Source organism: Hypanus sabinus, chromosome 1 (assembly GCF_030144855.1).
Source record: "Hypanus sabinus isolate sHypSab1 chromosome 1, sHypSab1.hap1, whole genome shotgun sequence".
NCBI classification, from domain to species: domain Eukaryota; kingdom Metazoa; phylum Chordata; class Chondrichthyes; order Myliobatiformes; family Dasyatidae; genus Hypanus; species Hypanus sabinus.
This window is the reverse complement of record NC_082706.1, coordinates 40,898,518-41,139,207: the sequence shown is the minus strand read 5'-3', so window position 1 is coordinate 41,139,207 and position 240,690 is coordinate 40,898,518. Positions and strand designations below refer to the sequence as shown.

General features: G+C 47.4%; 3 protein-coding genes and 1 long non-coding RNA gene across 9 annotated transcripts; 1 reads left to right on the top strand and 3 right to left on the bottom strand.

Moving 5' to 3' along the window:
• Positions 1–744: 744 nt before the first annotated feature.
• Positions 745–5,792, bottom strand: LOC132393251 (uncharacterized). Its single transcript, XR_009511806.1, has 3 exons — positions 5,723–5,792; positions 3,794–3,859; positions 745–863 (listed from the first exon to the last, which is right to left on the bottom strand). It is a non-coding gene; the product is annotated as an uncharacterized LOC132393251 (long non-coding RNA).
• A 71-nt stretch (positions 5,793–5,863) lies between these two features.
• LOC132393240 (ETS domain-containing transcription factor ERF-like) lies at positions 5,864–56,677 on the top strand. 2 transcript variants are annotated; one of them, XM_059968247.1, is made up of 4 exons: positions 5,864–6,030; positions 44,159–44,393; positions 45,859–45,965; positions 52,532–56,677. In XM_059968247.1, exons 1-4 carry the CDS (start codon positions 6,009–6,011, stop codon positions 53,806–53,808), a joined length of 1,641 nt encoding a protein of 546 aa, XP_059824230.1. In that variant the 5' UTR covers positions 5,864–6,008; the 3' UTR covers positions 53,809–56,677. The 2 variants fall into 2 exon arrangements, with proteins under 2 accessions (XP_059824230.1, XP_059824238.1); XM_059968255.1 differs by lacking the exon at positions 5,864–6,030 and adding an exon at positions 8,306–8,534.
• Positions 56,678–76,264: 19,587 nt separating this feature from the next.
• Positions 76,265–137,144, bottom strand: tmem145 (transmembrane protein 145). Of its 2 annotated transcripts, XM_059968204.1 has the most exons (15): positions 137,001–137,144; positions 127,884–127,958; positions 126,074–126,151; positions 115,360–115,446; positions 111,599–111,700; positions 109,989–110,073; positions 108,189–108,260; positions 107,578–107,646; positions 94,100–94,180; positions 90,542–90,620; positions 89,837–89,930; positions 88,570–88,742; positions 87,823–87,943; positions 78,205–78,399; positions 76,265–77,937 (listed from the first exon to the last, which is right to left on the bottom strand). In XM_059968204.1, the coding sequence occupies exons 1-15, from the start codon at positions 137,121–137,123 to the stop codon at positions 77,767–77,769; spliced, it is 1,605 nt and encodes a 534-aa protein (XP_059824187.1). In that variant the 5' UTR covers positions 137,124–137,144; the 3' UTR covers positions 76,265–77,766. The 2 variants fall into 2 exon arrangements, with proteins under 2 accessions (XP_059824187.1, XP_059824195.1); XM_059968212.1 differs by lacking the exons at positions 126,074–126,151; positions 127,884–127,958.
• An 11,793-nt stretch (positions 137,145–148,937) lies between these two features.
• On the bottom strand, positions 148,938–221,383 carry lipeb (lipase, hormone-sensitive b). 4 transcript variants are annotated; one of them, XM_059968170.1, is made up of 13 exons: positions 221,283–221,383; positions 202,406–202,941; positions 191,974–192,064; positions 173,983–174,128; positions 172,541–172,726; positions 169,193–169,342; positions 166,301–166,445; positions 161,313–161,540; positions 160,465–160,644; positions 158,671–158,769; positions 155,096–155,149; positions 153,464–153,843; positions 148,938–150,657 (listed from the first exon to the last, which is right to left on the bottom strand). In XM_059968170.1, the coding sequence occupies exons 1-13, from the start codon at positions 221,344–221,346 to the stop codon at positions 150,391–150,393; spliced, it is 2,526 nt and encodes an 841-aa protein (XP_059824153.1). In that variant the 5' UTR covers positions 221,347–221,383; the 3' UTR covers positions 148,938–150,390. The 4 variants fall into 4 exon arrangements, with proteins under 4 accessions (XP_059824153.1, XP_059824161.1, XP_059824169.1 ...); XM_059968178.1 differs by lacking the exon at positions 155,096–155,149; XM_059968186.1 differs by lacking the exon at positions 158,671–158,769.
• Positions 221,384–240,690: the final 19,307 nt, after the last annotated feature.

Below are 240,690 nucleotides of genomic sequence, written 5' to 3'. Positions count from 1 at the left end.
TAGGCAGAAGAGATTAGTTTAGTTAGACACTTAATTACTAGTTAAATGAGTTTGGCACATCGTGGGCCGGAATACCTGTTGCTATGATGTAGTGCTCTCTGTTCTTTATGATTCAAAAACGGGAGGGCACAGGTTTAAGAGGGGAAAGATTTAAAGGGACTTCTGCATGCAGAGTCTGGTATATGGAACAAAGAAGTGGTTAAAGCAGTTAGAATTACATTTTTAAAATACTTGGATAGATATATGGATAAGGAAACGTTAAAGCCGAATGTGGGCAAATGGGATTAGGTTAGCTGGGTGCCTTGGTCAGCATGGACAAGTCAGGCCGAAGGGCCTGTTTCTGTGCTGTGTGACACAGCGACTAATCCCATACATAACCCCATCTTGTCACACACTTGAATCGCATGTATTTCAAACACATCCTCAAAAATGTAGGTCAGACAGGATTTGTCTGATCCACACCAACGTCGTGAAAAGCAGTGGCACCTTGTACGTTGCCGCAGTATTTCACCAAGTGACCTTGGCAGTTCCGGGAGAGGAGGAAAGCGACAAGAAGACACAGATCTAGAGGAGCTGAGCAGCCTCCTACTGCTCACCAAGGAGCAGTCTGCAGGCCTCCAATGGCAGACTTCCCTGTAAGTTGCCCCTTTTTTCTGTAACTGGGAGACTGCTTATTACAGATGTCAGCTCCAGCCTTTTGAAGGAGGGTACAGAGTCGCCGACAGTAACACTTTAATTTACAGTGCAGTGGAGTGTAGATTAAAAGCCACATTTCAGGTTTCAACATGCTACTTACGGGGAGAAAACACAAAATCTCTGGTGGCACGCAATTAGCAGGTTCTTACAGAATTGGAGTTACAGACCTGGAACACAATCGAAGCACCAGGGAGGTTAAAAGTATTCAGTAAGTGGGGGAGCAACCTTTGAACAGTGTTGGTTCTGTAGTAACGCCTCACACACCTGGGGTGAGACATACAGTGAATCTCCCTCCACAGCATCCTATTGCACACTCCCGGGGTCAGACATGGAATGAAGCTCCCACCACACCGTCCCATCACACACTCCCGGGGTCAGACATAGAGTGAAACCCCCTCCACACTGTCCCATCACGCACTCCCGGGGTCAGACACAGAGTGAATCTCCCTCCATACCATCCCATCACACACTCCCGGGGTCAGACACAGAGTGAATCTCCCTCCATACCATCCCATCACACACTCCCGGGGTCAGACACACACTGTCCCATCACACACTCCCGGGGTCAGACACAGAGCAAAGCTCCCTCTACATTATCCCATCTCACTCTCCCAGGCTCAGAGAGTGAATCTCCCTCCACACCATCCTATCACTCTCTCCTGGGGTCAGACACTGAGTGAATCTCCCTCCACACTGTCCCATCACACACTCTTGAGGTCACACACAGTGAAGCTCCCTCCACACCATCCCATCACACAATCCTGGGATCAGGCATATAGTGGTGTTCCCTCTACATGAAGGTGTGTTGGGTCCTTCGGGAACAGAACCTGTGCACTGGGAATGGCACCTTGTTGCTGCTGTGTGATATGGGAGTTCAAGGTATTCGGAAGTTAAATATAGAAGGCGTAATAAGGGCCCAGGTGGTATTACCATCAAAAACATAATCTCAGGAGGATTTAGATAATGTTCTCCCCACTTCTACCTGCCTGATGATTCTGATCCAAATGGCCAAAGTGGGGATCTGGAACCCTGGCTGATTTCACCCCCTCTAACCAAGAGGTTTCTGGGTCCTGATGGGGAAACAGGAACCCTGCCTCCTGTCTAATTACCCCACCTCTCTCTCTCTCTTTCAAATCCAGGGTGGTCTGGCCAGTGATGGGGAGCAGGAACCCTGGCTGATTTAACTCCCTCTCTCTAACTCACAGGTCACCTGACAGCGATGGGGAGCATCCACTTAAATCAGACAAGTGTGAGGTTTTGCACTTTAGGGAGTTAAATTCAGGCAGGTCGAACGGGGGCCTACAGAGTATTGTAGAACAAGAACTGCTGCGGGGTACAGGCATATAGTTCCCTGAAAGTGGTGAAGAAGCTGTTTGGCACACTGGCCTTCATCAGTCAGGGCACTGACTTCAGGGGTTGAAACATCATGTTACAGCTGTACAATGCATTGGTGAGACCACACTCAGGAGTATTGGGTGTAGTTCTGGTTACCCAGCCAGAGGAAGGATGTCATTAAGCTGGAGAGGGTGCGAGGATGTTGCCATGACTGGAGGGAGAAAGTTATCAGGAGAGACTGGACAGGCTGGGACTGTTTCCTCTGAAGTGAAGGAGGCTGAGGGGTGACTTTATAGAGGTTTACAAAAGTGTGAGGGGTGTAGACGAGGGGGAGGTGTACCCTCCTTTACCCCAGGGTAGAGGATTCTGAAACTAGAGGGCACAGGTTTAAGGCAAGAGGGGAAGAGTTAAACAGGCAGGTCTTTCACATAGAGGGCGGTGAGTATATGGAACGAGCTGCCAGAGGAAGTGGCAGAGGTGGGTTAAAAGACAGCAACACAGATGGGAGAGGTTAGAGGGAAATGAGCCAAATGTGGAGAACTGGGACGAGCTCAGTCCGGGAATCCTGGTTGGCATGGATAAGTTGGGCTCATGATTCTACCACCATTGGGAAGGAGGTACAGGAGCCTAAAGACCCACACTCAATAATTCAGGAATAGGTTCTTCCCCTCTGCCATCAGATTCCTGAATGCCACCTTGCTGGTCCTCTTTATGCATGAGGGGGAAATCTCATTGAAAGCTATCAAATATTGAAAGGAAGGCCTAAACGGAGTGGATCTTATGTTTCCTATAGTAGGGCAGTCTAGGACCAGAGGGCACAGCCTCAGAATAGAGGGCTGCTCACTTAGAACAGAGATGAGCAGAAATTTCTTCAGCTAGAGAGTGGTGGATCTGTGGAATTCACTGCCACCGACAGCTGTGGAGGCCAAGTCACTGGGTATATTTAAAGGTAGAGGTTGGATAAGCTCGATTAGTCAGGGCATCAAAGGTTATTACAACACGCTGGAGGAACTCAGCAGGTCGGGCAGCATCCGTGGAAATGAACAGTTAATGTTTCCGGCCAAGGCCCTTTGTCAGGACTGAAGGAGGAGGGGGTAGGGGCCCTATAAAGAAGGTGCAGGGAGGGTCGGAAGGAGAAAGCTGGTAGGTGCCAGGTGAAAAACCAGTAAGTGAGTAAAGGTTATGAGAAGGCAGGAAAATGAGGTTGACAGTGGTAATAAGTCAGCCATGATGGAATGACAGAGCAGACTCAATGGGCTGAATGGCCTAATTCCACTCCTTTGTCTTATGTGCAATCTATTTATTGTTATAATTTAAAGTCTTTTTTTAATGTATTGCTCATATCACTGCCTCAAAATAAAAAAATCTCACAGCTAATGTCAGTGATAATGAACCAGATTCTGATGGTACGTAACTGATTTACTTCCCCAAAATTTCCCCAAAACTTCCTCTGCCTTTTCACCACCCCCTCTCCACCTGCCATTCCCTCTCCATCCAAAATCCATCAGCCTGTTCCCCCCCCCCCCCCACACAGGGACATCTCTCACTGCCTACTGAGTGGACCCAATGTGTGACCTTGAGGTTCCTCCCACGCTGGACACCACCACCACCACACCACCCCCCCCACACACACACAGAGCGATCAGCCACAGTGCGTCTCTATAGCAGCTCAGTGGGATCTGGAGTTCAGAGTTCAACACCGCAGCCATCTGTATCCTCCCCGTGAGCCACATGGGCTTCCTCACACTGTCCAAAGACTTACCGGTCGGTAGGTTGGAAATTGTCCCGTGATTAGACTAAGGTTAAATCGGTGGGTCTGCTCTGTGCTCTAAGTAAACAGATAGGAAGATAAATAAATACTAGCCAAAGGCAAGGTGAACCTTCCCCCTGCACTTGGCCCAGGAAATCTCACGACCCCCCCCCCACCCCCACAGTAATGGGGTTGGGGAGGGAGCTTCTTATTGCGGCGGGTGAACTCTCCCTGCCCGGTGGTAATCTTAGCAACACCAGGGACAGGGGACCGAACCTGATCCTCTTTATATCCTTGCACGTGAAGTGGGAGGGAGAGGGGCAGTCAGTGGGATCTCCCTGTGCCTGGAGGTCTGGGTACCCAGGTCTCTGGGAGCGTGCAGAAGGAGGTCACGCAGACCGGTCCCAGTCTGACATCCCCCATCTCCTCCATCCATGGGTGGGAGACAGATAGTTGTCACTTTGAGGCAGGGTTGTCCACTCTCCTGTCTGGCTTGTCTGCTGCATGGAACCCTGGCCAAATCCATCAGGAAGGCTGACAACAGAAGAGGGGTGTCCTTGCCTGGCACTAGAGGCACCCAAGTTAAAACCTCCCTGTGGCATGTACAATATCTTTCGCTTAGATCCATGCTCAATGAGCAGATTGATCAGTAACCAATTGGAGTTGGTGTCAGGGGGAGGGGGCAGCCTCTTCTAACTGGTCTGACCAATTGCACAATCCTTCACTGTGTGTCCAGATTACCGAGGAGTCGAGGTGTGGAACGAGAGCTGGCTGGAATGGAGTGGGAAGGTCAGATAAACATTGGGTCCGTGGGAACAATGCTTCCTGCCAATAACCAGGAAGAACTTAATTATTGGGGCGAGATGGAGATCTGGTTCTTCCTCCTTATCACTCTTGCTCCCGAATCCCATCCTCCATCTTTCCCAATCTCCCAATGCTCCCTCTCTATCCACCTACCCCACCTCTCCATCTGCACACTCGGCCCATCCACAATATCCTCACCCTTCCTTTTTGCTCTATCTTACTTTCCCTCTCCCTGTTCTCCACCTCTCTCCTATTTCCACTAGAGAGCCTCCTTCATTCCCAACTCAGCTCCTCTCCCCCTCTCATCTGCTCTGGCCTAACCCATTCCTCCCTGCTCCTTTCTCACCCCTCCCCTTACCCTCCTTCTCTGCACACCCCCATTCTCCCCTGCACCCTCATCGTTCCATCCTCTACCCCCTCCACCCCTCTGCCTCCTTCCCTCTTTACACCGCTCCATTTTCTTTCCCCCTTTCTGCACCACCCCGCTCCCTGTCCCTCTCCACCATCCATCCCACCCCTCCACCATCCTTCCCTTCCCATCTCCCTCCCTCCTCTGAAAACACGCCACTCCCCCCCTCCATCACCCCCATTTCCCCCACTATTCCACCACCCCCATTTCCCCCACTCTTCCACCTTCCTCCCCGACCCCGTCCTCTCCCATCCTCCTTCACCTTCTCCACCCCTCCACCTCCTTCCCCTGCCCCTCCCATCCTCCACCTCACCTCCTCTTCTCTTCCCTCCCATCACCTCTCCACTTTCACCATTACCCCTTCTCTCCATCCCCTCATTCACCTCCTTCCTCCACTCCTCTCCCCTTTCCTCCTCTTCCCCAATCCTCTGCTTCCCTACTCTCCTCCTCCTACCCCTCTAACGTCTTCTAGTACCCCTCCTTTTACCCTCACCCCCTCTAACGTCTTTCTGTACCCCCTCCTCCTTTTACCTTCTCCCCTCCCCCTCCAGACCCCCTCCTCTCTTCATTCCTCCCGCCCCCTCCACCCTACTCCCGTACCTCTCTCTACTCCTCTCCCCCAACACCCACGCCTTTCCCACTTCCCCCCACCCCCTTCTACCTCGTCCACTTCCCCGACCCCAACCCCCTTCCTTCTTTCTCCCTCCAACCCCGTTCCCCTCTCTCACCTTCCTTTCATCTCCCTCCTCCTCCTCCCTCCTCCCTGGGCAGTCACCATGCCGACCATCTCTCCCCGGCATCACGTCACGCCGGGCGTACAGCCGTGGGCGGACTGAACTTACAGCGAAAGCAACACTGAGCGTGTTCCAGCCGGGAGGGAGGGAGAGGGAGAGAGAGACGGGGAGATCCGCACAACTCACACACCAGTCCTTCAATATGCCTGGCGGACTTCGCGGGGGGATTTAAGAGATTTCAGAGTGTCCGAAGCCCGGAGTTGGGGGAGGACCGTCGAGAATGAAGACTCCTCCGGAACCAGGTCAGAAACCTTGCCCTCTGCTTTGCAATCGAGTCGCTGCGCCGTTCCAGAGCCCGTGCCAGCGGCTGGCTAAGTTTCTTCCCCGCGACTTGTTGACTAGTAATAATCTCTTTCCTGCGTCGTGCCTTTCCGCGATCCAAAACTGGGATTTAATTAACAACTCTAAGATATCCTCACATTCTAAGTCGCCCCGGCCTTGAGCACGTATTTTCCAACCTTAAAAACGATCCGACTTTGAGCTCGCACTCCTCCCCCCCCCCCCCTTCCCAACTTCTTTTTGTTAGCTGACTCTCTGCCGGAGAGGGGAAAATGTACAGGGATTGGCTCGGCTTCTCTGCAACCTTTCCAATTTAAAAAAATAAATAGTCCTTTCTTTTCCGGAGGTTGGCAGGCGAGAGATTGGGGGTTGGGGATTGACTGAGACGGGGTGGGGGGGCATTTTTCTTTTGGTCGGGTTAACTTTTCTTTAGCGAGAGGAACGGCAGGAAGATCAGGGCTGGTCGGTAAAATGGAGTAATATATAAAAGCACAGATTGAAACTAATTAACTCCGTGGTTTCCGTCTCCCTGAACATTGTTGAAAAACTATTTCACTCGATATGAATCGCAAATCTTTCGCCGCCAGTTCCTTCAAAATCCTCTTTTTTTAAAAAAGTTGGCGTTATCGAGGAAAGTAAACAAATTTAGAAGTTAAAACATTTTTTTTCAAGAAGTTTTTTAATTGTTCCGCTTCGGGGGACGTGTGATTATTTTCATTGTGCCCAATATCTCTTGTGTACAAGAAAAAAAAGTTGTTTCCGATTTCATGGTTTTGTTTTAGAAGAGAGTGAGGTCGAAGGGGGGGGGGGTGGAGGAAGGAGGGAAGTCGAGAGTACAGACTAAATCTCTTAAACTTTCGGTTTGTGGAACCCGATCAGCGGGGAAAGGCGTAAAATGGGCCAAGTGAAGCAGACAGGATTGGACTTAACTGGAGGATCTGGGAGGGGGGGAGGTGTAAACACGGTGGGGGGGGGTAAAAGTAGTGAGAGAGGGAGCCTGTGAGTTCGAGACTTCGCACCCGCGCTGCAGCACCCTCCCCCCTCCGAAACAATCTGGGCAGATCTTAAAAGGAGGGGCGAGAGTTGGGGAAGTTTTCCCTCTTGGGTGAAATCCGAGTTATTTTTCAGTGTTAATGACACAGAAATTTGAGGAAGGTTGCGGCAGAGAGGTGATGGAGGCGATTTCTGTGCGTTATTGGAAGGATTAGTCAGGTTTCAAACCGTGAAGGAGGTGGATGCGTCTTATTTTTGTTGTTTTTCTGTGTCTGCGAGTTGACGAATGTTGAGGTGGGAGGGTGACACGCCCACAGAGAGGCAAACACACAAATGCACACATACAGGTACATATACTCACACACAGACGCACACTTTGTCTCGCGTCACATACATTGACGATCTCATGGGTTAAACACACCATCACTATCGCTCATAAGGGGAAAAAGACATTCTGGAGGAAGAGACACATGGGGAGGAGGGAAACAGTCACGTGAATGTGATATATTCATACATGTGGGATAAGTCTCCCTCTCTCACACGCACACAAAACTGAGGTAAACCCACACAGATTACACAAAGTGCAGGATTCACAATCACACACATGCACACAGAGGGAGGAAGATTCGAACACACGAGAGGACAGTGACGGACACAGGGACTGGAGGGAGACATGGGAATGATGGTGGGACACATGGGCAGGGACACATACATGTGCATGGATATGCAGTAGATAGGAATAGGAAGGAGGGACACCTGCATGCAGACATGGGGTGGAGAGGGAGACATGATACATCATGATAAACGCACATATGAAGGAGAAGACAGAATGTGGGATTCACAGGGAAGATGGAGACACACAAACATGGGGGGGGGGGGAGAAGGAGATTCACACAGGTGGAGTACAGTGACACTAAGAGAGAGGAAATAGAGGCGGACACATACAAACACACCAGATGACAGACGTGCACAAACTCATACAAGTGGGGTAACAGAGTCACACAGAAGGGAAAGCAGGAAGGCACACAGACATACTCAAAAGAGGGAGCCACACGGTGGAGGAAGATGCAAACACATTACACAGGGTCACACTTCAGGCAAACACACTGATATATACAGCCTGAAATATATACTCGGACACAAAAGTGCACACATACAGACACCTACATTGTCCTTGACTGGGGGGGTGGCTCACAGCATGTCCTATGCACAGAAACACAAACTCACATACACACACAGGAAGGAGGAAGACGCACAAAGGCGCAGACTCCGTGTCCCCGGAGGACAGCCTCCAACGTCTGTGCATACACGGCTGTGTCATGGATTTGGCACGAAGGCCTGTTTTTCTCCGTGGCTGCAGTAATGTGTCGAGCTGGCTGCCGCGTCGCCTTATCCAAGCAGCTGGAGGCCTGCTCTATTTTTGAAGTGTTCGGAGGCCCGTTGTCTGTGTGTTGTGCCGTGTGTATGTGGTGAGGTGTGTGGGAGCCCGGGCCGGGGCCTCGGCAGGCGGTGGGAGGGGTTGGTGGCACAGTGCAGGAATGTGAGTGTTTCCCTGCGGCCTGCCCAGGAGACAGGCTCCTCCTCCAATCCCCAACATCCCCTGCTGGTCGCTCCGTCTGTGTGCGTGCGTGTCACAGGGAGTCTATTCTTCTCAGCCCGACATCGCACACATCACACAGGCTCACACCGCCAGGCACGCACGCACACACAGACTTCACTGAGGGACGGGCCTCCCTCCCTCCCCCTCACTCACTGAGGGACGGGCCTCCCCCTCACTCACTTTCTGTCTCCTTCACTGAGGGACGGGCCTCCCTCCCTCCCCCTCACTCACTTTCTGTCTCCTTCACTGAGGGTCGGGTCTCCCTCGCTCACTTTCTCTCTCACACACATACACAGACTCTCACTGAGGGACGGGCCTCCCTCCCTCCCTCCCCCTCACTCACTTTCTGTCTCCTTCACTGAGGGTCGGGTCTCCCTCGCTCACTTTCTCTCACGCACACACAGACTTCACTGAGGGACGGGCCTCCCTCCCTCCCCCTCACTCACTGAGGGACGGGCCTCCCTCCCTCCCCCTCACTCACTTTCTGTCTCCTTCACTGAGGGTCGGGTCTCCCTCGCTCACTTTCTCTCACGCACACACAGACTTCACTGAGGGACGGGCCTCCCTCCCTCCCCCTCACTCACTGAGGGACGGGCCTCCCTCCCTCCCTCCCCCTCACTCACTTTCTGTCTCCTTCACTGAGGGTCGGGTCTCCCTCACTTTCTCTCACGCACACACAGACTTCACTGAGGGACGGGCCTCCCTCCCTCCCCCTCACTCACTGAGGGACGGGCCTCCCTCCCTCCCTCCCCCTCACTCACTTTCTGTCTCTTTCACTGAGGGTCGGGTCTCCCTGGCTCACTTTCTCTCTCACACACATACACAGACTCTCACTGAGGGAGGGCCTCTCTCTCTCCCCCTCACTCACTTTCTATCTCCTTCACTGAGGGTCAGGTCTCCCTCGCTCACTTTCTCTCACGCACACATACACAGACTCTCACTAAGGGACGGGCCTCCCTCTCTCCGTCCCCCTCACTCACTGAGGGACGGGCCTCCCTCCCTCCCTCTCTCACTTTCTGTCTCTTTCACTGAGGGTCAGGTCTCCCTCGCTCACTTTCTCTCACACACATACACAGACTCTCACTGAGGGACGGGCCTCTCTCTCTCTCACTGGGTGGGTCTCACTCTCTCTCACACACACAGACTCACACTGAGGGACGGGTCTCCCTGACACACAGACTGAGGGACAGGCCTCTCTTCCTCTCACTTCCAAACACACACACACAGACTCACTGAGGGACAGTTTCTCTCTGTCACACAGACTCTCACTGAGGGATGGGTCTCCCTCACACACAGTCTCTGAGAGATGGGACTGTTTCTCTCTCTCTCTCTCTCTCTCACACACACACACACACACACACACACACACACACACACACACACACACACACACACACACACACACACACACACACACACACACACACACACACACACACACACACACACACACACACACACACACACACACACACACACACACACACACACACACACACACCCCCCCCCCCCCCCACCTGGTCCAGTGCTGATTGGTTCCTCCATCTCCTCTCCCTGGGATAGGTGACAGAAACCCAACCCTTCCCCATCTCATGGTGAGACACCCTGGGTCACGTTCCAGGACAGTGTTTGGAGGGAGCTGACAGCGGGACAGGGGATAGCAGTTCACACCATCTGCCTGTCTCCCCACGTCACCCACACCCTGTCCACCCATCCACCCCATTGCATCATGCAGGCCGAACTCACTCCTGGGTGGGCTGGGAGGGGGAAGGGAGAAGAGAGAGAGAGAAAAGTTAGAGGGCAGAGAGGGAGGAAGGAACGGAGAGTGATGGTGGGGGTGGAAGAGAGATGGGGAGAGGAGGCAGAGAGAGAATGAGGCAATGCTGGTTGCTGCCCCATTGTAGGAAAGGGCCTGCAATGATCATTTGGGCAGATTGCCCCTCACTCCTTCTGCGCAGGTGAGTTAAATGGCTACTTTGAATCCCTGCCTCCACCTCTCAAATTGCAGGTAAGGGCCAGAACGGGGGGGGGGGGGGGGGGGGGGAGAGTTGCAGGTGATACATTGGGGTGGTGCGGACGGAGATTGTTGGGAGAATAGGCACAATTTCCTTGTGGTACAGTATGCACTCGATGGGCTGAATAGCGTCATAAATAGAGTCTCCCCATTTGATCAGCAGTAACTGCCCAGTGGGGAGGGGGGGTGACAGGGTGATCTTCTTGCATCTGTCCCAATGTCCAGACACATGGTGCACTGTCCCTTTAAGATGTGAAATCAGGTAACATATGCATGCTCTTGCCGTGACATCCGTGTCTGGGACCTGGAATTGTGTGTTCAATGCTGTCGATTAATAACTGGGAATGAACTGTCTTAGTATCACCCTCTCTGGATCTGCTTGTTCTCCAACACTCCAGTTTCCGAAACCCATATCTCTCCCTCTCCCTGTTCTGAACCACCTCACTTTATCCTCTCATTCCTTACTGCCTACCCCTTCTAATCCCCACTCTTCTACTTCACAACCCCCCTCTGGCCCCACCTACTCCCTCCTACCTTCCAAACCACCACTGCCCCCACACTCTACCCCTCCTACCACCCTCTCACCTCCTGCTCTAACCCCCTTCTCCCCATCCCCTCCTCTCTATCCTCCTCACCCACTTGTTCGCACTTCCCCACCCTCGCCCACCTCTCTTTCACCCTCCCCTTCCCTGCCACCTCCCAACTCTCCACTCCACCAGCCCTCCCTCACCCCCACTCTCCCTGCCTGCCACCCCTCAACCTCTGCCACTCCTCCTCCGCTCCCCCCTCAGTCCATCCCCACCCCGTAGCATCCAACCTCCACCCACCCCTCCCCCTCCCTCTCCTGTATCTCTCCAACCCTTCCTCACATCACTCCACCATCCTCCCTCACGACCCTCCATACCTCTCTCTCCCTCCCTCACCCCTCTCTCTCCTGCCACCCACCCGTCTCTCCCTCTTCCTCCCCCTCACCCTCCTCCTTCATCTCCTCCTCACCCTTCTCCCTTCCCACCTCCCCTGCCCCTCCCTTGTCCCTTCACATCCCTTCCCCCTCTCTCCCGTCCCCTTCGACCACTCCCTCTCTCCTCCACCACCCCTCCCTCACCCACTCTGCCTTTCGCGTTCTTTTCCCTGCCCGTCACCCCTTGACCTCACCACTCCCTCTCCCCTCCACTCCTGCGCTCCCCTCCCTCTCTCCCTACCCCCACTGAAATGTTAGCATGGAGTGGGTTTGGAGAGGGTTTTTTCCTTTCAATAGGAGAGTGTAGATCTGAAGGAACACCTTTGAATAACTCACCTGTTGATTGAAAAATCCTGTCCAACCAGCTTTTCTGTATCCATTAATTTTTAATGAGATCCCTCACTATCCCTCCCTCAGCCCACCGGATGTTAGGTAGTCAGGGGCAGAGATGGGCCCGTTGGCTTGAGATGCAGACCTCTATTTAATGGCTCCCAGGCTGTTTTATATCCTGGGGCTGTGGGTGATCCCAGGGTCAGATGAGTGATTGGGAACAATAGGGACTGGTGCTCACTGAGTTATTCAGTGACAAGTGGGCCAAGATTACTGAGATACTGTTAAAGACAAGCACACAGCCTCTATGCTATCTCCCCTCACCCCTTCATCTCTTGTTTACTCCATCGTCTTTTGAAATCTGTTTGTCATTGCAAAGCTCCAGAGAAGTAGCCATTTTCTTTTTTTTAAAAAAAAGTTTGTTGCCCAATGATTGGAGAGTCGAGTCAGACACAAGTGAAGCTCTCTCCACACTGTCCTGTCACACACTCCTGGGGTTAGTCACAGAGTGAAGTTCCCTCCACACCGTCCCATCACACACTCCCGGGGTCAGACACAGAGTGAAACTCCCTCCACACCGTCCCATCACACACTCCCAGGGTCAGACACAGAGTGAAACTCCCTCCACACTGTCCCATCACACACTCCCGGGGTCAGACACAGAGTGAAGTTCCCTCCACACCGTTCCATCACACACTCCCGGGGTCAGACATAGAGTGAAGTTCCCTCCACACCGTCCCAGCACACACACCCGGGGTCAGACATAGAGTGAAGTTCCCTCCACACCGTCCCAGCACACACACCCGGGGTCAGACATAGAGTGAAGTTCCCTCCACACCGTCCCATCACACACTCCCGGGGTCAGACACAGAATGAAGTTCCCTCCACACCGTTCCATCACACACTCCCAGGATCAGACATAGAGTGAAGTTCCCTCCACACCGTCCGATCACACACTCCCGGGGTCAGACATAGAGTGAAGTTCCCTCCACACCGTCCCAGCACACACACCCGGGGTCAGACATAGAGTGAAGTTCCCTCCACACCGTCCCATCACACACTCCAGGGGTCAGACATAGAGTGAAGTTCCCTCCACACTGTCCCATCACACACTCTCGGGGTCAGACACAGAGTGAAACTCCCTCCACACTGTCCCATCACACACTCCCGGGGTCAGACACAGAGTGAATCTCCCTCCACGCCATCCCATCACACACTCCCGGGGTCAGACAGAGAGAGAAGCTCCCTCCAGTTCATCCCATCACACACTCCCGGGGTCAGACATAGAGTGAAACTCCCTGCTCTCACTTCCAACCTCTATTGCTCTGCCTCTGTCAAGCTGCTGTCCGTTGTCTCTCACTTGGGCACACATGTGTCTGCTTTGCTCGTCACCCTTTTGCTCCCTTGCTGTTGAGCTGTAGTGCAGTGGCAGGCAGTGGGAGTCTTCCCCTCCCGAGTTTCAAACAACTGTCTGCAGAGAGACCAAGTGAGAGGTGCACACGACTGCTGAAACTCTGTCTGGAGGACTTGACAGAAACACGTCCTTCCTTATCATCCCACCTCTCTTCCCCAACTCTGCCATTCCCCCACTCTCCCACTGCCCTTGCCGCTCTGTCATCACACCCCCACCCTCCCAACACTCCTCTGCCACTCCCCCACTGCTACCCCTACTCTTCCACATACCCTCTCTTCTTTTACTTCACCCTCTCCTCCTCTTGTACTTCCATCCCATCTCTGCTTCACCCCCTCCCCTTCAGCCCTCCTCTCACCACCAACCCCCCCCTTCTGCCCCCCTGCCCACCACCCTCCCCGTCTACTTCCTCCACCCCAGCTTCCCTCCCCGTCTACTTCCTCCACCCCAGCTTCCCTCCCCGTCCACCTCCTCCCCCCTTACCTCCCCGTCCACCTCCTCCCCCCTTACCTCCCCGTCCACCTCCTCCCCCCTTACCTCCCCGTCCACCTCCTCCCCCCTTACCTCCCCGTCCACCTCCTCCCCCCTTACCTCCCCGTCCACACCCCCCCTTCCTTCCCCATCCACTTCCCCCCCCCCCCCCTTCCCTTCCACCCTGGTGGAGTGTGTGATGTAATGCCTACCCTATGAATAATGAATGCCAAGCAGTGTTCTCAGGCCAGTGGACAGTGTTTCTCCAGACCCTGCCTCTCCACCGGAGACCAGAGCCTTTGTTTGTACAGCGCGGGGACAGAGCGGGTGTTAACCCTGCGTCTGCCAGCCTCCCGCCCTCCATGTACTCCTCTGTTGAAAGTTCAGGACCCCCTTCCTCTGATGAACCTCTCAGACACCGTGTCCCCAGTTCCCCAACAATTCCCCCACCTTCCCGAAAATCTCATCCAAAACAACCTTCTCTCCATGGACTTCTCAGCAGAGTCAAGCTGGAGAGATCAGGAGCCGTTTGACTCGCCTATCCACACCCCAGTCTCCCTGTCTGTACCAGTTCAACCCATTCCCTGCCCTCAGTCCCATCCGATCTTCCATACAATTATCTCCCTGCTTCTTTAATTCCCCTCTCCTGAAGATCTGTCCGCACCTTCCTCTCCGGCGGAGTGAAAGTCTTGAGATTCCTAGCCCTCCTTGTTCAATGCTTATCATTGTCTCCCCCCACCCAATCCAAGCTCCTGTATTGAGTGATACCCCTGACCAAAAGAGCATAACAAGTGGATGCACGATTAAACCATTTGGCCCATCGAGTCTACTCCATCATGGCTGACTTATTTTTTTCAACCCAATTCCCCGTCTAATCAAGAACATATCAACCTCCACTTTAAATGTACCCAATGTCTGGGCCTCCACAGCCATCTGTGGCAATGAATTCCACAGATTCACCACTCCATGGCTAAAGAAATTCCTTCCTCATCTCTGTGCTGTGCTTTCTATTCAGATGCTATGGCTTTGGTCCTACATTCTCCCACCATTGGAAACACCCCCTCTGTTTCCACTCAATATTTGGTAGGTTTCCATTAGGGTCCCTTTCATTCTTCTGAACTTCAGTGACTACAGGCTCAGAGGCTCGTATGTTAACCCCGCTATCAGTCTCAAACCTCCGCTGGATCCACTCCAATGTAGCACGTGTGTTATTAGATACGGGGCCTGAAACTGCTCAGAATACTCCAAATGCAGTCTGATCAATGCTTTGGAATTCCTCAGCATTACATCATTGCTTTTATATCCTAGTCCTCTTGAAACTAATCCTAACATTGCTAACCACCGACTCATCTGCAAGTAAACCGTTAGGGAATCCTGTAATAGGACTCCCAAGGTCCTTTGCACCTCTGATATCTGAATTTACTGCCTATTTAAAAGATAGTCTATGCTTTTGTTCCTTCATGACCATACACTTCCTCACACTGAATTCCATCTGCTGCTACTTTGCCTATTCTCTGAATATGCCCGAGTCCTTCTGTTGTACGAGACACCAGTGAGACCACACCTAGGAATACTGCGTTTGGTTTTGATAGTCCTGTTGTGGAAAGGGTGCGGAGGGATGTTGTCATGACCTGAGGGACTGTGTTATGGAGAGGTTGAGCAGGCTGGGACATTATTCCTTGGTCTGCAGCAGACTGACTGCTGACCCTACAGAGGTGTATAAAACCATTGGCAGCACCAATAGTGAGTGGCCACAACTAAATCAGCAGTTTGCCTTGATGGGGAATGTGTATCCTGTCTTTATCTACACTTCGTGTCCACTTTATTAGGAACCTTTATAAATGGACACGGAGTGTATGTTCATGGTCTTCTGCTGCTGGAGCCCATCCACTTCAAGGTTCAACGTGTTGTGTGTTCAGAGATGCTCTTCTGCACACCACTGTTGGAACATGGAGTTATTTGAGCTACTGTAACCTTCCTGTCAGCTTGAATCAGTCTGCCCCTTCTCCTCTGACTTCTGTTATGAACATGGCACTTACGCCTACAGAACTGCCGCTCACTTAATTTTTTTTATTAATTTCTGACACCATTCCCTGTAAATTCTAGAGTCTGTTGTGCAGGAAAATCCTAGGAGATCAGCAATTTCTGAGATACTCAAACTACCCCATCTGACACCAACAAACATTCCACAAAATCACTTAGATCGCATTTAAAAAAAACAGAAACGTAGAAATCTACAGCACATTACTGTCCCTTCAGTCCAATGTGACGACCATGTAACCTACCCTAGAAACTGCTTAAAATTTCCCTACCACATAGCTTTCCATTTTTCTAAGCTCCATATACCTATCTAAGAGCATCTTTAAAAAACCCTATCGTATCCGTCTCTGCCACCTTCATTGGCAGTGCATTCCACATACCCACCACTCTGTGTGAAAAACTTAACTCTGACACCCCATTGTAGCTACTTTCAAGCACCTTAAAACTAAACCTCCTTGTGTTAGCCATTTCAGCCCTGGGGAAAACACCTGGCTATCCACATGATCAATGCCTCTCATCATCTTATACACCTCTATCGGGTCACCTCTCATCCTCCGTCGCTCCAAGAAGAAAAGGCCAAGTTTACTCAACCTCTTCTCATAAGGCACACTCTCCAATCCAGGCAATGTTCTTGTAAATCTCCTTCACACACTCTCTATAATATCCACATTTCATCTGCGTTTAGTTTGAACAGCAATTGAGCCACTTAACCATGTCTGCATGCTTGTGTGCATTCAGTTGCTGCCAAGCGATAGGTTAATTAGATATTTGCATGAACGAGCGGGTGTACGGGTGTACCTAATAAAGTGGTAGCTGAGTCTGCTTGTTATCATCAGAGGAATGGTAGGTTAGATGCAGAGTTGCCCATCCTCCCGTCTCCTGTCCCCTCACCTGTGAGGTGTTTCGGTAAGATCAACCCTCCCCAAACAGTGCCAGACAAGGACAGGCCTTTTGGCCCATCCTGTCTGCTGTACGTAGTGATGAATTAAATCTCTTCTGTCTGCTTATCCCTCCAGCCTCTGCAGATTAGAGCACAGTGCTGTGCCAAACATGTACTTTAGAAATTACCTAGGGTTACCCATAGCCCTTTATTTTTCTTCAAAGACCCTATTGTATCCACCTCCACCACCGTAGGATCATAGAACAGAATCAGAATTATGTTTATTATCAAGTGAGATAGCTGACGTGAAATTTGTGGTTTTGCAGTGTCAAAGACATTAAAAGATTCTATAAATTACTAAAATAAATAAGTTGCAACTAAAGGTTTTCATAAGCTGGGGGAAGTAGTGGGAATAAGCTCCCACTACCTATTAAATGCTCCTAATGTGTTTCAAATAGCCTGTGACAACCAAGTCCAGGTCCTGGCCTTCATATGTGGCTTAGCTGATAGGAAACTGACAGGAGAAGGTGCAAGGATGGGTTACTGTTGCTTTAAAATCAGTCACTTTGGGCAGATTGGCTGGTCAGCGGCTCTCCTAGGAAAAGGGAAACTCTGATCACCAACTTCCAATGCCTACTCATGGGAAAACCTTTGGGAAAAGTCCGCAGCTGGAGTCCCTCAGGCAGTCTGTTGAGTACACCTGTGAAACTATTGGTTTCTGCTGTTCCTTTGGATCTATCAGCTGCGTGGGCAACAGCTTGTTCTTCATTTCATACTGCTCTGGCTCGCATGTTGACAGGGAGGCAACACCCATGGCCAACAGTGAGCCATCAATACAAGAAGTTCTGCAGGGGCTGGAAATCCAGACAGAATGTTGGAGGAACTCAGCAATTTCCCCTCCATTGACGCTGCCTGACTTGCTGAGTTCCTCCAGCATAGTTCGTGGGTTTGTGAACTGTTCAGTCTTGTCATCCAATGGGGAGGGGGAAGAAGCTATCAGTGGTATCAGTGGGTGTGGGTTTTCTGTGCCTCCTCCCTGATGATAGTAATGAGAAGAGGACGTATCCCAGGTAGTGAGGATGGATGCCACCTTCTTGAAGCACAACCTCTTGAAGATGTCCTGGACTGTGGGGAGGGTTGTGCCTGTGATGGAGCCCACGACCCTCAGTGCACAGCCCCTTGCAATCCTGTGCACTGGTGTGTCCATACCAGACAATTCCTTCCACCGTACATATGTGGAACACAGAACAGTACAGCGCAGGAACAGGCTCTTGCCCATGATGTGCCAAATGTCTAAAGCCTTCTGCATGTGGATGGTCCATTTCCCTCCATTCCCTCCACATTCATGTGCCTACCTAAGCTCCAAATGACTGCCTCTATCGTATCTGCGTCCTCCACCAGCCCTGACAACACATTCCAGGCATCTGCTCTCTGTGTCACAAAAATCTTGCCCCACTCATGTCCTTTGCACTTCCTGCCTCTCAGTTTAAATGCATGTCCTCTACTGTTAGACATTTTGACTGTGGGGGGGGGGATAAAGGTCTACTCTACCTATGCCTCTCATAATCTTAGAAATTTTGTCACGTGTCCCACTAATAATTTCTAGGATGAAGTCCTCTCTTCAGTAGTTAGAGAGGTTAGATCAGTATTCTTTGGAGCTTGTGTTATAATGTTAATACAGAGGGATTTCAGGGTCCAAGTCCATTGCTGACAGTGGAGACACAAGCAGATTGGTCAGGGCATTGAGTGTAAGGTTGTGCTGAGCTGCATAAGACTTGGGCTGTCCTGGAGTGTTGTGTGCTGTTCTGGTGGCCCCATTACAGGAGTGATGTGGAAGCTTTGGAGAAGGTGCAGAAGAAGTTCATTAGGGTGCTGCCTAGAAGGTTGGACAGATATTCGTCCTGACGAAGGATCTTGACCCAAAACGTCGACTATTTACTCATTTCCATAGATGTTGCCTGGCCTACTGAGTTCCTCCAGCATTTTGTGTGTGTTGCTTGGACAGACTTTTGTTTTCTCTGGAGCGACAGAGACCCTTGATAGATTCGTTACAGCTGCACAAGACGTTGGTGAGACTGCACTTGGAATGTTGTGTGCTGCTTTGGTCATACAGCTTACAGAGAGGATATCATTAAATGTGAGAGAGAGCAGGAAAGATTCATGAGGATGTTACTGGGACTGGAGTTATAAGGAGAGGCTGGATAGGCTGGGACTGTTTTTCCCTGGAATGAAGGAGGCTGAAGGATGGCCTTTATGAAGGGCATGAGGGATGTAGACAAGGTGGTTGGTCACAATCTTTCCCCCAGGATGAAGGAATACAAAAAACCACAGGGCATAGATTGAAGGTGAGCAGGGAAAGATTTCAGGGAGACCTAAGAGTCAGATTTTTCATAGAGAGGGTGGTGGATATGGAATGAGTTGGGTACAATTACAGTGTTTCAATGACACTTGGACAGGTACAGGGAGAAGAAGGATTTAGAGGGATATGGGCCAAATGCCAGCAGCTGTTAGGTGCCTGGAATGGGCTGTCAGGGTTAATGGTGGAAGCAGACAAAATAGTGGCATTTAAAGGGATCTCAGCCTCTTTAAAGCTAGCACTGTTTCGTCTGGTGCATTGGAAGCTGAGGAGAGACCAGCTAGGGGTTTGTAAAATTATGAGAGGCATAGACAATCAGAATCTCTTTTTTTCCCCAGGGTAGAAATGTCAGATAACAGGGAGCATGCATTTAAACGAAGAGGTGGAAAGTTTAAAGAAAGTATGTGGGGAAGTTTATTTTGAACAGAGATTGGTGGGTGTCCAGAATGCACTGCCAGGGTGGAGGTGGAGGAGATACAGAAAAGGTGCATAGGCTCTTGGATAGGTAGATGAATAAAAATATAAAAAGATAAGAAATAGGAGCAGGGATCGGTCATCTGGCCTGTTGAATCTGCTCTGCCATTCAACATTCATAGCTGATCTGGCCATGGCCTCAGTTCCACACACATTACTGTGCAAAAGTCTTAGACATGTATATATAGACGAGAAGAAGAAGAAAGCCCTTAACTCTTGAGTGGAGTCATCGGGACGCCGTCATGACGGGTTGTTTTTTAGCAGGCTTTCTTGTTTTTACAAGGCCGAGTTGCTAGCTCAACGCTCAACCCAGCACAGATGGAAAGCGTGCAAGGGAGCCGGCTGGATTTGAACTCGGGAGCCTTCGCTCTGAAGTCCAGCGCTGATGCCACTCCACCATTAGCCAGCCATATATAGACTAGGGTTCCTAAGAATTGCACAGTACCGTATATTATGTCTTAGCAGTTACCAAATAACTCTTACTACTGCTGAGCTAATGCTAAGGTAAGTACTTTTACTTCAGTGTCCCAACCACCTTCCTATTTTAACCAATATACAGAAATGTGCAAAAGTCTTTGGCTCCCTGGCTACATGTATGTGCCTAAAACATTTGCACAATACTGTACCTGTCTTTTCCCCAGAACCCTTACCTCCCCTGCTATGCAAAAGTCTATCTCACTGAGTCTTAAATATATTTAACGAGGCTTCCCTGGGCAGAGAATTCCACAGCTTCACTACTCTCTGGGAAAAGAAGTTTCTCCGCATGCATTCCCCTGAATCTTGACGCTATAGAGACTAGTTCTTGCCTCACCTACCAGTGGAAACAACTTTCCTGTTTCTACCTGTGCAGGAATGTGCATGGAATGGGGGTTAAAGATAACGATTAGCTTCAGTAGTCGCACATACAGTGCAATGCATCGTTGGCTCCAAATCAGATCAGCAAGCATTGTACTGGGCTTCAGGTGACAACGTTGCATGCCCACAACTGACTTACCCTAACTCGTACGGAGCACCCAGGGGAAACCCACATGGCCACAGCGAGAACATGCAAACTCCTTGCAGAGTGCAGCAGGAATCGAACCCCAAACTTACAGCTAGCATAACATGAGGGCTGTTATTTCAATTTGGCATTGTGTTCAGTGGGCTAAAGGGCCTGTTTCTGTGCTGTATGCTTTCTGTGTTGCAAGCTAAACTGGATCAGGGGTAGGCACAGACAAGTGGGTCGAAGGGCCTTTTCCTGTGCTGCGTAACCCCTTGAAGAACTTACCAAGCTCCCTTGACGTTCAGAAGTAACAGCCCTGAGGATTCAGGTTGGAACTGTACCACACCCACTGAGGAACTGGAATTCCAGAGGTAGTGTGAAAACAAAGGCCCTTTTGTCTTCTCCGCCTTCTCAGTGCAAGAAACGCCTCTTGCTTTATCCGGCTCAGTCTCATTCCAACTGCTGACTGTCGTAGTTGTCTGGACCAACAGGAAAAAATAAAACTCAGGAATGGTCGGTTCATTCTCCTTCACCGCATTCCCCCCCCCCCTCCACTCCCCCTCTTCTCGAGGGGCAAGGAGCAATGTATTACAAGTGCTGACCTTGTCTAGATTTCAACATAGGCCTCAGAAAATTGGGAAGGGAATTCCCCTGATGTAGTGAGCAGGGCCCAAACAAGTATCCTGGTTTCAGGAAGGATATCAGGAGCCTACAAAGAAAGCAGGAAGCAGGCTGGAGAGGGGCCATGAAGGACGAGAGCACGTTCACTACCTGGTCAAGGGTTTATTTTGGAAAATGGTCACTGAGTTGTTGATGAGGCCTTCCCCTGTGGCTGCGAGATGTGATCTTAATGCCTCCCAGCTGCACAGGAAGGGCGTGACAATGAATTGTGGTCGTTTTCAGGTAAATCTATGTGCTGGCTTGAGGCTGTTGTCAACACAATCTCTAGTCAATGAGTTACAGACTAGTCTGGTGAAATCAGGTGAGGCCCAGGCTTTTCCTTCAGCCTAGGTTTGGATGGTGGGGGGTGAGGGGAGCTTCCTGCCCTTGTACAGGGATGCAGGGTAGAAGCACCATCATCAAGCATGGCAAAGAGGAGTTAAGTCAGGAGGAAGTGTGGAGCAACAGAGGGATCTTGGGGTCCTGGTAGATCCTTCAAGTTGCCCTGCTAATTAATAGTGTGTTTAAGACAGCGTATAGTGTGTTGGCTTTCATTAGTTGGTGGATTGATGAAGGAAGATCGATAGATAAATACTTTATTGATCCCAAAGGAAATTACAGTGTCACCGTATCATTACAAGTGCACAGCTATACAAATATTAGAAAAGAAGTAAAGAATTTAAAAAAATAAATTACCTCAAACAGTCTGACAGGAGGGGGTTATCACTTCTCCAGTTATAGGTTGACTCATGATAGTGCTTAATAGCCGAGGGTAAGAATGACCTCTTTGGAAAAGCAGCACAGTTGTCTCGGTCTGTTACTAAAAGTACTCTTCTGTTCAGCTAAGGTGGCGTGCAGAGGGTGAGAAACATTGCCCCGAATTGCCAAGATTTTCCATAGGGTCCTTTAACCTACTACAGCCTCCATTGTGACCAGTTTGATTCCTATAACAAAGCCAGCACCAGCTTTTCTACTCAGTGTATTCATCACCCGTGTTGATGCCATTGCCCTAGCACACCACCGCATAGAAGATTGGATTGGCAACAGCAGACTGGTAGAACGTGTGAAGGAGCATACTCCAAAGGACCTCATTCTCCTCAGGAAGTAGTTGTGGACGAGCAGTGGGTGTGATGTATGTGGGTTTTGGTAAGGCTTTCGACAAAGTTCCCTGTGGTAGGGTCATTCAGAAAGTCAGAAGGCATGGGGTCCAAGGGAACCTTGGCTGTGTGGGTTCAGAATTCGTTTGTCCACAGAAGGCAGGGGGGGTGGTAGAAGATAGAGTGAATCCTGCCTGAGGTCACTGGCCAGTGGTATCCCAGAGGAATTTGTTCCGGGACCTCTGCTTTATAAGTGACCTAGTGGAAGAGTGGGATTGTAAGGCTGCAGATAATAGGAAGGTTGGTGAAGTTGTGGATAGTGTCAAAGGTTGCTGTAAGTTATAATGAGACATTGAGAGGATGCAGAACTGGGCTGAGAAGTGGCAGAAGGATTTCAATCTGGCAAAGTGTGAACTGACACACTTATGGGAGTTGAAACTGAAGGTAGGATACAGAGTGAGTAGCAAGATACTTCATGGTGTGGAGGAACAGAGGGACCTTGAAGTTCATGTCCATAGATCCCTCAAAGCTGCTGTGCAAGTTGATGGGGTTGTTAAGAAGGCGTGTGGTGTGCTGGCCGCCTTTAGTTGGGGGAATTGATTTCAAGAGCCTCAAGATAATGTTGCAGTTCTGTAAAACAGTGGTTAGACCACACTTGGATGTTGTATTCAGTTCTGGTTACCTCATAGGAAAAATGTGGAAGCTTTCAAGAGGGTGCAGAAAAAATTTAGTAGGATGCTACCTAGATTAGAGAGCGTGTTATATAAGGAAAGGTTGATTGAGCTGGACATTTTCTCTTGGAGGCAACTTGATTGAGGTGTATAAGATTATGACGCATAGATAGTGGACAGCCAGTGCCTTTTTCCCAGTTCTATTTAAGGTGTGTGGAGGAAAGTTTATGGGAGATGTCAAAGATAGGTTTTTTTGCCACAGTGTGTGGGTGCCTGGAATCCACTGCCCGGAATGGCCGTGCAGGCATTTCAGAGACTCTTAGATAGATTTAGAGATGTAAGTAAAATGTAGGTTAAATTACCACCACAACTTTGTGGGCTGAAGGGCCTTTACTGTATTATACTGTTCTGTTTTGTAAGGATTGCAGCTGACCAGTGGGATCACATCTGGATGACTGTATACAGTCTTGCTGTAATTATTGATATCCTTCATGGACCAAACAGCCTATATGAGCTCGGACACAGCTCCCAATGCGATAGGAACAGGATTATACCTGGAATAGGCAGGTTCGTCAGACCCTCTGGGATTGCGTAAGCTAGGGTTTGGAAGCCAGGCATTCCACAGGCTTCCTGTCCCTGAAAGCATTTGTTCCGTAAATCACTAACGCCTGATTTACCTACGATTTGTGTCATATTGCTGGATGTACACTCATAAATACTGAGTCTTGTTTATTATTCATCCTACTGGCCATGATTAATCACATGGAATGTCTATGCACAGGATGCAGACAAGCTGGGTATTGGGGAACGTTTTTGTATTGTTACAGCCTTGCGGAATGCCATGTAAATGCACAGTGGAATTTGTGAGAAGTTCAATTTTTCTAAGTTAGTCATTTTGTCACTCGGGGATATAATGTACCTTGTATAATACAATGACAGTCCAATCCCCACCAGTATGGTACCCCAGTGTTATACAGTGACAGTACAGTACCCCGGTGTTGTACAGCGACAGACCTGTACCCCAGTGTTATACAGTGACAGACCCATCCCCACCGGTACTGTACCCTGGTGTTAGACAGTGACAGACCTGTCCCCACTGGTGTTATACAGTGACATCCATTCCCAGCTGTGCTGTACCCCGGTGTTATACAGTGACAGACCTGTCCCCACTGGTACTGTACCCCAGTGTTATACAGTGACAGACCTGTCCCCACTGGTACTGTACCCCAGTGTTATACAGTGACAGACCTGTCCCCACTGGTACTGTACCCCAGTGTTATACAGTGACAGACCTATCCCCACTGGTACTGTACCCCAGTGTTATACAGTGACAGACCTGTCCCCACTGGTGTTATACAGTGACATCCATTCCCAGCAGTACTGTACCCTGGTGTTATATAGTGATAGACCTGTCCCCACTGGTACTGTACCCCAGTGTTGTACAGTGACAGATCCATTCCCAGCAGTACTGTACCCTGGTGTTATACAGTGACAGACCTGTCCCCACTGGTACTGTACCCCAGTGTTATACAGTGACAGACCTGTCCCCACTGGTGTTATACAGTGACATCCATTCCCAGCAGTACTGTACCCTGGTGTTATATAGTGATAGACCTGTCCCCACTGGTACTGTACCCCAGTGTTATACAGTGACAGATCCATTCCCAGCAGTACTGTACCCTGGTGTTATACAGTGACAGACCCGTTCCCAGCAGTACAGTATCCCGGTGATATACAGTTGCAAGAAAAATTTCCTGAACCCTTTGCAATTACCTAGCTTTCTGCATTAATCACTGATAAAATGTGGTCTAATCTTCACCTAAGTCACAATAATAGACAAACATGATCTGCCTAAACTAATAACACACAAACAATTGAACTCCTCGTCAATACTGAGTACACCATTTAAACAATCACAGTGGGGTAATGCTTTCTACAGAAGCTATTTGGAGTCAGGTTTTCCAATCAATGGGGTGAGACCGGAGGTGTGGGTTGTAGAGGTGCCCTGCCCTATAAAAAGGACACAAAGTCAGGTTACTGACAGAGCCTGCATCTCTCAAGAAAGATTTGTTTATATGCACTATGCCTAGATCAAAACAACTTTTAGCAGGCAATTGTAGAGACGCATGAAGCTGGAAAAGGCTACAAAGGCATTTCTAAAGACTTGAGTGTTCATCAGTCCGTAAGAGAAATTGTCCACAAATGGAGGAAATTCAGAACAGTTGCTCCTCTCCCTGGGAGTGGGCTTCCTGCAAAGATCCCACCAAGAGCACAATGTTCAATGCTGAAGGAGGTGTAAAAGAACCCAAAGGTAACAACAGATGTCCTGCAGAAAACTTCAGAGCTTGTTAAAGCCTCTGCTCGTGTCCATTGTAAGAAAAATACTGAACGAGAATGGTGTTCATGCAAGGACACTGTGATGGAAACCACAGCTCTGAAGTTTGCAAAAGACCACCTGGATGTTTCACAGTGCTTCTGGACAATGTTCTGTGGACAGATGAGACAAAAATGGATTTTTTTTTTTGGCAGACACGCACATTACTGTGTTTGGAAGGTGCTATGCGCCAACAACAAATCCTCATCCAGCAGTGATGCAAGGTGGAAGAAGCATCAAGGTTTAGGGCTGCTTTGTGGCCTCAGGGCCTGGACAGCTTGCAATCAGTAAGGGAACAATGAATTCAAAATTGTATCAAGACATTTCACAGGAGAATTTTAGGGTAGTGGTCGTCATCTAAAGCTCAATAGAAGTTGGATGATGCAATCAGACAATGATCAGAAACACAGGAGTAAATCAACAACAGAATAGTTTAAAAAAGCAGAAAATATGTGTTTTGGAATGACCAAGGCCGGATCTTAACCCAATTGAGATGCTGTGGCATGACTTGAAGAGCACTGTTCATAGAATGTACCCAAGGGTTCACATACTTTTTCCAGCCTGGACTAGGAATGATTAAACAATGTGTCCCATAAAGACATGAAAAGTACAAATGTTTGTGTGTTATTAATTTAGGCAGATTGTGTTTGTCTATTGTTGTGACTGAAAAGAAGATCAGACCACGTTTTATGAGCAATTAATTCAGAAAACCAGGTAATTGCAAAGGGTTCATAAACTTTCTTGCAACTGTAGAGTGACGTGTCATATTCACCAGTACTGTATTCCAGTGTGAGACAGTGACAGACCTGTCCCCATTGATACTGTACCCAGTCTTATACAATGACAGAGCCGTCCCCACCTGTACTCTGCCACAGAACTACACAGAGGCATACTTGTCCCCACTGGTACAGTTCCCCAGTTCAATACAGTAACAGACCTGTCCAAACCAGCAGTGTATCCCAATGTTATACGGTGACAAACCCTTCCTCACCAATACTGTACCTCGGTGTTATACAGTGACAGACCCGTCCCCACCGATTCTGTACCTCGGTGTTATAGTGACAAACCCTTCCTCACCAGTACTGTACCTCAGTGTTATACAGTGACAGACCCTTCCCCACTGATACTGTACCACAGTGTTATCTAGTGACAGACCAATGTGGGATTGTATCCTGGTGTTACACAGTAACAGACCCGACCCCAATGGGACTGCACCCTGAGGTTACACAGTAACAGACCCGACCCCAATGGGACTGCACCCTGCGGTTACACAGTAACAGACCCGACCCCAATGGGACTGCACCCTGCGGTTATACAGTAACAGACCCGACCCCAATGGGATTGAACCCTGGTGTTAAGCAGTAACATTCTGACCCCAATGGGATTATACCCTGGTGTAATACTGTGACAGACTGACCCCAATTGGACTGTACCCTGGTGTTATATAGTGACAAGCCCTTCCCCACTGATACTGTACCTCAGTGTTATACAGTAATACACACTCCTCCACTGATACCATACGTCGGTGTTATACAGTGTCAGACCTACCCCAATGGGACTGTACCCTGGTGTTATACAATAACTGACTGACCCCAATGAGACTGTACTCTGTTGTTTACAGTGGCAAAATGACCCCAATGGGACTGTACTCTGGTGTTACACACTAACCGACCGACCCCAGTGGGATTGAACCCTGGTGTTATATAGTGACAGGCCCTTCCCCACTGATACTGTATCTTGGTGTAATACAGTAACAAATCCTTCCCCACCGATACTGTACATTGGTGTTTTACAGTGACAGACCCATCCCTACTGCGCCTGTACAACAGTGTTATCTAGTGACAGACCAATGGGACTGTATCCTGTTATACAGGATCCTGTATCGTTGTTATACAGTAGCAGACCCATCCCCACTGATGCTGTACCTCGGTGTTTTACAGTGACAAGACATTCCCCACTGATACTGTAACTCAGTGTTATACAGTGACAGACCCGTCCCTACAGCTACTGTACCACACTGTTATCTAGTGTCAGACCGACCCCAAATGGGACTGTACCCTAGTGTTATACAGTAACAGACTCAACCACAATGGGACAATACCCTGGTGTTCTACAGTAATAGACAAACTCCAATGGGAATGTACCCTGGTGTTATACAGTAACAGACCCGTGCCTAATGAGACTGTACCCTGGTGTTATACAGTAACAGACCCGACCCCAGTGGGACTGTACCCTGGTTTTACACAGTGACTGACCCTTCCCCACTGATACTGTACCCCAGTGTTAAACAGTGACAAGCCGTTCCCCATTGATAATGTACCTCGGTGTTATACAGTAACACACCCTTCCGCACTGACACTGTACCTCAGTGTTATACAGTGACAGATTCGTCATCAATGGGACTGTACACTGGTGTTATACAGTAACGGAGCGACCCCAGTGGGACTGTACCCTAGTGTTATACATTGACAGACCGACCCAAATGGGACTGAACCGTGATTTTATATAGTAACAGACCCGTCCTCAATGCAACTGTATCTCGTTGTTATACAGTAACACCCTTCCCCACTGATACTGTACCTCGGTGTTATACAGTAACAGACTCTTCCCCACCGATACTGTACCTCGGTGTTATACAGTAACAGACTCTTCCCCACCGATACTGTACCTCGGTGTTATGCAGTAACAGACACTTCCCCACCAATACTGTACCTCATTGTTATACAGTAACAGACACTTCCCCATGATACTGTACCTCGGTGTTATACAGTAACACACTTCCCCACTGATACTGTACCTCGGTGTTATACAGTAACAGACACTTCCCCATGATACTGTACCTCGGTGTTATACAGTAACACACTTCCCCACTGATACTGTACCTCGGTGTTATACAGTAACAGACACTTCCCCATGATACTGTACCTTGGTGTTATACAGTAACAGACACTTCCCCACCGATACTGTACCTCATTGTTATACAGTAACACACTTCCCCACTGATACTGTACCTCGGTGTTATACAGTAAGACACTTCCCCACCGATACTGTACCTCAGTGTTATACAGTAACAGACACTTCCCCACGATACTGTACCTCATTGTTATACAGCCACAGACACTTCGGAACTTATACAGTTCCTCAGTGTTATGCAGTGACAGACATTTCCCCACTGATACTGTATCTGGGTGTATTACTGTGACAGACCCTTCCCCACCGATGGTGTACCCCAGTGTTATACAGTGACAAACCCTTCCCCACTGATACGGTACCTCAGTGTAATACAGTGACAGACTCTTCCCCACGGTAATGTTCTCATTCAGGTGTAAGAACTCTGAACTAAACAACAAGTTTAAACCGTTGTCAATGAGGCACGATCGCAGTAAGATTAACTGTTTACTGTTCACTCTTCCACATTAACGTATGGTGAAAACTGTTGATAAAACAAAACGAAATATATACAATATTTCCTTGGCATCACATTTACATCATAAATACTTGCAAAAGTAAAACTACAACAAACTATATTACATTAAAGCACGACATACAGTCAGAATCTACCTATGCCATCAACTGGCTTTAAATACACTTCACAAACTATCCAGCAACGCTTTCAATACACAAAAAAATAAACTTTATCAACCGTCATTACTTTTAACAGAATCACGTTAACATTTTTACTTCAACATATAGATTATCTTATAAACTTACAGTGTTGCTTCTATGATGTTTCTTAGTGCGTAGAATGAAAACTTTTCTCGCGCTGATCCTGCACACACAAGCCCCCTCCTTCCCGTTTCTCCAAACCGGTATTTTCCCACAAGACGCAGTGAAACCGGGTGTGACATCATCGCATGCCGCGATACATCACAGACAATGAATTTACTTTCAACAACCTTAACTTTAACTAGAAAATAATTATAAACAAATTACTAATGCAAAAATGTAATAAAGCTAAACAAATGCCTTAAGGGCAACACACCCACTGATACTGTATCTGGGTGTTATACTGTGGCAGACCCTTCCCCACAGATAGTGTACCCAAGTGTTATACAGTTATGGACCTATCACACTGATACTGTACTTCAGTGTTCTACAGTAACAAACCCTTCCCCATTGGTACTGTACCTCGGTGTTATACAATGACAGACAGACCCCATTTGGACTGTACCCTGGTGTTATACAGTAACAGACAATCTCCAATGGGACTCACATGAGGAAATCTGCAGATGCTGGAAATTCGAGCCACACACACAAAATGCTGGTGGAATGCAGCAGGCCAGGCAGCATCTATATGGAGAAGCGCTGTCGACGTTTCGGGCTGAGAACCTTCGTCAGGGCTAACTGAAAGGAAAGATAGTAAGAGATTTGAAAGTAGGAGGGGGAAATGAAAGAAGAAGACTGGAGGGGGTGGGGTGAAGCTGAGAGCCAGACAGGTGATTGGCAAAAGGGATACAGAGCTGGAGAAGGGAAAGGATCATGGGACGGGAGGCCGAGGGAGAAAGAAAGGGGAAGGGGAGCACCAGAGAAAGATGGAGAACAGGCAGAGAGAGGAAAAACTAAATATGTCAGGGATGGAGTAAGAAGGGGAGGAGGGGCATTAACGGAAGTTAGAGAAGTCAATGTTCATGCCATCAGGTTGGAGGCTACCCAGCCGGTATATATGATGTTGTTCCTCCAACCTGAGTGTCGCTTCATCTTGACAGTAGAGGAAGCCATGGATAAACATATCAGAATGGGAATGGGACGTGGAATTATAATGTGTGGCCACTGGGACTGTACCCAGTTATACTCTGTTATACTGTGACAAAACAACCCCAATGGGACTGAGCCCTGGTGTTATACAGTGACAGACCGACCTCAATGGGACTGTACCCTGGTGGTATACAATGAAAGACCCTTCCCCACTGATACTGTACCTCAGTGTTATACAGTAATACACACTTCCCCATTGATACTGTACCCTAGTGTTATACTGTGGGAGACGGACCCCAATGGGACTATACCCTGGTTTATACAGTAGCAGACCGACCCCAATGGGATTTTATCTTGGTGTTCAACAGTGACAGACTGACCCCAATTGGATGGTACCCTGATGGTGTACAATGAAAGACCCTTCTGCACTGTTACTGTACCTCAGTGTTGTACAGTGATATAACTATCCCTACTGATATTGTATCCCAGGGTTATATAATGACAGACCCATCCCCATTGCTACTGTACCACAGTGTTAGCTAGTGACAGATCAGCCCCAATTAAACTGTACCCTGGTGTTATACCGTAAGACACCCGTCCCCAATGAGAGTACACTGGTGTACAGTAACAGACCAACCCCAATGGGACAGTACCCTGGTTATAATGTAACAGACAAACTCCAATGGGACTGTAGCCAGGTGTGAGACAGTGACAGACCTGTCCCCACTGCTACTGTACCACATAGTTATCTAGTGACAGACTGACCCCAATGGGACTGTACCCTGGTATTATACTTTAACAGACTCGACCCCAATGGGACTGTACCCTGCTGTTATACAGTGACAAAACCTTCCCCACTGATACCGTACCTCGGTGTTATACAGTGACAGACCGACCCCAGTGGGACTGTACCCTGGTGGTTTACAATGAAAGACCCTTCTGCACTGTTACTGTACCTCAGTGTTGTACAGTGATATAACTATCCCCACTGATATTGTATCCCAGGGTTATATAATGACAGACCCATCCCCACTGCTACTATACCAGAGTGTTATCTAGTGATAGACCAACCCCAATGGGACTGTAGCCTGATGTTATACAGTAACAGACTGACCCCAATGGGACAGTACCCTGGTGTACTGTGACAGACCGACCCCAATGGGACAGTACCCTGGTGATATACAGTAAAAGACAGACCCCAACGGGACAGTACCCTGGTGTTATACAGTAACAGACTGACCCCAGTGGGACAGTACCCTGGTATACTGTGACAGACCGACCCCAATGGGACAGTACCCTGGTGTACTGTGACAGTCCGACCCCAATGGGACAGTACCCTGGTGATATACAGTGACAGACACTTCCCCACCGATACTGTACCTCGCTGTTATACAGTGACAGACCCATCCACGCCGATGCTGTACTTTTGTATTATTCAGTCACAATCCCTTCCCCACTGAAACTGTCCCACTGTGTTGCACACCGACAGATCCATCCCCACTGATACTGTACCCATTGTTATACAGTGACATACCTGTTCCCACTGCTACTGTACCCCAGTGTTATCTAGTGATAGACCGATCCCAGTGGTCATATACCCTGTCATTACACAGTAACAAACACATCCCCAATTGGACTGTAACCTGGTGTTATACAGTAACAGACCGACCCTAATGGGACAGTACCCTGGTGTTATACAGTAACAGACCGACCCCAATGTGATTGTACCCGTGTGTTATACACTAACAGACCCATCTCCAATGGGACTGTACCCTGGTATTAAACAGCAAGAGACCTATCCCCGTTGGGATACTATCCTGCTGTTACACAACAAAAAAAACTGCAATGGGACTGTACACTTGTGTTATACAGTGACAGACCGACCCCCATGGGACTGTACCCAGCTGTTGTACAATGACAGACAAACTCCAATGAGGCTGTACCTTGGTGTCATACAGTGACAGACCCATCCCCACTGATAATATTCCTTGGTATTATACAGTGACAACCCCTTTCCCATTGATACTGTTCCCTGGTGTTATACAGTAACAGAACTGTCCCCAATGAGACTGTACCCTGGTGTTATACAGTAACAGACCGACCCCAATGGGACTGTACCCTGGTGTTACACAGGGGCAGAGAAACTCCAATGGGACTGTGCCTTGGTGTCATACACAGACCCATCCCTACTGATAATATTCCTTGGTATTATACAGTGACAACCCCTTTCCCATTGATACTGTTCCCTGGTGTTATACAGTAACAGAACTGTCCCCAATGAGACTGTACCCTGGTGTTATACAGTAACAGACCGACCCCAATGGGACTATATCCTGGTGTTACACAGGGGCAGAGAAACTCCAATGGGACTGTGCCTTGGTGTCATACACAGACCCATCCCTACTGATAATGTTCCGTGGTATTATACAGTGACAAACCCTTTCGCACTGATACTGTACCCTGGTGTTATATAGTAACAGACCCATCCTCAATGGGACTGTACCCTGGTGTTATACAGTAACAGACCGACCCCAGTGGGACTGTACCCTGGTGTTATACAGTAACAGACTGACCCCAATGGGACTGTACCCTGGTGTTATACAGTAACAGACCCGTCCCTAATGAGACTGTATCCTGGTGTTATATAGTAACAGACCGACCCCAATGGGACTGTACCCTGGTGTTATATAGTAACAGACCAGTCCCTAATGGGACTGTATCTTGTATACAGAAACAAATACATCCCCGATGGGACTGTAACCTGGTGTTATACAGTAACAGACCGACCCTAATGGGACAGTACCCTGGTGTTATACAGTAACAGACTGACCCCAATGTGATTGTACCCGTGTGTTATACACTAACAGACCCATCTCCAATGGGACTGTACCCTGGTATTAAACAGCAAGAGACCTATCCCCGTTGGGATACTATCCTGCTGTTACACAACAAAAAAAACTGCAATGGGACTGTACACTTGTGTTATACAGTGACAGACCGACCCCCATGGGACTGTACCCAGGTGTTGTACAATGACAGACAAACTCCAATGAGGCTGTACCTCGGTGTCATACAGTGACAGACCCATCCCTACTGATAATATTCCTTGGTATTATACAGTGACAACCTCTTTCCCATTGATACTGTTCCCTGGTGTTATACAGTAACAGAACTGTCCCCAATGAGACTGTACCCTGGTGTTATACAGTAACAGACCGACCCCAATGGGACTATATCCTGGTGTTACACAGGGGCAGAGAAACTCCAATGGGACTGTGCCTTGGTGTCATACACAGACCCATCCCTACTGATAATGTTCCGTGGTATTATACAGTGACAAACCCTTTCGCACTGATACTGTACCCTGGTGTTATATAGTAACAGACCCATCCTCAATGGGACTGTACCCTGGTGTTATACAGTAACAGACCGACCCCAATGAGACTGTACCCTGGTGTGACACAGTTACAGACTTGACCCCAATGGGATAGTACCCTGGTGTTATACAGTAACAGACCTGTCCCTAATGAGACTGTACCCTGTTGTGACACAGTTACAGACTGACCCTAATGGGACTGTACACTGGTTTTATACTGTAGCACACCCATCCCCAATGAGATTGTACCCTGGTGTGATACAGTACCAGACCGACCCTAATGGGACTGTACACTGATGTTATACAATGATAGACCATATCCTACCGATACTGTACTCCAGTGTTATACCATGATACACCCTTCCCCACCAATAATGTACCCTGGTGTTATACAGTGACAGACCCTTCCCCACCAATAGTGTACCTTGGTGTTAAACAGTGACAAACCCTTTCCCACCGATTCTGTGCCTCGCTGTTATACACTGATGGACCCTTCCCCACCAATACTGTACCCTAGTGTTATACAGTGTCAAAACATTCCCCAGTACTACTGTACCTCATTGTTATACAGTGACAGACCCTTCCCCACTGATACTGTACCTCAGTATAATACAGTGACAATCTCTTCCTCACTGATACTGTACCTCAGTATTATACAGTGACAGATCCTTCCCCAATGAGACTGCACCCCAGTGTTATACAGTAACAGACCCGTCCCCAATGGGACTGAACTCTGCTGATATACAGTAACAGTTCATCCCCAATGCTGTACTCTGATGGTATATAGACAGACAGACATACTTTATTGATCCCGAGGGAAATTGGGTTTCATTACAGTCGCACCAACCAAGAATAGTGAAGAAATATAGCAATATAAAACCATAAATAATTAAATAATAATAGGTAAATTATGCCAAGTGGAAATAAGTCCAGGACCAGCCTATTGGCTCAGGGTGTCTGACACTCCGAGGGGGGAGTTGTAAAGTTTGATGGCCACAGGCAGGAATGACTTCCTATGACGCTCAGTGTTGCATCTCGGTGGAATGAGTGTCTGGTTGAATGTACTCTTGTGCCTAACCAGTACATTATGGAGTGGATGGGAGTCATTGTCCAAGATGGCATGCAACTTGGATAGCATCCTCTTTTCAGACACCACTGTCAGAGAGTCCAGTTCCACCCCCACAACATCACTGGCCTTATGAATGAGTTTGTTGATCCTGTTGGTGTCTGTTACCCTCAGCCTGCTGCCCCAGCACACAACAGCAAACATAATAGCACTGGCCACCACAGACTTGTAGAACATCCTCAGCATCGTCTGGCAGATGTTAAAGGACCTCAGTCTCCTCAGGAAGTAGAGATGGCTCTGATCCTTCTTGTAGACAGCCTCAGTGTTCTTTGACCAGTCCAGTTTATTGTCAATTCATATCCCCAGGTATTTGTAATCCTCCAACATGTCCAACCTGACCCCTTGGATGGAAACGGGGTCACTGGTGCCTTAGCCCTAACTGACACTAACTAACTAACTGACCCCTATTGGACTGTACCCTGGAGTTGCACAGTACCAGACCCGTTCTCAATGGGACTGTACCCTCATGCTATCCAGTAACAGACTCGACCCAAATGTGACTGAACTCTGGTGCTATACAGTAACAGACCCATCCCCAGTGGGACTGTACCCTGGTATTACAGTTGGCCCTCCTGATCTGCGAGGGTTTGGTTCCGGAACCCCTTGCTGATAACAAAATACACGGATGCTCAAGTCCCTTATTCAACCTGTGTCAATGCGGTGGATCTTGGGACCCAGCGGAACCGCAGACCTTATTTAACCTGTCTCAGTGCGATGGACATTAGGACCCTGCGGCAGAGATCTGAATCCGCAGTGTTTCTGTTCACGAAGATAATCACGATCACGATTGAAAATAAAGTGGAAATAATAAAGCGTCGGAAAGAGGTGAAACGCCATAGGTCATTGGAAAAGCATTAGGCTACGTCGGTCAACGATCGGAACAATTTTAATGGATAAAATGAGAAAGGCTCTGCCCCGATGGAAGCTACAATTATTACTAAGCAACGCAGTGGTTTAATTATTGGGTTTTGGGGTTTTGGGTTTTTGATCCTCCACATCAACCCGGCACGGTGGAGAGTGCACTCAGGTGCATTCTGTCACCGGCTCCCAAGCCCGGCACTGAAACATACGTTCTTAAGTGTTTTATATGCATAGAAAGATAAAATATATACTATATTCTAAGACAAACATTTGACTAACTGACGCTGAATAATACCAGTAAGAGAACTTCTGATTTGTTTCAGTCACAATCCACAATAACCCACGCACATCCTCCCGAATACTTTAAATCATCTCTGGATTATTTATAATAACTAATACAATGTAAATACTATGTAAATAGTTGTTATACTGCATTGTTTAGGGCAGGGGTCGGCAACGTTTGCCACTGAAAGAGCCATATGGACCCATTTCCCACAGAAAAGAAAACACTAGGAGCCACAAAACCCGTTTGACATTTAAAATGAAATAACACTGCATACAACGGTTTTTTTTTTTGCCTTTATGCTATGTATAAACAAACTATAATGTGTTGCATTTATGAAATTGATGAACTCCTGCAGAGAAAACGAATTTACATTTCTGCATGCAACAAAAACATTTTGAACTCCGAAAAAAAGACGTTGGGTTGAAGGTTACTCCATAGTTAGCCTACCTTGGATCGAAGAATTAAAAGAAAGCGCGCACTGGCGGGTGTCAGGCATTGGCAGTGGTGATGTATATTAATAGCAATAAAAAAAAACACGTTGTAGCGGTGTGCTACACGCAGCGCTAAAATAATGACACTGCAGTCAAAGATAACTTTATTCGAACTAAACAGCCTTGCTTTAAAGCCTCCCTCAACCTGCCCCCCGTGGGCGCGGATGCTCCAAAAGACACGTACTCACAAACCCCTGTAGGCTATCTCCCTTAGCCGGAACGGTGGCTAATTGTGAGCCGGTTTGGATGTGCCAGGAAATGGGGTCTCCACGTTTTATTTAGATTGTACAAAATCACCATAATCTTCAAATTTCGAATTACATTTCAAAAACTAACAAACCACAGGGAGCTGCAGCACAGAGATGAAAGAGCCGCGGGTTGCCTGGTTTAGGGAATAATGACAAGAAAAAAGTCTGTACATGCTCGAACAACAAGTGCTGTAAGAGAACTTACAGGTTTTCTCAATTTGTGGTTGGTTGAATTCGCGGATAAGGAGGATTGACTGTATACAGTAATGGACCCATCCCCAATGGGGCTGAACCCTGGTGTTTTACAGTAACAGACTGACCCCATTGGGACTATATCCTGGTGTTTTACTGTAATACACTGACCCCAATGGGACTGTACCCTGGTGTTATACAGTAACAGACTGACCCCAATGGGACTATAACCTGGTGTTATACAGTAACAGACCCATCCCCAATGGGACTGAACCCTGGTGTTATACAGTAACAGACCGACCCCAATGGGACTGTACCCTGGTGTTATACAGTAACAGACTGACCCCAATGGGGCTGAACCCTGGTGTTTTAATGTAACATACCGACCCCAATGGGACTGTACCCTGGTGTTAATACAGTAACAGACTGACCCCATTGGGACTATATCCTGGTGTTTTACTGTAATACACTGACCCCAATGGGACTGTACCCTGGTGTTATACAGTAACAGACCCGACCCCAATGGGACTGTACCCTGGTGTTATACAGTAACAGACCGACCCCAATGGGACTGAACCCTGGTGTTATACAGTAACAGACCGACCCCAATGGGACTGTACCCTGGTGTTTTAATGTAACATACCGACCCCAATGGGACTGAACCCTGGTGTTATACAGTAACAGACCCGACCCCAATGGGACTGAACCCTGGTGTTATACAGTAACAGACCCTTCCCCACTGATACTGTGCCTTGGTGTTATACAATGACAGACTTTTCCCTACCGATACTGTACTCCAGTGTTATATCACGATACACCCTTCCCCACCAATAGTGTACCCTGGTGTTATACAGTGACAAACCCTTTCCCATTGATACTGTGCCTTGCTGTTATACACTGACAGATCCTTCCCCACTGATACTGTACCCTAGTATTATACAGTATCGACATTCCCCAGTACTTCTGTACCTCGTCGTTATACAGTGACAGACCCTTCCCCACTGATACTGTACCCCATTGTTATACAGTGACAGATCCTTCCCCACTGATACTGTACCCCATTGTTACACAGTGACAGACCCATTCCAACTGCTACTATGCCACAGTTATATAGTGACAGACGGACCCCAATGGGACTGTACCCTGGTGTTATACAGTAACAGACCCACCCCAATGGGACTGTACCCTGGTGTTATACAGTAACAGACCGACCCCAATGGGACTGTACCCTGGTGTTATACAGTAACAGACCGACCCCAATGGGACTGAAACCTGGTGTTATACAGTAACAGACCGACCCCAATGGGACTGTACCCTGGTGTTATACAGTAACAGACTGACCCCAATGAGACTGTACCCTGGTGTTTTACTGTAAGACACTGACCCCAATGGGACTGAACCCTGGTGTTATACAGTAACAGACTAACGCCAATGGGACTGTAATCTGGTGTTGTACAGGATGTGTTTGCCCTGTGTACATAGGTTGTACTGTTCTATGTTTGGACCATAGTATGTGGGTGGATTCTGGAGTTCTGTGTTGCCGCGAGCTCCTCCCTACCCTATGCAGCACTTGCCAGTGTGAGGGGTGGGGGGTTGCTTCTGTCGTCAGTCCCAGCTGTTTACAGACAATTGGTGGGATTCAGCCTGGTGCCTGTCTCCGCCGCCCCCTTCTTTCCACAATGCAGCCAGTATCCGCACGTGGTGAGGGGCCGTTGCTCTGCGCAGGACAGTGAGAACCGCAGGCTGCTGTGGGAAGTCTGCATCTGAGGTCTCTCCTCCATCCCGCCACACTGACTCTCTCCACAACCCACTGACCCCCTAACACTCTGGGGCTCCCTCAGTCACCCTGCCCCTTCCCACACACCCACTTCTCTCTTTCTCTCTCTTCCCACTCGATCTTGCTTCCTCAACCTTCTCTTTCCCTTCCACTTTAACCTTTCAACGTCCATCTATATTTAACAACATCCCTCCTCCTTTCCCTACTCTTCCCATCTCCCTCTCCTCCCTATCTTCCTCTCCCCTCTCGCTCCCTCCTGACCTTCCCCCTCCCTCCAGTCACCCCTCTCTGCTTCTCTCCTTCCTTGCCTCTCACATTCTCCCCTCTCACCCTTCCCCACCAAACTCCGACCCCAGGTAATATGCCTTGCTGTCTCAGGCAGTCTTCCCGGATTCCTCAGGAAATTCCTTGCATTCCAGCAGCGTGTGCTGACTGCTGGAGGACTGGCAGAGGCTGCTGTGGTAGCTGTTGTTCGGGCTGACTCCTCATCGCACAACTCTGCCCCGTTCAGTGGGTTGGGAACATCAGTTTATGTGTGCTCAGCTCCCTCCACACCCCTACCCACAGCGCTCCCTCCTCACCACCCCTCCCACCGTGCTCCCTCCTCTCTGCCCCTCCCACTGTGCTTCCCCCACATTGTTGCCTCTCCTACAACACTCCCCCCTCACCCCCACCCACATCTCCACCTCTCCTACAACACTCCCTCCTCTGCCCCCCCCACAGCGCTCGCTCCTCACCGCCCCTCCCACAGCACTCCCTCCTCACCACCCCTCCCACAGTGTTCCCTCCTTACTACCCCTCCCACAGAAATCCTTCCTCACCCCTGCCCCTCTTATAGTGCAGCAACCCCTCCTCATCTTTAATGTTTGGCCACAGATTTACTCCTTTGGAGGAGTTCCAAATAATGCCCCCCCTCCCCGCCTACCCTGAAAGGAGGGTGTGACTGCCAATTGGCCCAGTTGCCTGTGGGAAGGTGCTCCTGCAGTGGGATCAGTGGGCAGGGGGGGTCCAGGCACAGAGAGCGGGGAAAGTTTCTTTCTTTTGGGGCCAGTCTCCATTTAGTGTTCTGACTTCAGGAGGTGGGGAGGGTTTGTCACCAGGGTTTGGGAGGTATAGGGGTGATCTTACTCAGGCCTGGAAAATTTGGAGGGGTTGTGACACGGGAGATGGTGAATCAGGAAGTAGAGGGCAGAGAGGGAGAGAAAGAGGCAAAGAGTGAGGGATGAGGGGAAAGGCAGAAGGTAATGAGGGAGAGAGGATGGAGAGAAGAGAGGTTGAGTGATAGGATGGGAAGGAGATGTCGAGAGGGGGATGAGTGAGAGTGGAGGCAAGAAGATGGCAAGAGACAGCCTAGCAGGAAAAGGTGATAAGGAAGGGGGGATATGAAGGGGAGAGCAGATGGAAAGAGGGGGTCGAGGGGGAGCGGTGACAGGAAGAGGGAATGGAGAGGGGGACATGGGGAAAAGGGGATGAAAAGAGGGCAACAAGGGGAGAAGGGGCAACAATGGAGAGAAGGGTGATGAAGGGGAGGGAGAATGGAAAGTAAGGGATAAGGGGGAGAGGGGTACAAGTGGGAGAGAGGATGGAGATGGATCAGGTAGAAGGGATGGAAAGTGGGGAATGAGAGGGAGAGAGGGGTATGGGGAGTGGAAATGGAGACCGGGATGGGGAGAGAGGAGATTGGTTGATAGGGTGAGATTGGTGTTGGGGAGTGGAAACAGGAGGGGTGAAAGGTGGAAGGAGGGTATCAGGTAGATGTTAACTCAGCGAGTGTCAGTTTAGAGGGCTTTTACAAGGTGAGGTCCCAGCTATGCAAAGCCGAGGTGTGGAAACACCTCTTCCCTCTGAGAGTGGAGCATCCTTGGATTTCCTGGCCCCTGAGTGAGTCCGGATCAATGGGGATGTTTGAGATGGAGCAGATAAGTACTTGACAGACCCAGAGTCTCGGTCCAAAGGGCATAGCCTGGGAATTAAAGGGATATCCATTTAGATGAGGAATTTCTTTATCCAGAAGGTGGTGAATCTGTAGAATTCATTGCGAAGGCCAAGTCTGTGTGTACATTTATGGCAGAGATTAATAAGCTCTTGATTGGTTATGCATCTAGGGGAGGTCAGAAGAAAGGGGATGTAAAGGAAATTAGCCATGATTGGATGGGAGAGGAGACTCAATGGGCCAAAAGGCTGAATTCTCTCCTGTATTGTATAGTATGAGGGAGTTGAAAGTTCATGGGAAAGTGTCACAGCCATGGGATTGGGGCCAGTGAGAGGTGGAGAGGTGTCTTGATGGAGGTTAAGAGGCACCGGTAGAGTGGAGAGCCAAAGACTTTTACCCAGGATGGTAATGGCTAGTACAAGGAGATATACTTTTAAGGTGAGTGGAGGAAGATCTAGAGGAGGATTTCAAAGGTAAGGTTTTTTACATGGAGATTGGTAAATTCATGGAACACACTGCCAAAGGGGCAACAAAGGCTGATAACGGCCTTTGTGGGGCAGAAGATTATGGAGTGAGTTGGAGACAGCTCTTTGTGGACTTCACGCGCCAGTTTTAAAAAATGAGCGGGACAGCATTAGAGTGGAGTGGGCAGCGTTCGAGTGGAGTGGGCAGCGTTAAGAGTAGTCAAGCTTGGGCAATAAGTTTGAGATGTTAGAGGCATAACAAGTGTAGGCAGGATGGTAGTTCAGGCAGTGGAATGCTCCTCCTGTGAGATGTGGGACTTCAGGGTACCTGACAGTCTCCCTGACGACTACATCTGCATGGTGCACCCAACCTCGCCTCCTGTGTGACAAGATCAGATCTGGAGTCGCTCAAGACCATTCAGGAGGCTGAAAGCCTCATAGATTACTGAGCTGGTCACACCCAGAGTGCAGGCTTCAGGCAGTAGATGGGTGACCACTAGGAGAAGTAAGGGGTGTAAGCGGTCAGGGTAGGGTTCCCTGTGGCCATTCCCCTCAGCAACAAGTATACCCCTTTAGATACTGTTGAGGGAGTGAACTAACAGGGCACAACTGCACCAGCTGGGCCAGTGGCACTGTGGCTGGTTCTGAGGCTCAGCCGAGAAGGGTGAGGTCAGGCAGAGGGATAGTGACTAAGCAGTTAGAGGCACAGACAGGAAATCCAGTTGCCACTAAAGAGAAGCCATGATAGTTTGTTTCCTTCCAGGTGCTAGGGTCCAGAGTGGCGACAGAAGATTCTCAAGATGTCATGGTACCCATTGGTTCCAATGAAGTAGGTAGAAAGGAGGAAGTAATCCTGCACAAGTGAGTATAGGGGGTTAGGGAAAAGGCTGACAAACAGGGCCCCTCCAAGGTAGTAATCTCTAGCCTGCTTCCAGTGCCACGTGCTGGTCAGGGCAGGAATAGGATGAAGATACAGCCGAACAAGTAGCTGATGAACTGAGCAAGGGGCAGCGTTTCAGATTTCTAGATCACTGGGATCTCTTTTGGGGAAGTTAAGAGATACACCTAAACCTGAGTGTGAGTGTGTAAATGCAGTGTGTAGTGAGACGGTGAGGATAGGGCAAAATTGTGGTCAGTAGGGTGCGGTGAGGTGTAACATGGGGGCACAATCTGGGGGGGGGGGTGATGAATTCAGGACTGAAGCTGGTGTATTTGAACGTGCTCAATACATGGACTAAGGTAGATTATCTGGTAGCGCAGTTAGAGTTTGGCAGGATGACGTTGTGGATATCACTGAGACATAGCTGGGAACTTAACGTCCAAGGATGCAACCTCTATTGAAAGGACAGGCAGGTAGGTAGTGGTGGTAGGTTGGCTGTGTTGGTAAAAAGCAAAACTAAATGCTTTGACAGATCAGAAGATATAGAATCCTTAAGAGTAGAGTTCGGAAGCTGCAAGGATATAAAGATCCTGGTGAGAGGCCCCTGAACAGTAGGCAGGATGTGGGATATAAGTTTCAATGGTAAGTAGAGAAGGAATGTAAAAAGGATAATGTTAGGATAGTCATGGAGGATTTCAGTGTGCAGGTAGATTGAGAAAGTGAGGTTGGCGCTGGATCCCAAGGAAGTAGAATGCCTATGATATGGCTTTTTAGAGCAGCTTGTGATTGTGTCCACTAGGGCAAAGGCAGTTCTAGATTGGGTGGTGTGTAATGAACCAGATTTGATTGGGAGCTTATGGTAAAGGAATCCTTGGGAGGCAATTCTATAATTCACTACAGCTTCAGAGGGAGAATATAAAGTCAGATTATCAGTATTACATGGAGTAAAGGGAATTACTGAGACATGAGAGAGGAACTGGCCAATGTTGATCGGAAGGGGACACTAGCAGGGATGATGGAACAATAATGGCAGGAGTTTCTGGACAATTCAGAAGGTGCAGGATAGATATACCCCAAAGAAGTTTTCTAAAGGGTGGATGAGGCAACCATGGGTGACAAGGGAAGTGAAAAACAATACAAAAGCAAAGGATGGGGTGCATATAATAGAGCTAAATTCAGTGGGAAGGACGGGAGGATCTTAAAAACCAACAGGAGGCAACTAAAAAAAAAGCAAGGAGAGAAGAGATGAAATATGAAGGCAAGTCACCCAAACATATCAGAGGATATCAAATGCTTTTTTTTTCAGATATGTAAAGAGTAAAAGAGAGGTGAGAGTGGATATTGAACTGCTGAAAAATAACATGAGAGATAGAAAAGGGGGACAAAGAAATGGCAGGTGACCCTAATGATCATTTTGCATCAGTCTTCATTATGGGAGACACTAGCAGTATGCTAGAAATTCAAGAGTGTTGGGAGGAAGAAGTGAATACAACTCCTATCACCAAGGAGAAGATGCTTGGAAAGCTGAGAGGTCTGAAGATGGATAAGTCACCTGGACCAGATGGACTGCACCCCAGGGTTCTGAAAGAGGTTGTGGAGGCATTAGAAATGATTGTTCGAGAATCACTAGATTTTGGAATGCTTCCAGGGAATTGCAAAATTGCAAACGTTTCACCGCTCTTCAGCAAGGGAGAGAGTCAGAAGAAAGTAAATGTACTGTAGAGAAGTGTCTGGGAGTGGGTTAAGGCTGGGATCTAATCCAAGGGTTTAGGGGTTTATATATTGAATAACTGATCCCTAGGAGTGGGTTAGAGGCTGGGATCATTACTAATCCTGGGACTGTGTGTGTAACAAAATACCGGCTTCATTGGGAGGGGGAGGTTGGGATTTGAGGAGATCACTTAATGCTTTAAATATTAGCTTTATTTGTCACATATACTTGAAAGACTGAAACATACAATTAAATTTATGTCCCACTTCAGTCCTGCCAAAGGGTTGTGGCCCAAAACGTCAACTGTACTCTTTTCCCAGATGCTGCCTGGCCTGCTGAGTTCCTCCAGCATTTTGTGTGTGTTTGCATTTCCAGCATCTGCAGATTTTCTCTTGTTTATACGGTGAAATGTGTCTTTTGCGTCAAGGAGACACACAGCCTGGGGATTGTGTTGAGCAGCCCACAAGTGTCACCACGCTTCCAGCACCAACGTAGCTAGTCCTCAACTTACTAACCCTACCGGTACACGTAGAAGGAAGGTGGAGAAACACGGTGAAACCCGCACAGTAAAACCTCCTCACAGGTAGCGACGGGTGTCAAACCCTGATACTGTGATCTAATTGTGCTACAGTGACATCCGTTGTACCCTTGGAGATCTCCTTGCAGGGACTTCTGCTCGTTCTCAGGCACCGACTACTGCTCTGTCACTGACTGCCTCATTATCCCCTCCCCAACAGGCTTCGCGTTTCCGGACTGGGCCTACAAGCCGGAGTCGAGCCCCGGGTCACGGCAGATCCAGCTCTGGCACTTCATTCTGGAGCTGTTGCGGAAGGAGGAGTACCACGATGTGATCGCATGGCAGGGCGACTACGGCGAGTTTGTCATCAAGGACCCCGACGAGGTGGCCCGGCTGTGGGGGGTCCGCAAGTGCAAGCCCCAGATGAACTACGACAAGCTGAGCCGGGCGCTGAGGTGAGTCCAGGCCTGCGGGGTGGGGGGGGGGGGGGGGTTGGTGCCACTGAATTGAGCCCCATGCTCTGATCCCGGCCAAGGCTGGGTGAGGGATCTGTCCATGGAACTCTGGTCTCCCTTGGGTATGGGAGGGGCCTGCTCTCCTCACAAGCGGTGGGACTCTACCTGACGTACATAGATATGCGTGTGGTGTATGCGGGTCCACAGTTGTGACGGTGTGTGGGAGGTGCGATCCGACACTCTGCTGAGAAATCGACAGTGGTGGAGCGCTGCACTGCGAGAGGGGTGGCGAGGAGGCATATAGAGAGAGCCAGGGAGAGTGGGGCAGTTGGAAATGAGATATCAGGACTGAGGGGGAGAACGAGCATTCGTGATCAGGGTTTCAGAGCGCACAGGGTGTGGGGAGCAGGTCTGGGTGACATGGCAGGTGGACTGTTGGTGCCCCTGTCTGTTGGTCAGATCCCCAGATGTATCTGTACAGGACCCAAGTTCCACAGGCTGAATGTCCGGGAGAGTGAGGTACAGCATGGTGTGGGGCGTCAGACCCTGTCTGCAGCCTGAGGCCTCTGCTGCCTTCCTAAGGGTAGTGGGGTCCAGATGTGGGGAATTCCCCCTTTTGCCTGGTACAGTCTCAGGGAAAGAGGGAGAAAGAGAAGGGTAGGGAGAGAAAAAGGGAGGGGATGGGGAGATGAAGAGAGAGGAAATGTTATAGGGAGGGTGAATGAATGTGAGAGGGACGAGTGGGGAGAGGAAGTGATAATTTGAGAGCCAGTGGTGGGGGGAGTGGGTGGAGACAGCCTGAGAGAGCAAAGATGGGAGCGAGGGCTGACATGGAGCAGAAAGGGAGGTGGGTGGGCCAGCAGAGGTTGAGTTTCTGCCGGGGGACGAGGTGTGTGGTCCACTCAGCTCATGGTATCTGTGTACAAGGTAGGGTAGTGGGAAATGAGTTAGTCAGTGTGAGAGAGGGGACTCCTCACCACCCCTCCCACAGTGCCCCCTCCTCACTGGCCCCTCCCACAGTGCCCCCTCCACACCAGCCCCTCCCACAGTGCCCCTTCCTCACTGGCCCATCCCACGGTGCCCCCTCCTCACCGGCCCCTCCCACGGTGCCCCCTCCTCACCGGCCCCTCCCACAGTGCCCCTTCCTCACTGGCCCCTCCCACAGTGCCCCTTCCTCACTGGCCCCTCCCACAGTGCCCCCTCCTCACCGACCCCTCCCACAGTGCCCCTTCCTCACCGGCCCCTCCCACGGTGCCCCTTCCTCACTGACCCCTCCCATAGTGCCCCCTCCTCACCAGCCCCTCCCACAGTGCACCCTCCTCACCGGCTCCTCCCAGGAGTTCCCTCCTCACCGCTGCTGCCACAGCACTCTCTCCTCACTCTCCCTCCTCACCGCCCTTGGAGGTGGGGGTGTTTGGGGGGTGTGGCATTGCCCAGTGATGACACTGACCTCTCGTGCCCACAGGTATTACTACAACAAGCGCATCCTCCACAAGACCAAAGGCAAGAGGTTCACCTACAAGTTCAACTTCAACAAGCTGGTCCTCGTTAACTACCCCTTCATCGACATGGGTGAGTGTCTGTGCACATCGTGATTTGGAGCCAGAGTGGGCCCTCCACCGCCTCTTATCTTGCTATCTGGGTAGGTCCCTCAACAATGTTGCTGGCATCTTGGGGCCCAGGTCCGTCACTCCCTGAATGTGGCAGCACGAGTTGGTAGGTTGGTGAGGAAGACGTGCAGCATGCTTCCCCTCATTGGTTAGGACGCTGAGTTTATAAGTATTTTGGGAGCTATATAAATATCTTTCTGAGCTGTATCGGGAGTACTGTAAGCAGTTGTCTTCAGTCCATTACAGGAAGGGTGTTGAGGCTTTGGAGAGGGTGCAGAAGAGATTCACCAGGATGCTGCCTGGATTAGAGGGTATGAACAACAAGGAGAGGTTGGACAAACTTGGGTCGTTTTCTCTGAAGTGGCAGAGGCTGAGTGAAGAGGCTTATAAAGTCATGAGAGGCATAGATAGAGTGGCGTGGTAGCTTGGAGACAAGTGCACTGTTTTACAGCATCAACTGTACGATTGAGGGTTCAATTCCTGTAAGGAATTTGTATGTCCACGCCCTGACCACGTGGGTTTCCACTCACGCCTCCATTTTGTACCAGTCCAGCACAGGTAGCCTTTTGACTTTAAGCTTGTCACCCCCACCAACAGCTGTGTCTGACCTTGACACACTCCCCTCCCTCTACCCATTATACCCCAGCCCTCTGTCTCCCACTCCAGAGAGTCAGTCAGCATAGAAACAGGCCCTTCAGTCTAACTGGTCTCAGCTGACGAAGTTTGCCATCTAATCTAGTCCCAGTTTCCTGTGTCTGGCCTGTATACCTCTAAACCGTCAATATTTATGTATGTACCTTTCCAGGCCATCCCCCCACCCCACAACCCCCTGAACTGAGTTCACCTGCCCATCATCCTACACTCCACCTCAGTCCACCAATCACTTACTGTCTCACTCCTTCCCCCCTCCCCTCCATTCTCTTCTTATACTGTCATCTCCCTCTCCCCTCTCAGACCTAATGCAGGCTCTCAACATGAAACATCAACAGCACCATCTCCACCCCTGCAGGTGCTGAGCTCCTGCAGCAAACCTCTCACAGCAATGATCCTGGGAGTGAAGGGGTTAATGTAGGAGGAGCCATTGAGCCTGTAGTCATTGAAAGATGAGGGGGAGGGATCTTACCGGATATGGAAAGGCCGAGGTGGAGGGGCTGTTTCCATCTGTAGGAGAGTCTGGGACCAGAGGGTGGTGTCTGAAAGTAAAGAGTCATCTCTTTACAACAGAGGTGAGAAGGCATTTCTTCAACCAGAGGGGAGTGAATCTGTGGAAATTGTTGCCAATGATGATGTTGGGCTATTTAGGTGCGAGGTTGATGACTTCTTGATTGGTAAGGAGGTTAAGGGTTACAGGGCGAATGAGGTTGAGAGAAGAAGAGCAGGGCTTAGGAACAGCCGTTTGGCCTGCGATGCTGTGCCAGAGTAGTACTGAAACACTTAACTAAATTAATCCTTCCTGCCTACACATGGTCCATGTACCATCGTTCTCTGCACATCCATATGTGCAAGAGCTTCTTAAACACCTCCATCGTATCTACCTCCAGGACTACCCTCGCAGCACATTCCAGGTACCGCCACTCTCTGTAAGTAAACTTGCCTTCCACATCAGCTTTGTCCTTAACCCCCTAAACTTAAATGCATGCCCCGTCCCATTAGACATTTTGACTCTGGGGGAAATTCTGCCAGCCTTCTACTCCCTATCTACGCCTCTCATAAACTTATACCGGATCTCCTCTCAGCCTCTGCCTCTCCAGAGAAACAGCCCAAGTTCGTCCAGCCTCTCCTTGTAACTCAAACACTCCAATCCGGAGAGCATCCTGGTGAACCTCTTCTGCACCCTTTCTAAAGCCTCCACACCCTTCCTAGGGACAGCAAGGTAGTACAGCGGTTAGAGAACAGAGATTGCTGATCGGGTTTCGATTTCTGCAAGTGTCCATGAGGAGTTTGTGCGTTTTCCCCGTGACTGGGTGTGTTTCCTCCGGGTGCTCCACTTCCCTCCCACATTCCACAGACGTGCTTAGGTATAGTGAGTTGTGGGCAATGCCACGTTGGCCCCAGAGGAGAGGGAACACTTGCAGACTGCCCAGTGCAGTCCTTGCAGATCGGATTTGAGGCATTTTGCTATAAGTTTGGATGTACCTGTGACAGAGCTAACCTCTCCAAATGAGCAAGCCGAATTGGATGCATAGTCAGCCAGGACTGAACGGCAGAGCAGACTGAGGCAGGATTCAGCTCCTGTGGGCTTGGGATCTCCGTCTCACAGGAGAGGGGAGCGTGTGTGTGTGTGTCTGCAGGGAGCAGGGCCTGTTTCTCTGTGTACGAGAGATGAAGGGCATATCTCTCTGTGCATGTGCTGGTGTGTTTCCGACCGGCTGCTCGGGGAATGCACAGAGCTCTGTCTCCCCCTTCCCACAGCCCACCCATGACCTTCGTAGCAGTGGCTCATCTGAACACGCCTCCACACCTTTATACCCTTCTATCTATAGCCTCTTTCCCACCACTGACTCATTTCTCTCACTCCAGCCCCCACAGCCCCTCCCACACCAACAGAAACATAAATCAGACTCCAACACTGCTTGCTTGAGCTTTATTGTCTTTGAATATTTTTTCCACTAAATCTGAGCCTCCTTCTCCTCAGAAGCTGGAAGGCAGAGGCTGCTGCTATTAATTTCTGGAGCAGAAGAGGCTGAGGGGAGCCCGACAGAGATGTATAAGATCATGCAAGGCACGGACAGGGTAGATAGCTTTCCCCAGGGTTGAGATGTCCAGTGTTGTAGGGCACGCATTTAGGATGGCGGGCAAGTTGAAAGGAGGTGTGCGAGACCGATTTTTCACATCGCGAGTGGTGGATGCCTGGAAGTTACTGCCAGGGGTGGTGGTGGTGGCGGGTATGAAGGAGGGGATTAAGAGCAGATTGAGTTTAAATTGGAATTGTGTTCTGCACAGACATTGTAGGCCAAAGGATGTACTCACCCCCATTACAGGCTTTGGAGGGGGTGCAGAAGAGGTTCACTAGCATGTTGCCTGAATTAGAGGGCATGAGCTGTGAGGAGAGATTGGACAGATGTGGGTTGTTTTTCTCTGAAGCCACGGAGGCCCGATGAAAATTTAAAGGATTCTGAAAGCCATAGTTGGAGAAGGGAGACTTTGTCCTAGGGGTTGAAATATCTAGCACTAGGGGGCATATGTTTAAGGTGAGAGGGTGTCAGTTTAAAGGAGAGATGTGCAGGAGAAGTTTTTTTTCCCTGGAGTGTGCTGCTGGGGTGGTGGTGAAGGCGGGAACGACAGAGGTGTTTAGGTAAGCAACGTGACTGTGCAGGGAATGGAGGCATTGAGCATTGTGCAGGCAGAAGGAATGAGGCTTTGTGAGCTTAATTGGTTCAGTACAACGTTGTGGACCGAAGTGCTTGTTCTGTATGTTATATGCTCAATGGGGATTGTCTGAATCAACCTCCTGTGATGCCAGCGAGGGACTCTAGGGCTTCTGAACAAGAACAAAGCTCCTCTTCATCTTTTCCAGAGACTTCCTTCATTGAGGAAGTCTTACGTCTCCCATCTCAGATTCAAGTGGCAGTTTATTATCATGGGTACACATACCCGGGGTATAAACACCATGAAACTGCAGGAGCAGCGCAGGACAGCAAACATAAATTAACATAATTATACATAACTCGCACTGCAAAGTAAACATAACAACATCTGTGTAAGCTGAAAGAGAGAGAGAAAGTTATACAGTCCAAGTTTGGAATGGTTTCTTCTCATTCTGTTCTTTTACTTGGTGTCTGAATCTGGGAGTGTGCAATGGGACGGTGTGGAGGGAGCTTCACTCTGTGTCTGACCCCGGGAGTGTGTGATGGGACGGTGTGGAGGGAGCTTCACTCTGTGTCTGACCCTGAGAGTATGTGATGGGACAGTGTGGAGGGAGATTCACTCTGTGTCTGACCCCGGGAGTGTGTGATGGGACGGTGTGGAGGGAGCTTCACTCTGTGTCTGACCCCGGGAGTGTGTGATGGGACTGTGTGGAGGGAGATTCACTCTGTGTCTGACCCCGGGAGTGTGTGATGGGACGGTGTGGAGGGAGCTTCACTCTGTCTGACCCCGGGAGTGTGTGATGGGACGGTGTGGAGGGAGCTTCACTCTGTGTCTGACCCCGGGAGTGTGTGATGGGACTGTGTGGAGGGAGATTCACTCTGTGTCTGACCCCGGGAGTGTGTGATGGGACAGTGTGGAGGGAGATTCACTCTGTGTCTGACCCTGGGAGTGTGTGATGGGACGGTGTGGAGGGAGATTCACTCTGTGTCTGACCCCGGGAGTGTGTGATGGGACGATGTGGAGGGAGCTTCACTCTGTGTCTGACCCCGGGAGTGTGTGATGGGACAGTGTGGAGGGAGCTTCACTCTGTGTCTGACCCCGGGAGTGTGTGATGGGACTGTGTGGAGGGAGATTCACTCTGTGTCTGACCCCGGGAGTGTGTGATGGGACTGTGTGGAGGGAGATTCACTCTGTGTCTGACCCCGGGAGTGTGTGATGGGACGGTGTGGAGGGAGATTCACTCTGTGTCTGACCCCGGGAGTGTGTGATGGGACGGTGTGGAGGGAGTTTCACTCTGTGTCTGACCCCGGGAGTGTGTGATGGGACGGTGTGGAGGGAGTTTCACTCTGTGTCTGACCTCGGGAGTGTGTGATGGGACAGTGTGGAGGGAGCTTCACTCTGTGTCTGACCTCGGGAGTGTGTGATGGGACGGTGTGGAGGGAGTTTCACTCTGTGTCTGACTTCGGGAGTGTGTGATGGGACGGTGTGGAGGGAGTTTCACTCTGTGTCTGACCCCGGGAGTGTGTGATGGGACGGTGTGGAGGGAGCTTCACTCTGTGTCTGACCCTGAGAGTATGTGATGGGACAGTGTGGAGGGAGATTCACTCTGTGTCTGACCCCGGGAGTGTGTGATGGGACGGTGTGGAGGGAGCTTCACTCTGTGTCTGACCCCGGGAGTGTGTGATGGGACAGTGTGGAGGGAGCTTCACTCTGTGTCTGACCCCGGGAGTGTGTGATGGGACTGTGTGGAGAGAGATTCACTCTGTGTCTGACCCCGGGAGTGTGTGATGGGACTGTGTGGAGGGAGATTCACTCTGTGTCTGACCCCGGGAGTGTGTGATGGGACGGTGTGAAGGGAGCTTCACTCTGTGTCTGACCGCGGGAGTGTGTGATGGGACGGTGTGGAGGGAGATTCACTCTGTGTCTGACCCCGGGAGTGTGTGATGGGACGGTGTGGAGGGAGTTTCACTCTGTGTCTGACTTTGGGAGTGTGTGATGGGACGGTGTGGAGGGAGTTTCACTCTGTGTCTGACCCCGGGAGTGTGTGATGGGACGGTGTGGAGGGAGTTTCACTCTGTGTCTGACCTCGGGAGTGTGTGATGGGACAGTGTGGAGGGAGCTTCACTCTGTGTCTGACCTCGGGAGTGTGTGATGGGACGGTGTGGAGGGAGTTTCACTCTGTGTCTGACTTCGGGAGTGTGTGATGGGACGGTGTGGAGGGAGTTTCACTCTGTGTCTGACCCCGGGAGTGTGTGATGGGACGGTGTGGAGGGAGTTTCACTCTGTGTCTGACCTCGGGAGTGTGTGATGGGACAGTGTGGAGGGAGCTTCACTCTGTGTCTGACCTCGGGAGTGTGTGATGGGACAGTGTGGAGGGAGATTCACTCTGTGTCTGACCCCGGGAGTGTGTGATGGGACGGTGTGGAGGGGGCTTCACTCTGTGTCTGACCCTGGAGTGTGTGATGGGACGGTGAGGAGGGGGCTTCACTCTGTGTCTGACCCTGAGAGTGTGTGATGGGACGGTGTGGAGGGAGCTTCACTTTTTATCTGATCTGTGCTTTGTGAGGGTGTGAGGTGTCCCAATAGGACTGACTTGTGGGCAGTCACTGTTGGCTTGGACTTTAGCAACATTTGTGAGAAGGTCCCACATGGTCAGGTGATCCAGCAGATCAGATCCCACGGGAATCTTGGCTGCTCTACCCACTTACATACAATGATGGTTTGGTTTCATTAATCAGAGACCGTGAGTAGTGGTGTGTCGCGGGGATCTGTGACTTGTCCCGTCTGTGAACTATCTGGTTCAGAATGTAGTTGTTATGTTTGGGAAGTCTGTGGGTTAATTGCTGATTGTGGCTAGTGAAGAGAGATCACCATCTAAACACTTCTTTTGTCTTCTACCACCTACCTTCCCCTGTCCCTCCCTTTCCCTCTATCCTGTCCTCCCTTCCTCTTCCTTTTCCATATCCCCCATCTTCTCTCCCCCTCACAATACTCCTTCGCTTCTACCTCTCCCTACATTCCATTTCCCTCCTGCCATCTCCATATCCACCATCTTCTACCCTCACCCACCTCCCCACCCTCCACGCCCAAACACCTCGCCCCTCTCCACTATTTCATCCCTTCCTCTTACCCACCCTTCTCTCCCTCCTTCCCCTCCCCCTTTCCCCCAACCCTCTCTCATCTGCACTCTCCCCTACTCCCCGCCCCTCTCCCTCACAGGTGCCCCTGTTCCCCAGAGTGCGCCGCCGGTCCCCTCTGCGGCCTCGCACTTCCGCTTCCCTCCAGCCGCGCCGCCGGAGGTGCTCTCGCCCTCCGAGGAGCTGCGCTCGCCCGCCCCCTACACGGCCGTGGCCCGCCGGCTGGCCCGCGGCTCCGTCAGCGACTGCAGCGACGGCGCCTCCGCCACCTCGGAGGTGGAGGAGGCTTCTGTCACCGAGGAGCGTCGGGCAGGCGAGATGAATGGCTTCCGGCCGGCGGGCGGAGGTGGAGGAGGCGGCGGCGGAGGAGGAGGTCCCCCGGCGCCTCACAGCATTTTCCGCCTCTATCCCAGACACCGCCTGCACCCGGAGGCACTCAGCCCCTTCCCCGTGTCACCCATGGGCCCGGCGGCCTCGTTATTGGCCCCCCCGCTCTCCCCGGCCCTCTCCGTCACCCCTACCCACCTGAGCTACACCCCCTCGCCCAGCCTCAGCCCCATGTACCCGGGCGCCAGCCATTTCTCCTTCAGCCCGGAGGACATGAAACGATACCTGCAGGCCCATGCCCAGAGTGTCTACAACTACCACCTTAGCCCCCGCGCCTTCCTCCACTACCCGCCCACCACCGTCGTGGTGCCCCAGCCCCAGAGGCCCGAGGGTAAGGCCGCCCACCCCCTTGGCCCACCGGCCCCGCTCCCCTCTTCCCTGGGCCCCGAGGAGCCACAGGCCACCTTCCAGTTCAAGCTGCAGCCCCCCCCGCCAGGCCGGCGCCAGCGGGAGAAGGCACCACTGCCTCCCCAGTCCCAATCCCAGGCCCGGCCTGACGAGGGCAGAGAGGGGCAAGAGGATGCCGCAGCCGCGTGTGGTGGGCCCCTGCCCCGGATCAAGGTGGAGCCCATCTCTGACGAGGAGGAGGAGGAGGACGTGACGGTGGAAGTGACAGACATCAGCGAGGAAGAGGAGGAGGTCTTCAAGACGCCGACTGCCCTGGAGACGGCTGCCACCGCCCAGCCGGCAGCTCCTGCTGCCCCGGCCAAGCCCCGCTCTCCAGCCCCGTCCCGGGACGGTTCCCGGACCGCCCCGCAATGCATGCCCCTCAAGCTGCGTTTCAAGAGGCGCTGGAGTGAGGGCGGACCACTGGAGGCCTCCTCTGCCTCCTCCACTTCCTCCTCCGAGGAGACGGACAAGAAGCCAAGGCCCGAGGAGCCGGCCCCTCTCCCCGGAGGGGGAGTGCGACGGGAGAGCACCGATCTGCAGCGGGCCACTGCCGAGCTCTCACTGGAAAACAAGGAGTTGTGATGGTGGTGTCTCCTGCCTGCCCCTCTGTCCCCACTCTCTCTCTCTCTCTCTCTCTCTCCCTCCTCCCATTCGTTCCCTCCCATCCTCCTCCCCTCCCCAAAAGCCATGATCAATCGCCTTCACTTGACACCTCCTGGGTGCCTTAAATCCTTGCGTGCCTCTTCACAGGCCCTCACGCACCAATATTTTGTTCTTTTTTTTGTTCTTAATTTGAGGGAAACGGTGTATTTTTTTATCTGTAAAATGAAATCAAAATCAAAAATTCAAAAAAAAGAATTGTTTACTGGCTTTTTAAAATAATAATAACTTTTATTTTCTCTCGGGAGGGTGTGGGTTGGGGACTAGATCTCTCTTAGGCCCCTTTCTCACTACGTGCCCCCCCTCCTTTTTTTGGACACGTCCTTCATCCTAGGCCCAGACCTCATGAGGTGACTCCTCATTTGGGTAGGAGAGGGAGGGGTGTAAAAATATTGGCCTCGCTTGCATTTATAAAGCCCTCCTCTCCTCTCTGAGGCCTAAATTAATGGGTTTGTGGCTTTTGAGCTCCCACTCCCCCAGCAGAAGGGTGGGAGAACCTGTCTTTGGGGCAATTATGCCTTGGGTATCTGGCCCAGTCTGGCCTTTTGATGCCAGCCATGCAGTTTGGACTCTGAATCTCCACTCCCAGGGACCGCTGGGGTCGGTCCTCTGGACCCATTTCTTCCTGGGCGAGGCGGGTGGCGTTGATGGGATGGAGTGGCGAGGTGGCTGATTGGGTTTTTAATTCTAGAAATGTTTTAAATTCTATTTATAAAACCAAACATTTTACTACATTGGTAGGGAAGGGTCTTGAAGTGGGGGGGGGGGGTTGCAAGTGGTGAGACGGGGTGGTGGGGGCATCTAACCAGCAAAATTTGTCCTGGGCCAAGTGGGGGGGGGGGGTTAGAGGATGGGAAATTGAGAGGATGTATGGGAGGAGAAAAGGAGGGGCAGTAGATGGGAGGTCAGTGGAAAGGGGGATGGTTTGGAGTGTGAGAGAGAGAGAGAGAGAGAGAGAGAGAGAGTAAAGAGGGATTATCAAAATGGAAGGCTACTGAGATTGAGGGAGTGATTAGGTGCAGGCTGCAGAAGGGAGGGAAGGGATGGGAGGGCTTGAGGAGGGAAGGAAGGCAAAAAGGAGTTAGGAGAGGAGGGAATGGGAGGCTAGGAAGGGAGGGATCAGGAGGTGAGGGGAAGGTAAGGAGGGGGGCATGGGAAGTGAGGAAAGGGGTTGGGAAGGGTGGGGAGGAGGGGGGTGTAATGTTCTGACAATCACTTTATAACCATGTATAAGCTTCTACTAAAACTGACGTGACTGGGGTGGGGAGGCTCTGGCTGACACTCGAGGCCTGGTCCCACCTCAGACCCATCTCCCTGCCCCTGCTGGGGTCCAGGGAACAGGGGAGGGTGTTGTAGAAACCTCTCTTGTAACTGCTCCCTCCCACCAACTCGTCCTCCGTCCCTCTCCTCCACCTCTCCCTCCCTCACATCACCTTTCTCCATATCATCACCCCTCACTCTCCGACCTTTCCGGGTGACCAACCTCTGTCCTCCCTGCCTGTCTGTTTCTGATACGGTTCAGTCACCTTTGTAACTCTCCACACCTCCCATCCCTATCTCTCTTCCTCACCCTTCGTCTTTCTGCCCCTCCTCTCCCTATCACATTTCCCTTCTCTCCCTGACCCACACCCATCTCTACCTCCCGGATACTGCTGATACTCTACCCCTTCCTTTCCTTCTCTGTGCCTTGGGTGGTACCTCTCAAGCGCAGAGGTACCCGACAAAATTACCCCACCAAGCCCATGGAGTCAGACCCTGTGCCCCTCCCACGAATGCACTGCCACACAAGAACAGTCAATGCCAGCCCATTGTGGGAGTGGGGGCTGTGGTGGGGAGACAGTACTGACCTTGATTTTTTTTTTTTGGTGGGGGTGGGGTTCCTGCCCACTTTTGGAGTCCGGGATCTCTCCCCGGGACCGTTGAGTGTCCTGGGCCCTACCCCTATCCCTCTGCTTCTGCCTTCTGGGCTCAGAAGTTTGGGGGTGAAGCAGAGGGGGTCTTTGACTTGACCCTCTCCCACCTCCAAGTGGACGTAGGAGGAGATTGTTCCAAGCCCTTCGGGATTTAGTCGCACCCTCCTCCATCTCCTCCTCTCTTCTCCCAGGCCTACCTCTGAGGCCTATGGGTGCCCCTTGCTACCCATCCGCTCGCGAACGTTTCCTCCACCATCACCTCAAGCTGTCCGGTGAGGTGTGGAGCGCAGTTGGATAGGGAGCCCCCTCACCCATTTCCCCATCCGCTTGCCCTCTTATTTGCCGATGGGGCAGTTCCGGCCTTGGGGCCTAGGCCCCAGGGGTTTCTCCAGCAATGGACACGGCACTGTGGGGCAGTGGCAATGTTGGTCTCAGGCTGCCCTTCTCACTTCAGAATGGGGCGAGGAGGGGGCAAATATGGCTCCTTCCCCCCCGCCTTCCCTGATAGCCAACCTGTTCCTCCCACCCCACTATTGCTCTGAGTAATAGGCTCCTGCTGGCATGTTTCTTCCCAGGGACGATGTGACAGAGACGGTGGTGGGAGCGGGGGGTGAATGCCGTACGGGACGGGGTTTGTGCCAGGGTCCCGGGGTTGGGTTTCCATCTCACTGCCTGGGAAAACAGCCCCACACTGGCCCCTCGCCCACCCTCTCCCTAACCCCGTTCCCCGCACATCCCCGTTCTCCCCCTACCTCTCCTCTCTCAGGTTAAAGACCCTGCCTTAGCTAACGTAACTGTAAATAGACATACACGCAAAATGATTCGCGGTTGAAAGACTGTATCATAAAGAATAAACAGATTTGACATTTATGGATCCATTGGCTGTGTGATTTGATCCTATTTTGTTGTCGCCTCTTTCTCATTCTCTGAGGGTGTAACACAGACACCAGCACTGGGCGATGTGTGTGGTCGTGTACATATGGGTCTCTGGGTGTTTGTGCGAGAGAGACCTGTACCCCAGTGATGTGTCAGGCGGGGCAGCACTTCCCCATTTCTCTCCCTCCCACACGGGAATCTCCCACTGTTCCCTACCCAAACCCCAGTCCTGAGGCCTGTGACTCCCCCTACCTCCCTCACCCTGCCACAAACAGGAGAGAAAGCGTCCAGGGTCTGGAGGGGGTGGTGGGTGTGTGTTTGGGGTTCCCCCGTCTCCATCACCTTGTTACACAGTCCACTTTATCATCACTGATGTATGTCGTGAGATTTGCTCTGAGGAAGCAGGGCAGTGCCAGGCATTAAAAATCACTAAAAGTTACAAGAGGAAAATGTAACCATCAATAACTAGTGTAGAAAGATTTAGCAAAATGGTGAGGTAGTTTTCGTGACTTCATGGGCCATTCAGGCATCTAATGGTAGATGTGACGAAGCTGTTCCTAAAACACTGTGTCTTTGGGCTCCTGTACCTCCTCCCTTGTCCTCTCATTACTACATGTCCCGTGTAATGAGGGTCCTGAGTGGTGGACGTTGCCTTCTTGAGGCACCACCTCTTGAGGGTGGCAAGGGATGGAGCTTGCTAAATGCCACACCCCATGCAGCCTCGTGACCCTGAACACTGGGGCCTCCATACCAAATGGTCATGCAACCCGCCTGCAATACATCTCTAGAACTCTGGAAGAGGCATTGGTGAATACCTAGTTTCGAACCCATGATGCAGTAGCGCTGCTGGCGTTAAAACCTTAGGGCCTGTGTTATAGGCAGCGGTTGGGCAGCTGAGACTTTGTTCCAGGAAGTGTGGGAGGCGGTGGGAGGGGGGGTAGCCTTATGGAGGTGTGTAAAATCACGAGGAGCATAGATGGATGAATGCACAGTCTTTCCCCAGGGCTGGAAAATGAGCAGAAGTGTGCTGGTTTAAAGTGAGAAAGGAGAGATTTAATAGCAACCCTTTTCACTCGGGGTGGTCCATGTATGGAATGAGCGACTACAGCAAGTGGTTGAGGTGGGTACAAAACATTTAAAAGGCACATGGATAGGAAAGCTTTAGAGCAGGGGCTCCCGACTTCTTTATGCCATGGACCAAGGCCATTCAGCAAGGGGTCTGTGGACCTCAGGTTGGGAACCCATGATTTAGAGGGATGCGGGACCCCCCCATGTTGGACCTGTGATTTGGAGGGATGTTAGCAAATGAGACTTGCTCAGATGGGAGTCTTTGTTAGCATGGAGCATTTGGGCCGAAGGGCTCATTTCTCAGCTCTTTCCAGTGCCAGGTGTGTCCATCTCGCTGACACCAGACATCTGCAGTTCCTCCCTAAAGGAATGCAGTCACCAAATTTACAAGACCTGTTCTCTTTTGCCCCGAAATCCTTAACAGCAACAAGCGGGACATTGGCCCACAATACTATGCTGACCATGATGTTGAATAGAACTAAATCCAGTCGGCCAATACAATGTCCATATCCCTCCATTCCCAGCACATTCAGGTCCCATCTAAGAGGCTCTTCAACACCCATTATATCTGCCTCCACCATCACCCTTGGCAATGCATTCCCGACACCCAGCACTCTCTGTAAAGTACTTGCCCCGTCCATCTATTCAGTCAATGTTGCGGGGGAAGACGCTTTATCGGAATGTTCACTATCTATTTCCCTCCATAAATGCTGCCTGACCTGCTGAGTTCCTCCCAGATTGTGTGCGTGTGTTGCTCAAGGTGTACTTATGTCCCATACATCTCTGTTGGCATTACCCCCTCTCACCTTAAACCTTCATGCTTAAGGACTTGGCATTTTCACCCCGGGGAAAATGTCTGTCTATGGCTCTTGGGATTTTATAAACTTATGTTGGTGGGGAGGGTCACATTGATCCCAGAACAGGTTAAATGGTGAGTGAGCACAACATTGAGGGCTGAAGGGCCTATATTGTAATGTCTGTGTTTGGGAGGGACAGGGGGTATAAATACCACTGCACCAGACATGCATAGGTACCATCCCTGATGAAGATGGTTTGCCTCCATAATGCCAGTTAAAATCGATGCCAGCCCCGGGCTGGAGTTTATTCATTCAGTGTTCTCCAGCTGCTGCTCCAGAGAAAACTGCTCCCAAGTTTTTCCGACGCCTCCTTATAGCTTGCGCCTCATAAACCAGGCAGTTCGCTGGTGAACCTCCTTCCTGTAATGGGGTGCCCAGAACAGCACACCATACTCCCACCCCGAGTGTAACGTAGAACATTCATTTCTAATGTTGGGTTAGAGCTTTTGAATCACAGCTGTTCACAGCAACCATATCCCTGGAGTTAACTCCAGACATCAGGGACCTGGCTCTGAAGAAATGGGTCCCTCAAACCCACAATTAGTACCTGGGAATTGGTTTATTCTCGTTGCATGCACATAGATGTAGTGAGAAGGTTTTGTTTGTGCCCTATAGATGGAGGCAGCATACAGAATGCTGAATAGAGTGTTACAAAGAAAGTGCAGCGCAGGCTAGGGTCACAATGAAGTAGATTTGGAGTTGGTTTATGATTGCCACCTGTACCAAGACAAAGTGAAAAGCATTCTGTTTATCAGAAGGCAGGAGAATGGGACTGAGTGGGAAAATAAGCAGGCTTGTTGGGCCAAATGGCCTAATTCTGGTCCTATGTCTCAGGGTCTGGGTCAAATCAATAAGGTAAAACAATAACGCGTGACAGCTCCGGAGAAAGTGCCGTGCAGGCAGACGATAAGGAGCAAGATTGTCACCTAGGAGTCCCATCTTCTCATGGGGGGGGGGGGCATTCAATAATCTTACAACAGCAGGGTAGAAGTTGCCCTTGAGTCTGGTGGTGCGTGCTTTCAGTTTTTTTTGTATCTTCTGGCCAGTTGGAGGTGGGGGTGAAAAGGGAATGCCCAGGGCCTGAGGAGTCAGGCTGGCCGCTTCATGGGGCTAGGAGGAAGGGTAGGCAGCGTCCATGGAGGAGAGGCTAGTTTCACCGGCGTGCTGAGCTGTGTCCAAAACTGCAATTTCTTCCAGTCACGGGCAACTGAATCTGGATAGGATGCTTTCACTGGTACTTTGACAAAAATTGGTGAGGGCCAGTGGGGACATGTCGAATTTTGGTCCAGCCCACAAACAGGATGCTTTGGATATGAGAAGCTCTGAAGCTCTGAAGCTCACCCCCCCCCCCCCCCCACACCCCTGGCCTTGGGACTGCAGGCCCACGGTGAGAGTTCACCTTCATTAACTACCGCTACAAGCCCGGCTACAGTTGAGGGTGAAACACAGAATACGGCGGGTCAATAAATGTAGGTAGAGGCTCAGCAGGCCAGGGAGAAAGGACAGAGTTTGTCAAAGTTGTCACCGAACACTCTAACAAACGTCTACAGATGGACTATTGAAAGTGTCCTGACTGGTAGCATGACACAGGGATGTAAGAAGCCGCAGAGAGTGGTGGTGGACTCAGCCCTCCCCACCATCGGTAGTATCTACAGGAGGCACTGCCTCAGAAAGCCATAACCAATCGCCAAAGACCTCCACCTTCTGGGCCATGCCACCTTCTACACTCCTCTCACTGGGCAAGAGGCACCACACCACCAGGTTCAGGAACAGCTAAGTCCTTTCAGCCGATGCGGCTGTGATGTTGGCTCACAATGTCGTGCTAGGCTACTCCAAGGGGAATCTAACGCTTCCCTCCCACATACCTCTCCATTGTCCTGTCATCTAAGAGCCTCTTAAATCTCCAACACCACCCCTGCACCTACCATTCTCCGTGTTTTTTTAAACTATCTTTGACCTCCCTCTCATAAGATTGTACTTTCCTCCAAACGCCTTAACGTTATACCCTCTTATATTAGCCATTGCCGCCCCGGGGGGGGGGGGGGGGAGGCGCCGCTGTCCACACGATTTATAACTTTTTTTTCTTGTAAAATTGTATAATTTGCGTTTAATTGGTGATTTTCTGAAGCTATGGGCCTGTAATACTGTGGTGAAGTTTTCAGTGCACGTGACTTGTATAAAGGAAAATAAACTCGACTTTGCCTCTGATGAGGGTCGGGGGTCCCACGCGAACGCAGTGGAGTCCGGCTGTAGGTTGTGGGGAGGAGGTCGCGGAAGGAGGGAGCGGTGCACCGTGGGTTCCTCGGTACACGAGATGTGTTCAAGGCCGTGTGAGGGAGGCCGCTTGCATCATGTGTGCGGGAGCAGAGACGGTGCTCGATCTCGGCTGCGGATCAGAGAGGGAGCGGTGCCCCAGGAGGACGCGGGTCGTTACGAGAGTCCCGGGAGAGGGAGAGCGAGCCGGGGGAATGAGACGGTGTCATTACGGAGCGAGTTCGGTGGTAAACACAGGAGGGGAGGGAGGGAGGGAGTGTGTTTGTGTGTGTATCAGTATGTAGATATTGGGGAGTACATTAATGTGCATCAGGATATGTGTGTATATCGGTGTATGTATATAAGTGTATGAGACGAGACAGTTCATCTTTGGATGAAACCCATCCTGCGGAAAGGTTTCGGCACGAAACGTAGACTACTTTTTTTCCTAGTTGCTGCCTGGCCTGCTGAATTCCTCCAGCATTTTCAGTGTGTTGCTTGGATTTCCAGCATCTGCAGATTTTCTCTTGTGTGTGCCATCTTTGGATCTGCCTGTTTTCAGAAGTCAGTGTGTTTTATCGAGTGTGGGTATTTCAAGCAGTTGTTTTAATAATGAGAGAAGGGAATATTCACGTATCCCTTTCACTCCTTCCTCTCTCCCTTTCCTTCACTCTTGCCCTCCTTCTACCTCTCTCTGTTGAACACCTGTGGAAACACACAGACTGCTCAATGCCGGTTTTTGATGGCCCCACACAGAACAGGAAACCTGTTTGGTGGCTGAGCTGAGAGTGAGGCAGGGAGAGAGGGAGGGTGGGAAGGAGCGAGGCAGTGGGGAGAGAGGGAGAGGAAAGGGGGGAGGGAGGAGGTGATCCCCCTCTTCACAGGGTATGTGGGGTTGGGCTGCCATCTGGTGTCCAGACGGAGTGTCTGCAGGTAGGTGTGTGTGTGTGTGTGTGTGTGTGTGTGTGTGTGTGTGTGTGTGTGTGTGTGTGTGTGTGTGTGTGTGTGTGTGTGTGTGTGTGTGTATTCCATAGACTGACCCCAGCCCTGAGCCCTGTCTTGTCTCCACTCAAGGCATGAGGACGGATTCCCGTAGCACTAGCCCAGCCAGACCAGGGGAATTGGAGGAGGCAGACAGTCACTAGGCCCAGGGGTTAGGTGCAGAGAGGTTATGTACAGGGGTCAGGAGTCAGGTGTGGGCAGTTTAGGGGTCATGTAGACAAGTCAGATGTGGAGTGAATAAGGTCTGGGTCTGGTGAAGAGAGGTCAGAGGTCATAGAGCTCAGAAACAGGACCTTTGACCATCTAGTCCATGCCAAAGTATTATCCATCTACTCCCATCAACCTGCCCTGGACCATACCCCTTCATAGCCCTCTCATTCATGACCTATCCAAATTTCTCTTAATTGTCAAAATCGAACCTGCATCCAGCACTTCCGCTGTCTGTTTACACTCTCATCAGCCTCTGTGTGAAGTTCCACCTCAGGTTCCCTTTCACCCTTAACCTATGACCTCTAGTTCATGTCTCATCCAACCTTTAACCGCAGTGGAGAATGCCTGCTTACATTCACCCTATCTATACCCTTCATAAATTTGTATACCTCTATCAAATCTCCCCTCATTCTTCTGTGCTCAAGGCAATGAAGTCCTAACCTATTCAACCTTTTCCTATTAACTCGCGTCTTCAAGTAATGATGACATCCTTGTAAATTTTCTCTGTCCTTTTTCAATCTTGACCAGAAGTGTACAGAATTCTCCAAATTAGATCTAACCAATGTCTCATACAACTTTTAACATAACATCCCATCTCCTGTACTCAGTACTGTGATTTATGAAGGTTAATGTGCAGAAAGCCCTTTTCATAACACTATCTACCCATGGCACCACTTTCATGGAAATATAGACCTGTACTCCCAGATCCCTTTGTTCTGTAGCACTCTTTAATGCCCTACCATTCACGGTACAAGTCCTATATTGGTTGGTGCTCCCAAACTGCCAGACCTTGCAATTACTGCATTAAATCCCATCGGCTATTTTTCAACCCACTTTTTCCGGCTGGTCCAATTCCCACTGCAGGCTTTGATAGCCTTCCTCGCTGCCCACTACATCCCCAATCCTACTGTCATCCATAGATTCGCTGGTCCAGTTAACCACATTGTCATTGGGAATATTGTTATAAATGACAAACAATAATGGACCCAGCACTGATCCCTGTGGCACACCACTAGCCGCAAGACTCCAGTCAGAGAGACAACCCTCTACTCCCACTCTGGCTTCTCCCACAACGCCAATGTCTAATCCAATTTACTACCTCATCCTGAATGCCGAGCGGCCGAACCTTCCTGACCGATTTCCCATGTGGGTCCTTGTCAAATGCTTTACTAAAGTCCATGTAGACAACATCCACTGCCTTGTCTTCCTGGTAATTTCCTCTAAAACTCTATAATATTGGTTAGACATGACCTCACACAAAAGCCATGTTGACTCCCTCATCAGTTCCAGTCTATCCAAATAGTCATATATCTGGTCCTTTAAAATGCCGTCCAGTCACCTACCCACTACGGATGTCAGCAGCCTATAATTTCATGGCTTAGTCTTCCTTAAACAATGGAACAACATTAGCTATCTTTCATCCTTAAAACATCCTTACTTGGGATGTTTTAAATACCTCTGCCAGGATCCCTGTTATTTCTGCACCAGCCTCCCACAGGGACCAAGGGAACACCACGTCAGGCCCTGGAGATTTTTCCATCCTAATTTACCTCAAGGCAGCAAGCACATCCTCCTCTGTAATCTGTATACGATCCATGACCTCACTGTTGTTTTGCCTCACTTCTGTGCTCTCTGCATCCGTCTCCCAGGTAAATACAGAGGCAAAAAACCCATTTAAGATCTCCCTGAACTTTTCGGCTCCATGCATAGTTCCCAAGCCTGATGGGACAATGAGATTACCAGTACTTATACATACTGGAGGTAGATATCAGTCTTACGGTGTCAGGTAAGTTTAAGCAGTTCAGTTCACTTTGTGTTGTGTCGAGTTGAATTGACGGAGAGAGAGAGAGAGTTAATTGAGTTGTTTAAGTTGGCAGTTGTTCTTGCTTCTGAAATCTTTAGAGTCACTTCGTGTGGACCCCACACAGACACAGACGGACAGAGCCCCTTCTGGGGAATGGTCTACTAACCCACGGCATGGGTTCCCCACCAGCAGACCCCCACAGGCAAGCTCTTACCCACACTGGTAATATATGACTAGTACTTATATTCCACACTGAACTTCAGACATAGAGAAGTCAAAGGTTCAGGTGTCAGGGGTTAGGAGAGAAGGGCAAGAAGTTGAGTTTCGAGTGGCCAGTTTCGAGTATAAAGAGAACCCATCGGCTGTGGATGGGTTAAGGTTCAGGATTGGATGCAAAGCTTTCTGGGGTCAGTTGTAGACAGCTTGGGGATCAAGAGGGGGATTGGGTTGGGTGTGGAGAGGTTAGTGGTCAGATCTTGTGCCTAGAGGGGCAGGCATAGAGAGATCAGAGGTCATGCATTGATTTTTCTGGAGGGGACAGGCAGAGCAAGGGTAATTGTCAGGTCAGGGGTCAGGTGTAGTGGGATCAAGGATAAGGGTAAGGGGTTGGGTGCAGCGAGGTCAGGGTCATAAAACCATGAGACATAGGAGTAGAATTATGCCATTCAGCCCATCGAATCTGCTCTGCCATTTCATTATGATTGATCTATCTCTCTCTTAACCCCATTCTCCTGCCTTCTCCCCGTAACCTTTCACACCCTGACTAATCAAGAACCGATCTACCTCCACAGCCTCCTATGGCAACGAATTCCACAGATCCACCACTCTCTGACTAAAGAAACTCGTCCTCATCTCTGATCTAAATGGATTTGACTGTGCCCTCTGGTACTATACTCCCAACACCACAGGAAACATCCTCCCCACATCCACTCTGTCTAGTCATGTGTAGAGGGAGCAGAGGTTGTCTCTCATGGGATCTTGGGCTGAATGTGGACTAGGCTCATGAGTAGAGCGATCAGAGATCAGACGTTTAGGGGTCAAGGGTCTGGTATAGTGAGGTCAGGAATTGATAGTGGTGGGGTGGGAGAGAGCGCATGAGCCATAAGAAGGGGTTGGACATATTTGGGTTGTTTTCTCTGTAATGAGAGATATTGAGGGGAACCAGGGATGACATCCCCCCCCACCCCCACCGATGACGCAGAGTGAGGAAGGGGGGGGGAATGTGGTTATAATAGATTACAGCACGAAGGGGGGGAATGGAGTAGGGAATGAGTGAGGAGTTGCAGAGAAAAAGGGTGAGGGAGGGATGGAGGGAGAGCAAGGGGAAGGTGAGGGAGAGAGAGTGAGGCTGACAGAATAGAGGGTAGAAAGGGAAATGAGTGAAAGGGAGGGTGGGAGATGCAGAAAAGGAGGAGGAGAGAGAAACATGGGACCTTTCTTTGTTGCTGGGAAAAAGAATTTCCTTTTTGCATCAAGACCTTACTTATATCCCTAAGATATCCAAGGGGCCAATTTCAAACAACATGGTAGAAAAAAGAAAAAAAATCCTAATTACAAGGGATAAAGTGTTGGAGAACTCTGGTGGCTGAAGGCGGACAAGTCCACGGACTCGAAGGTCTGTGTGTGGGTTCTCTAAGGGATTGAAACCGGAACTGGTTTATTATTGTCACATGCACTAAGACACAGTGAAAGGCTTGTTTTGCGCGCTGTCCATAACGCGGTGCGTTGAGGTAGAACACGGTAAAACAATAACAATGCAGAATAGACACTAGAATTCTGCAGATGCTGGAAATCCAGAGCAACACCCACAAAATGCTGGAGGAACTCGGCAGGTTAGACAGCGTCTATGGAAATGAGTAAACAATTGACATTTCGGGCCGAGACCCTTCTTCAGGACCGGAAAAGAAGGGGGAAGTTGCCTCAATAAAAAGATGGGGGTGGAGAAGGAGGACAGCTAGAAGGTGATAGGTAAGGCCAGGTTGGTAGGAAAGGTAAAGGGATGGAGATGAAGGAATCTGACCGGAGAGGAGAGTGGACCATAGGAAAAGGGAAAGGAGGAGGGTTACCAGGGGGAGGTGATAGGCAGGTGAGAAGAGGTAAGAGGCCAGAGTGGGAATAGAAGAAGAGGGAATGGGAGGAATTTTTTTTAACTGGAAGGAGAAATTCATATTCATGCCATCAGGTTGGAGGCTACCCAAATGGAGTATAAGGTGTTGCCCCTCCGCCCCTCATTGTGGCACATGAGGCGGCCGTCGACCTCCATGTCAGAACAGAAGTGGAATCGGAATTAAAATGTTTGGCCACTGGTAAGTTCTGCTTTTGGCGGATGGAGTGGAGCTGCTCGACGAAGCAGTCCCCATTTTACGACGGGTCTCACCAACGTAGAGGAGGCCGCGTCGGGAGCGCCGGACACAGCAGGTTCGCAGGCGAGGTGTTGCCTCACCTGGAAGGACTGTTTGGGACGCTGATTGGAGGTGAGGCAGAGGGTGAAAGGGCAGGCGGATGCTCTTTGACCGCTTGCCGGGAGGGACGAATGGACACAGAAGGAGTGATCCCTGTGGAAAGCGGAGTGGGGAAGGTGAAGAGATGCTTGGCGATGGCCAGATTTACAGTGAATGAAGAGTTGGATGTGAAGACTGATGGGGTGGTAGCTAAGGACAAGAGGAACTCTGTCGCTGTTAAGGCGGTAGGAAGATGGGATGAGTGCGGACATTCGGAAAACGGAGGAGATGCGGTTGAGGGTGGCATCAATGGTGGAGGAAGGAAAGCCCCGTTCTTTGAAGAACGAAGACATCTCTGATGTCCTGGAAAGAAAATCCGTTTCCTTAGCACAGGAACGGGAATAGCATTTTTTCAAGAGGCAGAGTGGGAAGAAGAAGAGCCAAGATTACCATGGGAGTCAGTAGATTAATGCAATGTAATGCAGAATAAAGTGTAACAGCTACAGTGAAAGTGCGGTGTAGGTAAACAATAAGACAAAAGATCAAATTGTAAGGTCAAGACTCCCACTTATTGTATGAGGGAACCATACAATAGTCCTATAACAGTTTGTTAGAAGCTGTAATAGACACATTGGCTGAACTTCTTCCTAACTCACTAAATTTTGTAAGGGTACCAGCAAATTAGAACGTAGCCGATGAAGCTGAAGGGGATGTCAGAGATCAATGGGCCTGTGAGTGAGACAGCTCTCCCCAGCACGATGCTGCAGTGGGTAATCAAAGGGGAGCAAGTAAACCCCTGAGGAGGGGTATTACACCCAATACCATGGAATGATGTTACTCCGGTTAAAATGGCACCTGCGTACAACGCTCCTTTGGTTGACATCTCTGGATGGATAATGAAACCATCTTTTTCCACTTCTTTTATGTCTTTTACATTTGTTTTTCATCTTGAATTTGATTCTGGAGCCCGTGGTTTGCAGTTGGTAGATCGTTTGGTCGTCTCCGCGCTCTGCAGTCTCTGAGTGGTTTTCATGCAGAGGCAGCGTGCGCGAACCTCGTGGTGAGAAGGCCGCGGAACGTTCAACTCCATTCGCCGATTAAGGCTTCCATTGTTTGCCACTTAAAGCGACGAGTGCGAATGAAACATTGCGGTCAATGAGGAAGGTGAGCGCCAGGTGACTGCCAATTGATCACTGGGGGAATGCTGTGCTATCGCAGAGGGGAACTGCCTCAACCACGGGGGGATCACAATGCTGCCGGAGAGGGGAGACTGCCTTTTGATCACTGGGGGAAAGCTGTGCAATCGCAGAGGGGAACTGCCTCGACCACGGGGGGATCACAATGCTACCGGAGAGGGGAGACTGCCTTTTGATCACTGGGGGAAAGCTGTGCAATCGCAGAGGGGAACTGCCTCGACCACGGGGGGATCACAATGCTACCGGAGAGGGGAGACTGCCTTTTGATCACTGGGGGAAAGCTGTGCAATCGCAGAGGGGAACTGCCTCGACCACGGGGGGATCACAATGCTACCGGAGAGGGGAGACTGCCTTTTGATCACTGGGGGAATGCTGTGCTAACGCAGAGGGGAACTGCCTCGACCACGGGGGGATCGCAATGCTACCGGAGAGGGGAGACTGCCTTTTGATCACTGGGGGAAAGCTGTGCTAACGCAGAGGGGAACTGCCTCGACCACGGGGGGATCACAATGCTACCGGAGAGGGGAGACTGCCTTTTGATCACTGGGGGAAAGCTGTGCTATCGCAGAGGGGAACTGTCTCGACCACGGGGGGGATCACAATGCTACCGGAGAGGGGAGACTGCCTTTTGATCAGTGGGGGAAAGCTGTGCAATCGCAGAGGGGAACTGCCTCGACCACGGGGGGATCACAATGCTACCGGAGAGGGGAGACTGCCTTTTGATCACTGGGGGAAAGCTGTGCTATCGCAGAGGGGAACTGTCTCGACCACGGGGGGGATCACAATGCTACCGGAGAGGGGAGACTGCCTTTTGATCAGTGGGGGAAAGCTGTGCAATCGCAGAGGGGAACTGCCTCGACCACGGGGGGATCACAATGCTACCGGAGAGGGGAGACTGCCTTTTGATCAGTGGGGGAAAGCTGTGCAATCGCAGAGGGGAACTGCCTCGACCACGAGGGGATCACAATGCTACCGGAGAGGGGAGACTGCCTTTTGATCACTGGGGGAATGCTGTGCTAACGCAGAGGGGAACTGCCTCGACCACGAGGGGATCACAATGCTACCGGAGAGGGGAGACTGCCTTTTGATCACTGGGGGAAAGCTGTGCTATCGCTGAGGGGAGACTACCTCAATCGCTAGGGGATTGCTCTGCTACCAGAGAGGGGAGACTGCTTTTTGATTGCTGGAGGATTACTCTGCTGCTGGAGAGAGAAAGGCCTGCCACTCTGCCTGGAGAATGTTAACCAGGTTTTCAGTGTTTTGGATGTGGGCTTGGACTATAGACTGTTTCCAGTCTTATACTTTTTTATATTCTGTGTTTTTCACCCAATTTTTTTATTTGTTTTTGTTTACGGTGAAGGGGGATTTGAGGGTACATGTGCCTGTTCCACTTTTTTTTGCGTGGGGAGGAGGGAGTGGGGATTAACGATTGTGCCATTCTTTTCTTGTTTTCGTGGCTATCCGGAGAAGAAGAATTTCAGAGTTGTATACAGTTACTTGGATAATAAACGAATCTTTGAACCTCGTCAATGTTGTTTTGTTTTTGGTAGATAATCTTTGATAAGTTTGCTCAAAATTTTTTTGTAGGAAGGACCGAATTATGGGGAGAGGTTGGAACCTTTTCATTGGCGTGTAAGATTGGGAAGTGATCTTGAAGAGGTGTGTAAAAATCACAAGGGGTATAGATGGGGGTGAATGTGCACACAGTTTTTTATCCCCCAGGGTTAGGGAATCAAGAACCAGAGGGCATAGGTTTAAGGTGAAGGGGGAGAGGCAAATACAGTAGAGGCTTTTAAGAGACATTTGGATAGGCACATAGATATGAGGAAGATGGAGGGATAGGGACAAAGTGTCGGCAGGCTGGGTTAGTGTTTGGGTGTTTTTGATTTGCTTTTTAACCGATTCAGCACAATATTTTGGGCTAATTGGCCATGTTCTGTGTTCTAAATGGGACAATTTTGGATGGGAATCTTGGTCGCCAGGGACTAATTGGCCAAGGGTCCTATTTCCCTGTGACATGGAGAGTTGAGAGAAGGAACACTGTGGATGTAATGATGAAGATTTCCAGAAGGTCTTTTGAAAAGACACAACCAAAGGCTGTCATTTATTATCTAAGGATACAACTCTGGTATTGGGGAAAGTGTGTGCGCAGAGATGTCCCATGGAAAACAGAGCTGGAATTAATGATTTTTTTCAGGCTGGATGAAGGTATATCCCAGGGGTCAGATCTTGCTCTAGAATTGCTCAGAACTAAGATGAATGATCTGCAGGTAGGATCAGAGTAGAAGGGTTCCCAATTTGCCGGTGATCTAAATGTAGGTGGAAGAAGATGGGATAAGGACAGTGTGATTCTGCACTCGAGTAGAGATGGGTTGAGGGGCAAAGGACGGCAAACGGATAACCACCTCACACTCAATGTCAGCAAGACCAAGTAATTGATTGTGGACATTAGGGAGGGGAAGTCAAGAACGCACACCAGCTCTCAATAAGGGGTCAGTGGTGGAAAGGGTGAGCAATGTTCCTGGCTGTCAGTATCTCAGAAGCTCTAAGCTAGGGCCAAAACATTGATAAACACGCCACTTCATTCAGAGTCTGGGGAGGTTTTGTGCATCACCAAACAATCTGGCAAATTTCTATAGGTGTATGATGGTGGGCATTCTAACTGGTTGGCACACTGTCTGGTGGGGGGGGGGGGGCTCCAATGCACGGAATCACAAGAGACTGCAGAGACTCAGCACACAACCCTCCCCCACTACGGAGGGCACCTTCCAGAGGCTGCGCCTCAAGAAGACATCCTCTGTCACTAAGGAGCCTGAAGACCCACACTCGACGATTGAGGAATGGCTTCTTCCCCTCCACCATCAGATTTCTGAACAGTCCACGAGCCCATGAACATTACCTCATTATTCCTCTTTTGCACTGTTTATTTCTGTAACTGTAGTGCTGGCATGGAATAATAAATTTCACAACATTCGTCAGTGATAATAAACCTGATTGCGAATTGGGGAAGTGTGAGATGATGCACGTAGGGAAGAAGAGTCAGACTGCAGGTTATTATCTTAATGGGGTGAGACTGCATGTGAGTTAGGAGTTGGAATTGGTTTATAATTGTCACATGTATCCCTTTTTCCCAGGGCTGAAATGGCTAGCATGAGAGGGCACAGTTTTAAGGTGCTTGGAAGTAGGTACAGAGGAGACTTTTTTTTAATGCGGAGAATTGGCATATGGAGCACAGCTTTGCTTCCTCACCTAAAGGGGCGTGCAATAACTCTGGAGACACGGCAAAGGGAGTTTACCAGGGTAACCCAGTCACAAAGAAGAGCAAATCTGCAGATACAGGAAATCCACGCAACACACACAAAATGCTGGAGCAACTTAACAGGCCAGACAGCATCTATAAAAGAAAGTACAGTGACGTTTTGGGCTGAGACCCTTTGGCAGGACTGGCGAATGGTTTCCGCCCAGAACGTCGACTGTACTTTTTTCCATAGATGCTGTCTGGCTTGCTGAGTTCCTCCAGCATTTCAATAGACAATAGGTGCAGAAGTAGACCATTCGGCCCTTCGAGCCTGCACCGCCATTTTGAGATCATGGCTGATCATCTACTATCAATACCCAGTTCCTGCCTTGTCCCCATATCCCTTGATTCCCCTATCCATAAGATACCTATCTAGCTCCTTCATGAAAGCATCCGGAGAATTGGCCTCCACTGCCTTCTGAGGCAATGCATTCCAGACCCCCACAACTCTCTGGGAGAAGGAGTTTTTCCTTAACTCTGTCCTAAATGACCTACCCCTTATTCTCAAACCATGCCCTCTGGTACTCTCCCAGCATCTGGAACATATTTCCTGCCTCTAAATTGTCCAATCCCTTAATAATCTTATATGTTTCAATCAGATCCCCTCTCAATCTCCTTAATTCCAGCGTGTACAAGCCCAGTCTTTCTAACCTCTCTGATTAAGACAGTCCAGACATCTCAGGAATTAACCTTGTGAATCTACGCTGCACTTCCTCTACAGCCAGGATGTCCTTCCTTAACCCTGGAGACCAAAACCGTACACAATACTCCAGGTGTAGTCTCACCAGGGCCCTGTACAAATGCAAGAGGATTTCCTTGCTCTTGTACTCAATTCCCTTTGTAATAAAGGCCAACATTCCATTAGCCTTCTTCACTGCCTGCTGCACTTGCTCATTCACCTTCAGTGACTGATGAACAAGGACTCCTAGATCTCTCTGTATTTCTCCCTTACCTAACTCTACACCGTTCATAATAATCTGCCTTCCTGTTCTTACTCCCAAAGTGGATAACCTCACACTTATTCACATTAAACGTCATCTGCCAAGTATCTGCCCACTCACCCAGCCTGTCCAAGTCACCCTGAATTCTCCAAACATCCTCATCACATGTCACACTGCCACCCAGCTTAGTATCATCAGCAAATTTGCTGATGTTATTCTCAATGCCTTCATCTAAATCATTGACGTAAATTGTAAACAGCTGTGGTCCTAATACTGAGCCCACTAGTCAGCACCTGCCATTCCGAGAAACACCCATTCACCGCTACCCTTTGCTTTCTATCTGCCAACCAGTTTTCTATCCATGTCAATGTCTTCGCCCCGATGCCCTGTGCTTTGATTTTACCCACCAATCTCCTATGTGGGACCTTATCAAATGCCTTCTGAAAATCGAGGTACACTACATCCACTGGATCTCCCTTGTCTAACTTCCTGGTTACATCCTCGAAAAACTCCAACAGATTAGTCAAGCATGATTTACCCTTGGTAAATCCATGCTGGCTCGGCCCAATCCTATCACTGCTATCTAGATATGCCACTATTTCATCCTTAATAATGGACTCTAGCATCTCCCCCACCACCGATGTCAGGCTGACAGGTCGATAGTTCTCTGTTTTCTCCCTCCCTCCTTTCTTAAAAAGTGGGATAACATTAGCCATTCTCCAATCCTCAGGAACTGATCCTGAATCTAAGGAACGTTGGAAAATGATTACCAATGCATCTGCAATTTCCAGGGCCACCTCCTTCAGTACCCTAGGATGCAGACCTTCTGGACCTAGGGATTTGTCAGCCTTCAGTCCCATCAGTCTACTCATCACCGTTTCCTTCCTAATGTCAATCTGTTTCATTTCCTCTGTTACCCTATGTCCTTGGCCTATCCATACATCTGGGAGATTGCTTGTGTCTTCCTCAGTAAAAACAGATCTAAAGTATTCATTAAATTCTTCTGCCATTTCTGTTTCCCATAAAAATTTCACCCAATTCATTCTTCAAGGGCCCAACATTGTTCTTAACTATCTTCTTTCTCTTCACATACCTAAAAAAGCTTTTGCTATCTTCCTTTATATTCCTGGCTAGCTTGCATTCATACCTCATTTTTTCTCCCCATATTGCCTTTTTAGTTAAGTTCTATTGTTCCTTAAAAACTTCCCAATCATCTGTACTCCCACTCACCTTAGCTCTGTCATACTTCCTTTTTTTTTAATGCTATGCAATCTCTGACTTCCTTTGTCAACCACTGTGGCCCCTTTCCCCCCTTTGAATCCTTCCTTCTCCGGGGGATGAACTGATTTTGCACCTTGTGCATTATTGCCAAGAATACCTGCCATTGCTGTTCCACTGTCTTTTCTGCTAGGATATCCGTCCAGTCAACTTTGGCCAGTTCCTCCCTCATGGCTCCATAGTCTCCTTTGTTCAACTGCAACACTGACACCTCCAAGCTGCCCTTATCCTTCTCAAATTGCAGATAAAAACTTATCATATTATGATCACTACCTCCTAGTGGCTCCTTTACTGCAAAATCGCTTATCAAATCCTGTTCATTACATAACACTAAATCCAGAATAGTCTTGTCCCTGGTCGGCTCTCGTACAAGCTATTCCAAGAATGCATCCCGTAGGCACTCTACAAACTCCCTATCCTGGGGTCCAGCACCAACCTGATTCTCCCAGTTCACCTGCATGTTGAAATCCCCCATAACTACTGTGACATTACCTTTGCCACATGCCAATGTTAACTCCTTAGTCAAGTTGCACTCAATATCCATGCTACTGTTTGGTGGCCTGTAGACAATACCCGTTTGAGTCCTTCTACCCTTACTATTCCTCAGTTCTATCCACACAGACTCCACTTCTCCTGACCCCATGTCCCCCCTTGCAAAGGACTGAATCTCATTCCTCACCAACAGGGCCACCCCACCCCCTCTGCCCACATTTCTGTTCCTACGATAGCACGTATACTCTTGTAATTCATTTCCCAGGTCTGATCTCCCTGCAGCCATGTCTCTGTTATCCCAACAACATCATAGTTACCCATTCGCACCTGAGCTTCAAGCTCATCTGCCTTATTTCTGACACCGTGCATTCAGATACAGAATTTTTAGCCCATTTCTCCTCTCTCTTTGAATCGCTGCCTATTGTGCTTAACCCAGCTGACCGAACTCCTTTCGGGCTATACACCCCTAGAATTTTGTTGTCCTTCCTAAATTTACTTATTCTTTCAACACATTTAACTTCATGTTCCATCAGACCATCCCTCTGTACATGTGTCCTCCTTATCACATGTCCCGCCTCACCTTTCTCTACTACACACTTAATATTCCGGAACCATGTAGTCCCCACCTGTCCTTTATTCTTCCTCTCGCTATCCTCTCTCACATTCTGGATCCCCGCCCCCTGCAAATTTAGTTTAAACCCCCCTCCCCCCTTCAAGAAGCACTAGCAAACTTCCCTGCAAGAATGTTAGTACCGCTCCAGTTCAGGTGTAAACCGTACCTTCGGAACAGATCCCACCTTCCCTGGAACAAAGACCAATTATCTACAAACCTGAAGCCCTCCCTCCTGCACCATCCTCTCAGCCACGTATTAATCTGTATAATCTTTCTGTTCCTTGGCTCACTCGCACGTGGCACAGGTAGCAATCCTGAGATTGTTACCCTGGAGGTCCTGCTCTCCAGCTTCGCACCTAACTCCCTGAACTCCTTACGCAGGACCCCCTCACTCATCCTACCCACGTCATTGGTCCCTACATGGACCACAACATCTGGATTCTTGCCCTCCCTCTCGCGAATAACCTGCACCCGATCTGAGATGTCCCGGACCCCTGCACCAGGGAAGCAACATACCATCCGAGACTGGTATTTCGTGTGTGTTACCAGGGTAACTCCTGGCTGGTGGGGGGGGGGGGGTCCGTAGAGGAATGGCCTCATTCTCATACACAGAGACTGAAAGGGCTCATTCTGCTTCTATGTCTGATGGTGTTACATTTGATCTTGAGGAAGGGTGAGGGGCACAGAGGGGAGGTGCTGGGACATACACACCGGCAGGAGAGTCAGGAACAGGGGCCAGACATTGGCAGCTGAGGGTTGGAGGAAGATGGTATTGGAAGTCTGTGCCCCGGAGGATGATGGCCACTGACTGTACCCTGAAGAAGGAAGGAGGGAGGATCAGAGAGTGGGAGAGGGAGGAACAGCAAGACAGGCAGTGGGGAGTATGGTAAGAGAGAGGGATAGGGTATGGGAAAAGGAGTGAGAGAGAGGGGTGGGGGAATGGGAAAGAGGGAGAAGGCAACAGGAAGAAACAGGGCAAAGGCAAAAGGGAGAGGAGAGGGTGAGGGGGTGGGGGAGTAAGAGAGAGAAAAAAAGCACACACACAACTTAACCTCAACATTTTATTGAGCAGTTTTACATGTGAATGCACAGTCCTCAAGGTTCAACAGTGACCTCTGTCCTGGGGAGGGGTTATACTGGAACTAATCTGACCCTCCCCCCACCCCCCAGGGTGCAGAGGGCGTTGAAGGGACTGGTTGGCCTGAACATAATACATAGGCAATTCAACCCATTGCACTGCCATTCCACCGTGGCTGATTAACCATCTCTCAACCCCATTCTCCTGCCTTCTCTCTGTAACCAATGACGCCATGACTAATCAAGAACCTATGAAGCTGCTTTTCAATATTCAAAACGTTTCAGTGAGACGATACCTTATGCTTCTAAACTCCAGGGCGTACAGGCTCAGAGCTATCACATGATCCTCATCCATTAACCCTTTCATTCATAGGCACCTCTTTAATGCCAGCACAATACACGAGGAAATCTGCAGATGCTGGAAATTCAGGTAACACACACAAAATGCTGGTGGAATGCAGCAGGCCAGGCAGCATCTATAGGAAGAAGCACTGTCAACGTTTCGGGCTGAGACCCTTCGTCAGGACTAACTGAAAGGAAAGATAGTAAGAGATTTGAAAGTAGGAGGGGGAGGGGAAAATGCGTAATGATAGGAGAAGACCAGAGGGGGTGGGGTGAAGCTAAGAGCCGGACAGGTGATTGGCAGATGGGATACTGAGCTGGAGAAGGGAGAGGATCATGGGACGGGAGTCCTAGGAAGAAAGAAAGGGGGAGGGGAGCTCCAGAGGGAGATGGAGAACAGGCAAAGAGTTATTATGAGAGGGAAAAAAATTAGGGATGGGCTAAGAAGGGGAGGAGGGGCATTAACAGAAGTTAGAGAAATCAATGTTCATGCCATCAGGTTGGAGGCTACCCAGATGGAATATAAGCGGATTCCTTCTGCCAATAACGTGTTCCTTCTCTAGCTCTGTATCCCTTTTGCCAATCAGCTTTCTGGCTCTCAGCTTCACCCCACCCCCTCTGGTCTTCTATTATTTTGCATTTTCCCCTTCCCCTCCTACTTTCAAATCTCTTACTATCTTTCCTTTCGGTTAGTCCTGATGAAGGGTCTTGGCCCGAAACGTCGACAGCGCTTCTCCCTATAGATGCTGCCTGACCTGCTGCGTTCCACCGGCATTTTGTGTGCATTGATCAGTGAGACAATATCTTCTTCTTCTAAACTCCAGGGCGTACAGGCTCAGAGCATGATGCTTTCAGTCACAGGAACCTCTTTAATGCCAGCACACCCTTTCATAGACACAAAACTGCTCGCTATACTCTTAAGTGCAGTCAAACCAATGCCTTATAGAGCCTCAGCATTGCATCCTTCCCTTTAAGTTCTAGTTCTCTCAAAATGAATGCCAACAATGCACGTGCCTTACTTCCTATCAACTCAACCTGCAAGTAAGTCTTCAGGAAATCATTCCAAGTCCCTTTGCACCTCCAATTTCTTAATTTGCCCCCGTTCAGGATGTTGTCGACACCTTTATTTCTTCTACCAAAATGCATGAGCATACACTGTATTCCATCTGCCACTTCCTTGCCCATTCTCCTCATCTGTCTGAAGGAGGGCTTGGACTCCCTGCTTTCTCATCATTGGCTGCCTCTCCACCCAGCTTTGAATCATCTGCAAACTTGGCCACAAAGCCATCAATTCCATCTTCTAAATTACTGACAAGGGATGTATCAAAAGTGGTTTCAACACCAACCTCTGTGAGCACCACTAGACACCAAAGGCAAAAAATAAAGGCCCACTCTTCGCTTCCTGCCAGCCAGTCAATCTTCTGCCCAACTATTAACTTTCCTGTAATACCTTCTCCATGGGATCCAACCCTAGAGGTGGTCGGTACCCAGTGATTTTCTCACACCCCCAACGCCCACCATTTCACCCTTTGTCGCTCACGTAACCCCAGGGAATGTAGCCCATGTTTAAATGTACAAATAGAGCTTGCCTTCCCCAGTACTCCGACCCAGGGGGGACTATTTACAGTTGGCACACTGCACTCAGAGTTGGGGGTATCTAGTGTAAGTGGTCTACCACTGACCACAGCAAGCAGCTGAAAGTGGATTAAAGACACAGAGTGAAGCTCCCTCCACACTGTCCCATCACACACTCTCAGGGTCAGACACAGAGTGAAAGTCCCTCCACACTGTCCCATCACACACTCCCAGGGTCAGACACAGAGGGAAGCTCCCTCCACACTGTCCCATCACACACTCCCGGGGTCAGACACAGAGTGAATCTCCCTCCACACTGTCCCATCACACACTCCCGTGGTCAGACACAAAGTGAAGCACCCTCCACACCATACCATCACACACTCATGGGGTCAGACACAGAGTGAAACTCCCTCCACACTGTCCCATCACACACTCCCGGGGTCAGACACAGAGTGAAGCTCCCTCCACACTGTCCCAACACACACTCCCAGAGTCAGACACAGAGTGAAGCTCCCTCCACACTGTCCAAACACACACGTCCAGGTCAGACACAGAGTGAAGCTCCCTCCACACCGTCCCACGGGTTGGACAGAGAGAGGCTCCCTCTCCAGGTTCCCTCCCCACCCCCACCCACCCCATCACTAGCGACTGTATATGTGTCTCCCACAGAGTCCCTGTACACTGAGGCTCTCCCCCAAGGATGTGTAGAGGGAGGGAAGGCTGTTAGGAGAGAGTCCAGGGTGAGGTCCAGACCCAGGGGTGATCCAATCTATGGGGAACTCCGTCTCCTCACTGCCTTTGGTGGCCGGTATCTGAGGAGAGAGGAACGTGGGATCAGTGAGTGGTACCACAGCTCCATTCTTATCTCCCTGCTTCCTCTTCCCTCATCTTTCTCCCCTTCCCTCTCCTCATCACCCTTCATCCTCCCCTGCCCTGCTCCTCCCCATTCACCTTTCCTCTCCACCTCCCTCTCCCGTCCTCCCCTTGCTCCTCTTGCCCCCTCAACCCCATTACGCTCCCTCCCACCTTCCCTCCAAAGCTCCCCTCCCAGTTCGTCCACCTCTCCCCTCGCCACCCACCGTGCCTGTGCTGCCGTCGATGGGCCTGATGGTGAAGAGCTCCGTGAAGCCAGTGGCGGCCTCTGTCCCGAGCGTGCCACCGTTGCCGCGGGGTCGCTGTGGGAGAGCCAGCTGGCCTCCGCCCGCCGCCCCGATCTGCCAGCTCCGCACCTGGAACGGGAAGTTCTTGTTGGCCGCCGAGGGCCGTGTGATCACCTGTCCGGGCAGGAAGGGCAGCCGTCAGTCGCAGAGTCTCCACCCTCCACCCCCTACAGCAGTGAGCCGCTGCAGGCAGGAGTGATTCCCCTCCTCGCGGCACGGTGTGTACTCAGTCACGGTGGGACAGAAGTAGGACTTTGGGCACAGCTGGTCCCTGCCAACAAGATCCCCATCTTAACCTGTCCCATTTTGCCTGCGTTGGCCAGTGGGGAGTATACTGCAGGGGGTATCGGAGGGCTTTGACATTCAAGGTAAAGAGCAATACTATTAGAGTATTAAGAGCACAAGGGTAACTAGGGAGAGAGTGGGTTTCCTTAAGGACCAGTGTGGTCGTCTCTGTGTGATGGGTGAGGTCTGAGATTAACGTTTTTTTTCTGCATTGACAGAAGCCCATTCAGGGAAGATGACAGCGATGTCCCAAAATATATAGGTTACGAAGGGGGAGATATAGGCTTGGGGAGGGGGTGCATGAGGTTGGATAAATCACTGGGTTCTGACCAAGTGTATGCTTGGACATTGTGGGGTGCAAGGGAGGGGGAAACACCAGGGCCCTGATACAGATTGCTGTATTATTGTTAGCCACAGGTCCAAGTGGACTTAGGGCAGTGATGAAGGTACTTAGGTGAATGCTGCTTTCTTGAAGCACCATCTTTTGAGGACGTCCTCGACGGTGGGGACGGTTGTGCCTGTGGTGGAGCTGGCTGGTTCTGCGACCCTCTACCCCCCTCTTTCAATCCTGTGCATTGGAGCATCTAGACCAGACAGTGAGGCAGCTGGTCAGAATTCTCTCCATGGTACATCTGTAGAAATCTTTTAGAGTCTTTGGTGGGATACCAAATCTCCTCAAACTGCATTAAGTCGAGCAGCTGGAGTGCCTTCTTCGTAATTGCATCAATCTTGAAGACACAAGATATCCCTGACAGAGAAGGTGAAAGAGGATCCTAAGAGGTTCTAGCAGAATATTAAGGGCAAAAAGGTACCTAGGGAAAGAGTAGGTTGCCTTAAGGATCAGTGTGTGATGGACAGGCTCTGAAATGAGTGTTTCTCGTCTGCGGAAACGTTCGACAAGACGACAGTGACGTCCCGGAACACGACACACATTGTGAATGCGGACATGCAGGTGTTCTTGGGGAGTGTGTGAAGGTGGATAAACCCCCAAGGTCCAGCCAAATGTATCCTTGGACAATCTGGGAAGTAAGGGAGGAGGTGCCTGGGATTGTAGAAATTGTTGTGTCATCGCTAGCCACAGGTGGAAGTGGAGACATGGATAGACAGGAGGTGTTTAATACACTGGTCTTCATTGGACAGGCAGTGCGATGCCATGATACAAATGTACAAGACACTGGTGAGGCCCCTGGAATATTGTGTGCAGTTCTGGTCGCCCAGCTACAGGAAGGATGTCATTAAACTGGAGAGGCTGCACAAAAGATTCACGAGGACGTTACTGGGACCAGAGGGCTTGGGGAAATAGATCTGTAGGCAGACCATTTGGCCCAACTGATCCATGCTGACCAAGATCCCAATTTAAGCTAGTCCCATTCACCTGTCTTTGGCTGAACCTTTCCTATCCAAGTTCCTGTCCAATTTTAAAAATGTTTTTAATGCACCCACCTCACCCACTTCCTCTGGCAGCTCATTCACATATGGACCACCCTCTGGGTGAAAAAGGTGCCCTTCAGGTTCCTATTAAATCTCTCCCCTCTCACCTTAAACATATGCACTCTAGTTCTTAATTCTCTAACCCTGGGGAAAAAAATACAGAGTGCATTCACCCTATCTATGCCTCTCATGATTTTATAGACCTCCAGAAGGTTATTTCAGTCTCCAGTTTCAGTGGTAAACATCCCAACCTGCTCAGCCTCTCAGTCCGTCAAGTCCTAGCAATATTCTCATAAATCTTCTGGGCACCTTTCCTTCTTTCTGAACGGACCATGAACCCATCAACACCATCTTCTCTTTTTTCATCCTCTTTTGCACTTCTTACTTTTGTAACTTAATAGTATTTTTTTCCTCACTGTGCTGCTGTTGACAAACAACACACGTCATGGCATACATCAGTAATAATGAAGCTGGCTCTGATTTTTCCTGTAGCAGAAGTATGACCTCACCAGCATCTTGTGCAACTACAACATAATGTTCCAACTTCAATACTGTGTGAGCACACTGATGAAGTTAGCTACAAGGATGGGTTACAGAATCTGTGCCTGCTTTCTTTAGGGAGGCGGGAGGGAGATTTTATAGAGGTCTACGTGTAGACCGTGGGTAGTGAGGTCAGGGGATGGTGGTGTTAATAACGTGGTCAGATTGCACTCCAACACCATCCACAAGTCTGTGGATGACATCACCATAGTGGGCCGCATCTCAAATAACGATGAGTCAGAGTGCAGGAAGGAGGTAGAGAGCTGAGTAAGATGGTGTCATGACAACAACCTTTCCCTCAATGTCAGCAAAACAAAAGAGCTGCTCATTGATTTCAGGAATGTGGGTGGTGTGCACACTCACGTCTACATCACTGGTGTTGAGGTTGAGAGCTTCAGGTTCCAAAGAGTGAGCATCACCACGTCAGAGGCCTGTCCTGGTAGACACTGTGGCCAAGAAAGTTCCCCAGTACCTCTACTGCCTCAGGAGGCAAAGGAAACTTCACAAGTCCCCATCACCACCAGATTGCTCAACGGTCTGTGAACCCAATGACGTTACCTTCAGATTCTGCTTTTGAACTATTTATTTATTTTGTGATTTTTTACATCCTGCACTATACTGCCGCCATAAGACAAGTTTCAGAATCAGGTTTATCATCATTGGAACGTGTCGTGAAATTTGTTAGCTTAGCAGCAGCTGTTCAATGCAATACATAAATTAATACTGTTAAGTTACAAAAGTAAAAAGTGCAAAAGAGGAGTAGCAAGATGGTGTTCATGTTATTGTATTGTATATTAATTGGTGTACCATTAATTTGTAAAAATTAATCAATCAATAAATAAGTAAAGCAATTGCAGTTTATGTACAAGGGGTGATTGTTAAGTTCGTGGCCTAAGGTAGAAGGCGTCAATTTTAGAAAACCTAGCACATTTATTTTTCAACATAGTTCCCCCCCCCCCCCCCCCCCCACATTTACACACTTAGTCCAGTGGTTGTGGAGCATATGGATCTTGGGCCTCCAGAAAGTGTCCACAGCAGGGGTGATTGATAAGTTCATGGCCTATAGTAGAAGGAGATGAGTTATACAGCTCTCGTTACATGCACATGCAGTTCAACTGAATGGAAATGCAGAAAGTTTGAAGTTAATAAACCCGATGAGGTATTAAGCTATTAAGTGAGATTTGCTCACTTGTAGACACCATTCAGTTTGGATTGGCAACAACATCTCCTCCATGATCTTCATCAGCATCGGTGTACGACAAGGCTGATTGCTTAGCCCCCTGCTCTACTTGCTTTACACCTGTGGCTGTGTGGATAAGCACAACTCCAATGCCATATTCAAGTTTGCTAATCAAAGGTGGTGATGAATCAGTATACAGAAGGAAGATTAAAAATCTGGCTGAGCAGTGTCATGACAACAACCTTTTACTCAACGTCAGCAAGACCAAAGAGCTGATTATTGATTACAGGAAGCGGAAACTGGAGGTGCATGAACCATCCTCATCAGGGAACATAGGTAGAGAAAATCTAGCCACTTGAAATTCCTCGTTGTTATCATTTCAGAGAATCTGTCCCAGGTCCAGCATGTAATTGCCATTACAAAGAAAGCATAGCAGCACCTCTACATGCTTAGAAGTTTGCAAAGATTTGGTATATCGTCAAAAATTCTGCCAAGCTTCTATAGTGCAGTGGAGGGAATACCGACTGGTTGCAAAATGGCCTGGTACGTCAACACCAACGTCCTTGACCAGAAAAGCCAACAAAAAGTAGTGGATACAACCCAGTCCATCATGGATAAAGCTCTCCCCACCACTGAGCACATCTACAAGGAGCACTGTCGCAGGAAAGCAGTATCCACCATCAAAGGCCCCCACCACCCAGGTCATGCTCTCTTCACAATGCTGCCATGAGGGAAGAGGTACAGAAACCTCAGGATCCGCACCACGAGGTTCAGGAACAATTATTACCCAACATTGAACCAGAAGGGATAACTTCACTCAACTTCATTTACCCAACACTGAATTCTTCCTACAACTTATGGAGTCACTTTCAAGGACTTTTCTTCTCATGGTATTGATATTTATTGCTAATTTATTATTATTATTTTGTTTGTTTTTTTTGTATTTGCTCAGTTTGTCATCTCTTGCATACTGCTTATTTGTCCATCCTGTTGTGTGTAGTTTTATACTGATCCTATTGTGTTTCTTTTCATTTACTGTGAATACCTGAAAGAAAATAAGTCCATGAGACATAGGAGTAGAATTAGGCCATTTGGCCCATTGCGTTCCATTTTATCATGGTTGATCCAATTTTCCTCTCAGCCCCAATCTTCTGCCTTCTCCCCATATCCCATCAAGAATCTATCAACATAAATATACATAAAGACTTGTCCTCTACAGCTGCCTGTGGCAAAGAATTCTGCAGATTCACCTTAACCTTAAAGAAATTTCTCCTTAACTCCATTCTAAAAGGATGCCCCTCTATTCTGAGGCAGTGTCTTCTGGTCTTAGACTCTCCCACCATAGGAAACATCCTCTCCACATCCATCCTATCAAGACTTTTTCACCTTTCAATCGGTTTCAAAAAGGTCATCCCTCATTCTTCTGAATTCTAGTGAATACAGGCCCAGGGCCATCAAACGCTCTTATTTGACAAGCTATTCCATTCTGGAATTATCATTATGAACCTCCTTTGTACCCTCTTCAGTTTCAGCACATCCTGACGGGCCCAAAACTGCTCACAATGCTTCAAGTGAGACCCCACCAATGCTTTATAAAGTCTCAGCATTACATCCTTGCTTTTATATTCTAGTCCTCTTGAAATGAAAGCTAACATTGCACTTGCCTTCCTCACCACAGACTCAAGCTTCAAATTAACCTCCAGGGGATCCTGCACAAGAACTCCCAAGCCCCATTGTACCTCAGTTTTTTATATTTTCTCTCTATTCTACCGAAGTGCATGACCATACACTTCCCAACACTGTATTCCATCTGCCATTTTTTTTGCCCATTCCCCTAATCTGTAACCTCTCTGCTTCCACAAAACTACCTACCCCTCCAGCTACCTTCACATCATCTGCAAACTTTGCAACAAAGCCATAACATAAAAGATTTTGTCCCAACACATACCCCTGTGGAACACCACTAGTCACCAGCAGCCAGCCAGAAACGACTCCCTTTATTCCCACTCTTTGCCTCCTGCCAATCAGCCACTGCTTTATCCAGGCTAGAATCTTTTCTGTTAAGCAGCCTCATGTGTGGCACCTTGTCAAAGGCCTTCTGAAAATCCAAGTAGACAACACCAGCTGATTCTCTTTTGCCTATCCTGTTTTTTCTTTCTTCAAAGAATTCCAACAGATTTGTCAGGCAAGGTTTTCCCTTAAAGAAACCATGCTGACTTTGGCCTATTTTATCATGTGCCTCCAAGTACCCTGAGACCTCATCCTTAATAATCGATTCCAACATCTTCCCAGCCACCGGGGTCAGACTAACTGGCTTACAGTTTTCTGTCTTCTACCTATCTCCCTTATAGAAGAGTGGAATGACATTTGCAGTTTTCCTGTCTTCTGAAAGCATTCCAGAATCTAGTGATTCTTGAAAGATCATTACTAATGCCTCCACTATCTCTTCAGCCACCTCTTTCAGAACTCTGGGGTGTAACACCATTTGGTCCAGGTATACCTCCAGGTCTACCTTCAGACCTTTTAAGTTTCTCTAGAATCTTCTCACTAGTTATGGCAACTTCATACACTTCATGCCCCTGACACCTGAAACGTCCATCATATCACTAGTGTCTTTAACAGTGAAGGCTGAAGCAAAATACTTATTCAGTTTGACCACCATTATTCCCTCTCCAGCATTGTTTTCCAGCTGTCCGATGTCCACCCTCACCTCTCTTTCACACTTTATGTATCTGAAGAAACTTTTGGTGTTCACTGTAATATTACTGGCTAGCTTACTTTCATATTCCATCTTCACCTTTTTAATGACTTTTTTAGTCGCCTTTTGTAAGTTTTTAAAAGTTTCCTGATCTCCCAACTTCCTGCTATTTTTTTACTCTATTACATACCCTCTCTCTTTGGCTTTTATGTTGGTTTTGATTTATCCTATTAGCCACCATTGTGACATTTTTCCTTTTGAATACTTCTTCCTATTTGGGATGTACATAACCTGTGCCCTCTGAATTGCTTTCAGAAATTCCAGCCATGGCTGCTCTGCCAGTGTTCTTTTCCAATCAATTCTAGCCAACTCCTCTCTCATACTTCCCTCCACTCCACTGTAATACTGACACATTTGACCTTAGCTTCTCCTTCTCAGATTTGTGGGTGAATTTGATCGTATTGTGACCACTTTCCCCTCAGGGTTCTAATCAATCCTGGTTCATTGCACAACACTCAATCCAGAATAGCTGATCCTTTGGTGGGCTCAACCACGAGCTGCTCTGAAAAAAAAACCCATTTCACAGGCACTCTAGAAATTCCCCCACCTGGAATCCAGCACCAACCTGATTTTCCCCAATCTACCTGCATATTGAAGTTCCCCATGACCATTGTAACATTGCCATTCTGACATGCATCCTCTAATTCCCGTTTTATCTTGTAGACCACATCCTTACTACTGTTCAGGGGTCTGTATACAACATTTACCCTTGCAGTTTCTTAGTTCTATCCACAATGAGTCAACACCATCCAACCCTATGTCACTTGTTTCTAATAATTTGGTTTCATTTTTTTTTACCAACTGAGCAATGCTGCCCCTCTGCCTTCGTGCTTGTCCTTTTGATACAATGTGTAATCCTTGGACATCAAGCTTCCAGTTATAATCTTTCAGCCATGATTCAGTACTGCCTACATCATACCTGCCAATCTGCAACTGTGTCAAAGATAATCTACCTTATTCCATACACTGCATGCATTCGGACACAACACCTTCAGTCCTGTGTTCACCCTTTTCGATTCTGTCAAACCACGCTCAACCTTTTGATTTCTGACTTTGTCTGAGGTCTTATCTGCTTCCATACCCTCTCCACTAACTGTTCTGGCACTCCGGTTCCCATCCCCCTGCAACTCTAGTTTAAACCCCACCGTGCAGCATTGACAAACCTTCTTGTGTGGATATTAGTTCAGCTGTAAACTGTCCCTACTATACAGGTCCTACATTCCCTGGAAGAGAGCCCAATGATCCAAAAATCTTATGTCCTCCCTCCTACACCAACTCCTTAACCAGGTATTAATCTGTATAATCTTCCCAATTCTACCCTCACTAGCACATGGCACAACCCTGGAGGTCCTGCCCTTTAACTTAGCACCTAACTCCCTGAACTCTCCCTGCAGAACCTAGTCACTTGTCCTACCCATGTCATTGGTACCTACATGGATCGTGACCTCTAGCTATTCACCATCCCACTTAAGAATGCTGAGGACTCGATCCGAGATATCCCAGACCCTGAACCCAGGAGGTAACATAGCATCCGGGAATCTCACGGTTGCCCACAGAATGTCTTGTTCCCCTAAAGAATCCCGTCACCACAACATGCCTCTTCTCTACCCTCCCCTTCTGAGTCGCAGACACAAACCCAGTGCCAGACACCCGATCACTGTGACATCCCCTGACTCCAAAGTGATATGCCTGTTGTTGAGGGGGTTGGCAACGAGGGTACTCTACACTGACTCCTTAACCCCTCTCCTCTTCCTGACTATCACCCAGTTTCCAGTGTTTCATTCCTTGGGTGTAACTACAACTCTATATGTCCTATCTATCACACCGTCAGCCTACTGAATGGTCCGGAGATCATCCAGTTCCAGCTCCAACTCCTTAATGCGGTTTGTTAGAAGCTGATGCTGGATGCATTTCTCGCAGTTATAGTGGTCAGGGACACTGCCTCCCTACATCCTGCAAGAGGAGCATTCAGCTATCCTGCCTCTCATCTCTACTGTCCGAGCTGAGCAGATATAAAAAAAGAGAAGGAGAAATCGTGAGCTTTTCTTTCCTTTGCTTTCTCTGAGTGAAGCCTGTCTTGGCTGAAGCCTCGAAGATCACCACTCCGACTATGTCCAGTCAGACGACGGCCACTGCACTTGCCCCTGCCTTCCTTTAACTTGCTCTTACTAAATAATCCCATACACTGATTTGCCACTGGTCAAAGCTCTACAATGCATCATAATTGGTTGTGTATGGTGACATATTTTGATAATAGATTATTTTGAACTTTGATTTATTGCTGTCTTATGACTGAGTGGAAAGCTTTTGTCAGTGTGCCATCTAGACTGATCATTCCGTGCATCAGATCATCGATAACAGATGCACAGTCCATAGAACAGTACCACACAGGAACAGGCCCTTCGACCCATGATGCTAATTAAACAGGTACTTAAATGTATAACTTATCCATTCTGCTACACAATGTCCACATCCCTCCAAATTCCTGTGTCTATCTAGGAGCCTCTTAAACGCCTCTATCGTATCTGTCTCCACCACCACCCCCGGAAGCAAATTCCAGGCACCCACTACACTGTGTTTGAAAAAAAGACTCGTCCTGCACATTTCCTTTGAACTTCCCCCACTTCCCTTTGGAATCAGACAATTCTACTCCGGCTAGGAGATACCAGCCTCCCATAATCTCATAGACTTCCACCACGTCTTCCTCTGCTGGTCCAGAGAATGTTTGTCCAACCTCTCTGTATACCTCATGCCCTCTAATCTGGTCAGCATGCTGCTGAACCTCTTCTGTACCCTCTGCAAAGCCTCCACACCCTTGCTATAACCAGATCTAAATGCATTACTCCAGACGGAGCCTAACCAGTTTCATGAAGTTGCAACTTGACTTCCCGACTCTTAAACTCATTGCTTTCTTAACCCGTGCAGCCACTTTCAAGGAGCTGTGGACTTGATCCTTCATACATCAACACCATATATATAGTGCAGTGCAGGTGGACACAAGGTGCAAGGGACACAGCGAAGTAGATTGGGAGTCGAGAGTTCATCTTTTACTGTAGGGGAGATCCATTCAAAACTCCGATAATGAGTCTGGTGGTACGTGCTTTCAGACTTTTGCCTGATGGGAGAGGGGTGAAAAGAGGATGTCTGGGGTGGGTGGAATCCTCGGCTGCTTTACTGAGGCACTGGAAAGTGTAGACGGGGTCAGGGAAGGGGAGTCTGGTTTCTGTGATGTCCACAATTCTCTGCCATTCCACGGGGTCCCAGCACAGCAGATGTGACTACGGGAGGGAGGGTGCGGAGGAGATTTCGGGAGTGGGGAAAGAGTTCCTGGGACCAAACTCACCAAGAAGACAGTATGCGCATACAGAGAAATGCCCAGCTGCATCCCATTCACGATCTTCTCCCGCACCCACTTCGGGATGCCGAAATTAGCAATCAGCACGGTGACAGGGACAGCGATGAACCTGCAAACACAGGAAGTTTGACCTTCCAGCCGCTCTCCCGCTGACAGCATTCCCCGACTGCTCGCCCTCTTTACTTCTCCGCCCCTCTCCCCCGAGCATTCCCCACGTTCTCCCAGAGTTTGTCGCCGCCCCTTTTCAGGGTTGGAGCTGGGTCACTGACAAACCGGACGTCTGCACGCTGAGATGGCGATATCTGCATTTCGACCAGAATCCCAAGCATTACACTCCCCCTCCCACCGCTCAGCACAACACCTGGAGGTTCAACTCGGAGACAGGTGGAGGAAATAGATATAAAGTAAGTGTGTGTGTGTGAGAGTCAGATTCAGTAGAACAGGCACCCTGGAGAGGGGGGGGGGTGTGCACGTGTGCCTATGTGTGTGCATGTCTGTGTGTGTGCAGTGCATTTATGTATCTGCGTGTGAAAAGAGTGCAAGAATGAGATAGAGAATAAAAGAGAGAGAGGGGGTGCGGAGCGGGGGGTGTGAAACAGTGAGGTAGGTCTGTTTCAAGCCAAGTGCATTTATATCTCTGTGTGTATATATCTCCGTCCTTTGTGTGTACGTGCGCTTCTCTCTCTCTCTCTCCCCCTCCCCTCCCTCAGTAATGGGCAGAAGGCAAACACGTACCAGAGGGTGTAGGCGGCGAAGAAGGGGATGTAGAAGGCCTGTTTCTCCGGGTGCTGCTTCAGGGTGATGTACACAGCGTAACTGAACCACAGGTAGGCCACACACTGCAGCACCATCAGCCCGTATCCCACTGGAGACTCATACGTGTAGAGCACCTGCCCTGGGTCAAAGAACTGGCGCCGGGACGTGGACATCGTCAGCAGGTGAGTGGGGGCAAGAGAGAGGGAGGGGGGAGAGGGACGAGGGTCGGGGAGATGGGGTGACAGCGTTTGGGGGTGAAAGAGAAAGATGCGAGAGGGGAAAGGGAAAGACAGGGATGAGCGATAGAGGGATAGAGCGATAGAGAGAGAGAACGGGGAGATATGGGGGAGGCGGGAGAGCAACAGAACAGGGAGAGAGGCTTTTATAGAGTTAGTATTACACCATGGTAACTGACCTTTCAGCCTATCTTGTGTGTTCCTTAACAGCTCCTATATGGTTGCACTTGACTCATTTGCTCCAAACCTTAAGCATTTACCTGTCCAAATTTCTTTTTAAAGTTATTGTACCTGTATCAAACACTGCCTTCCATATACCCAGCATCCCCTCAGATTACTCTTAAAAGTTATAGGAACAGCTTCTTCCCCTCTGCCATCTGACTTCTGAACGGTGATAAATCCATGAACACTACCCCATTATTCCTCTGTTGCACGACTGATTTTACTTCGTATTGTAAGTTATACTACCTTTTACGTCTTGCACTGTAATATTGCCACAATGCAAGAAATTTCAGGACGTATGTCCATGATAGTCACCCTGCCTCTGAGGTGTGCCAAAAGCAAAAGAGGTTGCTAACGCACCTGGCTGATTTCACTCTCTGTTTCACTGTACGCACAATACATGAACCTGATTGTCACTCTTATTCCAGATCTGATTCCAATACATTTGATTTCTGATTTCTGTCTGATTTCCCTCCTAAATGTGCTCCTACACTCCACCAGCGGTTCACTTGATCCCAGCTGCCTGTACCTGCCTGACTGGAACCCTCATCAGCCAGGGTACGTACTCCTAGCAGGCTTGCTCTTCACTCTAACAGGAACCAAGTCTCACTGCATGAAGCCCTTCCACTTGCTAGCTGTTTCATAAGCTGCCAACAGCCTCTCCCAGGGACTTTTGCGAGCCCTTGTCAAACCCCATCAAAGTTAGCCTTGAAGAGTTTAACTCGTGGACCCGTCCTATCCCTTTCCCAAACTGTCACCGGACAGACAGTCCCCGCCCAGGAGCTTACCTCTGCCTCATAGACAAATAGGACAGCGTGGGTGATAGTGTAGAGGGTCATGTACACGGCCAGTTTCACCGACCCATTGTAGCTGATCCGGCCCCTGAGAGGAGGAGGGGGAATCAACTTAATCCATCAGTCAGTACTGCAGGAGTGGGGGGGGGGGGGAAGGGGGAGGGTGGGGAATTGGGGGGTGGAAAGGGGAGTCAGGAAGGTGGTCAAGGAAAGGGGGCGGGGGACTGTGCAGGTGAGGGTGGAAGGGTGTGGGGAAGGGGGAAAGGGTGTGGGGGACAGGGTGCAGGAGGGGAAAGGCTGCGGGGGAAGGCTGCATTGGGGAGGGCTGCAGGCATGAAGGCGAGGAGGGTATGAAAGGATAGATGCATGGAAGTATGTTGGGGGAGGGATGAACGGAGGGATGGTAGGGGAAGGATGAATGGAGGGATGTTAGGGGAAGGATGAACGGAGGGATGTTAGGGGAGGGATGATCGGAGGGATGTTAGGGGAGGGATGGTAGGGGAGGGATGGTAGGGGAGGGATGATCGGAGGGATGGTAGAGGAGGGATGATCAGAGGGATGGTAGGGGAGGGATGGTAGGGGAGGGATGGTAGGGGAGGGATGATCGGAGGGATGGTAGAGGAGGGATGATCAGAGGGATGGTAGGGAGTGGTCTGGGATACAGGTTTCCAGTGTCGGTAATCCTCGACGCTCGCTCACCTGGTAATGGTGAAGCCCTTCGCCAACACCATCAGCAGCAGCAGAAAGACCAGGAAGCTGACCGAGTTTAACAGTTTGGCTGTGGGGGACATGGACAGTAAATGGTGAAGGTTAAGTGTGGGGCAAAGAGCCAGCGTCGAGTGCCCATCTGACTCCCACCGACCCCATCCACTCCTGCCCCCCCAGGAAGCCATCACACCCTCATTTGTTCCCCTGACTCTCCTCTCCCCATTCCCTTCCTTGATCCACTAACCGTTCACCCCCATTTCCAACCCCGTCCAAACCTCACCCCCACCCCATAACACACTGCCCATTCCCCAACAAATGCACTCCCCTCACCATTGCCCCTCAAACAACCTCTCCCTCCCATTCCCTTTAAATCCTCTCCTTGGCATTACACCTCAAACACCCTCCCCTTTCCCCCTCAAATTCACTTCCCCCAAAACACCCTTGACTCCCTATACCCCCTCAAGTACCCTCCCCTCCCAATTCCCTTTTAAACACTGACACCATTCCCCCTCAAACACCCTCCACTCTCCAGTCCCCCTCACAATCCCCTGCCCATTCACCACCAAACCCTCTCCCCAGTCCCACTCAAATACCCTCTCCAGTCCATTCCTCCTCTAACACCCTCTTTGCTGCTAAGATAATGGTTTTTCTGTACCAGCAATGTTTGGGTTATGACTAGAGATAATGGGACTTTGGAATGTGCGCCGTCCAATGCTGAGTGTTTTTTCTTGTTGTGTGCCTGAGAGCGAGGTGATTTGGGTCTTTTGTTCGGCAGAAGATGAAGGGAGAAGATGCCAGAAAGGAGAGTTTGTAGACACCAGGACGGAATGGACGTGGAGTGGGGCCGGGAGTCGATGAAGCCCGGGGAAATCGATGGAGGACCGATGGAAGGGAGACTGTGAGCTCCAACGTGCACATTAGACTGTTTCATTAAAATGGGCCCTTTTCTTCTTGTTTTACTATACTAACCCTTTAGTCAAATTAAGAATTATAAAACTAAATAATTTAATTACATATGGTGTACTGTCTGTAATTTTGTGGTACTGATTTGTAACAGGGAACAGATCACACAAACAGCAGGTTTTGCACCTCAGATTTCATTAGTCTGGCGGGGCCAGAGACTGTCTTCCCTGAGGATTACACTCCTCAAACACCCTCTCATCCTCAATAGCCCTCAAACCAACACCCCTCCTCATTCCCCTCAAACACTCTCCCCATTCCTCTTAAACACCCTCCCAATTCCCCCTCACAATCTTCTCCCCATTCCCCTCAAAGACTCCCTCTACCCTCTCAAACACCCTATTCCCCTCAGAAACCCTCTCCTCCCCATCCCCCATCAAACACCCTCTGCTCCCCATTCCCCTCAAAATCCCTCTCCTCCCCATTCTTCCTCAAGCATGCTCTCCTTCTTCTACCCAAACTTTCCTCCGTCTCTCCCCAGATTCTCTCTTTCTTCCTACACTCTCCCTAAACTCCTCCCTCTCTCCCCAAACTCCTTTCTCTTTCTCTCCCCTCTCTCCAAACTCTCCACCCTCTCTCCCTAAACTCTTTCCTCTCTCTCCTCAAACCCTCCCCCTCAAACACCCTCTCCTTCCCATTCCCCACTCAAACATCCTCTCCTCCCTTCCCCACTCAAACACCCTCTCCTCCCTCTACCCAAACTTTCCCCATCTCTCCCCAAACTATCTCTTTCCTTCCCATACTCTCCCCAAACTTTTCCCTCTCTCCCCACACTCCACCCCTCTCTCCCACCAAACTCTTTTCTCTTTCTCTCTCCAAACTCTCTCTCTCTCCCCAAACCCTCCACCCTCTCTCTCCAAACCCTCCACCCTCTCTCCCCAAACCCTCCACCCTCTCTCTCCAAACCCTCCACCCTCTCTCTCCAAACCCTCCACCCTCTCTCCCCAAACCCTCCACCCTCTCTCTCCAAACCCTCCACCCTCTCTCTCCAAACCCTCCACCCTCTCTCCCCAAACCCTCCACCCTCTCTCTCCAAACCCTCCACCCTCTCTCCCCAAACCCTCCACCCTCTCTCCAAACCCTCCACCCTCTCTCTCCAAACCCTCCACCCTCTCTCCCCAAACCCTCCACCCTCTCTCTCCAAACCCTCCACCCTCTCTCCCCAAACTCTCTCCTCTCTCTCTTCCCTTACTTTCCCTTCTTTCTCTCCTTTCCAATACTCTCCCCAAACTTCCCTCTCTCCCCAACTCTTCCCTCTCTCCCGTCGCCAAACTCTCTGCTCTTTCCCCTAACTCTCCACACTCTCTCCACAAACTCTCCCCTCTCTCTCCTGAATACACCCCATCTCTCCTCAAGCTCTTCCCCTTCCTCCCCTCTCCACCATACTCTCTTTTCTCTGCTCAAACTCACTCATCTCTCTCCCTCTCTTCCCAAACTCACACCCTCTCTCTGCAAACCCACTCTCTCCCCATTCCCTCCTCTCTCTTCCCATAGTCCCCCATCTCTCCCCATAATCCCCAAGTCCTCCGCACTACCCCTCTCTCTCCTTATTCTCCGTCTCTCTCCACAAACTTTCCCGTCTTTCCCCTTGAGTCTCACCCCAAACTCCCCCTCTCCAAACTTACCCGTCTCTCCCCAAACTCTCTCTTCCTACACTCTCCCTTCTCTCTCTCATTTCCTATACTCTCCCCAAACTCTCTCTCCTCTCTCTCTCTCCAAGCTCTCCCCTGTACTCAGACTCTTCCTTCTCTCAACTTCTACCCCTCTCCTCAAACTCTCCCTAAGCTCTCCACCCCTCTCCCCCAAACTCTCTTCTCTTTCTCTCCCTCTAAAATTTCTCTGCTCTCTCCCCAAACTCTCCCCCCTCTCTCTCCATACTCTCTCCCCCTCCACAAACTCTCCCCATCTCTCTACCCCTCTCTCCCAGAACTCTCTCCTCTTTCTCTCCCTCCAAAATCTCTCCTCTCTCCCCAAACTCCCCCCTCCCTCTCCTCAAATTACCCCCTCCTCAAACTCCCCTTTCTCTGCATTCTCTCCCCCTCCCTCCACTTACTCTCCTCTCTCCCCAAACTCATCCCCTTTCTCCCCAAACTCTCCCCCTCACACACTTTCTCTTCCCACTCTCTCCCTATCTTTCCCAAACTTTCCCCACTCTATCTCCTTTGCTATTCCCCCCCATATCTATCTCCCCAAATTGACACCTCTCTCCCACACTTTCTCTCTGCCATTGTCTCTCTCTGTCTCTCCCCTTCATATCTCTGCAAATTCTTGCCAACTCTGTTTACTCTGGTCTGCTGTCTCTTTATACCTTCCACAATCTCTACTCTCACCACAAACCCCCTCACTATTTTACCCCGTTCCACTTCTATCTCCACTTTCCCCTTCTCTATCTCCTCACTCTTTCCCCCCTACTCTATCTCTTCCCCTTCCCCCGCAGAAGCTATCCTTCTCTCTTCCTCCTCAATCTATCCCCTATCTCTCCGGCAAATTCTGCCTCATTCAAATGTACGGTATCTGGGCAATACAACCAGGCCCTAAGATCCTTCACATTGCCCCTACCCCTCACCCATTCCCAATTTCCAGACATACCCAGGATTTTGATAGAGTGGTTACCGACTCCATTTGTAGCGTAGTGACCCCAGTAAATACAGAAAAACAGCAGGCTGAGGACTGAAACACAGAAACCAGCGTGAGCACGTGGGGAGGGAGGTGCATGGGAGACAGTCTGCAGGAATTCAATCCTCACTCGTGCCCTGGATGATAAGTCTGATTTCACACACACCACACGCACATCTCCCCATCCCACCAAACACACAGCGTAGCTCCCTCCGCACCATCCCATCAAACAGTCCTGGGGTCAGACACCAAGAGAAGCTCGCTCCGCACCGTCCTACCACACTGTCACTCCCGGTTTGGTCATTTCAACCTTTTGTGGCCTGGGAGTTCTTTGAGGCCAAAGGAGCCTTTCCTGGCATTGGAATTTCTGGTGCCTCCGAGTGAGGGGCTCTTTCCTACTGCCCTGGCAACAGAAGACTGCTCTTCTAGCCCGCGGCTTAAGCGGCTCTGGACTGTCTGCCAGCTGTCCCAGCACTTCTCGGGACCCCAAAACCTCAGGGTGACCAGACCAATGGGATCTACTGATACTGCAGGAGGTTCCAAATTTTTCCATCCAGGAACACAACTCGCTGCAGACATTGCTGCTTATATTTCAGCAGTGCTTATTCGATTTGTTTCTCATCTCACACTGTTACGCCACCACACTGGATCGGTCTCCTGGCACTCACAGACCTCCAGGGAACTATGCAAGGGCGGCTGCCTCACCATCCTCGGCAAGTCTGTTGCGGTCGGTGGAGGACGAACGCAGGTGCAATGAATTTTACACCCTGGAATAATCTGGAGCAGTGCTTGGAGGCCATGGTGGGAGTAGTCTGTATTGTGGCCTCTGAGAAAGTGTTCGGACAGTGCATGGAGGCCATGGTTAGTGTAGGCAGGGCGGTGGCCTCTGAGAAAGAGTCCGGGGAAGGTGGTGGTGCACCTGATGACTGCCGAGTTGGTGCACCGGGCTCTCAGTCAAGGGCTCACAGCTGAAGGCACATTTTTGCAGATGGAGCTGGTGACCGCTTCCACACAATGCATCGTCCTCAAGCACAACAAGCTCTTTAATCCCGATGAAGTCCTCCTTCCTCATCAAGCCCTCTTGGGATGAGTAAGATCAGAGGTCACTGCCAGTTTAAGAGACGCACCCTGCACAGTGTAATCCCTTTCTAGCAGGGATTATACAGGGTTTATACAGGGTGCCGCAGGCCGGTTTACTGTCCGGGACAAAGGAGTAGACTACCAGGTGTACCACAGCTCTGAGCACCCATGGGGAAATGTAGGAGGGACTGTTCCGATCCCTGGCCCAAGCAGTCTACCTCTGGCACCACAGCCCCTGCTCCTACTCTTGTGCCTGCTTCTGCCGCTTCCTCTACCTCTGCCCCTACGGTTCAGGTGGGGAACCCGTTGGGCAGGAATGCGAAGAAGTCCAAACACCCGAGGAAGAAGGCCCCTGAGAGCTCAGAGCTCACGCCTGCCCCTGTGCCCTGTATCAAGGAACCTACTTTGCCTGAAGGGCAGTGGGAGGCTGAGGGAGGTGCGTGGGTGGACAGGGTTGGTGAATTGGTGGTCCCTGTACCTGGGTGCTCTTCTGACAAGAAGAGGAGTTCCTCTCCCAGTAGGAGTGAGAGAGGGTACACTTGGGAGGGTCATCGGTGTGGGTGGGAATCCCGGTTCAGGTCGGCCTCAAAACTAACCTTTCAGAAGCCTCCCCGAACTCTGCGGTGGGTGGAATGAGTGCACAGGAAGCTGTTGCCCCTGCTTTGGAGATTGAGGCTGCCCCGGACAGCTCCACCCAGGATTTATTAGTGCCCCCTCAGTCACAGATATACTGGGGAAGTGGCGACCAGCCCCTCTCACTCTCAGGCAAGGGTCTTGGACGGCACATGCCCAGGTTGGCAAAACCTTTGCAAGTCATCATCAGATGGAAGGGGAAGGGGAATGCAGTATCCGGGAATGATAGGTGACAGCTTAAAACATCCCTGGATGACCTAGTAAGGGGCATCAAACTGAGAGGCAGCCACACCCCTTCAGAGTGGGTCACAAGGTAACTGGCACTACTCGAGCCTGGAGGGCCAAGAACAGTCTCGCTCTTTTTTGGGCCAGATTGACTCTGGCCTCAGCTGGAAGGGAACTGGTGCAGAGTCCCAACAAACTCCCGATACGGTGCTCACCACAGCTGGTCTCAATTTGAATGGCAGCAGGGGTCTTCTCTGCAGCTTTAACAAATTCTCAGGGACAGGAGAAGTGGTGAGTTTCCTGCAAGACACCCAGACGGTCCGAGGAGACAAGCCCACCTGGCTCCTGGAATGGCAAGGACAGGTCTACACGAGCCACCTCAGCTCCTTCTCTAGTGGGGTGCAGTTTTCTTGGCCCTAACTTTTCAGCCAAAAATCACAAAAGTGCAGGATATTGTTCACAGCAGTCTGCTCCACCTGGCCATGTGCCTGGATGAAGTACTTCAGCGCGGGATGTTGCAAATGCACCTATTCCATCAGGTGTCCACACTGCAGAGCTCCATCGGCCCTGGGGACAGCATCATATTCTGAATCTAGTCCCATCTCGAGAAGGTCTAGAGGAGCAGAGTCCCACATAGACCACCCCAATATCTCTCGGGCGTATGTCTTCCGCGTGCTGGGGTCTTCTCTGCAGCAGTGTCGTGCTTGGACCATCATCTCGTGTGGATGGAGTTCGATTCTACTCACTCACGGGTAGGATCTGAGCTCTGCATCCTGTGTGGATGGAGTTCGATTCTGCTCACTCACGGGTCGGATCTAGGCTCTGCATCCCGTGTGGATGGAGTTCGATTCTCCTCACTCACGGGTAGGATCTGGGCTCTGCATCCCGTGTGGATGGAGTTCGATTGCGCTCACTCACGGGTAGGATCTGGGCTCTGCATCCCGTGTGGATGGAGTTCGATTCCGCTCACTCACGGGTAGGATCTGGGCTCTGCATCCCGTGTGGATGGAGTTCGATTCCGCTCACTCACGGGTAGGATCTGGGCTCTGCATCCCGTGTGGATGGAGTTCGATTCCGCTCACTCACGGGTAGGATCTGGGCTCTGCATCCCGTGCGGATGGAGTTCGATTCTGCTCACTCACTGGTAGGATCTGGGCTCTACATCCCATGTGGATGGAGTTCGATTCCCCTCACTCACGGGTAGGATCTGGGCTCTGCATCCCGTGTGGATGGAGTTCGATTCCGCTCACTCACGGGTAGGATCTGGGCTCTGCATCCCGTGTGGATGGAGTTCGATTCTGCTCACTCACTGGTAGGATCTGGGCTCTACATCCCATGTGGATGGAGTTCGATTCCGCTCATTCACGGGTAGGATCTGGGCTCTGCATCCCGTGTGGATGGAGTTCGATTCTCCTCACTCACGGGTAGGATCTGGGCTCTGCATCCCGTGTGGATGGAGTTCGATTCCGCTCACTCACGGGTAGGATCTGGGCTCTGCATCCCGTGTGGATGGAGTTCGATTCCGCTCATTCACGGGTAGGATCTGGGCTCTGCATCCCGTGTGGATGGAGTTCGATTCCCCTCACTCACGGGTAGGATCTGTGCTCTGCATCCCGTGTGGATGGAGTTCGATTCCGCTCATTCACGGGTAGGATCTGGGCTCTGCATCCCGTGTGGATGGAGTTCGATTCTCCTCACTCACGGGTAGGATCTGGGCTCTGCATCCCGTGTGGATGGAGTTCGATTCTCCTCACTCACGGGTAGGATCTGGGCTCTGCATCCCGTGTGGATGGAGTTCGATTCTCCTCACTCACAGGTAGGATCTGGGATCTGCATCCCGTGTGGATGGAGTTCGATTCTCCTCACTCACAGGTAGGATCTGGGATCTGCATCCCGTGTGGATGGAGTTCGATTCTCCTCACTCACAGGTAGGATCTGGGATCTGCATCCCATGTGGATGGAGTTCGATTCTCTTCACTCACGGGTAGGATCTGGGATCCGCATCCCGTGTGGATGGAGTTCGATTCTCCTCACTCACGGGTAGGATCTGGGATCTGCATCCCGTGTGGATGGAGTTCGATTCTCCTCACTCACAGGTAGGATGTGGGCTCTGCATCCCGTGTGGATGGAGTTCAATTCCGCTCACTCACCGGTATGATCTGGGCTCTGCATCCCGTGTGGATGGAGTTCGATTCTCCTCACTCACGGGTAGGATCTGGGCTCTGCATCCCGTGTGGATGGAGTTCGATTCTCCTCACTCACAGGTAGGATCTGGGATCTGCATCCCGTGTGGATGGAGTTCGATTCCGCTCACTCACGGGTCGGATCTGGGCTCTGCATCCCGTGTGGATGGAGTTCGATTCCGCTCACTCATGGGTCGGATCTGGGCTCTGCATCCCGTGTGGATGGAGTTCGATTCCGCTCACTCACGGGTAGGATCTGGGCTCTGCATCCCGTGTGGATGGAGTTCGATTCTGCTCACTCACTGGTAGGATCTGGGCTCTACATCCCATGTGGATGGAGTTCGATTCCGCTCACTCACGGGTCGGATCTGGGCTCTGCATCCCGTGTGGATGGAGTTCGATTCTCCTCACTCACAGGTAGGATCTGGGATCTGCATCCCGTGTGGATGGAGTTCGATTCCGCTCACTCACGGGTCGGATCTGGGCTCTGCATCCCGTGTGGATGGAGTTCGATTCCGCTCACTCATGGGTCGGATCTGGGCTCTGCATCCCGTGTGGATGGAGTTCGATTCCGCTCACTCACGGGTAGGATCTGGGCTCTGCATCCCGTGTGGATGGAGTTCGATTCTGCTCACTCACTGGTAGGATCTGGGCTCTACATCCCATGTGGATGGAGTTCGATTCCGCTCACTCACGGGTCGGATCTGGGCTCTGCATCCCGTGTGGATGGAGTTCGATTCTCCTCACTCACGGGTAGGATCTGGGCTCTGCATCCCGTGTGGATGGAGTTCGATTCCGCTCACTCACGGGTCGGATCTGGGCTCTGCATCCCGTGTGGATGGAGTTCGATTCCGCTCATTCACGGGTAGGATCTGGGCTCTGCATCCCGTGTGGATGGAGTTCGATTCCGCTCATTCACGGGTAGGATCTGGGCTCTGCATCCCGTGTGGATGGAGTTCGATTCTCCTCACTCACGGGTAGGATCTGGGCTCTGCATCCCGTGTGGATGGAGTTCGATTCTCCTCACTCACGGGTAGGATCTGGGATCTGCATCCCGTGTGGATGGAGTTCGATTCTCCTCACTCACAGGTAGGATGTGGGCTCTGCATCCCGTGTGGATGGAGTTCGATTCCGCTCACTTACGGGTCGGATCTGGGCTCTGCATCCCGTGTGGATGGAGTTCGATTCTCCTCACTCACGGGTAGGATCTGAGCTCTGCATCCCGTGTGGATGGAGTTCGATTCTCCTCACTCACGGGTAGGATCTGGGATCTGCATCCTGTGTGGATGGAGTTCGATTCTCCTCACTCACAGTTAGGATGTGGGCTCTGCATCCCGTGTGGATGGAGTTCGATTCTCCTCACTCACGGGTAGGATCTGGGATCCGCATCCCGTGTGGATGGAGTTCGATTCTCCTCACTCACGGGTAGGATCTGGGCTCTGCATCCCGTGTGGATGGAGTTCGATTCTCCTCACTCACGGGTAGGATCTGGGCTCTGCATCCCGTGTGGATGGAGTTCGATTCTCCTCACTCACGGGTAGGATCTGGGCTCTGCATCCCGTGTGGATGGAGTTCGATTCTCCTCACTCACAGGTAGGATCTGGGATCTGCATCCCGTGTGGATGGAGTTCGATTCTCCTCACTCACAGGTAGGATCTGGGATCTGCATCCCGTGTGGATGGAGTTCGATTCTCCTCACTCACAGGTAGGATCTGGGATCTGCATCCCGTGTGGATGGAGTTCGATTCTCTTCACTCACGGGTAGGATCTGGGATCCGCATCCCGTGTGGATGGAGTTCGATTCTCCTCACTCACGGGTAGGATCTGGGATCTGCATCCCGTGTGGATGGAGTTCGATTCTCCTCACTCACAGGTAGGATGTGGGCTCTGCATCCCGTGTGGATGGAGTTCAATTCCGCTCACTCACCGGTATGATCTGGGCTCTGCATCCCGTGTGGATGGAGTTCGATTCTCCTCACTCACGGGTAGGATCTGGGCTCTGCATCCCGTGTGGATGGAGTTCGATTCTCCTCACTCACAGGTAGGATCTGGGATCTGCATCCCGTGTGGATGGAGTTCGATTCCGCTCACTCACGGGTCGGATCTGGGCTCTGCATCCCGTGTGGATGGAGTTCGATTCCGCTCACTCATGGGTCGGATCTGGGCTCTGCATCCCGTGTGGATGGAGTTCGATTCCGCTCACTCACGGGTAGGATCTGGGCTCTGCATCCCGTGTGGATGGAGTTCGATTCTGCTCACTCACTGGTAGGATCTGGGCTCTACATCCCATGTGGATGGAGTTCGATTCCGCTCACTCACGGGTCGGATCTGGGCTCTGCATCCCGTGTGGATGGAGTTCGATTCTCCTCACTCACAGGTAGGATCTGGGATCTGCATCCCGTGTGGATGGAGTTCGATTCCGCTCACTCACGGGTCGGATCTGGGCTCTGCATCCCGTGTGGATGGAGTTCGATTCTCCTCACTCACGGGTAGGATCTGGGCTCTGCATCCCGTGTGGATGGAGTTCGATTCCGCTCACTCACGGGTCGGATCTGGGCTCTGCATCCCGTGTGGATGGACTTCGATTCCGCTCATTCACGGGTAGGATCTGGGCTCTGCATCCCGTGTGGATGGAGTTCGATTCCGCTCATTCACGGGTAGGATCTGGGCTCTGCATCCCGTGTGGATGGAGTTCGATTCTCCTCACTCACGGGTAGGATCTGGGCTCTGCATCCCGTGTGGATGGAGTTCGATTCTCCTCACTCACGGGTAGGATCTGGGATCTGCATCCCGTGTGGATGGAGTTCGATTCTCCTCACTCACAGGTAGGATGTGGGCTCTGCATCCCGTGTGGATGGAGTTCGATTCCGCTCACTTACGGGTCGGATCTGGGCTCTGCATCCCGTGTGGATGGAGTTCGATTCTCCTCACTCACGGGTAGGATCTGAGCTCTGCATCCCGTGTGGATGGAGTTCGATTCTCCTCACTCACGGGTAGGATCTGGGATCTGCATCCTGTGTGGATGGAGTTCGATTCTCCTCACTCACAGTTAGGATGTGGGCTCTGCATCCCGTGTGGATGGAGTTCGATTCTCCTCACTCACGGGTAGGATCTGGGATCCGCATCCCGTGTGGATGGAGTTCGATTCTCCTCACTCACGGGTAGGATCTGGGATCTGCATCCCGTGTGGATGGAGTTCGATTCTCCTCACTCACAGGTAGGATGTGGGCTCTGCATCCCGTGTGGATGGAGTTCAATTCCGCTCACTCACCGGTATGATCTGGGCTCTGCATCCCGTGTGGATGGAGTTTGATTCTCCTCACTCACGGGTAGGATCTGGGCTCTGCATCCCGTGTGGATGGAGTTCGATTCCGCTCACTCACGGGTAGGATCTGGGCTCTGCATCCCGTGTGGATGGAGTTCGATTCTCCTCACTCACAGGTAGGATCTGGGCTCTGCATCCCGTGTGGATGGAGTTCGATTCCGCTCACTTAAGGGTAGGAACTGGGCTCTGCATCCCGTGTGGATGGAGTTCGATTCTCCTCACTCACGGGTAGGATCTGGGCTCTGCATCCCGTGTGGATGGAGTTCGATTCTCCTCACTCACGGGTAGGATCTGGGCTCTGCATCCCGTGTGGATGGAGTTCGATTCTCCTCACTCACGGGTAGGATCTGGGCTCTGCATCCCGTGTGGATGGAGTTCGATTCTCCTCACTCACGGGTAGGATCTGGGATCTGCATCCTGTGTGGAAGGAGTTCGATTCTCCTCACTCACGGGTAGGATCTGGGCTCTGCATCCCGTGCGGATGGAGTTCGATTCTCCTCACTCACGGGTAGGATCTGGGCTCTGCATCCCGTGTGGATGGAGTTCGATTCTCCTCACTCACGGGTAGGATCTGGGATCTGCATCCCGTGTGGATGGAGTTCGATTCTCCTCACTCACGGGTAGGATCTGGGATCTGCATCCCGTGTGGATGGAGTTCGATTCTCCTCACTCACGGGTAGGATCTGGGCTCTGCATCCCGTGTGGATGGAGTTCGATTCCCCTCACTCACGGGTAGGATCTGGGATCTGCATCCCGTGTGGATGGAGTTCGATTCTCCTCACTCACAGGTAGGATGTGGGCTCTGCATCCCGTGTGGATGGAGTTCGATTCTCCTCACTCACGGGTAGGATGTGGGCTCTGCATCCCGTGTGGATGGAGTTCGATTCTCCTCACTCACGGGTAGGATCTGGGCTCTGCATCCCGTGTGGATGGAGTTCGATTCTCCTCACTCACGGGTCGGATCTGGGCTCTGCATCCCGTGTGGATGGAGTTCGATTCCCCTCACTCACGGGTAGGATCTGGGCTCTGCATCCCGTGTGGATGGAGTTCGATTCTCCTCACTCACGGGTAGGATGTGGGCTCTGCATCCCGTGTGGATGGAGTTCGATTCTCCTCACTCACGGGTAGGATCTGGGCTCTGCATCCCGTGTGGATGGAGTTCGATTCTCCTCACTCACGGGTAGGATCTGGGCTCTGCATCCCGTGTGGATGGAGTTCGATTCTCCTCACTCACGGGTAGGATCTGGGATCTGCATCCCGTGTGGATGGAGTTCGATTCTCCTCACTCACAGGTAGGATGTGGGCTCTGCATCCCGTGTGGATGGAGTTCGATTCCGCTCACTTACGGGTCGGATCTGGGCTCTGCATCCCATGTGGATGGAGTTCGATTCTCCTCACTCACGGGTAGGATCTGGGCTCTGCATCCCGTGTGGATGGAGTTCGATTCTCCTCACTCAAGGTAGGATCTGGGCTCTGCATCCCGTGTGGATGGAGTTCGATTCTCCTCACTCACGGGTAGGATCTGGGATCTGCATCCCGTGTGGATGGAGTTCGATTCTCCTCACTCACAGGTAGGATCTGGGCTCTGCATCCCGTGTGGATGGAGTTCGATTCTCCTCACTCACGGGTAGGATCTGGGCTCTGCATCCCGTGTGGATGGAGTTCGATTCTCCTCACTCATGGGTAGGATCTGGGCTCTGCATCCCGTGTGGATGGAGTTCGATTCTCCTCACTCACAGGTAGGATCTGGGATCTGCATCCTGTGTGGAAGGAGTTCGATTCTCCTCACTCACGGGTAGGATCTGGGCTCTGCATCCCGTGCGGATGGAGTTCGATTCTCTTCACTCACGGGTAGGATCTGGGCTCTGCATCCCGTGTGGATGGAGTTCGATTCTCCTCACTCACGGGTAGGATCTGGGATCTGCATCCCGTGTGGATGGAGTTCGATTCTCCTCACTCACGGGTAGGATCTGGGATCTGCATCCCGTGTGGATGGAGTTCGATTCTCCTCACTCACGGGTAGGATCTGGGCTCTGCATCCCGTGTGGATGGAGTTCGATTCCCCTCACTCACGGGTAGGATCTGGGATCTGCATCCCGTGTGGATGGAGTTCGATTCTCCTCACTCACAGGTAGGATGTGGGCTCTGCATCCCGTGTGGATGGAGTTCGATTCTCCTCACTCACAGGTAGGATCTGGGCTCTGCATCCCGTGTGGATGGAGTTCGATTCTCCTCACTCACGGGTAGGATCTGGGCTCTGCATCCCGTGTGGATGGAGTTCGATTCTCCTCACTCAATGGTCGGATCTGGGCTCTGCATCCCGTGTGGATGGAGTTCGATTCCCCTCACTCACGGGTAGGATCTGGGCTCTGCATCCCGTGTGGATGGAGTTCGATTCTCCTCACTCACGGGTAGGATCTGGGCTCTGCATCCCATGTGGATGGAGTTCGATTCTCCTCACTCACGGGTAGGATCTGGGCTCTGCATCCCGTGTGGATGGAGTTCGATTCTCCTCACTCACGGGTAGGATCTGGGCTCTGCATCCCGTGTGGATGGAGTTCGATTCTCCTCACTCACGGGTAGGATCTGGGCTCTGCATCCCGTGTGGATGGAGTTCGATTCTCCTCACTCACAGGTAGGATCTGGGCTCTGCATCCCGTGTGGATGGAGTTCGATTCTCCTCACTCACGGGTAGGATCTGGGATCTGCATCCCGTGTGGATGGAGTTCGATTCTCCTCACTCACGGGTAGGATCTGGGATCTGCATCCCGTGTGGATGGAGTTCGATTCTCCTCACTCACTGGTAGGATGTGGGCTCTGCATCCCGTGTGGATGGAGTTCGATTCCCCTCACTCACGGGTCGGATCTGGGCTCTGCATCCCGTGTGGATGGAGTTCGATTCTCCTCACTCACGGGTAGGATCTGGGATCTGCATCCCGTGTGGATGGGGTTCGATTCCCCTCACTCACGGGTCGGATCTGGGCTCTGCATCCCGTGTGGATGGAGTTCGATTCTCCTCACTCACGGGTAGGATCTGGGCTCTGCATCCCGTGTGGATGGAGTTCGATTCCCCTCACTCACGGGTAGGATCTGGGATCTGCATCCCGTGTGGATGGAGTTCGATTCTCCTCACTCACGGGTAGGATCTGGGCTCTGCATCCCGTGTGGATGGAGTTCGATTCTCCTCACTCACGGGTAGGATCTGGGATCTGCATCCCGTGTGGATGGAGTTCGATTCCCCTCACTCACGGGTCGGATCTGGGCTCTGCATCCCGTGTGGATGGAGTTCGATTCTCCTCACTCACGGGTAGGATCTGGGCTCTGCATCCCGTGTGGATGGAGTTCGATTTTCCTCACTCACGGGTAGGATCTGGGCTCTGCATCCCGTGTGGATGGAGTTCGATTCTCCTCACTCACGGGTAGGATCTGGGCTCTGCATCCCGTGTGGATGGAGTTCGATTCCCCTCACTCACCGGTATGATCTGGGCTCTGCATCCCGTGTGGATGGAGTTCGATTCTCCTCACTCACGGGTAGGATCTGGGCTCTGCATCCCGTGTGGATGGAGTTCGATTCTCCTCACTCACGGGTAGGATCTGGGATCTGCATCCCGTGTGGATGGAGTTCGATTCTCCTCACTCACGGGTAGGATCTGGGCTCTGCATCCCGTGTGGATGGAGTTCGATTCTCCTCACTCACAGGTAGGATCTGGGATCTGCATCCCGTGTGGATGGAGTTCGATTCTCCTCACTCACGGGTAGGATCTGGGCTCTGCATCCCGTGTGGATGGAGTTCGATTCTCCTCACTCACAGGTAGGATCTGGGATCTGCATCCCGTGTGGATGGAGTTCGATTCTCCTCACTCACAGGTAGGATCTGGGATCTGCATCCCGTGTGGATGGAGTTCGATTCTCCTCACTCACAGGTGGGATCTGGGATCTGCATCCCGTGTGGATGGAGTTCGATTCTCCTCACTCACGGGTAGGATCTGGGATCTGCATCCCGTGTGGATGGAGTTCGATTCTCCTCACTCACAGGTAGGATCTGGGATCTGCATCCCGTGTGGATGGAGTTCGATTCTCCTCACTCACGGGTAGGATCTGGGCTCTGCATCCCGTGTGGATGGAGTTCGATTCTCCTCACTCACAGGTAGGATGTGGGCTCTGCTTCTCAGCTGCTGGAGTACAGTCGATTCTGGGATTTGTTCCGGGTGTTTCGGGCCACCCAGAGGGAGGCATGGAAGGATATCTACTCACTATGTGTATGGTGGGATGTGGGCTTTGCCCATGTCGGGGTTCTAAGTTGGAGGGACTTTTGGAGGTCAATGGAGGCAGGGCTCTGAGATTGAGTCCAACCGCTGGGGACCCACAGTTATGGCAGGAGTGCCAGAGGAAGAAAGACAACCAGAGGACTCTGCAGGTTCAGCAGTCACGAGGCAGATCCAAACGTTGTGGGTTTGGACCATAGCTCACCCTTCTTTCACTCATAGGAGAAGAGGCGGGGAGTCCCAAAACAGGTAGTGGAGTTACTAGCTGCTGATGGCTCCTCCACCATGAATCCTGATGGAATCTACAAAGAAGTCTGCTCCTCCTGCGTGTCCTTGATCTCACATGCAGTGAGGTCTGGCTGATGGTTAATCCAGAGGACCTGTTGTTGCTGGTTTCTCCCTTGACTTGAGCTGAGCTGTCTACAGCCCTTCAACCATTCCAGAAGGGCAAGTACCCTGGCCAGGACAGCCTGATCGTTCAGTTTTTTTAGGTTTTCTAGGGTGTCTTGAGGGATGACTATAGTTTTGTCCTGGGGAGAGCCTAGCCACTGGGCAGATGCCCTTTCGTGGCAGAGAACTGTCATGAAGGAAGACGTCTGCCTGTGAAAGAATTGGCATCTGGTCTCTCTGTTGGACTATAAGATCTTCACCTGGGCAATGGCCAACTACCTTAGCTTAGTGTTGGGCAGATGATCCATCCTGCCAATCCTATCTGGTCCCAGGCCGCTGCATTCAGGATAACGTCCATCTAGTTCAGCACCTGATCTACCTGCTTCAGGAGACTGGGTCCCTGGCAGCATTTCTTTCCCTTGACAAGGCAGACCACAGTTTTCTGGTGGGCATTCTGCTTTTGGGCTCAGACCACACTTTGTAACCTGTGTTCAGCTCTTATACAACTGCCACATAATACCTTGTAAAGGTCAATGGATCGTTGACGGCGCCCATTCCAATTTGAAGAGGAGTACATCAGGGAAACCCCATGTCCAGCCAGTTGTATGCCATCTTTGTAGAGGCCTTTCTGTGTCTGCTTCGGAGGAAGTTCAGAGTGAAGCACCCTCTAAACCTTCCCAACACACACTCCTGGGGTCAAACACAGAGCGAATTTCCCTCCACACCGTCCCATCACACACTCCTGGGGTCAGACACAGAGTGAAGCTCCCTCTACACCGCCCATCACACACTCCTGGGGTCAAACACAGAGTGAAGCTCCCTCCACACCGTCCCATCACACACTCCTGGGGTCAGACACCGAGTGAAGCTCCCTCCACACTGTCCCATCACACACTCCTGGGGTCAGACACCGAGTGAAGCTCCCTCCACACTGTCCCATCACACACTCCTGGGGTCAGACACAGAGTGAAGTTCCCTCCACACCGTCCCATCACTCACTCCCGGGGTCAGATACAGAGTGAGGCTCCCTCCACACCTTCCCATCACACACTCCCGGGGTCAGACACAGAGTGAATCTCCCTCCACACCGTCCCATCACACACTCCCGGGGTCAGACACAGAGTGAAATTCCCTCCACACTGTCCCATCACATACAAATGGGTTGGGTGGGAGAGGAGGAAGAGTGGGGAAAGGGGGAGAGAGGGAGGAGATGGGGAGAGGGTGGGGGTGAGGGGTAAGAGGGGGAGGGGAAAGGGTAGAGATGTGGGGGAGGGAGGAGAGGGGTGGGAGAGAGGGTGAGGGAGAGGGTGGGAGGGAAGATGGGGAGAGGGGGAAATGGGAAACTCTCACCTTCTACTCCGGTGGCGACCAGGAACATTTTGTAGGTGACATGTAGGAGAAGTCGTGCCTTCAGCAGGTCTGTGAGTGCGGGCAGTCAGAGTTGGAGATCAGTCCTTCCCCTCCCCATCACAACACGCACCTCATCCTGTCCTGTTTGCCCCTGACATCCTTTTCTTCCCCCACTTTCCATAACACTTCCCTTCCTCCTCCTCCCGTCCTGCTCCCTCCATCACCATCTTCACTTCCACACCCTTTCCTTCCCTATCCCTCCTACTACTCCTCCTCAATCCCATCTCTCTCCATTCCCAGTCCCTCTATTCCTTTCCCTCCTCCTCCCCTTCCCACTTTCCAATCTCCCCATTCCCTGCCCCTTCCTCACTCCCCACTCCCCATTCCCAGTCCTTCATTCCTGTTCTCCCCTGTTACACCCACTCTTCCCTTCCCCTTCTCACCCGGTCTATCCCTTTCCCGTCTCCTCCCCAGCCTCTCCATTGCTCACCCTCCACTCACCCCCAACACCTGATGTTCTGCCCAGCACCCCCACCTCCCCACCCTCAGGGTTACGTTGCCCCCTCTCCCATCAGCCAAGGGGGTGTCTGCCTGAAGGGATGTCCACTCACGGGCAAAGTAACAGGAGATGCAGAAGAGGAGTAGGAAGATGCCCAGGAAGGTGATGTCTGTCTCTAAGATCCCTGTGGGGAAAGGTGGTCATCAGGACAGTGGCCAAGTCCCCTCTGGCCCATCCCCTCTTCTCTCAGCCCTGTCAGACTTGCTTTCTGCATCTGCACCAGCTTCTCTTCCCCTTTGTGTCATTCTATCCCTGTTCTCGTTCCAACCCAGTCTTCCGTTATCTCCAGCTCCCTCCTGACTCGATTCCCTGTGGAGAACTCCTTCCCTTCCTTATCCCATCTCAAAACCCCTCCAACTCCCCTGAGCTCCTCAGGATGCCCCAGAACTGAGCATGTCCACCTGCTCAACTATCTCCTTTGATTTCCAGTGAGGATAAAATTCCTGGGGTTTCTCCTCCGCTCTCAAGGGTCCTTCCCCTTCTGTTCCATTCTCTTGGTTCCTGGGCATAAACATCTCACAGGACTGACCCTGAGCCCAATACGTTAATGCAATCGTGACGAAGGCACGTCAGCAGCCATAATTTAGGGGAGGTTGAGGAAACCTGGTATGTCACTGAAGACTCCAGAAAATTCCTTCGGAGCACAGAGAGCATTCGGACCGGCTGCACCTCTGCCTGGTGTGGGGGCTCCAATGCAAAGTATCGAAAGAGGCTGCAGAGGGTTGTGGACACAACCCTCCCCACCTCGAGACAGCGCCTCAAGGTGACATCCATCACTAAAGACTCTCACTGTTCAGGACATTCCCTCTTCTCACTACTACCACTGGGGAGGGGATACAGGAACCTAAAGATCCACACTCAATTCATGAACACGTTCTTCCCCTCTGCCATCAGATTTCTGAATGGTCCATGAACACATCATCCCTTGTTATCCCTCTTTTGTGCCATTCATTTATTTTTTTGTAATTGATCTAATCTAATTCTGATGGTTTCTCTGCAACCTTCCATCTCTCCTCCTCCCCTCCATCTTCCTTCCCACCCAAACCTCTCATCCCTCCCTGTACTCAATAATCTACCCTCACTCCTCTCCTCCCTCATCACTGCCATTTTCTCATCTCCCCTTCCCATTTCACTCCTTAATTCCCTCCCCATCCCCTTCCCTTGACTTTCTTTCTCCCGTCGCTCCCCCCTCCGTCACATCTCGGCCTCCCTTGCCTCTTCAAACCCCCTGCCCCAAATTCACCTTATCCGTACCCACTCTCTCCTCCTCCCTCCATCCCCATCCCTCCCTCCCAGTCTCACACCGTCACCCTGGAGGGAAAAAGGTAGAATCGGGCCATTCAGCCCCTCCGTCCTGTCCTGTCATTCATAAGTGACCACGGCAGATCTAACCCTTCTGACCCAAGTTTCCACTCTCCTTCAATCCCTCCCCAGTCTCCCAAGCGTTTACTGCTGCATCTATCCCCAACCCGACAGTGCACTTCATTATCCCTCCACTCTCTGTGTAAAAAACCCTACCTCCAACACCCCCCCTTATGTTTTCCTCCAACTTTAAAATTATGCTCTCTCGTATTTGCGATCGTCAGACTTGGAAAAAGTTTCTGGCTGTCCATGAGAGGCATGCCACCTCTCATCCTCCTTCACTGCAATGAGAAAACCCTAGCTCGCTCAGCCTCTCCTCTAACAGTAATCTATTCTCCACCACCCACACGGGGGAAGGAGGCATCTCATCTCCCCTCCGCTGTCCTCTCGGAGTCTGAGGTCCGCCCCTCCACCTTCCAAACTCCAGTGGGTACAGATTCCATTCACCCAAAGCTTGAAACCACACCCCAGCCCCGAGCCTCCAACGTACCGGCCTCGTCCGCTGAGAACTCCTGTGTCCAGAAGGAGTGGCCGTTGGTGAGTTTCATCTCGTAGTGAAGCTGCAGCCCACTGCTCTGTGGGTGAGATGGGAGGGAGGGGCTGTTAGTGCCTGAGGGAGGGCATCTTGGCGTTTTAGTGCCCCAAGAGGGGGAACCATGGGAGGAGAGGGGATGTCAGTGCTTCAAAGGGAGGGGTTATTAGTGAGTGGGGGAGGGCACCACAGGGAGGGGAGGGGATATTAGTCTCTGAGGGAGGTACCACAGGGAGGGGAGAGGTTTTTAGTGTCAGTGGGGAGGGAACCACAAGAATTGAAGTGCATGTTTTTGCCTGGGGATGGGAGGAGTTGTTAGCGACCCAAGGGAGGAGCACCAAGGGGCAGGGAAAGAGAGTTGGTGTCCCTAGGGTGGGGTACTATGGGGAGACGAGGGGTTGTCAATGTCTGAGAGAGGGCACTACGGGGAGGGGAGGAGTTGTTAATGACCCAAGGGGAGGCATCACAAGAGAAGAGGGGGTGTTAGTATGCAGGGGCGGTGGTCACCATGGCGAGGACAGAGAGGTTGTTAATACCTTGTGGGAGGGGCACCATGAGGCGGGCAGGGGCGAAGGCAGCAGCGGCTTGTGTACATACAGTGGGAACAGTGTAAATGTGAACTCATGGACAGTCCCAAGCCCGGCTGCGAAAGGAGGGTTGGGCATGGGGCTAGCAACCTCATCCAGTAAAAGCCCAGAGCTGCAGGAACACCAACAGAAGCTCCTTAGGCCTCATCGCTGGAGAGGAAGGATCTTGACCTGGACGACCTGTGAAATCATGTGGTAAAAATGGAAGCCACAGGGCAGGTCAACCTTCCATGGGCCCAGGACCGAGGAACCTGGTGAGCAGCCTATGGTCCAGCGGGGTGGTGAACTTAAGAAGAACTGTAGGGTTGTAACCGTGGGTGTATTGTAACTGGGTGGCGCTGTGACCGGAATGCGCGGTAACCCGGTGATCGGGGGCGGCGTGGCGACTGGAAGCCTCACCGTAACTGGAGGCACATCGTAACCGGCGGTGTGCTCCAACCATAACTGAAGGTGCATTGTCACGGTGGGGTAATTATCATGATGGTGGGGGGGGGGGGGGGGAGTTTGCTCCTTCAAAACAAACGGAACCGTAAGGCCCACAAACCGCAGCAAAAGTCCCAATCCTGAGGCGAGAAAGGTGAGGGTGATTCAGAGGTTGGGACCCCAGCAGTTGAAGGCTCAGATATCGATGGTGGAGAGAGGAGTTATGTGGGGGGGTGGTGGGAGCAGTAGACAGGAGGCTAAAACTGGGAGGGGCTAGAATTCATTATTGGTTATAGTTTTGGCTGGAGACGTTGACAGAATGGGGGTCGCAGGGGGGTCAAAGGGACGGGGATGAGTGTAGGGGTTCACAGAGAGAGGTGCACAGGCCGGAGGAGGTCACAGAGGCAGAGATGGGTCTAGGGTCCAGGAAAGGTTCACAGAGACAGGAAGGGGTGTCAGGTATGGAGGGGGGGAGCACAGAGATGGGGAGCGTTTCAGGGTCCAGAGACTGGTCATGGAGAGAAGGTAAGGCCAGGGAAGAAAGAAGCTGCCACCTACCCCGCACTTGCTGAGGGCGATGTACCACCAGCGCTCTCTGACGGAGCGGAAGCTCCTGCCTCCCAGGCAGCTGAGAAAGCGGGTCTGCTCCTCCTCCACCACCTGTCGAGGCAGCGGGGCAAAGAGTGGTCAGTTCCCCAGTGTAGGGTATCAATGGTCCCAAAGCCACAGCCCCCAACACCCACCCTGCCCCAGCACCACCGCCCATCATCAAAGACTCCCCCCAGTAACAACGGTGTTGGCTGACTGCTCCCTGAGCTGGGCTAGTGGGGAGATGACAAAGCCCTTCGAGGTGACGCGACTTTACCCCGGCATCCACTACATTCCAACCTGTCCAGGAAGACCCCGAGTTCCAAGATCCCAGTCCCGATGTCTGTTTCATAACACAAACCATTCACAAGTCTGAATATATCCATAAGACACAAGAACAGATTCAGGCCATTCAGCCCATTAGCCTGCACTGCCACTCAATCATGGCTGATTTATTATCCCTCTCAGCCCCATTCTCCTGCCTTCTTCCTGTAACCCGTGACAGCCTTACTAATCATAATTCTATCGACCTCCACTTTCAATAACTTGCCCTCCACTGCCTTCTGCAGCAATGAATTACACAGATTCACCACCCTCTGGCTAAAGAAATTCCTCCTTATCTCTATTCTATTGGGACGTCCCTCTATTTTGAGGTTGTGTCCTCTGGTCCTAGACACTTCCACCATAGCAATCATCCTCTACACATTCATTATATCTAGTCCTTTCAATATTCATTCCATTTCAATGAGATCCCCCTCTTTGATCCAGTCTCCACAGCCATCAAACATTCCTAATATGTTAACACTTTTACGCTCAGGATTATTCTTGTAAACATCCCCCGGAACCTCTTGAATATCAGCACATTCCATGTTAAATGTGGCTCACAATACTCCGTATATGCTCTGACCAACGCCTTATGAACTTCAGCATTACGGTCTTGCTTCTATTACATTTGATCTTTGATTATGTTATTACAGAACATAACGACAGAGGATGTTTTCAAAATGCAGAGGCTTATGTGATTATTGGTGCGGACTGTAGCTTATCTGGTCTCCTGTAGTGTTCTGTGTTTTCTTTCTTGTCGCCATTTTCCGGGCGGGCGATCTGTGAGCTTTTCTGTGCGAGAGCAGGGTTTGAGAGTTTGATGTTAATGTCACTGTTTTTCTGTGTGGGAGTGGGTCGGGGGTTTGGGGTTTGATGTTCTAGCTGCTGGGTGGGTAATCTGTCAGTTTTTGTGCAAAGGGGGAATTGGAGGTTTTGCGAGTTTTGTTTCTTTTTATTCATGCGGGGGAGGGGGTTGTTGATGTCTTTTCTTTCAACGGCCACCATGGTTTTTCCATATTTCATGGCTATCTGGAGAAGGCAATTCTCAGAGTTGTATTCTGCATACATACTTTGATAATAAAATGAACCTTCGAACTTTTGAACAGCACAGCAAAGAAACCGCCCAACAGTGTCGCGACCTAATGCCCGACCCAGGCATATAGTGGAGATCTTTCTGATTGGTTGCCTCACTGTCTGATAATGGAGACGCTAACGCACAGCATTGCAAGAGACTGCAGAGGGTTGTAGACCCGGCCAACTCCATCACAGGCTCAACCGTCCCCACCACCGAGGTCATCTTCAAGAGGTGGTGCCTCAAGAGATGGGGTGCATCATTAAGGACCCTCACCATCTGGGCCACTCCCTCTCCTCATTACTACCATCAGTGAGGAGGTTCAGGAGTCTGGAGACCCACACTCAACAATTTTAGAAACAGCTTCTTTCCCATCACCATCAGATTTCTGAACAGTTAATAAACAATAACTCACTATTCTTCTTTTGCACTGAGGTGTTCTGCAGGGGTCGGAGTTGAGACCACTGCTTTTCACGTTATATGTCAATGAGTTAGATGACTGAATTGGTGGCCAAGTTTTACAGACTTTTCAAAGATAGGTGGAGGGGCAGGTATTGCTGAGGAATCAGGCAGTGTCCAAAAGGACTCAGGCATATTAGGAGAAAACGACAAAGAAGTGGCAGATGGAATACAGTGTAAGGAAGTGTATGGTCATGCACTTTGGTAGACGGAATAAAGGTGTAGACTATTTTCTGAAAGGGAAGGAAATTGAAAAACTCAGAGGTGCAAGGGGACTTGGGAGTCCTCGTGCAGGATTCCTTAAAGGTTAACTTGCAGTTTGAGTCAGGGGTAAGGAATGCATCATTCATTCTGAATAGACTAGAATATAAAAGAAAGGATGTAATGTTGAGGCCTTTTTAAGCACTGGTCAGACCACACCTAGCATTGTGAGCACTCTTGGGCACTTTATCTGAAATGATGCGCTGGCATTTGAGAGGGTCTAGAGCAGGGGTTCACTCGCCTGGGATTCACGGACCCTTTGCTTAATGGTATTGGTCTATGTAATAAAACAAAGTTGGGAATTCCTGGTCTAGAGAAAGATTTTTGGGAATGAAAGGGTTAACTTATCAGCAGCGTTTGATGGCTCTGGACCAGTACTCACTGGAATTTAGAGGAACAGGGAGGGATCTCATTGAAACCTATTGAATACTGAAAGGCCATGATAGAGTGGATGTGGAGAAGCTGTTAACGTGTGGTTCTTGATTATCAGGGCGTCAAAGGTGAAAGCAGGAGAATCAGGTTGACAGAGATAATAAATCAGCCCTGATGGGCCAAATGGCCTAATTCTGCTCCTATGCCTTATGTCTATTAATTGATTGCAACTTAAAGTAATTTTTTTGTATCGCACTGTACTGTTGCTGATAAACAAAAAAAAATTCACACCATATTGTCGGTGACAGTAAACCAGATTCTAATTCAACTAATCCCTTCGGCCTGCACAGTGCCTATGTTCCTCTATTCCCTGCACTTTCATGTGGCTGTCTAAGACAGTCTGAAATTCTCACTGATCATCACCCCTGCTCTACTCTCCACACATATGTGTCCAGGAACAGTTCCATTGCCATCTTCAAGTTTGCCAGTGACATCACAGTTGATGGTGGTGAGTCAGCGTACAGGAGTGAGACAGGACACCTGACTGAGGGGTGCCTCAACAACAACATCACGCTCAACGCCAGAGAAACCAAACATACCATCAGTGACTTTGGGAAAGGGAAGGAGGGTGGTGGAGAGAGTCATTTACTTTAAATTCCTGGACATTAACATATCCGGTGACCTGCCTTGGGCCCAGCATATAGGTGCATTTGCACTCTAACAGACTGCTACTGTTGAAAGGGTTCTGACTGGTTGCAACGTGGTCTGGCATGTACAGGAATGTATAATGCTGCAGAGTATTGGGCTCAGTCCAATACCTCACAGGCACATCCCTCCCCACCACCGGAAGTACCTACAGGAGGTGCTGCCTCAAGAAGGCAATATGCAGCATAAAAGATCCCCACCATCCAGACCGTGCCATCTTCTCGCAGCTCCCACTGGGCAAAAGGTACAGAAGTCCTCAAGTGTTTCTACTCTGCTGTCACTAACATAGCATGGTGATAACTTGCCAACCCTAACCCATAAATGCCTGGACTCTGGGAGGAAACTGGAATACCGAAAGGAAATCCACACGGCCATGGGGAGAACGTACAAATTTCTTACAGACAGCACGGGGAATTGAATCCCGATTAGGGATTGCTGGTGTGGCGTTAGCGTTACACTAACCACCACACTACAGCAGCACCCACTCTGTTCCACTAACCCACAAAAACACACGCATTGTCTGAATGTTCTCTCTTACCTCACAACCCGACCAGATGTAATGCGTTGTCAGGTTAATGACCTGATTGTTATCTGGTCGTAGAACAGACTCCTTCTCGTAACAGTCCTGGAACAGAGAGAGCGAGATCGTGGGAGAAATGAGAGGTAGAACTCATTGAATACAAGGTACCCCATTTCTGGAAGGTGAAATATTTCTCTCTTGGATTGGTGAGTTCTCTGAACAGAGGTACAGAGTATGGTGAAGAAGGAATCTGGCACTCTGACCATCAGGCAGGGCACATAGGACAGGAGTTGTACAAGATGCTCTAGTATTGTATTAGTCTTGATCGTCCTGCTATAGCAAAGATTTTAGTAAACTGGAAAAGCAGCAGAGAATGTTATGAGAACTCAAGGGCTTGAGTTATAGGGAGAGGTTGAGCAGGTTGGGATTGGCGTGCAGGAGACTGAGGGGTGATCTTACAGAGGGGTATAAAACCACGAGGGGCAGAGATAGGGTGAACGTGCACAGTCTTTTCCCCAGGGTCGGGGAATCAAGAACTAGAGGACACAGGTTTGAATGAGAGGGAGCGATTTAACAGGAACCTATTAAGGAGGGGCAACTTTTTCCACACAGAGGGTGCTATAAATGTGGAACGAGTTAACAGGGGAAGAGATCGAAGCAGGTAAAATAACAACAATCAGAGTCAGATTTAATATCACTGGCATATGTCGAGACATTTGTTAATGTTACGGCAGCAGTATAATGAGATACATGATAAATAAATAGAGGGAATAAAGTTACATTAAGTATATATATGTCTATTTAAAAAGCTAAGTTAAAATTAGTAGTGCAAAATAAAACAGAAATAAAAAGTAGTGAGGTCGTGTTCGCTGGTTTATAGTCCATTTAGAAATCAGATGGCAGAGGGGAAGAAGCTGTTCCTGTACCTCCTGTACCTCCTAACAGAATGAAAAGATATTAAAAAGTACATGGACAGGAAAGATTTGGGGGTATATGAGCCAAAGACGGGTGAATGGGACTTGCTTAGATAGGAAGCATGAACCAGTTGAACTGAAGGGACTGTTCCATTGCACAATAAATCTGTGAGGCTTCCTCACAGATCCGTGGAACAGAAAGAGTATAGACTGTAGATAGGCGAGGGGCTTGTGAAAGGTTGCCAGGGAGACAGGAATGCAGGGTCAAGTTTACAATCAGATCACCTTTAACCTCTTGCTGAATGGGGGAGGGAGTTCAATCACTCTCTCCTCGCTGGTATCTAAAACACCAGAGGAGGAGGGAGGGAAAAGGTGCACGGAAAGTGAGGGCTGGTGAGAGAGGAACAGGAAGGGAGGGCAAGGACCTGCAGCCCGAAGGGCTGTTTGTTCTGGACCACAAAATGTCCCACAGAGTTTCAGCGAGTTCAGAGGATGAGGGTGGGCTGCAAACATCAACACTGAACGCACACCTGACAACTGTCTGAGGTACAACTCCATGGTCAGTTGGGTTCTGGGATTAATCCAGGGCACTCCAGGCAGACACAGACAGATACAGGAGAGAAATAGGCTCTTTAGCCCACTGAGTCCATGATAACCATCAACTATCTGGTCACATTCATCCTGCACTTGGTGAAGAAAGCATCTGGCACAATGGCCTTCGTCACTCGGGACACCAAGTATACAGGCTAGAATGTACAAGGTGCTGACGAGGCTGCATTTGGAATAGCGTATTCAGTGCTAGATGGGATGCTCCAAATTTGTGGGATCGGTATAGAACTTGGTAGTCTTGGTGTTGGGGGGGAAGCTCATGTTTAAAAACACAGAGAATAAGGGTTTACTGTAGACTCACAGAGGCACACAGTATGGAAACAGTCCATTCGGCCCAACTGCTCCATGTTGACGAAGATTCCCATCTCAGCTAATCCTATTTGCCTTTCTTTGGCCAATATCCTTCTAAATCTTTCCTAATCACATACATGCTTTCAAATGTTGTTAATGTACCTCTCTCTGGCAATTCATTTCATATATTGCCCACACTGTGGGTGAAAATTTTGCCCCTCAGGTTCCTGTTAAATCTCATTCCTCTCACCGTAAACCTTTGCCCTCCCAGATACCCTGGAGAAAAAGACGACTGAACAGAACCTAGTACGATAAGATGGACTCTTGACCTCACAATCTACCTCATTGTAACCTTGCACCTTGCTGTTTATCTACACTGCACTTTCTCTGTAGCAGTTACACCTATTCCACATTGCTATATTTCCTTGTTCTAATGCACAGTGTAATGACCTTCTGTTTGAAGAGATTCACATTCATTTATTTATCACACGTACATGGAAAAATAAAGGGAAATACATTACTGGTAGTAACAATCAACACACCGAAACATGTGCTGGAGGCAGGCCGGAAGCCGCCACACATTGCAGCACCAACACAGAATGCCCACAATGCTCAGCAGAACAACGTGGGCAGCAACAACAACCATAAATCAAAACAGCAGCAAACAGGCTCACCTTCCCACCGACTCACTCAGAACACAGACAAGCCACCTCTGAGCCTCCAACCTGTAGGCCTTGGCCCCGGACCCTCAGACCTGCAGACATTAGGCCTCAAACCTCCACTCCCTGGCCCAGACCAGAGACATCAGGCTGCAACATTCAGACCTGCCAACTTCAGTCTTGACCACCAGACTCCTACAGACCACTGGGACTCACTGACATGGGAGGGGAGGGCGGGTCACCAAACCTTCACCTCCAGGCCTTGCTGATCTCAGCCCTTGACCACAGGGATTGCTGGTCTTTGTTCGCAGAGTCTGGTGCCCCAACCCTTGGGGGTTGCCAGCCGTCGACTGCAGATCACTCCTACCTGGACTCCGACCACCGGCTCCTGCCCCTGACCGATAGCTCCCCCTCATCCCTGACCCTAAATTGTAAACAGACCCCCAACGCTCACACTGTCCTTAAAACCATCCCTCAGAACCTAAGACACAATTAATTCTCTCCTTGACATACGCTGTAGCTCAGCACCATCTTGAACCAGAAAACTGATCAAAGTATGCAAGAAAAACTTCTCAATGTATTTCTGTACATGTGATAGTAACATTCCATTTCCAATCTTTCCACCAGCAATCCCTGTGGTCAAGACTGTAAGACATTCCGACGGCCCAGTCAGTGGCAGGGGTAGGCCACAGTGACAGGGTTCTTTGCAGGTCGGCGATGCTTGTTTAAAAGTACAGAAAGGACAAGCGAGGCGGCTATTGTTGGGAGAAAGTTAGTGGTGAGAGTTGGAATATCAGGCTTTGAAAGCTCAAGGAGGCGTTAGCCCTGGGTAAGCCTCTGCTAAGCCTTCCTTTTTTCTCTCTCTTACTGTACCTAATGGTAAATAGCAGTCGTGTGTTCTTCATGCCGGGTGTTGGAGTCCTGAGAGACCCAGAGTCTCCCTGGGAACTACATCTGCGTGAAGTGCATCCAGCTGCAGACCGTGTTAGGGATCTGGAGCAGCAGCTGGATGACCTTCGACTTGTACGGGAGAGTGAGGAGATCATCAGGGTTACAGTGAAGTAGTCACCCTGAAGTTGCAGGAGGCGAGTAGCTGGGTGACTGTCAGGAGACATGGAAATGTGAATAGGCAGTTAGCACAGAGCACCCCCGTGGCCATTCCCCTCAATAATAAGTATACCATTTTGAATACTGTTGTGGGGGATGATCTCCCAGGGGAATGCTGTGGAGACTGGGTTACTGGCACTGAGCATAGGTCCATGGTGGAGAAGGGAAAGGGGGAGAAGAGGGGAGCGATAGTGATCAGGGACTCAATAATCAGGGAAACAGACAGGAGATTCTGTGGATGTGAATAGGACACCCAAATGGTAAGCTGCCTTGCTGGTGCCAGGGTCAGGGACTTCTCGAATCACATCCATAACATTTTGGAGAGGGACAGACAGAGCAGCCAGATGTCTTGGTACATATTGGTACCGATGACATAGGAAGGAAAAGCAAAGAGGTCCTGAAAAGGGAGTTTAGAGAGTTAGGTAGGAAGCTGAGAAGCAGGACCTCCCAGGTAGTAATTTCTGGATTGCTGCCTGTGCCAAGCACCAGTGAGGGTAGAAACAGGATGATTTGGCAGATAAATGCATGGCTGAGAAGCTGGTGCAGGGGACAGGGCTTCAGGTTCTTAGATCATTAGGATCTCTTATGGGAGAGGTATGCCCTATTCAAAAGTGCCGGGTTGCACCTGAACCTGAGGGGGACAAATAGTCTTGTGGGCAGTTTGTTCGAGCTGTTGGGGATTTGGTTCAAGGGTGGGAACTGGAGCAAAGGGACTCAGGATAGGACAAATGGTAAAAAAGCAAAGTTAGCAGACAGATTGTCAGGAAGGGCAGGAAGATGACAGGACAAAATTGCTGCCAGCAGGCTGAGTATCGGTGCATAAGGGATACAGAATCAAAAAGGGCAGCAAATACAGTACTCAAAGTGTTATATCTCAATGCATGGGGTATTAGAAATAAGGTGGATGATCTTGTTCCACTTTGACAGATCTTTGGGTATGAAGATGTGGCCATCACTGAATCGTGGCTGAAGGATGGTTGTAGTTGGGAGCTGAATGTCCAAGGTTCCACATCGTATCGGAGGGATAGGAAGGTGGGCAGAGGGGGTGGTGTGGCTCTACTGGTAAAGAATGGCATCAAATCAGTAGAAAGATATGACTTAGGATTGGAAGATGTTGAATCCTTGTCAATTGGGTTAAGAAACTGCAAGGGTAAAAGGACCTGAAGGCAGTTATATACAAACCTCCCAAGAGTAGCTGAGGTGTGGACCACAGATTACAATAAGAAATAGAAAATGTGCATTAAAAGAGCAATGTCATGATATTCATGGGAGATTTCAACATACAGATCGATTGGGAAAATCAGATTGGAAATGGATCTCAAGACAGCGAGTTTGTTGAATGCCTAGCAGATGGCTTTTTAGAACAGTTTGTTGTTGCGTCTACTAGGGGATCAGCTATACTGATTGGGTGTTCTGTAATGCACCAAAGGTGATTAAGGAGCTTAAAGTAAAAGAACCCTTATGAACCAGTGATCACAATATGATTGAGTTCAACTTGAAACTTGATAGGGGAACGTATAGTCTGATGAGGCAGTATTTCAGTGGAGTAAGGGAAATTACAGTGGCATAAGAGAGCAGTTGGCCAAAGTAAATTGAAGGAGATGCTGTCAGGGACGACAGCAGAGCAGCAACGTCGCGAGTTTCTGAAGAAAACGAGGATGGTACAGGATAGTTATGTTAAAAAAATGAAGAAATATTCGAATGACAAAATAGTACAACTGTGGTTGACAAGGGAAGTCAAAAAGTAAAAGAGAGGGCATACAACAAAGCAAAAATTAGTAGGAAGATAGAGGATTGGGAAGATTTTAAAACCTTACAGAGAGCAACTAAAAAATCATAAGGAGGAAAAAGATGAAATATGAAAGCAAGCTAGCAAATAATATCAAAGTGGGTAGTAAAAGTTTTTTCAAGTATGTTAAAAATAAAAGAGAAATGAGAGTGGATATAGGACTGTTAGAAAATGAGGCCAGAGAAATAATAATGGGGGACAAGGAGATGGCTGATGAGCTAAATGAGTATTTTGCATCAGTCTTCACTGTGGAAGACACCAGCAGTATGCCTGATGTTGAAGAGTGTGAGGGAAGAGAAATGAGTGCAGTTACTATTACAGGGGAGAAGGTACTCAAAAAGCTGACAGACCTAAGTCTCTTGGGGCAGAGGAACTGCATTCTAGGGTTCTGAAAGAGGTAATGGTAGTGATTGTGGAGGCATTAGTAATGATCTTTCAAAAATCATTGGACTCTGGCATGGTGCCAGAGGACTGGAAAATTGCAAATGTCACTCCACTCTTTAAGAAAGGAGGGAGGCAGCAGAAAGGAAATTGTAGGCAAGTTAGCCTGACCTCAGTGGTTGGGAGATGTTGAAGTCAATTGTTCAGGATGAGGTTATGGAGTACTTAGTGACATAGGACAAAGTCAGCGAGGTTTCTTTAAAGGAAAACCTTGTCTGATGAAACAATTGGAACACTTTGAGGTGATTACAGGCAGGATAGATAAAGGGGATGCAGTGGATGTTGTATATTTGGACTTTCAGAAGGCCTTTGACAAGGTGCCACACATGAGGCTGTTTACTAAGTTAAGAGTCCATGGTATTACAGAAAGGTTACTTGCATGGTTAGAGCATTGGCTGATTGGTAGGAGGCAGTGAGTGGGAATAAACGGATCCTTTTCTGGTTGGCTGCCAGTGACTAGTGGTGTTCCTCAGGGGTCAGTGTTGGGACCGCTTCTTTTTATGTTGTATATCAAACATTTAGATGATTGCAGGTGATATGAAGACTGGTGGAGGGCAAGTAGTGTTGAGGAAACAGGTAGGCTGCAGAAGGACTTAGACAGGTTGGGAGATTGGGCAAGAGATTGGCAAATGAATACAATATTGGAAAATGTATGGTCATGCACTTTGGTAATAGAAGTAAATATGCAGACTATTTTCTAAATGGGGAGAAAATTTGTAAGTCTGAGATGCAAAGGACTTGAGAGTCCTTGTACAGAACACCCTAAAGGTTAACCTGCAGGTTGAGTCGATTGTGTGGAAGGCAAATGCAATATTAGCATTCATTTCAAGAGGTCTACAATACAAGAGCAGGAATGTGATGCTGAGACTTTATAAAGCACTGGTGAGACCTCACCTTGAGTAATGTGAACCGTTCTAAGCTCCTCATCTAGGAAGAGGTGTGCTGGTATTGGAGAGGGTTTAGAGAAGGTTCCCAACAATGATTCAGGAATGAAAGGGTTATTACACAAGGAACATTTGATGGCTCTGGGTTTGTACTCGCTGGAATTCAGAAGGATGAGGGGGGATCTCATTCAAACCTTTCGAATATTGAAAGGCCTAGACAGAGTAGATGTGGAAATGATGTTTCCCATGGCAAGGGAAGTCTAGGACAAGAGGGCACAGCCTCAGAATAGAGGGGCGTCCATTTAAAAAGATGTGAAGAAATTTCATTAGTCACAGGGTGGTGAATTTGTGGAATTTATTACCATAGGCAATTGGTGAAGCCAGGTTGTTTAGACACAGCATCAAAGGTTACGGGGAGAAGGCTGGGGAGTTGGGGCTGAGGGGGGAGAAAAGGATCAGCTATGACTGAATGGCAGAGCAGACTTGATGGGTCACGTGGCCAAATTCTGCTCCTATGTCTGATACTCTAAAGTTGCAAAGTGCTCCTCATATTTCAACCCCTTCATTCCTGGAATCATCCTTGTGAACTTCTGGACTCCCTCCAAAGACAAAACATCCTTTCTGAGATTTGTTGATAATACTCCAAGTACTGCCTGACCAGTGTCTTATAAAGCCTCAGCGTTATCTCCTTACTTTTATGCTCTGTTCCCCTTGAAATAAATGGCAACATTGTATTTGCCTTCTTTGCCACAGACTCAACCTATAAATTAACCTTCTGGGAGTCTTCAATAGGTACATTTAATGTCAGAGAAATGTATACAATATACATCCTGAAATTCTTTTTCTTCGCAAACATCCACAAAAACAGAGGAGTATCCCAAAGAATGAATGAGAGTTAAATGTTAGAACCCCAAAGCCCCCCGCACAAGCAGCAGCAAGACACAAGAACTCCCAAGTCTATCTGCATCTCTGATGTTTGAACCTTCTCCCCATTTAGATAATAGTCCATGCTACAGTTCCTTTTACATGCATTATCATACATTTCCCAACACTGTATTCCACCTGTTGAAGCCTGGAATGTAGTCCCATGATTGTCTAGTCTTGGGGTCAATAACGGAGGTCAAAGACCAAAGTTGGCAAGTCTGAATGTCACAGCCTGATGTCTCTGGGACTGGGCCAGGGAGTGGAGGTTGGAGGCCTAACGTCTGCAAGTCTGAGAGTACGGGGCCAAGACCTCCTGGATACCAGTTTGGTATCTGGGAGGGCAAAGGTTTATGGTGAGAGAAATGAGATTTAATAGGAACCTGAGGAGCAAAATTTTCACCTAGTGTGGACAGTATATGAAATGAATTGCCAGAGAGAGGTACAATAACAATATTTAAAAGCACATATGCGGATAGGAAAGATTTAAAGGGATATGTGCCAAAGATAGGCAAATAGGATTAGCTAAGATGGGAATCTTCATCAACATGGAGCAGTTGGGCTGAATGGCCTGTTTCTATACTGTGTGCCTCTGTGAGTCTACAGTAAACCCTTATTCTCTGTGTTTTTAAACAAGAGGTTCCCATCCAACATGGGAACTGTCGGCAATTCAACCCTATCCTGCTCTCAAACTGCTCTTTTTCACTCAGGAATGGGGTGAAGGAGAAAGGGAAGGGTGAGTAGGAGATGGGAGGAAAGAGGGAGGGAGATATGGAGGAGGAGAAGGAGTGTTAAAGGTGGGAGATGGATAGGAAGGATGATGAAGTGGGCTACTGGGACAAGGGTGGGGAAGGTGGATAAGCTACGCTGGACAGCAATAATTTTTTAAAGAAGTGTTCCTTCCCTGGAAATGTGATAGATCACTTGAAGCTGAACAAAAATGTAATTTCAGACTACTTGTATCATGTTGGAATTTGGAGAAACAAGAAATTAACTTTTATTGAATATAATGTGTTTAGTTGTATTACAGTCCTGACAATTTTCAATAATTCAACTAAGCTAAAAAAAAAAGGGGGCTTTCACGATGATTTTCATTGGTACTCCATGCGTAAGGCTTCTTGCTTAAGGGTCCAAAAGTAATCAGTCCACATTGATGGATTCCAGTTGCCCTGACACCCGCATCTCCACGCTCGTTACTGACAATGCCAAAATTGGCAGGGAAAAAGTCTAAATGGGCATGCAGAAAATAAAATTTTCAGTGGCATGTTGCACCTCACGGTTTTGTACGTTTGAAGCATGATGTCAACCAGCTACATCCAGTTTGCTGCTCTGCAGTTGCCAAGAAAAATTTCAACAACATCCTTGAATGCTTTCCATGCAATTTTCTCTAGTCCCACAAGAAGCTCTTCAAATTGTCTGTCATCGATGACCTCTTCGATTTAAGGACTAACAAAAAATACCTTTCTTAATCTTGGCATCAGTTATTCTGCGAAACATCTGTTTCAAATATCAAAATCCTTCACGTTCCTTGTTCATCGCTTTCACAAAATATTTTATAAGCCCCAGTTTTATATGTCGAGGCGGCAAAAATATCTTTGTTGGGTCTACAAGTGGCTTATGTGCCAGACTTTTCTGCCCTGGAAACAACTGCTTATGGAGTGGCCGATCCTTATTAATGTGATGAGATTCTTCAGCACGGCTGTTCTGTTGGCAAATGAAACAACAGTGCTTGGTGTAGCTGGGCTGCATTCCTCGTCGCAGCACTACAACTTCCAGATCACCACAGACGTTCCAGTCGTAGTTGCTGTTTCAACAAGACTTCCAAAGTTTGGTATAGTTTCCTTTCATGTTTCCGCACTGAAGTGTGGATCCTGCGGCACAGCTTTCAGGCTCAACACTAAAGAATCAGTAAAAAGATTCCAACGTTGTGGGTCATGCAGGCAACCTAAAGTATGCCTGGGCAAGATAGAAAAACTTTTCAGCCTACATGTTGGGCAACATTTTAATTGACTTGAATTATGAATTGAAACAACACATAACAGGTGATTCCAAAACAAATTGGTGTGTGGTAGGAAAATTTCATGGTCATTTTAATGATCAGCAACCCAAAATCCATAAGATACACCCAAAAGTATTCAGGAAGCAAAATCTTTGTTGTCTGGTGTTACTGGTTTGTTACTGTCAATTGGACTGAGGTACAGTCTTGCACACTGTCCATAGAAATTATTATAACAACTGTGCATTGAGATCGTACAAGGAGAAATAATAACAGATTGCTGAATAAATGGAAAGCACATGATGATTGATCTCAGACAGAAATGTCAACTGCTTATTTTACGCCCCCCATAAAAGCTGTCAACCTGCTGAGTTCCTCCAGCTTTTCCTCCAGTATTTTGTGTGTATGTTGCTCTAGATTTCCTGCATCTGCCAAATCTCTAATGTTTGTGCAGATTATAGTGTTCCATTTACAGAGAATGTGCAGTGCAGACAGACAACAAAGTGCAAAGCCATAATGGGGCAGATTACCAGGTCTGCAGTTCACTTTATCATACCAGGGAACCATTCAAGGTCTATGTAAATGGGATAGACACTGTCCTTGAGGCTGGTGGTATGCGCTTTCAGGCTTTTGTATCTTCTGCCAGATGGGAGAAGAAAGAAGAGGGGTGGGTGGGGTCTTTGACTGTGCTGGCTGCTTTACCAAGGCAGTGAGAAGTGTAGTCCATGGAGTGGAGACTAGTTGCTGTGATTTGCTGAGCTGCACCCACAACTCTCTGCAGTTTCATGCAGTCACATGTAGGGCAGTTGTCAGACCAAGTCATGGTGCTTCAGACAGGATGCTTTTTGTTGTGCATTTGGTGAGCAGATGTGAGAAGACTGACTAGTGCCTGTGGAGGGATGTTGGGATGGTGTGCCTAGGGTGTAGAAGGGAGTGGTGTGGGGTGACTGTAGAAAATGGATTATGATGGGTGGGTGGAAGGGGAGGAGACAGATTTTGGAGGGTAGGATGAGAGACAGGTAAAATAGGAGCTGGACAGGTTGGGATGTGGAATGGTGGGTGAGGTGTGGAAGCCAGGCTGGACCAAGTACCTGGGATCCCGGGGACAAACCCACACTCACCAGGTTCTGCTTCTGATAGATGGCTGGCCACTGTGTGGCGTCGTCAAAGTACAGCAGAACATTCTGGCAACAGTTGGCCTGTAGAAAGAGATCAGTGAGGGAGCGGGGTCAGACACTGTTGTGCACCCTTCCACGTTACCAGAAATGGAGAGGTGATGGCGGCCTTAACTTGATGCTGAGAGAGGCTCCCAGTCCAGCCAACACTCTCCCACATTTGGAGCTGAGCCCCAATCTTGTGGATCTCCCTTTCCCCATAAACTCCCAACCCGACGTGACCCATCCCAACCCTCTCCGAACACAACCCTACACAACCCTCTCTGAACTCACCCCTCCCCATCCCTACATGACCTATCATAACTGTTTCCAAACCCACCCCTTCCAACTCAACTCAGTCCAACCCAACACTCCCAAAGCCACCCAAAAATACCCTCCGCACCTCAGCTCTTCCAACCCAACTCACCTAACCACATTTCCCTTTCCAACCCGACACACCTAACCCAGTCCAACTACACTCCTCAATTCTCCCCAACTGAGCTCTATCTAACCCAGTCTTCACCAATCAAACCTTACATTCCACAGCCATCTGCAACTGACCTCACCCAACCCTTGACAACTCAACTCCATACAACCTAATCCTCCCCAATCAACACCACCCCCTCCATCCCAACCTTCACCAGTCCAACACAATCAACCCAACACTCCCCAACTAAACCCATTCCACTCGACCCAACCCACTCCAATTCACTTGTCCAATAAATCCTCCCTAACCAAACATTCTTATCCCCAGCTCAACCCACCCAATCCAACTTAGTCAACTCAACCATCAGTAAATTACCCCTTTCTCCCCAAAGCTACCACTTCCAATCCTCCCTAACTCAGACCAATGCAACTTTCCCAAACTGAATGGAACCTATCCCACCACATCTTAGTCCAACCCAACCCCCAATTCTTATTCCTTCTCTAACCCAATACATCCCAATCCATTTCAATCCAACCCATTCCTCTCAATCCTCCCTAACAACCTTCTACAACCCAACACAACCTCCTCCAACTCTGCCTTCCCAAACCCAACACTCCTAAATTAAACCCATTCCACTTCACCCAACCCTCTCTAATTCAGCTTAGTTCAAACCAATCCTCCCCAGATCAACATAGTCAACCATCCCTCCCCTCCCAAACCCAATTCAGATGACCCCAACCCATACTCCCCCCATCCCTAATGCTGCCTAATCCATGCCACCCCTTCCAAAGCTGCCACTCCCCAAATCAGCTGAGACCAATCCAACAGTCCCCAACCCAACACTCTCAAACCCAACCCACAAAATCTTGAACAACTGACCAGCTACGAAAGCTCCCTAACCAGTTTGGGATGCCCAGGTCATTTGACCCAATAGCTCTTTTCTGATTGTTTCCTGGGATCTGTAGCAGACCTCCAATACAGCTTCTTGCACTTCTCCACTTCCAACCTCTCCCCTGTTCCATCCTGCCAAGCCTGAACCTAATCTACCAATTTCCCTTCCTCCAACCCCTCCCTACGTTCATCACTGCCTTTGAGGCTGACCCTGCCCTCTCTCCCCACTAAAGCCCCACATTGCCATCCAGGATCACCCAGGCCACCCCATCACATCTCACCAATACCCTCCTGACCTCCCATCCCACACCTCCCAATCTCCCCACGCACCCTCCCAGTGCTAAATCCTTCTCTCCAGCACCCCTCTCAGCCACTCATCGCCTTCCCTGTTTGCCCCCCCCCCCCCCCACCACCAACCACTGCACACCGATGTTCATCTCCTCCCACTGTCACACACACCTCGGGATACTTGAAGTGGAACTGAAGCCTCCCGTGGTTGGATAGGAAGCAGAATCTGGTGAGGAACACCCAATCCTGAGGGAGAGAGGTCAGAGGTTACACAAGCGCATGAGTCATAGATCGCAGCCTGCCTCCGAGGAACTGCCATTTGGCCACTTCAATCTTGATCCCCACCCTAAGATGTCACGGTTGATCCAGGACTGATTCACACACCACGCCAGCCCCCCACCTCCTGAACTTTAACACAAAGGCCAGCAACAGGCCCTCCAGACCACTGTATCTGTGCCCATCACAATGCCAATTAACCAATCTCATCTGCCTGCATCTAATCCACATTTTTTGATCCCTGTCTTTTTGCCTCTCTTATCTGCCTCCAGTAACGTCCCTGGCAGCACATTCCAGGCACCCACCATTCTGTATAAAATAAATTACCTTGCACCTCCTTTAAACTTAACCCCTCTCCCCCCAGTTATCCGCCATTTCCACCTGGGGAAAACAGACTACACAACACACACCTGTAGAAGTTTGACAGACCTTAAGGTCCAGGTCCGCAACTCCCTGAGAGGGGCTGCACAGGTTGAAATGGTGATAAAGAATTACGTCATGCTTGCCTTTATTAGTCGAAGCATTTAAGTTCAAGTGTTGGGAAATTATCATAGCTTTATATTTAATCATGATATTATTATCATCACTGCCTCTGAAGGGTTCTTTTCCCCTAAGATCCCTAATTACCTTCAGCTCCCTAATCAAACATGCTGCATTACACAATCCATGCATCATAGCTTGGCATGGCGGCTCCAAAAGGCAGGATCACAGGAGGGTATAGAGGATTGGGCACACAAGCCTTCCCACCATGGAAGACACCTGCAGCTGCAAAAGGTGGTGCCTCAGGAAGGTGAGGAACATTAAGGAACCTCATCAAGCATTAAGGAACATGCCCACTTCTTGCTACTACCATCGGCGAGGAGGTACAGGAGCCTGAAGACCCCACGCATAACATTTTAGCAATAGCTTCTGCCCATCTGCTATCAGATTCCTGAACAGTTCATGAACAAACACTACCTTGCTATTCCTTTTCGCACTATTTAATTACTTAGCATTTCTTCACTGTAATGGATAGTAATCTTAGTGTCTTGCACTGAACTGCTGCTAGAGAACAAATTTCGCAACATATCTCAGTGATAATAAACCCGATCCTGCTTTCATTGCACCTGTGCACGCATGGACTTGTGCAGGCGGCAATAAACTTGGCTTTGATGATTAATTACTCTCTAGACTGCTCTGAATGCTGTCCAACATCGAATGGGCTGTGTGAGTGTCACATTCCCTCCCCCAGGACACTGCTCTGATGCACCTCAGTTTAAATAACCGTCCCTTCATCACATAACATTGTCCTCTTTGCTCAGGACCATCCCACTCTCAGGTGTCTCACTATGACGATGGCACATTACTCTGCTAGTCACCACGCTCTGCTACCATGAGAACTGTTTAAATTGTTAAACAGGCTCGGGGATGGTCTAATGAGAGAGATCTGGTGACTGGATGGAGTCGGGAACGGTAGCCAGCCACACAAATCAGGGAGGGGAGGGATCATTCACTGAGTCAGTGTGGGTGAAATTCAGGCAAAGTTGAAGTAAATGCATTATCAAAGCCATATAACAATTACAGCATGGAAACAGGCCATCTCGGCCCTTACAGTCAGTGCTGAATGCTTACTCTCACCTAGTCCCACTGACCTGCACTCAGCCCATAACCCTCCATTCCTTTCCTGTCCATATACCTATCCAATTTTACTTTAAATGCCAATACCGAACCTGCCACTACCACTTCTACTGGAAACTCGTTCCACACAGCTACCACTCTCTAAGTAAAGAAATTCCCCCTCATGTTACCCCTAAACTTTTGCCCCCTAACTCTCAACTCATGTCCTCTTGTTTGAATCTCCCCTAGTCTCAATGGAAAAAGCCTATCCACATCAACTCTATCTATCCCTCTCATAATTTTAAATACCTCTATCAAGTCCCCCCTCAACCTTCTATGCTCCAAAGACCTAACTTGTTCAACCAAAATACAAATATGCTGCAATACAGTATCTTGAGATGCATTTTCTTGCGGGCACTTGACCAGGACAATAAAGTAGTACAACAGAATTCATGAAAAACAAAAACTGCCAAACATCAGGAGCAGAGACAGGAAGGGAGCAATCATTCTATTGGGAGTATTCTATAGACTTCTCCCCCGCTCTCCACACCCCCACCCCCATAGCAAAAGGGCGAGTGAGGAGCAGATCAGAAGTCAGATTTTTGAAAAGTACATAAATAATTGTTCTCATGGGTGACTTCAATTCCCTAATATTGATTGGCACCTCCTTAGTGCAAAGAGCTTTAGATGGTGAGGAATTTGTTAGGTTTGTCTAGGAAAGCTGCTTTAATTAACTTGTAGACAGGCTGACTAGAGAAGAGACCATACTGGAGCTGGTATGAGGCAATGAACCTAGTCAGCTCTCAGATTTTTCAGAGGGTTGAGCATTTCGGAGTCAGTGACCACAGCACACCGGCCTTTAAGCATAGTCCTGAACAGGGTTAGGAGCAGACAGCATGGTAATTACGATGCTTTTAGGTAGAAACTTGGGAGCATAGACTGGGAAAAGATGTTCTTGAGGAAATGTACAACAGAAATGTAGAGGTTGTTTATGTTCCATGGTGTTCTGGATATATTTGTCCCATTGTACGGGGACAGGCGGGTAGGGTCAAGGAACCATGGTTGATAAGAAATGTAGAACATCTCGTCAAGAGGAAAAAGGAAGCTTAAAAAACAAGGATCAGACAGGGCTCTCAAGAGTTACAAGGTGGCCAGGAATGAAGGGATTTAGGAGAGCTAGAAGAATCATGAGAAGGTCTTGGCAAGTAGGATTAAGAAAACTCCAGGGCATTCTATACTTGCATGAAGATCAGGAGGTTGCCTAGACTGGGGGTAGGGACAATCAGGGATAGAAGAGGAATAAACTGCCTTAAGTTCTAGGGGGCTAAGGTGTAGCACCTTCTTCGACCTCCCCCCACCCCTGAGAAAGGATCATGTGAAGCCATCGGAGCCAGTGGTTGTATGAGCAGCTGGTGCATATCATAAATCCTGGTTATGCAACCACTGATGCCAGGCAATCTCTGAAGAGTTATTGACAATGGCGGGATCACCTAACGACACTGCCCAGAAGGCAGAATGGTAATCCACTTCTGTAGAAAAAGCTGCCAAGAATAATCATGGTCATGGAAAGACCATGATCATGCACGCCATACAACATGGCACATAATGAACAAATCCTTGGAATAAAAGACCATCGAGTCTTACATCAGCGGTGGTGAGCAAACTATTAGAGAGGATTCTTAGAGACAGGACTTCCAAGCATTTGGAGAGAAGCACAGTTTGATTAGGGTCATCAGCATAGCTTTGCAAGGGGCAGGTCATGCCTCAGAAGCTTGACTGACTTTTTTTTTAGGAAGTCACAAAACAAGTTGAAGGTAGAGTTATGGATGTGGTGTATAAGGTTTTCAACAAGGTTTCGCATGGTAAGCTCGTTCAGAAAGTTAGGAGCCAAAGGATACATGGATATGCAACTAGCTTGCCTATAGAAGGCAAAGGGTGGTAATAGCTGCAGCATATTCTGCCTGGAGATCCATAACTAGTAGTGTTCTGCAGGGATCTGATTTTTATAAATGACTTGAGTTAATATGTTTGCAGATAATACGAAGGTTCTGTATAGTGTAGAAGGTTGCCATAGGTTACAATGGGACATTGATGGATTATAAAGTTAATGGCAGGACCCTTAGCAGTTTGGACGAACAGAAGGATCTTACAGTCCAAGTCCATAGATCTCTCAAAGTTGCCACGCAAGTTGATAGGGTGGTTAAGAGGGTGTACGGTGTGTTGGCTTTTGTTAGTTGGGGAATTGAATTCAAAAGCTATGAATAATGCTGCAAATCTATAAAACTCTGGTTGGACCTCACAGAGTATTGTGTTCAGTTCTGGTCGCTCATTATGGGAAGAATGTGGAAGCTTCAGAGATGATGCAGAGGACATTTACCAGGATACTGCTTGGATTACAGAAGAAATCTTATGACGTATGGCTGGGCAAGCTATGGCTTTAATATGACAGGACATACTTTAATTGGAGGAAGTATAGGGGAGAAGTCAGAAGTTCATTCAGTCATTATGTGCCATGTCGCAAGAAGTGACACAGAGAGCTGCAGGTATGTGGAACACATTGCTAGCGGTGGTGATAGAAGCAGATACGTTAGGGATATTAACTCTTAGATAGGCACATGAATGAAAAAAAATGGAAGCCTATATGGGAAAGAAGCATTACATTGATCTTGAGTTGAAGGGCTCATACTGTAGAACTGTGTGTGTATGTGTTGGTGGGGGCTGAGTTTGACATTCTCCCTGTTACCAATTGAGTTCCCTCTGGATGCTCCTGTTCCCTCCCACATTCCTAAGCAAATATGCCAGTGAATTGCCTCCCTGGTGTGTAGGTGAGAAGTTGAATCGGGGGGGGGGGGGGGGGGTGTCAATGGGGATATGTAATCAGTGTAAAAGAGTAGTTGATGGTCAACATGGACCCGATGGGCTGAAGGGTCTATTCTCAGCTGATAAACAATGGCTTCACCAAAATTCCCCCAAATACATGTAAGCGTTTTAGAAATATATACACATTTTTGTGTCAGTTGCATTTTTGTGATATTAGCTACAGACCAAAGAAGAGCACATGAACAGATCCTGTAACCCACCATGCTGCGCAGAACTAATTAAACAGCTAACTAAATTAATCCTTTCTGCCTACACAATGTCTATATCCCTCCATTTTCTGTGCATTTGTGAACATTATAACAGCCTTTTAAACACTGCTCTCGTATCTTCCTCCACCACCAACCCTGGCGGAACATTCCAGGCCTCCACTGCTCTCTGTGCAAGAAGAAAATTGCCCCACATTCTCACCTTCACTTCATACCCTCTTATTAGAAATTTCCACCCTAGGGAAAAAAAAGATACCAGTTCTCCACTCTGCCTGTGCCAGTCATAAAGATGTAAACATCTCATGATCTCCCCTCAGCCTCCGAAGGAAACAACAAATTTCTCCACCCTCTCTTTATAGCCCTCTAATCCAGGCAGCATCCAGGTGAACTGCACCCTATGACCTTCCAGTAACAGGGTGACCCGTACTGAATGCAACATTCCAGGTTCAGCCTAACCAGAGTTTTCTAAAGCTCCAACACAGCTTGCTGACTCATGACCTTGGACTAATAAAGGCAAACACACCTTCCTCACCCTATCTACCCTTGCAGCCTCTTTCAGAGAGCTATAGGGTTGAACCCCACGATCTCTTGTACATCAATAGTGTTAAGGGTTCTGCCTTTTTACACCTGACCTCCCAAAGTGCACTTTGGCTGGATTAAACTCCATCAGCCATTTCTTTGTCCAAATCTGTAACTGATCTCTATTCCACTGTATCATTTGGCAACCTTTTACACTATCTACAACACTTATATCATCTGAAAACTTACTGACCCACCCATGCACATTTTCATCCAGTTCATTTATATACTGTAAATTAGAGACTCCTGTGCAGATCCCTCCATCACTGTCTGCTATGGAGGGACTACTGCACAAGACCAAAAGAAGCTGAAGAAGGTTGTAAATTTAGTTGGCTCCATTTTGGGCACTAGCCTACGAAGTACCCAGGACATCTTTAGGGGGCGGTGTCTCAGAAAGGCAGCATCCATCATTAAGGAGCTCCAGCACCCAGGGGATGCCCTTTTCTCACTGTTACCATCAGGCAGGAGATACAGAAGCCTGAAGGCACACACTCAGCGATTCAGGAACAGCTTCTTCCCCTCTGCCATCCGATTCCTGAATGGACATTGAAGCTTTGGACACTACCTCACTTTTTTTAAATACACAGTATTTCTGTTTTTGCACATTAAAAAAAAATCTATTCAATATACATATTTGATTTACTTGTTTATTATGTTTTATTGTATCTACTATTATTATTTTTTCTCTCTCTCTCTCTGCTAGATTATGTATCGCATTGAACTGCTGCTGCTAAGTTAACAAATTTCATGTCACATGCCGGTGATAATAAACCTGATTCTGATTTTGAACACCACTAGTCATGGACCTCCAGCCAGAATAAGAGCTCGACCCTCTGACAAGCCAGTTCTGAATCCAAGCAGCAAATTCACCATCCATCTTGTGGATAGGCCTCCTGTAAGGGACCTTGTAATAGTCTTTACTAGAATCCATGTGGATGGCATCTGCAGCTCTACTTTCAACAATCTCCTACATCATCTCCTCAAAAATCTCAATCAAGGTAGGAAGACATGACCTACCCCTCACCAAGCAACGATGACAATCCCTAATTAGACCATGGTTTTCTGAGTGCTTACAAATCCTAATCCCAACGAAGTTGACGCAGGGTTTCTGTAGCGGTCTTGAGTCTCCCAATCAGGGAGGGTAGTGTGTGTCCAAAACCTGCTGGTGACTCTACACCTCAACACCCCATAGAGAACCCGTTCCCAGACGGCATGTACTGGTGAGGTACATTTTCCGCTGTAGGTGTTACCTTCAGGAGGACGCAAGCCTCCTCTCAGTGCACATTTTCCACTCCCCAGCGGGTGAAACTGCCCTTTCACTCATGTTTAGAAGAGTGTGGCTGGAGTCTCATTCAAGCCTACCAAATATTGCAAGTCCCAGATAGAGTGGACATGGAGAGGATGTTTCCAATTGTGGGAGAGCCTAAGCCTCAGAATAGAAGGATTTCTCTTTAGAACAGAAATGAGGAGGAATTTCTTCAGGTAGAGGGAGCACGCTCCTTGACGTCTCATTGGGAAACCACAGTCAATGCAGATCGGAAATAGCATTTCCTCCTCGCTGACAAATCAACACTGGTACCTCATGGATGTGTGCTTCACCCACTGTTCCACTCTATCTACAGTCATGATTCTGTGGCTAGACACAGCTCAAATACCATCTGTATATTTGCTGATGACCCAACTATTGCTGGCAGAATTTCGGATGGTGACGAGGAGGCGTACAGGAGTTCAGCTAGTTGAGTGGTGTTGCAACAATCTTGTACTCAATGTCACGGAGCCCAAGGAATTGATTGTGGACTTCAGGAGGGGGAAGTAAAGGGAACATCCAACACCCTCATCGAGGAATCAGCAAAGGGAAGGGCGAGCAGTTTCAAGATCCTAGGTGTCAACATCTCTGAGGATCTATCTTGGGCCCAATATATTTATGCAATTACAACGAAGGCACAACAGCGGCAATACTTCATCAACATTTTAAGGAAGTTTCGTGTGTCACAAGGACCAGCAAATTTCTATAGATGTACGCGGAGAGCACTCTGACGGGGTGCATCACCACCTGGAATGGAGGGTCACTTCAAAGGATCGGAAAAAGCTGCAGATACTGCCAGCTCCACATCATTTAGGAAAATGCCTCAAAAAAAGGCCACAAACATCATGAAGGACCCCATCTCCCAGGAAGTGTCTTCAAGCTCATATGCCTCCGCCATCATGGAGAAGGTACCGAAGCATGAGGACACACGCTCAATGTTTGAGGAACAGTTTCTTCCCCAGTGTCATCTGATTTCTGAAGGGACACAGCGAACCCATGTACACTACTTAATTTAAGTTTACATACATCTATTTCTCATTGAAACTTACAGAATTTTTGGTTATGTGTTGAACTGTACTTCGGCTGCAAGTTTCGATACATTTGCCAGTGATATTAAACCTGCTTCTGTGAATCTGTGGAAATCTATGTCATTGGGTTTACTTAATGTGGACGTTGATAAGCTCCACAATGTAGAAGTTTATGAGAAGGCAGGTGAACAGGGTTAAGAGGGATAATAATCAGCCATGACCAAATGGTGCTGCAGACTGGATAAGCTCAGTGGTCTAAGTCTGGTCTTATGTCTTATGGTTTTACAGCACTCCTCCCCATGCCCTCCCAAATCCCACATTGGGACCAAACCCATCTCTTGGAGACACTCTCGTGGAAGAAGTGTTTGGTCAACTCACAACTTCCACCTTCACCATCTATAAATGGTTGAATGTAAACCATAGGGGACATTGAAGAGATAACGTAATGATCGTACTCGAGAAATAGGTCCCCTTCAAATAGGAAAAAAGGGTCAGACACAGAGTGAAGCTCCCTCCACACTGTCCCATCACACACTCCCGGGGTCAGACAAAGACTGAAACTCCCTCTAAATCATCCCCTCACACACTCCTAGGGTTAGACACAGAGTGAAGCTCCCACCACACACTCCAGGGGATGGAAGATGGGATTAGTGTTAATAACCCACTGAGTTTACTCTGTAGTAATGCTCTGATGTTTTTGAGAAACGCCTCACTCAGACGCTTGCTTCTGAACACCTCCTGTGTGACAAGGCACAGGAGAGATGGCAGTCAGCAGATAGACCCCCAGTGGGAGAGCCGGGGACAAGCAGAGAGCTGAGAATTGATATGGGGACTTGGATTTTCTGGGAACAGGCAGAGAGCCGGGAATTGGCAAGGGGACTTGGATTTTCTGAGGACAGGCAGATGCTAGGAATTGGCGTGGGGACTCCAATTTTCTGGATCACCAGGATAAGGATGAATAGGACAAGATTCCAAGAGCAGGAAACGATTAGGTAGGCAAAATTCCTCCACCTCTACCCATTTCTTTCCGCTCCCCCACCTCCTAATCCTTCTCCCACCTGTCACATCACCTTTGCTCCACCTTCTCCTCCCTCACCTTCCTGCTTCCCACCCACACACTTTCCCTCTCTGCATTCTCCCACCTCTGACAGCTTCCCCTTCTTCCACCAATCTTCTCCCCAATCCTGTTTTCCTCTCATCCCCTTTCCCCTCATCCGTAGTCCATCTCTCCTCCTACACACCCTTTCACTCCGTCTTCCTCCTCACCCTGCCCCTCCACCACTTTTTCCACTTGTACTTCCCTCATTCACTCCGTACTCTCCCCTTCCTTCATATCCCCTCCCATTCTTCTTCCTCATCCTCCCTCCATCCCTTTCTCCTCCCTCCCGACCCGTTGCCTTCTCCTCTCCCTCCCTACCTCGGTGGTGTTGATCTTGCCCCTCACATACTTGGCCCCTGCACCGCTCGGACCGACCGCCGCCGCCAACAGCAGGAACAAGGCGGAGCGCCCGTCCGCGGCCCCGGTCCCGGGCCCGGCCATTTTCAGCAGCTCCGCCGAGCGCCCCCGCCCGGCCCCCCCACCCCGCCGCCGCGCGCGCTCCCGATTAAAGGGACCTGTTTCTGAGCGCGCCTGGGCTGCTCGTTCCCGCAGGCTCGGCGCGGAGCGGTGACGAGAGAGGGAGAGGGGGAGACAGAATGACGGGGGCAAGGAGAAGTAGAGGAGCGAGGGAGATAACGAACAAACAAACTCAGGAACCATTACTAGAGTCAAATTAATACTGGGAGAGGTTTATAATGAATGAGTTCATTCATGTCCGAATGTGTGTCACGGTAGGAGCAGTACAACGATCGGCAAAGGGACACCCAAGAATTCCCGGAACAACCCCGGATTGAGGGGTTTCCACTCCGAGGTTAGACTGGAGAGTCATTCGCTGTCAGCCAGCCACAGCGATCCAGGTCCGATCCACACCTGCAGTCACTGTGTGTGTGGGCCAATCCCCTTGTGTACGTGTGTCTTCCTCCTCTCCGTCTGTGCCCCCCCCACCCCTGCCCGTGTGTGTTTAGTCGGAGAAGGGGTGCTGACGTAAATGTATTGGGGGATAGAATGAGGTGAGTGTAAATGTGTGGTTGAGGATCAACACTCACTCGATGGGCCAAAGGGTCTGTTTCTGCGCGGTAATTCTCAGTGACAGCTGAAAGTTTGGTTAATGCTGGATAAGGAAGGTCATGGCAGATTTACACAGATTTCCATTACAAACCATCAGGGAGCACACGGTTACCACTTTGGACAAGATACAAGGGGAGAATTCAGAAGTTTTCCCTGAGTACATCGAGGACTGATCACAGCTGGGAAGCAGACTCTTTGGCCCAACTGGTCCATGCTGGCCAGCTGCTTACCTAAGCTCTTTCAATTTGCTATCATTTGCCCCATAACCTTCCTAAACCTTTCTAATTCAGGTATCTGTCCAAGTGTCTGTTCAACATTAACACTACCACTTCCTTTGGAAGTACATTCTGTATACTGTATACCCTCTGTGTAAAAACAAGTCACCTTCAAGTTCCTATTTAACCTCTCACTTTAAACCCATACCTTCTAGTACTTGATGCTGCAACTCTGGAGAAAAGTCTGAGAGCACTCACCTCTCCTCTCCATCTCCTACACTCCAAGAAATGAAGTCTTAACCTACAAACCCAATCCCTCAAGTCCTGGCAATATCCTTGGAAATATTTTCCACCTTCTTTGCAGTTTAATTACATATTTCCTACAGCATGGTGACCAAAACTGAATACAATAATCCAAGAGCAGTGCGACCTCACTATTGTACCATGACTCCCAGTTTCCATACTCTGTCTGACAAAGGCTGGCATGCCAACCCTGTGTCCCTTGTGTTCTACAACACAGCACCTACCATTCACTGTGAAAGTCCTACCTGGGTTTGACTTTCAAAATGCAACACCTTGACTTATTAAAATCAAACCCTATCTGACACTGTTCAGCCCACTTTCTCAGCTGATCAAGATCACCTTGTGGTTTTGATATTCTTTTTCATTATACCACTTACTTTGGTATATCTGCAAACTTACAAACCATAGCATCTGCATTCTTACCCAAATCATTGATATTGATTACAGACAACAATGGGCCCAGCACTGACCCCTGAGGCACAACACCAGACCAAGAAACAGCTTTCCACCATCATTCAGATGGGATAATATGTGGATGCAGGAATCCAAGCAACACACACAAAATATTGGAGGAACTCGGCAGGCCAGGCAGCTTCTATGGAAAAGAGTAAATGGTCTCAAAACATTGACTGTTTACTTCCATAAGTGCTGCCTGACCTGCTGAGTTTCTCTAGCATTTTGTGTGTGTTCTGCCATCAAGCCAAATGTGCATTCAATTAGCCATTCATAGGCATCCGTTAGTCTCCTGAGACCATGGATTTTTGACTTGGAAGGTTTCCAGGGTGCAGGCCTGGGCAGGGTTGTATGGGAGACCAGCAGGTGCCCAAGCTGTAAGCCTTCCGACCCAAGCAGCTTGGCACCAACCAGTGTTGTTGCAGAGCAATGTGTTGTTAGGTGCCTTGCTCAAAGACACAACACACTACCTCAGCTGAGGCTCGAACCAGTGACCTTCAGATCACTAGACCGATGCCTTATCCACTAGGCCATGCACCAACACCAATTAGCCAGCTCTCCCTGGATTCCATATGTTCTGAACTTCCAGAACAGCCTGCCATGTGGAACCTTATCAAAAGTCTGACTGAAGTCCATATAAATCAGTCATGTTTCTACAACATGATCTCCCACACACACAGCCATGCTGACTACCCCTAATCAATCCATCTCTTTCCAGATGGATGTAAATCTTTTCCTTCAGAATCCTCTCCAGTAACTTTTCTACCACAGACATTAGGCGAGCTGGTGAATGAAGTGAGAGGGAGGCATGTAGAACCATGAGCCCCCTGCCTTCACCAGCTGGGAAGTAGAAATAAGAGTAGGGGGTCTTGGTACAAATTTCATGACACACTGCTGGGGTACTGTATACAGTTCTAGTCACCACACTGTAGAAAGGAGGGAGAGGTTTATGAAGATTTTTCAGGACATTATTTGGGATAGAAAACTTCAGTGATGAGGACAGACCAGAGAGGCTGGGTCTGTTGTCCCTCGGGCTGAGGGTGTTATGTGGGAACCTGACAGAGGAGTACAGTTTTATCACCCTATTATAGGAAAGAAGTTATTAAGCTAGAAAGAATTAAGACAGGAATTCAAACTTTGCCTAGACTTGGGGACTTGAACTACAAGGAGAGGTTGCATAGACAATTCTTTATTCTTTGAAAGGTAAAAGATTGAAAGGTAAGATCATGAAGCGCACGGACAGAATGAAAGCACATAGTCAGTACAGATGTGTAGGGCTGAAGGGTCTGTTCCCTTGATGAGTCCACGAGTCCTTTGTCCTATACCTATACTTGTTTGGTACACAGTGATTAGCGGGTTTGCAGCCACCGTTTAGTATCAGTCACTGGGAAATTTCATTTAAATAAATTAATAAATCAGTTTCATTAAGGGTAACCTTGAAATTACTGAGCTGAGGTAAAAATCCAGGTGGATTACTGACCTGGGCCAACAATGTACAGCAGATGCTTCAGCCAAGAAAGCTCACAAATGCCTCTACTTCCTCAGGAGCCTAAAGAAATTCAGCTTGTTCCCACTGACCCTCACCTATTTTTACTGGTGCACCACAGAAAGCATCCTATCTGGGTGCATCACAGTTTGGTATGGTAACTGCTCTGTTCATGACCACAAGAAACTGCAGAGAGTTATGGACACAGCTCAGCACATCACAGAAGCCAGTCCCTCAGCCCCTCTATGGACTCTGCTTATATTTCTCACCACTTCAGTAAAGCAATCAGAAGACTCAAAGACCCCACCAACCCAGGACATTTGCTCTCCTCCACTTTCTCATCGGGAAGAATATACAAAAGCCTGAAGGCACATACCACCAGACTCTTGAACAGACCTCTTCTATGAGTAGATCGACTCTTGACTTCACAGTCGACCTTGTTGTTGAATTCAAGAACCGTGAGGTAATGTTAAAGCTATATGAGACCTTAGTTAGACCTCACTTGGAGTATTGTGTTCAGTCTGGTCAACTCACTACAGGAAAGATGTGGATACCATAGAGAGAGTGCAGAGGAGATTTACAATGATGTTGCCTGGATTGGAGAGTATGCCTTATAAGAATAGGTTGAGTAAACTTGGCCTTTTCATGGAGCGACAGAGGATGAGAGGTGACCTGATAGAGGTGTATAAGGTGATGAGAGGCATTGATTGTGTGGATAGCCAGAGGCTTTTTCCCAGGGTTGAAATGGCTAATACAAGGGGCATAGTTTTAAGGTGCTTTGAAATTGGTAAAACAGAGGATGTCAGTTTTCACACAGAGTGTGGTGGGTACGTGGAATGCACTGCCAGCATGGAGGTGGAAACAATAGGGCCTTTTAAGAGACTCTTAGATGGGTACATGGAGCTTAGAAAAGTAAAGGGCTATGCGGTAGGAAAACTCTAAGTTTCTATGGTCAGTCCATCATTGGGGGCCAAATGGTCTGTAATTTGCTGTAGGTTTTTATGTCCTATGTTCTTATTGTCTACCTACATTGCATTTTCTCTGTAGCATAGCAGTTAGCGACAAGGGTTCAATTCCCACTGCTATCTGTAAGGATCTCCCTGTGACCATGTCGGCTTCCTCCAGGTGCTCTGTTTCCTTCTCACATTCCACAGACGTTCAGGTTAGTAGGAGATATGGGAGTAACTGAGCAGCGTGGGCAGTTATACTGTATCTCTAAAGTAGTAAATAAATTATTCTTCTTCTATCTCAATGCACTGTGTAATGATCTGGTCCATGTGAACAGTACACAAGACAAGCTTTTCACTGTATCGGTTCATGTGATGATAGTAAATCAATTCCAATTGGTTTGTGTGGCTGCAGACACATCAATACATTGACTCTTAACCTGCCTCCTCAGATCCAGAGAGAATGAACTCCAAGTTCTGGAAATGGCCATTGCAGGTACTTCCAGTGAGCAGCTACATAAATTCAGACACCTTGTTCTTCACCCAACCAGCCTCCCCTCCATGGCCTGACTGTACTTCTTGCCACTTCAGGACAGCAGCCAGCATAATCAAAAATACTTCACGCTCTGGACATTCTCCCTTCTCCACCCCTCAACCCCATGGGGCAGAAGATACATGTGACAAATAAAGCTAATTTTTAAAAGGACAGGTTCTACCCCACTGTTATAAGAAGAATGACCAAGTCCCCGACTACAATAACATGGACTCTTGACTTTGTACTTTAACTCTTCATGGCCTGGCATTGCATTGCTTACCTGCACTGCACTTTCTCTGTAACTAACATTTGGCTCTACATTCTGTCATTGTTGTTCCCCTGTGCTATCTCAAATATTGGTGCGATGGACTAATCTGTATGAAGGACATACAAAACAATGTTTTACACCTTACCTTGGTACATGTGACAATGATAAAATTAATTTACCAGTTAATCTTTGTGACTGTGGTAGTGATAAGAGATTCCATAGTTGAAGGAATAAAGATGAGATTCTGTGGATGTGATAGAGACACCCAGGTGGCACATTGCCTCCCAGGTGCCAGGGTCAGGGATGTCTCAGATTGAGTCTATGGCTTTCTAAAGGGGCAGGATAAGTAGCCTTTAGTCTTGGTATATATTGGCACTAATGACATAGGTAGGAAAGATGAGGAGGTCCTGAAGAGAGATTTTAGGGTTAATAGACAGCTGAAAAGCAGGACTGCCATGGTAGTAATCTTTGGATTGCTGCCTGTGCCACATGCTAGTGAAGAAAAGAATATGAGCATTTGGCAGATGCGTGACTGAGGAACTGGTGCAGGAGGCAGCGGTTCAGATTTCTGGATCATTAGGATCTCTTCTGTGGAAGGTATGAACTGTTCAAAAGGGATGGGTTACACCTGATCCCGAGGGAGCCCAATATCATTGCAGTCAGGATGGCTAGAGCTGTTTGGGAGGGTTCAAGTTAGTTTGGCAGGGGTGGGGTGGGTACCGGAGTGACAGGACTGAGGATGAGACAGTTGGTTTACAAACAGAGCCAGTGTGTAGTGAGAATGCTAGCAAGAACAGGTTGATGATAGGGAAAAAAATACAGTCAACGGGATGAGTTGCAACGTAAAAGAGGAACAAAATTGAAAAAGTGAAGAATACAGGAATGAAGTTGTTAAAATTGAATGCAAGCAGTATATGGAATAAGGTAGATGAACTTGCAGCTCAGTTACAGATTATCAGGTATGATATTGTGGGCATCACTGAATCGCGGCTGGAATATTATAACTGGGAGCTTAATGTCCAAGGACACAGATTGTATCAAAAGGACAGACAGGTTGGCAGAAGGGTGGCTCTGTTGGCAGAAAATGAAATCAGATCCTTAGAAAGAGGTGATAGGATCATAAGATGTAGAATCTTGAAGGTAGAGCTAAGGAATTGCAAGGGGAAAAAGACCCTGATGGGAGTATTATATATGCTTCCAAACAGTAGCAAAGATGTGGGCTACAAATTACAACAGGGGATAGAAAAGGCATGTCAAGAGGGCAATGTTATGATAGTTGTGAGGGATTTCAATATGCAGGTAGATTGGGAAAATCAGGTTGGTGTTGAATCCCACGAAGGGAAATTTGCAGAATGCTTATAAGATGGTTGAGCCCACTTGAGGATCAGCTATTCTGGATTGGATATTACGCAATGAACCAGAAATGATTACATAGCTTAAGGTAAAGGCTGGGGACAGCGATCATAATACAATAGAATCCACCCTGCAATTCGAGAGGGAGAAACTAAAGTCAGATGTATCAGTATTGCAGTGGAATAAAGGTTAATTACAGAGGCATTAGAGAGGAGCTGGCCAAAGTTGACTGGAAGGGGACACTAGCAGGGAAGAGGGCAGAGCAATGACTGGAGTTTCTGGAGGCAATTCGGAAGGTGCAGGATTGATACATCCCAAAGAAGGAGATTATATTATAAAGTCAGAATGACAGAACTGTGGCTGACACGGGAAGTCAAAGCCAATATAAAAGGCAAAGCAAGGACATATAATAGAGCAAAAATTAGTGGGGAAAAAAAACAACAGAAGGCACATACTATTAAAGAGGGCACCAGAAATTCCTTCAGATACATAAAGAGTAAAAGAGAGGTTGGAAAAGAGTAGATATTGGTAAAAGAGTAAATATTGAGCCATTGGTAAATGATGTTGGAGAGGTAGTAATGGGATACAAGGAAATTGGAGACGAGCTGAATAAGTATTTTTCATCAGTCTTCACTGTGGAAGACAGTGTGCTGGAAGCAGTATGCTGGAAGTTTGAGAGTGTCAGGGACACAAGTGAATGAAGTTGCCATTCCTAGGTGGATAGGAAACTGAAAGATCTGAAGCTAGATAAATTACCAGGACCAGATCATCTGCACCCCAGGGTTCTAAAGAGGTGGCTGAAGAGACTGTGGGGATTAGTAATGATCTTTCAAGAATCAATACGTTCTGTCATCGTTGTGGAGGAGTGGGAAATTGCATATGTCACTCCAGTTTTCAAGGGAAAGAAGAAAAGGAAACTATAGGCCAGTTAGTCTGACCTCAGTGGTTGGGAAGATGTTGGTATCAAATGTTTAGGATGTGATTTTGGAATATGATAAAATGAGACCCTGAAAAAGTTATAAAATAGACTGACGTTGGCATGGTTTCCTTAAGGGAAAATCTTGCCTGACAGATCTATTGGAATTCTTTAAAGAAATAACAAGCAGGTGGATGTTGTGTACTTGGATTTTCAGAAGGCCTTTGATCAGGTGCTGCACATGAGGTTGCTTAACATGTTAAGAGTACATGGTTTTATGGGAAAGATACTAGCATGGCGAGAGCATTAACTGATTGGTAGGAGGCAAAGAATGGGAATGACGGCACAGCTTTTTTTGGTGGTGTTCCACGGGGGTCTGTGTTGGGACCACTTCTTTTTACGTTTATATGTCAATGACTTGGGTAAAGGAATTGGTGGCTTTGTGGCCAGGTTTGTGGACGATATGAGCACAGGTGAAGGGACAGGTAGTGTTGAGGAAGCAGGGAGGCTGCAGAAGGACTCAGAGAGATTAGAAAAAATGGACAAAGAACTAACAGCAGAAAGTCATGCATTTTGGTTGTAGAAATAAAAACATAGACTATTTTTGAACTAAAGAAAAAATTCAAAAATCCGAGCTGCGAAAGGATTTGGGAGTCCTCGTTTAGGATTCCTTAATGGTCAATTTGTAGGTTCAGTCAATGGTGAAGAAGGCAAATGTGAAGTTAGCATTCATTTCAAGAAGACTAGAATGTAAAAGCAAAGATGTAATGTTGACAACTGATAAGGTCTCACTCGGAGTATTGTGGGTAGTTTTGGGCCTCTTATCTAAGAAAGAATGTGCTCACATTGGAGAAAGTTCAGAGGAGATTCATGAAAATGATTCCAGAAATGGAGGACCAACTGATGGCTCTGGACCTGTACTCACTGGAATTCAGATAAATGGGCTGGATTCTCATTGAAACCTATTGATAGAACCTTGATAGAAAGGCCATGGAGGATTCTAGGACCAGAGGGCACAACCTCAGAATAGAGGAACGTTGATTTAGGACGAAGACATTGAGGAATTGTTTTACCCAGTGGTGAATCTGTGGATTACGTTGCCATAGGCGGTTGTGGAGGCAACGTCATTTGTGTGTACTTAAGGCAGAGGTTGATATACTCTTAAACAGGAGAAAGTCTGCAGATGCTGGAAATCCAAAGCAAAACACACAAAATGCTGGAGGAAATCAGCAGGTCAGGCAGCATCTATGGAAATGGATAAACAATAGACGTTTCGGGCAGAGACTCTTCATCTTGAATCAATAGTCGGGCATGAAGGGTTACGAGGAGAAAGCAAGAGGCTGGGGCTGAGAGGGAAATGGATCAGCCATAATGAAATGGCAGAGCATACTCGATGGGCCAAATGGCCATATTTTGCTCTATATCTTATGATCTTAAACCAGTTTGTGTCTAGAGTCCAATCTGGATTTTTGACGTCCATAATTTCGACCTGCAGTCCCAATTATTCCAGCAACTGATAACACTGTTTGACGTTCCAGCAGTATCCTCTCGATCAAGGACATTTCCTTTTGCCCATGGCTCTTTCAGAAGGACCAAGGTTTAAAACGAACCCCGGAAAAATTCAAATAATCCCTGACATTTTTCCAAAGCCTCTCCCTCTGGAATAAACACTGCTGGTCTCATTCACCTTGACCCCCGTAACCAACGCATCGGGAATCGCAGATCCCACTGCCCCAGATTCTCAGCAGGGAATTTCTTCTCGGAGGGACGACTTTGTCCTTACCCAGACGTCGCACACATTAACCGGCGCCGAAACACACCCGATTATCGCACATCGCACAAATTGAGGTGACCTTTTTCTGTTTAGCCCGGTGCCAACTCTCCTGCGCCGGTGTTAGACCTGTTCGTGCACTCTCTCTCATCCCGGCCCGCCATCTAGTAGTTCCAAATCTTGATCCATTTAATCTATTCCTTTACTCTTCATGTCCTCCCTCCTTCCCCTAACGTTTCGATGATCGCAGTGTCGGTCTACAACCACAGCTTTTTACTGGCCTGTTTCCCCGCCCCCGGTCAGTTTACCCACCCTCTGGGATTGCAGATGGGAGGGGGCAGTGAGCTCGTGAGGAAGCGAAAATCTCTTAAGGGGCAGGATGTAGTTTTTTTTTAATTTTAAGGGGGTGGGATACTCCTTTCGCCGCCGGGTCCCGAGCGCGCAGCCCCGGTTCTCAATGGACAACCCTCTCCCTCCACTCTGAGTTTCCTAGTAGCCAGACGCAATGGCGGTTGAATTCCTTTTCCCTCCCCGCAAAACCTCGCCCCACCCTCCACTCCCTTACGGACTGGGAGGGAGCGCCCGATTCGGGATGTGGTCGGGTGGGAGACGTTTCCCTGCCCAGCGGAGATCGACCGGGGGGTCTCAGCGTCACCAGAGATGGGAGACCGATCCCGATCCGTTTTATCCTGCCGGTGTAATGGGAGGGAGGCCGCAGAGGGAGAGGGAAGTTGGTGGGGTATCCCTTGTGCACCGAAGTCTGGGTATCCCGGGTCTCAGGTGCGCAGGGGATGTCGGTGAATTCAGACCATCGTTGGGATATGGGAGGGAGCACCCGGGGGGACTCATTGATTCGCAGGGAGAACATGCAAACTTCACACCACACACGAGGGGTGAGGTGGGAGAGGAGACACACACACACACACATACACGAGGGGTGAGGTGGGAGAGGAGACACACACACACATACACGAGGGGTGAGGTGGGAGAGGAGACACGCACACACACACATACACGAGGGGTGAGGTGGGAGAGGAGACACGCGCGCGCGCACATACACGAGGGGTGAGGTGGGAGAGGAGACACGCGCGCGCGCACATACACGAGGGGTGAGGTGGGAGAGGAGACGCGCGCGCGTGCACATACACAAGGGGTGAGGTGGGAGAGGAGACGCGCGCGCGTGCACATACACAAGGGGTGAGGTGGGAGAGGAGACGCGCGCGCGCGCACACACACATACACGAGGGGTGAGGTGGGAGAGGAGACACACACACACACATACACGAGGGGTGAGGTGGGAGAGGAGACACACACACACATACACGAGGGGTGAGGTGGGAGAGGAGACACACACACACATACACGAGGGGTGAGGTGGGAGAGGAGACACACACACACACATACACGAGGGGTGAGGTGGGAGAGGAGACACACACACACATACACGAGGGGTGAGGTGGGAGAGGAGACACACACACACATACACGAGGGGTGAGGTGGGAGAGGAGACACACACACACACATACACACACACACACACACACACGAGGGGTGAGGTGGGAGAGGAGACACACACACACATACACGAGGGGTGAGGTGGGAGAGGAGACACACACACACATACACGAGGGGTGAGGTGGGAGAGGAGACACACACACACACACACACGAGGGGTGAGGTGGGAGAGGAGACACACACACACATACACGAGGGGTGAGGTGGGAGAGGAGACACACACACACATACACGAGGGGTGAGGTGGGAGAGGAGACACACACACACACACACACACACACACACACGAGGGGTGAGGTGGGAGAGGAGACGCACAGACACACACATACACGAGGGGTGAGGTGGGAGAGGAGACACGCACACACACATACACGAGGGGTGAGGTGGGAGAGGAGACACACACACACATACACGAGGGGTGAGGTGGGAGAGGAGACACACACACACACACACACACACACACACGAGGGGTGAGGTGGGAGAGGAGACGCACAGACACACACATACACGAGGGGTGAGGTGGGAGAGGAGACACGCACACACACATACACGAGGGGTGAGGTGGGAGAGGAGACACGCACACACACACATACACGAGGGGTGAGGTGGGAGAGGAGACACACACACACATACACGAGGGGTGAGGTGGGAGAGGAGACGCGCGCGTGCACACACACACATACACGAGGGGTGAGGTGGGAGAGGAGACACGCGCGCGCACATACACATACACGAGGGGTGAGGTGGGAGAGGAGACACGCACACACACACATACACGAGGGGTGAGGTGGGAGAGGAGACACGCACACACACACACATACACGAGGGGTGAGGTGGGAGAGGAGACACGCACACACACACACACGAGGGGTGAGGTGGGAGAGGAGACACGCACACACACATACACGAGGGGTGAGGTGGGAGAGGAGACACGCACACACACATACACATACACGAGGGGTGAGGTGGGAGAGGAGACGCGCGCGCACACATACACATACACAAGGGGTGAGGTGGGAGAGGAGACACGCACACACACACATACACGAGGGGTGAGGTGGGAGAGGAGACACGCACACACACACACACGAGGGGTGAGGTGGGAGAGGAGACACGCACACACACATACACGAGGGGTGAGGTGGGAGAGGAGACACGCACACACACACACACGAGGGGTGAGGTGGGAGAGGAGACACGCACACACACATACACGAGGGGTGAGGTGGGAGAGGAGACACACACACACACATACACGAGGGGTGAGGTGGGAGAGGAGACACGCACACACACACATACACGAGGGGTGAGGTGGGAGAGGAGACACGCACACACACACACACCAACATGGGGAGGCCTCAGGCATCACAGAATGTTCAAAGTCAGAAGTATTACAAACAAAATCATTTCAACTTTATACAGGTCCCCAATAATCAGTATGCAATGCCAATGCACACAGACTCATGACAAGGAGAACTCCACAGATGAACACGTGTGGAAGTTCATGCACCCACAGAGGGACCCACGCGTAAAAACCAGCGTGAGTGTCAGGCCCCTACATTCACAGAGTGACGTTCGCAGACACGGGGAGAAACGCTGATTCAGACGCCTATAGGAATCCACACAGCAAGAAAGTGAGCTCCGGTGGAGAGAACTTGAGGACAAACCATGCCTAGAACTGACTACCACGTGGGCAGGCATACACACAGATGAACCATTATCACAGAATTGGATACACCCATACTCTGTGTGTGTGTGTGTGTGTGAGAGAGTGAGAGAGACAGAGAGGGTGAGAGAGAGAGGGAGACAGCGAGAGAGAGAGAGGGAGGGAGAGAGAGAAGCACTTAGCTGTTGCTTGTGAACAGAGAAACAGCCACGTGGAATCGAGCATTCAAAAGCAAGTGGACTCAATGGGCTGAATGGCCTAATTCTGCTCCCATCTCTTAAGGTCATAAAACACAAATTCGTACACGGACTCTCACACACAAAGAAACACTCGCACACAGTGCAGGCTTGAGCAGGCAAACGTCAAGTCAGTTAAATGCACAGACAAACACAAACTGAAGTACAGACAGGCTTGCAAACAGACAAACACAGACTTGGTCAAATGACTACAGATTTACAGGCACAAATACAGTTGCACACAAGCAAGCGCACTGGTGAATGCAGAGCCAGACACACACTGACGCACATGTTCAGCCAAACGGAACCACAGAGACTGACACACAGGCACAGACCATTAGACAGAAATGAGAAGCCCAAACGCAGAGTGGGTGCACACAGACGATCCGCCACAGCTGCATTCACAGACACACAGAACCACGGACTTGTGTCTGATAGCAGTGCCCTGCGATAGTCGGGGGCGGGGGGGGGGTGGGTGGTCATCCGCACGCTCACCCCCTGTCTCAGGTAGGGAGGTCAAGCCGGGACCCGATGAATTAGTGTGTCATGGCCCCGCCGCAGAGCGCGGGGAAGCGTCTGGTACTTTGGACCAAACGCATTTCCAGCACACTCCCAACCCCATCCCACTTTATTCAGGAGTCTGAGCAACACAGTCCCGAGTTAGGGTCTCAACTCAAAACGTCGCTTATCCATGTTCCCTCCACAGACACTGCCAGACCCGCTGAGTTCATGCAGTACTTTCTGTGTGTATCTGTGTTGCTCTGGATTTCCTGCATTCAGTCCCTCTCCAGCGTCTCAGACTTCGACAGCGATCCACGAACAGAAGCACCCAGTGGCCGGAGTTCAGGAGGGGTCGAAACCCGCCTCAGTGCGAGCATTGACACCCCGGGACGCGAGGCGCATCTCCGTCTCTCGGCTGTTCACAGTCGCCTGCACCTGGGGTTGGGGTCCACGCCAATGAGCCAAAGGGGAAGGGCTATCTATCTTCCAAGGCCCCATCACCCAGTCGATCGGCTTCGTGACCTGGGGCTCGGCTTCCGACCTGTCCTTGGTCTTGCAAGACCTCGCGTATCTTCTCCACGCAGAGACGGGAGGCGTCCCTGGTTTCCCGGCAGAGCGGGGCCAGACTGAGGAAACCGTGTGGCAGGTCTTCAATTACTCGCAGTGACACCGGCCGTCCCACCGCCCGTAGTCGCCGGGCAAACATCACTGCATCATCCAGCATCGGGTCCAGTGCACAGGCCTAGGGGCGGAGAGGGGAGAGGGGTGGGGTGGAAAGTGTGGAGTGAGGTGTAAGGAGTAGGTAGAGGAAGTACGAGTGGGATGGGGAGAGGGAGGGGGAGTTGGGGAGAGAGGTTGGGAGGGAGGGGAGGAGGGGATGGGGAGGTGAGAGGGGTAGGGAAGCGGAATGATGAGAGAATGATCAGTGTTGACAGTTGAGAGTCAAAAAAATAACAACACAGACCATTTCCAGCAGTCCATGCTGACCCCAATGCTTTTCCAATGTCCTGTGTATGACCCAAATCCCTCTAAGCCCTTATTCCTTCATGTACCTATCCAAACACTTCTTAAGTGATACAAGTGTACCTGGTTCAACCACTTCCTCTGGAAGAACGTTCCACATACCCTCCATCCTCAGAGTGAAAAATATGCCCCTCGTGCCCCTTTCAAATCTTTCCCCCCTCATCCTAAACTTACACCACAAGGTTTGGACTTCCCTACCCAAAGGGAAGAAATGTTACTTTCCACCTCTCATAATTGTAAAGATTTCTACCAGCTTGCCCAGCCTCTCTGTACAACCTAGGGCCTGTAGTGCTGGCAACATCCCCATAAATCTTATCTGCATTCTTTCCAGTTTAACTGAGTGACCAAACCTGCACACAGAACTCTGAGAGGCAGATTCACCAATGACTTATACAACTGTGGCATAATGTTCCAACTCCTCCACTCAGTGCCCCGATAGATAAATGTTCTAATGTCCGACCTGTTATCTGAGGTAACATTTACTTCATTCTCCTTTACACGTGTGCACTGGAAATGACATTAGACAATCTTGAATCCTGAATCTATACTCAACTCCCCAGGCTAAATCCCACAAAAGGATGTATGTTGTAATAACTATTCCCACTCCTGGAGAGGGTGTTGAATAAGCTCATCAGGATGCTGCCCGGATTGGAGGGCATTGGAGGTTGGACAAACTTGGGTTATTTTCTCTAGAGCGGTGGAGATGGAAGTTTATAAATTTATGAGAGGCATAGATAGAGTGAACAGCTGTCTTTTAGGCAGCCCAGCCGCTGACTGTAAGGAGTTTGTACATTCTCCCATGGGTTTCCTCTGCGTGCTCTGGTTTCCTCCCACAGTCCAAAGACGCATTGGTTGGCAGATTAATTGGCCATTGTAAATTTTCCTGTAATTAGGTGAGGGTTAAATCGGAGGATTGCTGGGCAGTGTACCTCGAAGGGCCGGAGAGACCTATTCTGTGCTGTATCCCAATTTAAAAAAAAGAGAAATGTCAAATGCTAAGAGAAGGAAAACTGAAAGGTAAGCTTTGTTTTAAACCCGAGAGTGGTGGCTGCCTGGAATGCACTGTCAAGGGTGGTGGTGGTAGATATGATACAAGCATTTAAGAGACTCTTAGACAGACAATGGAGGGATAAGGAGGCAGAAGTGAGTTGGTTTTATTTGGCATCATGTTTGGCACAGACATTGTGGGCTAAAGGGCCTGTTTCTGTGTTGTATGTCCTGCGTTGTCATATAATAGTCGAGGTGTCTCTGTAAACTTGTGTAACTGTGACTATGTGCCCGTGACTGTACGATACTGTTGCTCTGTAATCCTGTGACCTTCCGACTGTTACACTGTCCCTGTGCCTGTAACTTATTTATTTATTGAGATACAGCACAGAAAACACTCTTCTGGCCCTTCGAGCTGTGCCGCCCAGCAATCCCCCAGTTTAACACTATCATAATCAACAGGTAAATTTATAATGGCCAATTAACCTACTAACCAGTATGTCTTTGCACAGTGGGAGGGAACCCGCTAATTTCACGGTGTGGACATACAGAGGCTCCTGACAGATGATGTCGGAATTGAAGTCCAAACTCTGATGCTCAGAACTGTAATAGCATTGTGCTAACTGTTTTGCTACTGTAACACTGTGTAGCTGTGACTGTAACAGTGTATTGCTGTGACACTGTTTTCCTATGACTCTGTATTATGTCCTTGTAACTGTAATAATGCTGTGTTGTTGTGACACTGTATCCCTGTGAGTCTATAATTGTGCTGTTGTGACACTGTATCTCTATAAGTCTGTAACAGTGCTTCCCTGTGTCTATAACTGTCATTGTGACACTGTATTCCTGTGAGTCTGTAATGCTGTCATTGTGACAATGTATCCCTGTGAGTCTGTAACGCTGTGTTGTTGTGACACTGCATCCCTGTGAGTCATTGTGATATTGTCCCTGTGACTGTAACACTGTGTTGTTGTGACATTGTATCCCTGAGTCATTGTGATATTGTCCCTGTGACTGTAACACTGTGTCATTGTGACATTGTATCCCTATGAGTCATTGTGATATTGTCCCTGTGACTGTAACACTGTGTTGTTGTGACATTGTATCCCTGTGAGTCATTGTGATATTGTCCCTGTGACTGTAACACTGTGTTGTTGTGACATTGTATCCCTGAGTCATTGTGATATTGTCCCTGTGACTGTAACACTGTGTCATTGTGACATTGTATCCCTATGAGTCATTGTGATATTGTCCCTGTGACTGTAACACTGTGTCGTTGTGACATTGTATCCCTGTGAGTCATTGTGATATTGTCCCTGTGACTGTAACACTGTGTTGTTGTGACATTGTATCCCTGAGTCATTGTGATATTGTCCCTGTGACTGTAACACTGTGTCATTGTGACATTGTATCCCTATGAGTCATTGTGATATTGTCCCTGTGACTGTAACACTGTGTCGTTGTGACATTGTATCCCTGTGAGTCATTGTGATATTGTCCCTGTGACTGTAACACTGTGTCATTGCTGTGTCACTCACCACAATGTGTACAGGCGGTAGTCCCTTCAACATGTGGTCAGGGGCCAGCAGAGGGGACATGAAGGGGTTGCTCTCAATGGCAGACATATGCAACTCAATGTTCCCTGAGCCACTGCGTAGAGGCTGGAACCCCTCGGGGAACTTGCATGCCCCGGTGGTCCACTCCTCCTCCTCCTCGTCCTCGGCACCCAACTTGAGGCTTGGCCTTGCCCCGCTCCTGCCGTCGACCACTCCGGCCACCAGCTCCCCCTCGCTGGAGGAGGGGCTGGACTCCTCTTCGCAGGTCCTGCTCATCACGTAGTCATGCTGGGAGTTCAGCAAGGAGCCACTGGTGCACGGTCTGCTGAGTGCAGCCTCCGAGCAGCTCTTCCTCAGTGCGTCTGTTGGGAGTGGGGGCAGAGAAAGATCAGCAGGGTAAAAGAGGGAGATGGGGGGAGTGGTTGCAAGACAAGACAAATACCTCAGTTACAGCATGAATCGTGGATGTACAGACCCCATTCCCTTTCCATCAACCACAGGCCCTGAGGTAAGTGGGGGGGGGGGGGCACCAAGGAAGCAGGCTCCGTTTTCTTGGAACAACCCCTCCCTCTGCCCTGCAGCCTTCACTGCAGCCAAAACGCGATGTGTGAGGGGAGGGTGGAGGGGGTAGACCCGGCGGCCAGATTGCACACGGCAGGATCCCGCAAGCTGGAATTTTAGCGAGGTCTGCAAGGGCAGAGATCTCTGGCAGGATATTGATGATGAAACCCTCAGAGGCACAGCTAGGAAACTACCTCTTTTCTCACTGATAAACCATGGGCTTGACAGTTCCTTCCATGCAGCACGTCTTCAATGTGTGATGGTCAAGAAGGCTATACAGCACAGGATCAGACCTTCTGGCCCACCATGTTGCATCAAACTAATTAAAAAAGTAATTAAACAACTAACTAATCTTTACACAATGTCCATATCCCTCTATTCTCTGCACATTCACATACCTATCTAAGAACTTCCTAAAACACCTCTATCGTATCTGCCTCCACCCTGACAATACATTCCAGGCAACCACCACTCTCTGTGTTAAGAAAACAATCTTGCTCCACGAATCTCTTTTGAACTTGCCCCCTCGCACCTTAAACACATGTCCTCTGGTAATTAACATTTCAGTCTGGGGAAAAAGAGATTCCAGCTGTCAACTCTGTCTATGTCTCTCATAAACTTGTAGTTCTCCTCTCAGCCTCTGTCACTTTCAGCATAAACAACCAGAATACCAAAGATACAGCAGCAGAAACGTCTACCTTAGGCCACGAACGTATCAATCACCCCTGATGACTTATTATCTTCAATCTTTCTGCATAATCACTCAAAGAGCTGAACTGCATGTGCATATGATGAGAGCGGTACAACTCTTCTCCTTCTACCTTAGACTACAAACTTACCAATCACCCCTGCTGTGGACACTTTCTGGAGGTCCAAGATCCATATGCTCCATGACTGCTGGACTAAGTGTGTAAATGTTGGAGGGGATTATGTTGAAAAATAAATGTACTAGGTTTTCTAAAATTGACTCCTTCTATCTTAGGCCACAAATTCATCAAACACCCCTCGTAAATGTTACTGAACCTGGTGGTGTGAGTCCTGAGGCTCCAGTACCTCTTTCCTGAGGCAGTGGTGAGGACAGAGCATGGCCTGAGTGGTGCTGAAATGCTGCAGTTCAAGATTACATGAAAGCAAATAAAGATTTAGTTTAGAAATATTTAGGATACAGGAGACTTTTCCCCATAGTACAGAAGTCTAAAATTAGAGTAGGTTTACATGGAACATTAAACAGTACAGGGAAAGAACACGCCCTTCAGCCCACAATGTCTGTGCCAAACACATTGCTGAATTAAACCAAATCCCGTCTGTCTGCACATGCTCATGTGCCTGTTTAAAAGCCTCTTACATTAACGACATTATGGCCTGCTTGGATCTTGAAAAAATTAATTATTCAGTTCTTAATTCTGACCTAAAGTTCCATAAGGTCTGGGGACCTTTTATCGAGTACTTTCATAACCTTCCTCCTGACTAGGGTTTTTTTCTTTTCGGTCCCTTGCTTTCAGCTCCCTTTTTTTTTCTCTGGTAGTAGGCATTATTATCCTCTGTTGCTAAGTGTATTCACAGTCTGGGGGTTTGATTGTCCTGATTTATATTCTCTATATTGTGTTGTGGTTGGTCTGGAGTTTTTTTTTGTGTTGTGGGGCCTGGGGAGGACACTAAGTTTACTTGTCTTCAATTTAGGTGCTTTTTTAAAAAAATTCTCTTTTTTTGTATCATATTGTCATCGTATGCTTAATTTTGCACTGTATTAATGTTCCTCATTGTGATTTTGGTTTCTTTAATCAGTAAAATGTATTAAAAAAACTAATTAAAAAAAAAAGCCTCTTACAAACCACTAAGATATCTGCTTCCACCACCATCCTTAGCAGCCTGTTTCGGGCATCTCTGTTAAGAAAAAACTTTTCCCTACACATCTCCTTTAAATTTTCTCCCTCTCACCTTAAACTCATCGCCTCTAGTATTTGATATTTCTACCCTAGGAAAAAAGTTTCTGACTATCTACTCTATCTACGCCTCCAAAATTTTATATACTTCTATCCGGTCTCCCTCCACAGTTTGCCCAACCTGCTTTTATAGCTCATATCCTCTAATCCAGGTAGCATCCTGGTGAATCTCTCTGCACCCTCTTAGCAGTCCACATGTTTTCTGTAATGGGGACACCAGAACTGCATTCACCAATGTCAAAATCAAAGGCAGGTTTATTGTCAGATGCAGTAGTCCACGTGTGTACAGGTGCGATGAAAAACTTACTTACAGCAGTATCACAGGCACAGAGCGTCATACTGTGCGTTTGGAGTGAGGGGCGAGAGATTTAGAGGGAAGCTGAGGGGGAACATTTTCCTGAGAGGGAGATTGGAACCTGATGCACACTGCCTGAAGATGGGCTGGAGGCAGAGAATTTAACAACACCGAAGAGCACTTGAATGAATGGCTGAGGTACAGAGAAGGACGCAGACTGAGTGTTGAATGTTGATGGTCAGCATGAATGAAGTGGGCTGGAAGACTTGTATCTGGCACAGCTTCAGAAAAGAAGGATGTCCCTTTAGAACAGAGATGGAGGAATTTCTTCAGCCAGAGGGTGGTGAGTGTGTAGAATTCACTGGCACAGACAGCTATGGAGACCGAGTCATTGAGTATATTTTAAGCAAAGGTTGATAGGTTCTTGATTAATAAAGGTGTCAAAGGTTACGGGGAAAAGGCAGGAGAAATAGTTTAAGTGGGATAATAAATTAGCAATGATGGAATGGTGGGGCAGACTCAAAGGGGTGTGGCTATTTCTTCTACTGTCTTATAGGACGATCTGTGATTCTGAGGTAGTCTGTTGTTATCACTACAACTACTGTAGAGACCAGTGATTACTGCATCTAGAGTGATATTTTAATAATCCTAACTACAGTTCATTCTTGTGTCCTGGGAAGGGTCACTTCTCTAGAAGGAAGTCTGTATTGCAATTTCCCACACCATGAAGCTGCCTGTATTGCAACTTCCTGCAACATAAAGCCATGTCATCTTTATCTGTGTCAGGAAATATGAGTTAAAAATAAAATAAAATTTGCATTTATGTATTTACTTATTCGTCCAGTAGAGGTTCTGAGGGAAGACCCGATGGAAGTCTGTAAGATTATGAGAAGCATAGAATAGGCAGCTGGTAAGTTTTGGTAACTGCAGCCATGAAATTAAACGGCACTTACTTCTGGGGAGGGCAGCAATGACAAATTTAGATAAAATACTGAAGAGCAGAGACATAACATTGTCTACAAGGATTCATATAGTCAACTCTATGGTATTTTCAGTTGTGATGGTATGGCTGTGAGAGCTGGACTACGAGTAAAGCTGAATACAAAAGAATCAATGCCTTTGAACTTGGATGCGGGAGGAAAGTGTTAAGAGTTCATTGGACAGCAAGAAGATCCAACAAGTCAATCCTTGAAGAAATTCAGTCAGACTGCTCACTAGAGGGCTTGATTATTAGACAAAAGCTCAAATATTTTGGCCACATCATGAGAAGACAGGATTCCTTGGAGGAAACTCTCATGTTAGGTTGAGTAGAAGGTAATGAAGCAGAGGATGACAGAGGCTACGATAGATAGATAGATAATATAACTCAGACAATGCCTTTTTGGGATCTTAGAGAGGCAGTTTCCAACAAGAAGGCTTAGTGTGCAGGAAGTCACAAAGAGTCGGACTTGACTTAACAACTGAACAACAAGACCTGCTCAGCCCATTACAGTATGGCTGTGGGGGTAGAGGGTGCAGAAGAGGTTCATGGATTAGAGAGCATACTATATAAGCAGCAATCTTGACTGGTGAGGCTGAAGGGAGACACGGTAGATTATGAGAGGCATAGATAGTGTAGCTGCCAGTATCTTCTTCCCACAGTCAAAATGTCTAAATTTGAGAGGGCATACATTTAAGGTGAGGGGTGCGAGTTCAAAGGAGACGTATGGAGTAAGATTTTGTTTTAAACACAGAGTGCTGGGTGCCAGAGGGTTCTGTGAGAACAAACCTTACTTTGTAACTGGGATTGTTGGATGGTGATTTGTGAATTCCAGAAGAGAACTTCCCAACATTTCCCGAAGAAAAATCTCTGAACTTGGCCCAACATTGAACTACAGAAGCCAGGGTGATGGGAGGGCATTGGGTTGAACTGGTTGAAATGCCCCTGCTCTTCCCACTAAAGTACTACCATCAGAAAGGAGATACAGCAGCTCATTCAACGCACATTTTAGGACAACTTCTTCCACTCTATTATCAGATTTCTGAGCAGTCCATGAACACTACCTCACTATTTTAAGAAACAGATTTTTAAAAAATATATTTCTTATTGTAACTTATAGTAATTTTTTTGTGTCTTGCATTGTACTGCTGCTGCACAACAACAAATTCCATGACATATGTCAGCGATAATAAACATGGTTCTGATTCTGCTGCCTAGCATGCGGTAGGTTCAATGGGGAGGCGGGGGACCGTGCAAGGAAATTGTCTGGGCTGTACCAAGGTGGAATGGCACGAGACTCAAGGGTCAGGAGAACGGACAAGGAGGCAAGCAGGGACACAGGCAAGGGGACAGAGATCAGTCAGTGCAGGTAACGGCAGAGAGGGAGAGACAGAGACTAAGAGGCTCCTACCAGAAGCTAGACAGTTAGATACCACAGGCCTCTTGAGACGTAGCAGAAGTACCAAGAGGTTCAGAGGTCGCCTGAGGTAAGCCCACCACTGCAACGCCACTGGAGAGACAAGACAGAGCTCAGTGGCAGACGGAGAGGGGCACGGAGACAGGACAAGGTTCGGGTGGGACTGTATTGGACAGGGAGGTAGGTGTCAGCTGCCAAACTCTTTGCCCCAGTCTTCAGTTTGCACTGTTTCTGGGGGAAGTCCCAGGGAGCGACTCAGCCTTCCTCTTGACCCCCCTCCACAAGACCTGCAACACCCTACCATCTCTAGTCCACCTAAACCTTCCACACCGTCACCCCACCTCCCCAGCAACACATCCTCGACACACGTGCACAATGCATGCATAGATTCACAGACACATGGACAAACATGAGCACAGATAGACACGTCACTCATGCAGTTGATATTTAGTTTGTCCTGCTGAAGAGTCTTAGCCCAAAATGTCGACTGCTAATTTCCCATCTCAGATGCTGCTTTTGAGTCCCTCTAGCAATTTATGTGTGTTGCATGCACCCATATTCTGCATGTACACACCTACAAATGTCTGTAGGTAGTGGTAGAACCTATAACAATACATGGGCCAATGTGGAGAGCGAGTTCCTTGCCCATTGAATGGGTTTTAACCACATTCTGCATCAGTTACATTATCCCCACTAATGTCATTTAAACCCTTCTGCTCCCTTTTCAAGATTTGAACTCAGGTCCCCTGCAGTAGAGTTAAGCTCCCTGGATTACTGGTCCAGCAGCTTAACCACTGCACCACTGTAACCTCCACACTCCTCACTCGTACACAGAAAACACCCAGGGCATTGAAATTCTGAGGTCAAACTTAATTAATGAAAAACATTTTTAAAAAAAATTGTAACAAGAAAAAAACTAAAGAAAATACTCAACATGTCAGTTAGCATCTGTGGAGAGGTAAACAATTAACTCTTACTTTCTTTCAGAGTTCTCAGCATCTGCAGCTTTTTATTGTTTTTTTGTTGCAGCAGTTGGCAGGCGTGAGACTCAGCCTGCTGGTAAGATGTTCATGAATTGGGGAAATGGTGGCAGCGTGGCAGGGAGGTGGCCTTTTGCTTGAAGGTGGTCAACCCGCAAACGATTCCCTCTCCACTGGAGCTGACTGACCTGGTGAATGATTTTGCTCTGCTACCGATACAGATACCAGGGAGGTGAGGAGGACGGGTGGTCGAGGAACCCTGGGATCTCGGGAGTTTTTCAGGATGGTGCAGGTTACAGTGTGGGAGAGGAGTGGGCTGTTAGGTGTAGCCGTTAGGAAGTAGGAGAGATGGTGGGCAAGGTTGAGCTGAGGTGAGATGCTTCACCAAAGATGAGATTTGGGATGATGGGATTCAAAGTTTGGGAACTGTCTGGAATGAGCTCGGACATTAGGATGGATGAGGTAGCGAAATCCTGAGACGGAGGGAATCCTGACGACAAGAAGGTTGGGGGAAGTTAATTCTGGGAATGACGCTTGTCAAGGGGATGGGGTGGATTCTGTGTACATGGAGGGGAGAAGGGGCTTTCCATGAGCACTCCGGAATGAAGAAGTGTCCAGGGATGAGCTTGGGTTACTGGCAAAAAAAGGGGGAGTGGCGATTATGTTGGGAGGGGTGGTTTTCGGGAATCAGGAAGGAGCTTGGAGAAGGGTGTGGAGGAGATTCCTGGGAACATGGCATACAGTTCTCAAAGGAGAGGGGCTCCTACTGAGGGGAAAGATTAGGAGGTGAGGAACTGTTAACACTCACCGGGTCTGCCGCCCACCCTGTGGGTCTCGAGCAGGGAGTTGATCCAGGCTGATGCCCCCAGGCGTATCTCCCTCAGGATCAGGGCTGTGTCGTTGCGTACTGCCCTGAAGGGGTCTACCTTCTCCGGGGTGCATGAAGTGCAGGAAGATGACGACGAGGAGTTGGCTGCTGGCTCCAGACCTGTGAAGGAGAATGGACTGAGCTTGGTGAACAGGTACAAGGGAGATTCACCCATTACCAGTGACACCCTGTGCTTTCTCCTTACCCAACCGGGACAGCACAGAGAGAGGGCCTTCAGCCCAACCCATCTATGTCAAACCCTACGCCCACCTATGCTGATCCCACTTCACATACTAGCACAATCCTCTCCGTGGCCCTCACCGCAATGTGTCCATGGTCCATGTGTCCGTTCTCAGCCTAGTCTGTTCTCTATCACCTCGCAGCTTATCCCCCCACCCACCTTCCCCCGATCATCTCCCAGCGTGAACTCTTTCCTACCCTTCCCCCACCCCTACCACCTTCTAATACTGGCTTCTGCCCCTTTCTTTTCCAGTCTTGATGAAGAGTCTTGGCCTGAGACGTCAACTCTCTATTCCCATCTATAGATGCTGGCTGGCCTGTTGAGTTCCTCCGGCATTTTCTGTGTGTTGCTCCATATGTTGTGGCTTATACTCAGTGCTCCCAATAATGGCGAAGTCTCTCCAAGGACCACCCCCACCCCCCCCGGCAACTCAACCCCTCTAACCCAGGTAGTGTGCTGGCAAGCCTCTTACTCTCCCCACAGTGAATCTTTTTGCAAGCCCACCACCGCAGGCAGCTCTTACCACAACGCACCCCCCAGGTCTTACCTGCATAGGCACTGAGGCACTTGGAGAGGACGCTGAGTGGCAGCAGTGGATCGATGAAGGTGAGGAGACGGGACGGCGAGGCAGTGGCCTGGAGCAGGGTGGCTGGGTAGGCAGCCATAATGCCGTCCGGCAGTCGGACGCCATAGGAAGCAGCCTGCATGCAGACGGTGATGCAGAGGTTCCCACCTGCGCTGTCACCTGCCAGGCAGATCCGTTCTCCCGTCGAGCCTGAGGGAGAGGAGAGGAGGGTGAGGTAACGAAGGCACGAGGAGTCAGTCTGTGAGGAAAGGAGGGTCAGGTAACTGAGGCAGGGGGAGTCAGTCTGTGAGGAGAGGAAGGTGAGGTAACTGAGGCAGGGAGATTCGGACTGTGAGGAGAGGAGGGCGAGGTAACTGAGGCAGGGAGATTCAGTCTGTGAGGAGAGTAGGGTGAGGTAACGAAGGCAGGGGGAGTCAGTCTGTGAGGAGAGTAGGGTGAGATAACTGAGGCAGGGGGAGCCAGTCTGTGAGGAGAGGAGGGTGAGGTAACTGAGGCATGGGGAGTCAGTCTGTGAGGAGAGTAAGGTCAGGTAACTGAGGCAGGGAGATTCCGTCTGTGAGGAGAGTAGGGTGAGGTAACTGAGGCAGGGAGATTCGGTCTGTGAGGAGAGTAGGGAGAGGTAACTGAGGCAGTGAGATTCAGTCTGTGAGGAGAGTAGGGTGAGGTAACAGAGGCAGGGAGATTCGGTCTGTGAGGAGAGTAGGGTGAGGTAACTGAGGCAGGGAGATTCAGTCTGTGAGGAGAGGAAGGTGAGGTAACTGAGGCAGGGAGATTCGGACTGTGAGGAGAGTAGGGTGAGATAACTGAGGCAGGGGAGTCACTCTGTGAGGAGTGTAGGGTGAGGTAACTGAGGCAGGGAGATTCGGTCTGTGAGGAGAGGGGTGAGATAACTGAGGCAGTGAGATTCAGTCTGTGAGGAGAGTAGGGTGAGGTAACAGAGGCAGGGAGATTCGGTCTGTGAGGAGAGTAGGGTGAGGTAACTGAGGCATGGGGAGTCAGTCTGTGAGGAGAGGAAGGTGAGGTAACTGAGGCAGGGAGATTCGGTCTGTGAGGAGAGTAGGGTGAGGTAACTGAGGCAGGGAGATTCAGTCTGTGAGGAGAGTAGGGTGAGGTAACTGAGGCAGGGGAGTCACTCTGTGAGGAGAGTAAGGTGAGGTAACTGAGGCAGGGAGATTCAGTCTGTGAGGAGAGTAGGGTGAGATAACTGAGGCAGTGAGATTCGGTCTGTGAGGAGAGTAGGGTGAGGAAACTGAGGCAGGGAGATTCAGTCTGTGAGGAGAGGAGGGTGAGGTAACAGAGGCATGGGGAGTCAGTCTCTGAGGAGAGTAAGGTGAGGTAACTGAGGCAGTGAGATTCAGTCTGTGAGGAGAGTAGGGTGAGGTAACTGAGGCAGGGGGAGTCAGTCTGTGAGAAGAGTAGGGTGAGGTAACTGAGGCAGGGAGATTCGGTCTGTGAGGAGAGGAGGGTGAGGTAACTGAGGCAGGGAGATTCGGTCTGTGAGGAGAGTAGGGCGAGGTAACTGAGGCAGGGAGATTCGGTCTGTGAGGAGAGTAGGGTGAGGAAACTGAGGCAGGGAGATTCGGTCTGTGAGGAGAGTAGGGCGAGGTAACTGAGGCAGGGAGATTCGGTCTGTGAGGAGAGTAGGGTGAGGTAACTGAGGCAGGGGAGTCACTCTGTGAGGAGAGTAGGGTGAGGTAACTGAGGCAGGGAGATTCAGTCTGTGAGGAGAGTAGGGTGAGGAAACTGAGGCAGGGAGATTCAGTCTGAGGAGAGTAGGGTGAGGTAACTGAGGCAGGGGAGTCACTCTGTGAGGAGTGTAGGGTGAGGTAACTGAGGCAGGGAGATTCAGTCTGTGAGGAGAGTAGGGTGAGGTAACTGAGGCAGGGGAGTCACTCTGTGAGGAGAGTAGGGTGAGGTAACTGAGGCAGGGAGATTCAGTCTGTGAGGAGAGTAGGGTGAGGTAACTGAGGCAGGGGGAGTCAGTCTGTGAGAAGAGTAGGGTGAGGTAACTGAGGCAGGGAGATTCGGTCTGTGAGGAGAGGAGGGTGAGGTAACTGAGGCAGGGAGATTCGGTCTGTGAGGAGAGTAGGGTGAGGAAACTGAGGCAGGGAGATTCGGTCTGTGAGGAGAGTAGGGTGAGGTAACTGAGGCAGGGGAGTCACTCTGTGAGGAGAGTAGGGTGAGGTAACTGAGGCAGGGAGATTCAGTCTGTGAGGAGAGTAGGGTGAGGAAACTGAGGCAGGGAGATTCAGTCTGTGAGGAGAGTAGGGTGAGGTAACTGAGGCAGGGGAGTCACTCTGTGAGGAGTGTAGGGTGAGGTAACTGAGGCAGGGAGATTCAGTCTGTGAGGAGAGTAGGGTGAGGTAACTGAGGCAGGGAGATTCAGTCTGTGAGGAGTGTAGGGTGAGGTAACTGAGGCAGGGAGATTCGGTCTGTGAGGAGAGTAGGGTGAGGTAACTGAGGCAGGGAGATTCAGTCTGTGAGGAGTGTAGGGTGAGGTAACTGAGGCAGGGAGATTCAGTCTGTGAGGAGTGTAGGGTGAGGTAACTGAGGCAGGGAGATTCGGTCTGTGAGGAGAGTAGGGTGAGGTAACTGAGGCAGGGAGATTCAGTCTGTGAGGAGTGTAGGGTGAGGTAACTGAGGCAGGGAGATTCAGTCTGTGAGGAGTGTAGGGTGAGGTAACTGAGGCAGGGAGATTCGGTCTGTGAGGAGAGTAGGGTGAGGTAACTGAGGCAGGGAGATTCAGTCTGTGAGGAGTGTAGGGTGAGGTAACTGAGGCAGGGAGATTCAGTCTGTGAGGAGAATAGGGTGAGGTAACTGAGGCAGGGGAGTCACTCTGTGAGGAGTGTAGGGTGAGGTAAGTGAGGCAGGGAGATTCAGTCTGTGAGGAGAGTAGGGTGAGGTAACTGAGGCAGGGGGAGTCAGTCTGTGAGAAGAGTAGGGTGAGGTAACTGAGGCAGGGAGATTCGGTCTGTGAGGAGAGGAGGGTGAGGTAACTGAGGCAGGGAGATTCGGTCTGTGAGGAGAGTAGGGTGAGGAAACTGAGGCAGGGAGATTCGGTCTGTGAGGAGAGTAGGGTGAGGTAACTGAGGCAGGGGAGTCACTCTGTGAGGAGAGTAGGGTGAGGTAACTGAGGCAGGGAGATTCAGTCTGTGAGGAGAGTAGGGTGAGGAAACTGAGGCAGGGAGATTCAGTCTGTGAGGAGAGTAGGGTGAGGTAACTGAGGCAGGGGAGTCACTCTGTGAGGAGTGTAGGGTGAGGTAACTGAGGCAGGGAGATTCAGTCTGTGAGGAGAGTAGGGTGAGGTAACTGAGGCAGGGAGATTCAGTCTGTGAGGAGTGTAGGGTGAGGTAACTGAGGCAGGGAGATTCGGTCTGTGAGGAGAGTAGGGTGAGGTAACTGAGGCAGGGAGATTCAGTCTGTGAGGAGTGTAGGGTGAGGTAACTGAGGCAGGGAGATTCAGTCTGTGAGGAGTGTAGGGTGAGGTAACTGAGGCAGGGAGATTCGGTCTGTGAGGAGAGTAGGGTGAGGTAACTGAGGCAGGGAGATTCAGTCTGTGAGGAGTGTAGGGTGAGGTAACTGAGGCAGGGAGATTCAGTCTGTGAGGAGTGTAGGGTGAGGTAACTGAGGCAGGGAGATTCGGTCTGTGAGGAGAGTAGGGTGAGGTAACTGAGGCAGGGAGATTCAGTCTGTGAGGAGTGTAGGGTGAGGTAACTGAGGCAGGGAGATTCAGTCTGTGAGGAGAATAGGGTGAGGTAACTGAGGCAGGGGAGTCACTCTGTGAGGAGTGTAGGGTGAGGTAAGTGAGGCAGGGAGATTCAGTCTGTGAGGAGAGTAGGGTGAGGTAACTGAGGCAGGGGGAGTCAGTCTGTGAGAAGTTGGGGGTGGAGTTGGGAGCTCAGAGAACAAGTTATGGCATGGCTGGGCTGTTTGCACAGAGAGACCAATAAGGTACAGCGGATAGACGCTAGCTTCCTGCCCCATAGAGCTGGGTTCAATTCTGAGCTTTGGCACTGAGTTTATGTGTGATACATGTAATATAAAGAAGCATTACATTGATCTTGGGCTGAAGGGCTCATACTGTACTGTAGAACACTGTGTGTATGAGAGAGAAAGTGTGTACATATCTACGTAGCACTACTGATCCAATTCACGGGAGACTGTCAGCGGAGGGGACAGATGACTCACCCCAGGGTGACCTCAATGATCTCCTCCAGCTCTGCAATGGAGAGGAAATGCTGAAGATAGCCATGTCTCGTAAACTAGGTAATCAGTGAGGCCCTGGTCACAGTTTGGCCACTTATCCTGTCCTGCTGTGGCTGACTTGCCCCAGGTCTGTCCCACTTTCCTGCAGCCTGCAAACATCCCCTCCTCTGTGATCCTTCAAACATTCTTCCAAAGTCATGTCCTGGGAGTATGTAGTGGGACAGTGTGGAGGAAGTTTTACTCGATTTCTCACCCCAGGAGTGTGATGGGACAGTGTGAAAAAAGCTTCGCTCTGTGTCTGACCCTGGATATGTGTGATGGGACGGAGTGGAGGGAGCTTCACTTTGTGTTTGACCCGGGAGTGTGCGATGGGACAGTGTGGAGGGAGTTTCACTCTGTGTCTGACCCCGGGAGCATGTGATGGGACGGTGTGGAGGGAGCTTCACTTTGTGTTTGACCCCGGGAGTGTGTGATGGGACGCTGTGGAGGGAGATTCACTCAGTGCCTGACCCTGGGAGTGTGTAATGGGACAGTGTGGAGGGAGATTCACTCAGTGCCTGACCCTGGGAGTGTGTAATGGGACAGTGTGGAGGGAGATTCACTCAGTGCCTGACCCTGGGAGTGTGTAATGGGACAGTGTGGAGAGAGATTCACTCAGTGCCTGATCAAGCAGATGCACAGCCAGCACGCTGCGTTCTGCCTCACTGTACGGCCCTGTGCTGGATGTGCTTTGGAGTACCTACCCAACAAATGGCAGTTTTTCACTGCCCAGCAGTATGCAAAAAAGCAGTCCTCGAGGGCCCGAGGGAAGGGGGCTTCGGGTGCCAGGGAGTAATCGATGGACAGAATCGGTGAGGCCAACTCGTGGGACCAGCTCCTCAGGTAAGGCTGAAACAACACAAAAATAGATGGGGTCAGCAGAGTGGGATGCCAGCATCACATGGAAGGTGGGGGGCACAGGATGTTCCACATTGACGTAGGAGAGGACAGAGTGGGAAGCAGATACACAGACATAATAGAGCAGGTCCTATCTTCCAAGTGTCAGCTTTAAGTACGGGGGAGGCGAGGGGATGAGAGAGAGGGATGCCGAGAGATCATAATCATGTGCTACCTAGGACTGTGGTGGGAAAAGTAGTTCTCTATCCCAAGAGTGTGTAATGGGACAGTGTGGAGGGAGCTTCACTCTGTGTCTGACCTCAGGAGTGTGTGATGGGACAGTGTGGAGGGAGCTTCGCTCTGTGTCTGACCCAGAAGTGTGTGATGGGACAGTGTGGAGGGAGCTTCGCTCTGTGTCTGACCCCGGGAGTGTGTGATGGGACAGTGTGGAGGGAGCTTCGCTCTGTGCCTGACACAGAAATAAGTAATGGGGCAGTGAGGAGGTGAACACTCTAACAACATATGTCCTGTTTAAGTGTTACAGCAATTGAAATGTGCAGGAATGGAAGAAGCTGCAGAGAGTAATGGACTCAGCCTGGATATACCATGGGCACATCCCTACCCACCCATGGGTAGGGGCTGCCCCATTAAAGGAACATTCATCATTCACAATCCCCACCATGTCATCTTCTCTCAGCTCTAATCAAGCAGGAGGTAAGAAGCCTGAAGTCCCACACCACCATGCACAGAAACAGCTACTTCCCTTCAACCATTCGATTCTTGAACCAACTGAGGCAACCCTAATCACTGCCTCAGTATAGCAACACTAGAACCACTTTGATTACCTTCCACAAAATTGACTATTTTTGTTCTAATTGTATTCTTTCTTGTATAATTTATGTTTTTCTTGTGAATGTTGTGTCTGTGATGCTGCTGTAGTAAGGTCTGCAATGCACCTGTGCATACATGGACTTGTGCAGATAATAAACTTGACTTTGATTTTGTTAGGGTACAACATAATGGCACAAGCATCAAATTCACCAGTTGCAGGCAACCTATGGCTCCACTCCCTGCCTTTTTACTCTCCTCATGATCTAGCTAATTCCTCCTACACCCATACCCCAGTCCCATCACACGATTTCCTTTCCCTCCTCCTTGCACTTCATCTACCCATCGCCCACACATCCCTTCCCCTGGGATCCTTCCTCCTATTGCTCCCATCTGCCCTTCCCACCTTTCTTACTTGGTTCCCTATTCCACCTTCCTCTCCCGTCAGATTCCACCATCTTGTTCCTTCTGCTTATCACCACCACTGGAACGTAGAACACAGAACAATTCAACACAGGAACAGGCCCTTTGAACATGTGTGCTGAGCTAACTATAGTAACTATAGCCCAACTAAACTAACCCTTTTCCCTGAATGTGGTCCATATCCCTCCATTACTTGTACATTCATGTGCCGATATATGCTTCTTAAAAGCTTCTATTATATTTGTCTCCACCACCATCCCTGGCAGCACATTCCAGCTCCCACCAATCCTTGTAAAAAAAAACTTGCCCCAAGTTTCTCCCTTGAATTAGCCCTCTCCCTGCTTAAATCCATGTCTTTTTGTCTTTCTAAATCCATGTCTTTCTAAATGTTCCAAAACTATAGCAGCTTTATACTCTAACTTGTGCCTCTCTTAATTCTATAAATCTCTGCTGCTGCAGAGAAAACAACCCAAGTTTGTCCAACCTCTCCTGAAAGCTCATGCCCTGTAATCGAAGGAGCATCCCATTGAGGTTCTTCTGCGCCCTGTTCGAAACCTCCACACCCTTCCCGCATGGAATGACCCGAAGTTAATGCACTGGCCCAGCTAAGTCCTAACTAGAGGTTTATAAAGCTGAAATGTAACTTTACAACTCTTGAACTCAATGCCTTGATTAATAAAGGCAAGCACTCCATGTTTACCACCTTATGGATTTGTGCAGCCACTTTCTCTAGACTTGGATTCCAAAATCCCTCTGTACAACAATGCTGTTAATGACCTTGCCATTAACTGTGTACAGTCCCTTCACATTTCACCTCCCAAACAGCAAATCCTCAAATATGACTCAGTTGCTCTTTCCACTCTCCCTCTCCTCCATCCATCTATCATCCCACCTCACCTGTAGCCAGCCATCACCTCCCATTTCTTGGCCCTTACCCCCTTCCCCCTTTTCAGGCCAGATGAAGGGTCAACAATCAAACTGTCAATTGTCTTTTCTCCCAGCCAACAGAGATGCTGCTTGACACGTCGTGTCACCCATGGTGTCATGTCCTCCCCAAACCCTCACAACAAAGTGAGATAGATTCTTGCATAGCAGGGGAATTAAGGGGTTCTGGGGAACAGAGTGATAGCTCGAGCCTTGACAGAACACACGGCCGGCTCTTGCTCCTGTTTCTTACTTTCCCTTATATGCCATTTGGTCCATTGATTTCCGTTGTTACACAGAACAATCTGAACCCCATTGATACTCCCTGCAATCTGATCTTCCTGACCTTCCTCTCCATTTCTACCCACAACCTCTCCAGGATATACCTCCTCATCACATACTAATGGCAGCAGCTGATCAACCCACGCACCCAGCATGCTGTTATAATGTGGGAGTGAACTGGAGCTCCCGGGGGAAGCCCACAGGGTCACAGGGAGAATGCGCAAAATCCACGCAGACAAATAGACATGCCGGGCCAGATGGTGTACACCTGCTCCTATTTCTCATCTTCTTATTGTTCTTACCTCGTGTGATTTGGATGTTTGAGCCACAAACCCTCCACCGTGGAAATGGACGATCAGGAACCTGGACCGCGGCTCCACCTTGCTCTTCAGCCGCTTGTCAAGGTGGTTTTGTGCCTCTGGCTTGCAGAAGCAGTTGAGCTCATCGCTCTCCTGGCGTTGGTGAAAGAAAGATGAGGATCGTTAGTGTGGTGAGGAGAGATGCTGCTTCCTGCTGGCCCAATGACCCATCCCACATCCAGCTCTTTCCCCAGGACCCTCGGGTTATTTCCTTTAAGGTAGCCCTCCAAACTCCTTCAAGTGTCACCACCTGCTTGTTGCCCTGCTCCCTTCGTGAAGTCCTGAGCTCTTATTGCATAGAAGAGTTAACCTGAGTCGATCAGACATAGGAGCAGAATTAGGCTATTCAGCTCCACCAATCCGTCATGGCTGATTTATTTTTCTTCTCAACCCCATTCTCCTGCCATATCCCCAGACCTTCTGCCATCTTTAACTAATCAAGAACCTATCAACCTCCACTTTAAAAAATGCTCACGATACTCCAATCTTTTGCTATGGATACTGGGTTTTAAAACTTCCCCTCCACCTCTTCCCCCCCTTGTTTGGCTATGACAACGCTTGATTAAACTTGCTGTCTACTTGTTTTTTCATGGGGCTAAAAAAAACCTTGAAAGCATTCAAGTCGCACACGCACATGCACACACACACGCACACACACACACACACACAACTCCCCCCCACCCCCAGCAGACGGTGTGTTGCTTCAAAATTCCAAAATTCACGGTCTTCTGTTTCTCCCATCTAGCGTCTATCACTTGTATCCATCCCTCTACACCTCTAACCACCAGTACTTTACAGCCATCCTACCCTGCAAAAACTCAGGGAGGTAGCACCCCAGCAACCCCATATCCTCCTCCCACCCCGGGGTGTCCTGTATATATACAGGACATTTGATTATGAAAGAAAACAACAATTTATTTGATCACATATTGAAACTATTTACACACACACACACACACACACATATATGTATTCCTTGTTGAGTATTTTGTTGGCAGTCTCAATGCTAATAGCTAAATGCTAATGCAAATAGCTTTTCTGTTTCTTTTTCAAACTTTCCTTGTACTGTGATGTGGCTTGCTTGGCAGAGTTGAGCATTTTGCCGGAAGTCTCAATCTCACAGCAGTGTGTGTCAATGAATTTGTTAATTTTGCAAGACATCAGATTCACAAGATTCACAATTATATTATAGCATTATATCATGGGGTTGTTTTTTAAATTCTATTACAATTTTCAGCAAGTCCACAGGGAGTTTGGCCTCATCACGTAAGACATCAATAGAGTAGCTCCTCAGCAGCGAGCCAGCTAGTTTAAATACCGTTAGCTATGCTAATGAATGAATGACACCTGTTAAACTCACCTCAACATGTCTTTTACAGTCATTTAACCCACCACGGGCAATAGAAAAGTCACTGTTGCAAACAGTGCAGCGAGCAACACTGTCATTATTTTTGACCCCTATTAGGCAGGGATACACTTTAGTGTAGTCTGGGGTGAAGTACGTTTTATACTTTCTTTTTTTGGAATACTCTGCCATGGTGCTGCAGGACACTAAACTGAACTGATGGACAATGAAAGAGAGAGAGAGGTCGACTGTAAAGCCCGCCCACAGAGAAAACTGATAGGTCTACCTAGCACAAAGAGAGACCAATCAGGATGCTCTCTCTGTCACTCGCTCTCTCTGTCTGTTCTCTCCTTTTCACTCACTCACTCTAAAAAAAAAATAGATGTCCGGGATACTGTATATAATTTGCGGGCATCAGGGAGCCGCTATCAATATGCGGGAGACTCCTGGAACTTCCAGGAGAGGTGGGATGTCTGACTTTATAACTTCCTGTCAGTCACCTATGTGCCTGGCATCACTTTATGGACTACAATTAATCTTTTAAAATTATTATTGTATTCTTTATCTTATGGTGCTTTTTGTGTACAGCATTGGATCCGAGAAACAAATAGTTTGTGCTCCTTTACTCGTGTACTGGAAATGACATTAAATAATCTTGGATCTCTTGTGCAGGATGGAGACTGTAGTTATTTGAGTCCATGCCAAACAACAGAAAATCTGCAGATGCTGGAAATCCAAGCAATGCACACAAAATGCTGGAGGAACTCAGCAGGCCAGGCAGCATCTTTAGAACAAAAAAGTACAGTTGACATTTCAGGTCAAGACCCTTTGGCAGGACTCTTGAACATGGAGACACAGGCTGACAGGAAGGTGAAGGAAGTGTTTGGGCTCCAGGTGTGCGACACCTGGTGGTGGTAAATGGTACTGCAGGCCTCCTTGGTCCCCTGCTATGGTACTCCAAAATGTCACCGGTTCACACTCCAGTCCGCTCTCTGAATCAGTCCCCACACAATGGAAGGACGTGACCACACTACCATTCAAGCATGACCTGTGGTATTTTGGTCAGTAAAACTAAAGGACTGATGGTTGACTTCAGGAAGGGGAAGGAGGACAGACATGCATCAGTTTACTTTGGGGGATTGGTGGTGGAGAGAGTCAGCAGCTTTAAATCCCTGCGCGCTAACATTTCAGTGACCTGTCATGGGCCTAGCACACAGATGCACTCACAAGGAAGGTGTGCCAGTGTTTTTACTTTCTTTAAATTGTTAATATGCAGGACAAATAAGAGTGGAAGCAGCACCGATCCCTGCAGCACACCACTGACCACAGGCCTCCTTTTGCTTCTTACCAGCCTTACATTCAAGGTTAGGTGTCCACAAGCAGAAAGAACCTTAAGACAAGGGTGCAGAATTAAGCCATTCGTTCCTGGCTGATTTAATTTTCCTTCTCAATCCCACTCTTGTGCTTTCTCTTATAACTTTTGGTGAACTGCTAATTAAGAACTTACCAACCTCTACTTTAAATGTAGCAAATGATTTGGCCTTCACAGCCATCTATGGCAATAAATTTCACAGATTCACCACCCTATAGCTAAAGAAATTTCTCTTTTTCTGTATTCTAAAGCAACATCTCTTTATTCTGAGGCTGTGCCCCTTAGTCCTAAACTCTCTTAGAACTGGAAACATCCTCCCCACATCCACTCTGTCCAGGCCTTTCAATATTCGATAGATTTCAGTGAGATCCCCCCTCATTCTTCTAAACTCCAGTGAGTACAGACCCTGAGCCATCAAATGGTCCCCACACATTAACCCTTTCATTCCCTTGGATCAGATTCATAAACCTCCTCTGGACCCTCTCCAATGCCAGCACATTCTTCTTTAGACTTGGGGCCCAAAACTGTTCAGGATACTCCACACATGCTCAGATCAGCACCTAAGATGCAGTACCTGTCCTTCTCGTAGCTCGTAGGAAATGAGCCTCATCTGCACAGGTCCTGGTCCAGAGTGAGCTACAGGAGGTGTAATCGTCACCATCAGGTTAGGGTCCACCAGTAGAGGCAACTCAAGGTGGTTGGGTGGGATGGAGAGAATCTTGTTCACGCGTACAGTAGTGGACGTGAGGGTCACCAATGACTGTTGGGCAGAAAATTACAAGGAACATAGAGAATAAGTAGCTGGCAATACATTCAGCAATTATATACTATATACACTATATACATAGGACACACGCCCAAATACCGGTCTAATTCCTAACACAAGATCAGCTGAATTTATTGTGTACAGAGTGGTGTAGGACAGAGGGACCCAGGTACATGGTTCCCTGAATGTGGAGACACAGACTGACAGGATAGTGAAGAAAGTATTTGGCCTGCTGACTTTCATTGGTCGGGGCAGTGAGTACAGGAGTTGCAATGTCAGGTTACAAGACATTGGTGATACTGCACTTGGAATGCTGTGTGCAGTTCTGGTCATCCAGTTATAGGTAGGATATATTTTATTTAGAGATACAGCACAGAACAAGCCCTTCCTGCCTAACAAGCCGTACCACCCAGCAACCCACCTAATCACAGGACAAGTTACAATGACCTATTAACTGGTATACCTTTGGACTGTGGGAGGAAACCAGAGTACCTGGAGGAATCCCACACGGGAGAATGTAAAAACTCCTTATAGATCACTAGAATTGAACTCTGAACTCCGGGTGCCCCGAGCTGTAATAGCTTTGAACTAACTGCGATGCTACCGCGGTTAAGGATGTCATTAAGCTATAAAAGGTGCAGAAAAGATTCATAATTACGTTACTGGGATTGGAGGGTTTGAGTTATAGGAGAGGCTGGGGCTGTGTTCCATGGAGAGAAGGAGAGAGGTTATCACATGGAGGTTTATAAAATCATGATGGCCGTAGATAAGATGGATGGTCACAGTCTTTCTCTCCATGGTGATGGAGTCTAAAACCTAGGATTAAGGTGAGCGGGAAAAGATTTAATGGGGACTTGAGGGGCAAATTTTTCACCCAGAGAGTGGTGACTACATGGAGTGAGCTGCCAGAGGATGTGGTGGAGGCAGGTACAATTACAACATTTAAAAGACAATTGGTGGGTGCGTGAAAAGGAAAGGTTTAGAGGAATATGGAAGAAAGGGATGATCTTGGATGGAAATCTTGGACACTAGTTGGACTGAAGGGCCTGTACTCTTACAGCATGAATCTATCACAATTGATCATGGACAGGAACCAGACTCGGGCTTAGGTGGGTACCTTGGTGGGCATGGACAGGTTGGGCTGAAGGGCCTACTTCAATGCTGTGTGACTGACCTGAGTTTACACAAGTGTTGAGCCACCACTCGGTTGCCTCAGACTCGGTGAGCAGGATGGACATGGAGGAACTTACCGCAAGGATCTCGGTCTCGGTGATGTTCCAGAAGGCCTTCCAGAAGTGCACGTCTAGGTTCTGCGTGAGTCGTTCGAACTCAGCACCACGCAGCTCAGGATCAATGGCGTACTTCCCACTGGTGAAGATGGAAGTGGCAGCCATGCCTGTAAAGGCCCAAGTGAAGCATTACGCAGGGGAGTGCCTGGAAGAAAGTAATACCCTTCCGCACCCACACTGGATACGCCACCACAAATTCTATCGCGACTTCAGGTTTGCCTTCCCCAAGCCCACTGCCAGTGAAGACGTGAAGGGGAATGAGATGAAACTGGTGTTCCCCTGAACTGGGAGCTGGTTGAAAGTTCCCTTGTATATGGGATGGCAGAGTAGAAAGAGCCGCTGTTCTCAGTTCCAGACACCTAGGTTTGATCTCGGCCTCCAAATCTGTTAATGTGTGGCGTGCGTGTCTGGGGGGGTGGGGGGGGGAGTGGGGAGATTGCATGTTCTCACTGTGACCCCATGAGCTTCCCCTGGGACCTCTGACATCCCACCAGCTCTCTCTCTCTGGCAACCTCTTCCAGCTACTCACCACTGTGGGTGATGAAAACCCCCCTCAGATCCCCTCTTATCCCTTCCCCTAAATCTGTGTCCTCCAGTGTTCTCACTACTGATACAAGTTTTCCTGCAGTCTACACTGTCTGCAGCCCTCATAGCTTTATATGCAGCAATCAGGTCCCTCTTGACCTCTACGGGAGAACATTTGCAGAGGGCTGAATAGCATCCTTTACGTATCATGAGAAAATATGAAAAAGACTGAAAAAAACACTAGCTAAAGGGAAATTCAGTATCCATTCACTATACCTACTCTGTTACAGAAAAGGTGTCATTAAACTGGAAAGAATGCAGAAGAGGTTTACGAGGATGTTGCCAGAACTCGAGGGAGTGAGTCAAGCAGATAGGTTGGGCAAGTTGGGATTTTATTCATTGGAACATAGAAGAATGAGGGATGATTTTATAGAGCTGTATAATCATGAGGGGCATAGATAGGGTGAATTCACACAGCATTTTTCTCAGGGTTGGAGAATCAAAAGTAGGGGCAACAGATTTAAGGCCAGTGGGGCGAAATGTAATAGGAACCTGAGGGGTCACTTTTTCACCCAGAGGGTGGTCCCCGTGTGGAACAAACTGCCAGAGAAAGTGGTTGAGGCAGGTACATTAACAACCTTTAAAAGGTACTTGTATAGGAAAGGTTTAGAGGGATACAGGCCAAATGCAGGCAAATGCAACTAGCTTGAATGGGAATCTGGGTCAGCATGGGTCAGTCAGGCTGAAGGGCCTGTTTATATACTGTATGAAAACAATTAAGCTTGACTTTGACTTTAAGAGGATGATTAGAGGGTTAAACATGTGGGACAGACTTCAAAGTTTTGAAGCATAGACCAAGTGTGGTGAACAATCCAGTCCAGTGTTAGCGGTTAAACACTCACCAGGAAACAGTGGGAGTTAGTCAGGTGATTGGTACAGCACAAGAACTAATCATGCACTCTCCAGACAAAGGTTCCTTTGTGCAAATGAGAAGCAGACCATTAAAAGTAGGAAGATTACAAAGAAATCTTCTATGCTGATGCACAGAACGGTACAGCACAGGAATGGGTCCATCAGTCCACCATGTAGTGTTGAACAATTAAGTTAGTAATTAAATGCCTGACTAAGCTAGTTTTTTCTGCCCAGACATTGTCCATAAGCCTTCATTTTCTGCACATTCACGTGTCTTTGAACAGCCCCTTAAGCACCTCTGTCACATCTGTCTCTCTCACCACTCCTGGCAGCACATTCCAGGCACCTACCACACTCTGTAAAAAAAACTTGCCCCACGCATCTCCTTGGAGCTTACCCTCCTCACCTAAAATGGATGCCCTCTAGTACTAGACATTTCAACCCTGGGAAGAAAGATCCTGGCAGTCTAGTGTATTTTTGCCTTCACAACCTTACAGTTTTCTATCAGGTCCCGCTTCAACCTTTGCTTCTCCAGAGATAATAACTCTAGTTTGCCCAATCTCATCTTATGCACTTGCCATCGAATCCAGGCACCATCCTGGTGAACCTCTTCTGCACCCTCTCCAAAGCCTCCACATCGTTCCTGTAACAAGGCAATCAGTATCAACCAGAACTCAATGCAATATTAACCGAAATTGTATAAAGCTGCTGCAACATAATTTTCAGATTCTTGAAATCAGCACCTTGACTAATAAAGGCAAGTATGCCACACACCACCTTTACCACTTTCAGGGATTTGTGGACTTGGATCCTGAAATCCCTCTGTTCATCAACACTGTTAATCAATACAGTACATTCCTTTACATTTGACCTCCCAAAGTGTAATAAAATAAAACAAATCTATCTCAGGATAAAATGTAAGGGCAGTCAAATGCCATCCTTTCGCAGCTATCATCGGGCAGGTGGTACAGAAGCCTGAAGTCCTGCACTACCAGGTTCAAGGACAGCTACTTCCCTTCAGCCATTTGGTTTGTAAACCAATCAGCATAACTTTAATCACTACAGTTTAACAACACTATAACCCTTTTGATCACTTTGCACAGAGTGGACTTCAATTTTTTTGTTTTAATTATGTCCTTTCTTGAAAAAAATGTGTATAATTTATGTTTAATGTATATTTTTCTTGTTAATGCTCTTTATATGATGTTATGTGCCTGTGACGCTGCTGCAAATTTTTCGTTGCACCTGTGCACAGACATACTTGTTCATATCCTTCCATTCTCTGCACACCCATGTGCCTATTGAAGAGGTTCTTAAACGCCTCTATCTTACACTCCAGCCACCCATGCTCCTAAACTCAACTTTGAGCTTGTAAAATATTTATATAAATATATTGAGATGCCTCTACTACCTCGCACAGTAAGAATAACCCACGCTTGCTAAATAAATACTGTGAAAAATTTCGCAGGAAGAATAGTTCATGTCCCACTGCCTTAATCAAATTAAATGTCTCAACTGGAAGGTCATAAAATATATTGGTAAATGGTTAATTAGATAATAAGGTACAAAGGCCATAAAATAGATTGGGAGGTCAAGAGTCCATAATTATTATTCAATCATCTTACAACAGTGGGGTAGAAGTTGTCCTTGAGCCTGCTGATACATGTTTTCAGGCTTTTGTATCTTCTGCCTGATAGGAGAGGGGAGGAGAAGAGAGAATGCCCGGGTGGATGGGGTCTTGATTACGCTGGGTGCTTTCTCGAGGCAGTGAGAAGTATAGAAGATAAAGTAATGGTACGCACTTAAGACAGACGAATCTCCAGAAACAATAATCTGCACCCCAAGTTATCGAGAAAAAGAAGATTGGAGCAGGACTTATCAGGTGCTAGTTGTTCCTTAAACGATGTTCATCCAGGTTGGAATGAGAATTGTTACATAGCACTCCACTGTTTCTGAAAACTGGTCTCCACATTATAGGGAGCATATGCAAGTGCTGGAGAGCGTGCATAAGAAGATTACCAGGACATTGCCTGGGATGAAGCATTTCAGTTTCTAAGAGAAACAGGAGAAGCTGAGTCTGTTCTCTCTGGAGTGGAGGAGATTAAGAGGGGATATGATGGAGGTGTATAAAATTATGAGGGGTATGAATAGGGTATCACCGCTATGGAGGGGCAATGCAAAGTGTCAGAAAAAGCTGAAAAAAGTTGCAAACTCAGGCAGCTCCATCATTGGCACTCGCCTCCCCAGCATCAAGGACATATTTAAAAGGTGGTGCCTTAAAAAGGCAGCATTCATCATTAAGGACCCCCATCCACAGGACATGCCCTCTCTTCATTGTTACTATCAAGGAGGAATTACAGGGGCCTGAAGACATACGCTTGACACTTTAGTAATAGCTTATTCCCATCCACCATCAGATTTTTGAATGGACAATGAACTCATACATCACTGCACCATTTTTGCTCCCTTTTTGCACTGCTTATTTATTTTGACATTATGTAGATATTTTACTGTAACATGTATTTTTATTATGTATTGTTCTTTGCTGCTGCCATAATACAACAAACTTCATGACTTCTTCCAGAGTTATTAAACCTGATTCTGATTTCGATCCAGAGAGTGGTGGTTCCCTGGAACACACAGCCAGAGAGAGCAGTGATAGCAAAGTCAAGGACCGCACTGAAGACAAGTACAAATGGTATTTTAGGCTATGGACCATGTACTGGGAGATGGGATTAATATTGATGGATGTGCACAAGTCAGTATGTACAATGTGAGACGAACGGCCTGTTCCTACGCTGCCTGACTAAGATTCTATGACCGCTCATCTGCCCATCTAATATTAGGCCTGGTGCCATTAATAGAGTTAGTTACTAAGGAGAGCATACACGAAAGGCATGCTGTTGACAATATTATCTGAGGTGGTTAAGGAGATTCAGCTTGTCACCGAACACTCCAACAAGTTTCTACATATGTGCTGTTGGAAGTGTCCTGACTCGTTGCATTATGGTCTGGTAAGAAAACTTGAATGTGCAGGAATGCAAGAAACTGTAGACAGAAGTGGACTCATCCCAATATACCACGAGCACGACTTTCCACACCACTGGTGGTATCTACAGGAGATGCTGCTTTCAGAATTCAACATCCATTGTCAAAGATCCCCACCATCTGGGCAATGCTTTCTTCTCACAGCTCACTTTGGGCAGGAGGTACAGAAGCCTGAAGTCCCACTCTACCAGGTACTTGTATGCTTGTGACTGCGTGGGTTTCCTCCCACAGTACAAAGACATACAGTATGGTAGGTTAACTGGCCATGGTAAATTGTCTTGTGATTAGGCTAGGATTAAATTGAGAGAATGCTGGGCAGCATGGCTTGAAGGACAGGGAGGGCCTATTCCATGCTGTAACTCTATAAATAAATAACTACTACAGCTTGACATGAGCACTTTTGCATTAAAATGGACATTTTTTGTTCTAATTCTGTATAATAGATGTTTCATCTATGATTTTCTTGTGAATTTTGCATATCTGATGCTGTATGCCATGGCTGTGATACAGCTGCAAGTAAGATTTTTATTGCAGCTATGTACCTCTGCACTTGGCACTAAACTCCACTTTGATGCATATCTATCTGACTCCAAAGGAAAATAATAAAGCATCCAAAAGCATCCACCTGATATGATTTAAGTTAACGCAGGAACAGCTCAGTATGAGAAACATAAATGGACTCACCATACTGTGGTAAGCTACCTGCTTCCTTTGGTGAAGGCATTATATTAAAAGAGAAACAAAACATTACTTAGTGTTGCCTAATGCACTTTCCCTCTCTTACTACTAAAGATATCACTCCAGAATGGTATTAAGACTCCTGCTCAATGTTTTAGCCTCTACTGAGGCACGTGTTGGTATGGAGTTCGGATCCATTTGAACACTCCAACACAGGTCTGGTACTCTATAAAGCTGCCTCTATACACCGTCTTATTCCACAGATCAACTCTATCACAGAAGCTACAGATTGATTAATTCATGTTGACACAATTGTATTTCTAAGCTATATTGACTGTTCTGTTGTATATACTTTTACTGTATATATTACTTATTACAAATAACCATAATTTGCACATTCAGATAATGTAAAGATTTATTCTCACGTATGTGAAGGATGTAAGAAATAAAGTCAATTCAATTCAATACAGGCTGGGGATTATGTAAACATCCTCCTGCCAAGACCTGCCAATCTCTGTCCCATCAAACACTCAGGGAGTAGGTACAACATGGGTCAGGATTGCACAAAGTTTCCTCCACATACACTCTCTCATTAAACACTCCCACAAAACATATTACACACGTCAGGTACTGCATACAGCTCACACTGTCCCACTGAGCGGTGATAAAACACAGAGGAAAGCTCATTTCTCAGAGACACTGAGAAATACCAGGAGACAAAAAGGCCCTTCTACCCATTGAATTTGGGATACCAACCATCCATTTATACTAATCACACTTTATTCTCCACATATTCCCATCAATTCCCTTCAGATTCAATCCCTCACCCACCCATCACCCCACATGTCCTTAGGATGTGAGAGGAAACTGAAAACCCATGGAAATCGCAGGGAGATCATGCAAATTCTACACAGCTACACCTACACACACACACAGGGCCCGAAAACTTCAGGCAGGATGGGAAGGGGAAGCGCGGGGTCTGCTGGAGGACAGCATGTGATCGTGGCAGGGTTATGTTTCAACAATTATGTGTAGTGGAAATGTTCAGAGGTTGGAGATAAAAGAGATGAATCAGTGGCAAGAGAGAGACTGAGATAGAGTCAGGGTTAAAAATGGGGCTGGAGTAAGTACTTGGGAACTGAAACACAAGGTGCAATGATGCTAAGGATGAGGAGATTAACTGAGATGATTTAATCCATAAAGTCAGCAAGACACAGGACGTATGTACACTGCACATACTGTAAATGAAAATTCTTTAACTTATAACCTTATAGTTCTCACTATAATCTGATTTTTTTGCATTGTTAAATTGGTTTATTATTGTCACAAGCCCAAGACTTTACTTTGCATGCGTCCATATACACATATCATGGTCTGCAGCAGTTCAGGAAGGAACCTCACTACCACCATCTCAAGGACAAGTAGAGCTAGGCAACTAAATGCTGGCTCAGCTTGTGAAGCCCACACCTATTATGCGAATAAAGCATAAATCAAGGAAACGATCTGATTACCTGAGCAATTATTCAATCTACCTTTAGAAGATCACATCAGGGAACTGGAATATACTACTGACTTGCTTTAACCTGAAATCCAGGTTAAGGAACCAGGAAACCTTCTCTTTAAGGTTACTTTAAACAAGCAGGCTACTACATGAAGAAATAGCAAGCAAAATAACTGCAATGCATAAGGCTGCAGATGCTGGAACCAGTACACAAAACTCTTGGATGAACTCAGTGGGTTGGGAAACATCTGTCCAGGGAAATGGACAGGCAATGTTTTGGTTTGGGATGCTTGATCTGAACCTTTTATCGGAAATGTCGACTGTCGAAATTTCACTCCACAGCTATTGCCTGATCCGTTAACATCTCTTTTCATCTCCACAGAACTTCCAAACTGGTTTCACCTGTGTTGCCAATGCAGTCTGCATAATGCCACCCCATTGCCACTTCCTACAATAAATCTCTGCAGTCACTAGTTCAAAAGGGTTTTCTCTGACACATTTTACGATGCTGAATCGTTTGGTAACATTTATTTGATTTTAGAACTTACCCCTCACAATTTACCTCTTGCACCATATTCTCTGAGAATTTACCTCAGGACACTACTTTCCACAGTATGAATACCTACAAAGCATTCAAAAATGCTCAGTAACTCCCACAGTTTATCAATAATATTGGACCAATAATTGGGCCAGCTGGGTGAACTTGCAGAACATTATATATAATAACATAGACAATTATAAAGCAGGAAAGTTGGATCAATCATAGGTATGATTCCTTTGTTTTACAAAAAAAAAGTAGCAAAGTGCAGATTAAAGGATATTAGGGCATACGTATTGTTCCACACATACGGGTACACGTTGGCTCTGTGGTTTAAGGATGTGATGGTGGGAGTATCACTGATGCACCACCAATAACTCACTCTGAGACGTAAAGGTGAGATATCGGCTTTTATTGACTGGAAGAAGGAACAAGCAGTGAGTGACCACCATACTACATCCTGGAGACTGAGAGGCTGGGCTCAGGCCTTGATCGCCTTTATACAGGGGTCTGTGGGAGGAGCCGTAGGAGCAGTCAGCAGGGGGCGTGTCCAGACAGGCACACGTAGTTCACCACAATCACCAACAGAGAAAAATAAGCAGCCATTTCTGCTCACCCCATCTGAGCCAAAGAGGACACGCCATGTGTTTTAACCCAACAACTGACTCCATTATACACGGCTAGCATTGTAGATTTATTGGTGTTGGTTTACTATTGTTACGTCGATCAAGATATAGAGAAAAGTTTGTTTTGCATACTGTTCATACAGATCAAATCACTTCACAGTTCATTGAGGCAGAACAAGGCAAAACAATAACAATGGAGAATAAAGTGTAACAGCTACAGAGAAAGTGCAGTGCAGGTAAACAATAAAGTGTAAGATCATAATAAGGTAGATTGTGAAGTGAATCGATGGGGGGTGGGGGGGAAGAAGTGAAAATTAAGGGAAATCAGTACGCAATTACTTTGAGATATTTACCCTGGCATTTTGCCACCAAATCTGTTCTCTAAGTGATAATACCATACACTTTACCATCTAGGTCCTTTGGGAACAGAGCAAGTGGAGATGGCGGACAGGAACTATTTAATAAATAATAGAAGATGTCTTTGGATATATAACAAATGCATACTCTGTTCAATTATCACTAGTGGTAAACTTATCCATAATATAATATTACATAAGCTACAAGATTTTAAATATTAAATGTAAAGTATACATTGAGGATGATATGAAAATTGGTTGTATAGTAAGCAGTATAGAAGATTATCTGAGATTACAAAGGGGTAGGAGATGCTGCCTCATGAAGGAAACGTCCATCATCAAAGATCCCTGCATTCTTGACCATAACATCTTCCTGCAGCTCCCACTGGGCAGGAGGTACAGAAGCCTGAAGTCCCACATCACCGAGAACAGCTATTTCACTTCAACCAATCGGTTCTTGAAGCAAATGACACAACCCTGATCACTGCCTCAGTGTAGCAACACTAGGACCACTCAGATCACTTTGCATTAATCTGATCACTGTCTTTTTTTTTGTTTCAATTGTGTTTTTTTTTGAAAAAATGAGTATAATTTATGTCCAATTCATACTCCAAATGCTGCTTATATAATGCTATGCAGCTGAGATGCTGCTGCAAGCAAGTTTTTCATTGCCTTTGTGCATACATAAGAGTCAGAGTACTACAGTACAGAAACAGGCCCTTTGGCCCATCTAGTTCTAGTCCGACCTGCCTGCACCAGCCCATAGTCCTCCATACCCCTCTCACCCATGTATGTATCTGAACTTCTCTAAAATGTTACAATTGACAATGAATGTACAACACATGCACTTGTATGTCTGGCAATAAACTTTACTTTGGGTTAGAGGGCACAAATTCAAGATGAGGGGGGAAATTTAAAGTGGATCACAGGGACAAGATTTTCATACTGAGGGGCTGAGTATATGGAACAAGCTGTCAGAGAAAGCAATAGAGGCAGATATAATTGCAATATTTAAAAGACATTTGAGTAGGCAAATTGAATGGAAATTTAGAGGAACATGGGTAAGATGTAGGAAAATGAAACTAGCTCACAGAGACATCTTGGTTGGCATGTAACAGTCAGGCTGTTGGGCCTGTTTCAGTGCTGAGTTTACAATGTCGGTAATGCATCGTACCATTAACTGTACGTGATGTGGTTTAAGGATGTTGTGAATATCACTGGCAGGATCCAATTTACAAACAGCAAGCTGTTGTTTCTCCTCCCCCATCCATGCCACAGAGGAGGTATTGTGTGGATTAATGCATTAATTAAATGCATTATAGATAGTGCATTAACACGGTCAACAGATTTCATACAGGGAGATCATTGTGTGATTACTTGGAGATAACCATTCTCTAAACAATAATCTGGTGTGTTTTACCCCTGTAAAGCCTTCAGGAACAGGGCAAGTCACATCAGTGGACAAACACTGTCAAAATGAGGATATTGTTAACATTACAAGGTGTGTGCAGATCAGCTTCGTTTCCCTATACTTCACTAAGCAGAAAAATCAACATGAACCAAGGGTCGGATTGGGTATGGATAGAATATCTTTTAGAATACAGTATGCAGTACAGCACAGCACACAAACAGGTCTTCAGCCCACGATTGTGTACCAACTCTAGCAAATTCCTACAGATGTAAAACAAAGCGCATTCTGACTGGTTGCAATACCACCCATATGGAGGCTCCAATGCACAGAAGCACAAGAGGTTGCAGAGGGTTGTGGACTCAGCCAGCTCCCTCACAGGCACAACCCTTCCCACCCCCGAGGGCATCTTCAAAATGCAATGTGTCAAAAAGGCACCATCCATCACTAAGGACTTCTCCATCTGGGAAATGCCCTCTTCTTGTTACTATCATCAGGGAGAAGGTACTAACCACACTCAATGTTTAGAAGAAGCTTCCTCCCCTCTGCCATCAGATTTCTGAACAATCCATGAATCCATAACACCACCCTACTATTCCTCTTTCATATTATTTAATCTCTTGCACTGTACTGCTGCCACAAAAGACAAAGTACACATTGTGCGTCAGTGATAATACACCTGATTCAGATTCCAATGATACCTAATCCTTCTTATGGGCACAATGTCCATATCTCTCAGTTTCCTGCTCGACCATGTACCTTTCCTTCCACAGCACATACCTGGCACCCACCATTGTCACCTTAAATGCAAGCCCCCTAGCATTCCACATTTCAACCCAGGGAAAATGATACCAATTGATTATGTCTCTCATCACTTCTTCAACTTCTATCAGGTTCTTCTCAGCCTCTGTTGCTCTATTAAAAGCACCCAAGTTTGTCCAACCCCTTGTACCGGTGTTTCAAGAAAGTGGCGTCCATCACCAAGGACCCTCACTGTCTGAACTCTTCCCATTACTACCATTGGGGAGGAGGTACAGGAGCCTGAAGACCCACATGCACTGATTCAGGGCAACACACAAAAATGCTGGAGGGACTCTGCAGGTCAAGCAGCATCAATGGAGGCAGATGAACAGTCAATTTTTGGACTGATACTATTTTTTGCAGCAGCACAGTACAGCACAGCACGAAGACATGAAATTACCATAAATGACAAACTAAATAAATCATACAGAAAAGGAATCTCATGGTAGTGTTCATGGGTTGTTCAGAAATCTGATGGTGGAGGGGAAAGAAGCTGATCTGAATCATTGAGTGCAGGTCTGCAGGCTCCTGTACCTCATCCTTGACAGTAGTCATGAGGCATATGAACCATGAAGGGGCACAGATACGGTGAGCTGTCTTTTTACTTTTACCACAGTTGGGGAATTGAAAACTAGTGGACTTTGCTTTAAGGTTAGAGGAGAAAGATTTCACAAGAATCCTAGCAACTTCCTTTTACACAAAACTGTATTTACAGTATTTGGATGACAAATGTTCAGAGGAATATAGGCTAAATACTGAGAAAAAGAATTAGTTCTGCTTACTGGTCATGAGGTTTGCTCATCTCTGCACTCAACAAAGGCTGTGGCCTGCAACTAATGGGCTAATGAACTGTCCATGAGCCTCAGGATTCACACCAACAGGTTCAGGAAGAGTTATTATCCCTTGACCATCAGGCTCTTGAACCAAAGGGGGATAACTTCACTCAATTACACTTGCCCCATCACTAAAATGTTCCCACAACCTATGGACTCACTTTCAAGGACTCTTCATCTCATGTCCTTCATATTTATTGCTTACTTATTGACCATTGCTATTTCTTTCTTTTTATATTTGCACAGTTTGTAGTCTTTTGCACACTGGTTCAACACTCATGTTGGTGTGGTCTTAGTTCAAATTTACTTTGAACATCCTTGTATATCTTCTTTACTCTCTTTCCAATTTAATAATGTTTTCTTTGAACAGGATGATCAAATTAATCTTCAGGATTGATTCATCAGGATGAAGTGTCAAATAAAAGACACTAAAGCCAAAATAACTGCCTTTCTCGTTCACTAAACAACAGGATGAATTGGGACTCAGCTTACTTTACTAAGGTTGAAAGTAAATTTATTATCAAAGTATATATGTGTCACCATATACTGCTCTGAGATTCATTTCCTTGTGGCTAACATGAGAAGGCAAAGTCTTAAGGTGCTTGGAAGTAGGTATAGAGAGGATGTCAGGGGTACGTTTTTCACACAGAGAGTGGTGGGTGTATGGAATGAACTTCTGGTGACAGTGATGGAGGCAGATACAATAGTGTCTTTTAAGAGACTCTCAGATAGGTATATGGAGCTTAGTAACATAGAAGGCTAAGTGGTAGGGTAATTCTAGACAGTTTCTAGAGTAGGTTACATAGTCAGCACAACATTGTGGGCCAATGGGCTTATAACGTTGTGTAGAGTTCTATGTTCTATATACTCAACAAATCTATACTACAGTAACTATAATGTAATCAAAGAAAGACCACCCAACAAGGGTGTTAAAGTGCAGAAGATAACAAACAAACCATTGAAATGCAAATATAAATAAATGACAATAAATAACAAGAACATGAGATGAAAATGCAAAACAAAAGTAGTGACGTAGTGTTCATAAGTTCAATGTTCATTTAGAAATTGGATGGCAGAGGGGAAAAAGTTGTCCCTGAATTGCTGAGCGTGTGCCTCCTTCCTGACGGTAAGTGTCCTGGGTGATGGGGATCCTTAATGATGGATGTCACCTTCCTAAGGCACCGCTCCTTGAAGATGTCTTCGATACTACGGAGGCTAGTACCCATGGTGGAGCTGACTTCAATGTTGTGCAGTAGCTCCCTCCACTCCCGCCATACCAGACGGTATTTTCCTCCATCACCACCTCTGGCAGTGTATTCCTGATACCCACCACTCTCTGTATAAAAAGTACTCACCCTGCACATCTCCTTTGAACTTACTTCCACTCATTTTAAATGAATACCCACTAGTTTTAGACATTTCAACACTGGGAAAAAGATACCAGCTATCCACCCTATCTATGTCTCTGGTAAAATCTTTTAAACTTCAATCAGCTCTTCCCTCAAGAGAAAACAAGCCTGTTCAACTTCTCCTTATAGCACATGTCCTCTAATCCAGACAGCATCCTAAACCCTGAACATCCTTCCTGTAAAAAGGTAATCAGAAATGAGAGTAGTACTCCAGATTCAAAGTACATTTATTATCAAAGTATGATTGCAGTATACAACCCTGAGATTTGCTTTCACCACACACAGCCACAAATCAAAGAAAACCATGACACTTTAATCAGCAAGAAATAGAGTCAATAATGGGCTTGCGACCATCTCTAAGCTTCTTGGCCCTTAGGCTGCTCTCCTTCTGGAGCTTACTTGGAGACAGCAAAGTGCCACATTGCTCAACTGGCTTGACCAGTTGAGTTGACCATCACTCACACCATCAAACTGTAGATCACAGGCCCCGATAGGGCCTAACCAGAGTTTTATGAAGTTACAACATAATTTCCTGACTCTTGAATTCGACATCTCAACTAACGAAGGCAAGTGAGAGAGAGCCTTCTCTTTTTCTTCTTTATACACTTTCTGTTTGTATGTAGTCTTTGTAATTATGAGATTGAATAAAACTAAAGCACAACAGTGGCATAGCTCAAATACAAGTGTGAATTTGATTGGTTTACTCATACTTTGAATGGGTGTAGAATTTGGGCAGCCCAGTGGCTCAACAAGTAGAGCTACTGCCTTCCAGCTCCAGAGTCCAAGGAACCATCCTGACTGAGTGTGAGTGTGTGTGTGCGCGCGCATGCGCTCTTAGTAAAATGTGTGATGAAGTGCAGAAGATAACAAACAATCTATTGAAATGCAAATATAAATAAATAACAATAAATAACAAGAACATGAGATGAAAGTGAGTCCTTATCAATGATTGGTAAATGAAGTTGAATAAGGTTATTCCCTTTTGTTCAAGAGCCTGATGGTTGAGGGGTAGTAACTTCCTGAACCTGGTGATGAGAGTCCTGAGGCTCTTGTGCCTTCTTCCTGATGGCAGCAATGAGAAGAGAGCATGACCAGGGTGGTGGGGATCCCCGATAATGAATGCTGCTTTCCTATGACTGCGTTTCATGGGGATGTGCTCAATGGTGGGGAGTGCTTAACCTGTGATGGTCAGGGCCAAATTCACTACTTTTTGTAGTTTTTCCATTCACAGACATTGGTGTTTCCATACCAGCTGTGATGCAGCCAGTCAATATACCCTCCACCAAACATCTATAGAAGTTTGTTAAAATTTTAGATGTCATGCTGAATCTCTGCAAACTTCTAAGAAAGTAGAGGTACTGCTGTGCTTTCTTTGTAACTGCTCTTATGTGCTAGGCCCAGCACGGGTCCTCTAAAATAGTAAAGCATATGAATTTAAAGTTATTTACCCTCACCACCTCTGATCCTCCAATGAAAAGTGCCTCATTGACCTCTGATTTTGCTCTCTTTAAATCTATAATCAGTTCCTTGGTCTTGCTGACAACTGAATCAAGACCAAGGAACTGATTATAGACTTAAAGAGAGCAAAACCAGAGGTCAATGAGGATCAGAGGTGGTTCAGTCTCCCTCATATAAGCTGATTCATCACCACCTATGATTTGGCCCATGAAAGTGGTGTGTCAGCAAACTTGAATATGGCATTGGAGCTGTGATTAGCTACACAGTCATAAATGTAAAGTGAGTAGAGCAGGGGGTTAAGCACGCAGTCTTGTGGTGCACTTGCTGATGATGATTGTGTTGCCAAACTGAACTAACTGGGGTCTACCAGTGAGGAAATTCAGGATCCAATTGCACAAAGTGGTATTGAGGCCGAGGTCTTGGAGCTTATTATTAGTTTTGCAGGGCTGATGGTATTGAATGCTGAGTTATGGTTGATAAAGAGCATCCTGATGTACACATCTTTGCTGTCTCGATGTTCCAGGGTTGAGTGAAGAGCCAATGAGATGGTATCCGCTGTGGACCTGTTGCTCCGGTAGGCAAATTGGAGCTGATTCAAGTCACCTCTCAGCAGGAGCTAAAACGGTTCATCACCAATCTCTCAAAAAAATTCATTACTGTGAAAGTAAATGATACTGGGTAATAGTCATTGAGGTAGTTTACCATGCACTTCTTGGACGCCGGTATAATTGAAGCCTGCTTGAAGCACATACCACCAAAGAAAGAGATTAAATATCTCAGTGAACACACCAGCCATTTGATCAGCAAAGGTCTTTAGTAGTTGGCCTGGTACCCCATCTGCTCTGGATGCTTTTTGAGGGTTCACCCTTCTGAAGGCAGCCTACATGTCAGCTTCAGAGACTGAAGTCACCAAATCATCAGCGGATGTGGGAGTTCACGATGGTTCAGGGAAATAGATTTACAATGGAGATGAAAAAATGTTTTTCCTAAGAATTTGTGGAATTCTCTGCCCAGAAAATATATTTAAGCCACAGTCAAATTTTTTTTTAAGGGAATGAAGGGATCTGGGGAAAAGTCAGGTAGATGGAACGGAGTCCACAATAAGATCAGCCATGATCTTACTGAATGGTGGAGCAGGCTCGACAGGACGGATGGCCAACTTCAGCTTCTATTTTTTTTTACGATCTTATGTTCATTCAGTTGTTGACTAGATAATCTTGCTGATAGCTCAGCCCCATGGTCAACATGATTTTGCCCCATTAGAGACATCCCCCTTACCCCACCCAACCTGCATCTTTAACACCTTATTTTATTTCCTTCCCAGTTCTGACAAAGGGTCTTCGATCTGAAATGTTAAATCTGGTTCTCCTCCCACAGCAGCATGTTCAGAAACAGCTACTTCCATTCAACCATCAAGGACATCTTTAAGATGCGATGCCTCAGAAAGCTGGCATTCAGATAAAGACCCTCAGCCAGGAGGTACAAGAGCCTGAACACCCACACTCAATGTTTCAACAACAGCATCTTCCCCTCCACCATCAGATTTTTGTATGGTCCATGAACCCATGAACATGATCTCATTATTTGTTTTTTTGCAATTTTTTAAATTTTGTAACTTATAATGATTTTTTATGTCTTACATTGTACTGTTGCAACAAAACAACAAATTTCATAATAGGTCAGTGATGATAAACCTGATTCTAATTCCGTTTATCAGTTCTTGAAACAACCTCCACAACCCAAATAACAACCTCAGTACAGCAAAACTGTAACCACAATGGTCTGTATGTTCTTTCTTGTAAAAACAATGCATAATTCATGTTTGATTTATATATTTTTTTCTTGCGAATATTGTGTTTTTGGTGCTATGTGTCTGGGGTGCTGTGCGTCTGACAATAAACCTGACTTTACCTTTTGAGTGTTTCTGACATATTCAGCTTCTATTGCAAGAAATTCAGGTTGGAAATGTGACTTGGAAACAGGACCCAACTCATTACCAAACCCTGGATATGTGCGAGAACCTGGGCTAGCAGAGACTTGGAGTTGGGGAAACCAGAACTGAGCCTCATTCGTTCTGAGGAGTGGTTGATTGTGCAAAGAGCCAGCATTTTGAACACACAACAGTACAGAACATGAACAGGCCCTTTGATATATTATATTGTGCTGAACTAATTAAACTCACAATTAAGTGCTTAAGTAAACTGATTCCTTCCACCTACACAATGTCCATATCTCTCCATTTCCTGCACATTCACGTGCCTATTTAGAAGCCCTTTATACGCCCTTATTGTATTTCAGAATCAGAATCAGGTTCAATATCATTGGCACATGTTATGAAATTTATTAACTTTATTGCAGCAGTACAATGAAATACATGATAGATAAATATAGAGAAGTATACTGTTACATTATGTGTATATAAATAAAAGCATTTAAATAATTAAGTTAAAATAAGTAGAGCAAAAAAAAAAGTAGTGATATAGTGTTTATAGGTTCAATGTTCATTTAGAAATTGGATGGCAGAGGGGAAAAAGTTGTCCCTGAATTGCTGAGCGTGTGCCTTTAGGCTTTTGTACCTCCTTCCTGACGGTAAGTGTCCTGGGTGATGGGGATCCTTAATGATGGATGTCACCTTCCTAAGGCACCGCTCCTTGAAGATGTCTTCGATACTACGGAGGCTAGTACCCATGGTGGAGCTGACTTCAATGTTGTGCAGTAGCTCCCTCCACTCCCGCCATACCAGACGGTATTTTCCTCCATCACCACCTCTGGCAGTGTATTCCTGATACCCACCACTTTCTGTATAAAAAATACTCACCCTGCACATCTCTTTTGAACTTACTTCCACTCACTTTAAATGAATACCGTCTAGTTTTAGACATTTCAACACTGGGAAAAAGATACCAGCTATCCTCCCTATCTATGTCTCTGGTAAAATCTTTTAGACTTCAATCAGCTCTTCCCTCAAGAGAAAGCAAGCTTGTTCAACTTCTCCTTATAGCACATGTCCTCTAATCCAGGCAGCATCCTGTGAACCTCGTCTCTAAACCCTGAACATCGTTCCTGAAAGAGGGTAATCAGAAATGAGGGTAGTACTCCAGATTCAAAGTACATTTATTATCAAAGTATGATTGCAGTATATAACCCTGAGATTTGCTTTCACCACACACAGCCATAAATCAAAGAAAACCATGACACCTTAATCAGCAAGAAATAGAGTCGATAATGGGGTTGTGACCATCTCTAAGCTTCTTGGCCCCTAGGCTGCTCTCCTCCTGGAGCTTACTTGGAGACAGCAAAGCACCAGATTGCTTAACTGGCTTGAAACACACCGTCAAACTGTAGATCACAGGCCCCAACAGATAGGGCCTAACCAGAGTTTTATGAAGTTGCAACATAATTTCCTGACTCTTGAATTCGACATCTTGACTAACAAAGGTTAGAGCCTTCTCTTTTACTTCTTTATACACTTCCTGTTTGTGTGTAGTCTTTGTAATTACAAGATTGAATAACACTAAAGCACAACAGTGGCATAGCTCAAATACAAGTGTGAATTTGATTGGTTTACTCATACTTTGAACCAGTGTAGGATTGGGCAGCCCAGTGGAACCATCCTGGGGGGTGGTGTGTGTGTGTGTGTGTATGTGTGTGTGTGTGTGTGTGTGTGTATGTGTGTGTGTGTGTGTGTGTGTGTGTGTGTGTGTGTGTGTGTGTGTGTGTGTGTGTGTGTGTGTGTGTGTGTGTGTGTGTGTGTGTGTGTGTGTGGCCTTGAGGCCTGTTTCTCAAGGTTCATCCCCGTTTCTGTGTAACTGCTCCATGATTCTGTGAAAACAGGTGCAGACAAATGTATTCAACTTACCCAAGCTGGTTTCACGCCTCCTGTAATTCTCTCCGAATGACACCAGGCCGATTGAGATAGTTTGGAGGAAGGGTCGGATGGAAGGTGTAAACTGTAACGAAGGAGAGGTGAAAGATCAGATATTAAATTCTTCAAGATGACTGGTTAAGAAGGTATATGCCAAGTTTGCCTTTAATAGTCAAGGCAATGAGTTCAAGAGTCAGGAATTTATGTTGCAGCTTTACAAAACTCTGGTGAGGCTGCATCTAGAATATTGCATTCAGTTCTGGTTGTCCTTCATAGGAAGGGTGTAGAAGCAGTTCACCAGGATGCTGTCTAAATTTGATGGTTTGGCAAACTTGGGTTGTTTTCTCTGGAGCAGTGGAGGCTGAGGGGGGACCTGACGAAGTAATGAGAGGCATTAAACAGAGTAGATAGCTGATATTTTTCCCTAGAGGTCAAAAAATCTAATACTAAGAGAGTCTGTGTTTCAGGTGAGAAGGACTAAGGCTACGTCCACACTTGACCAGATAATTCTGAAAATGCCGTTTTTGTGTAAAAACGATAGGAGCCGACACTAGGCGTTTTAAAAAATATCTCTGTCCACATTAAAACTGATATTTCGGTGAACCTCCTCCTCCTACAGTGCATGCGCAGGACACATTTACTGAAAATAAGTGACATGTTTAGTGTCGAATCTCACCATGAAAGACTCAGTGCGCGTTTGTCCAGTTACAGACTAGAAAAACTTAAACAACGGACAACTGTTGGCTCTCGCGCAGGAGGACTTAAAACTAAAAAAAAACAAATACTGGAGCGTATGGAGGCAACCGACGGGGAGTTCACGGACAGATTGACCCGGCTGACGACGAACATTAAAAAACTGATGAACTCTGTTGCATTAATAAAGTCTCTTGTTAAATTATAAAACATGTCTGCATCAGTATTACCTTGTATTTTCATACAATGTTACATTAGGTTGTTACACATCTATTGTCAGAGAAGTACTTGCATAAATAGGTAAACCACCTCCACACGAGCAAGGTCAGAAAACAGGGCAAAGTGAGTATACTTATTTATTCAGTAAGTTATGGGTGATACGTATTCAGGCAACAATAATTATATGAGTTAGGCAAGGGTTTTTATAACAAACAGCACGTTTATTAAACACTGAAAACAAACCCCCCAAAAGCAAACAAACACTAACGTAACCGGAAATCAGCTGCTGTGCGGCAGCTTAAACAGTTCTTAAAGCGATGCAGCTCAAACAGTTCTTTAAAGTAGCATTGCCAAAAGTTCAAAATGCTCACAGTCCACTTAAAAGGAGAGGCTTTATAAGACGATTTAAATTCTCTTTCACGTTGTTTTGCTTCGATCCCCGCCGTCGAACTTCCCACGAAGAATTTACGAAACGAAACGGCTTAAAGGCACTGACCTTTCCTTCCTCACTATCCTCAATCTGCAGAGATTATCCTGCAGAGATTAACACGAGAACAGTCAACGAATTCCTTTTGAATAAGGATTAAATAAGGTCGAACCCGCTTCACCGTCGAAATAGATTCTCCTCGATCTTTAACTCCCGAACTCCGATCTTCACTCTCCACTGATTCTCAAACTAGCAGTATTGTAAAGAAACTGCTGGCAATGACCTTTTAAACTTTAGGCATTAGATATAACTTCATCTTTCAACTAAACTGCGTCATCACATTAAATCATGCAGTGGCATGAAGTCAATATGGCAAATCCAGCCACGAACTGCCCCTCCTCACAAGGTGGGGTCCTCCTTTTATACCTTGTAAAAAAAAACCTGTCACATGATCTCTACTGATGGAAAATGATGTCACTCCACCATCACAAGACCATTACCTCAAGTCCAGTATAGCTTCAACCCCAGTCACGTGTCATGTGTCACAAGTACGTAACATGGGTCAAAGTATTTGGTGAGTGCATTTCTAACTCTTCTGGCTTCAGTCTTGTTGCGGTGTTCTCTGAAATTGTTAGGTTGCGTTCAAGAAAACAATGAAATGGCACGCTGCCGTCACCATCTGTTCCTGCATGTCATGTCAGCGTTTTTAGATTTCTCCAGTTACCCTGTCCACACTGCTCCGGCCAATCTGGCGTTTTCAAAATTACACACTCTGGAGAGCGTTTCTGAATATCTCCGTTTTCAGGGGACGAAACCACCATTTTAGTGAGGACGCAGGGTAAAAACAAAGAGAAAAAGCTTTGGTTACGGATTTATCCGGTGTAGTGTGGACATAGCCTAAGTTCAAAGGAGATATGCAGGGCAAGTTTTTAGTTACACAGAGTGGTGGGTGCCCTGGAATGTGTGCCTAGGGTTGGCGATGGAGGCAGATATGATAGAGGTGTTTAAGAGGTTCTTAGGTAGACATAAGAATGCTAAGGAAATGGAGGGGTATGGACCCTGTGTAGGCAGAAGGAGTTAATTTACTTAGGTGTTTAATTACTAAGTTAATTAGTTCAGCAAAGCACCTTGGGCTGAAGAACCTGTTCCCAAGATGTAATGTTGTTCACTGGTCCTGTGACCACTGACACCAGGCACACAGTCTCAGAAGAGTATTGATAATGGCTGGGATCACCCGTGTTATAAAGACACTGTCCAGAAGGTGGCAAACCACTTCTGTAGAAAAATTTGCCAAGAACTACCATGGTCATGGAAAGGTCATGATCACCTATGTCATGACACAGCATATGACGAACCAACAAACTGTTGTTCTATGTTCTATGTTCATAGAACAGCCAGGAGGAATCGTGACAATAAGAATGGTCAGGAACTGTTGACATCCTGAGAGAAGGTACAATTAAAGGAAGTTGAGAGGAGTGAGAGGGGCACTCTCACTGAGGACAGTATAACTGACAACTAAACACAAGTAGCATTCATACATGGGACTTGGCTATGTAAAGAAAGACCAAAGACTTGAAACACCTACAAACAATTACAGGGTAGGCTCAAAACAAAACAATATAGATACCAGAAATCTGAAAAAAAAATCAGGAAAATAGCAGCAAACATTCAGAAGTTCAGGTAGCAAATAGAGCTAGAAAGAGAGTTTAAAGAGTTCACATCAGTAGAAATAGGAAATGTTACAAGGGCAGAAAAAGAAACAGTTAATGTCACGGGTGTGGGGGAGAGAGAACAAGTTTGGGTTTCAGAGGTGGAGAAGGTGGCTATGTCAATGTATTACACACACAAAATATTGGAGGAGCTCAGCAGATCATACAGCATCTGTGGAGAGAAATAAACAGATAATGATTTGGGCTGAGATTCTTTATCAGTGCTGGAATGGGAGGGGGGGGGAAGCCAGAACAAGAAGTGGGGTGGGGGAGTGATAGGTGAGACTAAGTGAGGGGAAAGGTGGGTGGAGGAGGGCACATGAAGTGAGAAGCTGGAAGATGAAACATGGAAAAGGTAAAGGGCAGAAGAAGAAAGAATCTGAGGATAATGGACAAAGTGAAGGAGGAGGTGAAGTGAAGAGAGAGGTGATGGGCAGGTGAGAAGGAGAGAGAAGAGGAGAGACAGAACAAGAAATGTTAAAAGAGTGAGGGGGGAGGAAGCTGAAAATACGAGACGTTAGACTGTCAGTTTGGAGGCTACTCAGGTGGAATCGGAAGTGTTACTCACCCAACCTTATCGGGCAGTACAGGAGGCTACATGTTGTAATGGGAATGGGAAGTAGAGTTAAAATGGGTGCCTTTTGTGGCAGACAGAGCAAAGTTACTTGATGGAGTGATCCCCCAATCTTCGTCAGATCTCACCGATATAGAGGAGGCCACACCAGGAGCATCAGATACAATAGACAAACCCAACAGATTTGCAGGTGAGCTGGGGCAGATACAGGTATATTACGTCTATTTAGTCAGTCAGTGTAATCTGTCAGAAAAGGTGAGGCGGAGAGGCAGGCCCAGCAGGCTCTACAATATGAAATGAATAGTCACGGTCTGGCTTGGCAATTCAAATGCACAGGAATGCAAGAAGCTGCAGAGAGTGGTGGACTCAGCCCAATACATCATGGACACACCTGTCCCCACCATCACTAATATCTACAAGAGGTACTGTCTCAAGAGGGCAACGTCTACCATCAAAGATTCCTAACATGTGGGCCATGCCACCTTCACACAGCTACCATCGGGCAGGATGTACAGAAGCCTAAGGTTCCCTCCTGTTTTAAGAGGACCACTATCACCCTAATGAAATGCTTTAAGAGTATGTTCATGGCATACATCAACTCCAATCTCCCACGCAACCTTCAGCAACTGCAATGAAGCATGCCAGCGGTGGACACCATCTCCCTGGCTCTACACTCATCCCTGGAGCATGAGAATAATGAAGACAGCTACATCAGAGTCCTATTTATAGACTACAGCTCCATCTTCAATTTCATAGCTCCAAGCAAGCTCTTCTCCAAACTCCCAGATCTGGGTCACAGCACCACCCTTTTACAACTGGATCCTTGACTTCCTGACAAACAGACCACAATCAACAGGGATAGGCAGCAACACCCCTGCCATAATTATTCTCAGCACTAGCTCTCCACAAGGCTATGTTCTCAAGCTCCCACTCTATCCTCTGCACTCTCATGACTGTGTGCCCAGATTCTACTCTAACTCCATCGACAAGCCTGCAGATGACAACACTGTGCTAGGCTGAATCTCAGTTAATGACATGACAGAGAACAGGAAGGAGATAGAAAACCTAGGTAGAGGCAACAATCTTTTCTTCATTGTCATCAGAACAAAACAGCTGATTATTGAGTTCAGGAAGGTGTGTGTGCAAACACACTTCTATCTATTTCAATGGCACTGAGGTGGGGGTGGTTGAGAGTTTCAAGTTCCTAGGTGTAAACATCACAAATAGCTTGTCCTTATCCAACTTGTAGACACCATGAATAAGAAAGCACACCAATGCCTTGCTAACTTCAGAAGTTTTCTGATGACTCTGCCATAGCTGGATGCATCAGCAAGGGAGATGAGGCTGAGTACAGGGCGACGGTGGGAAACTTTGTCACATTGTGTGAGCAGAATCATCTGCAGTTTAATGTGAAAAAGACTAAGGAGCTGGTGGTGGACCTCAGGAGGGCCAAGGCACCGGTGATCCCTGTTTCCATCTAAAGGGTCAATGTGGACATGGTGGAGGATATGAACTGACAATAAACTGGACTGGTCAAAGAACACTGAGGCTGTCTACAAGAAGGGTCAGAGCCATCTCTATTTCCTGAGGAGACTGAGGTCCTTTAAAATCTGCCGGACGATGCTGAGGATGTCTTACGAGTCTGTGATGGCCAGTGCTATCATGTTTGCTGCTGTGTGCTAGGGCAGCAGGCTGAGGGTAGCAGACACCAACAGAATCAACAAACTCATTTGCAAGGCCAGTGATGTTGTGGGGGTGGAACTGGACTCTGACGGTGGTGTCTGAAAAGAGGATGCTGTCCAAGTTGCATGCCATCTTGGACAATGACTCCCATCCACTCCATAATGTACTGGTTAGGCACAGGAGTACATTCAGCCAGAGACTCATTCCGCCGAGATGCAACACTGAGCGTCATAGGAAGTCATTCCTGTCTGTGGCCATCAGACTTTACAACTCCCCCCTCGGAGTGTCAGACACTCTTAGCCAATAGGCTGGTCCTGGACTTATTTCCACTTGGCATAATTTACTTAGTTCTTATTCTTATTTCTTTTTTCTTATTTCTGGTTTTATTTGGCTATATTTCTACTCTATTATTGGTTGGTGCAACTGTAACGAAACCCAATTTCCCTTGGGATCAATAAAGTATGTCTGTCTGTCTGCCTCTACTTTCTCAGAACATTAAAGAAATTCAGCTTGCCCTCACCAATAGGTACCATAGAAACATCCTATCTGGATGCATCATGGTTTGGCACAGCAACTGCTTATGACCACAAGAAATGGCAGAGAGTTCTGGACATTATTTGGCACATTATGGAAAGTAGCATCCCCTCCATGGACTCTGGCTACACTTCTCGCTGCCTTGACAGCAAATGTAGTCAATGATCCCTCCTTCCTCAGATAACTCCCTGTCCCATCAGGCAGAAGATACAAAAGCCTGAAAGTACGTCCCACCAAGTTCAAAGACATTTTCTATCCCGCTCTTATAAAATTATTGGACATACCTCTTGTTCTTATAATAATATCGATTCTTAACTTCATTATGGTCTAACTGTAACTACGTTTTGTTATTGTTTTCACTTGTGCTACATCAATTTGTATGGATGGCATACAGAACAGTTTTTCACCATATGTCAGAACTGTACATGTGCCATATTAAACTAAATCAATTTTCACCAGTCTTTCATTTTCACTTAAATTCTCATGCTGATGTTTCTTAAACGTTAATTCCTGAGGACTGTACTAGAACATAGAATAGTACAGTGCAGAACAGGAACAGGCTCTTCAACCCACAATGTCTGTACTGATCATGATGCTAACCCCAACTGCTTGCAAATGGTCTATATTCCTCCAGAGTTGAAACAGTTTAAGTATAAAGATAATGTCTATAAACATCATGCATGGGCCCTTGAACATAGAAGATTGAAGTCACCCTAATCACATGCTTAATTAATTTAGTTGGGAAGATATAGAGGAGGCATAGCCTTGAATTTAGAACCAGGTCACTTGGCAGGGATGTCAGACTGTTCAATGCCTCAAGCTCCCTTTGCCTTATGATAAGATCATGGCTGATCCATCCTCCCTCCTGTGCACTTTCCCAGTCTCTCCTCAAAACTTGCGATTCCCATATTGATTAAAAATCTAACTCAGCTTTGAAGTATTCTGCTCTGCTCTGGACCAATGTAACCAGCAGAGAGTGGTAATCACAGCCCAGTCCATCATAGGGTAAATCCAGACCACCTTCACGGTACATTACTTCAGGAAGACTAGTGCTGTTGTAGAAAATTCCTTCCACACTGGGCATTCCCTTTTCACCTTTATGACTTCTGGGAGCTTCAAACCTGAACAACCAGTCTCAAGAACATCTTCTTTCCCACTGCTATCAGACATCTGAATCAGTCAGCTCTCTCACATTGCCTTCCCAGTGGTGCTGCTGCATTTTTGGACTGTTAACTCTATCTCTGTTATTCTGAGATTGTCACTTCCACAGTTCCGTTTGCACTACAATCTTCGACCCATTCTGCTGTTGAGCCCATTGCTGTGTTTACTTATTTAGTGATACAGCACAAAGTTTGCCTTTCCAACCCTTCAAGGCATGCCGCATCAGCAACCCCTGACAAACCTGAATGCAACATATAAGATTATTAAGGGATTGGACAAGATAGAGGCAGGAAATATGTTCCAGATGCTGGGAGAGTCCAGTACCAGAGGGCATGGTTTGAGAATAAGGGGTAGGTCATTTAGGACAGAGTTAAGGAAAAACTTCTTCTCCCAGAGAGTTGTGGGGGTCTGGAATGCACTGCCTCGGAAGGCAGTGGAGGCCAATTCTCTGGATGCTTTCAAGAAGGAGCTAGATAGGTATCTTATGGATAGAGGAATCAAGGGATATGGGGACAAGGCAGGAACCGGGTATTGATAGTAGATGATCAGCCATGATCTCAGAATGGTGGTGCAGGCTCGAAGGGCCGAATGGTCTACTTCTGCACCTATTGTCTATTGTCTATAACCTGATTAACACCCACTAAGCTAATCAAGACACAATTTACAATTGCTAATTAATCCACCTAGTATGTCTTTGGACTGTGGGAGGAAACTAGAGGACCTGAAGAAAACTCAAGCATTCTATGGGCAGGACGTGCAGAGACTCCTTCCAGAATGGTGCCAGAATTGAACTCTGAACTCTGGAACATCCCAAGCTGTAATAGCATAGTGCTGACTGCTGCTGGCACGCACAGTGGTGTAATGGCTATTGACTTATTTACAGTATTAACAATATTTATTGCTGTATTTATTATCATGTGCACTATTTACTCTGTGAGCTTCACGCGAGCGAGGAATTTCAGTGCACTGTGGTATACATGACGATAATCTAACCTAATCTGATCTAATCTAATCTTCTTGGCTTTCTGAAGCATGGAAATCCTTAGAAGGGGGAAATTCTTCATGACAGTCACAGCCATAAACAGAAGCCCTCTTACTCTGAAACTATGCCTCTGGTAATAGGCTCTCCGACAAGAAGATAATTCCTTCCAAAACTTACAATGTCAAGACCCATGAATTGTCCATTCTTCAGTAGGGCTATCAGTAGGGATTCAACCATAAGGAAAGTAAAACGTTTTTACTTTCTCAGGGGGGATCAGTTTGTCACACATACAGGAATACTATTAGAAGTATCCTGAGTGGTTACATCACAGTCTGGTACAACAATTCGAATGCGCTGGAACGTAAGAAGCTGCAGAATTGTGCACTCAGCCCAATACAACCTGGGCACAGCCCTTCTTGCCATTGGTAGCATCTGCAGAAGGTACTGCCTCAAGAAAGCAACAACCATCCTCAAAGACTGCCACCGTCTGGGTCATGCCTTCTTGCAGTTGCCATCAGGCAGAAGGTACAGAATCCTGAAGTCCCACAGTACTATGTTCAGGAACAGCTACTTCCCTTCCACCATTTGGTTCTTGAACCAACCAGCACAACCTCAGTATAGCAAAACTACCATTCATGGTTTATGTCTTAACCTCATCAGTACTCACAAAATTCATCACCTCGTGTTTATTAACATTTATGCCATTGGTTAGTTGGAATAGCCGCTTATTTAGAGAACAAAAACTAATTAAGAAAATAGGTGGGATTCCCTTTGTTTATTTGGGACACTATGCTGCTTAATTGGGACAAGGGACTGTTACTGAACAGCTTCTAACTAGTCAGTCGGTGCACTGTGCAGCCGTTAGACACGATGGAGCGAACAGTTTTCATTAGTTGCATGCACTTGTGTTACGTTGTCCATATCAGCCGTTGGACGCCAATTCAAAAAACAGTGATTATTGATTTTTTTTTTTATTTTGATGTCAGTAGGAAGGCAATGAAGGCAGTCCATTATCTGCACTAGGTGCCTGCACTGACTTTGTTCATTTACAGTCAATCAAAAGAACACTGCACAGTCAATAACTACTAGGAACTAACAGTTCCTAAAGTCTTATACTGCTGTAGAGGTATTGGTAGTGTTCTAATTTGTTTTGTACTTCATTTAAATGCATAATTCGTTATTCAGTTAAACAGCAGTTTGTCTGTTTTATACCTTTGAACTATATCCATGAAATTTCAGCTAATTGGGGCAGTTGCTTAATTGGGCCAAAATATTCTGGTTACAATGAGTCCTAATTAACCGAAATCCATGGTGTACATTTCCTTAAATAATAGGCCAAAAGTTTTTACTGTACTCTAGATGTCGGCTCACTTGTGCCTTGTACAGAGGAGTAAGATCTCCCTACTTTTGTATCCTAATCACCTTGAGATAAAAATCAACATTCTATCAGCCTTCCTGATGACCTGCTGTTCCGTATACAGTAAAACTCTGATAATCTGGTTTCCGGTTACTTGGAAATCCTGTTGGTTTGGTACCTGGCTCACAACGTCTATTTCATATGCTCCTTTCAAGCTCACTATGACCCATTTCCTTCTCCCATTAGATTCATTGCACTCCAATTTCTGCAACCCCTTTAAACCCAATGGGGTCCTGATTCCTGCTCCTTTTAAACTCACCAAGACCCTGACCCACTCCCTTTAAAATCACCAGACCCCTATTTCCTACTCACTTTAAACTCACTAGGACTCTGTTTCCATAAGAAAATAAGACCATAAGAGATATGAGCAGAATTGGCCGAAGGAATCTGCATTCCATCATGTCTGGGGTATAGGGACTAGAGGGGTTTACAGAGATAGGGAAGGGTATTGTGGTTAGAGGGATTTATGGAGGGAGGTGTATAGGAGCTAGAAATATAGGAGGGTCACAGAGTGGATTCAAGGGGGGGAGTGTAGGGAATAATGAGGTACGTAAAGGGTTAGAGAGAGAGTGGAAGGTTGTAGGGGTTGGATAGTGTCAGAGATGGGGAGGGGGGAGCAGAGGGCAGAAAGGGGTACAGAGTTGGGGAAGGGTGTTGGGGCTGGAGGCATCACAGAGATGGTGAGGGATGCAAAGGCCAGGAAAGAGCATAGGCACGGGGGGGGGGGGGGGGGGTATGGTTTACAAAAATGGGGAGGGGCATAGGATTCTGCAGAATTGGCTTGACACTGAGGGGAAGGAACACTGACCTGGTTTACAAAAATGGGGAGGGGCATAGGATTCCGCAGAATTGGCTTGACACTGAGGGGAAGGAACACTGACCTGGTTTACAAAAATGGGGAGGGGCATAGGATTCCGCAGAATTGGCTTGACACTGAGGGGAAGGAACACTGACCTGGTTTACAAAAATGGGGAGGGGCATAGGATTCCGCAGAATTGGCTTGACACTGAGGGGAAGGAACACTGACCTGGAAGCCCAAGCATCGGCCGTAAAAGCAGCCCTTGTGCATGGAGTTGGACTCACGGAGGAACTCCTCAGACAGGCCCCTTTCCTCGTCGGAGAAAAGGTTGCCCTGCCTGCTGTCGGCAAGCAGCTTCTGGGCAAAGTAGAGCAGGGCACGGAGCTGCCTCAGCGCTGAGCTGTAGGCCTCGATCTCCATCAGGTTGTGGCTTGTGCGGAAGAAAATGCTGCGGCGGTTGGCAGCGATGTAGCGGGCCTTGTGGATAATGTGGAGGATGCAAGCCCGAACCACCTTCATCAGGCTGCGGTACCCGTTGGCAGGCGTTCGCTCGTCGAAGTCGAAGGCAGCGAAGGATCCCGCAAAGGCAAGCATCAGAGGCTGCAGCCCACGTGTGTCCTCTTGGATCTGGCTGAAGGCAGAAATGAAGCGACGAGAGGTCTCTGACGGGTTCTCCTGGAAGAAGTGGACATTGTCCTCGATGACGGACTGCAGCAACAGGAACATGGTCCTTGTGTCCATGGAGGAGGTGTGCATAAGTGACCCTGGAGGATCAGATTCAACAGATTAATTTAGTTGGGCATTTCATTACTGACAGGTATAAACGCAAAAGATTCTGTTAGTTCTATACAGCATTTAGTTAGTTCAACATGCCAACATGCTCAGAGGGTTTATACCAGTGCTGAGCTGTTCTGTGCACTGAATTCCAGTGGCGGTGGAAAAAAGGCTGCATATAGTGGAATTTGATAGAAGAAGGTGGAGCAGGAAACTGAATAGGGAGGTGTGGAGGAACAGTAACAGGTGGGGTCCCAGTGGGATGGGTATGAGGGTGATGGGCAAATGAAGTGCAAGGAGGAGGGGAAAGAAACAGGATGATGGGTTAATACCTGACTTTCAAGAGCACTTGTGTGTTATGTTCCGGCTGGACTTGGTCCTTAAACTGCTGGAGACCAGTGCGGAAAGATCAGGTGCTGTTTTCTCCTGCCAATGTTTTGTCACTTTGCAACCTTATCCTACAATCTCTTTGAATTATGGAGGACAGCATGTGTACAAATGTCTCTCTCCAGCAGACTTCATCATGAACGTCATGACTCCAGTATTTCTATTCTTTAATGTTTCTTAATTGTACATAGGTTTTTTTTTCTATCACTGAGCAGCAGTGAACTATCTGAGTGGCCTATCATAGTTCTCTTTGGGAATTAGTTGACTTGATCAGCATTTCCGATCTGGCTGTTGTTCACGATTGCACTTAATAAAAAAAAAGGGGGCTGGGTTGTGAGTGTAGGAAGAAGTAACTTGGTCGGGAGGAGAGAAAAGAGGCGGAAAGGGGGCAGGGAGCTAGTAGTTACCTGAAAATGGTGAATATGATGTTCATGCTATGGTGCTTTACCCTACCAAAGTCAAAGTCAAGTTCATGTATTTATCGCCGCAATGAAAAACTTACTTGTAGCAGCATCACAGGCACACGGTATCAGAGACACAACATTCACAAGAAAAACGCAAATTAAACATACAGTATATTATATCCACCTTTAATCAGAAAGAACACAATTAGAACATAAACAGTCTATTGCAATACAAATCATCGACACAAGGGTTTCCAGCAGGTTAGGCAGCACCTATGGAAGTCAGCGCTTTGGAATGATACTGTTCATCAGGTTGCTGGTGAAGCGTCTCAGCCCGAAACATCGATTGTTTATTCCCCTCCACAGATGTTGCTTGACTTACTGAGTTCCTCCAGCATTTTGTGTGGGTGGTACTTTCTAGTGTCAAGGTGTTGCTAAAATGATGTACCGATTAGGGTTGAGCCAGTTAATTCAAGAACTGAATGGTTGAAGGGAAGTAGCTTTTCCTGAACTGGTGATGTGGGATTTCAGACTTCTGTACCTCCTGCCCAATGGTAGAGAAAATGGGCAAGGCCCAGATGGTGTCAAGTCAAGTCACTTTTATTGTCATTTCGACCATAACTGTTGGTACAGTATACAGTAAAAATGAGACAATGTTTTTCAGGACCATGGTGTTACATGACAGTACAAAAACTAGACTGAACTACATAAAATAACAAGACAGAGAAAACTACACTAGACTACAGACCTACACAGGACTGCGTAAAGTGCACAAAAACATTGCAGGCATCACAGTAAATAATAAACAGGACAATAGGACAAGGTGTCAGTCCAGGCTCTGGGTATTGAGGAGTCTGATAGCTTGGGGAAAGAAACTGTTACATAGTCTGGTCGTGAGAGCCCGAATGCTTCGAAGCCTTTTCCCAGATGGCAGGAGGGAGAAAAGATTGTATGAGGGGTGCATGGGGTCCTTCATAATGCTGTTTCCTTTATGGATGCAGCGTGTAGTGTAAATGTCCGTGATGGAGGGAAGAGAGACCCTGATGATCTTCTCAGCTGACCTCACTATCCGCTGCAGGGACTTGCGATCCGAGATAGTGCAATTTCCGAACCAGGCAGTGATGCAGCTGCTCAGGATGTTCTCAATACAACCCCTGTAGAATGTGATGAGGATGGGGGGGGGGGGGGGTGGGAGATGGACTTTCCTCAGCCTTCGCAGAAAGTAGAGACGTTGCTGGGCTTTCTTTGCTATGGAGCTGGTGTTTGCTGATGGACATTGCCTTCTAGAAACTAAATACCTCCTGTAGATACTACCAATGGTGTGGAGGGACATGCCCGTGATGTATTGGGCTGAATCCACTACTCTCTGCAGCTTCTTACATTTCTGCACATTCAGATTGCCACATCAGACCGTGATGAAGCCAGTCAGAATACTTTCAACAGGACACTGGCAGACCTTGACATGGGTGATGATGACTCCGGGAAAATAAGCGTCAATTACAATGGTGCTTGGCTGGACAGATAAAACCACGTTGTTATCACCTCCCTGGTTCCCAGATATCTCCATCACCTTCTCTGCTACTCTCACAAAATTTGGACCAGTATTTGAATTACCATTTCCCCAGGATGGAAGAGTCAAATATTTTGCAAAGTAGTTTATTTTTGGTAAAAAAAAAAATCAAAATAAACACTTCATAAGATACAAGAACAGAATTCTACCATTCTGCCCATTGACTCTGCTCAACCATTCAAACATGGGTGACTTTATTTCCCTCCAAGTCCATTCTCCCACCTTGTCCCTTTAATCCTTAATCTCTTAATCATTCTTGGTTTCCAAGTGATGCAGAAAGATTTCTCACATAAACTATTTTACAACCAGTTATTTCTCTGATTTCTTTCGTTAATTGCAATTGAATGAAACATTGGACATATTCAATCAGCCTGGTCGAGGCAGCTGCCTTTTTTTGTGTTGCAAGTGATATAACTAATCTAAGTTAAGCTTTACAATCAATCAAACATTTTTGAGTCAGAACCGTTTTTCACTGTGAAGGAAAATATTGTGAGTTAAAGATTTTGGTAATAAAGAGTTAATATTGGCTTTTTGGTTTGCAGATTAGTTTGTTATAGATAAGGCCTTGGCTTTCAGCAGAGATGACTTTTAGAAAAAATACTTGCAGTTGCTTATCTTGTCAGCATTAGACTCAAGGATATGAGACAAACTTGATGCTGATACAAAGTTGTACACAGGTTTGAATTTTTAATTTTTGGCTGTTGCTGTGGGTATAGTTTATCACAAGAGAACTGATTGTGAACCTAGCTTATCTTTTCTAATTCACAAGGTTAATCGACCAGCCTTTGCTTTTGCTATCGATTGTACACACATAAAAGGAGCTACGTTCTCTGTATTATTTGGAGTTCAAAACCCACTGTTAGAGGTTCCACTCCCCATGATGTCATGAATAAAGCTCTCTACTTCAAAGTGCATCTCTAATTTACTTGCGATCAACTTTCATCAAATTTCCTTAGCAAATTAATTTCCCTAACATTCACATAAAGTTCTTTACAACCAGTTACTTCTTTGTCTTATTTAGTTAATGGCAGCCAGATGGAGCACGGACAACGTCTTTATTCCTTGGAGCATTGGAAGTGGAGATATACTGCACAGAGATATACAAAATCATGTGGAGTGTGCTTTGGGTGAATGCACAGTTATTTTGTCAGGGAAAGGGAATTAAGAACTAGAGGGCATAGGTTCAAGGTGAGAAGGCGAAAATTTAAAAGAAACTTCTTCCCATACTAATGGTGATTGGTGTAGGGAATGAGCTGCCAGAGGAAGTCGTAGGGATGAGTACAATTGTAACGCTTAGAAGACACTTGGTAGAGACATGGATGGAAACATAGAAATACAGGCCAAACACAGGCAACTTGGTTGGCATGCACAATTTGGGCCAAAGGACATGTAGCTCTTGGATTCTTGGTTCTAGATTCTCCTTCAAGATGAAGCATCCACTCCACACCCGCCCTATCAAGATCCCCTTCACTATTCCAAACACCAGTATTCACAAGACTTCTCTTGCAATCTATCACCACAAGACAACCTGTCCATTCCTGAACTGCATCAAACACATGGCCATCCTTCCTTATATAGAGACATCAATCCTGTACACAGGAGACTAGATATAGTCTCAGCAATGTCCTGCACAATTGAAACACAATCCTTACCTTTCCATTTAATCTCTCCATCAATAAATGATAACGTTGTTAGCTTTTCTAATTAGTTGCTATTTCTGCACACTTAATCTTGAGAATCATGTAAATGGACACAAAATGCAATATACTACAGAGCACACCTACCACTCACCAACAAAATGACATGCATCAGGCATCCAGAGAGAAATGCAGCAGAGAAACAGTTCTTCCAGAGTCTGTGATGACTCATTAGCCAAGCATTTATACCAGTCCCACTTCGTTCTCCCACACACCCAACAGCTGCCCTCAGAATACACCTCTCACCTAGACCCCCCGGGGGGGGGGGGGGCGGTCAATTTACCCACGGACCCCATACATCGTATTGATGTGGAGGAAACTCAAGTGGTCATAGGGAGAGTGCTCAAATTCAACACAGACAGCACCTGAGGCTGTGATCAAAGCTGGGCCTCGAAGAGGGGGAAAGATGGTGGTGGGGAGAGGGTGGCACGGAGGAGGGGATGGGGGAAATGTGGTGAGGGGAGGAAGGGGGTAAAGGGGTGAGGGGGTGAAGGGCTGAGGGGGAGTGGGAGTGGGAAGTGAATCCAATCAGATTGTATAGCCATTAAATATAAATCTGCAACGTTCAGGGTAATATCATCACACAGGGCGACAAAAGGTCATGGGGGCCATGGAAATCCTGTGCTCCCTGAGAAAACACTAAGATGAAATCAATACCCTTGCATCAATGGTGTGAGGGGTTATCTAATCAAGTATCTAAGGCTTCATGTGAATTAAGAATCAAGGTGTCAGCAGCATACTATCTTTGAGGAGCTGTGATGAACACTAATTCTGTTTCTTCTTCCACAGAGCCATCATTAATCAATGTGGAAACAGGCCACTGGGCCCACTGTGCTGACTACTGGGCACCTATCTGTATTTATCTTAACTTTGCTGCCAGGGTGGTGATAGAGACAAATACATTAGGGGCATTTAAAAGACTTAGTTCGAGAAATGGATGGAAGAGAAATGGAGGGGTTTGATTGATTGTGAATAGGTTAAAGGGTCAGCACAACATTGTGAGCTGAAGAGCCTGCACTACTTTACTTTATTGTCACCAAGCAATCATCCCTCAGAAACTGATTGGAAAGCTAAGCCTACTGGGCCTGAACACCTCCCTCTACAACTGGATTCTAGACTTCCTGACTGGGAGACCTCAGTCAGTCCGGATCGGGAGCAGCATCTCCAACACCATCACACTGAGCACGGGGCTCCCCAGGGTTGCGTGCTCAGCCCACTGCTGTTCACTCTGCTGATCCACGACTGCGCTGCAACACACAGCTTGAACCATATCATCAAGTTCGCCGATGACACAACCGTGGTGGGTCTCATCAGCAAGAACGATGAGTCAGCTTACAGAGAGGAGGTGCAGCGGCTAACGGACTGGTGCAGAGCCAACAACCCGTCTCTGAATGTGAACAAAACAAAAGAGATGGTTGTTGACTTCAGGAGGGCATGGAGCGACCACTCCCCGCTGAACATCGACGGCTCCTCGGTAGAGATCGTAAAGAGCACCAAATTTCTTGGTGTTCACCTGGCGGAGAATCTCCCCGGGTCCCTCAACACCAGCTCCATAGCAAAGAAAGCCCAGCAGCGTCTCTACTTTCTGCAAAGGCTGAGGAAAGTCCATCTTCCACCCTCCATCCTCATCACATTCTACAGGGGTTGTATTGAGAGCATCCTGAGCAGCTGCATCACTGCCTGGTTTGGAAATTGCACCATCTCGGATCTCAAGACCCTGCAGTGGATAGTGAGATCAGCTGAGAAGATCCAGCCATCATGGACATTTACACTACACGCTGCATCCACAAAGGAAACAGCATTATGAAGGACCCCATGCACCCCTCATACAATCTCTTCTCCCTTCTGCTGTCTGGGAAAAGGCTCCAAAGCATTCAGGCTCTCACGACCAGACTATATAACAGTTTCTTCCCCCAAGCTATCAGACTCCTCAATACCTGAAGCCTGAACTGACACCTTGCCCTACTGTCCTGTTTATTATTTATTGCAATGCCTGCATTGTTTTTGTGCACTTTATGCAGTCCAGTGTAGGTCTGTAGTCTAGTATAGCTTTCTCTGTGTTTTTTTTATTACGTAGTTCAGTCTAGTTTTTTGTACTGTGTCATGTAAACTATGATCCTGAAAAACTTTGTCTCATTATAACTATGCACTGTACCAGCAGTTATGGTCGAAATAACAATAAAAGTTGACTTGACTTGATACCAGAGCATACAATCATCACAGCGATATTTGATTCTGCGCTTCGCACACCCTATAGTACAAATCAAAGTAAATATAATAAAAATTTAAATTATAAATCATAATTAGAAAATAGAAAAGGGAAAGTAAGGTAGTGCAAGTCAGGTCCAGATATTTGGAAGGTATGGCCCAGATCTGGGTCAGGATCTGTTCAGCAGTCTTATCACAGTTGGAAAGAAGCTGTTCCCAAATCTGGCTGTACGAATCTTCAAGCTCCTGAACCTTCTCCCGGAGGGAAGAGGGACAAAAAGTATGTTGGCTGGGTGGGTCGTGTCCTTGGTTATCCTGGCAGCACTGTTCCGACAGCGTGCAGTGTAAAGTGTGTCCAAGGATGGAAGATTGGCTTGTGTGATGTGCTGGGCTATGTTCACGATCTCCTGCAGCTTCTTCTGGTCTTAGACAGGACAACTTCCATACCAGGTTGTGATGCACCCTAAAAGAATGCTTTCTACGGTGCATCTATAAAAATCAGTGAGGGTTTTAGGAGACAGGCCAAATTTCTTCAGCTTTCTCAGGAAGTAAAGGCGCTGGTGGGCCTTCTTGGCAGTGGACTCTGCTTGGTTAGACCAAGTCAGGTCATTTGTGATATTCACCCCCAGAAACTTCAAGCTTCTGACCTGTTCCACCTGCGCACCACCAATGTAGATGGGGTCATGCGATCCGCTACTCCTTCTGAAGTCAACAACCAATTCCTTCGTCTTGCTAACGTTGAGGGATAGGTTATTGTCTTCGCACCATGCCACCAGGTTCTTAATTTCCTCTCTGATTCATCATTACCCAAGAAACAACCTACAATTGTGGTGTCATCAGCAAACTTATATATTGAGTTTGATGGAAACTTGGCTACACAATCATGGGTGTACAGTGAGTACAGCAGGGGGCTGAGTACACAACCTTGTGGGGCACCGGTGCTCAGAGTGATTGTAGAGGAGAGCTTGTCCCCTATTTTTACAGCCTGGGTCCTGTCTGTGAGGAAGTTGAAGATCCAGCTGCAGATTTGAGTGCTAAAACCCAGGCTCTGGAGCTTAGGAATCAGTTTATTTGGTATTAAAGGCAGAGCTGTAGTCAATGAAAAAGAGCCTTACATATGCGTCTTTATTCTCCAGGTGTTCTAAGGAGGAATGTGGTGCCAGAGAGTTGGCATCTGCCGTTGACCTGTTGCTCTGGTAGGCAAATTGCTAAGTATCAAGGTTGACCAGTAGGTTATGGTTGATTACCAATCGCTCGAAGCACTCCATAGCAATTGATGTCAGAGCCCAGGTTGATAGCCATTCAGGCATGCCACCTTGCTTGTCTTCGGCACCAGGATTATCGTTGCCTTCTTAAAACATGAGGGGATCTTAGACTGAAGCAGGGAGCAGTTGAAGATGCTGTAATGTTCTAAATTCTCTATTCTATTTTCATGGATGGAAGGCATGAGCCAGCCTCAGCACATATATCTAACTAATCAAGATCCCTTTGTAATTTTTCTAACATACACTGTCGACATCACCACCTATTTTAGTATAATTTGCAAACTTACTAACCCTGCTCTATGCACTCACATCCAAATTGTATATATAAATTACTGGGTATCAGAGGAGCAAGCCTCGCTGCAGACCGCGTTGCTGCCTACTACTCAAGGACATTGGAGCTGGTGCGTGCAGTATAATCGTGGGTGATTGTCTTGGACTTTTCTCTAGTGATCGCAAGACCCTGTTCGACGTTGATAATGCAAGGTGCTGCAGGCCTGTTTCTCTTGTTGATGCAACAGACAGCAGGAGAGCTGCATGTCCTCAGTTGTAATGAGGACTAGGTCTCAAGCTGTGGGCTTGCCTGCTGCTGCAGTCCAGGGGAGGAAACACCAGAGGCGGAGCAACATAACGTCCGTGCTCGGTTGGGGGGCTGGCCTAGCCTGTTTGTGCTGCCCTCCAGTGTTCGATCGTTAGAATGACAAGCTAGATTGCAATGGCTGGGCATTGCTGGGAACTGTACAATCAATTTGCGGGACATATAGCTCAGGGTTTTGGTTGTATATATGTGTTTTTTTTTGCATGATTATGTTTCGTTTTTGCTTGCTATTTTGAATGTGCTGTGTATATTTTGCACCTTGGCCCCAAAGGAACACTGTGTCTTTTGGCTGTATTCATGTATGGTTGAATAATAACGAAACAAATTTGTTTTGAATTTTGAAAACAAAGGTCCTAGCACTGACCCTTGTGGGATACCACTGGTCACAGGCCACCAGTCTAAGAAGCAATTGTTCACCTTTGCTTTCTACCACAGAGCCTATTATGTCTAGTCCACTTTCTTCACCTGGATCCTGTGCAATCTAACCTTCCAGGCTAGCCTGCCATGAGGGAATTAATCAAACAGATGTCCACTGCTCTATTCTCATCTGCCTTCCTAGTTAACTCCTTCCAGAGGTTTATCAGATATGACTCCCCATTCACAAAGATGTGCTGACTATCTCAAATCAGACTCTGTATGATGACCTTTGTTACAAGATAAACCACTGATAGAGCATTGGAGGCTGAGCATATGGGCAATCCTTTATTCTGAAACAGTGACCCCTGATAGTAGATGTGCCCTCGGGGGAAGCATCCTCTCCACACTCACCCTGCCAAGACTCTACAAATTCAGTCATGATTCCCCCCCCCCCCACAACATCTCCCCACAAGACAACCTGCCAATTCCTAAAAAGCTTTCCTTAAATTATCTTCAACACATACAGTATATGCCCTTCTGCAAGCAGATACACGAATACAGCTCAAAGGCTTATACTGGGTGCTACACATTGATGCAATCATATAGAAGGAATAGCAGTAGATCTACTTTGTTAGAAGCTTGAGGAGATTTAGTGATGCCACCAAATACTCAAGCACATTTCTATAGCTGTAGGTCAGAGAGCATTCTGACTGGTTGCATCACTGCCTGGATCACAAGAGGTTACATAGTGCTGTAGACTCAGCCATCCCATTACAGGCTCAACACTCCCCAGCACTGAGGATATCTTCAAGAGCTGGTGCCTGAAGAAGATGACGTCATTCATCTGGGACGTGCCCTCTTCTCACTACTACCTTCGGGAAGAAGTTACAGGACCCTGAAGATCCACACTTGGCACTTAAGGAACAGCTTCCTCCCCTCTGTCATCAGATTTCTGAACAGTCCATGAACAGTACCTTCTTTTTTTGCACTATTTATATATTTTTTGTAATTTATATCTATGTCTGCATAGCACTCCTGCCACAAATGAACAAATTTTGGGTCACCTAAGTCAGTGATAATAGACCTGATTCTGATGAGTAATCATCAAACTATGCAACTACTCTTGTGGTTTTAAAGATTTCTTTAAAAAGTGGGTTGCACAGGGTTTCTAACAGGACAACAAAGAGGAAGCAGAGTTAGGAAGGGAATTCCAGAGATGAGGGCCAAGGTCAGAATCAAGTGACTGCCAAGCATCTGGATGAGGTTAGGTTGACGGGAAGTGCTAGTTTGCAGTCTTGGGGTGTGGGAAGGTGGGGGTAGAGATAACACAAGAGAATGGGCAAGGCTTTCAGCAGCAAGCACAGTGTACACAAGCAAACATGCCTGCTGAATCCAGAGGGCACCTACTGTGCAACAGAGGAGGTAGTGGTGGTGTCGTGAGCAGAGGTGGAAAAAGCAGTGTCCTTTACAGCTAATAAGATGAAGTCCCAACACTGGGCATCATTTCAAAGTAGATGGACAAAGTCCACAGTAAGAGTATTGTGTAGAGTTCTGGCTATCTCGCTACAGGGTGTCATTATACTAGAAAGGATGAAAAAAAGATGCTTAGAGACAGCGTGGTAAAGAAAGCATTTGGCATGCTTGCCTCAGGGCAGCGAGACAGGAATTAAGACGTCATGTTACAACCCCGTATAGGATGTTGCTGAGACAATACCTGGAGCATTATGTGTATTTCTAGTGACCAGCTGTAGGAAGGATGTCATTAAGCTGGAGATGGTGCAGGCGTGGTTCTCTAACACATAGCACCCCCTCCCACAACACACACACACACGGATCTGAGTGGTACTAAGCCAGTCTCCAGCTCAACACTGGATGGAGACATCACAACTAAGTACTGCCTCAGCTGGAATATATATAGGTTTTGACTGAGGATTCACCATCAAAGAAACAACCTCAGCCTAAACCGTGGACTCATACTGAGCATCCAATGGGGAGGAAGGAAAGTCAGAGGATAATAAGCACAGCGACTTGTGAGAGGAAGACACAGAAACAGGGTGCTGGGGGAGAGTTGGAGGAAAGGAGCAAGATAGACTTGAAGGGAGTGGGGGAGTCAGTGGGGGGATGAGCTGGCAGGAATGGGGGCAAGAAGAAGCTTTGGAGAAAAGCTTGGTCACTGAGGATCAAAGAGGGAAAGAGGTCCAGAAAAGTGGAAATACAAACAGAGTGAATAGATAAAATGGAGAGAGAGGGGGGCAGTGGGATAGAGAGAGAGAGTGGGTCTGCGAAGAGAGTGCAGAGCAAGGAAGCATAGAGAGAAGGTGTGCAGACAGAGGGAGGGAGAGCAGAGAGTGACAATATGGGGAGGGGAGAGAGACAAGCAGGTGGGAGAGATAGAGGGTGCAGAAAGGAAGAGCAAAGTGTCTGAGTTCTCCTTTATCATACATAGCACTTCAACTTTATGAACATTCCTTCCTCAACAACAACTACTGAATTAACTGCACAGTGAAAATTTTAACTGCTTCCAGTGCCCAAAGGTGCGAAGGAGGAAGAGATTAACTTTATGCTGTTCTGTGTTACAGTTGTGTGGCCACGATGTAAAACCCTAAGGATGTACACCCTGAGAAACAATAGAAAATCTGCAGATACTGGAAATTCAAGCAACACACACAAAATGCTGGAGGAACTCAGCAGGCCAGGCAGCATTTATGGAAAAGAGTACAGTTGACATTTCAGGCCGAGACCCTTCAGCAGGACTGGGGAGAAAAAAGATGAGGGGTAGAGGTAAAAGGTGGGTGGGGGGGGGGGGGGGAGAGGAGTGAGAAGCACGAGGTTATAGGTGAGCACGTGGTCGAAGAGTCGAACAGCTGCAGAGATCACCGAGGGGGTGCAGTGAGAGAGGGTTTCACTGATATCCCACTGAAGGGATGATTTAAACTTCTGTTGGGTAGGCATCCCTGGAAGGGATTAAACTTCTTTAGATTAGTACATCCAGAATAGCTTTGTGTCAGATCCCTGGGACAGAGCTGAACCCGATCGATGCTGACTTTGGTCCAACTCAGCTGATGTTCAGATATTGCCTTACCTCACCACTTTATCTGGTGCGAACAAACTCCAATGTTACACACACCTCTTTAATCTGATAGCACGGGTCCAAGGGCAACTCTACTTCAGATACAATAACACACACGGGAATGATGTGGATAACTGGAGAGGGCACAGGGGAGGTGTACTAGGATGCTGTCTGCATTGGAGAGCATATCTTATTAGGAAAATGTTGAGTGAGCTAGGACTTTTCTCTCTGGAGCAATGGAGAATGAGAGGTGACTTGATGAGGCAGAAATGAGAGCACATCTATTTAAGGTGATTGGAGGGAGGTTTAGGGGAATGACAGGGGTGGTAGTAGAGGCAGACACATCTCTTCAAGCTTCGCCCCTCCATGGACCTATCCAAGGCTGTGGAATTAGTCTACATTTGATATCGGGTTCTGTTGATTCTGTTTGTCTCACCACAAACTATGACACTGCTGAGTGTTCCCAGCGTTTTCTATTTGGGTTTTAGACATGTTCTCTTCCCACAGCCCTGTATCAATCCCCAGACTAATCCCACTGCCCTGCTCTCTCGACACGGCCCTGTATCAATCCCCAGACTAATCCCACTGCCCTGCTCTCTCGACACGGCCCTGTATCAATCCCCAGACTAATCCCACTGCCCTGCTCTTTTGACACAGCCCTGTATCAGTCCCCAGACTAATCCCACTGCCCTGCTCTCTCCACACGGCCCTGTATCAATCCCAGACTAATCCCACTGCCCTGCTCTCTCCACAAGGCCCTGTATCAATCCCCAGACTAATCCCTCTGCCCTGCACTCTCCACACGGCCCTGTATCAGTCCCCAGACTAATCCCACTGCCCTGCTCTCTCCACACGGCCCTGTATCAGTCCCCAGACTACTCCCACTGCCCTGCTCTCTCCACACGGCCCTGTATCAATCCCCAGACTAATCCCACTGCCCTGCTCTCTCCACACGGCCCTGTATCAATCCCCAGACTAATCCCACTGCCCTGCTCTCTCGACACGGCCCTGTATCAATCCCCAGACTAATCCCACTGCCCTGCTCTCTCGACACGGCCCTGTATCAATCCCCAGACTAATCCCACTGCCCTGCTCTCTCGACACGGCCCTGTATCAGTCCCCAGACTAATCCCACTGCCCTGCTCTCTCGACATGGCCCTGTATCAGTCCCCAGACTAATCCCACTGCCCTGCTCTCTCGACACGGCCCTGTATCAATCCCCAGACTAATCCCACTGCCCTGCTCTCTCGACACGGCCCTGTATCAATCCCCAGACTAATCCCACTGCCCTGCTCTCTCCACACGGCCCTGTATCAATCCCCAGACTAATCCCACTGCCCTGCTCTCTCCACACAGACCTGCATCTTCCTCTCCTACAAAGTACACTTCACTTACTCTACCAGAACCACTTCCTGTAGCAAAATATTTTGTTACAAATGCATCTTCTACATCTATCCTCTCTAATTTATTGATCACCCCACCAACTCAGTGGTTTGTAAAACTTGATTTACTAATATTCCTAATTGTTGTCCACAGCTAAAACTGCTACATTTCCTGTCACGGCTTAGCTTACCCTGAACCAAGAACAAAGGGAAACAGGAACTTGAGCAGGCTAACCAACTCTTCAAGCCTGCCCAACTATTTGACATTATTGTGGCTGACCCTCCCCATGTCTCAATTCCACCTCTGTGGCAGATACCTCTAATCATAGAACATCTGATAGTACAGCATAAGAATGGACCATTAAACTAGTAATTAAACAACAGCCTTACAGCAGTTGAAGCCATGTTCTTGCTAAATGCATAATGACCAAACTAATCCCTTCTACGCGTGCAATGTCTAATCCTCTCCATTCTCTGCACCCTCATGTGCCTAACTAAGACCCTCTTAATTGCCTCTATCATATCAGCCTCTACAATCATTCCTGGCAGCACACTCCAGGCACCTACCACTCTGCATAAAACATACTTGTCTGGGGAAGGGGCATGGATGCTGGTGAAATGGAGAGGTAATCCACTGGGGAAGATAAGGTTTGTTGGAGTGATGAGGGAGGAGAGGGTGGGAAGATGTTAATGGTGATGACCATGTTAAAGGTGGTGGAGCAAAGTTATGGGGTCACCTCTTGCTTTGGCTATCCTACGGCTCTCTGTCTGATGAAGTACACACCCCCATCGGTATCATGGTGCTGAGGTGTAGATGAATGACTGTTCAAGTTCCTTGATGTATCACCAACCATTCATCCTGGCTCCATTTTCACAAATGCACCACAGAAAGCATCCTGACTGGCACATCACAGCTTGGTATGGTAACTACTTTACCCAAGACCACAAGAAACCGCAGTGAGTTGTGGACACAGCTCAACACATCATGGAAACCAGCTTTTCCTCAACTGACTTTGTTTACACTTCTTGTGGCTTCTGTAAAGCAGCCAACATTATCAACATTCCCTCCCACTCTGTACATTCTCTCTTCTACCTCCTCCCATTGGGCAGAAGATACAAAAGCTTGAATACACATATGACTAGGCTTAAGGACAGTTTCTGTTCTGCTGTTATCAGACTTTTGAAATAACGTTTGGTATTTTAAAGATGTACTTTGGACCTCACAAGCTACCTTGTTCTAACTATAAAAATACTCTAGTTCCCCACTCATCTTGTCAAGCACTATATCTTGAACCTCCTCATATAGTCATGGAGTTATACAGCACAGAAAAAGGGCCAAAGGAAGCATGCTGACCAGGTGGCCTTCCAGAGCTAGTACCATCAACTCACACGTGCCGCACATCCCTGCCGCAACCAGCAGGGGGTGGTTGGTGATCTTCCAGAGGCTCATGGTATGGAATGGTCATTGGAAATCTCTATCATGCGCCCGCATTCTGACTCGTACAGGAGTGTGGACAGCACACAGCTCTGGTACAGCTTCACCTTTGGATGTTGTAATTGGTTGATCCTCATATGTTGCTCATTGATCTGAAGATGTTTCTAGCTTTGCTGAGTGTGCACTGGATGTCTTTCTTGGTCCTACCATCCTGCTAAATGATGCCCAGGTAGGTGAATCTGCTGGTGTTGGGTAAGTTGGTGCCATATGTCTGAATGGGAGGAGGAGACTATAGTGAGGGCTACAGTCTCAGTCTTCTTCTGGCTGACTTTGAGTCCAACCTGTCCACCAAAGCTACACAGACCCTGTTTTTCCTTACATGTGCTGGTATGCATGTGATAGGAATTCCATCTGCAAAGTCAAGATCTTCTAAAGTAGAGAATTGAGTCTTCTTAATGCTTCTGCTTATCTTTCATTGTTAGCCTCATTTCAAAAATAGTCTTTGGCTTTATTCACCAAGGTACACGACAGACACTTTGCTATGCTGTATTCCATTTGCCACTTCTTGCCATTCTCCCATTTGTTTAAGTCCTTCTGCAGACTCCCTGCTTTCCCAACACCACCTGCCCCTCTACCTTTCTTTGTATTGTCCACAAAACCATCAATTCCATTCAGAATGACATATAATGTGAAAAGAAGTCAGCAAATTTCATAACAGGGGTCAGTGATATTAAACCCGATTCTGATTCCAATAGTCCCGCTTGGTGGCGCAACAATGTCAGCAGCGGACTCCGGAGCGAAGGTTCCCGAGTTCGAATCAAAGTCGGGTTGAGCGTCAAGCTATCAAGTCAGCTTTGTGAAAACAAGAATAGTTTGCTATGGAAACACTGCCATGACGGTGTCCCAATAACTCGACTGCCAAGTTGAGGGCTATTGTTATATTTTAAAAAAACTTTTTATATCCTGTGCTGAGTTCTGGTCATCTGACTACAGGAAGGATGTGATAATTATAGAAAGGGTGCAGGAGAGATTTAGAAGTATGTTACCTGGATTGGAGAGTATGCCTTAAGAAAAAAGGTTGAGTGAACTTGGCGTTTTCTCGTTGGAGTGACGGGGATGAGAGGTGACATGACAGAGGTGTATAAGTTGATGAGAGGCATTGATCGTGTGGATAGTCAGAAGCTTTTTACCAGGGCTGAAATGGCAATGACGAGAGGGCACAGTTTTAAGGTGCTTGGAAGTAAGTACAGAAGAGATGTCAGGGGTAAGTTTTTTTACGCAGAGAGCGGTGAGTGCTTGGAATGGGCTGCTGGTGGTAGTGGTGGAAGCAGATATATTAGGGTCTTTTAAGAGACTGCTGGATAGGTACATGGAGGTTAGAAAAATAGAGGGCTATGGGTAACCCTAGGTAATTTCTAAAGTACGTACATGTTCGGCACAGGATTGTGGGCCAAAGGATCTGTATTGTACTGTAGGTTTTCTATGTTTCTATCCTTTTTTATAGCTTACCTTCATATTTCATCTTATTGCTTTTCTTTGTTGCCTTCTGTTGGTTTTTATAATTTTTACTACATTGTATCCCTCTCTTTTGATTTTATGGACAGTGGTGGAGGTGCATACATGACTTTAAAAAATACGGATAAAACATTTTAAGAGGGATATGAGCCAAGCACGGTTAAATGGGATGAACTCAGGTCAGTATGGATGAGTTCAGCTGAATAGACTGTATAATTCTAATCCAGGAGTCTGGACTAGTGATTCAGAGATACGTGTTTAAGTTAAATTCTGGAATAAAAAGTTAGTGACAATAAAGACTCAACACAACATACGTTTTACTGCCTTCTCCTTTGACTAGCCCAGCACTTTCAAAGGTTATGTGGAATTATAATCGAGAGTTATAGAAACAGAGTCTCTATTCCTGCACACCCTTCAGTTCAATTTTGCACTCAGTGTCAATAGGAACAAGAAATTTATTGTAGACTTCAGGAAGGGGAAGTGGAAGAGCACACACCAGTCTCCATCGAGGGCTGAGTGGTGGAAAGGGTAAGCCGCTTCAAGTTCCTGGACATCCAGAGCTCCAAGGATCTATCCTGGGCCCAAAACACTTACACAATTACAAAGAAAGCATGCTAACAGCTATACTTAATTAGGAGTTTTGGTATGTCACCAGTGACGAGCTTGTGTGGTGGAGAGCATTCTGACTGGCTGCTTCAGTGCCTGGTACAGAGGCTCCAATGCATAGGAAGAAAAGATGCTGCAGAGGGTTTAGACTCAGACTAAGGGCCCTCACCATCCTGGATGTGCCCTCGTATTATTGCTATTACCAGGGAGGAAATACAAGAGGCTGAAGACCCACACTCAAACTTTTAGAAACAGCCTTCAATCTGCCATCAGATTTCTGAATGGTCGATAAACCCACCAACACTACTTCATTACTCGACTCTTGCACTGTTTATTTATCGTAACTTATAGTAATTTTTATGTCTTGCTACCACAAACAACAAATTGCACAACATGTATCAGTGAGAGTAAACCTGATTCCAATTTTGATTCACTAATGTCATCAAAGGGAATCATAACAGCCATCCTTGTTGTTTTTGAATTGTCTCCTCATATCACGACAACAAGGTTAGGTGACCTCCCGCTGAAAGTCTTTCAAGCCCCACTGAGTACTTTTTATTTACAGAAGGCAGAGGCACTGACAGCCCATGGTTAACAAAGACGTCAAAGACAATGGCAGAGATACAAAGTCTGCAATGACACACAGCAGTCAAACATTCTAAGCATAATAACAACTCCTCTGTTAGCTCCAATTTGCAAGTTAAGCCACACCAGGCAAGCTGTAGATTGTCAAACTGAGCCAAAAAAGGTAGGCGCTGCCAGCAATGGCCTTGAGTCAGATTTTTGATCCCCATTGTCCGTGTCCTTGGAATGGAGTTGTACTTTATGTCACAGCACATCAAATGCAAATCCATTCCAAAGCCAACTGGGATTAAACGCACACTCTGGATCACACATAAAATTCAGGAACACCACCACATTTATTTCTTGGGTACACAGAAAGTAATTTGGGAAAAGGGGATAATAAGGGACAGTTCAGTGGCAATCAGGGATAAGAGGGAAGGTCAGCTGGTCAGGTAGCACCTGACTGGGGATGGGGAGAGAATAGACAGTCAACATTTCAGGTCAATATCCTCATCAGTCCAGACTGTCCACTTAGGTTGGGGTGTTGGGATGGTGTTTGTTTCACTGATGCCTTTACGAATCACTGAGTGAGCACTGCCCTCTCACAGTTAATACAGCAGGGTTATTAGGAAACTCAAGGTGCATGTTAAAAGACCGTGGTCATCAGGACTAGGTGGTCTGGGCCACCTCAGGATAGTCAGGGTCTCATGGCTGATCAGGAAGATGTGAGGGAAGAGGTGGGAAATAGGCTGGGAAATTGGTACACAGCAATGCATCAGTAATGTTACTGAGGCAAAAACACTGACAAGATACTTAGTGACCCGGGAAGCTCAGGCACCAAACGCCTACTGCTCAGACTTCCTGATCATCAATCCTAATATCTCCCCTCACCACTCAGATGATCTAGCCCAGTAACTAGATTCCCAGTTCTGGATCTCTCCAGATCCCATGCCCCTGGAAACCACGTTTCCCCCACATCCCCCTGGCAACCAGGTCCTCCCTGCATCCCCGTAACTACCATCCTCGCGCAAGATTGCGAAGTCCATCCCGGGTTGCCCCGGTAACCAAGGTGCTGGCCCTTGAGAGCGGCCAACATGGCGAGTCTCCTTGGTGACTGGGTCTCCCTGGTAACCAACGCTCCGGATCAGGTATAATAGGTACACCCCAACCTCTCACCAACCTCTTCCCCCCTTTCCCATTCCCTCACCCCCTTCGTGACGGGCACGCATGAGGGAGGTTACCGGGGTAACCGATCGCCATAGTAACTGGTACCCACCTGCTAGTGGCCGGACCTTTGTGCCTCTCCCCTCCGACCCCGGCGCCGCTCCGCCCGACGCCATCTTCAACACCCGCTGCCGGCAAGGCTGTCGACCAATCACCGCCTCCGCCTCAATCAATTTCCGAAATCTTCCCCTGGATAAAATCTACCAATCAACAGCACCATAGCACCATCGTCTCCCGCCCCTTCTCCCCGGCCACCCATCTCAACCAATCGCAATCCAGGCTACTAGTGTCAATCAGCACATAGCTTCGCCTCCCTGGGAGCACAGACCCAATCGCAATCTCCTACTCAGCCGGCCCCGCCAGTCACAGTAAGACCCGCCCATCTAACCTGACCCGATTTGCGCCCCAACTGCCTACAATTGCGTCATAGGGATTGCGAGCGAATGGGAGTCGAGACTGGGGCTCGGGGGCGGGTTGGTCCTCGAACGCGGAAGTTGGATCAAGAAGCAGAACAGCCGGAGTTTCGTGCCGCCAGGTCAGGTTTTCGAGTATCCACTCCGTATCGTAGCTGAGTGGAAAGATGACTGTGCGAGGGAAGGGGCGGGAATGAGCCTGAGAAATTGGTTTATTATTGTCACATGTACCAAGGTACTGTGAAAAAACGTTGAACGTGCCATCCATACTAATCAGCTCGTCACATGATCATCGTCAGGTGCTGTGCCTAGTTTGAGCTTTGACTGCCGTGGCTCACACACTCCTGTTTCGGGTCAAGTGGATCAATTCATTCGTATTCATTTTCAGTTCTCTGGCTGCTGTCTCCATTATCATTGGTCTTTCTCTTGCTTTCTTCTCTTCAATCTTTCCCATAATTACCGCGCATTCTAACTCCTCTTTTCTAGTCACATGTCCAATGAAGTTACGTTACCTTTCATGATCTCATATATTATTTCTCTTTTTGTGTTTGCTCTGTTCATGACATTCGTCTCGTCCATGATGTTCTTTGCATCCTCCTCAAAAGCACATCTCTGCTGCTTCAATTCGTTTCCTCATGTTACTAGATATTGTCCAACATTTTGAGCTATGTAACATAACTGGATAAACGTAACATTTCAGTACTCTGAGGCGGTTTACCATGCCTAGTTTAGTATTGGTCAGTATGTTCTTCATTCTCCTAAAGGTGTCTTTCTTCTTTTGATGTCCATGTCGCACCTGCCATCTGATGTCACCTAGCTTCCTAAGTAGCAAAAGTTCTGTACATGTTTTATGTCTTCCCCGTTTATTCTCAGCCTATAGATAGGATTCTCCTTCTTTTTGGATATCACCATACATTCTCTCTTTTTGCAATTGAAAGACAGACACATTTTACACTTCAACAACTGCATCAATTAAGTTTTGTAGTTCTTCCTCTGTACTTGCAATTAATAGTGTCATCTGCATATCTGAAATTATTGATGTTTACACCGCCAACTTTGATTCCCAAGATGTCTCTTATTTTTTGTACTATTGTTTCAATGTACACATTAAATAAATCAAGGGAGAAAACACACCCTTGTCTAACACCTCTCTTGATTTTCGTAAACGGACTCACTTCTCCATCTGTTCTTACAGCGGCAGTTTGCTCCCAGTATAGATTTCTGATTAGGCGGAGGTCTTTCGAATCTAGATCGAGAGTTTCCTGTAATATTTCAAATAACTTATTGTGCTTCACTTTATCAAATGCTTTCGTGTAGTCGATAAAACAAACAAATCTTTTTACACTTGAATAGCTCATTCTGATAGTATCCTTAACATCAATATTGTGTTTCTTGTACCTTTGTTTTACACGAAACCATACTGTTCTTTACCTATTTCAGCTTGTATCTTTCTTTTAGCTCTTGTCATCAAAATTCTGAGCAGTATCTTGGTGATATGACTCATTAAACTTAAGGTCCCAAGTAATTCACATTCTATTGCTCCAGGTTTCTTGGGAAGAGTGATAAACACTGATTTTTTTCATCTCTTCTGGTATCATTCCAGTCTCATAAATATTATTTAAGTAAGTTTTTCAATTCCATAATCTTCAAGGGTGATAATTTGTTCTATTACTAATTCATCAGGACCTGCTGCCTTTCCTTTCTTCATCTTATTTGTTGCATTACGAACTTCAGATTTTAAAATACTTGGACCTTCAAAGTTTTTCTTAATTTCTGGTTTTTCACCTCGATCATCTTCAAACAATTCCTGTATATATTCTGTCCATCTGTTCATAATCTCATCTTTTTTCATGATAATGGTACCATCCTTTGCTTTCAAACATCCACCTGAAGAACAGAGGAGCTTTTTACCAGTGATATTCTTGACTTGTTAATGTAACCTTTTTGGATCAGTAATAGGGATTCTTTCTAGTTGCTCACATTCCTGGTTTAACCATTTTTCTTTGGCTTTTTGACATAAGCTTTTAACTTTTTTATCAAAGGACTTATACTCTATAGGATTTGCTTTCTTCCATCTACTTTCTTTCATTAGACCTATGATTTTATCTGTCATGCATTTATGCCCTGTGCTTTTTTCTTTTTTAGGAATCACTGACTTTGTTGATTCTACCAAGGCATCCTTGAGAGAGTTGAACTTCATTTCCACATGATTGCTATCATCTTCAACAGATCCTATTTCTAGACTTTGAAATCTATTCCTTACTTCAATAGTAAATTTTTGTCTTAAGTTTTCTTCTTTAATTAATTGTGAGTAGTCAAGGGATTGTTCAGGATTTTGCCTCTTTAGTTTTTTAAGTTTTACTTTTATATGACATACTATTGGGTTATGGTCACTATTACAGTCTGCACCTGGATATGTTTTGCATTGAGTCACTGAGTTTCTAAATGTTTGGTTTATAGTAATAAAGTCAATTTCATTTCTAGTGTTATTACCTGGACTTTTCCAGGTCCACAAGCATCTTGGATGGTTTTTAAAGTAGGCATTCATAATGGCCTGATTATTCATCTTGCATCATTCTACCCATTTCTCACCTCTTTCACTTCTTTCCCCTAGTCCAAATTTTCCTATGGTATTTCCATCAGCACCTTGTCCTACTTTAACATTTAGATCTCCCGTGACAATAACAATATCTTGAGATTTGCATCCATTCTTTGCTTGTTCAAGCTCTTTATAGAATTTATTTATATCCTCATATTCCATCTGCTGCTGGTGCACGTACCTGTATAATTGCTAAATCAAATGGTTGTCCTCTGAATCTAAAAAGGAGCACACTTTCTGATATTGCCCAATGTCCTAAAACACTTTTTATCATGTTTTCATCCATAAGAATTCCTACTCCATTAGTATGGGATGTTCCACAAGAATAAATCAGTGTTTTATTTCTATTCCAATGTGTTCCAGTACCTGTCCAACAAACTTTGCAAATTTCCATGATGTTAATCTTTAGTCTTTCCATTTCATTTATCACATTGTCCAATCTTCCTGCTTGATATAGGGTTCTTGCATTCCAAGTGGCAATAATTTTCTTTTGTGTTACTTGAATTTTATGAGCAGTAGCTTGATGACGGTCGGGGATCCCCAGCTGCCCAGAATCAACCATACCGAGCGAAGCATCTTCAGAATTGTTTTGAAGATCCTCTTGACGCTGTTGTTGTGTGATACATTTTGTGAGTTTGACCATGGTTTTCATAGCAAATAGATTCTAGGAAACCTAGTATCTAGTGATGGTGATTCTGTTGGGCGAACTGAAGAAATCGCCATTTCTCTTCCCAAATGTTCATCCGCCTGTACTATAGCCATTGATGTTTGAGGTCCTAGCTCATCCGCCTTTTCCATCATAAGATCAGTTACTGAACCTGCCAGATCTGCCGTTGGCCTTCGCTCGTATCCTGAGCAGGAACCCTTGCAGGTGCTACCGTCCCAAGTCAGAGCGGCCCTGGGAGCAATGAATGACTAAGGGGTAACTCCACTTTCCCCAAAGCTCTGTAAGTCCCCAATCAGAGCCTCATCACCGGTTGCGGTTTAGAGTCGTACCCAGGACCACTCGTCGCATCAGTACAGGTAAAACAATTACAGAATGCCAATTGAAGTGTTAAATAAATTGTAGTGCAGGCAGAAAATAAGGTGCAAAGGCCACAACGAGTCTTATCGTACTAGGCGAACGTTTGGTCGTCTTCTAACAGTGGGGTCAGTTGATTTTTGTTGATTTTGTTCCCTGTGTCGATTTTAACTAAATACAGTGGTAGGAAAAGCAAGGAGGTCCTGAAGAGAAAATTTAGGGAGCTAGGTAAAACACTGCAGGGTAGCAATCTCTGGATTGCTACCCATGTCGCCTGCTGTTGAAGACAAGGTTTAGATTATCAATGCGTGGCTGAGAAATTGGTGTAGTGAGCAGTCTTTCAGATTTCTGGATTCCTGAAATCTCTTCTGGGGAAAGTATGACCAGTAAAAAATAGGTGGTTTACCCCTGAACCTGAAGGGGACTAATATCCTTGTTAGTAGGTTTGCTAGAGATGATTTAAACTAATTTGGCAGGGGATAGGAACCAAAGTGATTGGGCTGTTGGCTTACAAGCAGAGGTAGTGTGTAGTGACACTGTAAGGAAGGACAGGTAGTTGACGGTGAAATTGCAGTCAGTGAGTTGTAGTGTAAAAGGGGAACAAAATTGAAAAGGGTGATGGAAGTGTTATATTTGAATGCATGCAATATATAGATAAAATATGAGGTGTATTTTGTAGTGCAGTTAAAGATGGGCATCACTGAGTTGTGGCTGAAAGAAGATCATAGTTGGGAGCTTAATATCCAAGGATACACCCTGTATTGGAAGGACTGGCAGCTAGACAGAGAGGGTGGTGTGGCTCTGTTAGTAAAATAAAATGTAACCGTATCCTTGAAGCGGTGGCCATCTGACTTTGGAGCTGAACTATGCCATTCAGTCGATCAAGTCTGCTTTGCCATTTCATCATGGCTGATCCCGGATCCCACACAACTTTATACACCTGCCTTCTCGCCATATCCTTTGATGCCCTGACCAATCAGGAAACTATCAACTTCTGCTTTAAATATCCAACGGACGGCCTCGACCACAGTCTTTGACAGGGCATTCCACAGATTCACTATTCTTGGCTATACAATTCCCCCTTACCTCTAATCTAAAAGGTTGCCTCTCAATTTTGAGGCTGTGCCCTCTAGATCTGGATACCCCCACCATAGGACACATCTTCTCCACATCCACCTTGTCCAAACCTTTTGGTAGGTTTCAAGGAGCTGCCCTTGCATTCTTCTAAATTCCAGTGAGTACAGGTCCAAATTTGCCAAATGCTCCTTGTATGTTCATCCCTTCATTCCTGGAATCATCCTCGTAAACCTCCTCTGGACTCTTTCCAATGACAACACATTCTTTCTGAGATATGGGGCCCAAAACTGTTGACAATACTCCAAGTATGGTCTGACTAGTGTCTTATAAAGACTGTGCATTATCTCCTTGCCTTTACATTCTATTCCCCTCGAAATAAATGCCAACATTGCATTTGCCTTCTCTACCACAGATCCAACCTGTAAATTGATCTTTTGGGAGTCTTGCACAAGGACTCCCAAGTCCCTCTGCATCTCTGATGTTTAAATTTTCTCCCCATTTAGATAATAGTCTGCACTATTGTTCCTTTTACCAAAATGCGTTACCATACATTCCCCAAAACTGGGTTCCATCTGCCACTTTTAGAATCTGTGATATAGGATCAGAAAATTTAGATTCCTTGTGGGTAGAGTTAAGAAACTGCCAGGATAAAAAGGCTCTAATGGGAGTTATATACAGGCTTTCATGCAATAGCCAGGGTGTGGGCTACAAATTGCAGCAGAGGATAGGAAAGGCATGTAAAATAGGTAATGTTATGATACTTTGGAGGGATCCAACATTGAATTGAATTAACTTTATTTCTTACATCCTTCATATTCATGAGGAATAAAAATCTTTATGTTACATCTCCATCTAAATTGGGCATGTGTAATCATAGTAATTTATAATAAATAGAACAGTCAGTGTAATATAGAGTACAGTTAATTCAGTGTGAGTTCATCAGTCTGATGGCCTGGTGGAAGAAGCTGTCCTGGAGCCTGTTGTCCTGGCTTTTATGCTGCAGTACTGCTTCCCAGATGGTAGCAGCTGGAAGAGATTGTGGTTGGGAAGGTTTGGGTCCCCAGTGATCCTACGGCCCCTTTTTACACACCTGTCCTTGTAAATGTCTTGCATCATGGGAAGTTCACAACTACAGATGCACTGGGCTGTCCGCACCACTCTCTGCAGAGTCCTGCGATTAAGGGAGGTACAGTTCCCATGCAAGGCAGTGATGCAGCCAGTCAGGATGCTCTCAATTGTGCCCCTGTAGAAAGTTCTTAGGATTTGGGGGCCCTTACCAAGCTTCCTTAACCATCTGAGGGGAAAGAGTCACTGTTGTGCTTTTTGCACCGCACAGCTGGTGTGTACAGACCACATGAGGTCCTCAGTGATGTGGATGCCGAGGAGCTTGAAGGTGTTTACCCTCTCAATCCCAGATCCTTTGATGTCAATAGGGGTTAGCCCTTCTCCATTCCTCCTATAATCCACAACCAGTTCCATTGTTTTTGTGACATTGAGGGAGAGGTTGTTTTGTTGACACCACCGTGTCAGAGAGGTGACTTCATTATTGTTTGAGATAAGGGCATATCGTTATTGTTTAAGGCCAATCAATGTAGTGTTGTCAGCAAGTTTAATTAGCATATTGGAGCTCTGCTAGCGATACAGTCGGGTATACAGGGACTAAAGAAGGGGACTTAGTACGCTGCTCTGAGAGGCTCCATATTGAGAGTCAGTGGGTTGGAGGTGAGGGAGCCCACTCTTACAACCCGCTGGCGATCTGACAGGAAGTCCAGGATCCAGGTGGTTTGGGAAAATCAGGTTGGTGCTGGATCCGAAGAGAGAGAATTTGTCGAATACGTACAAGATAGCTTTCTAGAGCAGCTTGTGGTTAAGCCCACTGGGGGTTCAGCTATTCTGGATTGGGTGTGTGTAATGAACTGGATTTGATTGGGAGCATGAGGTAAAGGAACCCTTAGGAGATAGTGGTCAGAATATGATCAAATTCACTCTGCTATTTGAGAAGGTGAAGCTAATGTCAAATGTATTACTATTACAGTGGAGTAAAGAGAATTATAGAGGCATGAGAGAGGAGCTGGCTAAAGTTGTTTGGAAGGGGACACTAGCAGGGATGATGGAAGAGCAGCAGTGACTAGAGTTTCTGAGAGAACTTCGAAAGGTGCATGATAAAGAAATGTTCTAAAGGCAGGATGTTGTAACCGTGGCTGACAAGGAAAGTCAATGCCAACATAAAAGCAAAAGAGAGGGCATATAATAGAGGAAAAGTTAGAGGATTGGAAAACTTTTTAAAAACCAACAGAAGGGAGTTTTAAAGGCCATGGGCGGGGAAGGGAGATGATTCATGAAGGTAAGTTAGCCAACAATTAGCCAACTTTTAGCGGACACTAGAAGTTTTTTTTCTTTATATAGAATGAAGGAGAGGTGAGAGTAGATATTGGACTGCTGGAAGATGACGCAGAAGAGGTACTAATGGGGGACAAGGAAATGGCAGATGAACTGAATAGGCATCTGTGGAAGACATTTGCAGTATGCTGGATGTTTGAGAATGTGAGTGAAGTTGCCATTACTAGGGAGAAAGTGCTTGGGAAACTGAAAGCTCTGAAGGTAGATAAGTCACTTGGACCAGATAGACTGCAGTTCTAAGAGACTGTGGAGGTTTTAGTAAAGATCTTTAAAGAATCACTAGATTCTTGAATGGTTCTGGAAGACTGGAAAATTGCAAATGTCACTCCACTCTACAGGAAGGAAGAGAGGATGAAGAAAGGAAATTATAGCCTGACGTCAATGGTTGAGAAGTTGTTGGATTTGATTGTTAAGGCTGTGGTTTCAGGGGTACTTGGGGCAAATGATAAAATAGGCCAAAATCAGCATGTTCCTTGAAGGAAAATCTTGCCTGACTAATCTGTTAGAATCCTTTAAAATGATAGACAAAGGAGAATCGGTAGATGTTGTATACTGGGATTTTCAGAAGAGCTTTGACAGGGAGCGGCAGATGAGGCTGCTTAATAAGATGAGAACTCATGATATTACTACGAAAGATTCTAGCACAGATAGAGCATTGGCTAATTGGCAGGAGGCAGTGGGAATGAAGGGAGTTTTTTCTGATTGGCTGCCAGTGACTAGTGCTGTTCCACTAGAGTTGGTATTATGATCACTTCATTTTACGTTATATGTCAGCGATTTGGATGACAGAATCGATGGCGTTGTGACCAAGTACGTGGACAATACGAAGAGAGGTGGAGGGACAGCTGGTGCTGAGGAAGCAGGGAGGCTGAAGAAGGACTTGGACGGCTTAGGAGAATGAGCAAAAAAGTAGGAAATGGAATACAGTATCCGGAAGAGTATGGTCATGCACTTTAGAAGGAATAAAAGCATAGACTATTTTCTAAATGTGAGAAAATTTCAAAAATCCAAGGTGTAAGGGGACTTGGGAGTCCTTGTGCAGGATTCCCTGGAGGTTCATTTGCAGGTTGAGTTGATGGCAAGGAAGGCAAGTGCAACGTTAGCATTCATTTCAAAAAGATTAGAATACAAAAGCAAAGACGGAATGTTGAGGCATTATAAAGCAGTGCTGAGGCCCCATTTGGAGTATTGTGAGCAGGTTCAGGTCCCTTATTTAAGAAAGGACATTGGAGACGGTTCTGAGGAGGTTCACAAGAATGATTCTGGGAATGAAAGGCTGATTGTATGAGAAGCCATTGCTGACCTGGGGCCTTACTTAACGAATTTAAAAGGATTGGGTTGGGGGGGGGTGTGGAATCTCATTGAAACCTATCGAATGTTGAAAGGCCTCAATCGAGTGGACATGGAGGTTGAATAGGTTAGGACTTTATTCCCTGGAGCGTAGAAGAATGAGGAGAGACTTGATAGAGGTATATAAAATTATGATGGGATAATTTTATATGGTATATAAAATTAGATAGAGTGAATGCAAGCAGGCTTTTTTCTCTGAGGCTAGGGGAGAAAAAAACCAGGGGACATGGGTTAAGGGTGAAGGGGGAAAAGTTTAAATGGAACATTGGGGGGGGGGGGCTTCTTCACACAGATAGTGGTGGGAGTGTGGAATGAGCTGCCAGATGAAGTGGTAAATGTGGGCTCACTTTTAACATTTAAGAAAAACTTGGACAGGTACATGGATGAGAGGTGTATGGAGGGATATAGGCCAGGTGCAGATCAGTGGGACTAGGCAGAAAAATGGTTCGGCACAGCCAAGAAGGACCAACAGGCCTCTGTGCTGTAATGTTCTATGCTTCTATGGAGAGGATGTTTCCTATGGTTGGGGAGTCTAACACCAGACAACACAGCCTCAGAATAGAGGGATGTCTATTTAGAATTGAACTGATGAGGAAATTCTTCAGCCAAAAGGTGGTCAGTCTGTGAAATTCATTGCCCCAGATGGCTGTGAAGGCCAGGTCATTGGGTGTTTTTAAGGTGGAGGTTGATATGTACTTGATTAATTATGGGGGAAGGCAGGATGGGTTCAAAGCGAAGTGGATCAGTCATGCTGAAATGGCGGACCGGACTCGATAGGCTGAATGGCCTAGACATGCTGTTAAGTCTTATGGTCTTAAAGGTCCTTGAGTCCGACGATACACACTTTCCAGGCTTTCGTATAAGACCATAAGACACGAGCAGAATTAGGCCATTGAGCACGTCGAGTTTGCTCCACCATTCCAGATCCCACTCAACCCGATACGACTGCCTTCTTGCCATATCCCTTGATGCCCTGTCTGATCAGGAAACAATCAATTTTTGCCTTAAATATACATGCAGACTGGCTAAAAAAAATTCCCCCTTGCCTCTGTTTTAAAAGGTTGTCCCTCAATTTTGAGGCTGTGCCCTCTAGTTCTGGATACCCCCACCATAGGAAACATCCTCTCCGCATCCTCCTTATCTAGTCCTTTCAACATATGGTGGGTTTCAATGAGATTCCCCACACATTCTTCTAAATTCCTATGAGTACAGGACTAAAGCTGCCAAATGCTCCTCATATGTTAACCCCTTCATTCTCAGAATCATCTTCATGAACCTCCTCTGGACTCTCTCCAATGACAACACATCCCTTCTGAGATATAGGATGCAAAACTGTTGACAATATTCCAAGTGCAGCCTGACTAATGTCTTATATAGGCTCAGCATTATCTCCTTGCTTTTATATTCTATTCCCCTTGAAATAAATGCCAACATCGCATTTGCCTTCTTTAGCACAAACTCAACCTGCAAATTAACCTTCTGGGAGTCTTGCACAAGGATTCCTTTTTGTTTCTTTTTCAATATTTTTATTGATTTCTTACATAAAAGAATACAGAGTACAGTAGGATATATAATATATCGATTACAATATATTGGAATCACAAATGTAGTCTCATTACCCCATATCCATATAGATTAAATTTAAACATAATACTGAGAAAAGGTAATTTTATTATACAAAAAAAAATCTAAATCCACACCAGAAAGAAACAGCTGTTTGGTTAAAAAAAGAAAAGCAAAATATCCTTATCATATAATAAAACATATTATTAGCCAACATCTGTGCTTAATAGCAAATCAAAGATTTTGAAAATAATTCAAAAAAGGTCTCCACAATGTTAAAAAAATCATGTCTAGGTTCAGAAATTGAACAGCAAATCTTCTCTAAATTTAAACATGACATAATATCATTTAACCATAAGTATGAGCAGGAGGAGTGGCATCCCATCACTTAATCAATAATAGCCTCCTGGCTATAAGAGAAATAAAAGCCAAAATGTGCAAATCATGTGTCTCCAAAATAATATCATTTCCTCTAACAATACCAAATAAGGCAGTCAAAGGATTAGGTTTAAAATTTACTTTAAAAAGCATCGAAAGAGTTTGGAAAACTTCCTTTCAATATTTTTCAAGATTGGGACAAGTCCAAAACATATGAATTAGTGAAGCTTCTCCATTGTTACATCTCTCAGAATAGGGAGCTATATCAGAATAAAAACGAGGCAGCTTATCTTTAGTCATGTGGGCCCTATGAGCCACTTTAAATTGTAGAAGGGAATGACAGGCACATAATGATGAGGTATTAACCGATATAAAAAATTTCATTCCAAGTATCCTCAGACATTGGAATTTGTAAATCTTATTCCCAGAGATTTTTAATTTTGTCTAAAGGAATATTTCTCATTCCCAACAATATGCCATAAGTATTAGATATAGATCCATTATGGAAGGGTTTCAAATTAAAAATTGTATCAAGTAAATTCTTATCTGGAAATTCTTTTAGGAAATGTATGACTAGAGAATGCAAAAAGTCTCTAACTTGTAAATATCGAAAAAAGTGGGTAGGCTATACTTAGCTGACAGTTGTTCAAATGAAGAGAGACTATCTCCGACAAACAAATTCTAGAAACATTTAATACCCAATCTATTCCACTCTTTAAAAACTACATCAGTCATAAAAGGTTTAAAAAAAAGTTAGAAAAATGGGACTTGAAAGTGAAAAACTCGATAAAGCAAAATATTTTCTAAATTGTACCCAAATCCTCAGTGTGTTTAACTACAAAATCATCAGTTAAGTTACTTAAAGATAAAGGAATTAAGGATCCAAGTAGAGAAATATACAAAATATATTAACAGAATTAGCTTCCAAAGAAACCCAGTCCGGATAGTCCTCTCGATTAATATAATATAACCAAAACGTAAGATTCCATATATTGACTGCCCAGTAATAAAACCTAAAATTGGGTACAGCTAAACCTCCATTCATTTTAGCTTTTTAAAGATGAACTTTATTTAATCGAGAAATTTTATTTTTCCATACATAAGAAGATATAATAGAATCCAGAGAATAAAAAAAAACGATTTGGGAATAAAAGCAAGTATGGCCTGAAATAAATATAAAAATTTAGGCAAAATATTCATTTTAATAGAATTAATTTGACAAAACAATGATAAAGAAAGGGGTGACCAATTTGATAGTGCCTTCTTAACATAATTCAGAAGTGTAAAAAAATCTTTAAAAAGGAATTTATAATTCCTAGTAATTGTTATGCCCAAATAAGTAAATTGATTTCTTACAATTTTAAAAGGTTAGTATTAACTAATACCAAATTATTCAAAGGAAAAAGTTCACACTTATGTAAGTTAAGTTTATATCCTGAAAACTGACTAAAGCAGGAGAGTAAAGAAAGTACAGAAGGTAAAGAAGACTCCACATTAGAAATGTAGAGCAAAAGGCCATCAGCATAAAGTGGCACTTTGTGGGTAATACCCCTCCTTAAAATACCAGTGATATCATTAGATTCCCGGAAAGCAATAGCTAAAGGTTCTAAGACCAAATCAAAAAGCAAAGGACTCAAAGTACAACATTGTCTAGTTCCACATTGAAGTTTAAAAGGTTTAGAATTCTGAGATTTAGTAAGAACCTGAGCAGAGGGAGAGAGATAAAGTAATTTAATCAATTGAATAAAATTGGGCCCAAAGTTAAATTTTCTAAAATTTCAAATAAATAATTCCATTCAACCCGATCAAAGGCTTTCTCAGCATCTCAGGATATCACACATTCTGATATCTCTTTAGAAGGAGAATAAATAACATTCAGTAAACGATGAATATTAAAGTCGGAATATCAATTTTTGATAAATTCAGTCTGGTCATCAGAAATAGATAGCAAAGCATTTTCAATCCTATGAGCCAGAAGTTTAGATAAAATTTTAGTATCAACATTAAGTTAGGAAATTGGTCTATCAGAAGAACATTCAATTGGATCCTTATTATTTTTAAGAATAAGTGAAACAGAAGCTTCATAAAAAGATTGTGGCAACCTAACTAATTTAAAAGAGTCCGAAAGGACTGAATATAAGTCAGGTATAACCAAAGAGGAGAAAGCCTTATAAAACTCTCCAGAAAATCCATCAGGACCCAGAGCCTTCCCCAAGTGCAAAGAGTGAACAACCTTGGTGATTTCCTCATAAGAAATAGGTTGATCCAGCAATTTTCAATTATCATCTGAAAGTATAGGAATGTTAAATTGATCTAAGAAATTATTCATTACAGTATTTAGGAGGATCAGAACTATAAAGTTTAGAATAGAATTCTCTAAAAGTATCGTTTATTTCTAAATAATCAGATGTTTTATCTACATTAGCTTTACAAATTTCTTTAATTTGGCATTTAACTATAAAGGTCTTTAATTGGTTAGACAATACTTTATCTCCATTTTATTTCCATGAACATAAAACTGACTTTTATGTTTTAAAAGTTGCGTTTTAATTGGATAAGTTAAAAGTAGATCATATTTAGTTTTAATTTCAACACGTCTTTAATATAAAACAGGAAATGGAGCCAAAGCATATTTTTGGTCTAGTTGTTTCAACCGATTGGCTAACTCAATTCTCTCCTTATTAGCTTCTCTCTTAACACTTTCAGTAAAAGAAATAATTTGCCCTCTAATATAAGCCTTAAAAGCATCCCATAAAATAAGACTCGAAGTCTCTTCTAGCATATTCTCTTCAAAAAAAAGAGTAATTTGTCTCTCCAAAAATTTTTAAAAATTTTTATCAGATAACAGAGTTGGACTAAAATGCCAAAATCTGTTTACTTTGGAGACTCCCAGAAGATTTAAAGATAAAAACACAGGAGCATGATCTGAAACGGCAATTTCTTTATATTCACAGGATCGAACCAATGAAATCAATTGACTATCAACAAAAAAAAAATCAACCCTGGAATATGTGAGAAAAAATGAGTACTCTATCTGTTGGATGAAAAAAGCATCAAACATCAACAATATCACATTTCATTAGAAAAGATTGGATAAAGGAGGCAGGTCTACTAAAAGTCAATCATTTAAAAGATGAACAATCTAAAATAGGATCTAAACAACAGTTGAAGTCTCCTCGGGAAACCAAGGAATTCATACTTAAATCTGGTAAAAGCGAAAAAAAAAGCATTCAGAAAAACCTGGATCATCTCTATTTGGGGCATACAAATGAGAAAAACCATTAATTTATTATCTAATTTCCCTGAGACTATAACAAAACTCCCATTTGTGTCAGACACTACATTATGTTGAATGAAAGAAATGAATTGTCTATAAGAATCGAAACTCCTCTGGCCTTAGCCTGAAAGGCAGAATGAAAAAATAAGTTTCAACGGCTGAAAAGACATAAATTATCACATTTATAAACATGTGTTTCTTGTAAAAAAAGTAATTGAGACATTCAATTTCTTAATATAATTAAACATTATGCTTCACAGGATGGTTTAATCCTTTTACATTAAAGCTAAGTAAATTAATAAAAATATTATTTAAAAGAGAGGTTAGAATAAAAACCGCTCGAATGTATATTAAATCCAAACAATGAGCTTTAAGATAAAGAAAACCAAGCAACAAATGAAGCTAAGAGAACCAAACAGCTGATAAAAAAGAAGAAATCCACCCACCACCCAAAAAGGGAAAGTCAACCAAAGGGCAGTTGGCAGCTAAATCTACCCATATTACCTTCCCAAAACAATCTACTGGCTGAACTCCAAAAAAATTTCAAGGCTAACGGCATTCCAACAAGACACAACAAAAGAGAGAGCAAAATTAAACTTATTAAAAACTCATGAAAAATATAAAATATTAAAAAATAAGAAAATTCAGAACATATCAACTTGGAAAGTATTAACTCAATGAAAACTTACTAATGTTAAATCCTTAATTTTCTAAGCAAAGAAATAAAAGTACAAAAATATTAGATACAAAGGTATACCAATACTTAAAAAAAACAATTATTCATAAAAGAAAGTAATGAACAGCTAGACTGCTGATTCTAAAAAAAAGGATCCATCAGGCAGACGCAACATAGAATTATGTAGGGAATTATTGAACAGTTTAACTTATGATACTGATCGGAAATTTAAAAATCCTGCATCTCTTGAGCCGAACAGAACCATTTCTGAGAGCCATTTTTCAAAATGATTCTAAGATGAGTGGGGTAACAAAGAGAGGGTTTAAAACCTTTATTATACAATTCAGACATATTCTTTTTAAACTTGAAGTGTTCATTCAACACCTCCAGTGAAAATTCCGCCACAATTCTGATCTTCTGGCCTTCGTAATCAATCATACCTTTAAGAACAAGATTCATGAATTAAAAGTTCCTTTGTTTGGAAGTCATGAAGACAGATCATCACTGAACGGGGTCATTCTTCTGGCGATCTATGAGCTCGGTCTATTTTAGGTGGAGATTTAAAAACATTCGGAAATAAGTTAGCCAAAAGGTTTTCAAAATATTCCGAAGGCTGATTGCCTTCCATTTACTCTTTAAAACCCAGAATTTGTATATTATTTCTTCTACTTCTATTTTCTAAGTCAATAATCTTGTCTTAATTTTTCATTACCCTTTGACTGTTTATCACAGTTCTTTTCCAAGTCATCAATCTTGGCATCCAACATCGTCAAAGTTTCTTCATTCTCTTTTATCCGTTTATTGTGTTCATTTAAAGTTTTTTGAATAGAATCCAATTTTACATCCATTTGTTTAAATTCAGCACTGAGTTGCCGGAATTTCTGCTGGAACTCCTCTGAAAGTTCATTTTTATGCTTCGGAAGTGCCTCCATAATAGATTCCAAAGTTATAGGAGGGTCCTCTTCTTTTTTAGTAGCTTTGGAACCCTTCATCATAAAACAATACTGCATTTAAAAGTAAGTTTTCAGAACAAGTTGGAAATAGTAAGTTAAGCAGAGTAGGAGCAGCGATAAAAACACTGCCACTCCATCAACAGCCAGAAGAGTTCTTGCACAAGGACTCCTAAGTCCCTCTGCACCTCTAATGTTTGAACCTTCTCCTCATTTAGCTAATAGTCTGCACAATTGTTCCTTTTATCAAAATACATTATCAAACATTTCCCAAGATTGTATTCCATCTTCCACTCTTTTGCTCATTCTTCTGATTTGTCTAAGTCCCGCTGCAATCGCTTTGCACTACCCACCCCTCCACCTATCTTCGAATCATCCTCAAACTTTGCCACAAAGCTATCAATTCCATTATCCAAGTCATTCACAAGAAATATGAAAAGCAACAATCTCAATACTGACCACTGAAGAACAACACTGTTCACTGGCACCCAACCAGAAAAGGCCCTTTCTATTCCCACTCACTGCCTCCTGCCATTCCTCTACCGATTCCTCTAACACCAAAGGATTTTATCTTGTTAAACAGCTTCATGTGTGTCACCTTATCAAATGCCTTCTGATAATCCAAGTAAATAACACCCACTGTCTTTCCTTTGTCCCCTTTCTTGTTACTTCCTTGAAGAACATCTAACAGATTTGTCAGGTAAGATTTCCTTTCACAGAAACCATGTTGACTTGGACTTATTTTATCGTTAGTCTCCAAGTATCCCAAAACTTCATCCTTAATAATAGACTCCAACACTTTCCCAACCACTGAGGTGAGGTTAAATGGCTTATAATTTCCTCCCTTCTTAAAGAGTGGAGTGACATTTGCAATCTGCCAGTCCTCTGGGACCATGGCAGAATCAAGTGATTCTTGAAAGATCACGACCAATGCATCTGTTATCTCTTCAGCAACCCCTCTCAGAACTCTGAGATGGAGTCCAGGTGACTTATCCACCTTAAAACCTTTGAGTTTGCCTAGCACTTTTTCCTTTGTAATAGCAATGGCACTCATTCCTGCTCTCTGACACTCACAGCCCTCTGGCACACTGCTAGTGTCTTTCATTGTGAAGCTAGATGCAAAGTACGCATTCAATTCATCTGCTATTTCTTTGTTCCCCCATTACTACCTCACAGTATCATTTTCCTGTCATCCAATATCATTTTTCACCTCCCTTTGACTATTTATATAACTGAAAAAACTTTGGTGTCCTGCTTTATATTATTGGTTAGGTTGCCTTCATCTTTCATCTTTTCCCTTCTATAGCTTTCTTAGTTGCCTTTTGTTGGATTTTAAGAGCTTGCCAATCAACTAACTTCCCACTCACTTTTGCGACTTTATATCCCCTTTCCATAAGAGGAGCAGAAGTAGGCCATCTGGTCCATCGAGTCGACTCCACCATTCAATCATGGGCTGATCCAATTCTTCCAATCATCCCCACTCCCCTGCCTTCTCCCCAGACCCTGTGATGCCCTGGCTAATCAAGAAGCTAATCTCTGCCTCAGATGCACCCAATGACTTGGCCTCCACAGCCGCTCATGGCAACAAATTCCACAGATTTACCACCCTCTGACCAAAGTAATTTCTCCACATCTCAGTTCTAAGTGGATGTCCTTCAATCTCGAAGTTGTGCCGTTTTGTCCTAGACTCCCCTACCATGGGAAGTAACTTTGCCATATCTAATCTGTTCAAGTCTTTTAACATTTGGAATGTTTCTATGAGATCCCTCCTCATTCTCCTGAATTCCAGGGAATACTGCCCAAGAGCTGGCAGATGTTCTTCATACGATAATCCTTTCATTCCTGTGAATCTTCTTTGAACCCTCTGCAATGTCAGTATATCTTTTCTAAAATAAGGAGCCCAGAACTGCACACAATACTGCAAGTGTGGTCCATGAGTGCCTTATAGAGCCTCAACATCACACCCCTGCTCTTATAATCTACACCTCTAGAAATGAATGCCAACTTTGCATTCGCCTTCTTTACAACCGACTCAACCTAGAGGTTAACCTTTAGGGTATCTTGCACAAGGATTCCCAAGTACATTTGCATCTCTGCATTTTGAATTCACTCTCTCCATCTAAATAATAGTCTGCCTGTTTATTTCTTCCACCAAAGCATACACTTCACCATACACTTTCCAACATTGTATTTCACTTGCCACTTCATTGCCCATTCCCTTAAACAATCTAAGTCTCTCTGCAGGCTCACTGTTTCCTCAACATTACCCATTCCTCCACCTATCTTTGTATCATCGGCAAATTTGGCAGTAGGTTTGTCAGGCAGGAATTTCCTTCCAGGAAGTCATGCTGGCTTTGGCCTATCTTGTCATGTGCCTCTAGGTACCCATAATTTCATCTCTAACAATCGATTCCAACATTTTCCCAACCACTGATGTCAGCCTAACAGGTCTATAGTTTCCTTTCTGCTGCCTCCCACCCTTCTTAAATAGTGGAGAAACATTTGCAATTTTCCAGTCATCTTGTACAATGCCAGGATCTATCGATTCTTGAGAGATCATCGTTAATGCCTCCGCAATCTCTCCAGCTACTTCCTTCAGAACCTGAGGGTGCATTCCATCAGGTTGAGAAGATTTATCCACCCTCAAACCATTAAGCTTCCCCAGCACCTTCTCAGTCGTCATTTTCACTGCACAAACGTCACTTCCCTGACACTCTTGAATGTCTGGTATACTGTAGATGTCTTACACTGTGAAGACTGGTGCACAATACGCATTCAGTTCCTCTGCCATCTCTGCATCTCTCATTACAATATCTCCAGTGTGGTTTTGTATTGGTCCTATATCTACCACCGACTCTGTTACCCTTTATATACTTTAAAAAGCTTTTAGTATCTTCTTTGATATTAGTCACCAGCTTCCTCTCATAATTCAGCTTTTCCTTCCTAATGACCTTCTTAGTTTCTTTCTGCAAGTTTTTAAAAGCTTCTCTATCTTCCCACTAGCTCTGGATTCCTTGTATGCCCTCTCTTTAGCACTTACTTTGGCTCTGACTTCACTTGTCAGCTCCAGTTGTGTTCTTCTTCCCTTTGAAAATTTCTTCTTATTTGGAATAATCTGTCTTGCACTTCCCTCATTTTTCACAGGAAGTCCAGTCATTACTGCTCTGCTGTCCTTCCTGCAAATGTTCCTTTTCAGTCAACTTCAACCAGTTCCTCTCTCATGCCATTGTAATTTCCTTTATCCCACTGATACATCAACACATTGGATTTTATTTTTTCCCTCTCCAGTTTCAATGTGAACATGATCATATTGTGATCACTTAACCTTAAGCTCTCTTATCACCTCCGGATCATTGCACAACACCCATTCCAGTACAGCCAATCCCCTAGTGGGCTCAACAACAAGCTGTTCTGAAAAGCCATCTCTTTGACATTCTACATATTCTCTCTCTTGAGGTCCAGTACTGACCTGGTTTTCCTGATCCACTTTCATGTTAAAATCCCCAACGATTGTAATGATGTTGCCTTTCTGACATGCCTTTTTTATCTCCTGCTGTAATTTATAATCCACATCCTGGCTGCTGTTTGGAGGCCTGTATATAACTGCCTTTAGGGTCCTTTTACCCTTGCCATTTCTTAACTCAACCCATAGAGATTCTACACATTCCAATGCTATGTCATCTCTTTCTAATGATTCAATATTATTTCTTATGCACAGAGCCACACCACCCCCTCTGCTAACTAACCTATCTTTCT

Bases quoted from the DNA above. Each gene is read 5' to 3' on its own strand.
- LOC132393240 (XM_059968247.1), top strand. From the start codon at position 6,009: ATGAAGACTCCTCCGGAACCAG. The intron at 44,394-45,858 runs GTGAGTCCAGGC...TCGTGCCCACAG, and splicing joins AAGCTGAGCCGGGCGCTGAG to GTATTACTACAACAAGCGCA. The intron at 45,966-52,531 runs GTGAGTGTCTGT...TCTCCCTCACAG, and splicing joins CTACCCCTTCATCGACATGG to GTGCCCCTGTTCCCCAGAGT.
- tmem145 (XM_059968204.1), bottom strand. From the start codon at position 137,123: ATGGCCGGGCCCGGGACCGGGGCCGCGGACGGGCGCTCCGCCTTGTTC. The intron at 126,152-127,883 runs GTGTGTGTGACA...CTCTTTCTACAG, and splicing joins TCCACTTCAAGTATCCCGAG to GCCAACTGTTGCCAGAATGT. The intron at 111,701-115,359 runs GTAAGAGAGAAC...CTGCCTCGACAG, and splicing joins ACATCTGGTCGGGTTGTGAG to GTGGTGGAGGAGGAGCAGAC.
- lipeb (XM_059968170.1), bottom strand. From the start codon at position 221,346: ATGGCGTCGGGCGGAGCGGCGCCGGGGTCGGAGGGGAGAGGCACAAAG. The intron at 202,942-221,282 runs GTGGGTACCAGT...CTGATCCTCCAG, and splicing joins AAAGGTCCGGCCACTAGCAG to GGTCACTTATGCACACCTCC. The intron at 160,645-161,312 runs GTAAGACCTGGG...TCTCCTTCACAG, and splicing joins GTGCCTCAGTGCCTATGCAG to GTCTGGAGCCAGCAGCCAAC.